Source organism: Schistocerca cancellata, chromosome 9 (genome assembly GCF_023864275.1).
Source record: "Schistocerca cancellata isolate TAMUIC-IGC-003103 chromosome 9, iqSchCanc2.1, whole genome shotgun sequence".
Classification (NCBI taxonomy): Eukaryota; Metazoa; Arthropoda; class Insecta; order Orthoptera; family Acrididae; genus Schistocerca; species Schistocerca cancellata.
The window spans coordinates 475,044,657-475,321,940 of NC_064634.1; the positions used below are offsets into that span (position 1 = coordinate 475,044,657).

General features: G+C 41.1%; 1 protein-coding gene across 4 annotated transcripts; it reads right to left on the minus strand.

Annotated features, from left to right (window-relative positions):
• Positions 1–72,177: 72,177 nt before the first annotated feature.
• Positions 72,178–210,664, minus strand: LOC126100127 (phosphorylase b kinase gamma catalytic chain, skeletal muscle/heart isoform). Of its 4 annotated transcripts, XM_049910661.1 has the most exons (12): positions 210,552–210,664; positions 210,292–210,389; positions 210,006–210,181; positions 188,738–188,858; positions 157,202–157,365; positions 155,070–155,160; positions 125,108–125,137; positions 124,916–125,022; positions 108,895–108,992; positions 107,587–107,658; positions 97,665–97,823; positions 72,178–75,932 (listed from the first exon to the last, which is right to left on the minus strand). In XM_049910661.1, exons 2-12 carry the CDS (start codon positions 210,381–210,383, stop codon positions 75,798–75,800), a joined length of 1,245 nt encoding a protein of 414 aa, XP_049766618.1. In that variant the 5' UTR covers positions 210,384–210,389; positions 210,552–210,664; the 3' UTR covers positions 72,178–75,797. The 4 variants fall into 4 exon arrangements, with proteins under 4 accessions (XP_049766618.1, XP_049766617.1, XP_049766616.1 ...); XM_049910660.1 differs by lacking the exon at positions 155,070–155,160 and adding an exon at positions 147,551–147,641 and having other exon boundaries at positions 210,292–210,662; XM_049910659.1 differs by having other exon boundaries at positions 210,292–210,656.
• Between the last annotated feature and the right edge of the window lie 66,620 nt (positions 210,665–277,284).

Here is a 277,284-nt window from a genome sequence, read left to right on the forward strand (position 1 = left end):
TCTGTGGTTACTAATGACCCTGTGACAGTGGTCAGAATACAGTAAGAGTTCCAACATGCTTCTCTGAGGAATGATTGAAGTTACTCACCTGCTGATGTTCTCCGCGCAAGATAACATTCTGCCTCCTTTCAACCACGACATTCTCAATCCAGTCAAGAACTTCGTTACGATGCCCATAATGTCGGATTTTCATTAATAAGCGTTGGTGTGACACTGAGTCAAATGTTTTTCGGATGCCTTGATGGTTTCAGGACGTCAAGAGAGAAATGCGCGAATTGGGTTTCACATGGACGATGTTTTCGGGATCCACGCTGGATGGCACGGAGGACGTCATTCTGTTCCTGATTCCTCGTTACGCCTGAGTTTAGAGTATTATCTGAGATTCGGCAGATGACTGTCGATGACACAGCACGGCAGTTTTATGGATCGCTTTTGCTGCTCTTCTGTTGTAAGACAGTGACCTTTGCATTCTTTGGACTACGCACAGTTCTTTGTTCGGGATAGATCTACGGCGTCTACCTACAATGAACTGGTTCTTTCTTTATAAATGTTAATTCTAGTCATTTCACTGTATTCCCGGTTTCGTTTGTTACGCCAACTAGCAATTATCAGAACATGACAGACGTTCCTGAGAGAATCAAAAGCTGTAATAGATTGCAATGAGTGCAATTTTGACAGTCGAATAAAGAGTTCTCAGTCAGAATGTCTTTCCAAGGTATTTGAATCGTGCTGTTCCAGACAAGACTACACCGTTCTTTTGGAAAACTTTTTTTTTTTTAAGCAGACGTAATACAACACGAAATTATTTTTTGTTCAAAGTGGAATACTCACGCTCGTGTTTAAGGTTGATATTTTATTCAGTTACGTTACAGGCATCGTCAACTTGAGCTAAAGAATGTATTAGTAGTTCGATGGCAGCTGTTGCCGTCTTGGAGACACGAATGCGTGCCGGTCACCAGCACCTCATCTGTCTCTTTGGCAACATTGCATCCTTCAATTTTTTTCAAGAGAAAGGATTTTATTTATTACTCAAACCTAGGGCTTGATCGATGAGAGGATACGGAGCAAAAAAGGTCTAATGAACTGATGTCCAGAAATGCATCGTTTCCATGCTAGAGACAGTTTATTCAATCATACAACGCTGCAGAGACTGCGGTGTAATACATACTGTTAATGTGTTGAAAATGGTTTGCATGTGCCTCAATGCATGCGTATACGCGCCGTAGCATTTTCTGTCTCATATGTTCACATCGGCCGGGCTGCATCCGAATAGTGTCAAAGGTAGCATGAATACGCTGCTCCAGTGTTTCCAAATCTGAAATGGGCTCTGCATACACCACACTTATCCTCACCCCCCCCCCCCCCCCCCTCATCCGATCCATCGACCAGGGAAGACACGATTGGGATGCGTCCGGACGTTAACGGCGAAGTGGGCTGGGCGCCATCGTGTAGCAGCCACATCACCCTTCTTCCAGCAGGGAAGGCAGAGTCACCTGGAAGAAATGCCGATAGTTCCGGCCTGTTAGGCGACGTGGAAGGAAGACTGGTCCCAAAACACGGTCGTTAATTATCCCAGCCCACACATTCCGGCTGCACCGATGCTGATGATTCGCTGTCACCATACCAGGGAGGGGGCTCCGCGTATAGGTGGCCTCATCTGTGATTAGGATGGATGACACAAATCCCGGAATCGTGTATGCCTGGTGAAGAAACCAGTGACAAAACTGCTCCCGTTGTGGAAAGTCTATTGTTAGTAAGCCTTGCGCACGCTGTAAGTGATAAGGGTAGTAACAGTTGTCATGGAGAATGTGTGGCTTAGTCTGTACCGGCGGGCCAGTTGCCTCATACTGGCACGGTGGTCACCTTCCACAGTGATACGTCTCCTGGAACAACCTTACTGCCCGCTGCCCATTGCCGTTTACCCTTCCGTAAGTACACACCATGTCGGCAAGCTGCTGATTCGAGTACGGAACCATTGTGTACAACGCTGTATCACATCCACTACGAAGTGATTCAGCAAGAGAACTAAATCGGACAAAACACTACCAATCGTATGGCAGGAGAGGGCGTATGAAGAACAGTACCACCCTCTCGGAGGAAACCATGTATACTATAATTGTGGCTGAATTGTACAGGCGTATTAGATCGCAGTCTCTGTAAGAATGTATGATTGAATAAATGGTATTTAGCGTGGAAACTATGCATTTCTGGACATACGTTCATATGACCTTTTTTGTTCCGTATCCTCTCAGTGATCAGTCCCTAGCTGTTATGAATATTGACGAATGTTGTAGAAGGCAACTTGGAAATGTCGTATATCGGAGTGATCCGCACTGCGCAAAATTGTCTTAGTAGTAACGACAGTGGAAGAGGAACAACTGATCGAAGAAGTTTATCCGCTTACAGATACAAACTACGTAAAAAACTGTTCTGTGGGCGAACAATTTTAGCAACCAAAATATGACGTAATTCAAGAAAATGGTTCAAATGGCTCTCAGCACTATGGGACTTAACATCTGAAGCCATCAGTCCCCTAGACTTAGAACTACTTAAACCTAACTAACCCAAGAACATCACACACATCAATGCCCGAGGCAGGATTCGAACCTACGACCGTAGCAGTCGCGCGGGTCCGGACTGAAGCGCCTAGAACCGCTCGACCACAGCGGCCGGCCGTAATTCAACAAACAAATCTTAAATCATGTGATACGGTGACGAAACAAGTCTAAGTATAGACTTCATAACAGAATTCTTCAATTCGCTGTATCTTCCCTGTCTATCTATCTATCGCTTGCACCTGTGTCCCGCATTTTGCGCGGGGTTGGCGTGGTTAAATCGGATTGGCATGTTAAGGTGAAGGGGTGGCCGGATGCCCTTCCTGCCGCCACCCCGTGCCCCCTGGGACGGAATCGGAGTACCCCATCTGGCTGCGTCGACTATAAATCATGGAAAAGTGCGCATGCGTTTCAAATATCTGTGAGGCGTGCAACTGAGGCGGGACGTGGGGACCAGCCCGGTATTCACCTAGAGGGATGTGGAAAACCGCCTGAAAACCACATCCAGGCTGGCCGGCACACCGGCCCTCGTCGTTAATCCGGCGAGCGGATTCGATCCGGGGCCGGCGCGCCTACCCGAGTCCAGGAAGCAGCGCATTAGCACTCTCGGCTAACCTGGCGGGTTTCTTCCCTGTCTACCATAGTTAGGGTTCTAAATGGCATTAGATATTAACCGGAGAAACTCAAGTTAGCATTCACATCATGAATTCTACTCATATCATCTAAAACTTCTCAGTCAGTTTTAAAGGGTGCAATTTCTGGTAAGAATAGTGTACAGGAAATCTATCAATAAACCACAACGAGTGAATCGTGTTATTCGAAAGGACAACTACACGTTGTTGGACAAACGTAACTGCATTCGGCTTTGCTTTCAATAGGAACACGCCAAATGAAGTTAATAACAGTATGCTATACAAATGAAATTAATAGTATATTTTTTTCACGTTCAGAAAACCAGTGGAAACAGACGTGTGTAGGTGGTAGATAAATGAACTCACACTGAACTTAGCCGGCGGAATTCATGCACGACTTCTGTGTGCTTTTGTGGATACAGTAGGATTTCTTTTTTATACTATGGATGTTTCATGATGCTCGGTAGGTTGAACAATTGTGCTCGCCAGTGGTAGCGAACAAAAACAAACTTTAACTTGCTATCGGAAGAGTGCTCCATTTACCTGGCTCCGTTTCGTGCGCGCACAGGCTTTTTAAACTTTTAGTGAAGTTATCCGGGCTGAAAGAAATATCAAGCCTACATAGCGCGTCCAGGAACCACTGGGTCGAGTGGGGGCACAAATGTTACGAAAACATAACTTGCTCTTGTACATATTTGCCTCGTCCCCATCCCTCAGCTAAATTTAAGTATTTGCTGAGGTGGCTAGTTACAAAGTGTTGCTGTTTTAGCGAGTCACTACTGGAATCAGGGAACTCATACAAATACCTGGGTGTAAAAATTTGTGTGGATATGAAATAAGCAGATGGCGGACTTCGACTTATTGGTAGAATACTGGAGAAATGAAGGAATGAAATAAATAGGAAGAGTAGGGAAGCTAAGTCGAAATGGCTGCATGAAAAATGTGAAGAAATCAAAAAAGAAATGATTGTCGGAAGGACTTACTCAGCATATGGGAAAGTGAAACAGTGTTTGGTGAAGATAAAAGCTACGTTACGAGTGCAACATGAATTCCACTGTTAAATGCAGAGGAGCGAGCGGAGAGGTGGGAAGAGTATACTGGAGGCTTCTATGAGGGGGACGGCCGGAGTGGCCGAGCGGTTCTAGGCGCTACAGTCTGGAACCGCGCGACCGATACGGTCGCAGGTTCGAATGCTGCCTCGGGCATGGATGTGTGTGATGTCCTTATGTTAGTTCGGTTTAAGTAGTTCTAAGTTCTAGGGCACTGATGACCTCAGAAGTTAAGTCTCATACTGCTCAGAGCCATTTGAACCATTTGTCTGACGTGATAGAAGAAGAAACAGGAGACGATTCAGAATAGACACGGGATCCAGTAATAGAATCACAATTGAACTTTGGAGGACTTGAGATCAAATAAGGCAGAAGGTATACGTAAAATTCCATCAGAATTTCTAAAATCATTGGGGGAAGTGTCAACAAAACGACTATTCACGATTATGTGTAGAATGTACGAGTCTGGCGACGTGCCATCTGACTTCCACACAATTCCCAAGACTGCACGAGTTGATAAGTGCGAGAATCAGCGCACAATCAGCGTAACAGCTAATGCATCCAAGTTGCTGAGAAGAATAATTTACGGACCAATGGAAAAGGAAATTGAGGATGTGTTAGATGACGATAATTCGGCTTTAGGAACGGTAAAGGCGCCAGTGAGGCTATTCTGACGTTGCCGTTAATAATGGAAGCACAACTGTAAAAAAAGACAAGTTCATAGGATTTGTCGACCAGGAAAAAGTGTTCGACAGTTTCGAATGGTACAAGATGTTCGAAATTCTGCGAAAAATAGGGGTAAGCTATAGGGAGAGACGGGTAATATACAATATATACAAGAGCCAAGACGGCTTGAGTGGACGACCAAGAACGAAGCACTCGGATTAAAAAGAGTGTAAGACAGGGATGTAATCTTTCGGCCGTACTGTTGGATCTGTACATCGAAGAAGCAATGATGGAAATAAAAGAAAGGTTCGGGAGTGCCATTACAATTCAAAGTGAAAGGACATCAATGATACGATTCGCTGATGACATGCTATCCTGAGTGACAGTGAAGAAGAAGTACATGATCTACTGAATGGAATGAAGAGTCTAATGAGTACAGAATATGGATCGAAAGTAAATCAAAGAAAGACGAAAATAATGAGAAGTAGCAGAAATGAGAACAGCGGGAAACTTAACATCAGGATTCATGGTCAAGAAGTAGATGACGTTAAGGAATTCTGCTACCTAGGCAGTAAAATAACCAATGACGGACGGAGCAAGGAGGACATCAAAAACAGACTAGCCGTGGCAAAAAGGGCATTCCTGGCCAAGAGAAGTCTACTAGCATGAAACGTAGGCCTTAATTTGAGGAAAAAATTTCTGAGAATGTACGTTTGGAGCACACCATTGTAACGTAGTGAAACATGGACTGTGGGAAAACCGGAACAGAAGAGAATCGAAGCATTTGAGATGTGGTGCTACAGACGAATGTTGAAAATTAGGTGCACTGATAAGTTAAGGAATGAAGAGGCTAAGGCAAAAACTGTAGAGGAAGAGAGAGATTGGAATACATCCAGCAAATAATAGAGGACGTAGGTTGCAAGAGCTATTCTGAGATGAAGGCCGCATCAAACCAGTCAGAAGAGTAAAGAAAAAACTGGGAAAATGTAGTTAGTCTGCGAAAGAGACTGCTTGGAAAACTGTCCTACGCGTCATCCTAGAAGGTTGTCAAGTGTTTGAAGCCTCTATCAACCACGAGTAATAGGAATAGTCAACTTATACGAAAAACAGTTGCACGAATGCTGACATGTTAGATCGATCAATTGCAGAGCGCCACGGAGATACTGAAATATCTGAACTGGCAGCGGTTTACCAGCTATTCCGCTAAAGCCTACTTGGAAATTTCCAAGGACCAGTTATTAAGGAAGGAAAACAGGAACACACTAACACGAACCGCATCACGTGATTGAGAAACGTTGTTATTCTTAGGTGATGTCCCACGTGCACATAGGACAGGAAAGCCCGCGATTCGGCCCTGAAGACCACGCGATAGTCGAGCGACTGCCGTGTCATCGTAAGCTTTCGTCAACGGATGCGGTACGGAAGGGCATGGGGGTCAGCACACCGCAGTCCCGGCCTGCCAGTCGCCACCCGCTCTCTCGGACAGCTCCTCAGCTGTCACCACGAGGCCCAGTCCTCCCACCAAGCAAAAATCCCTGGCAGTACCAGGAACCGAACCCGGGACCCCGCATTAGAGTCCGTCGCGTTGACCACTCTGCTACGGAGGCGGGCCCCGTGCATATACAACGTACACAGAGTGCTGCTCTAAACAAGAGTCCTACGGAAAGAATTACTGGCGGTATGAGTGGCCGGTTCCCGACAGTCCCTGTATACAGGATGGACCACTTTACTCCGTAATGGGTAATAACTCGGGACAGAGATGAGATACAGCGAAGTGTTCTGGACAAAAGCTGTAGGTGGGAAAGAGTCACACATTGCTATTGATGGCCGTGACCTTGTACGTCATTTTCAAGGTCATTTGGAGATTAAAGCGATTTTTTAAAAATTGTAACCCAATTATTTAAGATTTGAAAAAGCGGCACATTTTGCGTGTAGAATGATATATTTTTCAAGGTCATGGCTACATTCAGTGACGGTCACATAGGCAAATATGTTTTTAAGTTCTTGTACGGATTAACTTAGCACAGAGGAGGGACACAAGGAATGAGACGCGAGGGGATTGACTCAGCAACTTGCAAATCAATGATCTGCGTTTTACTTATATTTCTTCTCTCTTCCAAATGCCACACTAACATTCATAAGTTGTGTTGTGTTTATTTCTGTCAATAAAGATGTTAGTTAAAACTTAAAATTGAAATCTGTGTTCGCTCTTTCCAAGTCCGACGTTACTAATGAAACAAAACTCAGCCTTCGAATGACCTTCGATAATTAGCTTTAAGATCATGGTTATTGGTAATGATACGCGACAAGCATACCATCCGTCAGTCTATAAACTGAAGGGCTAACAGGCGAGTCGGTACGTGCTCTCTGTCCAGCTATGTCACGAGGAACAGTTATAGGCGGTTAGTAACGAAAATAACCGACACAATGAAAGCACACTAACAGTATCACAGTGCACTGCTAGGCGGGAAACTGACTCTCAGTAATCCTGCAGAGCAGTCGTAGCGTTCTCCCGAGATGGGTCACTTCACCCACGTGACCTCTTATGCCCCTTCCAACTTGTATCCGACATTATATTTTCCTTTATCCCTCCTCTACTCCGAGTTAATCCTTACTAAAACTGTATTTGCTTTTTTGACCTTCACAGAACCTTGCCACGACCTTGAATAACTTATCATTTTATGCGTAATATTTGCCGCCTTTTACAAACCTGAAATATTAGGATTCCATTTTAAAAAGAAATAATTTTAACCTACAAATGACTTTGAAAATCACGTTCAAGGTCACGGCCATTAGTAGCAATGTGTGACCTCTTTTGCCACCAACAACTTTTATGTAAATCATTTTCTCTACCTCATCTCTATCCTCATTATGGATTAAAATGGTCGACCCTGTATATTAGCTTATTGCATATTTTCGTAGCGTTTTCGTTTTGTTATGTTGGTATTCGGGTTGCTATGGGTTTATTTATCGATTGTCATTTATTATTTGTAGTTCACTGTTGTTATTTGAGTTTACATATTGGTTTCGTCAGTTGGAGGTAGTGAGTGCAGGTGCGCACGATAGAAAACGGAGTGTCAAGTGCTGAAATCGGTACGTTACCGACACATTCTTCTGTTTGAGTTCAATAGAAGGGTGACAGCAGCGAAGGCAAACAGAAACAAATGCGCCGTATATGGGGGTAATGCCACTGGACAGACCACGGCAAGAAAATGATTTTCCCCTTTTAAGGAGGATCGGTTTGACATTAGTGAATCTCCACGTTCAGGAAGATCTTTGCGGTTTGATAAAGATCGTAATCACTAATCCACAATTATGTACATCGGTGTACTCGAGAACAGGCAAATGTGATGAACCGTGATCTTTGCACCGTAGTGCGACATTTCCATGAACTGGGGAAGGTTCATAAATCGGGCGTATGGGTATTGTATTGTATTGTATTGTACTGTACTGTACTGTACTGTAGGGAACTGGGGACCTAGAGACGACGGAGAGGCTTCGTGTGGCCCCGCCGTAGCCCTCAGTGGTTCGCAACCCCACAATAGGCTACAGCAGTCCACTCACCCCACCGCCGCCCCACACCGAACCCAGGGTTATTGTGCGGTTCGGCCCCCGGTGGACCCCTCAGGGAACGTCTCAGACCAGACGAGGGTAACCCCAATGTTTGCGTGGTAGAATAATTATGGTGAACGTGTACGTCGAGGCAGTGTTTACGCAGCAATCGCCGACATAGTGTCGTCGAGGCGGAATAAGGGGAACCAGCCCGCATTCGCCGAGGCAGATGGAAAACCGCCTTAGAAACCATCCGCAGACTCACCGGCACACCGCACCTCGAGTCGTGCCGGGGACCGCCCGGAAAGCAGTGTCGTAGGCCGGGCGGGCGTATGGGTACTCATGCGGTAGGCCACAATCACAAAAACCAGCGGGTGGCCATCTCTGCTTGCTCGTCATCAGTTGGCTCGTGAACAGCACCGATCATCCTACCCTGTACAGTTACTGGTGACGAGAATTGTTGTCTTTATGGTAACATAAGGAAACCAGAGGAACGGTTAATCCCAATCCCAAGGCAGCAATCCGCCTTTCAAAGATGTGCGCCCATGCAAAAAATATAGTGTTATGAATCTGGTGGAACAGCGACGGTGTGGCGTAGTACGAATTGCTTCTCTGAGGTGTAACCATCTCTGGTGACATTTATTGTCAACAACGACCTGGGAGACTGCGTTAAGTGATGCACTCCACGATGACGCCCGCGCGCATTCTGCATTACTGACAAAAAACGCTACACAGGAGTTGCTTTGGGAAGTCATTTCGCACCCACCTTAATCACCTGATCTTGCGCCCTCAGAGTTTCATCTTTTCCGCTCCCTACCGAAGAACCTTCGAGGAACTTCCTTTCCGGATGAAAATCCGCTCCGAACATAGCTCGGCGAGTTCCTCGCCTAAAAAACAAATGATTTCTACAGTCGCGGAATCGAAAAGCTACCCCAGCACCGGCAGAATATTGTAAATAGTGAAGGAGAATATATTATTGATGACTCAAGTGTGTGTTGTGTGTATCTGTTGTGTTTTTATTAAACTTATGGAAAAACGCTACAAACTTATGCACCAACCCTATAATGAACTCCATATTAACGTGACGCAAATCAGGATTCGATCTGATCATCACACTTTCTCTACGCTTTAACCGTTACATTCTCAACCTTTATTAAATCTTTGCTGTATCTCTTAAATCGCACAACTATCTGTACACTTTCTTTGCCGGTAACGTATTTTTTGCGCTACGTAAATGGGACCCTCGGCAGAGTAGTATGTCTCACTAAATTTCTGAATTTGTTGCTATAACTGGTGAAACGTATGTACAGGGTGTCCGAAAAGTTTTTCCCTGATTACATAAATTGACAACTCAGGCTAGAAGTATGATACAAATATGAAACTTGTGTCGAATTGTTTACAACTATCAAAGTTTTTTTTCCTGTTTTAGGTATGCAGTACGTAAATAGTGGTTGAGGTGCAGTGCCCAAGAAGCCATGTTAACCAATCAGGAGAAGGCACAGTGTGTCCTGTGGTACCAAGAGACACGATCACCAACCACAGTGCAGAGACACTTCCAGACAACATTTGGAAGGAATCCACCTCATGTCAAGAGCATTAAAGCCTGGTATGAGAGGTCCAAGAACACAGGATCGGTTGCTGACCTTCCGGGGTGTGGTCGAACAAGAACCTCAGCAGACAGGGTGGAAGCTGTAAGGCAGTCTTTTCTGCGGAGTCCGAAGAAATCGGTGCGCAGGGCCTCACGTGAATTACAGATGCCGAAAAGCTCTCTCCATGACATTTTACACAAACGTTCATTGTTTCGTGCATACAAAGTGCAAATCGTTCAGGCCTTGTAGCCCAATGACAGTACACGTCGATATGACTTTGCGGTCGAAATGCTATCACGTATTGAGGACGATGATGGTTATCTCAGACGAATTGTCTTTTCCGACGAAGCGACCTTTTTTGTCAGTGGAGTAGTGAATCGCCATAATGTGCGCATTTGGGGTTCACAACCCCCTGGCGAGGTCATGGAGTGCACCAGAGGCAGTCCAAAGGTGAATGTTTGGTGCGCGCTATTGCGCGATCGAATTATCGGGCCATTCTTCTTCGCTGAGGCTACCATCACATCTGCAGTGTACCTGGACATGTTGCAACTGTATGCTGTTCCTCAGCTGCTTCAGTATCACCCCGATGTCTTGTTTCAGCAAGACGGTGCACCGCCTCATTGGGGTTTGGACGTCTGTGCCTATCTCGATATGACCTTTCCTGGGCGATGGATTGGTCGTGATGGGCCAACGGTTTGGCCTCCACGCTCTCCTGACATAACCCCATTAGACTTCTTTTTATGGGGTTATGTCAAGGACGAGGTCTACCGAACACGTGTACCAGATCTTGATACCCTGCGGCAACGGATAACCACAGTCGTTGAATCGATCCCTCCAGTGATGTTGGCTAATGTGTGGACGGAAATTGAATATCGCCTAGATGTGCTACGTGCTACCAAGGGGGCTCATGTGAAAGTTTACTGATTTGTGAAAAAAACTTTGATAGTTTTTAAACAATTAGACACCAGTTTCATATTCGTATCTTACTCCTAGCCTGAGTTATCAATTTATATAATCAGGGAAAGACTTCTCGGACACCCTCTAGTTCTACACTGCCGTTTGAGGTATTAATGAAGTCGGACAACAAAGCTGTCACAAACCACTTTCGAGCCAGCAAACACTTGCCTGTATAGTGTGTTTGTGAATCGGTGAGCGAGGAGAGCTCGTGATGGATGAAGTGGCCCATCCCGGGCTCTGCAGTATTACTAAGTGTCAGTTTTCCGCCTAGCAGTAAACTTTGATTCTGTTAGGGTGCTTTCATTGTGTCGGTTATTTTCGTTACTAACCGCCTACAGCTGTTCCTCGTGACGAAGCTGGGTAGAGAGCACGTGCCGAGTCGCCTCAGTTTACAGGCTGACTGATGGTACGCCTGTTACTCACACCTCACACTCCCGAGCTGAGTTGCAGTCGCCTGGCGATAGCCCGCTTCGTGACTCACCACCGGCTAACGCAGAGCGTCGCCCCTCCCTGCCGCTATACCTGCCACCCGTGCTGTGTCAGAGCGACCAAACACTCTGCAATCTCACAGATTGCATGTATTCTGGTTCCGTTGCTTTCCTCGATATACAGGCTGTTTCACAATTTCTAATAAAGGTTCCTAGGAGTTGTAGAGATGACTTAGCAAATGGTTCAAATGGCTCTGAGCACTATGGGACTTAACATCTATGGTCATCAGTCCCCTAGAACTTAGAACTACTTAAACCTAACTAACCTAAGGACATCACACAACACCCAGTCATCGCGAGGCAGAGAAAATCTGTGACCCCGCTGGGAATCGAACCCGGGAACCCGGGCGCGGGAAGCGAGAACGCTACCGCAGATGACTTAGCAAATAAACTTTTGATAAGGAATGCATGTCCAGAAGTGCAAACTATACTGAGATGACAAAAGTCGTGGGATAGCGGTATACAGATGGCGGTATCATCATGTACACAAGGTACATTGGCGGAGCTGTCATTCGTAATCAGGTGACTCACGTGAAAAGGTTGCCGGCGTGATTATGGCCGCTCGACGGGAATTAACAGGCTAGCAGTGCGGAATGGTACGCATGAGGCATTCCATTTCGGAATTCGTTGGGAAAGTCGATGTTCTTAGATCCACAGAGTCAAGCGTGTGCCGAGAATACCAAATTTCGGGCGTTACGTGTCACCGCAGGCAGCACAGTGACCGACGGCCCTGACTTTACGACTGAAAGCAGCAGCGTTTGTGCGGAGTTGTCAGTGCTACCGGAAGAGAAACACTGCGCGAAATACCTGCAAAAATCAAAGTGGGACGTATGACGAATGTACCGGGTGATCAAAAAGTCAGTATAAATTTGAAAACTGAATAAATCACGGAATAATTTAGATAGAGATGTATAAATTGACGCACATGATTGGAATGACATGGGGTTTAATTAGAACCAAAAAATTACAAAAGTTCAAAAAATGTCCGACAGATGGCGCTTCATCTGATCAGAATAGCAATAATTAGCATAACAAAGTAAGACAAAGCAAAGATGATGCTCTTTACAGGAAATGCTCAATATGTCCACCATCATTCCTCAAAAATAGCTGTAGTCGAGGAATAATGTAGTGAACAGCATTGTAAAGCATGTCCGGAGTTATGATGAGGCATTGACGTCGGATGTTGTCTTTCAGCATCCCTAGAGATGTCGGTCGATCACGATACACTTGCGACTTCAGGTAACGCCAAAGCCAATCATCGCACGGACCGAAGTCTGGGGACCTGGGAGGCCAAGCATGACGAAAGTGGCGGCTGAGCACACGATCATCACCAAACGACGCGCGCAAGAGATCTTTCACGCGTCTAGCAATATGGGGTGGAGCGCCATCCTCCATAAACATCTTACGTTCCAGCAGGTGTTTATCAGCATCTGATTCTCTCTCTCATTACAGCTCCTTTTATACACGATTGTCATGCGCAGTCGCTGACGTTTTGCTGTCCAGTGCCATCTGTCGGACATTTTGTGAACTTTTTTGGTTCTAATAAAACCCCACGTCATTCCAAGCATGTGTATCAATTTTTACCTCTCTATCTACATTATTCCGTGGTTTATTAAGTTTTCAAATTTATACTGATTTTTTGATCACCCGGTGTATACTTATATGGATATGGTAACTGTTCTTTCGGGCATGTCCGAAAGAACAGACACCATATCCATATAAGTATATAGTTCTGACAATACCGACCATGACCTTCCTCTCCAATGCGGATGCACACATATTACCCGAACTCTTATGACACTTGGTGAGAATATCTTCCACGAGTAATGGGTGTTGGTTAGGGACACTACGTATGTAGTGTGTGGACACATAAGGTGAGAATGTGGGTCTCGCGAGAGGCGTGCACGAGATAGTCCCTGCAGTCGCACTATCCTCTGTGCCCTCGGTGGCTCCACGGATAGAGCGCCTGCCATGTAAACAGGAGACCTCGGGTTCGAGTTCCGGTCGGGGCACACATTTTTACCTGTCTCCGTTGATATATATCAACGCCCGTCAGCAGCTGAAGGTATTAATATATAATTCTAATCACGACGAATGTATCCATTAGGACAGCGCGGCGACATCTGGCGTTAATGTGCTGTGGCACCACACGACCGCCGCCAGTGCCTTTGCTTCCAGCACGACATCGTCTGTTGTGGCTCTCCTGGGCTCGAGACAGTATCAAGTGGACCCTAGACGACTGGAGAACCCTGACCTGGTCAGATGAGAAACTATTCCTGTTGGTCAGAACTGATAGGGGTCGAGTGTGGCGCACATACCACGACGCCACCGACATAAGTTAGTAACAAGGTAGCGTGCACGGCTGAAAAACTGCGGGCTGCGTTTACAGGGAATGGACTGGGCCTTCTGGTCCAGCTGAACTGATTATTAACTGGAAACGGTTATTTCCGGCCACTTGGAGGCCATATGCCACGGACTTCCATGTTCCCAAACAACGATGCGCCATGTCACCACCGCTACCGTTCGCGACTGGTTTGAAGAACATTCTGGACAAGTCGAGTGAACGATTTGGCCACCCATCGAACACATGTGGAACATAATCGAGAGATCGGTTCGTGCTCAAAATCCTGCACCTACAACACTTTCACAATTACGGATGTCTAAAGAGGCAGCAGAGTAGACTTTCAACGACACGCTGAGTCCGTGCCATGCCAAGCTGCTACACTTAGTCTCACAAAAGACGTCCGACACGATATTACGAGTTGTCGCCTCAGCGTAAACCCGAAGATCCCCCTTCACGGTACGTATACAGCTGATCCGTGTGCTCTGCACGAGCCCACATAGCATGGGAAACGTTTGGATTACTTAGCTTCGGGTTGCACTCGGGCGAAAATACTGCAGTATGTGGCGTTTTAATTACAAGAGGAACTGACGACGGCACCTCTGCGCTTGATGCTTTCAACAGCGCAAGTACAGTACGCATTGGGTGGACGCCGTTTGGCAAAAGACGGAAATCCGGACGTCAAAGCCCTTAGTTCTCCGTCATCTGTGGGAATCTAATGCACTATTTATCCGAGCGAAATCTAAAGTACACGTGTACCTAGCTATGTTTTGTTTAATTTTTCCAACGTGGCTTCTTCGGACAATAAAGTTAACTGAAAAGCACGCTCGAATTTACAGAGCACTACTGAGTCATTGTGGAAATAGGGTTCAGAAGTTCAGTACATTGATGAAAAAATATGGAAGCGGACTACTATCTCACAAACAGGTAACATGTAGCAGGGTGGCTATTCTTCTGGAAAACCTGGAATTCTCAGGGAATTGCATTTTACGTGAAAAATCGGAAAAATCTCAGGGAATTCTGCGTTATAAATCGCAAATTTTAAAATATTTAATATTTCAAAGTACGTTAATTATAGAATATTATTCCATATATATTATCGATATTTAAAAAATGCTTATGGCTGGTAAATGTCTTACCTGAGAGGAAAGAAAAGTCGTTACTGTAGCATGCTGACCCCCCCCCCCCCCCCTTTCCGTTAATTTCCATTAATTTATCAAGAGCTTCTTGGCACCATCATCCTTCTCACACATGGAAATCTTAGGGAATGTTTTTTCGAAGCTTGAGTAACCACTCTGTGTAGGCCTTAGTATAATTACCTGAAAAAAGATCGCGTAATTTGAATTTCTAAATTAATTTTTGACGTGGAATGGATGACTGACAACTAATTTTGTAGCATTTGTCTAAAACTCTCAGAATTTTCCCAATTTCAGAACTTTACCCAATAGAATATCAGGCAACAAGCGACGTGAGTCTATTGTTTTCGCACATCTAAAAGTACTGGCTGAAACAATATCATCGGACGAGAAATGTAGTAAAACGCAACTAAACCTCAAAGTCACTAGGTAATTAAAGCGTGTATTTTGTTGTTTTGCTTTCAGACGTTACATTACAAGTTCAGACTTGGATATGTTTAATCGGTTTCCACGTAAACATTATCATCATTTCAGCCATAATCTCTGTAGAAATAGCATTCTGCATAATAACATTATCACACCTAGAGATACGCACTATCTGTTTACCAAGAAGACATATGTTTGCAAGAACACAGGGAGAACATGTTCCCGGTGTGGCACAGTGCTTTTATTGCATGCGAAGAGGCGTCGTGTGGATTACACCTGAAACAAAGCATCAGATGTCGCACTAAAGTAGGCAGGCAGACTTGTAATGGATCCATGACGCCTTGCACTATCGTTCGAGCTAGTGCAGTGGTTCCCAAACTGGCGGTAAATGTCCCCTTAGGAGTAAAATAAAATTTTATGAGGGGTAGAAACTAAACTATTCGGTTCTGTTTCAGTCACGGAACTAAATTATTTTCGAAAGATCATTACTATTATCACATTTTTAATACTCTAATATTGATTATGTAAGTCATTAATAATTACTTATTCTCAATTAGCAGCATTAATGCGATGGGGATTACAGGTTCCTCACGAAGTCTACCCATTAAACATAAATGCTTTCCTTCGTCCCACGCACCGCTGAGATAAAAGTGAGACATATATGCAACAAGTGCTAAGTATCTCACGAAAATGTCTTCTCCAAGTTGTAGATAGTACCTGCAGTAGTCTAGAAATTGCTTCATTACTCACTTCGAAGCAGATAAATTAACTGACAGCAAGACTCAGCAGTAACTACATAAGGGCTACTATAGTGGTGCACACAGTATTATTATTATTATTATTAGTAGTAGTAGTAGTAGTAGTAAGAGTAGTGTCTGTGGTCTACACAAAGTATTAACAGCCTTTAGTGTTCCAATTTTTGCCAGTTTAGAAGTAAGAGGTGCAGCAATCAAGTGATTTGTGAACAGTAAGTATAGTGCACATTTATTAAGTTGGTGTATTGTAAATGGGGTTGCAGTGTACAAGTCAAGCAATTGCCGCAACAGAGAGGAGTAATGCAGGGGACACATGTTTTGTAACAAGTGTCTGTCCTCACTGTGGATAGTCAGCTTTCTTAGGAGGAGTTGGGAGTAGCACCACGAATTCCTTCGTCATTCATTCTTTCTCTCTCTCTCTCTCTCTCTCTCTCTCTCTCTCTCTCTCTCTCTCACACACACACACACAAACACACACTCTCTCTTAAATATCATTCATTTTTCATCATTTAAAAACACAAGTGCTACAAGAAAAGTCTTTCATTCTACGGTTTAGTAAGGTGCTAAATTTGGTGATAATGTGGGGGACGGTCGTTCAAAAGACGGGAGGGTGGGGGTGCTAGCTAATGTGTGATTGCATTCAGGGGTAATGTTCTAAGAAAGGTTGGGAACCACAGAGCTATTCGATGGGTACGAGCAAGCCGGCAACAAATCGTAGTTCTTGCTCGACCGCCATATGCCAGGCCGCAAGTTTGTGCCTACCCCCCCCCCCCCCCCCCCCCCAAATGCAACAAGTCCATCACAAAGTTATTTTATTCGAAATACAGTGGTTCATAGGCGAGGCTGCGGCGAAACTAATGAGAACTTTGTGTGGTTTTAGTTGCGTGTAGAAATCAAGCTTAGCTCCCACAGTGTAGACAGCAAAGCACTGCAGCTAATAATAACCTAGTACCGATCATCGTCCAGCAGCAGTTATTGGACATGTGACGCAAACAAGCAGAAGTTAAAAACTCCAGATAGGAACTCACAGCAATGTTCAAGAGCGGCCGAGTCACAGAATAGACGTTCACGTAGTGGACCGGTACGAATTTTTATAAACATTTGCGTAAGAGACGAGTTTCAGATCAAAGTTGCAAAAGAGTAACAAAAAACTAAAAAGCTGCAATACACATACTCTAATAAGAGTTCTCCGACGTTTCACATCAATGAAAGTTGAGAACAAGAGGCTGCGCGATACTGAAAGAGTAATCTGGAAACAGGCATCGCGGCTGACATGCCATGGTACAGAAGCGTTCAGAGCACGTGTCGAGGGTCATCAGTTTGCACAAAACCTGACGAGAAGACAAAGAGAACAAGGACAGAAGAACGGAAGAAAAGATTAAGAGAGTGTGGGGAAAAGAAGAAAGCAAATTCAATAAACGTAACAATGTAAATGATCATGATGGCAATAATATCATTAACGGGCTTCTTCAGCTAGGAGTTATACGTTATGCAAAAGTTTATCGAAATTGACCCGGCACTCCTTCAACACTTGAGCTGCAGCAGGGGTTTCCAAACTCTTCCACTGAAGGAAGCCTTTCAGAGGCCCTGCGCTTTGATGCAACCCCTTGTCTATTTTGAAGATTAACAAAATTTTTAAAAATAACGCAGACATCATAAGGAAATAAAATTGTACCGTCAAAATGTCGACAACCATGTTAGTAATAGTTTTTCGCTGAGAACTTACTTCTCGCGGAACACAGTTTGGGAAACCGTGAACTAGAGTGATAGGCTCGGAAAAATCAGAGCGCTTGAAACAAAGCACGAAGCTGTCTGAAAGCAACACCGCGGATGTAATTGGAAGGCAGGAAACTCGAACATACTCGCAGAGAGAAAATTATTTTCCTAACGCCATATTCCGTGAACTAAATACTCTCTTCCGATAACTGTTTGCGCCGGAAGTACTTTCGAGATCCTACCCAAATGCTTTTCATGCGTCTACGAGCACCTCTCCTGTTGAGTCATAAACCCACTTCCTGCGTGGGCAGCACAGCGAAGAGACCTCAGCACTCAGCTAGGGGGCGGCTCACATAAACAAAACGGAAATCGGAGTATTATTTCTCAGAATATTGCACTGGGCTTCCGTGCTATATTTCTTCAGATAAAACAACTGTCTTTGTTGTTGTTGTCGTTGCTGCTGTCTTCAGTCCAAAGACTGGTTTGATGCTGCTCTCCACGCTATTCCACCCTGAGCGAGCCTACACCCTGCACACTGCGTACTGCACTCATGCCTAGGTCTCCCCACACTTACCTCCATTACCAAACTGACGATGCCTCAGTATGTCTCCTATCAACCGATCTCATCTTGTGGTCAGGTTGTACCGTAATTTCTTTTCTTCCCAATTCGGTTCACTATCTCCTCATTAGTTATTTGAACTACTCATCGAATCTTCAGCATTATTGACTAGTACCACATTTCAAAAGCGTCCATTCTCTTCTCGTCTCAAATGCTCATCGTCCACGTCTAATTTCCGTGTAAGACTACACGCCAGGCAAAATTTTCAGAATAGAGTTGCTAACACTCCAATTTACATTGGATGTTATTAATTCCTTTTTTTTAGAAGTGCTACTGCCAGTCTGCATTCGACCATCATCAACTGCTTAGCTACTCAACAGGCAAACAACGTCTACTACAGTTAGCGTCTAATTTCCTGATCTAATTCCTCAGAAGCATCTTATTCTACAACAGTCCATTATCCTTGTTTCGATGATTTTCATCTTATGAGACAGCATCGAACAAAATTTAATGTCAACAAATGTGGGATCCTGGTTACAACTAGAAAGAAAGATAGACCAAGTAGCGGAGTAAGGATTGGAGGTGAACAATTAAAGGTGGAAAGTGTCAGGAACTTCGGAAGTGTGATCGATAAAAATGAAAGAAATGAGAAACTCACAAAAAAGCAAAGACGTAATATATAGAAGTTACCACACTCCAGTACTGACCTATGCATCTGAAACATTGGTAATGTAGGAAAGAGATGTAAGCAGATTAAAGGCACGTGAAATGAAGTTTATCGGAAGTAGGGTAGAACTAACAAAGAGACAGAGGATGAGGAATGAAAGGTTGAGGGAAATAATGAAAGAGGAACCCTCGAAGAGCAGGACAGAATCAACAGGACCAAGTCGGTATGGGGACTTAAAGATAATAGGAAAGGAGTCACAAGAAGTTCACGAAATGGAGATGCGATGGAAACGACCAAGAGGAACACCAAGGAACAGGTGGCTGAAAGGTGTGGAGGAGTGTGTTGTAAAAAGAGGCGAGAATTTGACCAGAGTGAACACAGAAAGATGTTGGGAAAACAGGACTAGAGGACGAGGCTTATGTTCCATACAGACGCTGCCTGGGGCTGGAAACTGTTCAAGATGATGACGATTATGTTGCTCATTTTATGATCTCTTTTCAAGTTACTGCATTCCGTCCAACTGCTTTTCGAGTCTTTTGTCGTTTCTGACAATTACCATGTTATCGGCAACCACAAAAAGTTTTTTTCTGTTTCTTCGACCTCAACTTTAATTCCCTCTCCAAATCGCTCCTTGCTTTCCTTCACAGCACAATGAACAACATATAGCTTGCAGAGAGTACAGACTGAATAACATTGCAGATAGGCTACAACCTATCTCGGTCCCTTCTCAACTGAGCTTCCCTTTCATGTCCTTCAACCCTTACAACTGCAATGTGGTTTCTGTCTCCAAGTCGTAAATACCCCTACGCTTCCCGTATTTTGGCTCTGCTGCTTTCAAAATTTCAAAGAGTGTGTTCGAGTCAATAGTGTCAACAACGTTCCCTAAATCAGAAAATGCCATAAACACAGGTTTGTAAAATTCTTTGACCTGTCTTACCTGTCTTCTGAGATAAGTCGCTGGGTTAGTTTGGCCTCGCCTGTTCCCACATTTCTTTGGAATCCAACATGATCTTCCCAACGGTCGGTTTATACCAGTTTTTCCACTCTTCTGTAAATAATGCGTGTTTTTGCAACCACGAATTACTAAATTGATGGTTCGGTACTTTTCACACGTGTCATCATTAGGCTAATTTTGAACTGGAATTATTACGTTTTTCTTTTACTCAGAATTTATTTTTCTTGCCTCGTTTAGTCGTAGATGGCTCTATCAAGGATCTCACTGATTCTGAGACCATGTCGTCTTTCAGTGCTCTGTTAATTTCTTCCTGCAATCTCCCATCTTATCTTCATCTATTCCCTTTCTATAAAATGCCTTGTGGTTCATTTTCCTTCTATATATTCACACACTTTCCCGCTTTCCCTTCCTTGCTTGTAAAAGCATATGCCTTGCAGGTGATTCCATGGAACCACTGTGCTACATGTCTGCTCCTGCTGTCTTGCACTTCACATGTATCCTCAAGAGTTGTCAGCAAGCTGTCATCCCTTCAGAATGCCACAGTTTTGTCAGCCTGCACATATTCTTGTGACATTTATTACGAAACTGATATCTCTGTGCTCTACAGTTCACGCCAAATTTCTAGCTATGTCCCGAGTCCATTACACAAATTTGCATGCGGCAGCATCTCAGCAGAAAAGAGGCAGTACAAGCAGGTAAATAATTGCACTCCAGCAAGAGATACATCCAAATAAAATATCTATCTGCACACCAACTATGTTGTGTTCTCCCCATTTACGTATACATCGGAAATATTAGTTGGCACCAGATTCGAACACTTAATTCTGCGTCTCTGAATTTCGTTGCATCGACTAGCGTATTTTAGGAGTGTTTGTGGCTTAAGTGCTAAAACAACACCAATAACTACAAACGGATACATCATTAACACATTTCGGCCTACAGTTCTTTGTCACACTAATGGTTGTGACGTGTCGGAGCACTGATTTCTGCAGAAGATAGCTCGAAATGATGCGAAATAGGCTACTGATGCCCACAATCTTGTCTCGGTGGGGTCGGCAAACAATAAACCTAAATAGCCAAATAAAAAGTAAAACTAACCTGAACCCGAAGGTGCTTTACAAGACATGGTGCTATTGGAGGCGGTACACTCTGCATTATATAGTTATTCTGACACGTTACAGGGGATAAATTTTCAGACGGAGCGGCATCGCTTCTCATGTGTACTGATACCTACGTGCTCCTCCGTTGAGTCTACTTTTTCACTTTTTTGAAAAGTGTAAGGTAACGTTGACCATACAAAACCCTATCTTTCCAACTGCACAGAATTGGATGTTTATAAATTTCATCGGCGCGGATAAGTTATTTGCAAGTTCTGTCATGTGGTAGGTACGATAGGCTATAATGTCTCTATCTACAAAACTTTCAAGTCCGGGAACATTAGGTACTCGTGTACCTCCACGTACAATGGCTACAGTAAGCCAGCCATTACCATGTGCAAAAGTATCATTAGTGTCAATACTAAAATTAAGTCTACATCCACAGAATACAGCAGGTCCGTCGAGTAGAGCAGTGGAAGCAATGTTCTTCACAGCATTCTTCTTCTTGTCTGCAGCAGATGTCTAAGCAAACAGTCTATAAAACCATCGAGAATATTGAATTTTCAACATCAGCTGCAGACAAGAAGAAGAATGCTGTGAAGACTGTTGCTGCCACTGCTCTTGTCGACGGAACCTGTGTTTTCTGTGGATGTAGACTTAATTTTAGTATTGACATTAATGATTCCTTTTCAGATTCCTTTCCATACAGACGCTACCGTCGCCGCTCTAAGGAAACAGTCTAGAAAACTATCGAGAACATTGAATTCTCAACATCTGCTGCAGACAAGAAGAAGAATGCTGTGAAGAACATTGCTTCCACTGCTATACTCGACGGACCTGCTGTATTCTGTGGATGTAGACTTAATTTTAGTATTGACACTAATGATACTTTTACACATGGTAATGGCTGGCTTACTGTAGCCATTGTACGTGGAGGTACAGGAGTACCTAATGTTCCCGGACTTGAAAGTTTTGTAGATAGAGACATTATAGCCTATCGTACCTACCACATGACAGAACTTGCAAATAAAGACTTTGGTAAATCTGCTTATATGTCTACCTCTGCATTGTCATTGTATACTCGTAACAAAAGTTCAGTGAAGGAAGATGGCACGGCTGGGAGTGAGGCGCACGCTCCAGCGACGGGTGCGGAATCAGGGCCTGGAACCGATGAGACGACGGCTGACCTTTCGGATTTTCTGCCCTCCTGCGCCCACTCCCCCACATCGGGGCGACGGACTCCGCCGCTTTGCACTGTTTGACGCAGTGCTGAGAAAGCGCAAGCGTTCTAGCCTTGCCGTGCAACAGGTGTACGACTTTTTCCTACAAGAATAGCTGGAAAATGCGCCCGCGAGCTGGCAGCTTAGTGCACGGTGCCGGAATTTAGGCCAACAACAGACCGCCCTGGCACCGATCCGAGCCGCGTTATGCATAAGCCGGCACTGTCTTTGATAAGTTCTTCGGCCAAGTGCCGCACACCATTACCGATCGCCTGTTCTCATGCCAGGCTGCTGCGAGAGCTCCGCAGAATTTGTAATCGAATGTTCGCTTCGTTTTACTGCACAAAGAAACGAAGTGGAAATCTTTCGGTATCTGCCCTCTCTCGAATATGTATTTCACAATTGTAATATACTTTATCTAAGATGGATCTAAATTATATATTATTAAAAAATCGCAAGCCTTTCTGTGGAAGCCGCGTCACACTACTGCCAGTATTTAGCGAATTTGATGTTTTTTTTTTTCACTCTGCGTGTTACGTTAGTTTCATCCTGTACGTAATAAATAACAACATTACCCTAACTGTAGCTGAAACTGAAAAGAGCGGTGTAATTTACGTCACTCTGCAGTTGCTACCAATGGCATCGGTTTTCTTTGCGGATATCTGACACGAGTAATATGTGATTACAGAGAGATCCGTGTTGCCTAAACGAAAACCAGTCTACCAATATTCTACACATCATTCCTTCACTTTATGTGAAAAGGTTCCTGTGAGAGGAGGAGAATTCATCAGCAGCGCACTTCCTAACAACGGCTACGCCCAATCACACTCATATTCAGCTTCACTTTCACTCTAAAGTTTTCCAATGCTATATTATTTTTCATTATGAATGAAACACACACAACATTGCTATAATATTCTACAATATTTATTATTTGTTCCAGGAAACAGCTTTCGGCTGTTATGTTATCATCAGGTACACAGATGGGTATGTTGTGCGGTGAAATTTTGAGTTTAAACTAGTGCACCTACAGAGTACCTCCAGTCCCAGAGTTGAAAAATGTTGATGTTAGAATTAGGAATACAACAAGAGGGATTATTTCAGCGTAAATGCGACGTAAGATTATTTAACTAAGGTGAAATATGTCACATATTGACAATTGAACTATAGACAAATCACAACAGTTGTTCACAGCGGAAAATAGTTGAACAATAAACTCTGGTGACACAGTCAGCCGGCCGGAGTGCCGAGCGCTACGGTCACAGGTTCGAATCCTGCCTCGGGCATGGATGTATGTGGTGTCCTTAGGTTAGTTAGGTTTAAGTGATTCTAAGTTCTAGGGGACTGATGACCTCGGAAGTTAAGTCCCATAATCCTCAGAGCCATTTCAACCATTTTTGACACAGTCAAAGATGTGGCTGAACAAAATAATCTTGTCTTTAATAGGTCTTAAATTAAAAACAGATAAGATATATTAGTGATATTAAGCACGTGACCGAAGCAGCTGTGATTACACAAAAGTAACAGCTACTACACTCCTGGAAATGGAAAAAAGAACACATTGACACCGGTGTGTCAGACCCACCATACTTGCTCCGGACACTGCGAGAGGGCTGTACAAGCAATGATCACACGCACGGCACAGCGGACACACCAGGAACCGCGGTGTTGGCCGTCGAATGGCGCTAGCTGCGCAGCATTTGTGCACCGCCGCCGTCAGTGTCAGCCAGTTTGCCGTGGCATACGGAGCTCCATCGCAGTCTTTAACACTGGTAGCATGCCGCGACAGCGTGGACGTGAACCGTATGTGCAGTTGACGGACTTTGAGCGAGGGCGTATAGTGGGCATGCGGGAGGCCGGGTGGACGTACCGCCGAATTGCTCAACACGTGGGGCGTGAGGTCTCCACATACATCGATGTTGTCGCCAGTGGTCGGCGGAAGGTGCACGTGCCCGTCGACCTGGGACCGGACCGCAGCGACGCACGGATGCACGCCAAGACCGTAGGACCCTACGCAGTGCCGTAGGGGACCACACCGCCACTTCCCAGCAAATTAGGGACACTGTTGCTCCTGGGGTATCGGCGAGGACCATTCGCAACCGTCTCCATGAAGCTGGGCTACGGTCCCGCACACCGTTAGGCCGTCTTCCGCTCACGCCCCAACATCGTGCAGCCCGCCTCCAGTGGTGTCGCGACAGGCGTGAATGGAGGGACGAATGGAGACGTGTCGTCTTCAGCGATGAGAGTCGCTTCTGCCTTGGTGCCAATGATGGTCGTATGCGTGTTTGGCGCCGTGCAGGTGAGCGCCACAATCAGGACTGCATACGACCGAGGCACACAGGGCCAACACCCGTCATCATGGTGTGGGGAGCGATCTCCTACACTGGCCGTACACCACTGGTGATCGTCGAGGGGACACTGAATAGTGCACGGTACATCCAAACCGTCATCGAACCCATCGTTCTACCATTCCTAGACCGGCAAGGGAACTTGCTGTTCCAACAGGACAATGCACGTCCGCATGTATCACGTGCCACCCTACGTGCTCTAGAAGGTGTAAGTCAACTACCCTGGCCAGCAAGATCTCCGGATCTGTCCCCCATTGAGCATGTTTGGGACTGGATGAAGTGTCGTCTCACGCGGTCTGCACGTCCAGCACGAACGCTGGTCCAACTGAGGCGCCAGGTGGAAATGGCATGGCAAGCCGTTCCACAGGACTACATCCAGCATCTCTACGATCGTCTCCATGGGAGAATAGCAGCCTGCATTGCTGCGAAAGGTGGATATACACTGTACTAGTGCCGACATTGTGCATGCTCTGTTGCCTGTGTCTGTGTGCCTGTGGTTCTGTCAGTGTGATCATGTGATGTATCTGACCCCCGGAATGTGTCAATAAAGTTTCCCCTTCCTGGGACAATGAATTCACGGTGTTCTTATTTCAATTTCCAGGAGTCTATGATTTCTCTTGTTGTGTTAAAAAAATTTTACTTTGTGCCATCTCAGTTGTTTCACTCACCTGCTTAATATCACTATTATGTCCTGTGTGTTTGTATTTAGTATGTATTAAAGACATGATTATTTTGTTGGACCACATCTTTGGAATATGTCACAAAAGTTTATTGTTCAGTTATTTTGTCCTATGAACAACTATTGTAATGGATTTATAGTTTATTAGTTAATGTGTCACTTATTTTATCTTAGTTACACATCCTTACGTCGTATTTACACTAAATAATCCCTCTTGTTGTATTCCTAATTCTAACATCAGCATTTTTCATTACTGGTAATGGAAATACTCCATAGAAGCACGAGTTTAAACTCTTTGATCCAACAAAATTTCATTGCACCACGTACTTACGTACATGTGTAACAGCCGAAAACCGGTTCGTGAAATAAATAACAAATACCGTAGAGAATAAACCAGTGGTTTGTGTATTTCATTCATAATGCATAGAATATTACACCAAAAACCGATGGAACAGTCAATCAATGCAATATAATGAAGCCCGTCCGTTAATGGATGCTACTGGCCAAGAACGGCGATACTGACTTGTCAACTGATTTCCCAGTCTCCGCGGATAAACCGATTAATCACTCCCTGTTCTCCTACTACTCGACAGAAAAATTCCAACCAAATATGTTATAAACATCTGCAAACTATCCAAATATTTTTTGGTGCTAGTCTCGACTGCATGCGACCATTCAACGTGAAACCTGAGCAACTACTACGTCATGCGACTATAGATAGTACACAATGTACAAGTAGCAAGGTGCACTACCCTGGCAATTCGGAGAAAATCGCAAAAGAAGTTTTACGCGTCTGTCGTGTAACTGATGTATCTGTGCGCAGGTACTAGATGTAAGAGTTCCTGGTGGTCAAGTGGTTTGCGTTCGAGCATTGTAAAACGAACGTGTATGAAGCGAAGACTCGGCTCAAACTTAATTTTTAATCTATACTTTTTCATCACTGGTCATATTATTTAATATATATGACCCATGTCTATTTGAATGAAGTTTTAGCGAATTTACGTTATTTGACTGTTACTATTTTTAATTAATTTCATTATTAGAACAAACATATTTATAACTACCGAGAAGCAAACGAAGAAACGCAAAGAGTTTTCCTGAAAATGCATGCCTGTCGTGATATGCTAAATCCCTTAAACGTGCAATCCGGTAAGCTACCCAGATGTACTTTGCACCTCGGTCCCAGCTGCAGACGCAGAGGCCGGCCCCATTTGACAGTTCATCTGCGCAGCGGTGGGACGTTGCCATTGTAGCAAGAACGAATAGTGTGGGTGAAAAATTTTTGACTATCACAGAGTTTACACTTGTACTACAAAAATGCGGTATGAACGGGAGTCGAACCGTCGCCTCATACATGTTCACGAAGTTCGAACGCTAACCACTTGAGCACCATGAACTCTGACAAACGGCACCTATGCACAGATACGTCTGTTACACAACAGACGCATAAAACTTCTCTTGCGATTTTCTCGGAATTGCCAGACTAGTGCACCTTCCTACTTGCGCATTATGGTGTTTCAATTGTGTACTAAAGGTGTACAAAGTCTGAAGTAAATCCGTGATCCCAACGTCGAGGCTTCCTCTTGTAAGTAACGTTGACCGCCTACCCCAAGGACAAAAGGGTAAATAACAAGGCCACTGTGGGATGGAGGGTGTGAGAGGCGGAATGTTTTATTGTCTTGTCTTCCAGAACTGAAAACTCACGGGTGTGATCGACTCGAACCGATCAGCTGCTATGGCACAAATTTTGACACGAAAACAACATGGATTCTCGTGAATGCGCGTTACTGTGATGGATACTGTCGTCCATATCTGTTGCAAGGAATATGGAATCAAATTAAAGTTGTTGTAATACACTGCAATGAACAGGAGACAAAAAAAAGATATTCAAAACATTTAGTAAACTTTCGTGATTGTATTTCTCATTGCATACTGCGTTTAAATATAAATAGAGTTACTGGTATTAATCAATTAGTCATCTGCTCACACAGGTAACATAACACTTCGCCAGGCAATTACAGAGTCACAGCTTTGGGATCGTTAACGGTGGCAGCAATCTGAAATACAGAACAATCGGTACGAAGTGTTCCCCGTCGACTTTATACGACCAGTACTTCCCAAGTCATCGCGCCCTTTCTGTAGCAGGTCTATGGCGGACTCATAACGTACTCATTCAGTAATCATTGCATGGTTACGGACGAAACATTCATACAACTTGGACTGAAACATTAAGACAAAAATAAGATACTGATAGACCTCAGTGTGACGTTATATACAGTGAAGGTTTGATAACGTCAGCTGCGTTGATTTATCACTAAAACAAAGGAACAGGAAGTGTGACAGATGTAATAAAACATTCAATTTTCATGCCATCACACTTATGTAGTTTACCAATAATTATAACAACAATAATATCTGTACGTGTGTAATAAATAAATATGACTGACAACACTGCCAGCGACCTGACAAGGCTGTGTTTTTCTACCTGTGTAGATCGATGCGTTCATCCCTTCCGTATGACCATTCCGAGTTTCAGTTACGTACAGCCACCACGTGATTTTTGAGACCGTCATCAGTGAACCTGTGTGTTACGAAAATGGAACAGCGGAATTTAGAGAATGGTATGCCATCAAGTTTTGTGTTCAACTCGGGGAACCCGCGACTGTGACCTTTGGAAAGTCGGAAGAGGCCTATGGGGAACACTGATTATCAGGAGAACGAATCTTTCGTTGGTACCAATCAGTTTTGAAAGGCCGAGAACGCGTTGAAGATGAACCTCGCTCAGGGAGACTTTCAACCTCAAAAACCGACGAAAACGTCGAACGTGTGCGTGGTCTTGTGAGGTCAGACCGACTTTTAACAACAAGGATGATGGATGACCTATTAAACACTTTCACCGTACATTAAATTTGACCGAGATTTTAGCCAGCCGGTGTGGCGGTGCGGTTCTAGGCGCTTCAGTCTGGAACCGCGTGATCGCTACGGTCGCAGGTTCGAATCCTGCCTCGGGCATGGATGTGTGTGATGTCCTTAGGTTAGTTAGGTTTAAGTAGTTCTAAGTTCTAGGGGACTGATGACCACAGATGTTAAGTCCTATAGTGCTCAGAGCCATTTGAACCATTTGACCGAGGTTTTGCACAGGCGAAAGGTTTGTGCCAAAATGGTGCCGAAAAACCTCACAACTGAGCATAAGGACAATCGAAGAAACGTGCGCGTTCATCTTGAGAGCATTATCGGTGCCTTCGAATGGTTCCGTCGTGTGATGAGACGTGATGAATTCTGGATTTTTGATTACGGTCCTGAGACAAAGCGGCAAAGTAAGGAGTGCCACACTGGGACATCTCCTCGCCCGAAAAAAAAGCTCGAATGAGCAGATCAAAGATCAAAATAATGCTAATTCGTTTTTTCGACGGTAAGGTATCGTGCATAAAGAATTAGTTTCTTTAGAACAAACTGTCACCCAGTGTTTTACGAAGATGTTCTTTGAAGACAAGTGGATGCTGTACCATGCCAACGCCCCATGTCACATGGCCACTTCCATCACGGAATTGTAGACCTCAACCCCTGTTGTTTCACAGCTCCGCTGTTCACCTGATCTCAGTCCTCGTTACTTTTTTCTTTTCCCGAAATCGAAAAATGTGTTAAAAGGACATCATTTTGGGACTCTGGAGAACATGCAAAAGAATGTGACCGGCTTGTTAAAGACCCTAGGACTTTCAGACTTTTGAGCGCTGTTACCGAAACTGGGAACGACGACTCCGCCGTTGTATAACTGCCAAAGGGAACTATTCTGAAGAGGACAATGTTATTTTTTGAAGAAAATAAAAAGTTTGGTAGATAAAAAAAATAATCTCATTACTTTTCTCACAAATCTCGTATGCGGCCCGAGGTACTTCCCCGCAATGTCAGTATTAGCTTTCGAGCAAGAAATATTGCCAGCCACCGAGTTGGGCAATGCGGACGAGAGAGGATGAAGGCGGCGAGGGCGAGATGCCGGATTGCAGGTACGTAGCCGGCGCCGGCGTTGCCATGCCAACCGGCCGGGACGCGCCGGCGAACCGGTCCGTCGCACAACGCAGCCTCTGCTCTTCCGTGAGCAAAGCGGCTCTCAACCGTCCGCGCAGGCTCCACGCAGCCGACGGAGGACCTTCGTTTTATTTCCTTCACTACAACTTTCTCCGTATTAACGTGCTAGCAGGGTATCACGAGCCAATGATAATGATGATGATCTGGGTTGAGGGGGCGCTCGACATCAAGGTCATCAGCGCCCTGGCGAAAAGTCAGCATTGAAATGAAATGAAATGATCGTATGGCATTGTTGGCCGGGAGGCCCCATTCGGGGGAGTTCGGCCGCTGTATTGCAAGTCCTTTTTAGTTGACCCCACTTCGGCGACTTGAAATCAGCACTGAAATCTCATGGGTGGGGACGAAGGCTGTTTGTAATGTATTTAAGTCGGCCGCCCTTCCCCACAAATTTAGGGATGAGGCCTGATAGTGCACAAAATTTCACCACCCTTGTAACACTGGAATCGGCATCTGTGAGGATGATGGGCAGATCTACAGCGAGACTGAGGGCTGCCCTAATATCAGTATATAGGACACACGTAGAGAAGATGCTGAACTCAAAGTGGCGCACCACAAACTTCACAGAGTGGTGGGTCCTCCCGCCGGAGGAGAAAGCCACGTGTTAAATGGCGCAGCCTGGTAAGCAGAACCTCCTTCCAACGGCGAGGCTGACACGAAGTCCGCCAAGTCTTTGTGGTCGATTTGAGTGACCGCAGTTTGTTGTCTGCCACCTGCAACCATTCAGTCTCCCATTGACGCACAATGTATCTATCAGCAAATGAGATGATGGCGTGCAACGAGATGGGACATCGATGGACAGCACTATCTCAACATGCTTCCTTGCGGCTTTGTCGCCCATGTCATTGTCCTGTGTCCCAATGTGGCAAGGCACCCAGCAAAAGATCACGTCCTTGCCACGCTGCTCTAAGGCATCACGGCTGACCTGAATCAGCGGGTCTACTGGTTACATTTAGTGAAGCGCTTAAAGTGCACTAAGACAGAAAAGAAACCTTGTACGGTGATGTCTGTCAACACTCTCCAGTGCCATCAGAATGCCATATAATTCCTCATCATAATTTGTAAATTGTTTTGGAATGTGCACTTTAAAAACCCTATCAGCGAAAACTGTAGAACAACCGAGATCATTCTCTTGCTGGGATCCATCCGTATAAATGACGATAATACTGTGGTACGTTCTTAAAACGGACGAAAACAAAGTTATAAAAACAAAATCTGGAGTACAAGCTTTCTTGTACGGTGTTAAGCTTAAAATCACTTTGGGCCTCTGAAGACGCCAGGCGTTCCATCCTTGGCTGAGTATTTTGATGCCCGAGACATCCAGATCCTTCAGTCTGTAGCACGTATACCAAATGGCTTGGTCGAATGGGGCCGATTCCTGAACAGCCGTTCAAAGGTGGTTCAAATGGCTCTGAGCACTATGGGACTTAACATCTGAGGTCATCAGTCCCCTAGAACTTAGAACTACTTAAACGGAACTAACCTAAGGACATCACACACATCCATGCCAGAGGCAGGGTTCCAGAGTGGTGGTTCGCCAGCCTCTGCACACAGACTGGGAACCGGGCTGGTCCGAAAGGCTCGTGAGCCGAATGCGCTCTCCTCAATCTCTACGCTACTGCCAGATAATGTTGGTTCCGGTAATCCAGATCCCTGGCTTGAAACGCGGACATTTCTCTGTTCCTTGTCTGTGTCAAAGAACAGAAATATGAAGATCTTGGTTTCGATCCAGTCACTCCTAGGATTTTTTTCCAGACACATACCTTTCTGTCACCTCTGGCAATAACTGGAATATTAAAATCAACGACTCAGAAATCTTTTACACACCCGAACAAACTCAACACGCTGAACTCTATACGGGGTGAATCACCTAAAACTTGCACCGCAGATATTGCGGAAATGGAAAGCGCTACTGATGTGCGGTTTTCACAGAATGGATTGGTAGTCAGTCGCCGGCTCGTAATATTAGCCAATAAACTTATTGTAATAATACTTAGAAAGTTTTTATTACAAACATACACTTTTTAATGGCACAGTATCTATTGACATTAACAAACTAAAAGTAGGGTAAATTAGAATGTCAGTGGTGTTTGTTACAGGATTCTAGTGCGAGTCGTTTACGAGACATCGCATTTTGGAAAGTTCCCACAGTGACGCTTGCACAATAGCTGTGGCAGCACACTAAAGAACAAAACCAGCGCTTACACTAGTGATGTGGGTTCTGACCAGTAACGAGACAACTGATAATTACGGGTTCTGTTCAAAATGACCACGGCAGCGGCAGTAAACGATTTTAGTCTCTTATGGAACGACGGCTGCACGCGTTCCAGCATAATCAGCGATGTTCGAGCAGGCTGCAGCTGAGCCGAGCGTGGCTCGTGTTCCCGCCACCATGTATTTTACACCCTGTTTTTAACGTACTTCCACCACACTACGTTAATTTAAATTACTACTGTCACTGAGTTGCTGCTTTGCCTGACCGTGAGCGGCGCTAGCAGCAGTGCATGACTCGGCTGTGTGTGTCTATCGAACTGTCTTCGTGTGCGCTTAGTTACTGTTGGGTATCGTGCAGGTCTTCGTGAAGGTGTTTATCAGATTGTGTGTGTAGTTGGCGTTATTTCCTTCGACAAGTTATTTTAAATGTTGTCGCCGTACTGCCTCTGAGAGGTTGGTCGTCTCATCGGGCGACGTGTGATTGGTTCTCCGAGCGCTTCTGGGCCCTTTCAGTTACCATCTTGTGGAACTTGGACCGGTCCTTTCCTGGTGCAGGGATGTCGTTTAGCCAGTGGGCGTGTTTCCTCTGCACGGTTGGGTCCGAGCCAGTATTTCCGCCGCCGTGTGTCTGGAAGTGAGTGGGAGACGCACCAGCAGTGCAGTCGCGACGGAGCAGCAGGAGCCGGTCGGTTGCTGCGGACCAGGGAAGGTATCTCCGTGCGGTGCAGTCGGTCGTTAGTGTTTTGGTTACCTGCCCTGGCCACTGACGTTATTTCAGGCAGCGTCCTTTCCTCACGTCGCTGTCCAACATGGTGTGTAATTTCCACAACCAATACATACTCCATTGTGGATTACCACGTTTGTAACCTTTTCTGTTTGAGTTCTCACGTACTGACTGACGGGAAGCAAGTCGTTGTGTCGGTCGGTCCGTGGCTGTCCCCTCGTTGGGTTCCGACGGATCAAATGTAGATGGGCCCACCACCTGTCTCGCCTAAGTGAACGAGGGCAGACCGACCTCCCTGGAGGCTTCTGAGGGCCACCGGTGTTTAATTACCTGTTTTCAGCTACTTTAAATTTAAGGCTTGTGGTTATTTTTTTATTTTTCCTAAAAATTTTTTTTTTCAAAATTTATTCTTAAATTTATTCTTGAAGCTTAAACATTGCGGCCTTCTGCCTTTAAAAGTCTATGGTAATATATTCTAAAATTTTGAAATTTAATTGTGGCCCTCAGCCATTTGTATTGCACCTTGCATATGTTTGCTCTATCTACTTTGCTGTGATTTTTAAAAAAATTATTTATTGCTATCTTAATTCGAATTTATCTTGTTGATTTAAGATTTCTTGTTTGGAGGCCATCAGCCGTGAAAGAGTTGCATTAGGTAAAGGTCCGGCTATGTGCCGGTTTGGTTGTAAAAGTTATTAAATGGCAATAAATTACATTTAGAAGATGAAACTGACCCCAACCTGTTTGGCTCTTTCCACAATCCTAATTACCTGTTCTGCCCAGTGGGTTTAGCGGGCGTGTCAGCTGTAATACGTAGCTGCCTATCGTCGGGTGTAGTCGGTATGTCGTTGTGGACAATGTCGCAACAGCAGCAGGAACATCAGTTTCCCCCTCTTCTATCGTCACTTGTTTCCCTGTTATATTCTGTAGGTGTTACAGTAGCACTTTCACGTAGTGCTTGATAAATAACTGACGAGACGGTTGACGCATACTGGGATGCCTTACGCATACACCGTGCACGAACCAATTGTATTCTTCCTACACTCTCCATACACCACGAGCATGTCGGCCTTTTTCTACTGTGGTCGGTCGACTCTCACGACCTGCTACTCCGGCTGTCACACACTGACTAGCAACATGCTCAGGGAACACACAAGCACACTGTTAAGCGAGCATAACAACATCGTAGATAGCAACTGCGCAGGCTGAATGGTACAAACTAGTGTCAGTGTGGAAACGTTACAAAATATGGCATCCAGACTCGCACTAAAACCCTACAACGAACACCACTGACATTGTAATTTACCCTACTTTTGATCTGTTAATGTCAATACGCATTGTTCCGTCTAAAAAGTGTGTTTGCACAGAAAATACGCTTTCTGAATATTATTACAATTTTTTATTGGCTAACAATACGAGGCCCTGACTACCAACCCATTCAGTAAAAACCAAACATCAACAGCACTTTTCATTTCCGCAGTATTTGCTCTGCAAGGTTTAGGTGATTAACCCATATCAGCGTAACGGTCCGTTCGTTACGTCACCAGACCGCTGCCCAAGATAGCGGAGTCGTGCTATGGTGCTCGTAGTGGGGATGACTGGCGCTGTTTCAATCATTTAGCAGTGAGGCCCACAAATTATCTAATTTCAATCCTCCTCCATTTTCGCTGAAATTGCTTATGTCCTTTTCAGTTTCAATGGTCTCTCTGTCATCCTTTCGTAGTAATTATTAGGTCTTGATAAAAGCACAGTATCAGACTATGGCCTCTCTGTACATACTAGTGTTGTCATTATTATGTCTTGCTAAAAACAATTTCAACAGAAGAGGAGGACTGAAATTAGACAGATTTTGGGCCACAGTGCTAAACTGAACAAACAGTACCAACTCTTCCCCACTACAAGTACCACGGCATATGTCGGCCCGACTCCCCGATCTTAGGTAGCGGTCTGATGAGGTTACGAACCGACCGTTGCGTGGATACGTGAAAGCCGGCCGGGGTGGCCGAGCGCTTCTACGCGCTACAGTCTGGAGTCGCGCGACCGCTACGATCGCAGGTTCGAATCCTGCCTCGGACATGGATGTGTGTGCTGTCCTTAGGTTAGTTAGGTTTAAGTAGTTCTAAGTTCTAGGGGACTGATGACCTCAGCAGTTAAGTCCCTTAGTGCTCAGAGCCATTTGAACCATTTTTTGATACGTGGAAACCGGTTTGCAGAGCTTGTTATAGTGTCTTACAGCTTTCTCAGTCGTTGACACCTCTGATAATGTCTCCAGCAGCGGAAGACGAAACGTTAAGCAGAGAAGTATGCCTTGGACCACAGCCTTATGACCAAATCAAATATCTTGACAATAGTTCAAAGTAGCGTAAAGGTTAGCAACTTGCTTTAAAAGAAATGCAAAACTAAATGCTTCACACAACGAATAACGTAGTACCCAGTTAATACTAACCGATGACTCACAACACACACAAGATACGTGGGCGCACCAATTTGTAGTAATATGAAATGGAATGCTTATATAGGCTCAGTCGGAGGTGGCAGACTTCGATTCACGGGCAGGGTACTGGAGGAATGCTGTCAGTCCAAAACGAGACTGCGCACGAGTCACTATCTTAAAGTGTTACTCAAACGCGTGGGAACGATAATAGGCAGGATTAACAAGAAGGGCGGCAAGAGAGCGGCAAGAACGGTCACAGGAGAGCACCACGAAGCTGTTGAAAATCTGCAATGGGCAGAATCTTGAAGATAGACACAGGCCCCTACCACCACGCCTCACTGACTGTTCGGAGGGCAAGAGGGCAAACTCCGAACGCGCCGCATTTAGATGCCGATGCGGTCGCACTGCACACCAGTGTTTCATATTTCCCAACCACATACACTACTGGCCATTAAATTTGCTACACCAAGAAGAAATGCAGATGATAAACGGGTATTAATTGTTCAAATATATTATACTAGAACTGACATGTGATTACATTTTCACGCAATTTGGGTGCACAGATCCTGAGAAATCAGTACCCAGAACAACCATCTCTGGCCGTAATAACAGCCTTGATACGCCTGGGCATTGAGTAAAACAGAGCTTGGATGGCGTGTACAGGTACAGCTGCCCATGCAGCTTCAACACGATACCACAGTTCATCAAGAGTAGTGACTCGCGTATTGTCACGAACCAGTTGCTCGGCCACCATTGAACAGACGTTTTCAATTGATGAGAGACCTAGAGAATGTGCTGGCCAGGCCAGCAGTCGAACATTTTCTGTATCCAGAAAGGCCCGTACAGGACCTGCAACCTGCGGCCGTGCATTATCCTGCTGAAATGTAGGGTTTCGCAGGGATCGAATGAAGGGTAGAGCCACGGGTCGTACCAAATGTGAAATGTAACGTCCACTGCTCAAAGTGCCATCAATGCGAACAAGAGGTGACCGAGACGTGTAACCAATGGCAGCCCGTACCATAACGTCGGGTGATACGCTAGTATGGCAATAACGAATACACGCTTCCAATGTGCGTTCAGCGCGATGTCGCCAGACACGGATGCGACCATCATTATGCTGTAAACAGAACCTGGATTCATCCGAAAAATGAAGTTTTGCCATTCGTGCGCCCAGTTTCGTCGTAGAGTACACCATCGCAGGCGCTCCTGTCTGTGACGCAGCGTCAAGGTCCGAGCTGATAGTCCCTGCTGCTGCAAACGTCGTCGAACTATTCGTGCAGATGGTTGTTGTCTTGCAAACGTCCCCATCTGTTGACTCAGGGATCGAGACGTGGCTGCACGATCCGTTACAGTCATGCAGATAAGATGCCTGTCATCTCGCCTGCTAGTGATACGAGGCCGTTGAGATCCAGCACGGCGTTCCGTATTACCCTCCTGAACCCACCAATTCCGTATTATGCTAGCAATCATCGGATCTCGACCAACGCGAGCAGCAATGTCGCGATACGATAAACCGCAATCGCGATAGGCTACAATCCGACCTTTATCAAAGTCGGAAACGTGATGGTACGCATTTCTCCTCCTTACACGAGCCATCACAACAACGTTTCACCAGGCTACGCCGGTCAACTGCTGTTTGTGTATGAGAAATCGGTTGGAAACTTTCCTCATGTCAGCACGTTGTGGGTGTCGCCACTGGCGCCAACCTTGTGTGAATGCTCTGAAAAGCTAATCATTTGCGTATCACAGCATCTTCTTCCTGTCGGTTAATTTTCGCGTCTGTAAGACGTCATCTTCGTGGTGTAGCAATTTTAATGGCCAGTAGTGTAGATCACAAACGAAACAAATTTTCACTCCCGTTTAATAATTTTTGGCGCGCTGAAGACACGACAACATTTTTATCTGCTACAAACTGTTGGACATACGGACAGACTTTTGTACTCGGATTGCCACGTAATCGTTGCTAATTTAGTTCGGTAATCGAAAAAGGCGTTTCATGTACACATGTTGATCGAAATAAACTCCACATTTACAACCTCATTAAGGAGACTTGGAAACTATTCCGGAGGAAAACAACAAAGACCCCTAATCCATTTTAACGTAATAGAATTTGCCTTTTAAATGGATATTACACTGCAGATCAGTCAGTTCCATTTGCGAACGGACAGGGGCACTTTCAGCTGAAACAGCAAACGGTCCCGAAAACAGATGGAACACTCACCGAATGTCTTCAAAACGCATTCCTGTAGTTCTTCAAGGTTACAATGAATTCTTCAAGCCTAGTGTTTTCTTTAACGCCAGTTAGTTTAGGTAAACCGAGATTGTTATTTTCCAGTATTTGCTTCTTCCACATTGCGATTTTATTTTTAAATCCATCTTCATAAATAAGAAATAAGTTGTTTCTCATCTTGAATTGTCTCACTGGCAGCAGGTTCGCAATTCATTCCAGATGAATTTTCCTGATTTTTCCTCCATAAATTCAACAAAAGCGGGTTTAAATCGAATAATCTTTCCAGGCATGCTCCTTAACTTAATCGTTGTACTTTGCAATAATATATAAAAAGTAATATATAAAGTCTCCAACACTCTGTTCGTTACAATTGGGTACTACTGCGACGATGAGTGTGCAACTTCAGAAAATTTATTATTCGTATCATTAATTTCGTAACGTTGCCCATGCCTGCAAGAGAAGCGCAGAGTGCGCGCTGTGGCCGACCAGCAACTGGAGGGCACCCAACGTGTGATGCCACGCCAGGCGCGCCACAATAATTTGCAGGGTATGTACATCGACGTGACAGACGTCATGGAACAACGATATGCACATGTGCAGATGGCGGTACTGTCGCCTACACAAGACGTGAAAGGACAGTGCATAATCGGAGCTGTCATTTGCCCTCAGGTGATAAATGCGAAAAGGTTTCTGACGTGATTGTGGCCGCACGACGGGAATTAACGGACTTTGAACGCCGAATGGTATTTGGAGTTACACTCATGTGGCATTCAGTTTCGGAAATCGTCAGAGAATTTAATATTGCGAGAGCCACGGTGTCAAGTATATGCCGAGAACACCAAATTTCACAGGTTACCTCTTACCACGGACAACGCAGTAGGCGACGGCTTTCACATAACGACCGAGAGCAACGGCGTCTGGGTAGAGTTGTCAGTGCTAACAGACAAGCTGCATTGCGTGAAATAACCACAGAAATCACTGTGGGACGTACGACGAACGTACCTGTTCGGACAGTTAGGCGAAATTTGGCGTCCGTGGGCTATGGCAGCGGACGACCGACGTCAGTGCCTTTGATAACAGCACGACATCGCCTGCACTGCTTCTCCTGGGCTCGGTTGTATCCTAGACGACTGGAAAACCGTGGCCTGGATTCAGTGGTAAGAGCTGACGGTGGGGTCTGACTGTGGTGCAGACCCCACGCGGCCATCGGTCCCAGTTGTCAACGAGGCACTGTGCAAGACTGGCGTTGGCTCCATAATGGTACGGGCAGTGTTTACTCGGAATGGATTGGGTCCTTGAGTCCATCTGAACCAGTCATTGACTGGAAATGATTATGTCCGGCTACTGGGAAACCATCGAATATTTATTGGGCACACTCAACGTGCACAAAATCCTGGACCGGCAACACTTTTCGCAATTATGTACGGCTTTAGAGACAGCTTGGCTCGTTATTTCTGCAGGGAACTTACGAGATATTGAGTACACGCCATGTCGAGTTGCCGCACTACACCATGCAAAAGGATGTCCGACACGATATGAGGAGGTATCCCATGACTTTAGTCAACTCGATTTATGTAGGTGTGAAAAATGCTAACAAGGGAACCTCCCCATCGCACCCTCCTCAGATTTAGTTATAAGTTGGCGTAGTGGATAGGCCTTGTAAAACTGAACACAGATGAATCGAGAAAACAGGAAGAAGTTGAGTGGAACTATGAAAAAAATAAGCAAAATATACAAACAGAGTAGTCCATGCGCAACATAAGCAACATCAAGGAGAATCTGCTCTCAGCAGTGCCGTGGTCCCGTGGTTAGCGTGAGCAGCTGCGGAAGGCGTGGTCCTTGTTTCAAGTCTCCCCTCGAGCGAAAAATTTAATTTTTTACTTTCAGACAATTATTACCTGTCCGTCCGATGAGAGGTAACTGCGCCGTAGTATGGGGACGCTACACCTAAACAAACATCGAAACACACGACGTCAGTCGACTACAGCGCACGGAAGAGAGAGTATTCCTGCTAACGAGGCTCCCTGGCTGGCAGTTGACTGTTCGCTACTTTGGACGAGAGTGCATTAAATACGTGAGATGTATTCCGTGGGCAATATGAATCCAGCAAATATAGCACGCGACTTCAATAACAAGGTCAATGAACATTTTCCGAACCCATACTACGGCGCAGTTACCTCGCATCGGACGGACGGACGGACAGTTAATAATTGTCTGAAAATAAAAAATTGAACCGTTCACTCGAGAGGAGACTTGAACCGAGGACCTCCAGTTCCGCAGCTGCTCACGCTAACCACGGGACCACGGCGCTCCTGAGCTTTTACTGTCCTTGATGTTGCATATCTTGCACGGACTACTCAGTTTGTATATTTTGCTTATTTTTGTCATAGTTCCAAATAACTTCTTCCTGTTTTCGCGATTGATCTGTGTTCAGTTTTTCAAGGCCTATCCACTATGCCAACTTATAACTAAATCTGAGGGGGGTGCGATGGGGAGGTTCCCTTGTAAGTTTCACCGCAGTTCGGGGTCCAAGCTTCCACTGCATGTCACCCTCTCCCTCTCAAATTGGCTGGGTAAGTCGTGGCTTTATATCTTACTCGACTACTCTTGGCGCCTAGAGCTCATTATTACTGTTCTGACAGACTCTTGTCAGTGGGCGATTTTCTTTACGCATCGGGGATAAAAACGGGTGCGTTGTGGGAGCTGATGGTGTGCCGTTTGGCACGTGAATGGTGTAGTGTGATTATGAGGGCCCATCATTTTCATAAAAACTCTGAATATAGTAACACCATTATAGAACTAACAGCAATTGTAGGATTTATTAATGACTAGAGCAAAATTCATAATGGATGTTCTTAATAATGGTCATTTGGTACCCATTCTTCACTGCCGAGGGTAGAAGTGTTGCATAATATTTACAAAACAAAACAATAATATAAATATTAAGAAGACACAAATTAGTTTCTACCTTTTAAAAGTTGTATTTGATCCGAATATTAAAAGAGTGCGTTACCAAAGTGAAGGCAAAACATTTTGCAATTAGTCGGCACTACCGTTGCAGACGAAACGTCCGCCGTGAGTGAACACGTTGGAAACACAAAAATACAATAATAATAACAGTCAAACCTTTAGAAATCACTCTTCCATCTTGGTACTTGAACATCAGTAGCATAAAAAGTGATCCATGTCGCCTGACATGTAAACATTCTGTCGAGCTGTGATGGCTCGACTTCCCGCACAGCGAAAGTAACTTTTAACCTGCCTATAAGCGTTGGCGCAGCCAAGTTACGCGTTCATCGCATTCCACACCACCTTCGAACCGGAGGAATGCCAAGTTGTTTTATGACAATCTACTGCAGACCGACAGTGTCCATGTCCCGCGAAATACAGCAATATATCATTTCCCACAATAAAGGCGAAACTCACACGACTATACATAAAACGTTCCCCGCAGTATACGTCAGTACTGATAAATATAAAAATTTGGTTTCAGTGGTGGGCGAAGCAAAATATGGTAATACGAAACAGTCACTGGTCTCGGATTACAGCTCTACCAGTAGCGGTAACAAGACAATAATTTATTTTTGAATTTCAGTTCACTGAGCATATGAGCAGCTACAAAGCAGTAGGGCGTATTCACGATATGAAGATAGGGTCTTTCAAGTAATTGCCCGAGATCGTAACAAGAATGAAAATAAGGAACTACAATGCCAGTAAAAAATGCTCTAGTTACTACAAGAGTGATCGTTACACTGAGACGAACCCATATGCTCTATCCAGAAGTTAGACATATGTGATCATAGTGAAACTGTGATGGACTGGCTCTTCCTAACACTTGACTTTGATAAGCATCTACTGACGGATGTCTTCTGATTACGGCTGGCAATCTGGCTTGAAGATGATGGAAGAACTACTAGATAGAGTTAAGGAGTGTCAATTAACAAAAGAAAGATAAAGATCATGATAACTGGCAGAGATGAGTCACTACCAGTTCCCGAATTTCGCTTTAAAGAGTTGGAGAGACATTATCACTTCAATACCTACTTGGAAAATCTGCGTCCGGTGCTATTTTTCCAATTTTTGTTGGTTACGCCTCTCTATGCCACATTCATACATGAACAAAGAAATGAATCCATACGGAAATCACACTTCTGGAAATTACCCGAAAATACGGCAATTAAATGCACACCAGTGATAAACTCAGTGCATTGTAGTCGTATCAACTGAACGGCAAAGCATTTTACATAAAAAAACTTTAATTTTGCCCCTCTCTTACTTATTTTCTCGTAAAATCGAACGTCAAAGAATCGGTATTCCTCATGACCGTTGATGGCATGCATGGCAAGTATTTCAGTCAATACTTCATAACGGACTCTCGGCGTCCGACAGCTAATGAAAAATGTAGGGAATTCCGTACCTCATTAGTTCTCTGTATCTTGGACTATATCAAAGCTTTCGAGTGTGTTCGATGGAAAGAACTGTGGAGCATATTAGCAGAAATGGGCGTTCCTGGTAATCTTATTACCCTTATCAGAAATATTTGCTCTGATAGGCATAATCAGACTAGATACAACTACTTCAACTTTTACGTAAAGGAGTTAGACAGGGGTGCGTTCTATCGCCACTTCTATTTCAACATCTATGAAGAATATGTTATGAGAAAGAGAGACAAAGAATCAGTAATTTAAAATTTGCTCATGAATCATAAGTGAAGATGGAGGAACTACTAGATAGAGTTAAGGGAGAAAGCGAGAAACTTGGAGTGTCAGTCAACAAGAAAAAGATAAAGATCATGATGACTGGCAGAGATGAGTCACTACCAGCTACTGATATACTGTCAGAATATGAAGCAGCTGATCGCTTTGTGTATCTGGACTCAGAGGTCCAAAAAGAAGGTGGCTGTACACAGGAAATACGACTTAGTGTCATTTTGGGTAGGGATGCTGCATCGAAGCTGACTGATTTGGAAAGACCGACTACTAACCAGACATACTAAACTGACAGCGTTTCTGGTTTTCCTTTATGTAGTTGAAAAATGGATAACAACTGAGGGGGTCTGCAAAAGAATTGATGATTTTGAGATGTAGACATATAGGAGGTCGCTGATAATATCGCGGATGAAGAAGCGGACCAAAAAATCAATCCTTCACGAATTCAGGGTGGAGAACAGGTTGTCCAGTATTTGTTTCCAGCGAATCCTGCAGTTCTTTTGTCACATAATGCGACGACAGGAGGATAACCTGGATAAGGCAAATTTGACGGGGAAAGGTGGCAGGGAAGGCCACCGAGACGATGGATAGACCCGATAAAGGACAAGACACACAAAACGTGGAGCCAGATGCAGAAGACCGGGAAAAATGGAGACAGACTGGCAAGAGGACTGTGTGATGGGTCACCATCTATGGAAGACGGAATGCTGATGATGACTATATAACAGCAGTATCGTGTAGGTGCAGCACACAGAGTGAAGGGTTAGAATACCAACTCGAGAGGGAAGGTCCAGTTCTCAGTTTTATTTTGCGTACTACGGCATTTGGCTTTTAAATTGTTATAGAGCTATTCCAGCACGCTTTGCTCACAGCACAAGCAATTACTTAATATTAACACGGTCTTAAGAAAACAGTTCTCTGTTAAAGACCGATTTTCGTTTTAAGCGTTCAGTTTCATTTCTCACCACGGACTACACCTATGCTTCCCGGCACACTCTCTGCAGTTCCCCACCAGTTCTCTACGCTGAAAGTCTTCAGCGACGATAGGGAACTGTTGCGTTACAACGAATCCATAACGTTCCACCAACGAAGAAATACAAATAGTAAGTGAAGTAACAAACGATATATCCAAGTACTGGATTTAATGCGCTCATTAAATTCAATCTATTTCAAAGCCATGTCGTTTATGAAAAGATCTTAAATTACTGCAAAGTAATAAATACTTCAGTTTGGGCACGAATGTATTAGCAAAGGAAACAAGCGGTATTTTTTAGTCGAGGAGTATTCAGCAACAGACATTCGCATCTCTTGCATCGCTACTACAAGAACTGAGTACGTGGCCTCCTGTTTATGAACACTGCAGAGTGCGAACGTCTGGTGATAAGCATCAGCGAGCACATCAAGGTCGAATTATGACGAAATTTCCAACCTCGTACCGGCTATGCGGATTAGATTTGACAGCGTAAATGGAAACGATCCAAAGAAGAGCAGCGCATTTCGTCACAGGTTTACTCGGTAGGCGCGGAAGCTGCGCAGTGTGTCCGATTACTTGCCGCTACAGTGTTGCCACATCCGCTGCCCGCTACACACAACAAGGTTTGTCACTCCACAACTGCTGTTAATGTGTAACGCGGAACAATGTTGGAAGCGGCCGCCGCGAAGTATGACGGAATGGGAGTTGTTCTGTCGCCAGCTGACTGAACTGCGGTAGACCACAAGTTCCGTAGCCCGGAATTTTAACTCGTGCCCTAAACTAACACGACTGCATGATATGCAGTGAATCCGAGAAAATGCGATCAACAATCTGCGGCAGAACTAAAACCAGTAAATAACGATCACTTTGTTCATGCCGTTTAAGGTCAATCTACACGAGCAAATTAAAGACAGGAAAATTTGATACAACGTTTGTTTGTATGGACATATTACCGAGCGAGGTGGTGCAGTGTTTAGCACACTGGACTCGCATTCGGAAGGACGACGGTTCAAACCCACGTCCGGCTATCTTGATTTAAGTATTCCGTGATTTCCCTAAATCGCTTCAGGCAAATGCCGGGATGGTTCCTTTGAAATGGCACGGCCGACTTCCTTCCCATAATTCCCTAATCCGATGGGGCCGATGACCTCGCTGTTGGGTCCCCTCCCTGAATCAACCAACCATAGCCATCTTCCGCACCAAAATTTCAGTTTTAACGGTAAAATCAATCTGTAATTTCTCGCTGATATTGGTTAACTGAACCTATCCTCAGATTGGCTACTCGGGATTTCGCGTTACCAACTGATGAGCAGTGTCAGTTGGCACTCGGTTGCAGAGTATATTACACAGGGAGATTCCAAACGAAAAATGAATGATAGGAAGAAAAATATGAACAAATAAAAAAGTCAATACGATGATGAAAAAGACGTCGCAATGTATTAGAAAAAATAAAAAATTACGCGGAAGCCAATTAACTGAATAAAACAGAATCTTTTGATTACATACAGAAAAATTAGAAGATTTCGTTGCATTTGACGAGATTCGAACCCGTGACCTTCGACATGCCAAGTTTACACGCTACGCTATGCTATTACAGTGCATAAAAGCTGTTGTATTTATGTCTCTAATGTCCCAATTGCAACGATTAATTCAGAGTTCAAAAATTCCGCTTCACGCAATTTCGTGTGAAGCTTATCTAATATAAGCCGATCTCTGTGATTATAATAACTATATACATGACGCTAATCGTGTCTTGTGCGGAAGGATTCAGTTATGTTTGGTTAGTGCTGTGTACGAAACGTGTGTATTTAGTTAGCGTCAACTGTCAAGTAATTTTAATCGGACTATAACTGACTTCACCCCCCAGGACATGTTCTCTTATCGACTTCTGTGGAGGCGGGCGATTTTGTGGTCTGTTCGGTGACGTGGCAACGCGGTGGACGGACAATCCGCGGAGGTGGCTGGGCGGAAGAACGCCGACAGCTCCTGCTCCCCCAGCCAGCAGCCGGCGAGCACAATGGGCGGCCAGGCGCAAAGCGCGCTGCCTGCGCCTATCACTCACCACACTTCGCAGCGTAAGGAAAGTCGCGCCAGGAAGGAACTGTAGGGTAGCTGTCTGATTGAGTAATTAAGTGCTACTGAAACTAAGGGGTATGAGAATTACTACTATCATAGGTCCGAGAGACTTAGAAACTTGTGGAAACTATTAGATCCAGAGCTAAGCTTTAACCTGTCATCGACCGTCGCAGCACAGGCACTGGAAATAATTCTCGTCTGGAACAACACGTTCGATCTGAATATGAGAATTACGCGCTCGAACTAAACACGTGAAGCAATCATTCCATCGAACTTCGGTAGTGCCACAATTACAGCTTTGTTTGTGTACGTGGCTGAGATGGTATCACATTACAAAACCAGAGGTTCCCGGTTCGACCGCCGGTGGTCCTACGGCTTTTTCCTGCCACTTATCACTTCTCTCACCTCTAGCAACGATTTGAATTACGGAATTACAAGTTGCAACACTGTGACTTGGAGCCCACGTTAAACTAAATACATAGGTCGAACGAAGGATGAGACTCTTTTTCAGGTTTGAAACCGACAGTACTTGACTAGGCACCGCCCTAAAAGGGGTAGTACGGCCTTGCTTTCCTCTGGTCTTTGAGAAATGACTCATCCAGGCAACTTAAAGGTGCCCACAGTTTAAGGTGGACTTCAGACATCAGGAGGTACTATAGGTGCGTGATCACTTGGCAGTTTTACACTTATGGAATCATTCTCCGTGGTGAAGGAAGTGATAAGGGAAAGAAAAATTTGCACTCTGACACACCCGCTGAGCCACACAAAGGAACGACATATCACATCGTATGAGGCCGTGCGTACTGCGGTGGCAAGCTGTGGGACTGAAGATAATTTCACTTTTTGAAACAGCTTGTTTACGTCTGTACCTGACGCCGGACGCTGGGTCGGTTTGTTCTTGGTGCGAGGACTTCAACGAGGTCCTCATAAACTGGTAAGGACATTTCAGGACACGTGAGGCACAAATTGAGGAAGGGACTTGACTTCAGAAGCCGACAATAATGAGGGGACAGCTGTGTGCCAGTCTCGTGCCCGGTTAGACTGGGGTTCCAAGATGCAGCACACCATCATCTTCACACCTTCCTGTAGGTCCAACCGATCGCTTACTGAGTCAAGTAAAAAGGAGGGCAGTTTCACACAACGCTGGCCAAGTTCGATAATTCTCGATTGCAGCATTGATGTTACATTATTCCAAAGTTACACTAAAATATCAGCAATATATGTTTACTCTGATGGTCAATATTATGTTTCAGTCTCAACGGGGACGGTACTTCTTACATTATATTGGGAAGACGCCGAACCAAAATTGAGGCAATGGCATAAAAAAGCGGTTAACAGTTTTAGGACATTAAAAAACATCAGAGGCACACAGTACCAAGTCCTAGAACATCTGATCTCAGAGACGCGTCCCAATCACGGGCACAATATACGTTTTCACTCGATCTACAACAAGGAAAAGAAAGAAGCGACCATTTCACGAGTGTACTGTGAATATCAAGCATCCGGTAAAACATAAAATCTCCAACATCGCTGCAGCCGGAAAAAAGATCCTGCAATAACGGTACCAAGGAGGACTGAGGAGAATCGTTCAACGTGACAGAAATGCAGCCCTTCTGCAAATTACTATAAATTTCAATGCTGGGCCATCAACAAATGTCAGCGTGCGAAGCATTCAACGAGACATCATCGATATGGGGTTTCGGGGCCGAAGACTCACCAGTGTACCCTTGATGACTGCACGACAGAAAGCTTTACGCCTTGTTCGAGCTCGTCAACACCGACATTGGACTGTTGATGACTGGAAACATATTGATTGGTGGGACGAGTCTCGTTTCAAATAGTATCGAGCGGATGGACGTGTACGGGTATGGAGACAACCACGAAAATCCATGGACGCTGCATGTCATCAGGGGACTGTTCAAGATGGCGGAGGCTCTAAATGGTGTGGGGCGTGTGCAGTTGCAGTGATATGAGACCACTGATACGTCGAAATACGACTATGATAGGTGACACGCACGTAGGCATCCTTGTCTGATCACCTGCATCCATTCATGTCCATTGTGCATTCCGAATTCCAGCAGGACAATGCGACACCCCACACGTCCAGAATTGGTACAGAATGGCTCCAGGAACACTCTTTTGAGTTTCTGCTGGCCACCAAACTCCCCATTATTATTTAGCATATCTGGGATGCCTTGCAGCATGCAGTTCAGAAGAGATCTTCACCCCCTCGTACTCTTACGGATTTACGGACAACCCTGGAGGATTCAAGATGTCAATTCCATCCAGCACTACTGCAGACGTTAGTCGACTCCATTCCACGCTATGGTGCGACACTTCTGCGTGCTTGCAGGGGCCCTGCACGATAGGTGTACCACTTTCTTTGGCTCTTCAGTATAGTAAGTTTAAAGTATATTGTATTTCTTCAGTTCGTAAACAGCTGTCGCTTTAATATTCACACAATACAGTCAAACGCGACAGTTGTGCGGCGTAATAAATGAAAATAGGACGAACCTTATGTAGTTTTCTGGGGTAAACAGAGTTTATTTCGTTGAGACCGACGCAACAAGAGTTGCCACTCTGGCAAATTCTCAACGGAAAAGTTGTGTCGGAGAGGGTAACGCAGTTTGCTACGAACTGTGTTCCTATCCGAGACACACGGAAGGCACTGCGGCGGGAAGAAGTAAAGGCACCGCCGACGCTGAGAGACGAAGACGCGGACGCGGACATGGGCCCCCCCCCCCCCCCCCCCCGCGCGCTGGGTCGGTTTGCGGCATTCGTCGTTTATCGCCGACTGGCCGACCGCCCTGCTGCGCCTTATCGCGGACATTATCTGTAGTCTACGTACGCTGCGTCATTTCAGGACTACTGCCTCCTTATCTTTCACGCAACACACATTATATCGTCAAGATCTTGCCGCTTCTGGAACCTACTACACGCGCCACCTCGTCACCGACTCTCTCGACTTTGCATGTGCCATCACAACGCCGTTCTGCAGGCTTTCCAGTAACTCCTTCGCAATTACATTAAGTTCAGAGCCAATATCACGTTAGTTGGAAGGCTTCTATCAGCAATTTTGCAACGGAATTAACTTGTGTCAGAACATTATCTAGCACATAATAGAGGTGCTGCAATTTTGAAATTAATTCATGTGTAGCTTAACGGCCACTCAACAGATGTACCCTGCACGACAAATGAATTGCTTCGAAAGAACTACTCTGCGAAATGTGGGGAGGTTGTGACAATATGCCGCGTAAGGGAGGAGCGAAGAAAGTGAACTGGCTGTTGCCGCAGTGAAGATAACGTGAGACCCACAGCACAGAAACCCTCCTCCCCTTCCTTTTCCTCTACTCGGTAGACTATGGTATTGCTATTTGAGATTTTCCGTGCGACAGTGGGAGACACTAACTGGTAACCAATCGTGTCTGGCACACCGCCTTCGGACCACACACACACATTATTAAGGCACTTGTGAAGTTCGTCTATCAGTATGTAACAGTGCGTCAGAAAGCTTCCCGCGCCCGGGTTCCCGTTCGATTCCCGGCGGGGTCAGGGATTGTCTCTGCCTCGTGATGACTGGGTGTTGTGTGATGTCCTTAGGTTAGTTAGGTTTAAGTAGTTCTAAGTTCTAGGGGACTGATGACCATAGATGTTAAGTCCCATAGTGCTCAGAGCCATTTTTTTTTTTTCAGAAAGCACGCCGTTTGCTGACGAGATTTCCGTCCGTGGTTTAGGTGAAGTCTCCCCTTCTACTTTCGGTTATGGCATTAAAGATAACATGAAAAGCGTGAGATGCCCTCAAATTTTTTGAATGAGCTCTCAATTAGTATCGAAATTATTACAGAACACTGTTCAATTCCACAGGACGACGCACAAGCCTACAATTCATAGTTAGCAGAAATTTACGGTGACAATATAGTAACCATTCTAAAGCTCTCGGTATATGTTAGTAACACTGCTCAGTATTTATTTAAATAAATGTACTACTAAATTGTTTCATTTAATAATTGCTTGGCGCTAATAACCGCGGTTTCGTTCGCTCAAGTACGAGGGGTCACAGATTACATTACCAACTCGAAAAAATAAAGTTACGTAATTTTTTGTTTGTTTGTAGATACATGTCTGGCGGCCTGGTAGACGCCACAGTGCCGTAGCAAAGAGCTAGACAGCCAAAACAAAACGGCACAGCCTGTTGATTACGTGGATGATCGTGCGTCAATTCCTTTTCCGCATTTGAAGGGGGATAACGCTCAGTGAAGCGCCGTACGGCACAGTGGTCAGGTGGACAGCGTGTCGACATAGTCTGAATGGCAGGCTATCTCATGGACTTGCATGGAGAAGTTAACGCCTTTGACACGGAAAACCGGCCTGTTGCAGTCGAGGGAAAATTGGAAATAGTCACGGGTCAGTTTCCAACGTCTTGCAGGTAATTTTGAACACGACAAAGGTCGCCGCCCGCTGCGTCGCCGGCTGCTCAGAGCCATTGAAGAAGCCAGCCAACCCGAGGCAGCAGAGGAAACGGGTCGTTGCAGCTGTGTCAGACAGATCGAGGTGGCTTGTTTGGGCAGCTGCTGGGTGTATCACTATGGACCCAGAGGCGAAGGAGCATAGCGAGCGGCGGAAACACGAGGATTCATAGACGAAAAAAGACGAAGACCCAGCATCATCGGGCAAGGCGACGCTGACTGTTTGCGAGGTGCAAGCAGACTGTGCTTAGCTCGCGCCAAGCTGAGACAACAACTGCCCAGATCATTCTGCACGCGTTCTGCTGCCATGGGCTGGCAAAATTTGCCTCGCCTCCTTACCTTTTCGACATGGATCTCAGTGACTACTTTCTCTTCCCTTGGATGAAAAAACTAATTCCGGGAAGACTTTTCCAGAATGACGGCGAGGTCATTTTCGAGACTGGTTGTTTCCTGAACGGCCAAAATTCAGACTTCCACTACCGACGCCTCCACCGAGTCATTCATCACTGGGGCAAAAAAATGATCGCATTGAGGAGTGAATATTCAGGGCGACTAACGCGTTTACGCCTGGTAGCAGCTTGACTTTTTTTCCGAGATTTTTTTTCTAGTGACAATAATAGAACAGAGATAGAAGGAGATGCCCGTCTATGAATAGGGAACAAAACGCTTCGTAGTTTTATCAAAATGTTAAAGAAAAGATCACTCAGTACAAACTTCGAAATCTGCTTGTATCGATCGAGTATTATACCGGTAACATTATACGGGCGTAAAACATTAATATTTGGAAAGAAAGAGGAAGAAAACTCTTAAAAATAAGAAAGAAAATTACTACGAAATGTTTTTGAGCAGGTATATGATGAAAAGAACACGGATTAGAGGATAAGAAAAAGAATGAAGAACCAAGAGAACTGTACAAACACCGTAACATCGTCACAGTGCTAAAGAGGAGGAGGTGGAACTAGGCAGGTCATATAGAAAGAATGAAGGAAAACTGAGTACCTAAAATAGCATTTGGCAGGACTACAGATGAAACGACAGGACGAGGAAAACCCAGCATTAGGTAGCGAGGTAATATCCGACAGGACAGAGCTAGAATGAACATTAACACCCAGCGCACTCGACAGAATGAAATGGAAGAGGCTCTTACAGCACGCGTGCGCTCGATAAGACGCTTGCCACAAGTGAAGTACAAAAAATAACATGATGATGATTATTGGGTGGGTGCACAAGTTCGTGGCTTTTTTCATACGTTTAATAAACATGACAAATACATATAACAGAGACTTGAGTTGTCACTAATTTATTTTCTTTCGCTAGTTACAACTGTCTGCCACGACTGTACGAATCATGTGATTTTGAGGCGTCGAACTACGTTCGGAGCGCGTTTTGATCCGGATAGGTTCTTAGATAGTGGAAAAGGTGAAAATCTGAGGGCGCAAGACCAGGTGAATAAGGAGCGTGCAGAATGACTTCATGCACAGCGCTTTTTGTCAGTCTAGCAGACTGTGGGCGGCCGTTATCGTGCAGGAGCACCATCACTTTACGCAATCTCCGTGGTCGTTGTTCTTGGACTGCGTCTGCAAGACGTGTCAGTTTTTGACAGTAAATGTCAGCAGTGGCGGTTACATCTCTGGGAAGCAGTTCGTAGTACAACACACGGCCGCTGTTCCACCAGATGTTATAACGTTATCTTTTGTGGGTGCGCGCAGGTCTTTATACGGGGAGTTGCTGTTTTGTTTGCGCTCAACCATCCCATTCTTTTCTTTATATTAGCACGATCACACCATTTCTCACCATCAGTAACGATACTTGATAGGAACGGTCAGTGTTGTTCACGAGGCAACTGATGACGTACTAGTAGAGATGCACATAAGGCCACCCGCAGCTTTTTGTGATGTCGGCTTAGAGCACGCGGTACCCATACACCTTATTTTTGAACCTTTCCCACTGCATGCAAATGTCGCACGCCGGTGGAATGATCACAGTTGATCGCATCTGCCAGTTATCACAGAGGTGGAACACTGTGTATTAGAGCGTTTAAACGATCTTCGTCAAAGCCCGAAGATCTTCCTGAACGTGGAGAGCCACTAACGTCAAAACGATCCCCCTCAAAACGAAAAAACAATTTTCCTGTCGAGCTCTGACCAGTGGCGTTATTCCCACACACGGCTGCCTCAGCTGCTGTCACCGTTCTACTTCACTCTAACAGCGGAATATGTCGGAAATGTTCGGATTTGTCCACTCGGCACTCCATTTTCTATCGTCCACAGCTCCACCCAGTATCTCCTAATGACAAAATGACAATATGTGAATAGCAACAGTGAACTACAAATAAGAAATTACAATCGACAAATAAACCCAAAGCACCGGAATACCGAGATGCTAAACAAAAACGTTACGAAATTTTGCGCCAACGTAATGCATTATAAGATTAACCCGCGTTACATTTATGTGCGTTAGGGTGAGGTGCAAGTTCCCGTCGTAGCGACCGTCCACCTTCCGCGGGTCGTCCTTAAGCCGTCGGCACACGGACCGTGCATCCGAATGTTGAGCGTTGAGCGTGCCGAGTTTCTGACGTCAGAGCGTGGAATAGCACGTTCGGGAGTCTTTCCGAACGTGCAGAGCAATATCTGGCATGTCATATTCTGAGCGTGCGTCTGAGCGTTGACCAATGAGATAGCACAACGACACCAAATTCACACGCATGCCGTCTCCCTTCAGTGCAGAGTTGTGAGGTGCCATATTGGCATTCATTTCAAGCCTATATGTATATATGCCGTTTCTGAGCACCAGCAAATTGAGAATCACTGGAAACCCGTTGTTAACTGTGTGATTCGTTCCAATAAAATAATGAGAAATATGTTCGTGGCAAAAGAGTTATTGTAACTTTCGTATTATGAGAGTAGGCTATTTGAAGGCAGCGACACACGGAAGATCCACTAAAACGCATTGTTCTCGGTACAATTTGTTACAATTAAATTTCAATTAGTAACATACCTACGATAAGGGTTTCTGAAATGGGTAACATACTTTGATTACTGACATTCTGTGTGTTGTTCGTTTAGCGCAATGAGTAGCATCACTGTCTTGTATTGATTTGGTAGTTGTGGTGGAGGTTCGCGTGTTGACGTTACTAAATTTTATTTCGTAACATTCGCGTTTTTATTTGGTTCTGATACTTTATTGTTAGTTTAATATAAGTATATACTATAATATTTGACGTTATGTAAATATAAGTTCACCTTTTTTTGAGGGGTGACTTTGTTCGATTGGCTTAATCTACAGGACAGCTTGCGCTACTTGTATAAAGATATTTTGCTCCTTTTTTTTTTACGCTTCGTAATTCACATGTTGCAAAGACTCTGCTACTGAGTAGGAACAGTGATGAGTAGGAACAGTGATTAAGTAAGACTGACCTTGGAGTTTTACTAAAATGTGGGAATGATGAAATAATGTTTATCTTATGCGGAGAAGTATTCCAAATTTGTACCGCACTGTAATGGAACTTTTATATGTCTGTCTTTATTGATTGGACATGGTACTTTCCTTTTCGTGGACAATGGAGGAAATGTGCGTTTTAATAGATCTTACGTGGGAATTTTACGCGCGCCCGTTGAGTAAACAGTGTGATTTACGAACTAGAAACATTCCTCAACTGCCGCTGGAGTGCGTTGCGATCGCGTATACCACGCTGGGGCCCACGTACCGTATGCTCGAGTCGCATCGTTCTTGAGCGTTCAGCAGCACGTTGAACTCGGCACGCTCGACGTTAACGTTCGACAGCACGGTCCGTGTGCCGACGGCTTAAGGCTCGAGGGGAGACGGTGGCTGCAGAGGGTGCGGGTGAGCCGACTCCGGCTTTCACCGTTCGCACAGGTGAGGCCCGAGGCACGGTGACCTCGCGTCGGTACCCCGCGACCTTCGGCGCGGCTCGGACGCCCCCACTCGCCGCCGGAATCCGGTTTCTGCAAGGCTCGGGCCCGGGTCCGCGCCTGCGCCTATAAGCCAGCTCCTTCCGGTAAGAGCCGAGCCGTCGCCTCCACGTGCGTCCACCACCCACAACTTCAGTCGCACCGAGTCCACTCTCGCATCCCCGTAAGCATCGGCACTAGCTACATCAAATAACAGGCCACCTCCACACTTCTCCTTAGATCACCATCTGCGGCTATATACGAGGCGTTCCAAAAAGTAAAGTGACTATATTTTTATGAAAAATACACTACTGGCCATTAAAATTGCTACACCAAGAAGAAATGCAGATGATAAACGGGTATTCATTGGACAAATATATTATACTACAACTGACATATGATTACATTTTCACGCAATTTGGGTGCATAGGTCCTGAGAATTCAGTACCCAGAACAACCACCTCTGGCCGTAATAACGGCTTTCATACGCCTGGGCACTGAGTCAAACAGAGCTTGGATGGCGTGTACAGGTACAGCTGCCCATGCAGCTTCAACACGATGCCACAGTTCATCAAGAATAGTGACTGGCGTATTGTGACGAGCCAGTTGCTCGGCCACCATTGACCAGACGTTTTCAATTGGTGAGAGATCCGGAGAATGTGCCGGCCAGGACAGCAGTCGAACATTTTCTGTATCCAGAAAGGCCCGTACAGGACCTGCAATATGCGGTCGTGCATTATTCTGCAAAAATGTAAGGTTTCGCAGGGATCGAAAGAAGGGTAGAGCCACGGGTCGTAAGACATCTGAAATGTAACGTCCACTTTTCAAAGTGCCGTCAATGCGAACAAGAGGTGACAGAGACGTGTAACCAATGGCACCCCATACCATCACGTCGGGGCATACGCCAGTATGGCGATGACGAATACACGCTTCCAATGTGCCTTCACCGCGATGTCGCCAAATACGGATGCGACCATCATTATGCTGTAAACAGAACCTGGATTCATCGGAAAGAAATGACGTTTTGCCATTCGTGCACCTAGGTTCGTCGTTGAGTACACCATCGCAGCGCTCCTGTCTGTGATGCAGCGTCAAGGGTAACCGCAGCCATGGTTTCCGAGATGATAGTCCATGCTTCTGCAAACGTCGTCGAACTGTTCGTGCAGATGGTTATTGTCTCGCAAACGTTCCCATCTGTTGACTCAGGGATCGAGACGTGGCTGCACGATCCGTTACAGCCATGCGGATAAGATGTCTGTCATCTCGACTGCTAGTGATACGAGGCCGTTGGGATCCAGCACGGCGTTCCGTGTTACCCTCCTGAACCCACCGATTCCATATTCTGCTAACAGTCATTGGATCTCGACCAACGCGAGCAGCAATGTTGCGATACGATAAACCGCAATCGCGATAGGCTACAATCCGACCTTTATCAAAGTCGGAAACGTGATGGTACGCATTTCTCGTCCTTACACGAGGCATCACAACAACGTTTCACCAGGCAACGCCGGTCAACTGCTGTTTGTGTATGAGAAATCGGTTGGAAACTTTCCTCGTGTCAGCACGCTGTAGGTGTCGCCACCGGCGCCAACCTTCTGTGAATGCTCTGAAAAGCTAATCATTTGCATATCACAGTATCTTCTTTCTGTCGGTTAAATTTCGCGTCTGTAGCGCGTCATCTTCGTGGTGTAGCAATTTTAATGGCCAGTAGTGTATTTATTTAGTCATCAGTATTGATGTTGTCCCCTTCAAAGTAATCTCCTTCAGATACAATACAGTTGTGCTAACGCTTCTTCTAGTCCTCAACGCACTTTTTGGTACAGCCTTGAGTAATTCCTGCGATGCAGTTTTTATTTCCATCGCTGAAAATCTTCGTCCTTTCATAGGTCTCTTCACTTTTGGGAACAGGAAAAAGTCGCACGGGGCCAAATCCGGTGAATATGGTGGCTGAGGGATGACTGTCGTGTTGGTTTTGGCCAAAAAATCTCTCACAAGCAACGATGAATGAGCAGGTGCATTGTCGTGATGCAAAAGCCACGAATTGTTTTTCCACAATTCTGAACGCTTTTTGCGTATTGCTTTATCGCAAACATACGACCTTGAGGCAAAAAATTAATGATGGACTACGCCAGGGTAATAGGAAAAAAACAGTGAGCAAAACTTTGACATTTGATGGAACTTGTGGTTTTTTCGGTCTTGGCTGTCCGGGATGCTTCCATTGGGACGACTGGGCTTTGGTTTTCGACGTCGTAAACCCATGTTTCGTCACCAGTTATGGCTTTTTGAGCAAATCAGGATCATCACTGACGTCATTCAAGAGCTCCCGAGCGATGCTCATGCGACGGTTCTTCTGATCAAAATTGAGAAGTTTTGGAACAAACTTCGCTGACGCACTTCTCACGCCCAAAACATCCGAAAAAATTGCATGACACGAGCCGACCGATATGCCAACATTCTCAACAACTTTTCTTACGGTAACTAGACGATTTTCGAAAACAATTTTCTTCACAACTTCGACGTTATCGTCTATTGTGGAAGTACTGGGGCGTCCATAGCGAGGTTCGTCATTGGCATCTTCTCGGCCGTCTTGGAAGAGCTTGTACCATTTATAAACTTTATTTTTTTACTTAGAGCATTCACACCGTATGCCACTGTCAACATTTCAATTCTTTTAGAGCACCTGATTCCATTTTTCACGCAAAATTTGATGCAAATTCTTTGCTCAATTTTTTATAATAATCGAAAATCGCCGACCACACTAAAGCATGTCTAACCTTTCTATCCGACAAAAAGAAACGAGGTATGTTGTACACTTGAATCTATGAGCATATGTTCGGGACATGTGTACCAAGATGATGATAAAAAAATACCGATAATCGAATGTACGTTACCCGTGCAATTTGAAAAGTCATCTTACTTTTTGAACAGTACTCGTACACCCACATTCCTCCTACATGTTTTCTAATGTCATCTACGTTCCTTCCATTAGGTCGTCGTCCGTATTTTCTCGTCTCTTTGAATGCAGCAAACCACTGTCGGTTCCTGTACCATCCATTCACCTGGCTACTTGTCCCGCCTACATTCGTTTAATTTTTTATTAAGGTCACAGTTACGCCAGCCACTGCAACGCGCTCCCTTATCCACCACTTTGTTTTCCTGTCTCTCCTACCGCTACTCGACAGTGCAACCGTAGACTTCGCTGCGGAGGGAACTAACCTGGTCACACGAACAGGTACAGCCAGCCACGTTCAGCTCAGAGAAGCGCGCGTCAGAGACCTGCAGCCGAGCCGCCTGCGTCACATACCACCAGAATATCGGGAGTGCGAGACCCCGCTTTCCGACACGGAAACAGGGCAGCAGTACTTCTAGCGGCCTGCCAGTGAATTTTGAATACGAGAAAAACGGGATGGAAATAAGTTGTTTTTTCGAATTCGAAAAATGCAGTTATTGCAATTTCTGCCATGGGGACATTATCGAGTGAAAATAATTGCGCTCTAGCAAGAGTCAAAACCAAAAAAATCATCTGACATGACGCAACAGCTGGTTTCACCTCATTGTATACTACTATTTGTTTGTACACTGACATGACAAAAGTCATGGGATACGTCCTAACATCGTCTCGACGTGGCATGGACTCGACAAGTCGTCCTGCAGAAATAGTAACCCATGCTGCCTCTACAGCTGTCAATAATTCCGAAAGTGTTACTGATGCAGGATTTTGTGCACGAACTGACCTCTGGATTATGTCGCATAAATGTTCGTTGGGATTCATGGCGGGCGATCTGGGTGGCCAAATCATTCGCTCGAGTTGTCCAGAATGTTCATCAAACCAATCGCGGCAGCTCTCAGTTACTGAGACCAGTTAAAGACACAGTAGGTCTCAGAACACCTGGAGTCTACGAAATACCTTGTGAGTAGGGTCAGAAGTACATCGGACAAACTGTGGGCACTGTGGAACAACGCAGGAAAGAACATGAGAGGTATTGTCGCCTACGCTATCCAGAGAAATCTGCGTTAGAAAACGCTCACCACATAAAATTTGGCGATACCTCTGTCGTGGCTCGCACTAACGGCGTCTGGGACAGTTTAATAAAGGAAGCTATTGAAATAAAAATTACCGCAAACACCCTGAATAGAGACGGTGGCTTGCAGCTCAGCGCTGCGTGGGATCCAGCGATCGCGCGGTAGAAGAGGGCACATCGAACGCCGACTCAAAACATGCCCATATATGGCAATGTCACGGGCACCAGTGACGTCACAGCCGGCAGCTAGCGTATATAAGGGCGCGCCAACAGCCCACTGGCAGTCATGTCACTTGACAATGACCAAGGAGTGCTTGGCCGAAAGCTCGTGTAGTTTTAAGCAATTGACGCGGTTGGAAACCCTAGAACATTTCATTCAAAACTATTACAGATAAAAATTTTATTCGAGGTATTATTCATTTACTCGAACACAAACATTCGTTATTCATGAATAAAAGTTTACGAAAATAGGTAAATCTGAAATCCAATGACATTTACTATCCCAATTTTTTGCCATTTATTAAACAAATGTACTTTTTGCTGATTTTAGTTTTCAAAACAACTTTTTTTTTCCCCAAAGATCTCAACACGCGGTTTATTTGAATTGCAAGGATTTGCCTTTGTGACACAATAAAGAAAATACATTCCACATGCTTAAAAGAGGGTATCGGTGCGCTATATCTCCTGAAAGCCTATTTACTTTGGGAAAACAATAAAGGACTTTTAAATCACAAATTCGGCAAAAATTGAGAAGTCCTCAATCCCGCTGTAGTTTTTGCAAATAATTCGTCGTGATTCCACGTTAGCTCTACCGCCCCAATTATGTTAAAAATAAAGTTTCCTTTTAACAATATAAAATTATTTGAAACTCGTGACCTGATTTTTCGACGTTTATCTATCTACTTTATGTCTGGAGTTTGTTATAACCCTCCCTTGGTCGTGGACAGCAACGCAAGTGAAAACTCTGTGCAAAATTAGTTCGAAACAAGGCAAAATGAGCATTACAATTAGGAGTCCATCAAAATGTATAAATTATTGCCAGGGTTTTGGGATATTAGGGCAGATGAGTACAAAAACAGAAATGTTGAGAATGATTAATCGTGCACGTTCGTTGGTCAGCAAATAAAGGCAACGGGCACTAGGGAAGAGGTTTTTAATAGTTATAGTTCGTGCAAAGTTATGAATAAAAGCATATACAGATATTTACATGTAATTCTGTAGTTAGTACATATATTACTGCATGTAACTCTTCCTCAATTTTACTTCAATTACGTTAAGTTAAAGTTCACTTGTAAATTTTAGTTTTTCGGAAGAACTGCGAGAAGCAAGGTATCGTAGCTTAATAGATAAGCGTTATTTGATGGAGCTGCACCTCTCATTGTATTTTGTTTTTGATGATTGGGATATGGGCGTCCGTAGAAATGGAAGGGGGGGCGGGAGGGGGTGAAGTGCCAATACATGGGAAGAATGAAATGTTAGACCATCAGTATAACACATTATGACTTTTTTTTCCATTACAAGGTGAATTCTCTCGACAAGCCTTCGTGAGCGAGCTTTGGCGCACCTTGAACCAATTTTTGTGATTGCAGCAAAGCTGAGCAGTCATCACAGCAACAGCGTCTTCATCGTCCAGTATTCCGAACCACAGTGTTATTGCACAATATCATTGAGCAGTCAAGGGAGAACTTCAATAATTTTGGACAATATTACTGACCGTCTAGGTGCCGCTTAATGCTGTCTGGAAAGTATTTTTTATGTAACGCAGGGAAAGCTGTGCTCAACCCGAAGGCTGGTTTGAACCCTGTAATGCTTTTCTAGGCACGGTGCTGTGCCCTTGACTTTTTCCAACCTCTAAACAGACTTACACAGCCAGTTTAAGCCGGACCTACATTTAGGCATGTACTCCGAAAACACGGTGCAATTTGACCAACCTTCTTTGTCATTGTTAAAAGGTGAAAGAAGCGATAAATAAACAAGAAAATAGCAGGACCAATGGGGGTCGATAGTTTGGAACTTAACCCATTTGAGCCACCGAGGCACAATTCTGTACAAACTGTTTAACAAATTATTTATTAAATAGAAACTGCAATGAGCGGAAGGGAACGAAGACTAGTTACAGAATTCTATAGGTGAGGGGGGGAGTGGCCTACGTTATTCTTCATTTTAGTTACAAATAATTCATTTACGAATAAATTTGTTCGAATGGCCTACTTATTCGAATAGTGCCCGTCTCTGCTTACTACTACAGCTAGCGCTTCCTTCCTCTTTGCGGTCATGGCTGCTAACATTATGAACTGTAACATTGTGTATATAGTTCATTTGCTCGATTTACTCACGAGTGCCTACAGTGTAGCTGGATTGGATTGTTTTGTTAATTATAAACAAAGTAGACAATTATAAGTAGTTGTCACACTCACCAATATACATCTGTTTCATATGTTCTGTGGAAAGCATGACCCATTATCAGAGCAATTTTAACTGCAGACTGAATTCGAGTATTCAGCTTTCACTCCCGCAAATTTAGAGTTTCACAGTTAAAACAACGACCTTCAATAATATTCAATATTCGATTGTCACTTTACGCTTAGTTGTTCACAGTCATACTTACTCGGTGTGTAATACTTAAATCTCAGTTATACAGCATCCACTTTGTCCATAGAAAACAGAAAATCGATAGCTAAAAATAAATGATCATTCTAAAAACATTCCAACGTTTGCCGTTACCTCGTGACAAAGCTGTAGACAGTCCACGCTTCCTTATCAGTGTGGCATGGCCACGCGCCTGTTAGCCAATTTCAGTGAGTTAGCTCCAAGCGATGGGAACTGAAACTGTTTAGAAACAAGCGAGGATACCGCCGGCGGCGTGCGATGCGAGTGATGGGCAGCGGGCGCTACTCAACGCGGTTTCGCCACGCGGAAGCAGCGCTTGCACATTACTACCTCGCACTGCAAGCACGGTAAGTTAATTACGGAAAACGCGTCCGCGAGCAGACACGACGGCTTGCTGTTAGCAGTATTACATTTATTAACAATGAAAAGAGCAGAGGAGTTAAGAGTGATGTCGGAAAATGTGAAGGAACGTGCAAGCAAAAGAATAAAATGTGGAAGGAAAGAGACTCGTAGTGGCCTCGAAAAAACTTTTTCATATTTTTGAAAGTCACGATCGATTAATCCATATATATATATATAATAAAAATGTGTGTGTTTTTTGTACCGAACTTTGTACACACATCCCTCATGCCGTCCTCACACGGCATGACGTCGACGAGGACGCTACGCCTGACGTCACGAGAGCGCCGTCGGCATACGGGACGAAATGGTTCGCGTGATTCGCGCTCTCAGCTCCATCCAGTTGCCTTGTAGGCTTCATTTGGCTCGGAAACAACACATTTTCTTTACGAAAATGGACGCGCGTAACATAACTGCATTAACTCTTACCCACTGCTGTAGAAGAGTGGGGAAAATCGTGAAGAAGATTCTGGATTACTTGATGGCTCGAACAACGAATTGCTGGTAGAGGAACACTACATAAAGAACTAACGATCTGAGATAATACTAGTAAACGTTATTCAATAACTCAATTAAATTTTCATCCCACTTTCGGTTTTAAATCGAATACAGTTAAGGCATGGTTTCTAATGTCAGTTTGTGCACGCATAATATCCATATTCTCGATGTTGCATCAACTGCCATCACTCTGAAATAACCAACTTTATCACATATATTTCAAGATCGAGACTCGTTTCGTAATGTCATTCGAATGGAAGAGGAGATTTTTTTCGAAGCTGCTATCATTCAAACGTGTGTGAAATCTTATGGGACTTAACCGCTAAGGTCATCAGTCCCTAAGCTTACACACTACTTAACCTAAATTATCCTAAGAACAAACACACACACACCCATGCCCGAGGGAGGACTCGAACCTCCGCCGGGACCAGCCGCTGCTATCATTCGACAGTCATGGACTGTGCGGCTGGTCCCGGCGGAAGTTCGAGTCCTCCCTCGAGCATGGGTCTGTGTGTGTTTGTCCTTAGGATAACTTAGGTTAAGTAGTGTGTAAGCTTAGGGACTGATGACCTTAGCAGTTAAGTCCCATAAGATTTCACACACATTTGAACATTTTTGCTATCACTCGAACAGATATTTACCGGAAAGATGCAAATCTGAGCCAGTCCATAAACCCAGAGATAGGTATATACCGTATATTGTACAGAAACGTTGATACTACCAAAATCTTCTCGTCATGTTAAGATTTGGTCATTGGGGAAGCATACCAGTCGTTGGCATTTGCAACAAGAATTGCAGTAAACACATTTATAATAAATAACATCGACGTTTGAGATAATTTTTCTATTAAATGAAAACAAAAGGTGAAAAAAAACCTGGGTAGGACGCGGACGACAACTTCCCACCTTTCTGTTAGCAGATCACGACGGTATCGGCTACGCTACAGCTTCGATACTGTGTCTCGGTATCCCTGTAACGGTTGTGTCTGTAAGTGTTGTTATTTGATATTTTATATGCAAACTGTACCAACAAGACGCGCTTTTGATAGAACGTCATTGTGCCGTAGCATCGAAGCACACTAATTGTAACAGTAAAAACATCAGCTACAGGTAGCCTTTTGTGATGTACTGAGATACCACACAGTAAAAGTTTGCGACAGTAGGTACCAATAGCACCGTGGACATCCGTCTGCAGCGAGAACCAATGACGCTGTGCGCGAGAATCACGCCCCCTGCAGTGTCAGCGCCACCACGGAGAGAGCGCGCGCTTGAGTAACGGTGCACGAGCACAAATTGTCAGCTGACAGTCAGTCCGAGTCTTGCTAGGGAGTTCCTGCAGAACGTTCGTCGTGTCAAGTCGTCGCGTGAGGTAATGACAGTGACCGATACTGTTTAGTCTTCGATAGAGGAACAGTCAATAGAATGATCTTGAATGAAAATACCGCCGGCGTAGAGATTTAAGTGGGGACTGTTGGTCTGGGACTGTTCTCTAACAGTACATCAAGACAGAAGATTAGTTTTCTTCCGACTTTAATTCGGAGAACATTATTTAGTTTATTTTCATGAAACTGTAGTAAACACGGGACAGATGGATTAACCCGCATTCTACAATTGATGTAACCGGCGTTACTAAAGTTGAATAATATATTTTACTATTCCCTATTCTTTGTTGCTTTCAGAGTGGGGGGGGGGGGAGGGTTGGGGGACGACGACCCTAGAACTCACCCACCCGTTCTACCATGACATCTTTTGAAGCCTTTTTCAGCGGTAGCGAAGTGGACGCCTGCATTCCGTAACACCTTTACATACCAATATGTGGTTTACAGTCATTTTATTATAACAAATCTTAGCTAAAACAACACGTTTTCAAAGAGATCCTGAATTTGTGATGCTTTGAAAAGCTTACATTCATATCGCGTAATCCACGAGAAATGAAACCCACCAAATACCATGTTTAACGCCATACTGTATGGCAGCTCCAATGTTGTGCTTGTGACGTGAAAAGATGTAGGACCTCATTGTCTGTAGTTCAACCATGCCTAGACGGTCAATACCGCGGTTCGATCGCGTCCGCATTGTTACTTTGTGCCAGGAAGGGCTCTCAACAACGGAAGTGTCCATGCGTCTCTGAGTGAGCCAAAGCGATGTTGTTCGGACATGGAGGAGATACAGAGAGATAGGAACTGCCAATGATATGCCTAGCTCAGGTCGCCCAAGGGCTACTAATGTAGTGGATGACCGCTACCTACGGATTACGGCTCGGAGGAACCCTGACAACAATGCCATCATGTTGAATAATGCTTTTCGTGCAGACACAGGACGTAGTGTTTGAGTTACAACTCAAACTGTGCAAAATAGGCTGCATGATGCGCAACTTCACTCCCGACGTCCATGGCGAGGCCCATCTTTGCGACCACGACACCACTGCAGCTAGGTACAGATGGGCCCGACAACATGCCGAATGAACCGCTCACGATTGGCATAACACTCTCTTCACCAATGAGTGTCGCATATTCCTTCAACCAGACAATCGTCGGAGACGTGTTTGGAGGCAACCCGATCAGGCTGAACGCCTCCGACCATTGCCCAGCGAGTGCAGCAAGGTGGAAGTTCCCTGCTGTTTTGGGGTGGCATTGTGTGGGGGCCGACGTACGCCGCTTCAGGATAACGACATCGCCCGACTAGAGTGGCCACCATGTTCTCCAGACATGAATCCTATCGAACATGCCTGGGGTAGAAAGAAAAGAGCTGTTTCTGTACGACGTGACCGACCAACCACTCTGAGGGATCTACGCCGAATCGCCGTTGAGGTGTGGGACAATCTGGGTCAACACTGCCTTGATGAACTTGTTGATAGTATGCAACGACGAGTACAGGCATGCTTCAATGCAAGAGGACGTGTTACTGGGTAACAGACATACAGGTGTTTACAGCAATCTGGACCACCGCTGAAGGTCTCGCTGTATGGTGGTACAGCATGCAATGTGTGGTTTTCATGAGCAATAGAAGGGGCGGAAATGCTGTTTATGTTGATCTATATTCCAATTTCCTGTACAGGTTGCGGAACTCTCGGAACCGTGGTGATGCAAAAAAAATTTTTTTTTGGTGTGTGTGTGTAAATCATTGTACGGCCAACAGAGAGATAGTACGTCATGAACATTGAGATGTGTGAAAAAAATGCCGCATCATGCACGAAGTTTTAACACCCCTGTTCTTTACTACTAAGACACTCGTACAGTATAGTCAACTTGGGAAATCCCTGACACTTGGCTGTGCTTTTGCCAGCTTTCAACTGTGATGGCACAAACGGCTTTAGGTGACAATAGCCGTCTGTAGGACTATGAGCAGTCGCCACAGAGACGTTCGGAAAATCGCGTTGTAAACACGCGGAGCAGTTTTACATTAGTACGTTATGCATATTTCTTTGTACGACTGTTTCATAACTTCAAAGGTGTTTCCACGAATACAAGGAAATGAATTACACTACAAAAAACATCCACTTGTTTCCGCTTCTAATAATTTTTGGCAAACTGAATACCCCTGCGATGCCAGGTCTGTCAGCCAGTAATCAATATAGCTTTACAAAGTTGTGTGCAAATTACTGCAGGAGAGGCATAAAGCCCAGCGAAGTGGGTTTCGAGCATCTACATCAAAGAAGGCGAAGCGCACAAAATGAATATACTACTGACCATAAGGTTATACGTGTAAATGGGTTTGTGTGTCGTCCTTAGCGTAAGTTAGTTTAAGTAACATTAAATAGTGTGTAAGCTTAGGTACCGATGACCTCAGCAGTTTGGTCCCGTAAGACCTTACCACAAATTTCCAATTTTTAAACGTGTTACTGCGGAGGAATTTCTGCAACTTCGATAGAATGAAATACTAATTCTGCGAATACTTCTGTTTTTCTAACAGGGAACTGGACTTCAATCCCAGCAGGCATTATGTAAGTATTCTACTGGCGGATTTGTTTTCAAAAGATGCCATAATGAACGAGGCGTTTTGAATCCAAACAAGAGTAAAAAAAAGGTATGCTACATTAATTTTTTTAAAGAAAAATGAAGTTTCAGGATTATACTACCCAGTGATTTATTCACATGAAACGTGATTTCGTTCACATCACACTGCGAATAAATCATGCATGCGAGGAGTACTAACATGTAACTCCCAAAACATCTTCAACTGATTCCTGAACAACGGTTAATTTATTGATGGTTTTCACATTTAAATTCGATATCTCTGAGAAGTAAATCAAAATTGATAATACATAGTTTGTCAACTTCCTCTTTCAGATACAATGCGAATTTAGTTTGCGTGTTTATTATACCACACAAGCGCTATGAGCCATTTTCAATACCCTTGCTGACCATCCAGTTATTGTCAACTGCCTCAAAAACAGGATCTTTGGCTTTTCTGTTGGTTTGTGTCATTTTTTCTCTATGGTTAATTACATATTTTGGACTGATTATAAATAATTTTCAGTCGTACTTTAAGACTTGGTGTATAGGTTATTACATTAAATGTAGAATTATATCTGCACCAGAGACAAGAAGTTCGTCGTTGCACTGGTGTGATGTCTCAGTTTTCCCAGCTAAAGCACGTGTAAACGTAATCAAGCCCTGCTGAGTTATTTTCATGCCGATATCGGAATTCCGCATCCAATGAAAATTACATTTACAACTAACAGTATCTGAATGAGTACATCAATAACCGGCCAGCACTCCTGCTTTACACTTTGCAAGCAACTCTCACTAAATTCCGAATCGTAGCTGTATCAACTTCACTCCGTTCTAATTCTTAATGTAATGATACATTGATACGGAAAGTCATGCAGTAACCAAACTGACGCCTCTGCTAAATTTACGTATCTGTCAAAATCATTACCAGTTAATCCTTGTCATCTCTGTTGGGTCCGCTGCTACGGAGGTGATGGAAAGCTGTTGCCTATTCTCTAAAGGTAAAACGATAAGGTTCAGCTGGACAATAGGATCAAAAATTATCGTGTGTCTTTTTCTCTCCATTCCCTCACTTTGCGAAGTTCTCAACCTATGCTGATCCTGAGCTTAGACTAAGGGTGTAGGTTTAACAGCCACACAGTTTCTTGGTAAAACATCTGTCGCCAGTTTTGAATTTAAGAATTCAGCCGTGCAGTAAAACACGAACGCAGCACAACAGCGTTTTCATTTTCTCTTCGTTTAATGTGAACTTATATTTTGGTCCGAAGCAGCAGGTTAAATTCTGCAGGGCAATGTAAAGTGTGGATTTCATCTGATGTAAGACCGAGTAATTTTGAGTGCATTATTATTATTATTATTATTATTATTATTATTCACGTTTGGGCCCTACTGGACCACGCGAAGTACAATCACGGGGCATTCAGTTATTTTCTTTTAGACTTTCTCTCTGCCCAAATTGTTTTCATTCTCTCGGAATGAGCTCTTTTCCTTTCATCAGACCATGTGGTTCCAGTTTTCTTTGGTTTTTCAGCTTGACCAACTACCCAGTCATGAATTTTTTGCCTAAATAATTTTCTGTCTTGAATTTCATCTTGTTTTATATCTGCCTCTTTCATGTCCTCTTTTATAGCAGCAATCCATTTTATTGTCTCAAATTTAGCTTTACTTCGATTTTCGTAGAATTCCACTACTTGTTTAGTTAGTCTGGTAGCATCCATTCTTTTAATATGCCCATAAAATTTTAATCTGCGTTTTTTCATATCCGAATATATGCTGGTGTATTGTTGAATTTCACTATTTGCTCTTAGCCTGTATGTTCCTTCTTCAGTATATTTTGGACCTAGAATTTTTCTGATTACTTTTCTTTCTCTTTTTTGGATTTCTTGAATGTCCTTTTTTCTGTTTAAAATTAGCGTTTCAGCCCCATAAAGGCACTCTGGTTTTATGACCGTGTTGTAATGTCTCAATTTAGAGTACCTCGAGAGACATTTTTTGTTGTAGATGTCTTTTGTAAGTCTAAAAGCTGTCTCCATTTGACAACGAATTTCATTTCCAATTTTTTCTAGACCAGTCTCTGAGATTGTTTCACCTAAATATTTGAATTGCGAAACTCTTTTGATTTTTCCATACTTAGTTTCCAAAAGTTTGGGTGCCAGTTTGTTGCTAGTCATATACTGTGTTTTTTCAAATGAGATTTGGAGACCTACTCTTTCTGCTGTTTCTTTAAGAATTTCTATTTGTTTCTGAGCAATTTGGATGTCCTGCGTTAGAATAACCAAGTGCATTATATTATAAATGTCTTCCTTGCACACAGCTTTGTCTACCGGTTGCTTCTTTGTGTGTGAAAAATGGTAAGCTTTTAGTAGTTTAATACCAGGCAACCCTGTATGTCTTCTTATAAGTTGCTGGATGAACCGGTTCGCCTGTCGACTCGGTGAAAGAGAGGCGAGGGTATACCTTGAACTGGTAAGCTAAATGTTGGAATTTCCAAAAACCATCGCGACAGGAGCTGTCGACTGCAAGAATAATCCTCACCGCAAGTACTTCTGCAGAGCGCCTGAACTTCCCAACAAGTGTGCTTAAGGCAGTCCACAGTCCAGTGTTAATCTTTCCATCAACTCCGCTGTACACATGTGATACATCTTGTCGGAAAGCCAATCTCTCAGTTTATGCCTCAGATGACAAATTTCTTATTTCGCAGAGCACGTGCCTGTGTTTCCATGTACATATGTTTCTACACATGAGCAATGTAATGAGGCCAAACATACAGAACTGCGAAATTATCAATGAATAATCATATTGCATACAAAGATCGCAGCTCTAGCAAAATAAATCAAAATAGCGTTAGTTCTGTTCATATGGCAAGATATATAATCTGCGATACTGTTCATTTATAATACCAGGGACCCGGTTGTAATACCCGCATACGTAATGTACTAACGTACTATGAATTCGGCTCGCTCTTGGTTGAAGTGTAAGGGCGAGTTTACAATCGAAACACATTACCTAAAGACATCTCTTATCGTCGTTCATCACCGTGTTGCTTGAGTTGTTTATGTTTTGGCAGCGAAGTTCACTACTATACACGAGAAACAACAAAAGGCAAGGAAATCAGAAGATATTACGGCCCGATTTTATTTCTAGGAACCAGTGCGAGTGTACTGTTGTAAATTGTTAAAAACAGACTCAAGTGTAAGAGTGGTGATTATTATAAGCTCTGGTAATCTGACAACCCGATGCTTAGGTAGTGGGAGAATGAAAAACTTTGAATATCTACGCGCTGTGAGCGAAGAGTTACATTTCTTTTGACTTACTAAAATGCACGAAATAGTTTGGTATAGAAAATCGTAGACTCCCGAATAAATATTGTTAAGTAACCAAAAGATGCGACTGCTTAATGTGAATAATTTACAAACATTTTGTGATCATACGTTCCTTAAACTTAATTGGTTGTTAATTATAAGTATTAATTATAAGTACTTATTTCACTTTAATCAACCCATTATCGGATGAACGTAAATACATTTCATTGGCCAACGATACCGGTTGTGACATGCAACAGCGTTTTGGATAATACTGTCTCAAGTAACGCAGTTCTTCATAGAATAAAATGTAGCACGACCCGAGGGAAGAGTAAACTCTCACGAGACCGGGAAATTTAATTCAAATATCGAAATTACGTGAATGCCGCTTTGCTTTAGGTTATCTCTGCTAAATGAACAGCATATGTCGAAAACTGAGAATCTATCAAGTTCTTTTAGTCCGTAGGACAGAGGTTTACGGAATGCCAAAACACAAAAGAAACGTTTATGGCTACAGTGGGTATACGTTCGCTACCACTGAGCAAGTGACTGCGTAAAATTAATCGTTTGTTGCATCTGTACTAGGATACTGTATGTTATTTGGAGCGCACTCCATTTTCCAAGTCGCACACGTAGAAGCCGACCACGTGTTTGCCCCCACTACTTAAATAGTCCGGCGACGCAGAGGTAAGATTCAGCAGTAAAGCAAGCTCGCGTACAATGCGTGCTTGCCACGACGCTCGTGGAAAAGCAGGACAAGACGAAAATTGGAAATGAAAATGTAATACGGCGAAGAGTGCAAGCAGTGTGGTGTACTTATTTGCTTTTCCGTCTGCACTCAAGTTCATTAAGTATTAACTGCGTTTCGAAGTATGCTAGCTGAATACGTGACTACATATACATATTTATTCCATTGTAACCAGCAGAGCTTCCAGGCATTTAACAAAAGCCGATAATGAAGCACAACGCAAAGCGTCATCTCGATTTTGCATCAGTGATATGGTGGATTATACTCATCTGTCGGTATACTGTACGAAATCAACTGCTACTAAACACAGTCTGAGGCAATCGGGAAGGAGAATCCGAAGAAGTGGTCTCTAGGTTGTAAACACCATCTTAACGGTTTGTCGGCATAATTGCGAGTGAGTGGACAGCTTACTGCAGCGCGCCACCCACAGGAAGCCATAGCTGCGCCCGGGTGGTGCCTGGAGGGGATAGCGGGGAGTGGGGACAGTTGTTTCGCTTTCCTCCTCCCCCCTCCTTTTCTTTTTTGTAAGCACCTGTTCACCATCACGCGTTGCCGAATCTATGCCCGGCCACAGCCGCAGGGGCGCCCCTCGAGCCCAGTTTTGGTAATCGATAAGGCACATCGTCACAAACTTTATTCGCGCTGCAGGCACTCCCCCCGACAACAGCACAGCCTGGCACACCGGGTCAGCGGCACGTCGCACACCGAGGCGGGCGGCAGAAGGGCTGCTGCTGTCGCCAGGTAAGAAGAAAACAGGTGTGGCGCCTCGTCCGTCGCTGCATCGCCGACCGCCGCGGTGGTGGGAAAGGCGTTTAGTGGGGGCACAGGGGGAGGGGAGGGGAGGCCGCACGCACTTGTGGGGGACCGGCCGATAACACGGCGCCGCACTCTGAGGCCTACTCACCACGGTCGAGGAAAAGCGTCGCGGCAGTCGGCTCGCTGACATGGTGATGTTGGTGTTGTAGTTGCTGCTGCTGCAGCTGCTTCGATCGCGCCTCCTGCAGCTCGACGTAGCGCGCGGCCTCGATGAGCGTCTCGAGGCTCATGGCTGGCGGCGCGGCGCGCACCCGCGTGCCGACCGCTCGCGCTCACGCGACTGTCCGGCTGGCGCGCTGCTGCTGCTGCTGGCCCGGCGGCGCCGGGGCGGGGACCATGACGCCCCCGACACCGCGTGCTGCCGCTGCCACGCCGATACACGGCGCCGGCCGCGCGCACGCTCGCCCCGCGCAGGCGCAGTCGCCGCCCGGGCGCGCGCTCCGCCTGTGCCAGCGCCCAGCCGGCAGTGCCGGCCCGGGACCGCCGCGCCACGCGTTGCCAACGGCGACTGCCAATGATCTGCAGGGCGGCCCGTGACGTCACAAAGGGCGACGCGCCACCGCCGGCCGCGCACGAGGCACGCAGCCGCCGACCCGGACTGCCATCGCCCCCTTCCTCTGCGTTAAACGGACGGGGCGCGCCAAAAACTGCCACCGCCACAAAACTCCGGGAACGCGATCGTTCGAGTCCCTCCTTAAAGCACTTTTACACTTCTACTACGTCTGTCACACGTGCACAATATCAGACACCCGGCTACAAACACATTCGACTAGAATCGTTACACGTTCCGTACTGGGCAGGCGGGTGGAAACCGTAAGTTATCAACCACCGCGCGAGCGCAGTCACAAACGCGCGCGAGCGCACAGTTCGAGGTCGCAGCGAAATCGATCCGCATGCAGATCCGTTTTGCTTTTTTGCCCTGCCTCGCCGTCGCTGGCACGGTGAGAGCTGCTCGGCGGTCGTCCCTCCTCACTGCGCATCAAACTACTGCCATGCCGCCTGCCTGATACGGTTCACGTGTCCGGGCCCGGGAACCGACCAATAGCGCAGCTCGGCGTGACGTAACAGCGGCAGGGCGTGTTCGCTGGCGCACATTTCCCGGCGCCCCTCTCCTGTCTCCCCTCCTTCCCCCACCACTCTACGCGGCCGGGCACGCCGGCTCGAAAGGCAGCGGGGCAGAACCCCCTACCTCCTGCCTTTTGTCGGACACTCGGCCGGCTCGTAGCTTCGAGTAATGTGCTGCTCTCGGCGGAAGAACGTTCGTGAATCGGCGCCCAGACAAATCGGGTTTCACTAGCGAAGCCATCGAGGCGAACGGCAATCGCAGTCCGAGCAAGTCACGCTTCGAGAGAGAGAGAGTTGGCCCCCCACCAGAGCAAACGCCTACCCCCTCTCCCTGCGAGAGCCGTGTCATTGAGCCCGGGAAGCGAGGGGAAAAAGCTTCTGCTGTCACGTTCCGCGGCTGTCACATGGTAGCGCGGCGTTGCCGCATCCGCTACACAAACAAAGACACGCAATCGATGCACTTCAAATATAGCCGGCACTGTCATCGGAGACCTCAGAACGGCGTCATTTACGTTGTACCGAAGAAAGTGCACGACAGAGAGTGAGAAAAAAAAACCATTAATCCCATAAGTTCATTAATGTGCGCTGGCACTGGTTTCCAAGTACGTTAGTGAACGTACACTGTTTCTTTCGAGACAAAAATAAATGGCCCACTCTTAATTAAATGTAGGCATAATAGAAATGTTTACGTAACCGAAAGAACTTTTCCCTTCACCTTTGAGATTATTCCACGATGAAAACAGGCAAGTCAATCTAACGGGAATATTTGTAATAAACTAAACATGCCAGAACCACTGCAGAAAAAAGAAGGCTGCTTCTCTAAAGTACTTGCTACAAATAAAAATTATTTTGCAGAATTGCACTTCTAGTATAAGCCAAAAGTGTATTTTGTAAGGAGTATTTTCTAGAGCACAGCTTTGTATGTCCACACCAATCTCTTGTATCTCAAAATTATCGTGCAGATGTGCAGGTGTCATCTTTTGTAATTATTGTCTCTGTTATGAAAATTCCTATTCATAAAACAAATAATTCGGGAAGTTCCATGGATGATCCAGTCATTTATGAGAGACAAAATGTATTGTGGACTCATAAATCAGCCAGTATTATAGTTCTATCAAAGCTCTGAAATTGTTGTACATTTCAAACGAAAGTAATATAACTTGACTTATGCTGTGATTGGTACTAGTTTGTCGCAGTCTTCTAGTAAAGCATTTGTTCAAATAACTTGCAGGAATTGGCAGATAACTGTTAAGTTCGCTGATGGATTCTCTACAATGTAAACACACCCAATGTTTTCATATTAGCTCCCCCCCCCCCCCCCCCCCAAACTTCAGAATCATTGTGTAAGTATAAGAGACAACCATTTGTCTAGAGTAGGAAAACGATTTACCACATCATTCAATGATGCCAACTCATGCCACATACCCAAGTGTCCACATTACTTATAAAGTAGAAATAGAGTACAATGATATGGAACAGGGTTTCAAAAGGAATTTGAAAGAGACTAAGGAACATAAGGAGAGTGTGATTATATAGTAGAACTAATTCATAAACAACATACTGTGCATAAATGTTTTTAATGACAAAGTGAAAAGTTCATTGATACATTGGCTGTTCGCATTTATGAAAACAAAGATAATTATGTAGCTATACAACCAAATTTACATCAATTATGCCCCACTGTCATCTGTCACAATAGAAAATTTTATTATCGAGCATATAATTTCTTCCAAATGAATACTGCAACAACATACCACAAAAGTAATGTACTGAAACAAATAAAAATTTAGGGTACGCTGATTACCACACAAGGCATCAAACTACTTCACAGCAACACGTGACAACTGCACTGAGCTTTATAGTTCTCATACTACAGAATTGTTTATTTATGAACACACTGTGGAATGCCTGACTCTACAAGTGAGACATATATTTAATTTTCATCAAAAATTTATTGTTTCTCCAATATGTGTAAATAAAGGTCAGAGCACTGCACTGACTTGATACCAATATAAACAGGATGATTCAACCTATTTCACTATACTTCACTATACACCACTAACTATACACCACTATTCAAGTGTGTGTGTGTGTGTGTGTGTGTGTGTGTGTGTGTGTGTGTGTGTGTGTGTTTCTATTCAGCTTAATTTCTTGCTCTTTATCCATCAACTATGCACCCGCAGGGACTTCATACTTTCTATAACAAACACTTATCAATAAAATTACACAGAAAATGCCACAAGCTATGAGAATAACAGCTGCTTCCTGTCTTTTGTTAGGCTGTGTTGTAAGGTCACTGTGGGCATGAAATTAACCATGAAGCCTTCAGTAAATTTATCATATATAAAGTGTAACAAAAATACTTGGGCAAATTTTGGTTTTTTACACAAAAAGGAAAAAAAAGTTATGGGAACATGTCTGGAAATGTTTTTCTGTCTATAAAACAATTATGTGATGTTACCAAAAAGTCACCACCAGTCCTCTATGGAAAAGTTGTTGCCTTTCTCTTATTTTACATATTTTCCATCCAGGAATTTCCATTTTTGTTATACCAATAAATTAATCTTATGGTGAAGAAGTCAAGACCTTCTGCAGAATTGTTTAGTTTGAGCATAATGAGTACAGAGCACATTTTGGTTACAGTGTTCGAGAGGGGTGGGTCAATGTTGTGTGAATAAGTGGTTAAGACCTTTGGATTTTTATCCATAGGATCTCCCAAAAAAATTATTTTAGGTAACAGATACTTCATATGATGAAATACTGTAAGTGCCACAAAAACCTTCCAAAATCTCTGAAAAGGCACGACTCTACACTGCTGAGTTCATGTGTGCACAGAAGTGAACTGAAAGCATTTCAATCACATTATACACATCGATAACACTGATCCATTCATATGAGTAGAAAATTGAAAATATATTATACACCTTTATACAAGTTCTATTACAATAAAAACTGAACATCTGGACACATGTTTACACAACATCTTTTCCTTGGTTCAAGCTGAGGTAATCCACTCCCATAGTATGGGCAAATATTTTTAATGCACATGTCTGGGTAATCAGTACATTTGGAATAAGCCCAACTGCTAATCACTGCAGTTTTGTACTATATGTATAGGCACCAGGTTCAACTTCTCAATTTTGGTGGGCATGGTGAAATGGTCACTGACCACAATTTTCTAAGCCATTGTTCTCATTATTAATGAGAATTGTGTGTATACGTGTTACACAGTGTGTAACAGCTATAAAATGGTGTGACAACTTGTCTCCCCTCAGTGAAGTATTAGTCCCACAATGTGACTTTCAAGCAATTGGTTAAACTTAATGTCATTTTAGAATTAATTTAATATGTATAATGAGCTCTTTTTTACAGAGTAGCACACAGATTGGTTCACAATGAATTTCAAATGGAACCATTCACACAAGACTGTCAATGAAACAAAATGGGTTGGAAAAGAATGTCACTGTCAAGATTCCCCAAGAAGAAAGTTTGGATACTGACATCTGTTAACACTAGGATTAAAGTATTCTCACCATGTCCACCGGTGTTGTTGTAGTGGATTGTATGTTTTTGGGTATTTGTAATTGGTTATGTGGTACACTGTGAAGGTCGCATGAAGACTATATTTTTCCTTTGAGTGTGTTATGAGACTCAATATGCAAAAAGGAAAAAAAGATTCAAGTTTTAAAACAAACTGGGTCTGTAACAAAGCTTGCGTTGTTCAGAAATAAAAACAGAAATAAATAAATGGGTTTTTCTTGATAAAAATTGTTTCAACAGTGAGAAAGTCAGCTGCACTGAGCAAGAAATATAGTCTTTTATGTTATATTTTGTAATTAGAAACAAAGTGTGATGTATAGAACAAATTGTTTCGTCTGTTTGCATGCATGTATGTATTTTCTTGAGCAACTAAATGCCATTTGAAATGTATGGAAAACACTCTTCTTATTCTTTCAGTTCTCAACTAACTGTGTAAATTCTACGTTATGACCTCTCTCAAGAAAATCCATTGTGAATTTTTCTTTGGTCATTAGTAAAATAGACTTACCACTGCAAGTTCATTGCAGCTGGCACCATATTTAGACTTCCTGGAAGACAGGAGATTCCCTATAATCCATTTTTACTGTATAGCACTGGCCTGAGCATTGTGTCCTATTGATGTTCGGTCAATTGTGAACATACAAATAGTTGATGCTGACATTCTATTACAGGTAGGTTCACAGACAACCGCTGTGAATCAACCTTAAAAATTTCGTAAATAATTCTGGCAGCTGAATAATAAATAAGAAAATGAAACACAGCATCTTCAGCTACAAATAAGAGAGCAGCTCATGTCATCTTATTTATTAGAAGAAATGACTGTACTTACTATGAGTACTTATGATACATATTTCAAATATACCTGTGTTGCATAAGGTATAATACAAAAGAGGTGGTTCTACTTATCAGCTATACAACTGTTGAAATACAAAAAATGGGCAGAAAGAAACAAATAAAACAAGGTTAAATCTACACCTTTCTGTGTTTTAATGTAACCTCATTCAGGTGGAAGAGAGATATGAAATGTAAGAATAATTAATAATATATACAAGTACCTAACATGGTTTATAATTTGGACTGATTTCCTTGCTCCATTTGTCAACTCATAAGTAGATGCTCCTCTTCTATGCAAAATATTTTCTTTTTCCATTTGTTTTAAGCTGAATAATCTACCTTCATTCGACAGACTGACTCGATGTACTGAACATACAGATTCATCAGCAAAAGGAAAGCACGATTTCTTTTCTTTTTATCTAAGCACGTTTCACCAAGACCAATTGTTTTACTGGTGGGCAACTGCATTTGTTAAAAGAAAGTCAAATATTTCATGGGCAGTCATCTTTCAGTACAAATATTTATGCATGCTAAACATTGACACACAGTGTAAAATAGGAAGACATTATTCTGACTTCAGATCAGAATTACTTAAAATCTGTACAGCTGAACACCTTAGTACAAAATTGTAACAATGATAGAACAGTCCATGGTAGCACTTATTGTAGGTTTTAAATTCTCACGTTTTACTTACAAAACAGCATTCTTTTATTTTCATTCTAAGAGTGCTCTACCTACCTTCCTACACTTCCTCCTCACAATATGAATTTGTCATTAATTTAATAATTCTAAGGAAGGATTCCATTACCGACTAAGGTTGTTCACATATATCTGTTTCAGTTCCACCTTTGGCATATTCTCAAACAAGGCAGCCCTGTTCTGACCTTCACCTTTCTTCACCCAGTGGCCATATACTCTGAAGGCACATGCATCGATCACCTGTAACAAAGTACAATGTGTAGCCTAGCGTACCATTATAGTAAATACATACATACATACATACACACATACATATAAACTGACATTATTTACCATCAGCCATCTCCTCCGACCCCAGAATCCTACATATACCTACATACCACATTGATAACAAATATCAGCAGCTGTGCAGTATGAAACTTGAGTTTGGACATAGCCTCTGACACTACCAATGCAGTAATACACTGAAAATTTCGCTTTAACTAACTGCAACACATGAGCTATCTAGAATGGAAAGAGGCAAGTCCAATACAAATCAAGAAAAAGTAAAGGAGGTTCTACTTCTCAGCTGTACAACAGATGAAATACAAATAAAAGGGCAATAAGAAACAAATAAAGAAAGGTTAAATCAACTGTCATGAAACCTTATCTCCGGTGGCAAAATTATCTCAAAACTTGATGTGTATATTAAAAACGGTAGTGATAGGCTACCTATCTGGTAATAAGTGACCATGACTGCAGTAGCATCACACATGTTCACTGTAAAAATAAATGAATACTTGAAACTTCATTTTTACATTGAAAGCGAAAGACTAATTTTTTGATGTAAAAGAACCAGTTATTGTAAAAAATTTGATTTGCAGTCAGATTATTAATACTTACCACAAAAATGTGAAGAATGCCTCATGCTAGTGAAAAATTGTGTAGAATTTTAACATGGATCAATTGTTTTGACGTCATTAATACTGAGTAGGGCACATAAGAACAGTTGCAGGCCACAGGAACAGTGTACAGTTCAGTTCAATGCCAATGCTATGTGACTGTTAACTGATTACAGAACTGTAGCAATATCTGAGTGGAAGGATATTTACCGATATTTATGAGGCAGTAATAAAATGGTGTTGCTGCCTTACATAGTCAGCAGGTGGTGCAAGTACAAGCAGAAACTGAAACATGACCAATTTTCCCAGAATAAAATTTCATGCTCTAGCACTGTGTTTGGTGATTTGAGCCTTTCTGACAGATTAAGACTGTGCCAGTCTCCAACTAGAATTTGGAACTATTGCCTTTCACAGGCAAGTGCTCTACTGACTGAGCTATCCGAGCATGCAGGAGCACTCCTGTGAAGTTTGGAAGACGGAGATGAGGTATTAGTGGAAGCTGAGTTGTGAGGGTGGATTGTGAGTGCCATGCTTGGATAGCTCAGTCAGTGGAGCACTTGCTCACATAAGGAAATGGTACCAGGTTCGAGTACCAGTCCAGCAAACAGCTTTAATATGCCATGATGTTTCATGACCTATCTTTTTACCTTCTTCAACCACCTCTGGGTACACATGCAGCCATCATCTAGTAGAGTCACAATGGGGAACTTGACCACTAGTGGAACTCAAACAACTCATATCAATTTATCCAACACATGTATTGCACTTGGGAGAACTCTCCATTCCCTGAACTGTATGTCCTTACCCTACGTATTTCATATCGATCCAAAACGAGCATGAGGTGGTGTCTGTAGGCTAGTACTTGCCATCATTTTTAATGTTAGAGTACCATCGAGTAAGGCATTGGAGCCTGTGTCTATTAGCGTACGGACAACTATGGGTTTTACTTTCTGTAATATCGGACTCCAAATTAGTGAGGTGACATATCAAGAGGTAGCTAACCTCATCTATCAGCTAACACTGCCTTTCCTTCCCCCAAATGACTTCAGTATCAACAACCGATTGTTGGGCAGTGTTAGTACACCAGAGCACATCAGTCTAATGGAAGAAGTTATCATTGGTTTTGACTTAAGTTTATTGAGCAATGGCACTTCATTTTAGTGTGCCACACTGAATCTATTCTTTCGTTGATCCCTTGATCTGTAGCTCTGGCCTCCTTCCCTCAATTCAGAGGAGGGGTACATAGTGACCCATGTGGGAATTATGAATTCCCAATCACGTTCCTATTAAACCATTATTAGATTGAGTGCCCACCACAATGGGCACTCAAGAAAGATGATTGGAATGCTTTAAAAATTGTCTTACCATGAGCTTCTACTCTACAAGGAAATATTGATGGCATGCTACATGATACTACTGCACTACTAATAGTAACAGAATTAACTATCCCCCTTATCTCAGAACTCATCATCAGAAATCAGTCTCATGGTACATACAGGAAATAAACAAGGCAAAAAAAGATTGCAGGGTGGTACTCCAACAGTGGAAAACTTTATTATTTTTAAAAGGTTTCATGTTTGGGAATGTCATCTCTCAAAATACTAGAAGAAGGAATATTGGAAAAGATATGTCCCCACTGTAAGGATTTGTGCCTCTTCTTCACAGGTATGGGCTAAGTTGTATTCTATTTACAGGTGCTAGCTAGCAACCAGCATTCCTCAATACTTTTAGATGGCAATGTTCATACTGATATTACTGTTACTACAAAACACTTCTCAGTACACTTTGCTTGAGCATCTGCATCTGACAGCAGTAAGAGTAACAACCTGTCCTTCACGTCTGGAACTATATGCTGCGCCTTTCAGTGAATGCAAAGTCCCCAGCACTCCACCCCTTGGCCAAGACAATTAAATGCTATGTCACCTCTCTGTGGATTTCTGACACCAGATTCTTGTAATATTTAATCGTATCTGACGTGAGGTGTTTCCAACCCATTGGAGCAAAATCCCAATTGTCCCAAACTTGAAACCGAGCAAAAACCCTTATGAAACAAACAGCTACAAATCCCTCCATCTCAGGAATGTTCCATGTAAGGTGCTCAAACAAATGGTGAACCGGCAACTCTGCCTGTCTCTCGAATGAAGGGGGCCTTTTGTCCAAATCCCAATGCAGATTTCAGAACGATCAGTCCACAACTGACCACTTAATTCACATGGAATCTACTACATGGACACTTTTCCCCCCATCACCAACATCTCACATTATCATGTCCTTAACTCACTGTACGAGAGGAATTTTAAGGTCTGCCTTCTGAATTTACCCAGAATTTTATATTTCTTCGGTTGTTTTTGACTTAGTCGCCCCAGTCTACAGTACCCTACTTACACCGCAGATGCACATCCCGCAGGGTTCTGTGCTGAGTGAACCATTTTTTCTAATAGAGATAGACAGGCTTACAGAGGCTATGGGCCTACGGTCTCTCAGTCCCCATATGTTAACAGCTTTTGAATTAACTTCAGTTCTTCAACTATAAGTTTTGATGAATACTGGAAAGCACAAGCCTAGCCTGCACTTGTGCCTTCGAGTTTTCCAGTTGCAAAACATGTTTAATACACTTCTGCCAACACTGAACTGCTCATCCACATCCAGAACATGACATTCACAATGAACAACTCAACACGGTAGAATAATCTCAATTTATGCATCTTTTATATGTTGATGTGACTACCCCAAATTTGCCAATTTATAAAGAAGTGCCAGCTGAAACTCACCACCTTCATTTATCTCAATCACATATCCTGACCTCTGTACTGTTGCCCCCTCTTGTGTCTGTACAAAGCTCTCATTTTGTCTCTAATGTATTGTGGGAATCTTGATTATGGATCCCTGGCTCCACCACTGCACCATTGTGGAGTTCGGCTCACGACTAGTGTCTGTGGTCCTTTATTCTGATCTCTTCCCTTCTCCATTGAACCCTCTTTTGCCAGTGTGTCTTCTCCACCTCCACCTGTGGTGCATACCTCATTCTTAGAGATCCACCTGGAACTATCATTTGGACCAAAGGAAATAGTACATTCATAATTTGCTCCTCGAAGTTTGTGATGAATTTACTGGTTCAAAAGATAGTCTTGACTCACAATCCAAAGACTGGCTATGCTTTCACATGTTTTGGCAGTCACAAACAGCACTGCCAACCATATGAGTGCAGTGCTATACACCAGAATTAATGGCCTTTATCCAAGCCCTAATTACACTTTGCCTCAGAGAAAGTTCCTAATCTGCAACCAGTTTTTCGTTCCTAGTGTCAGTTGGGGAGGATACTGCCACTGTGCCGGTATATCTGTGTAGTGGCAAAAATCTTGCCATCTAGTGGACATCTGACACACTGTTGGGTACATGCATACTAACTTACTAGTCTTCTTATGCCATTTATCATTTTTTTTGTTACACATTTATAGTTTAGTTAGTTGAACCTTCAATGTTTAAACCGAAACATTTTGCTCTTTCTGTTGAGAATACTTTAAGCAATGCTAATTCTATAGTCCTGATATTATAGTAAAAATTAAACAGAAAATAAACACACTAGTTAAGAATTCTGCACTTTTTTCCTCGTATCCTGTGGTGGATGGGCCAGAAATAATCTTCAGCAGATGTGTGATCAAATAGATAATATTGTATTATTGTAATTATTATTTTGCGTAACATGATAAAACAACATATTAACACTTTGTGACTTGGGTCTGTCTTTCCTGTATCATTTCACTAACATTAATCTGTTGGTTTGTTCTGTTTTTCACTGACATTCAGTTTCATACTTGGCCTCTCTTTAACTTCCATTGCCCTGCTAAGATTCATAGTTATACTTCATTTAAAGTATGAAGAACTGCTTATCTTTCTTATGATAGTTTGTAGGTAATGTGTTTTACACAGTGGGATATTAGTGTTCTGTGATTAAAAGTTCAGCCACTGTGATAGTTATCATCTCAGGCTTCCACACGGTACAGTCCCAGATCTCAGCAGCTCGGTCTGTCTTGTGCACACATATCTTATACTTGTGTAAGTCTGCACTAATTGCAGATCTCTTATTTATTTATAAGGTCACAACATTATCAGTAAATAGTTTTTTTGTTGCTCTTGACTTTTTAAATGATCCTTAGGTGACAACGCATTTCTTAAACCAAAGCAATTTGTAATTTTAAAGCTTCAGATTCTACGTACCACTTCAGTGTTGCATTTATAGCACCCCTTGTAAACAAATTTCATTTTTCTTGTAATTCCTTGTTTAGCCCTTTCTGTTCAGCATGTTCACCCTAGTAGAAGCCCTTTGACTTTTTTGTGTTTATAAATGACCCCACTGTACTTGTCTCTGCAGCTTCCTCTCTTCAGCAGTCCTCTTCATTCACATGTATGAAGAATATACCATCTCACACATCACTTTTTTTTATATAGTATTTTCTCTGTCACCTCTCATTCCCTATGATTTTGCCTTCTAAAATATCTTGTAGAAAAATGCAAAGATAGTGCTTGTAATTCTCCTCCAGAATCACATATCTGCAGCTTCAAGATGAGCTTTCTCCTGATTTGCTTACGTCCAGTGCAAGCTGATGTGCTTGTTCAATAGAAGGTTCTTATTTTGAAAGGCACTTTTAGTCAGTGTTATTCATCTCTTGATTTCCTCAAGGCATCTTGATTACCTCCACAATGCTACTGAGGCAGTGAAATTTGGTTACTTCCTCAAGTTGCCCATTGCCTATTTTTATGTCAGTCTTACCTCCACCACCTTTCCTGTGCACAAACATGATATTTGCCTTCTAGATATTTATTTTCAGTTTTATTTTCACTATCTCTTGATTTTTAAGCCTTTAAGCATTTTAGTCAGTTTTCTTTAAGTTTGACACTATCACAATGTCATCAGCAAATGCAATACAGTGAATGTGATTACCATCAATCTTTATCCCTTTTATCTTTCCTTTCATTGCTGTTATTTCCTCCCTGATGAACATACTAAATAAATAAGCTGATAGAAGACACCCCCCGTCTTAGTCTCCTTTGATTTTTTCCTTCCGTATGGTTACTGTTAACATCCAATTCAGTACGTTTACTTTTGTGTACACTCAAAATTAACTGTCTGTTCTTCCAGTCAAGTCCTACTTTGTGCATTGCTTTTTAAATGATAACTTGCAATCAACCATATCAGATGCCTTTTATGGGTGAATGAATGCTATATATCTCCAGAATGAGATTTTCACTCAGCAGTGGAGTGTGCACTGATATGAAACTTCCTGGCAGGTTAAAACTGCGTGCCGGACTGAGTTTGAGTCTTGGTCTGGCACACAGTTATAATCTGCCATGAAGTTTCAATGCTATATATGTTTTCCTGTTTACTTATAAATCTTCTTTCCAAAATTTGGCATATTACCAATATTGCTTCTCTTGTTTTTTTCCCTGCAGTGAAGCCAAATTGATCATTGGCTAAGTTCCAGTCTATGTTATTTTTAGTCATATCTTTATCTATTGACAAGAATTTTTTTGACACACAGAACAGATGGCTGGTGTTCTCTGATTCGTACAATACTTTGCATTTGTCCGCTTGGGTAATGCAGTAGTTCTACTTCTTGTGAAGTCAGGTGACATGATAGTAGCCATGGCAAAATCTAATTGCAATACTTCATTAATATTTTCTCAGTTTACAATTAGTAGCATCTGAAGGTAGCTTTCTCCTCTTGCAGTGTCAGTTTTAATTAACTCTTCATTTTTTGCAGATACCTCATTTATAATCAAAGGTCATTTGTTTCATAGCATTTGAAGACAGGTCAGTTGATTATATTATAACTCACAGATTCTCTCAGTATGTATGAATCTAACAACCATCCTTTTCTGATTTTGCTGCAGATTTCTAGCCCATGTTCTATGTCAGTGGGTTATAAAGATCAATAAATAGGAACAGAAAATGCTCTAAGGGAGAATTGAAACCAGGGCCAGAATCACAGGATGATAAATAAATAACAAACGTTCGGGGCATCAGGCTGCTGCTGACATTTTATTCAGCTGTTTATCCTACTCATTTTTAATCATAAGTTTCAGAATACATCTCCAAGGCTTCTCAAGTTAAAGAATGAGATCATATTATGTTCAGCAACAGGCAGCCGAGATAAAAACTTTGCTGCCTGACATGGGGATGGCACTAGTATTTATTAAATTTTGTTTTTATTGTGTTCATACATAGATTATATAATGGTAAGACAGAGATTTAAGAACCAGGTTTTAAATTGTAAGACATTTCCAGGGGCATATGTGGACTCTGACCACAATCTATTGGTTATGAATTGTAGATTAAAACTGAAGAAACTGCAAAAAGGAGGGAATTTAAGGAGGTGGAACCTGGATAAACTGAAAAACCAGAGGTTTTACAGAGTTTCAGGGAGAGCATAAGGGAACAATTGACAGGAATGGGGGAAAGAAGTACAGTAGAAGAAGAATGGGTAGCTCTGAGGGATGAAGTAGTGAAGGCAGCAGAGGATCAAGTAGGTAAAAAGATGAGGGCTAGTAGAACTCCTTGGGTAACAGAAGAAATATTGAATTTAATTGATGAAAGGAGAAAATATAAAAATGTAGTAAATGAAGCAGGCAAAAAGGAATACAAACATCTCAAAAATGACATCGACAGGAAGTGCAAAATGGCTAAGCAGGGATGGCTAGAGGACAAATGTAAGGATGTAGAGGCTTGTCTTACTAGGGGTCAGATAGATACTGCCTACAGGAAAATTAAAGAGACCTTTGGAGAAAAGAGAACCACTTGTATGAATATCAAGAGCTCAGATGGAAACCCAGTTCTAAGCAAAGAAGGGAAAGCAGAGAGGTGGAAGGAGTATATAGAGGGTCTATACAAGGGCGATGTACTTGAGGACAATATTATGGAAATGGAAGAGGATGTAGATGAAGATGAAATGGGAGATACGATACTGCGTGAAGAGTTTGACAGAGCACTGAAAGACCTGAGTCGAAACAAGGCCCCGGGAGTAGACAACATTCCATTAGAACTACTGACGGCCTTGGGAGAGCCAGTCCTGACAAAACTCTACCATCTGGTGAGCAAGATGTATGAGACAGGCGAAATACCCTCAGACTTCAAGAAGAATATAATAATTCCAATCCCAAAGAAAGCAGGTGTTGACAGATGTGAAAATTACTGAACTATCAGTTTAATAAGTCACAGCTGCAAAATACTAACGCGAATTCTTTAGAGACGGATGGAAAAACTGGTAGAAGCCGACCTCGGGGAAGATCAGTTTGGATTCTATAGAAATATTGGAACACGTGAGGCAATACTGACCTTACGACTTATCTTAGAAAAAAGATTAAGGAAAGGCAAACCTACGTTTCTAGCATTTGTAGACTTAGAGAAAGCTTTTATCAATGCTGACTAGAATACTCTCTTTCAAATTCTAAAGGTGGCAGGGGTAAAACACAGGGAGCAAAAGACTATTTACAATTTGTACAGAAACCAGATGGCAGTTTCAAGAGTTGAGGGGCATGAAAGGGAAGCAGTGGTTGGGAAGGGAGTGAGACAGGGTTGTAGCCTATCCCCGATGTTATTCAATCTGTATATGGAGCAAGCAGTAAAGGAAACAAAAGAAAAATTCAGGGTACGTATTAAAATCGATGGAGAAGAAATAAAAACTTTGAGGTTTGCCGATGACATTGTAATTCTATCAGAGAGAGCAAAGGACTTGGAAGAGCAGTTGAACGGAATGGACAGTGTCTTGAAAGGAGGATATAAGATGAACATCAACAAAAGCAAAACGAGGATAATGGAATGTAGTCGAATTAAGTCGGGTGATGCAGAGGGAACTAGATTAGGAAATGAGACACTTAAAGTAGTAAAGGAGTTTTGCTATTTGGGGAGCAAAATAACTGATGATGGTCGAAGTAGAGAGGATATAAAATGTAGACTGGCAATGGCAAGGAAAGCGTTCCTGAAGAAGAGAAATTTGTTAACACCGAGTATAGATTAAAGTGTCAGGAAGTCATTTCTGAAAGGATTTGTATGGAGTGTAGCCATGTATGGAAGTGAAACATGGACGATAAATAGTTTGGACAAGAAGAGAATAGAAGCTTTCGAAATGTGGTGCTACAGAAGAATGCTGAAGATTAGATGGGTAGATCACATAACTAATGATGAAGTACTGAATAGAATTGGGGAGAAGAGGAGTATGTGGCACAACTTGACAAAAAGGAGGAACCCGTTGGTAGGACATGTTCTGAGGCATCAAGGGATCACAAATTTAGCATTGGAGGGCAGCGTGGAGGGTAAAAATCGTAGAGGGAGACCAAGAGATGAATGCACTAAGCAGATTCAGAAGGATGTAGGTTGCAATAGGTACTGGGAGATGAAGAAGCTTGCCCAGGATAGGGTAGCATGGAGAGCTGCATCAAACCAGTCTCAGGACTGAAGACCACAAGAACAACAACATTTTGTGCAACGATTTTAAGTTGAGAGTCAATAATGGAATATTCCACTTTTATGGCTTTTTAGAGAAGTTGTGCAATGTGCACTTCATTCAAGAGTACAAACTTAAAACGAAAGAAATTTGTGGTTGGAAAACATTTTGAGTCCAGTGAAGACGTTATGGCAGCTGTAGATAGGTATTTTGCAGACCTTCCAGAATCACACTTTAGAGATGGAATTTTACTACTCATCAGACAAATTTTGGACAAAGTGCGCTGCCCTGTAAGGTGACTATATTGAAATGTAAATGCATTTTGGCCTAAAAACAGTCTCTCACTGCTAGGCCTAGGACATTGGTATTGTATGTAATGAAAAATGAACACAGGATATCAATTTCCAGGCTCTCCCCCCACCTATTGTAGCTCACTTTATTTATTTATTAACAACTGTGACAAAGTTCTTCAAACTAAAGAATGAATTATTTCACTGCCTCTCTTATCTAGTGACTCCTATAGTAGAGGTTACAAGTGGAGAAATGTTTTACAGTCCAGGTAGTGATATGGCTTGCAAAGAGATATTCCTCACTGTTTTCATCTAGTGTGTTGCTTCAGAAGCCCCCTGCAATCAGTTGGTTGCCAGTTTCTTGCAGTACTACACTTGGGCATTTTTTTTCTGTGAGAAATGAACCATGGATTGATAAAAATTATTAGTAAGCAGAATATCCAGCACAGCCAATGTTTAAAGTAGAATGCATTATTTTTCTTCTGTGTCCTAATATTAGGTAGTGATGTACCCGAAATTTGTGGACTTCTTGAAGGAACTGCCTCCCATCCACACATACCCAGAACTTACACCCATATACACTCCTGGGAATTGAAATAAGAACACCGTGAATTCATTGTCCCAGGAAGGGGAAACTTTATTGACACGTTCCTGGTGTCAGATACATCACATGATCACACTGACAGAACCACAGGCACATAGACACAGGCAACAGAGCATGCACAATGTCGGCACTAGTACAGTGTATATCCACCTTTCGCAGCAATACAGGCTGCTATTCTCCCATGGAGACGATCGTAGAGATGCTGGATGTAGTCCTGTGGAACGGCTTGCCATGCCATTTCCACCTGGCGCCTCAGTTGGACCAGCGTTCATGCTGGACGTGCAGACCGCGTGAGACGACGCTTCATCCAGTCCTAAACATGCTCAATGGGGACAGATCCGGAGATCTTGCTGGCCAGGGTAGTTGACTTACACCTTCTAGAGCACGTTGGGTGGCACGGGATACATGCGGACGTGCATTGTCCTGTTGGAACAGCAAGTTCCCTTGCCGGTCTAGGAATGGTAAAACGATGGGTTCGATGACGGTTTGGATGTACCGTGCACTATTCAGTGTCCCCTCGACGATCACCAGTGGTGTACGGCCAGTGTAGGAGATCGCTCCCCACACCATGATGCCGGGTGTTGGCCCTGTGTGCCTCGGTCGTATGCAGTCCTGATTGTGGCGCTCACCTGCACGGCGCCAAACACGCATACGACCATCATTGGCACCAAGGCAGAAGCGACTCTCATCGCTGAAGACGACACGTCTCCATTTGTACCTCCATTCACGCCTGTCGCGACACCACTGGAGGCGGGCTGCACGATGTTGGGGCGTGAGCGGAAGACGGCCTAACGGTGTGCGGGACCGTAGCCCAGCTTCATGGAGACGGTTGCGAATGGTCCTCGCCGATACCCCAGGAGCTACAGTGTCCCTAATTTGCTGGGAAGTGGCGGTGCGGTCCCCTACGGCACTGCGTAGGATCCTACGGTCTTGGCGTGCATCCGTGCGTCGCTGCGGTCCGGTCCCAGGTCGACGGGCACGTGCACCTTCCGCCGACCACTGGCGACAACATCGATGTACTGTGGAGACCTCACGCCCCACGTGTTGAGCAATTCGGCGGTACGTCCACCCGGCCCCCCGCATGCCCACTATACGCCCTCGCTCAAAGTCCGTCAACTGCACATACGGTTCACGTCCACGCTGTCGCGGCATGCTACCAGTGTTGAAGACTGCGATGGAGCTCCGTATGCCACGGCAAACTGGATGACACTGACGGCGGCGGTGCACAAATGCTGCGCAGCTAGCGCCATTCAACGGCCAACACCGCGGTTCCTGGTGTGCCCGATGTGCCGTGCGTGTGATCATTGCTTGTACAGCCCTCTCGCAGTGTCCGGAGCAAGTATGGTGGGTCTGACACACCGGTGTCAATGTGTTCTTTTTTCCATTTCCAGGAGTGTATTAACATGTTTAGTCTGTTGTAGCTGACAACCATGTTCCCCAGTGAAATATGTCCTAATTATAGGCAGTGTCTCCAAAGACTATTTTCAGAAACTGTATCATTATTTGCATGTTGGAGTGGAAGGAGAGATATTCTTCACTAGTTGAACATGTAACAGTTAATGAATTTCCATTAGCACTCATTAGAACAGAGGAGAATGCAATAAAGATTTTTTGAAGTGAAAAGCTCACTTTATGTACTTTTCGGTTAACTTGTTTGTAAAAATTGCAAAATGTAATTAATTTTCACTTAACTTTAGAAAATGTTGCCATGTAGGACAGGGGTGACCCTTGTCTCTGAACACTGAGTGGTCAAATGTAAATCTATGAAAGTATCTGACAGGAAATATCACTTTATAATGTCTTGCCTACCCAGGTACAGAGATTAAGCAATGAGTAGAGATCCAATGCACCAAGATTCTTCTCTTTGACTTAGTCATATTAACTTAGTGTGTGGTTAGAAATTACATTCAATTAATTTTCCACACCTTCACCAGCAATGTCCGTATACACTAGAGTATAAAATTATGGAAACAAACTGCTATTTCTCCGCCCCATGTCTAATTCACGATATAATCACACAAACTATCAACAGATATTGTTATGATCATGTTTTGCATGGAAGATGGTATTCTGATCAATGGACAACCAAGCCAGCAGTGACATCAGAATTAAAAAAGAAGAAGCCAGCCAGCAGATGGTCATGACTGGCTGACCACAAGAATACAAAAAGGAGAAGCCAGTCACTCTGCAACACACTAAAACATCCAGCCTAAAAGTTTAGGCCAGAGTCCAGACACATCACCAAACTTTAAAATCTTAGTCACAATCGTCTCATCATCAGATAAAATAGAGGGCAGATACCCACCAATATTTGCTTCTGCCCCTGCATCACAATATAAAATGCACTTAATTAAAATATGGTGGATAGAGATGTGCATGCCACAAGCATCACAAAATGGGGGATCCTCTTGCCATAGTAAAAAGCTATGTGTGAGAGGGCAGTGCCCAATTCTATGACCTGTGAGGGTCACTTCATCCCACCTGAGCAACTGCAGGAGGATCGCCATGGCCTGGTTGCTGACTTCACCAACTGCAGCTTATTGGCCGTCATCACTAGCCATTTCTCCTCCCACAACTGCATGCACTTCCTGTGTAGGGCAGAAATGACAGCTTGCAAGGATGTAGGACACTTTGCCACATCCTGTCCTTTGCAGGCTTTCTTGGCAGTCTGATTGGCCTGTTCATTTCCCTATATCCCTACAAGACCTGGCACCCACCAGAGTGACACTTGCTTACCTTGCTGTTGGAGCAAGTATAGTTGGTCATATATCAGCCGGACCAACTCCTCAGCTGTGTACAGGTTCTGTAACAATTGTAAGGCACTATGGGAATTGGAGCAAATGAGAAACTGTGTGCCCCGAATATGCCTCATCTGCTTCAGTGCCTTCAGGATGGTGTGGAACTCTACTGAGAAAACAGTATACTCATCATCAGGACATGGTTGGGGAACATGACAGAGCAGCCAAGGGAATTCCCTTGTTTGGAGCCACCAGTGGACACTACTGTGAAACCGTGACGCATATCTAAAATGTTAATAAACAGAGATTGAAGTGTAAAATCTGACTTACAATCTTCCTTAAAATTCATCAAGTCTGGGCCTCCACAGAAGCTGAGTGGAAATCTGCTCCCATCATGATGCAAAACGTGAAGACACCCGTCTCTAGAAGGCAATCCTGTGCACGAATCCCATAGGGCCTCTTGCCTGTTGCCGGTTATGAAAAAGCCTTTCTGAGCAACAGTATGATAGGCAGGTATGTGTGGTGTGGACTGTTTTATATGCCTGGCACACCGTAAGTAGCCATCGCTGACATGAAGTGGCGGTTCATCAGCCTCTGTACAGAGGCTTGGTATGGGGCTTGTTCTGAATGCCCCAGTGGCCAACCGAATCCCTTCATGGTGCACCACGTCTAAAATCTTTAAATAAGAGGGTCTCGCAGACCCATACACTGTGCACCCATAATCGACCAAGATCACATAAATGCTCTATAAAACCGGAGCAGAGAAGTCCTGTCTGCTCTCCATGTACTGTGGCTAAGGCATTTTAAAATACTTAAGTGACTGTTTTTTCAGGTCTTTAAGATGCGGTAACCACCTACACTTAGAGTCAAATATGAGGCCCAGAAACCTCACCATGTCTGTAAACAGCTCAGGAAAGTTTAAAATGGAATGAGAATGGTTAAAAAGAACACAACAGACTTCTTGGTGGAAAACTTAAAACCGCTCTTCTGCACCCATTTGTCCAAATGTCGAAGAGTTAGTTGCAACTGATGTGGTGAAGAGCCCGAAGAGCAAAACGCACAGAAGTCATCCACAGACAAAGAACACAGGACACGATTTTTCACTTTGGACGTAATGCTATTAATAGCTACAGTAAAGATGGTCTCACTTAAAAAGATAATTTGAAAGGACACCATTCTCCTGATCAAAGCAATCAGACAGGACATCACCAACTCATATCTAAAATATCGTGGCGAGAGAAAGGACTGAATAAAACTGGGAAGACAACCACATAAACGCAATTCGTGAAGCTGCTCCAGGATAAGGTGCCTCCAAATAGTATTGTAGGCCTTCTCGACGTCAAAAAATATACCTAGAAGGTGATGCTGGCATACAATACCCTGTTGTACAGCTGCCTCCAGGAGGGCAAGGTTATCAAAGATGGAGCGATACCTCCTGAACCCACACTGAAAGCGACTAAGGAGTTGCCTATATTCCAATATCCAGACAAGGCTGCAGCTGACCGTCTGCTCCAAGATCTTCCCCATGCAGTTAATGAGGGCAATGCTACGGTAACTACTCGGGCATGTGCGATCTTTCCCAGGTTTTAAAAGACGAATTAAAATTACCTCAGGCCATGAGTCGGGAAAGTGACTGCATTTTGCAGCTGATTAAGTTCTGTATTTTTTACATTGTTTCCACTTTACTATCACCTGTTTATACTGTTTTGTGGCAAAATAAATGCAACCTTGCAAAATTTCGGTTTGTTGCTTAAATTTTTTATCCTTCTTACGTAGATCTGTTTCTGATAGGGATATGGGGTTGTGTACCTGAAAGGGAGAACAAGTGAATTACAAACTGTTCTGTGGTCAACAGGTTCTGTTTCTGTCATCTGGTAGCTGAACTCGAGCTGCAAAGCAGTGTTAATGTGCCAAGTTGGTCCACAGGAAGTTAACACTACGCTGAGGGGAGTGCCATTTGAGCAGCACTCTTTCTGGCAGCAGGTGGGCTAAAGTGAAAACAGAGGGGGAGGGGAAACTGTCCTCCTCATGAACAAATGTATTCAGGTAGCTATCAGAGTCCAACTTAAGCGGAGATGTGGATTTCTTCACCTTTGCTATAGACTGGGGCTTAGTCAACATGTTGGCTGTCATCTGCACAGAATGTAGGCTTTCTTAGTTTTCCTTGCTTCAAAATACGAAAATCAGCAAAAGGTTTTACGCTCTTGTACCTTTCTTTCCTTCTTCTAAATGGAGCAATTAGAAGAGTTAGAGGAATGCTGCTTTCTGTAGTTAATGCATATTAGCAGTTGGAGACACAAGGTGTTTTCACACAGCACCCCTCTGCAATCACCACAGATGGGTCATTCGTGCAGCATGAATACACATACCCAAACTGCAAGCATATAAACACCCCATGAGAGGGGAAGGAGGGGCTTTTCATTGCAACAATAATCCATTATTTTTATCTTTTCACTAAATATGTACCCTTCAAAATGCAAAATAAAAGTACCAGTGTACACTCTATTATCTTTCAGCCCCTGCTGATTATGGCACACAAAGTTGACATCCCATGTTCCAAATTTTTTTGCAGGTCATCCGTCTGTAATGTGAGCTCATGTTGGCAAATAATGCCCTGGGTACTGTTAACGCTTTTGTGTGGAGAGTTCGTGACAGAAATGTCACTGAGCTTCACACATGAAAGCAATGCCTGTGACCAAGTGGGGGTTGATGTTTGACTCAGGATGGGGCTGCTTCAGATCCTGTTAACTGATGTGACTTCCTTGAATTTTTCCTTGGCATGTTTGATAAAGAACAATGGTTTTGCACTTGAAAAGGACTGGTCATTAGTTTGGGTACAAAATGGATCTTCAATGGGGTATTTCTCACAATTTTTTTGAATTTGTGTTTGTCCCATGGCATGGCCAGGAGAGGTCTTTGGGCCAAACATTTCTGCATTAAAACAATTTTCTCTCATTATACTTCTGGCATCTTGTGGCCACCAGTATGAGAAAGTTTGATTGTCTTCATCTGGCATGCAAGGGGAGGTTTCAGCTCCAACAGTGCATTCCCTGTGTTGTCAGCAAGCTTCAATGGTGTGGGTACCTGACCGTTGCCCACAATGGATTGCTACCATGTTTGGTTTTGGATGTTTAATTTGAAACACATAACAGAAAGGTGCTTCAGACAGGATTGCACAATGGAAGGAATGTGGGTGGCACTTATAGCTTGGCCTGCACTACTGTAAAATTTTGAGAGAATCAAAATCAGATTGGTAAATGGGGACTGAACATGAGTCAGCTGGCAGGAAAGAATAATAATAATAATAATAATAATAATAATAATAATAACATATGTAACTACAAACAGTGCCCAATAGATTAGCCATCTCCTACTGACCATTCCAGAGGAGAGTAATAGTAGAAGATTAGAATTGCAGCAAAGGAAAAGAAATACTGTAATGGCTTGGGGACCCATGCTCTCCACGCCTGTCCTTGGCGAAGAAGAGGATAAAAAACTATTTTAATATTTGATACAAAGTCATAAGAGAGAGAGATTTTAAAATACTAACAAAGAGATAGAGCGGCTGGGCAGTACTTACCTCAGCTCAGTACAGCCGATAGATACACAAAACTATCTATTGGCTGTACTGAGCTGAGGTAAGTACTGGCCAGCCCCTCTATCTCTTTGTTAGTATTTGTTTCACATCTTTATATGAGATTTTCCATTAATCATTTAGAGATTTTAAAATTCCTTCTAAAATGATAGTCCAGTAAAGCATAGCATGTTTGCTACAGCAGCAAGTCTACAAATGGAGATAAAAGCCAATGAATGGCATGGAATTCATGGATGATGCCATTCATCTGGGTGATACAGATCACACCAGTGACATTGGATAACGTTTCAGGAACCGTCAGCGTTGGTCTTTGTTCTGCCCACTGCATTATACATTGTTGTTGCTGCTGTTGTGATCTTCAGTCCAAAACCTGATTTGATGCAGCTCTCCATGCTACTCTAACCTGTGCAAGTCTCTTCACCTCCGAATAACTAATGCAACCTACATCCTTCCGAATTTGCTTACTGTATTCATCTCTTGGTCTCCCCCTATGACTTTTATCCCCCAAGCCTCCCTCCAATACTAAACTGGTGATCCCTTGATGCCTCAGTATGTGTCCTACTAATCGATCCCTTCTTCTAGTCATGTTGTGCAACAAATTTATCTTCTACCCAATTCTATGCAGTACCTCCTCATTAGTCATTTGATCTACCCATCTGAACTTCAGCATTCTTCTGTAGCACCACATTTCAGAGGCTTCTATTATCATCTTGTCTAAACTATTTATTGTCCATGTTTCACTTCCATTCATGGCTACACTCCATACATATACTTTCAGAAAGGACTTCCTTACACTTAAATCTATACTTGATGTTAACAAATTTCTCTTCCTCAGATACGCTTTTCTTGCCATTACCAGTTCACATTTTATATCCTCCCTACTTCAACCATCGTCAGTTATTTTGCTTCCCAAACAGCAAAACTTATCTACTACTTTAAGTGTCTCACTTCCTAATCTAATTCCCACCGCATCATCTGATTTAATTCTACTGTATTCCACCACCCTCATTTTGCTTTTGTTGAGTTCATCTTATATCCTCCTTTCAAGACACTGTCCATTCCGTTAAACTGTTCTCCCAAGTCCTTTGCTGTCTCTGACAGAATTACAATGTCAATGATGAACCTCAAAGTTTTCATTTCTTCTCCATGTATTTTAATACCTACTCCAAATTTTTCTTTTGTTCCCTTTACTGCTTGCTCAACATACAGATTGAATGACATTGGGGATAGGCTACAATCCTATCTCACACCCTTCTCAACTACTGCCTCCCTTTCGTGCCCCATGACTCTTATAACTGCCATCTGGTTTCTGTACAAATTGTAAATAGCCTTTCATTCATTGTATTTTACCCCTGCCACCTTTTGAATTACAGTGAGAGTATTCCAGTCAACATCGTGAAGAGCTTTCTTTAAGTCTATAAATACTATAACATAAGTTTGCTTTTCCGTAACCTAGCTTCTATGAGAAGCCGTAGGGTCAGTATTGCCTCACGTGTTCCTTCATTTCTCCAGGATCCAAACTGATCTTCTCCAAGGTCGGCTTCTACAAGTTTTTTCCATTTGTCTGTAATGAATGTGTGTTAGCATTTTGCAACCACGACTTATGGAAGTGACAATTCACTAATATTCAAACCTGTCACCAACTGATTACTTTGGAACTTGAATTGTCGTGTCCTTTTTGAAGTCTGAGGGTATTCCTCCTGTCGCATACATCTTGCTCACCAGGTGGTAGATTTTTGTCATGGCTGGCTCTCCCAAGCCTATCAGTAGCTTTAACAAAATGTTGTCTGATCCTGGACCTGGTTTCGACTTAAGTCTTTCAGTGCTTTGTCAAATTCTTCACCCAGTATCATATCCCTTTTTTTGCTTAGGACTGGTTTTCCATCTGATATTCATACAGGTGGTTCTCTTTTCTAAAAAGGTCTCTAATTTTCTTGTAGGCAGTATCTATCTTACCCCTCGTGATATATGCTTCTATATCCTTACATATATCCTCTAGCCATCCCTGCTTCGTCCTTTTGCACTTCCTGTCGATCTCATTTTTTAGACATTTGTATTCCGCTTTGCCTGTTCCATTTATTGCAATTTTATATTTTCTCTTTTCATTGATTAAATTCAATATATCTTGTGTTACCCAAGGATTTCTACCAGCCCTCGTCTTTTTACCTACTTTATCCTCTGCTGCCTTCTCTATTTCATCTCTCAAAGCTACCCATTCTTCTTCTACTGTATTCCTTTTCCCTGTGCTTGTCAATTGTTCCCTAATGCTCCCTCTGAAACACTCTACAACCTCTGGTTCTTTCAGTTTATCCAGGTCCCATCTCCTTAAAATCCTACCTTTTTGCAGTTTCTTCAGTTTTAATCTGCAGTTCATAATCAATAAATAGTGGTCAGAGTCCACATCTGCCCTTGGAAATGTCTTACAACTTACAACCTGGTTCCAAAATCTCTGTCTTACCATTACCTTCCAGTGTCTCCAAGTCTCTTCCACATATACAACCTTCTCTGATGATTCTTAAACCAAGTGTTAATCATGATTAAATTATGCTCCGTGCAGAGTTCTACCAGGCGGCTTCCTGTTTAATCCTTTCCCTCAGTCCATATTCACTTACTAGTTTTCCTTGTCTACCTTTTCCTACTATTGAATTCCAGTCCCCCATGACTATTAATTTTTGTCTCCCTTAACTATCTGTTTAATTTCTCTTCACTCATACATTTCCTCAATCTCCTCCTCACCTGCGGAGCTAGTTGGCATATACACCTGTATTATTGTACAAGTGGGCTTTGTGTCTTCTCTAGGCTACAATAATGCATCCACTATGCTGTTCACAGTAGCTTATCTGTGTTCTTATTTTTTTATTCATTAGTAAATCTACTCCTGCATTACCCCTATTTGATTTTGTATTTATAACCCTGTATTCACCTGACCAGAAGTCCTGTTCCTCCAGCCACTGAACTTCACTAATTCTCATTATATTTAACTTTAACCTATCCATTTAACTTTTTAAATTTTCTAACCTACTTGCTCGATTAAGGGAGATGATGTTCCATGCTCCTCTCTCTAGAACACCAGTTTTCTTTCTCCTGATTAACAACGTCCTCCTGACTAGTCCCCACCTGGAGCTCCGAATGGGGAATTATTTACCTCCGGAATATTTTACCCAAGAGCATGCTGTCATCATTTAACCATCCACTAGGGCTGCATGCCCTCGGGAAAAATTACAGCTGTAGTTTCCCCTTGCTTTCAGCTGTTTGCAGTACCAGCACAGAAGGCCGTTTTGGTTGATGTTACAAGGCCAGATCAGTCAGTCATCCAGACAGTTGCCCCTGCAACTACTGAAAAGGTTGCTGCCCCTCTTCAGGAACCACACGTTTGTCTGGCCTCTCAACAGATACCCCTCAGTAGTGGTTCCACCAACAATATGGCTATGTGTAACACTGATTATATATTATGTTATTATACATTATGTACACCTATTTAACAACTGTCTGCAGGATGAATACCCTATCAGCAAGCTGTTGAGGCATGTGAAGCATTCCTGTAGTGCATTTAACAAAAAGTGGATTCTTTTTATGAGAATTGCCACTAGGAATGAAATCTAGTTCTATTACCACCAAAAACAAATGAATATAGAAAATAAGGAAGGGTGCCATTTCTTATTTCCCAAATTGAAGAAGTTCCACACAAAGCCATCAGCAAGGAAGGTTCTGTTGTCTGTCTTTCTGGGACAAAATGATGTCTGCTTAGTGCACTACATGTCACTACAGACATCAATAGTGCTCCATACTTAAACTTACTAAAAATATGCCTTTGCTGTGTCATCAAATGAAAATGATGCAGATCATTGTCTGCAGTTGCTCTGTTGCAACATATCAATGCACAACCATGTACAGTCAGAGCAACCATTGCCACAATCACGAACCCGAAGTTTTAGTGTCTTCTGGATCCACCACACTCACCAATAGTTTTAGTCTGTTTACATTCATCAGATCTTTCCTCCAACCTATTTTCATATGTATGAACCACTAGAGGGAGTGCTGGCCAGTAAGAAGTTCCACTGATGAAGAGAGAGGCCATGCTGTGCACAAGTGATTATACAGAATCCCAAACAAATTGTTTTTAATTGGACTTCTGACACTTTTTTGGTACTGTTAAACTTGCACTGATTATGCCAGAGATTGTATCTAAATGTGTTGCAGATTTGTATGCATGATAATTGACATTAAAATTTACGACAGAATTGTTTGCCCGTACTTATCCTCAAGAGAAATGTCAGTATCACTGATAGACATGTAAAGTACACACACTACCATAGCTGTCAGAACTAATGTTCCTTCCTCAGGTAGGAGAGAGTGATAGACTGGGAAGCCAAAAAAGCAAGGGTAAATCACTCAGTTCCCAGGATGAGAGGGATGCACCTGTTGTGGGGAAGAATGTTGGAGTGATCTGCCCTTACTTTTAACCCCTTAACACATTGATTTCTTTTCAAATTGTGTCCCAAAACATTGAAATTTTTTATTGATTAAAAATGTCCTCTAGTGAATGACATCACATATAAACATATAGAGATAGCTTTTAAAGCTCAAAGTAATGTGTTGCAAATTTTTGAATGTCACCATTAATAAAATCCCGAGTACACTAACGTGCAGGACTTTGACTAAAAGTCCTGAAACTTGAAGTCATTTTTTAGTTTCTGTGTAGCTATCAAGCCTAACCATGTGTTCCGTAACAGCTTTCTGTGGAGGAGGAGGAGAAGGAGGAGGAGATTACTGTTAATATCCCATCAACAACAAGTCCTCAGGAACCACTATATTCAATGTCAAACTCAGGATCACTATTGCCATCCTTTTTCAAAACCAGTGGCTGAAGGAAAGTAAAGAACGGAGCCTGAAAGCGCACATTTTATTTCTGGGTATCCAAGATTGTACTTAGTAAACACGATGTCTAGTGGCAATCACCTCAACCAAAACATGACAAGTAGGTTACAAATGTAGGAACAGATGCTCTCTAGTTGCCGAACACCTAAGTATCAGCAATGACATGGATATGAGCGAAGTTTTATTTTCTCAATGGCCTGTTCTTAAGTTGTTTGAGTATATGCAGGATTTTAAGTGTCTATCAAAACAATAAACATGAGATAACTCAGATTTTATGTTGAGGGGTTAAGCCTTTCCCAACCTATCCCCCCCCCCCTCCTACCATGGGAGGGAACTATTAGTTCTGACTGCTAGGATAATGTGTGTACTTTACATGTACAGTACTGAAATTTCTTCTGTAAGTAGGTTCTGGCCAAGAATTCTCTCAGATAATTTTCGTTTTGATACAACACCTGACTTTCTTACTTTCTTTCCCAATTTTTCATTTGACTCACCTTCCAATATGACTTAATATAGTGTTAATTTAAGAGCATCAGGTCCCTTACCTTGCGAAGTACTTTTATCCTGTACGGGTCAACTCTTGCTACTTCCATTGATAACGGCTCGGGTGTAAAGCGAAGTCGTTGAATTCGTACGATGGCTCGAACACAGAGGATTCCAAATTTGAACATCTTGCGGGCATCAAATTTCTGTTCTTTATGTTCCTGCAAGGTACAGTTTTGTGTGAGCAATAAAATTAGCAATAATTATCTTGAGGTTCTACTACCATCATAACACCATGAGATGAAGAAAAAGAAAACATGATTAAAATGATTGTTGACTTTTATTTAACAAAACACTAATGTTTGAAAAGCAAAGCGCATTTAATCATTACAAGAAGATAACACTTTAACACCACGTTACAAACCCCTCCCAGCTGTGTGTATGTGTGTGTGTGTGTGTGTGTGTGGCCACGTGAGACCGAAAACAATGGAAGAGTCAAGTAGAAATTAATAAGTGATAGATCAGGTCACAGATTCAGGGCTGTTTGATGCTGCACAACCCATCATTGTATTTCTAATTCATATATGAATTTTATTTAGAGTTACAATTAAAAAGTAGCTTCAACAAGCTTTATGATATTCATTCTTGACATAATGAGGAACCAAAATAAGGAAACAGATTTTGGCTGCAATCATTTTGAGAGGACTCAATAGCTTATTAAAGATGGCAGCAACCTTTTAAAAGGGTTCAAGTTTTATATGAGCATCTTCTTGTTCAAGGGACACAGCTTTTTACATGAAAAGTCAGCCTGCATATGTCTGTGCTTGCAAAACTTTAGAAGTAGTCGGTAGACTGATTTGAAATTTTAACACAATGTTGCATTTGAATAAATGCATATATTTATATATGTATTTTAATATATATATATAAAAAGGGGAAATGTTGTTACCAAACATTACAAAAAGTTCTTGATTGATTTACTTAAACATTTTACATGATATTCTAATCGGTCCATGTATTCTTCTTCAGACAGGCTCAGCGTACTCATATCCTCTCTGACTTGATCCATGCACTGGATTCATGGTCTTCCCCATGGTCTTTTGCCTCTAATATCTTCCTCCACTACCTGCCTGATGACCTGGCCTTCTCGACGCATTAAATGTCCATACCACTTCCGTCTTCTTTCTCTGATCACTTTATCCTGCAATTCACAGTTCTTTCTTTTCCTCCATTCATCTCCATCCTTCATTGGCCCAAAAATTTGTCTGAGGATGGCATTCTCAAATGTCAGGAGCTTTCTTTCCATCTTTTGGATGATGGTCCAGGTTTCTGCTCCATATAAGACTACAGGTTGTATTATTGTCTTGTAGATCTTGGTCTTTGAGGATCTCAATAGAAGCTGGGACTTTAACAGCTTTCCCAGAGCAAACCTTGACCTGTTTCCCGCTTGTATTTGTGCAGTAATTTCCCGGTCTATCTCGTACCTTTCACTGAGATATTTAGTCTTTTACCCTTTCAAAGTCTTTGTCCTCCACCTTCAGGGGTCTGTCATCATTCTCTCTGCTAACTAGGAGGTATTTTGCCTTATCCATATTCAACTTCATGCCTGCTCTCATTGCCTCTTCCATTAATGTTCTTGCCATTTTAACCAGGTCTTGTCCTTTCTCTGCTATAAAAACTACATCATCCACATAGGCCAGGTTGTTGATCCTTCTTCCCAGCTTACTCTTGTCTCTAGGCTTGCTACCTCTCTCAGGGCTCTCTCCAGTACCAGGTTAAACAGGAGAGGGGGGAGGCAGTCTCCTTGTCGCACTCCAGTCCTCACCTTGAACTTCTTTGATATGTGTCCATTTACTTTCACCATGCATGTTGTCTCCTGGGTGCATATCTGTGTCAGTTTTATGAGTTTTCTGAAAACTTGAGCCCTTTCGAAATAAGAAAAAACACGCATGATCTACAAGTTTAGATTGTGTTACAATACTCCTCTTGTGAGCCTTAGTATGCGCTGTAATGCACTGTTGAGACTCACTGCCACAATTCTTTGTTGTGGACACATTATGACAGCCTTCTCAGCCGTGCCATGCAAAGACCTTTGTCCACATATAAGTTTGATTCAAGGAAAGCTAGAAGCTAAATGCTGAGGCATCTGCTATGCTGCTGAAACAATGTTCTGAATGTAAATGAAGCAACATTGCTGAAGTACTTTTTCAGAAACTTTTTTCTTGAAGCATAAAAAATAAAACTTCACATATTTTGGATTTGCTTGTTTTTATGCTATGCCTTTGTTCTCAAACAATTGCAAGTAAGCTACTGGTTAAAAATGTTTGTTCATTTCATATTGTAAGTCTCGCTTCACATTATGATGAGATGGTTATCTTTTTGTTATTTATTATGATACATGAGCAAGTAACTGGGTGATGTTCAAAGACCTTGGAGTGAATTAGGAGTGTGATTTGCTGCTGGTAATCTGAGGGCAGCAGAAATTGTCAGACTTCGAAATGCACCCCTCAACCATCTATAGAAGTATTTTGAAATCTTGTATTCCATTCAAGAAGATCACGCCCATGTCTTTAATAGCTTTAAAAAACCTAAATCTCTTTTTCATCAGTGGTGATTTGTTTACTAGTCTTCTGTATAATTTAGAAGTGTCGAAACAAATAATATCTTAGGCCTTACCACACAGAGAATCGTGTTTGCATCTCGATTTGACTCAAAGAAAGCAGAAAGCTGAGTCATCTGCTGCAGAACCATTTTTTATATAAATGAAGTAGTGCTGCATCCCATGCTATGTTTTACTCTATCCATAAATAATTGTAAATCACAGGACTTTACATTTTCCCACAACGTAGCTGTTCTGAAATGCCTGCAGTCAACTAGATATCGCTCAGGCAACTTGCATGTCCCTAATTGGTTATCCAACTGGAAAAAGGGGGGCTACATGGGTAATGTGGAATCCGAGCCACATTTCATTTCTAGCAAATCTCCAGATCACTGAATGGGGAATATTAGGTTGAAAGGCTGAGTGAAAAATAAAAAAGACCCAATTCGGATTCAATCCTACAACCTCTTTGTTCTAATTAAAAGCTTTACTACTAGACCATTGCACCAGATGCAAATTTGGTCATGCTTTCTGCTATTTCAACGCACTGTTGCTCTCTCAAGTTATGACTGCTGTTCGCTAGGTGGCATCAGCATTGTTTTCACAACATGAAATTAATTAATCATAATTCAGACAATTTGTGTGAAATATTTATAAATTATATACAAAAAACTTCCTCATGAATCAGTGTATTTATTAGTGAAAACCGCATCAAAATACCCATAACTGTTCCTGATATTAGCCTGCACATACAGACGGATGCAAGGAGGCGACTTGAAATTACAGATGTAAGAGATATATAGAAGGGAAACACTGTTACCAAAAATGTCGAAGTACTTGACTGATTTACTTCAAATTTTCATTCAAACAGACAGACAAAATATGTATTTGTTTAAACAGCAATGTACCAGTTTTCTGTTAACACTGACTGCAAGAAACAAAATTTACTGATCTAAAAATGTACTGCTTGTTTCCTTTAATTGTATGTAGAACAAGGCGTTATAGCCAAGTGGCTGCAGGACCATCATCAAATGACTTTCACATCTTGTGATGGACACTGTCACAGACCTAAACATGCCACTACCACGGACACTTCTCTATGCTGATGATACCATGTTGGCTGTGGAGTACAAATTCAGTCTTCACCCTCAAACACAGAAGGGGAACGACTGACGTGTGCAATACGGCTTACAGCTCCACAAAAAGAAAACATCAGATCGACAAGAAGTTGGAACCATCAATGTTGATGGGCAACATCTACCAACAGTATCAAATTAAAATTAGCCTGGTTCTACAACTTACATATGAAGTCAATGCATGGACACAGGCAGCCTGGATTAAATAGCAAATGACAACAGGTGTGTCAGCTGCGATCATCGGATTAAGGATCATCAGAAGTCAAAGATTTACCCAACTGTCATCTGTTCCGTTGCTCTCTATGGCACCGAGTGTGGGCTAGCTGTATAAGACGTAGAATGATGATTGGGGGTTATGGAGACTAAGATGCTTAGATAGACAAGTGGCACCACTTGACTAGATTATGTTTTGAACAACACTAGCAGGAATTGCTACGACGTAGCACTGGTCCAGGAGAAAATGTGCAAAAGCCGTCTGCGATGGCCACGGGAAAGAGACCCATGGGACAATGAAGACAGCGTGGGCCCACACTGCACAAAGACATGAAGGCTGTAAATCTTCATACGGACATGGCGCACAACCGAATAAAATGGAGACGGTGAATCCTCTATTAGCAGATAGCAGACACTGCCACCAGGCAGGACAAACACTAATTGATATGAAGAATATAAATGTTGTATATACAACTGCTACATCTATGAGCAGCCAGATACCAATAAGCATGTTGTAACCCTGGAAGAAATGGAGACACAGAGGAAGCCACCAGCCAGAAGAGCTGCCTGCAGAGGAGTAACCTAGACTAACATTAGGCGAGTGAAATGCAAGAGACACACTGTGGACAAACGAAAGACAGCGACAAGAACCAACAACCTAGATGACAACAAATTGTTAAGCTAAGCCATTGCCATGCCACCACTGACGATGACAAGAGCCAGAGCTGCGGAGACAAATCCAAGATGTGACCAAGGACAGTAATCAAGTGGCAAGCAGGGTTGTTATCAAAACAGTCCTAGTAAAGCAAAGAAAGATCCAACAATATCAAGTGCAAGCACTGAACTGACCAGCTGTGCACTGGATGGTTGCCTCTATACCAGCCACATGAACACTATTGGCCAGTGTATTCACGTGACCTGAGGAGATGGCGCACTTACCATGTGAGTAAAGCAAAGTGTGGCCACTGTGCCCCCTTACTGTCATCTAAGTTCATTTCCTCTGCTGGGCATCCGACCTTTGTGGTAGCTAATACCAGAACAACGTGCTATACTGTTTTCTTCCTCACAGTCGGATTTCACAGAAAATAGGAAAGATGTATTTCTGGCTAATTGACTTACGATTGAAATACTAAAATAGCATATGACTTTGCAATAACAATAAACAAGGCTCAAGGTCAGAAGTGCTGGTGGTGGTGGTCGGGAGGGGGGGGGGAGGAGAGGAGATGGACGAAGTGGTTTGAGGAAATAGAGACTGGAAAGGAGGAGACAGACACAGAGGGTGGTAGGAGGAGATGGAGAGAGAAATAGGGGGAGGAGGTGATGGACGGATGAGGAGGAGGAGGAGGAGGAGCGTTGCACTTGTCAACCCGTAAAAAGTCTGTTTGCCGCCATGTCCACCCCATTCTGTTACGAGCTCTGTGACTAACCAGCAGCAGCCGCCTTGTCACAATTCATGGTTGTGTCTTGCTATAGGCAGTCACTTCCATGCAGTAGTAACAAGTGTCTGCTCATTACTTTGAACAGAATATAGCAATATGCTTGGTGCTCGTATCTTGCACTATGACAGCAGGTCACCTGCATCAGCCATGCACATGTTGTTTTATAGTTGTGTAACATCAGTTTAATAGTATCCTCTTTCATACTGATTTCAGAATACATCTCTCTTTCTTATTACTACAAAATCTTTTTCTTATCAGTTTTGCAAATTCTTATCACCTTTCTCCATATCCAAACAAATCAGCAACCTGTCCTGTCAGACATTGCAGATGTCTTACACAGTTGGACAACATATAGGAAATCGACTTAAAATCTTGGTGTCCTGTTTGTATTTATCTCACCCACAAACTGGGGCAAGTTGTTCTCATTTATGTTGCCTGGGATTACGAGAGCTGTACCAGACAGCGAAGGTGTGGCAGCACAACATGTCCACTTGAGTTAAGCAACATACTGTATCTCCACACTCTAAGGTATAGGATCATTGATAAATAGCTGACAGATTTCTCGCAGCTCTATAAGTAACAACACTGGCAACAACATATAGAACTGTAATGTAACAAGTTTTGGCTGATGTTGTCATCAAGCATCATTTTGAAATTATGTGGAGACCTACTGCTTCTAGCAGCTGTTAGAGCTGTACTGGTAGACATGTGTTACTCATCAAGATGTGATTTGCAGTATTCTGAAAATGCCTTGAAAGACTAAAATTCATGCTGTACACAAGAAAGAAACTGTACAGGGTGGTATAACTGTAAACCACTCAAAGGGACCAATTGGCTTTAGAAATGATTTAATATAATTGATCACAATGCACATAGTGAACAAAGTTACAAATGAAGCAATGAGTATGGATTACCACTTATTCAAAGCTTTTGAGAAGTTTTTGTCGTATTTCCAACAAAATTTGTAAAAGCAACTCTAGAGAAACAATGTATTCAACCTGTGTTAATACATCAAACATTGCATCAATGGCACAACTTCCATTAGACTTTAAGATGTTGGGAAATTCAGAACAATACATCAGATCCTTAAACTGGAAGGAAGAAAACGTGTTAACAGAAGCCAGCAACTGGGTGGATAGCTAAGGAAATAAACGAATAGTAAAAATCGTACGAGTTTTTTTGTAAATTATATAGTGTCTTCAAATGACATTGGCAATCACTGTGAAGAATGGGGAAAATGGATCAGGGAACAGATTGGAGTGGAAGATGTCATGAAAGATTTAATGAAAATGAATCGCGGGTGTGTGGGACATCCAGTCAGGTAAATAGATGGGAAAGGGACCAGGGAAGTTCCTGGCTAGTTACAAGATGTAAGAAAAGATAAAAGACAGCTGCCTAAGGGAAGGTGAAGCACACGGCTGCATCATGAATCCTTACAGCTGAAGACTACAATGCATGAAGAGGTCCAGAGAGAATTTCTTTTTCAGTAGTTGATATCAAACCAGTGATGTCTATGACAATTACTTGTGCATTCACAATACGGACAGCTCCAACGGTGATACGCATATACCATCTCCCACACAACTATGCAGTTATCTTCCTGATTTAGATATAAATGCTGATACCTACTTCACTGTTGATATAGCATCACAGACCTTTTCAAAATCATTTGGCGTAAATATCTTCCTGTCTCCTAAGTGAACAACACTGTCCATCGGTATATTTAGCAGTTTTCAAAGAGACCTTGAACACACTTCACAATCAAAACGTATATCCTAATAATTATCACCTGTTTTATTTGCCTTCAATACTATAAAATAATTTGCTTATATTGCAGCTAGCTAACAAAAATCACATTATATAAACAATTTGCCTAATGATTTAAATGCCCCACTACCATAGTTAAAACTGCCTATGATGAACAGAAACACACATATTTACAGCAGAGCATTTTCTTTCTTGCAGTCAGTTTAAACAGAAAATCTGTACATTGTTAACTGAAAATATGTATAGTTGTGTTCATCTGAATGTTTAATAGAGTGTTGCTTAAAATTTGAAGTAAATTACTCAAGAACTTTTCAAGACTTTTGGTAACAACATTTCCCCCTCTACATAATACATATTTATTTATATACTATCTAAAAAATAGGCACATAAACACGGAAGTATTCACATGCAACATTGTGTCAAAATTTCAAAGCAATCGACCGACTACTTTTTGAGTTTCGTGAGCATAAGCATGTGCCAGGCTGAATTTTTATAGATAATAATGATAGTAAAAATGCAATACAGTCCCTCTAAATTATGATCAGTGAAACAATTATTATTGCAATGTTGTTAGTGCCTAGCTACAGGCTACCAACTAAATTCATTAATCACATTTCTATGTAAATATACGAGGATTCTCACGAGAACAAAGCAAACATGAATAAAGTAATGCTCGGCATACAGAAACTTATATTATTACTTTGAGTGATTTTCTAGAAAGAGAGATGGGTGCTGAAAATTGCAACAGAAAAAGGAATGTATTGAATGAATGCAGACCCTGCGAATGTGTAAAACTTATCAACAGTAAGTGATAAGACTGCTGGGAGATGTAGTCTTGTCTCTCGAGTTACTGGACGTAGATGGTCTAGTAGTCTAGCACTCTAAGACATGGACTTGTATTCTGTATGAATGTGGTACATATCCTTGTCTGGCCATTCCAATTCAGAATTTTTGTGGTTTCCCTAAATTGCTGAAGTTAAGTGTTGGGACAGTTTCTTTGAAGAGGACGTTGAAGACGTCCTTCCTTTATCCATTTGGAGCTTGAAATCCACCTCTAATGACTGTCATTACTAATACATTACACTTTAGTCTTCCCTCCTTTTCTCTTTTTGTCTAATCATAAAGATGCACGTTATGCTAAATTCGTGCAGTATAAGAACCAGTGAATGCTGAGGAAACCTGGAAGTAAATCTCATTATGCTCTGTCTCCTATCACTCACCATGCAGGATGCAGCAATTTGACATCATCTAGATTGCAGTCCACTTGAGCACATGAAAGTTTAAAAAGGACAGAATGGTCAATCTCTGAGGAGTCTGTCATACTGTCACATTACATTATAAGTTGCTAAGAGAGTATTGCTTCTGTGCAAGTGCACTAAAGATGGCAGGATGCCATAAGAAAGGGGTACTGGACTGCGCAGTGTGATCACATCAAGGGATGACACCTGTCTTGTCTACACAACCATAATGTAGCATACAGCTTCATCTACAGTGTTGGCTTGACACTGGAACATTATATTGCACGTGTGCTTATATGTGTTAATGCTCTGGCACAACCTGCTGCGGAATGGGCAGTTAATATGCATACTGTTGCCTCAATTTCCACTGTCAGAAACCACAAATGCTTTGAGATTGCAACAGGCATACAAACACAGTTAATGGCATGATCAGTGACCAAATGTTGTCTGTTCAGAAAAGTGCACCTTCAACTTGCCCTACAGAGATGGTTGTGTTCTGTTAAGGTAACTGCAATGTAGCAACGAATATTAAGCAGTAAAGGAGAAAATTACCTTGTCTGATTGTTTAGGGCATCATCAGATACCACAAATTTTATCAATTTCATCAGATACCACAAATTTTATCAATTTCTACAAACTAGGTGCAATCTCAACTACAACCACTACCTCAGAAATGCTTCATCAAAGCTCGAGGTACAATCAGTCCTTCGGCCAGCTTCATCTGCCATATTTCATCACCAGGACAATGCTCAGCCATATGTAGTGAGAAATGCAAGAACCTTCTTTGTAGAAAAACAGGTATCACTGCTTCCCTTGCCTTCATGTTCACCCAATGAATGTCATCAGAATACAGGTGATCAGAGCAACTGCTCCTGCCCTCTCCCCCATCCCTCCCCCCCTCTCTCTCTGTGTTGGAAACAATCCTCCAGCAATCACTATTGTGTTGATGTATTGTGTGTATTGTGTTCTCACATTTAAGAAGCACAAAAGGATAGTAATATATCTTCAGGACACTATATAAGCCCCCTGCCATGAGATTTAGAGCCTCTGATCACAGCGTGTAGGGTTCCCATGACATACTGAATACACGAAGTAATACATTGTGTACAGGACATACTGAATACACAAAGTAATACATTGTGTAAAGTCCTGTAACTTTAATTACCTTTATACTGTCATGTGCCTAATCTGAAGTGTAAAGCTCATTTCAGTCACATGAACCCAGTTCAACATTGCAATTTTCATAATAATGACAATGTGTATCTGATGTTCCATTTTACCTTAACAAAGGTCAGTCATTTATAAAAGTACACTCTTTTTCATTGATCTTTATTCATGTTTTACTAATTTTTGTAGTGTTTCTAAACATTTGTACTAGTGTTAAAATCTACTGCCCTATATACTAGAGACCAGAAAGTGACATCAGCCACAACTCCCGGTGATAAGAATAATGCTATGTTGCTTACATGGCATTCACATCACTCACAAAACATAAACTATGAAAAGATGAGCCACAATAAAAATACAAAAACTTTACAGAGTTAGAGAACTACCCAAACACTACAACACATATCACTTTATTTTATTTTTACCAGTGTGATCTGACATATTCGACTAAATCTCCTGGAAGTCCCACCTTTCACAGAGTTATCTTGGTCCCAAAACTGTAAAACAAAAAGTTTTTACACTCTTTAACATATGAACTAAATTTAATTTAATTCAGTTTGTAATGTTGTTATCCACTGGATTGTTTTACCCATCTGAATACTAAATATAACACAGGAGGTGTTACTGTCTCAATATTTATTTCTGACACCACACACTAATAAACGAGAGGGCATATTACTAGATACTTTAACAAGTATGATGACGGAACAAAAAATACTATCCATCAAGTAAGCAAAGGAATTTTATTTTATTTTATTTTTTACACCAGCAGTTGCTAAAGGTAACTGGTGATTGTAAGGTTTGCCTAATTCTGCAATTAATGTCAATCATCAGAAGGTGGCAAACAAAATGTACCATTACAAGTATTACAATAAATAATTGTAGCAACCATAAGAGTATTCACAGAAACACATATGAAGCAGTACAACTGAGTATACTTTAACTGGCAGGATTCTTCACGGCTGAAATGAAAATACTAGTCAAATGCTGTGAAACAATTTTGCTGTATATTTTGTTTGTTAGTTTTCAATGAAAATTAAGATGTGTTCTTGTAGTATACGAAGTGTACTTATATCACAGACCTCCCAGTTTCAAGTTGTCTGCAAACTAAGGTTAATTTTGGAATCACCACTTATTAACTTACACAATATTAACATTTTTTTGGTAGAAAGCATAGAAAATGCCCCAAGGAATTGGAACTAATAAATTAAGTCATCAGAACCACTTATTGTTAACAATGGCAAAATCTGTGAGCTAAACACACATTATTCTCTCTTTAAAAAAAGTGGATGAAGAACTGTGTCTCTGTTAGGGATGTCCTCACTATTAAACTTATTTTTCTGTGAGCAAGAGACCAGTGTTGGTTTTTCCAGCCAACTGCCAAAAACAGATTAATTACAATGTATCTATCTCAGCAGTTCATATGGCCCTGGCATTGGTCCTTCAGTAAATTAAAAATAGTGCCCTGCTTGTTCCTACATTCTAATGTTTTTTGCTGACTGTGTAAAGCTAAGACAACTGTACTTATGGACCAACACATCTTCAATTAATTTCCGAAGACATTTTTATGAGGCAGTATCTTTGATGCACCGTGTCAGTTCTTTACACCAAACAGGGACATTACTCACTCATGAACAAACAGTAAGTGTTTCTGATATCAACGTAAGTAACAGGTCTGTTAAAATTATGTTCACTTAAAACTCACTAGAGAAAAAAATCTGTCGTATTCTTACCATAATTTGGAAGAAGGGATGGTTAAGGGCTTCTTTAATACTGATTCTTTCATTTGGATCAACTACAAGCAGTTTCCGTATTAAATCCTTTGGGGGCTCTGGAAGATAAAACAAATAATTTCACCACGTTATTTGTAAATATGACAAATTTAAAAGTGAATAATTAAAAGCCTTAGTAGAAGTGTAACTACAAAATATCTATTATAAATGTTGTGGGAAAGTTCTTGCAGAATGTAAAGGAGACAACTGGGCACCAAAAAGCAGAAGTGTTGAGTTGTCGATAGCCACACACAAAAGAAGGAAAACATGCTAGCTTTTGGAGTTTTGACGAGCTACAGTATGTACACACCCACATCCATACACATGCACACAGACACGCACACACACACACTCTGAAAGCTAGCAAGTTTTCCGTTTTTTGTGTGTGCCTATTGACAAGTCAATTCTTCTGCTTTTTGCCAAATGGTCTCCTTAAATCCTAAAGTATAAAATATCTATATAACAACACTGTGTAACATTTTGAAACTTTTTAAATATGTATAATGTGACAAAGCCATAAGTGTGTGTGTGTATGTGGGGGAGGGGGGTGCGGGGCGTATGCGCGTTTTGGCGAGGTGGATAAGCTTGCACATATATATGTGTCCTCTAACTTGTGGCCGTCAACAAAGCTTCCACTATTTGGTAAGTTGTCTTCTTTACTCTAGAGAACTTTTTACATTCAGCCAAAACTATCCTTACCAAAACTGATGCAGTTAAGTTTACAGGAAGTTTATATTCATTAATAGAAACTACACCAGCATAGACAATCAAATATTTTGCTTTAAACAGCTTTCTGTGTTTCTCTGAACCTGAACCACCTATTTAAATTCTTTCACAAGCAACATGAAAGCCATGTCACATTTCCATGGCAGGGCCATTATCATTAACAGGTAAATATACCTTCTATTACTGTTTCTATGACATGGTTAATGTAGCATGCAAGCACTGTGATGTATGATTGAATGACTGCATTTATTTTATTTGCTGTTTCCAAAATGATGATTTTTTCAGCTGCATTGCTCAGTTTGGCATCATGTTTACCATGTACAGCATCAAACATCATCAAAGTTATTGATGGGTGTGTAGTATAATTAAATCTCTATTTCAGTTACAAGCCAAGTTAGGGATACATTGCCCACATTAATCTAAATCAGAAGATGTAATAGAAAGGTCAAAGCAGAAAAAGGGGTGAGAAAATGTGGAGGTTTGGGCATGGAGGGAGGGAGGAACGATATCTGAAGGAAGCCATTTTTATGAACCTGTTGCTGAGAAAACCTTTATTCACTTTACTCAAATTTAACATATATCAGGTTCACTTTCAATGCTACCTTTGCTGGGTCCTTGTATTTTTTGCTCTGTGTGATGATCTTTTCCTTTGTCCAGTTGTTTTTTCTTCTCTTTGGTGATGTACTTTCACTTTTTGTTATCTACTTTCACTATCTCCACCTGGCAATCTCCCTTTCTTGTCTGGCCGTTGTTTTTCTCATTTGGTGGTTTTCTAGTTTCCTTTTCAGCAAACTTTCAGTGTATTCAATGACTACCTCCTCCTGTAAACTTATTTTACTATCAGTTATTTTCTGCATGTCTCCCAGAGGCCAACTGGCCAATTTGTCTACATCCTATACTGAGACTTTTTAACTTATTCTAGTCCTTTTTCTCTTCACTTGCCTTCCTTCTCACATTTCGTCACCAAATTCATCTTGTTTTCTAAACCTAAATCACAATATCTAACTCCTTCCACAAGTTTGCCCCGTCTCTAACCAAAAAACAGCATTTTTACTCTTCTTCCTGTTCTATTCACCCTTTGATACCATTCCTAAAAGTTTCAGTATCCAGTTATGACCCACACTTCCACTAATCCCTTCCTAACGACGAACTGACCAATCCTCAGCATTACCCTTAAAACAACCTCTCATCTCGAGGTTGGGAATGATCTGCTCCATCTTTCCAATCTACCCCGTTTTTTCTCCATGAGGATGCAACCAACAGATTTGATTTATGTTTTTAGCTGGGTATATTTGGGTATGGGAGTTAGCCTTTTGACGGTAAATTTAGGCCAGTAGTCTGCCTCCTTGTAGTTCTGTAGTTGACTCAAGTAAATAGTTTTGCATACTGACCTGTTGTAAGGGTGGTTGTATTGTGCACTAAATAAGAAATTCCAAGGAAAGAAATGAAGAAAGAAATCTGTCAGTTGGATAAGTAACATTTAAACTCATCACAAAGAATCCAGGAAAGTATGTTTTTAAGGACCTCCAGAGAAACACAGTCATTCTGCTGAAGGGTTTCAGAACATTGCTTGAAAAGAGAGAGGAAGTTTTAGTACAACTTTGTTCTGCAGTGAGTTGAATTACTTTTAAAGCACACCAGAGAGAAACTTGTGGAGTTAATAATGTTTTCAAACTGAATTTTGAATGGTTTTAAAACAATTTTTAAGGATTTATAGATTTCTTCCTACCTTAATTTCAACCAACCATGTTGAGTTCCAAATTGACAACACTTCTATTGTAAGAGAGTGTATGAAGGATCAGAAAAATAGCAACTTACATTTGTGTCATCATTAATCAAAGTCAGCCATCTTCCAAAATACAGTAGGAAAATCAGTATACATTCATTCATGAAATGGAATCCATCAGTGTGAAAAAGAGGAAGCAACTGTGAAAAACTCTGGCTGAAACTGCAAAACAAATGTGAGGGTATGAGAGGGTGGGGGGAATGCTGCCAACATAACTGCCACCATCCAGTTGACTCAGATAGGACAGAACATCAAGACAGAGAGCAGTGGGGAGAACTGAACTACTTTAGTACTGAAAATACAATCTTGCCCAGTCTACCTTCTACTGCCAATTTGACAGTTCAGAGAGTGACACTAGAGCAGATCACAGTGATTATGAAAACTGTGAAATCCTGACAAATTATTTTAAGTCACTCCTCAACACCTACCAGCACATCTGACAACAAACTACTTTAAGAAAATGCAGGTGTCCATTCCGAGTCATCTTCAGCCAAAAAGAATGAACTTACTCATCAACAACAATGCACAGGATAAAGAATTAACAGTACAAGAGAGTAAGCTGGAGACAAATTGCTGATAGCCTTATGGGCCTTATTTAAAAGATATGAGAAAACAAGGCTTATGGGCCTCATTTAAAAGATGTAAAAAACCAAGATCTTCCAAATGGTTGAGTATGTGCTCTTAATTCCTCCCACTCTGTAAGAAAGGTAAGGAACTACTGAGCCATCTACCTCTAGCTTATTTTCCATGAAATTCTCTCAAATGCTCTCCAGAGTAGAGTAGAGTAGAGTAGAGTAGAGTAGAGTAGCATAGCAGCTAGGTCCACAACTGGGGCTGAGTAAGGAAGAATAGTGGGTGAGACTATGGGCACACATTTGAGGATGCCAATCCAAATCCCCATTTCACCACTCAGGTTCAAATCTTCTGTGGTTTCCCTAAAATGCTTGAGGCCAATGCTAGGATGATTAATTTTAAAATACAACTAATTTCCTCTGCATTCCACCTCTAATGACATAATCAATAGAATGTCAACCCTAATTTCCCTTTTTTCTTTTCTCAACTGGGAGAGTACTAAGAAGAAAGGACATTCATGTGTAGGACATATGTTAAATAGGAACCACTTACACTTGATGCTCAAGAAGATATATGTTTCAACTGATCGACTCCAATGCTTAGTGGAGTTCAAAAGTCAAGTCATTTTCCTGATTCAACCACTAAGCAAATCAGCCAGCTTCGGGTAAAAGTTGAAAGTGTGAAGTTACAAATCTCAGTTGGACATAAAAAATCCTGTTCAACAGCCAACATGTGAGCTACAAGCAGACTAAGGAAAATTGAAGAGAATTAGAAAATTGAAACATCTAGCTCTGGACTCATGGCCATGGCACCATATACTCATTCCTTCACAGCCTCAACAACTCTTCCATCTGCTTCACTTGGTCCTCCTCAACTCAGGACAGCACCTTCCTGGAGGCTGACCATCTCCTCTCTGATGGCTCCATCCACACCTCTGTCCACATTCAACTCACCAACCACCAACAGTACTTGCATTTTAGACAGCTGTCATCCCTTTCACACAAAAAATCCCTCCCATACAGCCAGGCCACTGGGCACGACGTATCTGCAATGTTAAGAACTTCCTTGCCCAGTATGCCAAAGGTCTCACAGGCCTTCACTCACACACACACACACACACACACACACACACATATTATTGACCAGACCTAGGCCAACAACAGATTTCCCATGCCGTATCCCCGGCACACCCCTAATCCTCGATCACCCTCCAAACATCAGCTACAAAGGACTGTTCCCTTCATCACCTTGTACCAACCCCGACTAGAAAAATTGACTACATCCTTCGTCAGGGCTTTGATTACCTATCATCATGTCCTGAAATGAGGGACATCCTACCCAGCTACCCAAGATCCTTCCCACTCCTTCTAAAGTGATGTTCCATTGCCCACGCGACCTCCAAAACATCCTAATCCATCCCTATGCCACTCCCAACACCACCCCTTGCCACAGGAATCATATTCTTGTGGAAAACTCGGGTGCACCACCTGCCCAAACCACCAACACAGCACTTCCTATTTCAGTCCTGTCACGAGCTTAACCTAGCCCATCAGAGATTGGGCCACCTGTGAAAGCTTTTTATACTGGTATGACTACTAACCAGCTGTCTACTAGGATGAAAGAACTGCCAAACTATGGCCAAGAGCAAAGTGGACCATGCTGTGACAAAACATGCAGCTGAACATAATATGCTTGATTTCAATGGCTGCTTCACAACTTGGGCCTCGAGATCCACCCCACCACTTCCAGAGCTTTTCTTAACTGTGCAGATCCGAGTTCCTCACAATATAGTCTCAGCTCTGCTAATCATCCAACAACTTAGGGTAATGTACTTTCCCCACACTCTCCACCCAAGTTTCCATCCCCTCTGTCCTACACCTCTGCCCAATTCAAGTCCCCTCACACTCACTGTACGCTGCTCTCTTTTTTCTCCCCTTCTCTGCTCTTCTCCTTTTTCTGTCCCCCTCCCCCCTCACCCTACAACCACTGCCACTGCCTTGGCCTGCCACCTTATGGTGCCTCCAAGCTCCACATGTGTGTGTGTGTGTGTGTGTGTGTGTGTGTATGAGAGAGAGAGAGAGAGAGAGAGAGAGAGAGAGAGAGAGAGAGAGAGATGCACTTCCTTGTGTGAATGTGTGTATGTTTCCATTCTGAAAAATTTTGAATGAAATTATTTGCACTGGCTGTCGAATACTTTTTATTAAGTCACAACCAGTTCCACGTCAAGTGAAGATGCGTCCTCCAGTGACAAAGATTCTTTTTGTGCTAAAAATGAAAGAGATAGTAGAACCTCGCCACAAGCAGGACGATGGTTGAGGACCAGTGCTCTCTGTGTAACAGTCTTTTCTTTGTACCACTCTGCTACTCAATGTGTCATCTTTACTGTGAGCAGCACTCTACCATTTTCATAATACGGTAGATAATGCAACCTGAAGTTTCCATTGTTTGAAATGTTCAGAATATTCAGAACCAAACATTGCAGAAGGGGTAACCTTTCAACACACATGAAGAAACTGGAAAGGCTTTCCAGCTAACCAAGCGGTTCTCCAACAGAAAGCCAAATCCATGAATGACAAACTACTACACTACTGTAAGAACAAAGGTGCTATACAATGAATAAAAAACAGCAACACAAATCTTAGGACTAAAGAATGAGCACTTGGAAAAATAACAATGACAACATAATTTCAAAGCCACAGACCCCCCCCCCCCCCCCTCAAGAAAATTAACTAAAATGATTTAAACAAAAAGAAATTGACAGAATTTGTTCTTAGTTTTGGGATTAAAAGATCAAATTGAGTCAGTTTTCCAGGAGGGGGTGACAAATGAAAATGTAAAAGGATTTCTCAAAATTATCGCTCTGGTGGAAATATTAGAGTAGGAATATCTTTGGAGTGAGCATTTGAATGAGTGGAACAGGATTCATCTCTGTGAGATACACTGCTACCCAGGTAATGTGATTTCGGGACTGAAGATATTCGACCGCAAAGTACTCGGCAGATTTTGTAAACAAGTTTTACAAGCAAGAAGTTCAAATACTAACAATAAAATATACTGATCACGTTGGTACACACCAGAAAAGAAAAGTACTCTAGCATAGATTTGTAAACTATAGCTTCATAACAAGATTTAGAGAAAAATTGTGGGGGCAATACCATGGAGAAATTTTAAAAGGTGACATTCTAGAAGGAAAACTTTTTCTTAAACATATTCCAACAGCAATACAAATCTTGCTTTGCACTACACCAAATAAAGGAAAAACTGAACAAAGGCAGGAATAAGAGGTGAATAACTCCTGCGATTAAATTATCATGTACGAAGAAGATAGAGCTCTACCTAACTCAGAGTACAAGCTGTAGCCAGCATCTGGAACTCCATTACCACCAGGAATGTAAAATTAAAAAGGCAAAACATGGTAACACTTCCGAATTATTCATTACTTCTGCACACTGGAAGAGAAGGTAGGACCCACTAACAAACAACCAAACACAGATGCACAAGATTTCTTTGTGATGACTTTGCATGTACCACCAACTTACAATATTTTCAGAAATACAACCCCTATGGAGTACACAAAATTCATCAGATCACTAAAATGTAGTGATTCAGCTGGTTATGCTATGATGAAGTTCCTAGCAGAATATTAAAATCCTGTGCCGACTTGACAGGATTATGCTCAAGCTATCTTTATAACCAATCAATGACTCAGAGCATACTTTATCAGACATTTAAATGTACTGTTGTAACAACCATTTATTGACTACAGCTCTACAAATGGCCTTTCACTACTGACCTATTCCACTTCCGCCTGTTTTCAAAAGCGATTCAGAAAGCAGTCTATAATGGAATTTTGGCTCATTTAACTGAGCACTTAACTGTCTCCCAGTTTGGGGTTTATAAATTACTCCATAGACAGAAAGCTAGAGAAGAAATGGTTCAAATGGCTCTGAGCACTATGGGACTTAACATCTATGGTCATCAGTCCCCTAGAACTTAGAACTACTTAAATCTAACTAACCTAAGGACAGCACACAACACCCAGTCATCATGAGTCAGAGAAAATCTCTGATCCCGCCAGGAATTGAACCCTGGAACCCGGGCACGGGAAGCGAGAACGCTACCGCATGACCACGAGCTGCGGACAAGCTAGTGAAGACTCACAAATGAAGTCCTGGCACGGCTAAACATGAAAAATTATACCGTTGGTATATTTTGTGACCTTACCAAAGATTTGATTGTGCGGACCATAAAATTCTACTCAGGAAACAAAAGTGTCATACCATTAATGGTATCCCCTTGTACAGACAGTGTTTTAACTTCGTAACAGAAAGCACAATGTCTAATCTACAGGTTGTGTTCAAGACATGCAGCCATGGGGAAACACAACATGTGGAATGAGACAAGGATTGGTACTAGTACCACTATTGTTCTTAACTTACATAAATGATTTTCTAATTACTTTAAAGGGTGGTTCCAAAAAGAGCGTATTAATCAGAAATCTAAACTCAGTCTTACCACACACAGCTTAGATCCTATCTGAGCAGCCCTGCAAGAAGTTTAGAGCAACTCAAATCTCACAGAGACTCACACTATGCAGTTTTAAACAAGGAAGAAATACCTGATAGCACCAGATGTAGACATTAAGGATCATACACTAAACGAAACACACAGCATATAATTTCCTCAAAGTTAAAATGGAATTGACAGATAAACTAATTAAAAATATCAGTTCAGCACATGCTGACCTAATGACAAGAGTGTACGCATATTTTGTGTTGTTCACTCCTTGCTATCTTATGGAATTATCTTCTGAGTCAGTACACCAACAGTAAATAAAGAGTTTATTTGGCAGAAGCAAACAGTAAGAATACTGCGTAAAGTAGATAACTACTTTGTACAATATCTCACAGAAGCCTTAACGACCTCTGAAGTCTTTCACTCACTTCCCAATATATTTACTCCTGGATTACATTTTATGCTGACAATAAAAATCAATTTCAGCTGAATTGTGATTTCCACAAACAAAATATAAGACACAAAAATAATTTTCACACAGACAACACCAGGTTTTTAGGGTTCAAAGAGGAGATAAGAATTCTTATGTAAAGGTATTAAAACAAGTTTCCAGCTAAAATAAAGTAAGAAGTCAGGAGACCCATCCAGTTCAAAATTACAAGCATGTTAGTGAGCTGCTCTGCCAAGAAATTAACTGAATATCTAGATTCAGGAACTAAAACATTTTGTTAGATGCACGGCAAGCTGCAGTGTTCGTTCTAATAACAAGATGACCTGGCACACAACATTAACCTTAGACTTTTTGCAGATGATGCAGTTATCTGTAATGAAGTATGAGCGCTGACTGAAAAGTAACGCCTCCACATCCGTAACTCTTCAGCAGTTAGCAGCATTAGTACGTGGCAGGTACTGGCTTGTTCAATAGCCTCACTTCTACAGCTCCAGTTGTCAGGCACTGAACAGTTGTGTTGTTACTGTGTAAAGTATGGAACGCAGCGCAAACGGTTGTTCAATGCAATCTAAGCAACGTGCAGTCATTGAGTTCTTAACAGCAGAAGGTGTCACCCCAAAGGACATTCATCAGAGAATGAAAGCAGTTTATGGTGATTGTGTTGATGCGAGTACTGTGCGTCGTTGGGTAAGTTTAAAGATGTTGAGGCGGGAACATCTGACCTTCATGACAAACAAAGAGTTGGACATCCTGTGACAGCAATCACTGAGACTTCAGAGATTGAATCTACCACCATATGGCGTCCTCCATACAATCCAGATTTAGCACCGTCTGACTTCCATCTTTCCAGATAATGAAAGACGATCTGCGGGGACATCATTATGCTTCTGACGAAGACGTTGAGAGAACTGTGAAACTGTGGTTACGGAAACAGAGAGTCGACTTTTTCCGTGACAGCTTCAGAAAACTTGTTCATTGTTGGCAGAAATGTACTCAATTGGCTGGTGATTATGTGGAAAAATGAATATTGGTAATTAAAGATCACATTCTACGGATTATTAAAATTTTTCCATCCAAACTCAGTTAATGAGGATGGAGGCATCACTTTTCATTCAACCCATGTACTATCTGAAAAACCTACGCAAGTATTACACCACATCTTGATAATATTTCAAAGTGGTGCAACTCACTTTAAATGTCCAGAAATGTAAAATTATGCCCTTCACAAAAGAAGTAAACACAGTATCCTGTGACTATAATAGGGGGTGTTCAAAAAGTCTCTCTGCAGTGCCATATAATTGTTAGCCACGCGTGCCGTATGCCGCGTGAATATACCGAAATGAAACTCGGTGAAATACAAGTTATTAATTTATTGACTATTCGTTTTTACTGAGATAAATGAAACAATGGAATGTTGGGAGAGTCCACTTGAAGGGAAGTAACCCAGGCAGGCACACAATCATACGGCACTGCGGAGAGACTTGGTGAACAAGCCATATCAGTGAGTTGCACTTGGAATGAGTCAACTCATACAAATACCTGGCTGTAAAAATTTGTAGTAGGTTTGTTTGAGATACTAGATGTAGTCAAACAGGTACTGAACTGGTTGATGCTCTAATATAGATATAAACTATCCTGTGAAAACCCAAGTACAAGGTTTCAAGAATTAGCATTCACTGGGGATTTAGTTATATACGAGGGTTGTCCACAAAGTAAGTTCTGTTTCTATTTCTATCCGTGGCAGCACTACAATCACAGTTCTGAGCATGTGCAGCAGTTACTCTGATTCAAGTAGAAGACACGTATGCCATTTTCAGATCTCTGCTGCCGACGTGTTCTTTGTAGTGCTTCTTTATAATGTCAGCCGTAATTGAAAATGCTGCCGCATGTGAAGTCATATCTGCGATTCATTTTCTAAATGCGAAGAAAGTTAAACCACAGGAAACTCATCGGCAAGTCGGCAAGGTTTACGGACAAAGTGCTATGAGTGATTCAATGGTTAGGAGATGGGTCAGACTGTTCAATGAAGGATGTGATCAAGTCCACGATGAAGAACAAAGTGGACGCCCGTCTGTGGTTACTGTGAAGAAGGTGATTGTTTTCTTCTTGGATAGTCAAGGGGGATGAAACTTCGGTATCGTATGACACCTCTGAAACAAAATGGCAATCGATGGAATGGAGGCACACTTCATCCACAATGAAGGTTAAGCCTAAGCAAATCTTGACATCTCGAAAAGTCATGTGCACCGTTTTTTGGGAGAGAAAAGGCATTTTGCTGATCGATTTCTTACCACGAGGCCAAACAATCAATGCACATGGTTACTGTGAGAACATTAAGAAATTGTGTCACGCAATACAGAACAAGTGCCGAGGATTACTGTCGAAAGGTGTTGTTTCTTTCCACGATAATGCCCAATCTCACACGGTGAATATGACCAAACAACTTATACGGGAATTTCACTAGGATGTGTTTGATCATCCTCCGTACAGCCCGGACCTCGCTCCTTGCGACTTTCGTCTCTTCTTACACGTAAAATCTGTCTTTGGTGGTCAAGACTTCAATGATAATGACAAACTGAAAGAATATGTTACCCCATGTTTGAATACACAGGCGGCAACCTTCTATGAAGAAGGCATACAAAAACTTGTGCCATGCTATGACAAGTGCCTACAAAATTTTGGAAGCTATGTACAAAAGTAGTTTAACAGCTGTAGATTTTTGTACAATAAATATTTTTTCTGTATCTGTACACGTTTGTTTTATATAACCAAACGGAACTTAATTTCTGGACATACGTTGTATTAAGGACCACAAGGAGAAGATTAATTTAATTACAGTGCACACGGAGACATTTAAGATATCATTCTTCCTGCATGCCACACACAACTTGAATGGGAAGAAGCCCCAATAAGTGGTAAAGGGAAGTAGGTGAAGAACCTTTCGCAGAGTACCGATGTTAAGCTATGTGAGAAATAGTAATGGGGTTTTATAAATAGACAAGAAAAAAATTCTTGAATTTCCCAGTTAGAAATACACTTTTTCCTGTGTGAAAGTACGATTTTTTCCGGATGAAGTGACAGTGTACTTTCCTTTGGAGCTATAAAGCTTATCAATCCCTTGAAAGGTAATGATTTTATGAACTGTTGTTGAACTTCCTAGCACTTTAAGAAACGAAACCCAGCAAAAAATTATTTATTTTGGAAAGAAGTTTGTCGTGTGGCAACACGTACAATGCGTATTTTCTTATTACACAAGTATAAATGTGAGTTAAAATAAATACAGAAAGGTAGCTTTCAAAGCACTGAAATTGAGACTGTGCTGAGTGATGCGCATTTGTTAGACAATCTTAGCTCACATCATGTGATGTCACCAGCCAATGACAGCAGATATTCAGAGCATGGGACACATGATACAATCAGCCAATAGTGACATCACTGTTACGTAACGTGAACACACAAATAGGAAAAGTTAATGGTTTAAATTAATATACAATCAGTATACTTACAACAAAAGCTAAGCTTTCATATTTTCTGTTGGTCTTTTTAGTGTGTGTTGCCATTTAAGATATACCAAACAGAAACACACCATAAAATTTTAAATAATGGCACAAATAGTTGGCCTTGTGAGTCCGAAATTTTTCTAAGTGGCTGGTCCTTAAAATGTTAAGTTTTGAATGAGAGTCAAATGCTCCAAGATTTAAGAAATTCATCACAAATTCTCACGCATAATATAATTGATCTTGCATAAAAAGAAATTTACTTTGAAAGTAACACTTCTCCAACAACTATACGCAATATTTTCATGCAGTCCATTAGAAATATACACAGTTGTGACATCACGCTCATCAAAGCAGTTTGTTGTCCTAAAGCCTTTGACATATTTTGCTGTTGGCAGGTCTGTGTGTGGACCTGTGTTTTGTTGTTGTAAAAGGAACATTTTCTTCGGAACTAAAGTTTTATTTTGATGTTATTCTCTTGTTTATGTTTTACTGCTGCAGTATTATTCTGCAATCATGGCCTGAAGTAAAATTCTTTGATGAAGTATCAGTTCTTACCACTCAAAATAAGAAAAATTTAATGGAAAAATAAAGCAATAAAAATTCCCAGAATTCTAATAAAGTATCACTTTTTTGTGGTTGAAAAAAAGTTCTGTGTTTTTCCCATATATCCCAGTGCGTATACGTCCTGAGTAATGTACTGTAGGCAGGAATCAGTATTTAAAGATATAGGCAACTTTTTTCTTTGAAAAAGACTAGTGTAATGAAGTAAATATTATGCTCTAAATAGAAGATAAATGGCAGCTATTTAGTATATCTTAGGAGGTAACAGATTTTTTAAAGCAATAGATTTCTTTTTCATAGGCATAGATAGCATTAAGCAGTATAATAATAGTGTTTTTTTTTTTAAAATCCAATATACGGATTAATATACACTGAGATGAGACAAGTTATGGGATACCTCCTAATATCGTGTTGGACCTCCTTTCACCCCTATAGTCCAGCAGCTCGATGTAGCACGGCCTCAATAAGTCGCTGGGAGTCATCTGCAGAAATACAGACACACGCTGCCTGTATAGCCACCCATAACTGCGTAAGTGTTGCTGGTGCAGGATTTTGTACACGAATTGACCTCTCGATTACGTCCCGTAAATGTTCAATGGCATTCATATTGGGCAATCTGGGTGGCCGAATCATTTGCTCGAACTGCCCAGAATGTACTTCAAACCAATTGCGGCCTCATGACATGCCGCGTTGTCATCCATAAAAATTCCATCGTTGTTTGGGAAAATGACATCCACAAATAGCTGCAACTGGTCTCCAAGTAGCGAACACCAGAACACGCAGTCCAGTCCATGTAAATACAGTGCACACCATTATGGAACCACCACCAGCTTGCACAGCGCCTTGCTTGATAACTTTGGCCCATGGCTTCATGGAGTCTGTGCCACATTTGAATCGTACCATCAGCTCTTACCAACAGAAATCGGGTCTCGTCTGACCGGGCCATGGTTTTCCAGTCGTATAGGGTCCAACCGAGATGGTCGTGACTCCAGGAAAGGTGCCTCTGATTTTTTTTCTAATTAACTACTCACCCGAAATCGATGAAACTGGCGTTACTTCTCAACGTAATCGCCCTGCAGACGTACACATTTTTCACAACGCTGATGCCATGATTCCATGGCAGCGGCGAAGGCTTCTTTAGGAGTCTGTTTTGAGCACTGGAAAATCGCAGAGGCAATAGCAGCACGGCTGGTGAATGTGCGGCCACGAAGAGTGTCTTTCATTGTTGGAAAAAGCCAAAAGTCACTAGGAGCCACGTCAGGTGAGTAGGGAGTATGAGGAATCACTTCAAAGTTGTTATCACGAAGAAACTGTTGCGTAACATTAGCTCGATGTGCGGGTGCGTTGTCTTGGTGAAACAGCACACGCGCAGCCCTTCCCGGACGTTTTTGTTGCAGTGCAGGAAGGAATTTGTTCTTCAAAACATTTTCGTAGGATGCACCTGTTACCGTAGTGCCCTTTGGAACGCAATGGGTAAGGATTACTCCCTCGCTGCCTCAGAACATGGACACCATCATTTTTTCAGCACTGGTTACCCGAAATTTTTTTGGGGGCGGTGAATCTGTGTGCTTCCATTGAGCTGACTGGCGCTTTGTTTCTGGATTGAAAAATGGCATCCACGTCTCATCCATTGTCACAACCGACGAAAAGAAAGTCCCATTCATGCTGTCGTTGCGCGTCAACATTGCTTGGCAACATGCCACACGGGCAGCCGTGTGGTCGTCCGTCAGCATTCGTGGCACCCACCTGGATGACACTTTTCGCATTTTCAGGTCGTCATGCAGGATTGTGTGCAAAGAAACCACAGAAATGGCAACTCTGGAGGCGATCTGTGCAACAGTCATTCGGCGATCCCCCAAAACAATTCTCTCCACTTTCTCGATCATGTCATCAGACAGGCTTGTGCGAGCCCGAGGTTGTTTCGGTTTGTTGTCACACGATGTTCTGCCTTCATTAAACTGTCGCACCCATGAACGCACTGTCGCACCCACGAACGCACTTTTGACACATCCATAACTCCATCACCACATGTCTCCTTCAACTGTCGATGAATTTCAATTGGTTTCACACCACGCAAATTCAGAAAACGAATGATTGCACGCTGTTCAAGTAAGGAAAACGTCACCATTTTAAGTATTTAAAACAGTTCTCATTCTCGCCACTGACGGTAAAATTCCATCTGCCATACGGTGCTGCCATCTCTGGGACGTATTGACAATGAACGCGGCCTCATTTTAAAACAATGCGCATGTTTCTATCTCTTTCCAGTCCGGAGAAAAAAAATCAGAGGCCTTAGAACTTGAATGAGGAAGGCTATTGAATATGTCTTCAATAGATAGGATTGCGTCTCACTGATATGATGATTATAATTACACCTTTATGGTACTTTCCTATGAAAAGTAGTAGTTCCAACTTACTATTTTTCTCAGTATCCCTAGCAGTACCAGTGAATCACAGTTTCAGAACAAATAAAAGTGTAAAAATGGGGTCATATGTTCTATGCTGAAGTGGAATCTTCGTGTAAGTTCAAACAATAACTCTATTCCGAAGTCAAGCGACTTTTCCAGCTCGACATTGGAAAGTATACTATGCTCATATTGGAGATATTTTTGCTATTGTAACTCTATAACTCATTGAGGAAACCAGCACAATTACGTGAATGGAATCTGGTTTAATGATGTAGAAATAGAACCACAGGACCTAGTGGCTGACTTTAAAAACATTCAAGAATACTTGGGTTTCCAGAAAATATTTAAATAAATACAGGAAAGATATGAACAGGGCAGAAAACAGAACGCAACTGGCAATGAACGATCAACAAAGCAGAGGCTAACGAAAAAGTGATAATGAAGTGGCCAAAACAGAACAGAGGCTCAGAAAGAAATGCAAAATAATTTTTTCTCCCCTTGTATTGCAGCTGGAATGTTGAAATTTCATGAAAAAAGCAGAGGCTAATGAAAGAGTGATAATCAAGTGGCCAAAATACAACGGAGGCTCAGAAAGAAATTTCATGAAAATATACACTGAAGAGCCGAAGAAAATGGTACACCTGCTTAATATTGTGTAGGGCCCCTGCGAGCACGCAGAAGTGCTGCAACACTTTAATACTACTACTTAGAAGTTTTCTGTATTGTACCACAGCTATATTTTCTTTTCTTATAATGAGGAGATCACTGATTTTATCTCCTTTTCCTAAATAATTCTTTAGTATTTTTCCTAAACTGTCTTTCATGCAATTAATTCTCCCCTCCCCCGGAAACAAAAATCCTTTTGAGCTCACAAACCTTCTGTGTACACTAGTATTAAATTTGAGGTGATTTTCCTTTCAACTAAAACATTATACCTTCTCTTTACTGTTTTTATTTCCCGTTACTCAGAGTTTAAGAGAACTAAAGATATACTACAGCCAAGAAGACAAAGGGGTTTTGAAATGTGTTGCTATGGAAGAATGCTGAAGATAAGGTGGGTTGATTAATTAATGAAAAAGTACTGAGTCAAATGGGAGAGAAAAGAGCTTTACAGCACAACTTGAGAAAAAGAAGGGATAGGTTGATAGAAGACCCTGAAGCATCAAGAAATAGTTAATCTGGTATTCAGTGAGAGTGTGGGGGGTGGGACCAAAACTGTAGGTTGCAAAAGTAATGCTAATATGGAATGGAATTCTAATATGGAAAGACTTGGACAAAACAAACTAGTGGCGAGTGCGGTACCAAACCCGTCTTTGGACTAACAACAATAAAAACATGTAAATCATATAAAGGTAAAACAGTAGGAGCAGCCAAAGAATAAGAAAAACATTGAATCAATGAGAGTTAACAATAGTTACTACAAGTCCACAGCAAAGCAAGTGTATAAATTTACAAAACTTACCTGTTATATCAGCCCATTCTGGAGACGTGAAAGAAAAGTCCCCTTCCATAATTTTGCGGAGCATTACCATCTGTTTCCGATGCCAGAATGGTGGGCAGCCAACTAACCTGCAAAGTATGTGTGAATAATGTGATGAGAATGTCAGAGTAAAATGTTGTATACATTCACATGATTAAATAACTGAAGACTTACAGTGTAAACATGATGACACCACATGCCCAGCTGAAACAAAAAGCATAAATTTAGCATAGAAAATAAAGCAGATCTATACTTTTGGTTGAAAATTATCATTATTTCTGACTACAGAGATTCTGTATTTGGAACTGTTATTAAAAGAACATTTCTTTGTTTATATTTTTGAAGGAAAAAAACTTGCCTCGTCAAATCACCAAAAATTCTCTCTTATCTGGTTAAAACACCACTCCAGAGTAATGGGAAGCGAGAGACACACTTTCCCAAACCATATGTGAAGTGACTGAATGTTTAAACTGACAGAAATCAGCTGATTCCCACTCACTACAGCATGTCTTCTTTGTTCATATGGACATGCTACCTTGAAAATATCTAATTCATTCTAGATTTCAGCTATTTATTTATTTGATTATAACAGTCATAATGTAAGTTTTAGAGAAGAAAAAGAATCTACTACATAATCAGCCAACCGAGCAAGGGAAGTTTGTAATGAGCAGTATTAAGATTCACAATACTCATGATGCAGTTGAAAAGGATTAACACATATTTTTTTTACCAATTTGCACTCTGAGAAGACTCATTCTGACAATAAATTTTTGTGAATATTTTTAATCTTGTATTCGTGATTTTAAGTTATCAATTTTATAGCATTATTTAAGCCTTCAGTTTCAGCAGTCAGAGCCCAGTTATGTTGACATTAAGCACCCCACTCCTGGCTTGTTCCGTTGACAAAATACTATGTAACATTGGCAAGTGCATATAGTTTTACAGAGATGTTAGTCTGACTTCTTATTTAGTTTTCTCTTTAATTAAAACATCTGATGGTGTCTTACTACCTACTCACAAGTGGTCAAGGTACTGTTTGCATGAAATGAGGCTGAGTAGTAATAAAATTTGGTCAGTCTTTCCTTCTCATCCTGTCTGGTAAGTCTCCCTGACTCTGGGTAACTTTCCCATAATCTACCCCTTTTCCTAGACCTCTCCAGTCCTTTTCCTGCACCCATCTTCTTCAACCTTTCTGGCTGATGAAAGAGCCACTGGCTCCGAAACCTTGCCTAATTATAACCTTTTATGTGTGTTTTTGCTGCTACTTGGTGAGTAGTTTTTTTTTATGTATCCACTTACATTATTTTGTCAAAATTTGATTGTTTTCATTGTTATAATAAAAGAATTTTGTTACACTAAAGTCGCCATCTTGTCTTATGCAGGATGCCTGGAATGCAGACAGTGGTGGCGACTTTTGGAGTTAGATTGTGCAACACTAAGCTTAAATACAATGAAGTTGTCAACAATATCAGAAGCTTATGGCATTGACACAATTGCTCTATAAATCTGTCATATTTTTTGAATAAAGTTATAAAATAATGATGACTGTGACAAAACTGTGTACTGTGTGGAGTGATTTCAGACAATGCAGCAAATATATAAAAGCAAGGAAGGTGCTAAAGCATGGCCTAATTATGGCCCAGACCCTTACATATAGCTGTTCATGATATTCAATGTGGCAAATTATCATATAGAAAAGCATGTGTTTTATATGGTATACCTAGATCAACCCTACAAAATAAAGTGCGGGAAATACATCCAAAAAAATTGGTAGGGCAAGCAATGAGGAGGAAGAAATGTTAAGGCAAGGTATCTTGGGTGCTGCATATTAGGATTTCCTTTTACTAAACTGGACACAGGATTCTTAGTGAAAGGCTAGTTTAATAAATGTGGCAGAAAAAAGTAGAACTTTTCTAACAATTTCATAGGAGAAGAATGGGAACATTTATTCCTTAAGTGGCATTCAGAAGATCTCTCCATTCACCTAAGAGAAAATATTAAAACAGCTTCGGCAGAAGTGGGGAAAAAAAAAATGCCAATGTTGGAAAATCTCCTGCCTAGCAACATATTCAACTAAGGTGAATATGTCAGATGATCCGGGCACCAGCATATAATTACAAAACAAGGGAGTAAAGATGCTGAAAAACTGAAAAAGTGATGGATTCAACAAAATTTAGTGTTTTGATAATGATAGCAGCAAGTACAAATGGTGAACCGGTTCCTTCATATGTTCCTTATGAATATGAGCATTTGTGGAACATGTGGCAAGAAGGTGGCCAACATGAAACCCATTTCAATAGGAATAAGAGTGGATAGTTCTATCTACAGATATCTGAACACTGGTTCTTTACAATCACTTTGCTCTATGTAAAGAAGTAAAATGGGCCAATAGTAATGGTTGGTTGTTTCGGGGAAGGAGACCAGACAGCGAGGTCATCGGTCTCATCAGATTAGGGAAGGAAGTCGGCCGTGCCCTTTGAAAGGAACCATCCGGCATTTGCCTGGAGCGATTTAGGGAAATCACGGAAAACCTAAATCAGGATGGCCGGACGCGGGATTGAACCGTCGTCCTCCCGAATGCGAGTCCAGTGTCTAACCACTGCGCCACCTCGCTCGGTCAATAGTAATGATTGGGAACTATTTATCCATTCACATATCTTTATTCCTTATCAAAGAGTGTGAGCAGAATAGTATTTTATTCGTTCTTCTTCCCCCTAATAGCATCTACCTCTTCCAGCTGCTTCAGACAAATGAAGAAAATAGAGTGGTGAGCTATACTAACTGAATGGAAGAAGTACACTCACGAGATCATTTCGAAGGAAATGATTCCCTCTTCTGAAGCAGGCATTAACTAAATTTCCAGCAACTCAAAAAGCATAAAGAGTGGATCTCATACCACAAGCCTAATCCCATTAGATTCAGATTACGACTTATGGAAATTGTCTGATAATGATGAGGGCCAGCAGAGAAAGGAGAGGCATGGATTTCCAGTTTCAAAAAAAAAATGCTCAAAGAAGTTGGTTAGCCTTCAAATAACCCTGACAGTCTCCACTGCTGCAAAATAGGCAGTTCTCTTGGAAAATCAATTATGGGATGTCACTTCCAGGAAAATGAAAACAGTGCAAAAGCAAGTAATATTACTTCCAGCAGCAGAGAAATGTTTACCGCTTTTTTTTTTTTAAAAAAAAAGGCTTTTGTTGTTGCAGAATATAAATACACATGTTAAAAGAAGGAGCATATAAGCATGTATGATCGAGTAGCCTCAAATGTTGGTGCAAGGGAAGTATTTGTGCAATTCTTGCATCCACCAGTAGAGAAAAGAATGATGTTTATTTTTAGAGAAGATATGCTTTAGACTCCTTGGCAACCTTAATTTTATGGTCAGTGTTTGCAATTTAATTCTTAATGTTGAGCAAGAAAATTGATTTTGATCTTTTGGTAGTGTTTCTTTGTTTTGCTTCTGTTTTTTATATTTCAATTTAGAACTTTAAAAATTTGCAATTTAATTTGTTGGGAAATAAGAACTGACCTTCAATACATAGAATTTATTACCGCAACCCTTATTGCTCATTCGTGATCATGGACATCCTTAGAATGTGTTAAAGTGACTAGAATCACATAGGAAGAAAGTAGAATATATAAAAAAAAATCAATTTCTTCTGAATTCCTCCATATGGTTTGTAACTTTGGATGGAGATTTAAAAAATGTATGTATGAAATCACCCCGATCCATAGGATGATTTTCAACGCTTTATTTCCCTGTCTCAGACAAATATAAATACACATGGACTTTCTGTTTTTAGGATATTTTATAGGTTATACATATACTCCCACCCCTTCTGTAACAAACAATATAATTTAACATAACCTATATAAGTCATGGTGAAAATAACCTCACAACCATCCTAAATCATCCCTTCTGACAAAAAGTAATGTTGAGGATTTCCGGTGAATAGCAATGCCTCGGTCTAAACCACAAAACTGCCAAATTATTAGCTACTAATGTATGAGGGTGTGCTGGAAAGTAATATCTCTGAATTTTTTTGTGAAAACGCTTTTTAAATAATACAAATGTTATTAAAATTCTACGTCTTTATTCCTAATGCCTACACATTTATTTTTCAAACAATGAAAGTCCATGATGGAATAATGACAATATTATGAAAAGATAAGACTGTTATTCAGCATACAGTGGAGATGTTGAGTCGCAGACAAACTGCTAAACAAGTGAGCTTTCGGTTGAATGTTTTCTTCCAAAGTAGACGACACACACACACACACACACACACACACACACACACACACACACAACAACACAGCACCAAAGGAAACCAAAACTGTAAAATGATGTTCCTGAAAGTCCAGTTCATTGCAAATAAAATATGAGTTTGTACAGAAAGTAATACACCACATTTCTTTTCCTCGCCCAAGAACAGTGGTATGAATGCGAAACTTTAGGTATAAATCACACAATAGAAAATCCAGGATGGAACATAACAATATTATGAAAAGGAAAGTTGCTACTCACCATATAGCGCAGATGCTGAGTCGCAGGTAGGCACAGCAAAAACACTCTCACAATTAAAGCTTTTGGCCTTTAAGGCCTTTGTCAACAATAGACAACAGACACACATACATACAGTTATTGCGTTTGTGTGTGTGTGTGTGTGTGTGTGTGTGTGTGTGTGTGTGTGTGTGTGTGTGTGTGTGTCGTCTACTGTTGACAAAGGCCTTAATGGCCTAAAGCTTTAATTGTGAGAGTATGTTTGTTGTGCCAATCTGCGACTCAGCATCTCCGCTATATAGTGAGTACCAACTTTCCTTTTCATAATGTTGAAACTGTAGGTATACATTTATAGAAGCTTCTAGATTGCACACACAAATTTTCCATTTCCTTCGACATATACCATAGCTGCAGCAGTGTTTCAAAGTGACGTCTGTAAGTGATGTACGTCACAAGCAGCGTGTTGTCATTGGATTTCTCACTGAAAAGAAACAAACTGTGTGAAATATTCACAATGTTTGTGTGTCATTTATGGAGAATCTACAGCGAACATAAGTATGGTTAGGGGCTGGTCAAAGAGGGTGAGACCATTAAAAGAAGGCAGTTTGACGGAGTTCCAAGATGTGCAGCATTTGGGCAGGCTGTCCATGGCTGTCATACCTGTCAAGATGCAGCTAGGTGATATGCTCATTCATGATGTCAAGAGGGAGTACCATTAATTCTAAAGCATTTGTGAACATAACCAAACCCAAGAAGCGCATCCGGCAACTTCAGGGCCATAATGACACAGGTGATTGGTTCAACATGATAACGCTCACACATTATCAAACAGGGTTGGACAGAGTTACCCTATCCGCCCTACAGCTCTGACCTAGCTCACTCATGCCTGTTACCTGTTTGGGCCATTAAAGAATGCCATTCACGGAAGACATTATGAAGATGACAAAGAGGTGATGTGCACATTGCGGAAATGTCTTCATGACCAGAACGAGGAATAGTAATGACAGGGCAGGCACACATGTTCTTGGCTCTTGCTGGATGAAGACCATGGAATGGGAAGGAGATTACATGGACAAATAGGGAGTGAAGAAGAAATTTCATTCTTTATTTTATGTGTGTGTGTGTGTGTTTTTTTCACTGTGTTGAATAAATGGGTCAACAGAAACATCCGATCTCACGCGTCGGCTTTGACCCGTGACGTAAATGTGTAGTGGTGTGTGACGTCATTTCAATCTTTATGGTCTATATGTTTTGTCGCTACTCGTTATGTCTAATGAATCAATATTGTTTTTTCTTTTTTTTTTTGTTTCTTTTTTTTATCTTTTGATTGACCTACACATTGATCTGTAGCGTAGCCCTGAATACGAGGTTAGATTGGGAGTTTTTTTTTGGCAGGGGGGGGGGGGGGGGGTTGGGGGGTTCAGGGGGGGCGCAGCCCCCCCCCCCCCTGCCTGGCCTTGAGTACCACTTGTTTATTATTATCTTTGTTTGCTATCAATGTTAGCAGATTGTTCTTGTGAAACCTTTGTGTGTGTTCTTTTTCTATGTGTTTTCGTCTTTGTGATACGTATGCAACGTTTCTATATCCGCCATATTGGAATTGTCGTTTCCGCTATATTTGTGACGTCATGGGTCAAAGCCGACGGGTTAGATCGGACGCTTCCGTATTTCCGAATAAATAATTGTTGAAGAAAAGAAATGTGAAGCATAACTTCGTAGAATACATCCAAGAATTTCAAAAAGAGGGTACACAACTATTATATTTTCTGTGAACTTTGGTGCAAGACTGAAAATACTCTTAGTTTTAAGTTTAAAAGTTACTGAATTGTGAATGAGTATGATAGAAAGATACACAAGGCTGGTGGTGTAGACATTTATGTTGGAAATAATGTTCAGTGTGAAAGTACTGATCATGTTTATTAGCTCGCTGTGGAGATGGCCTCTGAATCAGCAATAAACTTCTTGTTGTCGTTGTTGTTGTTGTTGTTGTTGTTGTTGTTGCTGCTGCTGCTGCTGCTGCCTTCAGTGCGAAGACTGGTTTGATGCAGCTCTCTATGCTACTCTGTCCTCTGCAACCTAAATTCTTTTTGTATCTTATTACTATATTAATCTCTGTTTCCCTTTAACCCATCCCCTCCCCACACAGCATTCCCTCCAATACAAAACTGGCAATTCCTTGATGTCTCAATGTGTACTGTGAAGCAACCCCTTCTTTTAGTGAAGTTGTGCCACAAATTTCTTTTCTCCTCAATCCTTTTCAGTACCTCCTCATCAGTTACACAATGTACCCACCTAATTCTCAGCATACTTTTGTAGCACATGTCCAAAAGAACATACACAATGGATTCATATAATTGATTCGCCTCAAATGGCGACAAATCCACCACTTTAAGTGTGGATGCAAAAGTATGTCCAAACTCCTGTGGGTATCTCTGAGTAACGAGCACGGAGGACACAGACAGATACTGTGGATAGGTGGCACTTGGCAGGAATGTGGGTCAGCTGAGAGAATCTGCGCAGTTACGATAAACACCGAGTACGGGTGGCGTAGTGGTTAACGCAACTGCTCCCAGGTTTAAATCCTGGTCTGGCATACATTTTCGTCTGTTGCCGCTGATTCCGTGTAAAGACCCGATGCATCTGGCATCAACTGCCCCTTCCCCTCTTTCCTTTCCCTCCCCACCACCTCTAATTTACATAACATACTTAAATCTATATTTGATGTTAAACTTCTCTTCTTTAGAAACGTTTTTCTTGCCATAGCCATCATACAGTTCACATTCTCTCTACTTTGGCCATCATCAGTTATTTTACTGCCCAAATATCAAAACTAATGTACTACTTTTAGTATCTTGTTTCCTTATCCAATACCCTTGGCATCGCCTGATTTACCCTTATTTTGCTTTTGTTGACATTCAACTTATACCCTCCTATCAAGACAGTATCCACTTCATTTAACTTCTCATCCAAGTCCTTTGCTGTCTCTGACAAAATTACAATTCTATCTGCAAACATCGGTTTTCGTTTCTTCTCCCAGAACTTTAATTTTATCTCCATTTTTTTTACTTCCTTCACTGCCTGTTCAATGTACAGATTGAATAACACTGGAGATAGGGTACAAGCCTGTCTCACACCCTTCCGAACCACTGCTTCCCTTTCATACTCCCGACTCACACACCTGCCATCTACTTACTGTACAAATTGTAAATAGCCTTTCTTTCACTCCCTGTATTTTCTCTCTGCCACCTTCAGAATTTCCAAATGTATTCTAGTCAACATTTTCAAAAGCTCTCCTTAAGTCTACAAATGCTATAAACATAGATCTGCCTTTACTTAACCTCTTCTATTAGAAGTCATAGGGCCAGTATCGCCACACAGCTTCCCACATTTCTCCAGGATCCAAACTCATTTTCTCCAAGGTCAGTTTCTAAGAATTATCACATTAGTATTTTCCAATTATGTCTTATTAAACTGATTCAGCAATATTCACACCTGTCAGTACAATCTTTCTTTGGAATTTGAATTATTACATTCTTCTTGTAGTCTAAAGGTATCACGCCTATCTCAAATGTCATGCTCACCAGGTGGAATAGTTTTGTCATAGCTGGCTCTCCCCAGGATATCAGTAGTTCTGGCACAATGTCATCTACTCCAGAGGCCTTGTTTCAACTTTGGTCTTTCAGAGCTCTGTCAAAGTCTTTTCACAATGTGAGACCTTAACTTTTCCCAGCGAACTGAATGTTGAAATAACTTACAGGTTTGCTGCTGGGTGACATCTCACATTGTTTACCTCTACAGGGAGGAAATGTATTGTTGCTTGCGGAGGTTGGATAAACTTTGCAGCGAGAGAGTAATGTTGGAATGTGCATTATTGTTTTATTGAAGTGTCAAAATCATAGTGCGGTTCCAACAATTGCTAAGGTTGTGCATCATATTAATTCTCCTGCCGCCAATTGCATCAAGCAACGTGCTGGTTTAGCTCTTGTTCATGAAAGGATCCACTATACTCGCCATCAATTAGATTTTGTTTCTAAGGAATTATTTCAGCTTCATTTAATGATGGCGTGTAATGTTTCTGAATTTTCTTGGGATTGGGTGGATGGTGCCTCTTGGTCGCAGTCTGACTGGGAATTGCAATCTGTAACTGCTCGTCATTGGCGAAGTTTGAACGTTTCCTTGGCTCAGTGTCTAATTTTAATTCTCGACATTCTGTGATCAATCTCAAGGAGAAAACGTTTGACGACGCAGCTTCGTCTGTGCTGGGGAAAGGTTTGATTTTTGCACCAACACCTAAGAGTTTTCCAGTCGTTGATTTTATCAGTTCTATTGCACAGGCTGTTTATAAACTACCTTCCGAGGCTGAGTAAGAGGTTAGGAGGGAAGGTTGTCGTGTGTTGACTGGGGCCCGCCCACCCAAGTGTAACATTACAGCAGCTGAGGCGGCTGCTTTACGTTCACTCAGAATGGATCCCGATATTGTTATTTTACCTGCGGACAAGGGAAATGCCACCATTTTGTTGAACAAGCACGATTACATTAAAAAGATGCAGTGTCTACTTTCTGATTCGGTGTTGACCTTACTAAGAATGTTGAGAGAAAGACTAATAACCTTCTGAACAAAAGTTCTTTGTCACAGGAGACTATCAAGAGTCTTAATTCTTACTGTGCTGTACCACCTAGATTGTATGGCCTCCCTAAGGTCCATAAAGAGGCTGTCCTGTTGAGGCCTATTGTTTCTAATATTGGTGCTCCGACATCGTGTAGCTAAACATCTTGCTAGTTTGTTGAGCCCACTAGTAGGAAGGTGTGAACACCACATTAAGGACTTTGCAGATTTCTCACATCGCTTGCAGGGGTTGCATTTGAATGACTCTGATATTTTAGTCAGTTTTGATGTGGTTTCTCTTTTCACTCGCGTTCCTCTCTCTGATTCATTGCAGCTAATTAAGGTTAAGTTCGGTGTCGAGTTAACAAATTTGTTTCAACATGTGCTGACTTTCACGTACTTTTTATTCAATGGTCAGTACTACGAACAGACTGATGGAGTTGCAATGGGAAGCCCATTGTCTTCTATTGTGGCCAATTTGTTTATGGAGGAATTTGAGGAACGTGCATTGGAGTCAGTGACCTTGAAACCTGCATAATTCCCCCCCCCCCCCCCCCCCCCTGATGTATAGACGATACTTCTGTTGTTTGACCTCATGGTAGTGAGAATTTAAACCGGTTTTTGGAATACCTGAATTCAATCCACCTGAATATTCAGTTCACTACGGAGGTGGAAAAGAATGGATGCCTTCCCTTCCTTGATGTGTTTGACAGAAGGAATACTGATGGTACATTGCGACATTCTGTTTATAGGAAGCCTACTCACACTGACTTGTATCTGCGAGCTGATAGTTGTCACCATCCAGCTCAACGTGAAGGAGTACTTTATACCTTGGTTCACAGGGCCCACGTTATCTCAGACCCTGAAAGTTTGGCAGCTGAGCTATCACGTCTCGAAGTCACCTTTCGTCAGAATGGTTATAGTGAGAGGCAGGTCAAACGTGTGTTGCGCCATCAGCCATCTGTGCAACGGGTGAGTGACGATAGCAACGAAGTGGCACCTACGTCTACAGCATTTTTGCCTTACGCAGGAAGCATTTCCAACAGGATTGGCCGTATTTTGCGGAAATATGATATGAAATGTGTTTTTTGACCAGCTTCTGAGATCAAGGTCCTGCTGGCGTCCATAAAAGATGATCTTGGTTTGCGTAAGGCTGGTGTCTATCGTATTCCTTGCAGTTGTGGCATGTCATATATTGGTCAGACAATCAGGACTGTGGAAGACCGGTGTATTGAACATAAGCGTCACACACGCTTACAACAGCCGAGCAAATCCACTATTGCAGAACATTGCCTTGACACCGGTCATCCTATGGAATACAACAATACGGAGATTCTGGCTTGCACGTCCAGCTATTGGGATAGTGTTATTAAGGAAGCTGTTGAAATCAAACTATCAGGCAACCTTATTAACAGAGATGGTGGATTTTGTTTAAATGCTGCTTGGAATCAGGCTTTGTCCCTCACCAAAAAAAAAAGACAGATGGACAGAATTAGTGCTACCTCACCTGTTGATTAAAAGTCACTATCGATACTTCTGATGTTGGTTATCTGTGGTAGTGTGTTGACTCTGCGGTGTGGTATCTTCCTTGTTTCTCCTCTGTGAACTGAGGTATTAAATTCCCTTGCACATTGCTTCCTCCTTGCAGTTGTGCCTTGAGAATGGCAGGGTTTGCTCCTGTTGAAATATCGGCGGTAGTCGAAGACGTCACCTGGCAGCAAACCCGTAAGTTATTTGATCTTCTCACAATATCATACCTACGATCTCATCTCAATCTATGTCCTCTTCCATATCTATGACCTTACCCTCAAGTTCATTTGCCTTATACAGCTCCTCTATATATTCTTTCCACCTTTCAGCTTTCACTTCTTTGCTTTATACTGTTTTCCATCTGAGCTCTTGATATTCATATAGCTGCTTCTCTTTTCTATGAAGAGCTCTCTTTAACTTTCCTATAGGTTGTATCTATCTTTACCCTAGATGTTTTAATCTCCTCATATTTGTGCTCTAGCCATGACTGCTTAGTCATTTTGCTATAAAGCTAGACAAAAGGAGTTTAATAATAGTTGGCTTGTACACGTCACCAAACAGTCATGTAGATTAATTACTTCGACATTTAGAAGAACTTCTGTATTAACTCTCAACATATAAAAACCGGAATGTACTAATAGCAGAAATGAACATAGATTCTGTATGCTATAATGCAAATTATCTTAGGTATTCCGGCTTGTAACAGTGCCATATAACCATATCCATATAAATAGGTCATCAATCAGAATAGCACTTGGCTCACAGACTTGCACTGATCATGTTACAAATTGAAATAGATGGTGAAAACTCTCTTTCAGATCATAGAGCTCTAGCCATCGAAATTAATACGGAACACAAACTAGTGGCACATAGTGACTTGCTCACTTATAAAGAAAAACTGCCCATAATAAGATTATGGAGGACATTGGACACATACACTGGCAGTGGACATATAGATACTAATAAAAAGTGTTTTTAACAAAATATTTAACCAGACTTTTAACTGGGCATTGGTATGTCCAATGGCAAAAACATTAAGAAAATCACACAATATATAAAATCTTAAAATTCCCCCAAAAATCACATGTTAAGGGAAGACATGAAGGACCTATATACAATGAAGAGCCAAAGAAACTGGTACACCTGCCTAATATCACGTAGGGACCCCGGAAGCACGCAGAAGTGCCGCAATGCGACGTGGCATGTTGCATGGGCTCGACTAATGTCTGAACTAGTGCTGGAGGGAATTGACACCATGAATCCTGCACAACTGTCCATAAATCTTTAAGAGTATGGGGGGTGGAGATTTCTTCTGAACAGCGTGTTGCAAGGCATCCCAGACATGCTCAGTAATGTTCATGTCTGGGGAGTGGAAGCCTTTAAACTCAGAAGAATGTTGTTGGAGCCTCTCAGTAGTAATTCTGGACATGTGGGGTGTCACACTGCCCTAATGGAATTGCCCAAGTCCATCGAAATGCACAATGGCCACGAATGGATGCGAGTGATCCGACAAGATGCTTAAGTACATGTTACCTGTCAGAGTAATGTATAGACGTATCAGGGGTCCCATATCACTCCAACTGCTCACACCCCAAACCTTTACAGGGCCTCCACCAGCTTGAACAGTCCCCTGCTGACATGCAGAGTCCATGAATTTATGAGTTTCTCTCCATACCTGTGCACGTGCATCCACTTGATAGCATTTGAAATGAAACTCGTCCAGCCAGGCAACATGTTTCCAGTCATTAAGAGTCCAATGTTGGTGTGGACAGACTCAAATGAGGCATAAAGTTTTGTGTTGTGCAGTTATCAAGTGTACACAAGTGGGCCTTCAGTTCCAAAAGCCCATATCGATGATGTTTAGTTGAATGGTTTGCATGTCGACGCTTGTTGATGGTCCAGGAATGAAATCTGCAGCAATTTGTGGAAGGACTGCACTTCTGTCATGTTGAATGATTCTTTTCAGCTGCCATTGGCCCCGTTCTTGCACAGTCTTTTTCCGGCTGCAGTGATGTTGGAGATTGATGTTTTACCAGACTCCTGACATTCATGGTACACCCGCGAAATGGTCGTATGGGAAAATCCCCACTTCATCACTACCTCGGAGAAGCTGTGTCCCATCGCTCATGCGTCGACTATAACAGCAAGTTCAAACTCAGTTAAATCTTGATAACCTGCCTTTGTAGCAGCTGTAACCAATCGAACAACTACGCCAGACCCTTGTCGTCTTATACAGGTATTGCCGACCGCAGCGGCTTATTCTGTCTGTTTACATATCTCTGTATTTGAATACGCATGCCTATACCAATTTCTTTGGCACTTCAATGTACAATTCTGTCAGCATGCCCCCTCTAAAGAGTTCAGAAGCAACTTGACCAGAAAACTGTTGAGTATCAAGCCGAATTGAGCACTTATCAAAGTTGTACAGAACAAATATTCTCGTCATTTTTATCTGTTTTCCATTCTCTTAGTTGCTCTAAATTCGTGGAGGTATATACCATCTATGCAACTAAATGAAGGCAGTTTGTTTATTGCCATACACGTTTCACTTCTTTTATTTGGGAAGCATCATCAGTGGTAATTTCCAGCACTGTTCACACTTGTGTGGCCCTAGAGATGTATTTGTTAGTCTTCATACTCCAGCTGGCCGATTTCTGGCATTCTTTCATCCATATTTGTCACATCGCATATTTCACTTTCACTTTCCGTTTGGTGATCAACATATGTGAGTTGCATAGACGGTAATACCTCCACGACAAATATTCTGTTTAAAAAACAACATTAAAATACACATCACTCAGAACAGCCTTATCATATGCTCCTTAATGCACAAGGCATATGATTCAGTAGATCGGAAATCTCTATCGTCCTTGAAGAATATGGATTCGGCCTGGAAACCTTGAATCTGATCAAAAGAATACTCACCAACACAACTTCCAAAGTAAAATTCATGGATGAGCTGTCAGAACCATTTCTGATCAGGACTGATTATTGACAGGGCAATGGACTGTCTCCTATCCTCCTTAATCTGCTTTCGGACAAAGACAAACAAGATTGGGAAAAAGAAAATAGAAACAAAAACTATTGAAAACCTATATGACTTGGAAGACCTAAAGAATGACTGAGCAAGGTGACGCAGTGGTTAGCACACTGAACTCAGATTTGGGAGGATGACGGTTAAATCCCGCGTCCGGCCATCCTGATTTAGGTTTTCCGTGATTTCCCTAAATCGTTCCAAGCTAACACCAGGATGGTTCCTTTGAAAGGGCATGGCCGAATTCCTTACCCGTCCTTCCCTAATCCAATAAGACTGATGACCTCGCTGTTTGGTCTCCGCCCCCAAAAACAACCCACAACAACAACCTAAAGAAAGACATCCAAATTTCTTGTCTAGCTTTCAGATACAATCTGCAGACAGTGAGACAACAGAAATTAAATAGACAAACTTTCACAGAATGGACTAAAAAGAGTTGGCTCAAAACCAAATGGAAATTATGGTTGAAATTTCAGGGAAACAAGGCATGAATAGACAAAAACAAACAAAGCAATAAGATCTTCAATTACATCACATAATTGAAGTCCATCTCTAAGTGGGTAGGAGACGTCAAAAGATATAAACAAGACATCATTTGAAGAGAGACTACTAAAAAAAAAAAAGGTCCATACAATACATTTCCGAGGAAGAGAGAAAGAATGAAGAGGTTCTGGGAAGAGAGGAGAAAAACAAAAGAGAAGCTAAGAAGTCTTAAGTTCCATGCAATCCATAGATTGCCAAATGCGGAAGAAAGAATAATTATTATTAAATTTTTAATTTTTCCTGCATCAATATTACCACCAATAAATTAAGCAGATTAGGATGTCTATGGAAAACAGAGTGAAGCTATCCTAAATAGCAGCTCCAGAAATTTATAAGAATCTAGAGACTACAAAAATCTGAACTACTTTTTAAAGTACCTTTTAACTTACCGCAATTGGAAAAATAAACAGGAAAAGAAGAACCAACACCAGATAAATTTAACTGCCTCACACAGTTCTACAGATATGTATCAATCATTTTGTACTCATACGCACATTTTTTTTATGAACAGATAGTGTCAATCCAGACACACTGGAAGTGAAAGTGAAACAATGACTGAAATAAAATAATATTGACAATGACAAAGGGACTTGAAATCACTGTAACTTAGAGGTCACAGAGAAAATGAAAAACAAAACATTAAGTATCCTACAGCCTTATTAGACTTGTTATTTTGTTTGATGGGGCAACAAATGGAAAACAAACCATAACGATAAGAGTCTTTCACAAGGCTGTACAATTTCAATAGTGCAACAGGCCAGTACTACAGGAGAGTATCAATATCAGGCAGTTTCATCAAATTGTATATGAGTCGTGGAAAAAAATTGCTGTTTTGAAGAGCGTGCCACAGTGCGTTGTGTGAAGCAGTCGCCCTCCGTTTCTGGCTGTGGCAATCACAGCTTTGGTGTCTCCCTCTGGTGGAAAAGGGGAAAGGTTGCCTGTTCACGTGCATTTAAGGGGTGCTATGAGCTCGCAAGTGAGTCAGTTGCTCAGCCGGCTCAGTGTGGGGCGGTCAGTCCGGAGTGCTAGTATGTGTTAGGCCACCAGTCTGCTCGAGTTTGTTCAGGCAATAGTCATTGGCAGTTTGATCGATCGGTTGGTTGGTCATGCACTGAGACACAAGATGACTTGTCCATTTTGAGCTTCGGCGCATGTGAGTTCGCCACGTCAGTCCAGTGGGCCGCGCCATATACCAAGGGTTAGTGGCTTCGCGGCCGACACGAGACCAACAGGAGCCAACCCACAACATTGGTCTGGCCGGTGCGAGGTGTGACATCGTGAGACGGGAGATCGGCGTGCCTTCCTGCGTCCACTGAAGTGGCTGGCAGTGGACGGTTCGGGAGAGCGTTTTGGGGGTGCTGCGCCAGGTCTTTGCCAGACATTGCAGTTTATTAGAAGTTAAGTGACTCGTGATATGTTGTTTCATTTACTTGTTAAATTCTACTTGTTTTCTTGGTCAGTCTTTCATCCCCAGCTTGCTCGTCTGTCTCTCGTCCACATTTATTAGGCAGATAGTGTCTGTCTGTCTGTCTGTCTGCTTACGTTACAGCTGCTTCTGTTATGTTTGTCAGATTTGGTGTTAATGAATTTATTGCTGAAATATGTTTTTATCTTGCCTATCACCTTGGGAGGCGGAATATGTGTAATGTAGAGCACGTTTGGCTAACCTTGTATATTTTATGTAAGACTGCATTTCATGGGTTTTTATTTAAATGGTTATTTTAGTATATAAAGTTGCCACCCTTCCACCGTAAGAGTCTTTTTAAAAATCAAGTTGCACCTTTGGTGGCAAGTTAATCTTTTAATGTTAGTGTTTTGTACCATTTCCATCCCTCCTACGGGGCGCATAGTTTATGTGCTTGTGTGTGTTGTTAAAATTTTTAGTTTAAAGTAACCTGGTGTGTTGCAGATTTGCACCAGTGTAGTCTTTCAGAGGTTGATGTGAGCGGTCGTGAACTACGGCCGTGTTAAAAGGGAGCAGCAAGGTTCTCAGCCCGAAAGCTCATTCTGTCAAAAAATTTGTTCTTTCTGTCTCTGAATAAATTGTAACTTGATAGTTAGAGGGTGCTTTCTGATTATAATTTTAAGTCTGCCAAAAAAAAAAAAAAAAAAAAAGGAAAGAAAGGTTTTATGAATAAAATTTCCATTTGTTGAAAGAATTTGATTCGTTTTCATCAGCTACCCACTGGCAACTACTTCCACGCTCACATAGTGTGATTAAATGTGTTAATGTTCTTGATGAATTGCTAGTAAATAAAATAAATTCTTAAGAAAAAGTTTTGTAAGTAAATTCACGGTACAGTATAATTATCACTGTCCTCTCAATTAATATGGGGACAACAAAGAAACAATGGCTGTCCAATAACCACTAAGTACTGCTCACAGACACACATTGGAGAACAAACTGATATCTTTAGCAATGTAAATAATAAATTTTATGCTTATCCATTACGGATATTTTAGAACCGTCACTGTATATTGAATGTAAATAAGTTATACACAACTGCAACCAGTCACTTTTTTGAATAATAATGCTTTATTCCATAAACCGATTTTCAAACCTTTTCAGGTTCATCTCAGATGTTTTCGGGAGGATCCGGGAAGTTACATCATTACTGGTAGTAGCATAATGCTGGGTGCTGGTTCTATGGCAGAAAGATGGGTCACGCTTTAATGTATCGCCATGACTATAGCTTATCTGTCGATATGGATGTAAATTTAGTTTTTACTTACTGTGACAGTATAGGCGGCTTTTTTCGGATCTGTCTGCCTCCATTTTGATGTCCAGAACACTTTCACATGAACTATATTAGTTTACACTTTACCAGCATCCAGCATGCGCTTTACAACTGTTGCTTGTAACAAAGATCTTGACAGAAAGATATGGCATAACCTAATTTGTACAGAGGTGTAATTTGTTGTTCTTTACATGTGTTAAAATCGATATAAGGGCAAATATTTTAATGGCGATAACATGAGAGCACGAGATAAAATAAATAAATTACTACAAGAACAAATTTCAGGTGATCTGATATCTTATTTCTACTTGTATATTACAGGCCGTTTTTTTTTTTAATATATATATATAATAGCAATTATCATGTTTGGCATTAACATGAATCCCAAGGAATCAATAATACAGGGTTATTGTATCTGCAGTGAGATGCAGCTGTCTGTATGACTAGGGCCTGTGTATTTAAATTAATAATAAATCTTCAGATGAACTGTTGGCTTATTTCTGTTGTTACATTAACATGATCTGGGGTATTATCAAGAGCAGATTCTGTTTATTTTAGCTAAAGGTACATGTATAAGAGTTATAGTGATTGTAATGGACTAAAGCTGTTTGTATGGCTGTACATTTAATATTTAAAAATCATGAACAAAAATTCTTTAACTGTTGACTTATTTTTATTCTAACATTAGAGTGATCTGGGATATTGGTAGAGGCAGCTTCTGTTTGTTCCAGCTAGAATTAATATGTATAAAGTACTGATTTATGTTAGCAATGGAGAGCTTTAACATTTAGAGATATGGTACAGGTCTTATTTTGTGGTAGTATATTACATTGACACCGGTGTGGTTAGGATGTAAGGAGAGGGAGGGGGTGGGTCATTGGGAGCGGGGGGGGGGGGGGGGGGGGTTCGTTGGGTGGTTACTTGTTTTGAACTAGTAGATCTTCAAAGTTCTGAAGGAAAAATTTGTTTCTCAGTTCAGTTTGATCATTGAGTAGGTAGTCAGGTGCTGTATTTGTGTAGATAAATATTTCAATTTCTTCAAGAAGGTCAAGTATTGTGCCTTTGTTGGCAAAATAAAGTATTAGGAGATTCTGTTCTATGTTGTTTGCAGAGTGATTGTGTTGGGCAAGATGTGAAGCAAAGGTGGACTTGTTCAGCTTGTTGAGACGGAGTGCATCAATGTGTTCTTTAAATCTTGTTGTGAAGCTTCTACCAGTTTGTCCAATGTAGAAGCTTGGACATGAGTGGCAAGTGAGCTTGTACACACCTGACTGTTGATACTGTTGTGTAGTGGTTTTGGTGCTGTGTATGATTGTATTTTGTTGTTGGTGAAGAAACTTATTTTTATGTTGTATGTCTTGAAGAGGTTGGCAATTTGGTGAGAAATCTTCCCTAGGAAAGGCAGGCTAACAAATGTGGTTTTCTTGTTTGTGGGTGGTTGTTCAGCAGTTGGTTGATTTAGTTTTGCTGTATGGATTAGTTTATCTATTATTGCAGGGTTGTACCCACTGGTGGAGGCAATTGATTTAATAATTTCTGTTTCTTTTTGTCTTTCACTTGTGTCCATTGGGATTTTAAGCAAGCGATTAACCATTGTTCTGAAAAATGCCTTTTTATGTTGGTCTGGATGGCAGGAGGATTTGTGTATGGTAACATTGGTGGTTGTTGGCTTTCTGAAAATTTGAAATTTATGCTTCTGATTTTTATTTGAGATTGTTAGATCAAGATAGTTAATGCCTTCTGGTGTTTCATTTTCTACTGTGAATTCGATTCTATTGTGTATTTTATTAAGTTCTTTGGCTACATTATCTATTTCTTCTGTTGCTCCATTGAACAGAATGAGTGTGTCATCAACATAGCGTTTGTAATAAAGCAGCTTATCTTTTAGTTGGGTTTGGGACCTGAAAAAGTTATTTTCAAGGTTATTGATATATAATAATAAATTTTTGATAGTATAATGTAACTGGACAGATAAAAAATCTACTCACCAAATGGCAACAGGAGAACACAGATTTGAAGAAAAGGTATTATATATGCAAGCTACCAGAACCTGTGGCTCCTTCTGGCAGAAGGGTTCAAGGTGAAGGAAAAGGGATGAAGAAAAAGGACTGGAGAGGTTTAAGAGACAGGGTAGAGTTTGGAAAAGTCACACAGAACCCAGAGTCAGGGGAAACTTACCAAAGGGATGTCCATCATCCTGTCTGGTAAGTCCCCTCTGACCTGGGGTTCTTACTGATCTTCCTTCCCCTTCTACCCTTCAGCCAGAAGAAGGAGCCACTGGCTCCAAAAGTTTGCACACATAATACCTCCTTTCTGATTGTGTCCTGCCGCCGCTTGGTACGTAGATTTTTTTTATCTACCTAATTATATTAAACTATAACTTTAGACTTTGCAACACTGAACTCCTTTCTTAGGGAGGAAAGGGGGATAGATTGGTGAAGGCGAGAAAGGAGGAGAGGTCATTCAGCTTGTTGAGGGGAGGGAAAGATGAAGTGGAATTCTCAGACAGTGGTCCAAATAATAAATAGATGATAAACAAGAGTACCACACAAACCAAGAAGAAGACTGTCAGAAAAGAGGTAAAGATATGGAAACGAAAAAATACTTGAGACAATTTCTAAAATAAACTTCCACTTTATACAAGAACCATAAAGAAAATTTTTTGAACTTTGTAACTAATCAGAATTTTTATTTATCAAATAAAAACCACATGAGTGCTGAGTAACAGTGCATAATAGTTTATATTCATTCAACAATTAATATCCACCTGTCCCAAAAATGAATTTCAGAAATCTGTGCGCATTCAACAATCTTATTCCTGATTATTCTGGGAGAACTGGTTTTGATCACAGTTTTTAACAGCAAATACATGCTGTTACAATGACCCACTGATCAGAAAACCGATCAGGTGATTGGAAGTTTCAAAAACAGGATTTTGTCACCTCAATAACGTATAAAAAAAACCTGCCAGCACACCAAAATATGTAGAAATTTCAAAATTATAATTTAAGAGCTTGCATTTTTGTATAAAAACATTTAATCACCTTTAACCACAAAACAGAAAGCAAGTTAAAGCAACAGAAAATCCTGGATCCAATAACAACAGTACTATGAAAAGGACAGACTGCTACTCACTATATAGAGCATGTGTGTGCACCTACACACCCACACGCACCCGTGCACACTGCATGTCCCCCCCCCCCCCCCCCCAAGCCTGTGATACAAGAATGAGCACCAGCATGGCACCATCCTATGCCAAAATATTGAAGGACCATCTAGAGAAATCCTTCCTAACCACTCAGAACACCAAACCCCTAAGCTTGTTCACGTTCACTGATGACATCTTCATGATATGGACAGAGAATGAAGACACCCTATCCACATTACCCCAGAACCTAAACACCTGTTCTCCTATTCACTTCACCTGGTCCTCCTCAACCCATCTAGCCACCCCATACCCCCACAACAGACCTAGATGCAACAACTATCCCATATATCCTCCCACCATCACCTACTCCAGTCTGGTCACAGGCATCACCTATTTCATCAAAGGCTGTGCTACCTGTGAAAGCTCTCATGTGATCTACAATCTAAGCTGCAACCACTGTGCTGCATTCTACACAGGCATGATGACCGACAATTTGTTTGTCGGCACAAGCAGCCACTGACAAACTGTCACCAAGAGTCAGTGTGCTTCATTTTAATGACTGCTTCACAGGCTGTGCCATTTGAAACTTTCCTACCAAAGCCGCCAGCTTTTCTTAATTGTGCAGGTAGCAACTCTCCCTGCACTATATCCCACATTCCCAAAGCTCCCCCCCCCCCCCTCCCCCCTGGAGATCAAATTTCCCTAGTCCCTGTTCTTCATCCACCTATCCCCACCCTTGCTCCCACTTCAGCACTACACAACATTCTATTCTGCAAGTGCCATCAGTAATCTTTTTCTCTTCTCTACTTCTACTCCTTTTCCGCCCCCTTCCCACTCCCCCAAACCTTCTGCCTGCACCTGGCAAACCTACCCTGCCACCATCACATCCCTGCTTGCTCCCACAAGCAGCACTACTTTCTCCCCCACCACTACCCTTCCTTCTACTTCTCCCCTCCATGCCCTAGCCTCCTCTTTATCCCCACCACTTACAGATTCTCTTTATCCCCACCACTTACAGATTGCTTCTCCCATCAGGTGCAGTTACTCCAGTCCAGCCTCAGTGGTTTTGTGTGTGTGTGTGTGTGTGTGTGTGTGTGTTTCAACTTCAGAAGAAGGCCTTTTGGCCAAAAGTTCAAATGTGTATGTCTTTCTGTTGGGCTGTTGGGTCTATCTGCAACTCAAAATCTCCTCTGTATAGTGAGTAACAGTCTTATCCTTTTCATGGAATTAAAACAAGTTTTAACATATAATATACAGTAGCTTATTTCTGTATAGGTCCATCAAGAAAAAAGCAACTATCTCGGTACAATGTAAGATGCCGTAGCCATGTGCCAAATGAGCTGTTTCAGGAGTGATTTGTGCACAGTTTCGTGGGAGAAACTGGAACAGTAAGAGTGAGATAGTATCATAGGTATGTCACTTTTAGTCAACAAGCACTGACAAACCTTTACTTCTGGCCAGTGATGATACTGGTAAGTATATTAAAACAGCGTCAGGTTTGATCCCCTGGCAATTATTGTGCCTCATGGCTGATGTAACCCAAGACAGAAAAAAGGTCAGCATCAGTCATTATCTCATCTGCATTTGAGTGCAGATCTAGATTTCAGCTAACAGTGCATCTGTCAACAGTGTTATAAAAACAAAACGGCATGTAACTGCACAAATGGCATTTTGTACAACTGTGACATGGTACTTGGTTGGTGTGCTTTTCCAATGTCTGATTCCAGTGTTATTTTGTATTTACAACACTGAAGATAGCTGCACTGTTAGCTGAAATTTAGATCTGCAGTAAAATACAGATGATATTACGGCTAATGCTGACCTTCTTTCTGTCCTGGATTAAAACAGTGTATACCATGGGTGAAAAGACATACAAAGTACACAAGCTACTTATAACTGCCACTATGCACATTATCACATCTCACTGTCTTCCACTTGAGTGTAAACATCCCCCCCCCCCCCAATTCCCAATTACTTCTCCAACAGAAAGCAAATCAACCACATGTACCCACGAATGTTCTTAATTTATCATACTATTAATTCGCCATCCCACTTTGCACGATTTTCTTAACTACTGAGTCAATAAATAGCTGAGAGCACTTTGTCCCATTAAATCTTCAGGAGGGGAATTCTGAAAGGATCATAACTGTAAATTCTCTTTCTCTCCTGTGCACAGAAACAGAGCAATGCACAAGTAGATAATGAAACCTCAGGGTTTGCAGAGGAATATACTTATAATAATTAATTAAATTAAGTAATTGCAATGCCTTACAGCATGTATTACTTGGAAATTTTCTGATAAGGACTCTAAACATTTTAAATAATTGCTTCAATGAAGAATGATTTTTATAAACTGGTACTTTTTATAAATTAGTAGTGTAGGAATAGGACTTTGTTTACCTTTTAATCTGAAAATACTTCACTGTTCTTGGAAACCAAATCAAAGAAAACACAAGGGTGATTGTATCCAATATTGTGTTTATGTTTTATGGTGAGATTCTGTGCATGACTCACATGTCGACAGCCTGTCCATAGCCATCAGCGTCAGGGTACATAGCCGAGTTCAGCAGCTCGGGAGCCAAGTAGCCAGGTGTTCCACATATATCTATATACATGCAACAGGAACATAGACTAAGGGAGTCAGGCAGTTCATTATTACAGGAAGGATACAAGCAATAATTTTATACTGATTGTGCTGCTCAGTTAACAGAGAACAACAAACACTGGTGGTGCCATCTGATCATTAAGAATACCAATTTAGTCATTTTGACTTCTGCAACACCTCAGAATAAATTTTCCTCATTGCTTCTAATAAGATGAAATAAAGAATTAAAAGTGAGAAACTAATTACCATCACACTATAAAGCTTTATATAACCATTAAATGACTAGTTGACAGTGGAAATACACAGGCAGCATAATTATTAGCATTTTAGTTTCTTTCCTGTAGCATCTGGTACAAGAATAATAATGTAAAAAAGCAAAGAAGAATTACCAGTTTCCATTTTCCTGAATTATTTAAGACTGTTCATTGGATCAGAAGAAACAAGTTCTCTTGCTCAAGAAATGTGACATTTCACACAGTATCAATGTATCAACTCCAAACACAGCCATGTATGTTTTGGGCAACTACTCGGCATCTCTTGCTTTTGACATACAAAACCTCATTAGAGACTAACACAATTTCTCTTTCCTCTTCTTTGCCTCATCCTCAATTTCGTTTAACCAATTGGTCTCAAAAAAAAGTAATATTTTTGATTTTATGTCCAACTTATCAAATGCACTGTAGCATTTTCTAAAAACAAAATCAATTAAAATACAGAGGCTCCACTGATAATTAGTCAGTTTTGGATCAGACTGAGGAAATAAAAAAAGGCAAGTAAGAATTTGTATTTTATCCAAAGGAAATTTGCAATTAAGAGGTATCTCATACTAAGGATAGTATCTTCACGAAGTTTAAGGAAAACAATACACTACGGCCAAGACTGCCTGGTTTGAAGGGAGGAGGAAGAAACTCAGTTGTTCCTGCATCCACTGTAAGTTAAATCAATAGATAAAATGGACGAATCCAAATTTTTATATTTAATGTGCACCTGAAAAATAGCTTACTTCTCATAAAGTGTAAGATTTTTATTATCTGGAGATGATCATTATTGCTATAATTATCAAAAATATTTTTTTATTTTTCCAGAAAATGAGTTTTGACACTCTCACATGCCCATCCTCGGATCCACGTGCTACACAGGAAGGACGGAAGGAACGAAGACTGGGTTTAACGTCCCATCAACATCGAGGTCTTTAGAGACAGAGCACAAGCTTAAATCGTGTCGAGGATGGCGAAGGAAATCGGCCGTGCCCTTTCAAAGAAACCATCCCGGCATTCGCCTGGAGTGATTTAAGGAAGTAGTGGAAAACATAAATCTGGATGGCTACAAGAGGGCTTGAACCATAGTCGTTCTGAATGTGAGTCCAGTATGCTAATCACTGCACCCGCCACCTCCCTAGGTGCTACACTGGAGGAACATGCATTGCCACTCTAACGTTTTGGATAACTATGACTCCAAATGCATATCATTCTCAATTACAGAGTAATAAGCATGCAGACAGCTACTGTCTGTTGATCCCTGAATAGTTGGCATTGGTGGGAATGGAGCAGATGGAGATGGAACAAAGACTTGCGTCTCAAGTACTTCAACATTAAAAGGGTTGGCTTCTACAACTACCAACTAGAAGTTCAAGACTTTAAAGTCTATGGGGCTGTTGAATAAGATTGATATAGTGCCCCTATCACAGACTTTTGTTCCAGATATTTCTCTGTTCACAACTAGGAATCGGGGAGGGGGAGCTATGACATATTTGGTAAAAGCTCACTGCAGCAGTTCTGGAGATGAAACAGGAGACAAGTTAACCACAGCAGACGCTTACGACAGACAAAGGGCACTAGGTAGGGAAAAATCCACCAGTTAAAACTGGAACTGGTATTTTTTGGTATTTGTTTGGTCTACTATACAACAGGTGGTTTTTATTTTTACTATAACCAACTAAAAAAAACGAAATATCAATTAGCCATAACAGCAGTGCTAAAATTTTTAGTTTTTCTTTAACATTTTCTTAAAAAGTAATTTATATTCATAAAATTTGCATTGGTTTGAAATACTGTGTTATTACAGAAAACGGGAAAACTGATCAGTGCTATTTTAATAACAATGCTGACAGAAACAAGCAACAACCATATGCTGTAAGAATTGGTACAGCACTGCCGAGATAATAATATCCCCATTGCTGTGTGTTGTGGCTTAAGGTACACGTGTACGTGCAGTGTTCAAGACTTGCCACCATCCGGCCTACGTGGCAGTCTCTCACTGTTGTCACCAGATATCCATTGCATTGCGGAATGGCACCAACTGTTGTATGGAAATATGGAGTGATGTAGCAATGAAGAACAATGTTTCATTTGCATTAAAATATTAAAGATTTGTCTGCCATTTCTACGAAATAATAAAAGAGGGTGGAAACAAGGGTAACAGCTATAAATTAAAAACTTAACAAAAATCTGTTCATAGTATACAACAAAAATATAAAGTAGCTGGTCTGCTGCCTGCGTCTACATAATATGCTTTTATCTGCTTGCAGCCCTCAAGAACAAACAAATTAACAAAAAAACAAAGTTGTTCGACCTCAGTTTTTACCCTTTAGCACTGACTATTTGTAATGCCCAATCAGTGATATGATTCATGATTAAATGATTTTTTGAGCAAGTTTCATAAAATTAGAATCAACAGCACAATAATGGTGATTTTTTTGTAGTATCCAGCCAATTATCACTTTTGGAGAAAAGGGGCAAATGGCGGATGGACTAAGTTTTCTTTTATTTGCCTATTTGATTTAATATTTTGACAGAGACTGAGAAAGTCAAAATTTTTTACTCTTTGTCTGATTTCTATGTTTATTACTGGAAATAATAGGAATAAAAAACCAAAAATCAGTAATTTCAGAAACCAGTTATTTTGAGTGATTTTAACACCCAGCTTAAACTGGCATAGAGAAAAACCAATATAAGTGAAAACTGGTTGTTTCAGCAATGACCGCCATCCCTAACGACAACACGCAGATGTACCAGAAGCAGATCTTCAAATGCGGTCAAACTAGTAAGCAGGCAAAAGTTGAAAGCAGGATGGCGACACTTATCGAAACACAAAGGTGGAGATTATGCCGAAATTAATCAGACCTAGTGACGACATTCCGGGCAAAGAAACGTCAATGTTTCAGAAGATTCAAGAGTATTACAGCACATCTCTTGTACCGTCATGGCTCACACAGGAACACACTGCATTGCTCTTGTGGCATCCTCATTATATTCCTGAAGTAAAGAAGAGGATGGCAAGGACATCAGCCTGCAGGCTTGATACCATAAGTCAACTGCAACAACATGTGATCAACATGGGCTGCACTCAGCACACTTCCAAATCCATGTCGCTATCCTGAAGGATACAACTTACTATATTAAGTTAATAAAACTTACTATAGTAAGTAAAGTATACAACTTACTATAGTATACAACTTACTATATCAATTTTTAATTTAAGTGCATGTCTTTTTTTTAATGTGAAGCTCCTGCATTTTACTTTTTAATTTGGTTTTGATAAAGAGGTAACACAAATAAACCGGTGGTTCTAAATCTGAACATTTACATTACATATTCTGGTTCAAGTATATGTACCGGTGTGTTGACGGTTGTGTAAGATCCTGCTCTTATATGAAATAAAATAAAATGATTACAAAAGTGTTTATCACTGGAAGTGTGCAACAGCATTGGATGATTTCTTTCTACATTTACGACAAATGAAAGATGATTTCTTTCTACATTTACGACAAATGAAAGAACAATTCTTTCTGAACTGCTGAATCAAAGAATGTTGACATCTTTCTATTTCCAGTGATTTTTTCAGGATCTAGAAGGTAAATTACTACAGCTATGATCACGATGTCACACCTACTACAAAAGGTTTGATGAAAATAAGACCTGCAGTATGAAGGTCTGTTATACATGGGATTCACATCATGGGTGTTTAATGTTGTTATGAAAACTTCAAATCACCTCGTGAGTTACAGGTTAGTCCCTTGTGAGTTACAGGTTAGTCATGCATTTATGATCACTCCTGACAAAAATACAGCATTTTAGAGTCACTCACTAATTTGTAGCACCTTGCCTTTCACATCCACATACAAAAAGGGCTACAATTTTAAAGAAAATCAGATTATAGGAGATAACTCAAAAACAAACTCCGTTTTAGAATGATACTTGACAGCATAATAAAAATATCAGATTACAATAATAGTCACAAGAATCTCAGCCATTCAAACAAACTTCTGATTTCTAGCACACAGCTGCTTCACCACTGAGGTTACTGAATATGCCTGGCTGTGTGTCAGGGAGATGGAGAGTGGGATGCTTTGTTCATTCTGTAGCACCAATATTTTTTCTTCCCCTTCAATGACAAACAAAATTTTTGTGCAAGGACACAAATGCCTGGGTTGTATGACAATATTTAATGCACTGCAGATTATGGAAGCTGCCATGTTTTTTCTGTATTATAATTAATTTTATTAGTCTTCAATTCCATAATGGTACTTTGACATCTACTTTCATTTCCAAATTCTCCCCAAGTACACGTTTTGTAATGTGTTAGTTTCCTTTTATTAAAATAATAATAATAATATATATATATATATATATTTTCCTGCAATACATAATCATTTAATGAAGGAGTGTCAACTTAAATGAAACATTTAAGTAATGAAGTAGAATTTTAACAAAAATTATGGACACTTTTGACACAGAACCATACAACTGCTGGTTATTCAACATACACAAAATACAAAAACATTCTTGAGGATACCAGACTGCACAATTATTTCAAAAGAAACACTGTACGAATTGCTACCAAGACAGAAGTTATCTTTAATAGAGTTGTGAAGTGAAGTGTAAGGTGAGATATCTCACACCAGTGTAAAAATACAGCTTTAAAGAATGCATGCACATATTTCTAAATTTATTTCACAGGCTTTTAGTGTTCATGTAATACTATAGCACGCAAGATAAATGGAATCAATAGTGCAGAATATGAAGCAGATTATAACTATAAAGCAGCTGCAGAAAAGAAGACTAACTGTATTTAATAGCAGAGATGAAGTAAGTATTATTTAATGTAAATATGTGATTACTACTCCAAATCATATTATAAAATGCTGCAAAGTAATATACCTGGACACAAATGGGACAGCATAATATGCTAAATGTGTGCGTGCCTAACAATTTTTAAAGCTGATAAATGAAAAATGTTTCAATTTACAAGACCTGCCATTTCAATTATTGTAAAATATGGGTAATAAAATAGTAGGTGAACTAGAGACTGATGAATGCTGAACACATCCATCTTTAACAGAAACCAAAATCCATCAAGAGACTTCTGCGGAACTGTTTAAAAGTGACTGTCAGTACTGAGACATTTTTGTTTTTCTTTCTTTTTCAGGGTTTTGGCTGAACACTGCACAAAATCTGGAATGTAATCAAACAAGGTACAGAAAATTTTGGGGGGCAATGAAGCAATATCGAACTTGATATCACAGAGAATTTCTTTTGTCACAAAAATACTAGTACGTGGGTATCAACATCATAATAATTTACAAGACACACACGTGATTGCAGTCTATAGTAATATTGATTATACTGTCACAAAACAATGAATAATCAATAACACTGTCCTTGTCCATTGAACAAGCACATGTTAACTGCATTCACTATAGGTGGAAAACTACTTTGAAAATTCATCAAAGAAAGGGACATCCTTCAGAGAAAATAATTTTTTGGTCAAACCACTGAAAGAATTTTACCACACAAAACTGTAACCACAGCTTCACAAATTAAATAACTGAAAGAAGTCAATTTGTTATTTTTCTTCCTGTCCAGCTAGTCCAGAAACAGAATACCTATACCATCTCTTTTTAGAACACCAACGAAGCTGCAACCATTGCCAAGACATTTGCTGAAGACCTATATTCCACTAGACACACAGTATCACCCAATCTTCAAACAACTCTACCACTTCGTTCACTAAAGTTTTTATATCTTTCACTGTGACCTGCTACGAGATATATTCTAATTACATTTCTACTCCCTTGAACCAAAGTAGAATTATCACCCATTCAACCTATACAATATCTTAGTCCATACCTACAGCAATCCTGCACATGACGTCTCTCCCTCTGGACAATCATGGTGCAAAACCTATCCTACATGTTCATCTACCACCTTCTATTGCGGTTCAGCCAGGGGCGTTTCCTGTGAAAGCTCTAGCATCTAGTTGTTGAAAGTGCAGCACATCACAACACACATGAGTTCAATGGCTGCTTCAGTAGTAGTGCCATATGGATATCTCCCCCCCCCCCCCTTTTATAATTAACCTGTTACTGTGAACTGTATGGGTAAGAACGTTTCCTGCAGCATATCTTGACATGTTCAATATCATCCGTCCCATGCTCAAACATTGCAATTACTCCAACCCCACTCCCCACACTCTGATTTGCGCAAGTTATTTTTTATTTTCCAGAACTATTGTTGTTACAGCCACAGAGAACCATCTGTTCTGCCTACCATTACCTTCCCTACCACCTCCTCCTCCTGGCTCTACAGTGCAGATCTTAACCCCTCTTCCCCTGTCCCCCACCAGTTGCCCTGTTTCCTCTCCCTCAACTCCAACCAGCCTGATTGAGCAGGCAGACACTGGTGGATCACATGGCTATAAGGGATTGGTTGCTTTCTGTTATTTGTGTTTATTGTTCCAATACAGGAAATATGTTATTGTACTTTTTGGTAAAAGTAGCAGGACACAGCAATAGATATGATACAACTTTCTGAAACTGCATATCCAGTTTTCTCCTGGTTCAATATACATACACACATAAATGAGAGAATTAACATAGTAAGGCAAAGATTATGACAGTTTGCATTAAAAATAAAATCGACATAACATTAAATGCAATCCAACATCAACACATGCTGTCAGAACTAAAGGAATTTTAATTAGCTTCAGAAATGTAAATGTGCACACCTAGAGATACTGTGATCCATTGTTACAATTGGGCAATAGAGCAAGAAAGGGAAAATATGTCCACAACATAAAGTTGAAGAGAGAACAAAACTACACATTAGTTCAACTTATAAGAATTAATCGGTATGCAAGCAACTGAATAAACTTACAAAACAAAGCAAAAATGCAATCTGAATGCATCAAACTGTTCATAACAGCAGCAGAGCAACTAGGTTTATACAAAGAGAATGTGGGAAATATTCAGTAATGTAAAAACACAGCACTGCACTTTCCAAACTAATAAGTACATTAAATGATGTTAAAAGATAGGAAGGACAGATATAGAAGACTTCAACATACCAAATGGCAGTTTATAAAGATTGAAATGGAAGCAAGTGAAGCAAACAAAATGTTACATTCAGGAACAATGCAGACACAACTTACATGTCCACGTCGTACGAGTAACCCTCTGCAGTCTCGAACATGTTGCACTTTAGCACCTCTGGCGCCAGGTAGCCTGGCGTACCACACAGGTCTGTACCACAAGAGCGCCTCACAGTCAACGGTATATGCAATTGGAGGCAAGGCTAAATAAATTACTCCTACCAATTCTCTGCCACTTCACTACTGAAGCAGTGATGTCATCTCCATTTAAAAATGAACTAAAAAATATTCTGCCACATACCCTACAATGGACTGAGGCTAACTACAAAAAATACACCTTCTACTCCCTTTCTTCCGTATTACGTTTTATGAAAACATGGAACTGACATAGTAATACTTATTTTTAATTGCAAACATTTGTGAATATTTCAAGGATGAATTAGTTGCTGTTTTGTGAATCAAAAAAGCTACTTTCAACCAGGACTGGAAACGGAATTTGTGGTTGCATGAATAAAATACCATATTTCAATAAAGGTATTCATTCAGTGTGAATAAATTGCTACTCAACATGTTTTTGACACTTGAAAAAAATCTAAATTTGCTTAACTATCATGTTGTACAAGATATCACTTCTCAATTAAAAAATAGTGCAACTGTTCAGAACACTGTCAGATCTACCAACTAATCATACTCTGCTGACAGCAGAGGAATTATATAACATGATTTAAGTTTTGCTTTGTGCTATTAAACTGGCTTATGAACATTTGTTTAACACACGCCAACAATTCTTATCATATTACTTAATATTCTTGTCCGAGGGTAAATGAACAAAACAGAATATCTGATTACATATTGCTTTCCCATTTTATTCTGAGAGTTGTTGAGCATTATGGCCACTATTTTTTTAGATTGCAATCCATTTATCAACTCCTGTACTAACTAGAGAGATTCCATCCTCAAATAGAATAAAAATTTGGAACATTGCACTCACTATTTTTATAGCATCAAAATCTAACCAGTAAAAACACTGCCTGTGTATGAAACAGAATACTACAGAAGAACTTTGATAACATTAGAAGAGTACGATGATCTTTTCAACAAAATTACTGCCAGTCCCTTCACCCCGGCATTCATTTCTTAAAGGTTTAGCATGGGTGAAATTTCAATTAAAGGCTACAATCTGAATAGAAAATGGCCTTTCTAATAATAGATTCTGATCTAAACAAGTAAGGCTCCCATTGTGAAGTTTCCAACTGGCACGTGCCGCACACTGTTCATAGAATTAATTTCCTACAGCAGCAAATCTTCAATTTTTTGTCTTTTTTGAGATTTTCAGCTTTTATGTTTTCCATATGAGCAGTAAAAAGATCTCAGATAAACAGCATTGGTGCTCCATACTAACTTCTTAATATAAGACAATAATGATATGTTGTGTGACGTGATTAAATTAGAACAGAAAAAAATTTACCTCTCCTTTTTAAAAACTAATCACTTTACAGCTCACTTGGGAGCTAAGTCTATTAGCATACTGCAGATATTGCATTTCACAATGTGTAAGTTATCAAGAAATTCAATACACTTATTTAGTATATTCCTGGAATAACAATTAAGGGAGCAGTGTTCTTTATTCATATTTTTTCTTTCTTTCACTCTTTCATTTATGAACTGCTACCTGAATCTATATGTGTGGATTTCTGATGTTTGTTCCTGTCATGTAGCATGTCTCGCATAAAACTCACTTCCATTTAGTGTTTTGTTAAGTGATAAAATAAGACTACATTCTCCCTTTTCTAACCCTCTGCAGCACTTTGAATTGCAGAATAATCGTATAGATGTAGATGTATATGCCATTAACTCCAAAAAGAAAATTTTATTTGACCTCCTTTATTTATTATTCAGAACGTGTACTATTTTCTAATGCCATATCTCTTTCTACAAGAGCAACATTTCATACTAAGTGAAACGAAACAAAATCCGGTCTTTATATTTACAGTGAGGAAAAACCAGATACTGACTGCCTGATCGTGGATACAAGTTCCCTCTTTACTGAAAGAACAATTTGTGTGTCAATTAAGCTCTTATTACAATTTGATACACAGTAGTAATAGTAGTAGTAGTAGTAGTAGTAATAATAATAATAATAATAATAATAATAATAATAATAAAACACAGAATCTACATTCCTTACTTACCAAATAACTTTTCACCTGGTTTTACAACTCTTGCAAAACCAAAGTCTGTCAACTTAATATTAAAGTTGTCATCCAGTAAAATGTTTTCTGGCTTCAAATCTCTGTGAACTATATTTTTACCATGTACATACTGCAAAGCTTCAAATAATTGCCGCATAATATACCTGAAAGATAAAGAAAAATTGCTCACACTGAGATATGTGAGAAAGCCGTACATCAAAGTAACATAGCAATTATTACTTAAATAGATTACTCATTGTAAACAGTTAATGTTTCTTCTTCACCATCTTCATCTTCATCTGTGCAAACAATCTGTCAAGAGACAACATTTATATTGTGTGTGTGTGAGTGTGTGTGTGAGTGTGTGTGTATGTGTGTGTGTGTGTGTGTGTGTGTGTGTGGGGGGGGGGGGGGGGGGGGCAGCACATAGCAGGAACTCTTACTTTAACCATTGCCTTGTAATACAGGGTTATTACAAATGATTGAAGCGATTTCACAGCTCTACAATAACTTTATTATTTGAGATATTTTCACAATGCTTTGCGCACACATACGAAAACTCAAAAAGTTTTTTTAGGCATTCACAAACGTTCGATATGTGCCCCTTTAGTGATTCGGCAGACATCAAGCCGATAATCAAGTTCCTCCCACACTCGGCGCAGCATGTCCCCATCAATGAGTTCGAAAGCATCGTTGATGCGAGCTCGCAGTTCTGGCACATTTCTTGGTAGATGAGGTTTAAACACTGAATCTTCCATATAACCCCACAGAAAGAAATTGCATGGGGTTAAGTCGGGAGAGCGTGGAGGCCATGACATGAATTGCTGATCATGATCTCCACCACGACCGATCCATCGGTTTTCCAATCTCCTGTTTAAGAAATGCCGAACATCATGATGGAAGTGCGGTGGAGCACCATCCTGTTGAAAGATGAAGTCGGCGCTGTCGGTCTCCAGTTCTGGGATGAGCCAATTTTTCGCAGGCTACTCATGAAACTTGCCCGCACGCGTTCAACCGTGTCTTCGCTCACTGCAGGCCGACCCGTTGATTTCCCCTTACAGAGGCATCCAGAAGCTTTAAACTGCGCATACCATCGCCGAATGGAGTTAGCAGTTGGTGGATCTTTGTTGAACTTCGTCCTGAAGTGTCGTTGCACTGTTATGACTGACTGATGTGAGTGCATTTCAAGCACGACATACGCTTTCTCGGCAACTGTCGCGATTTTGTCTCACTGCGCTCTCGAGTGCTCTGACAGCAGAAACCTGAAGTGCGGCTTCAGCCGAACAAAACTTTATGAGTTTTCCTACGTATCTGTAGTGTGTCGTGACCATATGTCAATGAATGGAGCTACAGTGAATTTATGAAATCGCTTCAATCATTTGTAATAGCCCTGTATATCTTTCCCATGCTATTAAAGATAGTCTTATGAACTATAATGGACCAGGTTTTCAATGCACGGAGAATTCAGAGGGTGCTATGGCTACACGTACCAACACCTACCCGCAAAATATAAATCACGGCAGCAGTACTCGAGTCAGTGTGAGGCGATAATTCAAACCAGACAGCTTACTAGCAGCTCATTAGAGGGTCACACCAGTAGCCAGGCTGGCAGCAGCTCCAAGACACACACACAGCCCCGACCAGAGTGCAAGGGCCAGATTATTTCATACTTCGACAAAACTAATTTTGGGCAAATCAAACGGAAGTGTTACTCCACGAGAAGATTGTTCAGGCCCAAGTCGCATAAATGCCGCCAGCTGCAGGGGGGGGACCTCAGCTGTACAATGTGCAACCACAGTCAACTCTTCTACTCTTCACCATGAAGTGGGATTTTACCAACAGGACACTGCTGAGAGGAGAGGACTAAGTATTCTGTTTTCGCTACACCTCACACACTTGTAAAGTGTTTTGGGGCCATTATAACAATCTTCATCCATACAGACTCTAAGTACCCAACCTGTGACTCGTACTTTTGGAACTCATTCATTTGAGCATTCTCTCAAGTCTTTAGACGTTAATTATTGATTAATACCAGATCTGTGAATTTATTTCTTGTGCTGCAAATAAAACCGTCTAATTGTACACTGATCAGCCAGAACGTTACGATCACCGACATACTATCGATATAAACCTGTCCAGGCGATAGCAGCATCACATTGAGGAGAATGGCTGCTAAGTCACACACACGCACGGTGCACGTAATATCAATGAGCGTGCTGTACGTGTGTAGAACGGGCAAGGTGCGTGATCTATCTGAGCCTGACTGATGGCAGATTGTCATAGCCCGGCATCTCATCTCAGCACAAAAATTTCATAAACTGCACAACCTGTCACGTGTTCAACGAGAGCTTTGATGTCTTCAACACGCAGCAAAACTGTGATGAAATCATGTCTGGATATTGTGGGGTTGTGAAGCCACCGTTCATTGCAGATGTCGGATGTTGTAGGGTGGGCAGATTGGTAAAACACGACAGGTGGCGAACCGTGGCAGAACTAATAACAAACTGTAATGCTGGGCAGAGTACGAGTGTGTCCGAACACACAGTGCACCGAACATTCCTAACAGTGGGCCTTCACAGCTGACAACACATGCACGTACCAACGTTACCACAATCACAATGGCAAATATGACTAAAATGGGCATGTGACCATTAGCATTGGACATTGGCACAGTGGCAGAGCATTGCACGATATGACAAATCCTGATACTTTCTTCACTGTGCCGATGGGAGTGCACGAATCTGCCAACTTCCACGAGAACAGATCCTAGACACCTCTACTGCATGACAGAGACAAGTTGGTGGTGGCTCCATTAGGCTCTGGGGAATATTCACATGGGCACCAATGGGTCCAGTGGAGCTAGTGCAAGGCTATGTTATGGCCAAGGACTACCATACACTTGTTGCAAACCATATACACCCCTTCATGATGATCATGTTTCCCAAAAGCAGTGGCATTTTTCAACAAGATAATGCACTGTGTCACAAGTCCTGGAGCATGACGAAGCGGTTCGAGGAACTCAGAGTAGAGTTTCAATTCACACGGTGGCCCCTCTACTGGCCAGATCTGAACCCGATCGAACACACTTGGGATTTGGCTGAATGTGGCATTAGAGATCACTGACGCCCTCTCTTGAATTTATGGTAATTACGCAAGTCATGTATGCAGATACAGTGCCTTCTCCCTCCAGCGACCAACCGACGCCCGATTGCTTCCTTATCACAACGCTGTTATCTGTGCCAAAGGCGGACATAATGGCTATTATGTAGGTCCTGGCTGACCAGTGTATACACGGTGAATGTTTTGTGTGACATAATCAAAGGGACATACCAGAGTGTTCCCGTGACATTGTGGCTGCTTTTCTGGTCAACAGTTTGTCAAATTTGTTCACGAGTATGGTGGTATTACCTGCAGGAAGGTTATGAATCAATAAGAGTGCCTGTGAATGAAAAACAAGCCTGGAGTTTTTCAGCTACAGCACAGATTCGGGAAGCAGCCTAAATGCTTAACAGACCTCGAGGGCTATTACAAACTAGCGAAATCTGATTCGGTCACAGGCCCTCATGATACAAAGATCACCTTTCCAGATGGAACTGGGGATGCAATGTTATCAGCAGTTGTAAAGCAGTTAGGGTAGACTGTGACTGTCATAAATATCAGATACTAATGAACCCCGCAATGCTTTGCAATTGCCAAATATGTATGAGGGTTGGTTGTACATTCTAATATCCATTCCCCCCGGAACTATCCATCTCCTCTCCCTTTCTTTGTTAATCACCTCCTCCTCCCTCTCCTTCGTTCGCCTCGTCACACCTGTCTCTGTCCATCTCCCCCCCCCCCCCCCCCCCAATCTTCATTCCCATGTCCTTCCCCACCCCCTCTCACTATGTTGGTGTTGCAAAGGAAATCATGATTGGTAACTGAAGTCACTTAAAATGAATGGGTAATTCGATTGGTATATGGAGTATGAGAGAGATCTCACCAGCTGCTGGATCTGTGTGGACAGTAGCTTCAATGATAGTATTTTGCACGATTTTAATCTGTGAACTGGTAGGATTACGAAGTTTCAAATGATTCAGCTTCCGTAGCAGTATTCTAAGCCAATAAACCACAGATAAAACTTTCCTGTTTTCTGTTCAATCCAACTGCAGGAGTAAAATGAAATGGAAAATTAAATGGAGTTGGATTTTTAGTAAGCAAAACCATTGTCGACAAGATAACAGTATTAGAAGGAAATTCAAGCAGAATTGCATGCTTGGTCCTAAGAATATCAGACAGGTGTAAGTTCCAAACAGTTCAAACATATGCACCTACATCTCCTCACTAAGATGAAGAGATAGAATTTTTCTACAAATGTCTGAAGGAAACCTTTGAGAAAGGCAGAGATTATTTTTATAAATTCATTATTGGAGGCTTTAATGACAAAGTTGGAACATACAAAGAAGGTGGTTGAGTTGTTGACAAGTATAGAATAGACGAAAGAAATGATAGAGGTGAGAGATTGGCACAAGTTGCAGAACGCATGAAAACACCTACTATGAATACGCTTTCCTAGAAGCACCCAAGTCGCAAATGGACTTTGAGTCCTAACTTTGAAGTGAAAAACAAGATAGACTTCATTCTCACCAATAGGCCTCAAAACATCCTAGATCTCACTGTGTTAAACAGGTTCAAGACAAGCAATGATCACCGACTGGTAAGAGCAAGATCTGAATTTAATACAAAATATGAAAGATTAAAAATAGTTAAATGAAAAAGTACAATTTTAAATGTAAAAAATCTTGAAGAATGGAAATAAGAATTTCAAGAAAGAATTCAGAGAAAACTAAAAGAATGTGAAGTTGAAGAAGTATCAAAGGTACTAATCACGACAGCTACAGAAGTGGATGGCTTACGTAAATCTCAAAACCAACCCAAGAAACTGACAAATAAAACAACAGGTTTGATGGACAAGAGATGAAGAATGGAAGTTGATACAGACAAAGATAAGATAGAATATGCAGAGCTGTACAAAGCTCTGAGAAAGGGCATGAAAGACAGCATCAAGAAGTATGAAGAAGACACGCTCCAGTCTTGAGAATAAATCTAGTTTAAAGAAAGCTAAGCGAATGCTTATGATTGGAAGGAATCAGCTAATAGCATTAGACACAGATCACGGCCGAATTACAGACAAGAAAAAAATACTTTAATATACTGAAAATTTATATACTAACCTATACAGTAAAATATAATAATTCCAAATATAATAATTCCAATCCCAAAGAAAGCAGGTGTTGACAGATATGAAAATTATCAAACTATCAGTTTAATAAGCCACGGCTGCAAAATACTAACGCGAATTCTTTACAGACGAATGGAAAAACTAGTAGAAGCCGACCTCGGGGAAGATCAGTTTGGATTCCGTAGAAATATCGGAACATGTGAGGCAATACTGACCCTACGACTTATCTTAGAAGCTAGATTAAGGAAAGGCAAACCTACGTTCCTAGCATTTGTAGACTTAGAGAAAGCTTTTGACAATGTTGACTGGAATACTCTCTTTCAAATTCTGAAGGTGGCAGGGGTAAAATACAGGGAGCGAAAAGCTATTTACAATTTGTACAGAAACCAGATGGCAGTTATAAGAGTCGAGGGACATGAAAGGGAAGCAGTGATTGGGAAGAGAGTGAGACAGGGTTGTAGCCTCTCCCCGATGTTATTGAATCTCTATATTGAGCAAGCAGTGAAGGAAACAAAAGAAAAATTCCGAGTAAGTATTAAAATCCATGGAGAAGAAATCAAAACTTTGATGATGATGATGATGATGATGATGATGATGACGACATTGTAATTCTGTCAGAGACAGCAAAGGACTTGGAAGAGCAGTTGAGCGGGATGGATAGTGTCTTGAAAGAAGGATATAAGATAAACATCAACAAAACCAAAACAAGGATAATGGAATGTAGTCGAATCAAATCGGGTGATGCTGAGGGAATTAGATTAGGAAACGAGAGACTTAAAGTAGTAAAGGAGTGTTGCTATTTGGGGAGCAAAATAACTGATGATGGTCGAAGTAGAGAGGATATAAAACGTAGACTGGCAATGGCAAGAAAGCATTTCTGAAGAAGAGAAATTTGTTAACATCGAGTATAGGTTTAAGTGTCAGGAAGTCGTTTCTGAAAGTATTTGTATGGAGTGTAGCCATGTATGGAAGTGAAACATGGACGGAAATAGTTTGGATAAGAAGAGAATAGAAGCTTTCGAAATGTGGTGCTACAGAAGAATGCTGAAGATTACATGGGTAGATCACATAACTAATGAAGAAGTATTGAATAGGATTGGGGAGAAGAGAAGTTTGTGGCACAACGTGACTAGAAGAAGGGATCGGTTGGTAGGACATGTTCTGACGCATCAAGGGATCAACAGTTTAGTATTGGAGGGCAGCGTGGAGGGTAAAAATCGTAGAGGGAGACCAAGAGATGAATACACAAAGCAGATTCAGAATGATGTAGGTTGCAGTAGGTACTGGGAGATGAAGAAGCTTGCACAGGATAGAGTACCATGGAGAGCTGCATCAAACCAGTCTCAAGACTGAAGACCACAACAACAACAACAACAACAGTAAAATCAATGATGATACCTTGATCCTTGACGAATTGGATGTTTCTGCTGCCCAAATTCCAGAAATATTCTCATCAGAAGTCAAACATGCAATACACAATATGATAAAAGGGACTGCTCCAGGTAGTGATGACGTCCTAGTCAATGTTCTAAAACTGATAGATGAGGAATCCATAAAGCATTCTGTTAAGATATTTTCAGGTTGTTTGCATTGTGGAACATTACCAAGAGACTGGAATAAAGCCAAAATAATTCTAATACGTAAGGAAGGTAGTACCAAAGATACAAAGAACTATCACTCTATCAGCTTACCCTCCATAGCGTACAAAATTTTCACTAGGATCTTGACTACCAGGTTGAGCACTACACTCGACCAGGCTCAACACACTGAGCAAGCGGGTTTCTGATCAGGATTTAGCACAGCTGATCATATCTTTACACTATGGGAAATAATTAGTAGAACAAATGAGAACCCTCTACCGTATTTACTCGAATCTAAGCCGCACTCGAATCTAAGCCGCACCTGAAAAATGAGACTCGAAATAAAGGAAAAAAATATTTCCCGAATCTAAGCCGCACCTGAAATTTGAGACTCGAAATTCAAGGGGAGAGAAAAGTTTTAGGCCACACCTCCAAATCGAAACAAAGTTGGTCCATTGTAATACGAGACACAATTTAGGTCGAATGAAAGACGATACAGCTACAGTAGTTTGGTTCGAGTCGTAAGCTTAGCAGTTAAGCTTTACCAGGTAGCCATTGCTATGCGTCAGGCACTCGGTCCGTATTTATACGGGTACCCTTCCTTTTTCACGTGCTTCGTCTGGTTTGAATCGATTGCTTATTTTGCTTTGATCTGATAAGTGCCGTTTTATTTGTTATAGGTGTTTACGTCACTCTAAGCTGAAAATGCATTACTGTACTGTGTCATGCATTGTTTGTCGCATTCTGATAGTGCGTGTGTACGGCCTGTCGCCGCTCACGGCATGACTTGCTTTTGTGCGCTCTACCGCCGCTTAAAAAAAAAGAGAGAGAGAGGAATCGTCTCATTAGTGAAACAGTGGCAAGAGACTGCAGTTTGTTGTTACTTACACTGCTGCTTTCTTTGATAATGATCAACAAGAACCAAATAATAGACTGCGTATGATAGAACATGTTCTGAACGAGAGTTAGGCGCAAATTGTTCTCCGTTTGAAAATCTTTGCGGCCGCTTCTTTAGTACATCAAATTCTGCACAGAAATTAGTCATCTTACATTTAAAATCTAGTCAGTTGCCGTGCTTCATTTCTGACTATATCACTATTAGGCATAAGAATAACACGAATATAAACATGACACGATACGTATATTCTTCCGCGTTTGCTGTTGTTTCACTCTAGTTTCGTAGTTTATTAGGCAGACAGGATTTAAATGAGAGCAGCAAACACGAAAGAATACATGGCAAAATGTTTATTTTCGTATTATTCTTATGGTGAAGAGAATACTGCATGCGATTCACATTTCATCAGGTTCCTATTAGCAACCATCTCTTCTCACGGGTAGGAAAAAACTCGGAATGTAGAGTTGGCCATATTGACAAACATCCCTAACAGTCTTGCCAGTCGGATTTCCGTAGTACATTGAAATTCTGCTACATTCTAAGATGAACAATACGGAATTTGTATTTACTTCGTTGCACAATGTATGAAAATGCAGTGGTCGAAACTCGGGGCGGAGAAAAAAAAAGGTTTTGGCGCCAGAATTTATCTTTGTGCCCACAAAGCATGCTTGTGTAGCGCTACATATATTCGACGGCAGAAGTTAGTTGTGCCGGCACCTACCAACATTTTTCAGAACTTCCGCTTGCTTTGCACTCTATTCTAAGCCGCAGGCGGTTTTTTGGATTACAAAAACCGGAAAAAAAGTGCGGCTTAGATTCGAGTAAATACGGTACTCCTTTTGCCTTGCTTTTATATACTTTGAAAAGGCCTTTGATTCGATCAGTCACCCAGCTATGTTTGCGGCTCTAAAAGAACAAGGAGTAGCACAGGGCTATATCAAAATCCTACATAACATTTACAGAACCTCCACAGCCTTTGCGAGTGTTTCCAAAGATACTGATGAATTTCCCATTGAAAAGGGTGTAAAGCAACTATTTTCAGCAGTCTTAGAAAAAGCCATGTCTAATTTCAATTGGGTAGGAAAGGGAATTCATGTTTGCAGGTAAAAGACTGAACTTGAGGCTTGCAGACAATATTGTCCTATTTGGAAATGACATAGAATAACTTCAAGTATTAGTTAACGAACTTGCATTAGTGTGCTCTGAAGTTGGAACAAAAATGAACATTGATAGTACACAACTCCAAAGAGTCACAGAATATATCTATCTGGGTCAACTGATAAACATGAAAGGAGATTTAAAACCAGAAATATTACAGCAAATTAAATTGGGCTGCCAAGCTTATGGGAGGCACTCTTCAATTTTGAAATCTAAGATGTTGGTTGAGCTGAAGAAATCTATTTTTGACCAATGTGTATTGCCAGTAATAACTTGTGGCTGCGAAACATGGACATTAAATGAGTTGTTAGGAAGCTAACAGTAGCCCAAAGAGGAATGGAAAGATCAATGTCGGGTTACACGAAAAAAAGACAGGAAGAGAGCAGATGAAATAAGACAAACATCGAAGGTCACCAACAGAATGGAAAGAGGGAATACACTGAACTGACAGCGGCATGGTCATGTTGCTCGAACAAAAGAAGATAGATGGTCTAAACAAGTCATAGACTGGAGCCCAGTTTACCAAAAAAGACCTAGACAAAGACCACCCGACAGACGGGAGAGAGAGATAAGGAAGACGGTGGGATTCAATTGGCAATGAGAAGCTCAGATCAGAAGAAATAGAAAATCTTACTGGGGTGCTTTGTTACAAGCCGACTCAAAGAGGCCACATCATTAAGTGATAGAACTGTAAATTTTTTTAAACAATTTGTGTAATGGTTTAAATGTCCTAATATCATAGTTAAACCTGACTGTGAGAAAGAAAACTAAACTGCATTTTCACAGCACATTACCACAGAGAATTTTCTTTTTCTCACAGTTGGTTTTAACAGAGACCTGTACATTGTTGTTCAAAAATATAAATAGCTTATGCCTGTCTGAAAACATATTAGTGTACTAGCTATACCTGGCCATGCTTTGCAGTGGCGCAGTTTGTTTAAATGGAAATCAAAGAAGACACATTTCTAACATGTATGGCAATGGAATGTACATCCAAATCTCCTCCTCTGCCCTGCCTGTCACCTTCCCCTCTCCCTTTCTTTGTGTATCTCCTCCTTCCTCCCTTCTTTTTCCATCTCCTCCTGCTGACACCATCTGTCCATCTCCTCCTCCACATTTTCTATGTCCTTCCCCCCACCGTCTTGTCATCTCCTCTCTCCCCCCCCCCCCCCTCTCTGACGTTGATTCTTGTTTATTGTTACTGTTAATTCAGATTATGTAGTAGTATTCTAACTATAAACCAATAAGACATAAATACAACTTTCCTGTCTGCTAACAACAATTCACTATACTTGATACAATTTATATGCACTTAAACATTTATTAGAGTACAGTGTAAAAATTTGAAGTAAATCAAATAGGCACATTTTCAAATTTTTGGTAACAATGTTTTCCCTTTTATACTAAAGAATTAGTTACCTAAAAATATGCCTGTATTAGAATCTGACATGTCAAAATTTCAAAGCAGATTTTGAACAAATGAACGTTTACATTTTTATTTATTTCAATTGTGCAACAAACTGAAGTAAATTGACCAAGTATATTTTGAGAGTTGAGATAATTTGCTTTCGACAACAGCAATACTCTTTCCCTGATAATTTTTTTTTACAAGGATTTCTCCTTTCATTCTCATACGGTGTTCTATGTTGAAATGAGGAGGAGATTAGTGTTTAACGTCCCATTGACAATGAGGTCATTACAGACAGAGCACGAGCTCAGATTAGGGAAGAATGGAGAAGGCAATTGGCCGTGCCTTGAGTAATTGACAAAAATAGTGGATAACCTAAATCACAACATCAAGACACATGTTTGAACTGTTATCCTCCCAAATGCAAGTCCAGTGTGCTAATCGCTCCGCTACCCTGCTCGGTCTATGTTGAAATGATATACTAACTGGACTGACATGGGGGTGTGAAGTGAGCACACTGATCTACGGAGTGGCTGAATACTGTACACCAATCTGGATGAGACGTACATGCATAGTGAAAGTGGAAGTCTAACTGAAGGAGACAATGTGGACAATCTCTGAACATTCAGGGCCGCCTCGTGTGCCTGGCTTTCCATTCTAACAAACACAGAACCGCTCAAAATTGTGTAATCACCGATAATACAGAAAAATCCTAGGAAACCCAGAATTCTCTATATACTGAGATCTAGCACCTACAGACTTAAATCCAAGTCACCTTTATGAAAAATTTGTGAAGAATTGCAAGGCTGCACCTCGAAGACAGTTTTTAAAGAACTATGGGCTGTAAGTGGACATTAGAACCAAAACTCTGTGGATGACCTCAAGAAGAAGATCGATGGATTCAACCTCCGGAGAAAATTGTTGATGACTGAAGTCTGTGAGGCAAGTGTTGGTAGCAGTAAGCAACTAATGAACAAACAGGGCCTACTGGACAGTCCTGAATGTGAGTGCGGGGAAATCCAATTAATGGACCATTTACTGGTGCATGAAGTGCATGGCATCTGAAGGGTATACGCACACACTGACTCAGTCAAATAGTGGCTCAAGGAATATTTTTAATATTGCATAGTATTATAAGAACATATACAAACAATATTGCAACTTGGTGCAGAGCTATCAGAATATTTTAGTTAACACATTATACAATGAATGTCTTTGTAAATGCCTAACAAATAAATAATACATAACAAAACAGTACTTTTATTTTGTGAAATGGCTGTTGGTTTTATTACGAAGTACCACCTACAGGCCATTGTACAATCAAAAACATCAAAATGTATAACTAAAGTATTCTTTAGGAAAGCTTGTTTTACAATTGTACTGTTGTCCATAACAAGAGCAGTGTTGACTAGTAAGAATTATTTGCACTGAAAACATTATCCACCATGCAAAGCAAATAGTGTCACAGTGTCATTATGTAATACTTTTACAGTTATTAGTTGGTGATGTTTAGCTGCATTCCAATTTTATGTTTATACCAGCAGTGTCTACATGTATGATAAAATTCTCAGAGGCAACACATTGCACTTCCACCACACTGTATCACGGCACACCAAACTGCCGTGGCTACAAAAGCCACTCTTCCTGTGCAATGTGCTGTTGCAAGAGAAGTGTATAATGGAACTTATTGTTAGTATTAGGAAAAGTACACAAAAGATAATGAAACCGATTTGTCTTACTTTCTCATGATGTGAATATAATCCTCTTGTTGAGAAAATCAAACACTGCTGCCTTAATCCTGGGGGGTAGTGTATGGTAATGAGTGATGAAACCATTTTAACCTCACAGTTTCAATTGTGAAGTTTGTTACACACATGGGCACTGCTGGGAGAAACAGAATACTGTAAGTGCAGCCAAATACTGCCAAATGACGACAGTGGAGCAATAAATAGCCACTCTATGTCACTATTCCCTTTGGACGCTAGATAATACTGTCCATATAAACAATTCTGGCTAGTTAATAAATAATGATATTATTACAGACAGTAACTACCAGATTACAATGTTTTGTTATTTGATCAGTGCTTTACAGAGGTACAACTGTTAAGACAAATTAAGACTTATGGTTCAAAAAGCACATGTTGAACACGATTACTCCACTGGATAAAGGAAAGAGAGTTACTCACAAGAAGGGAAAAGGCTATTATTATGGACACAGACTCACGGTCACCCAGTTGCAAACATTGGAGTACGTTTCCCCAACTCCACTTAGGCAAAGTGTCAATTCATCACTGAAGACGACACGATCCAGAAGATCTTTGTCATGCAGCAACATTTCGTTTGCAAAGTTGGCACATAAACTATAGTCTGTAGGCTTTAGAACTTGTAATAACTGAAAACGATAAGGACATAGTTGAAGCATCTCGTTAAAAATTTCCACACAGACTCACTGGGATTGCTAATTCACAACTAGCCTTCCAAAGGGGTTTCTCGGGTCTCCACATGAAAGACTCACTCGTTCAATGCGTTCTTCAGTTACTCTCGGTTACTCCATACTCTTCCCTTTGCGCAAAGATATACAAACAAAACTGTTTGAGTTGCTCTTTCATTTGATGTACAATTTATAGTTGCAAGTTGAATATAATAAATTCTACAAAGCGATAAAATCTGTATATTCACTTTGAAACACCCTGCATTATGTGGTCAGTGCTTCAGTACAGGGCAGCCCACTGTTGTTAGCACTGAACAACAAACGAGAACTGTAAATTTCTTGTAAATGTCTACCAAACTCTTAACTTGATCTCTCAAGAAACATTCTGCTGCTATCACTGTGACAAGACACGGCACCACCTGAAACTACAATCTATTATCTATAAATGGTTACTATCTCCTAATAACCTACACTAACTGTGAACCTCGTGATAGAGGGGTGGTTGGTTGGTTGGTTTGGGGAAGGAGACCAGACAACGTGGTCATCGGTCTCATCGGATTAGGAAAGGATTGGAAAGGAAGTCGGCCGTGCCCTTTCAGAGGAACCATCCCGGCATTTGCCTGGAGTGATTTAGGGAAATTACGGAAAACCTAAATCAGGATGGCCGGACGCGGGGTTGAACCGTCGTCCTCCCGAATGCGAGTCCAGTGTCTAACCACTGCGCCACCCCGCTCGGTGACAGAGGGGTGGTTCGCATGTATGAACAACATAGATAATTGTAGAGTAGACAAAACATCAGATGGATATTTGTGGAGAGGCCAACAACATCATGTTCCTGCAGCCTCTTCAGTAGTTCCAAGGGCAATAACTGGGATGACTGAGTGATCTAGCACTGCTACCTAAGTACTGCAAATGACTGAAAGACAGGAGAAACTGCAGTTACTATATTTTCCCACAAGCATGCAGCTCTACTGTATGATTTAATGCAGAGGGCATCCTTTTGAGTAAAATATTCTGAAAATAAAATAGTACCCCAATCTGATATCTTGGCATGGCCTGATCAGGTGGACGTTGTCATCAGAAAAAACAAAAAGGCTTTTTACAGATTGCAGCATGGAATGTTAGTGTGGTGTCATCGCCAGACACCACATTTGCTAGGTGGTAGCCTTTAAATCGGCCGCGGTCTGTTAGTATACGTTGGACCCGCGTGTCGCCACTATCAGTGATTGTAGACCGAGCGCCACCACACGGCAGGTCCGGAGAGACTTCCTAGCACTCGCCCCAGTTGTACAACCGACTTTGCTAGCGATGGTTAATATGCTCTCAGTTGCCGAGACGATAGTTAGCATAGCCTTCAGCTACGTCATTTGCTACGACCTAGCAAGGCGCCATTACCAGTTACTATTGATACTGTAAAACATGGACCATCAAGAGCGACGCTCATCATTTATGGATTAAAGGTAAGTATTCCATCAGCTGTCCGCCCTCGTAGTCTCGCGGTGGCGTTCTCGCTTCCCTAGCACGGGGTCGATTCCCGGCGGGGTCAGGGATTTTTCCTGCCTCGAGATGACTGGGTGTTGTTGTGTCGTCTTCATCATCATCATTCATCCCCATTACGGTCGGAGGAAGGCAACGGCAAACCACCTCCATTAGGACCTTGCCTAGCAAGGCGGTGCGGGTCTTCCGCATCGTTCCCCTACGCTCTGTAAAGAAGCATGGGACTTCATTTCCATTTTCATTCCACCAGCTACGTCCGTTTTTTCTAAAGTCTAATTTCCTTGTCCTGTTCCAGACCTCACGCCAGCCTGCGTGAGCTAAAACGCGTGCCTTTCGGCTTCCTCTAGTAAACCGGTGTCGGCTCTCCTGCCAACCCACAAGAGTTAGCTCCCTTAGGTTACAGAACTTGTAAAAAAGAAATGGATAAGTTGACATTAGATATGGAAGAAATTAGTGAAATACCAGTGGTTATAATTGAACTTTTCCTATTTAACATGAAAACCAATTACAGTACGAGCACCAAACCTGATAGCATTAATGTCAGAGTATGGAATGCAAGCCTTCCATGTGTCACAGCGTCAGTGTCCAGTTCCAACTATGGCCACCAAGTGCCACAATCAGTCATCGTGATTCTTAGTTTCATACACCTGACCAGTTGCAGTGCATTTTTTGACGTGTCAACATGAGCTTGGACAAAAGGAGCAGGGCATTATTGGTTGAAGCTCTATTATCAAAACAACAGTAATGTTGAAGCTGCATTTTGAAAATATCACCGATTGAAAGGATTACGGGAGGGTCCTCTTTCTCCACCTGCTGTACGGAGCATGAAGAAGTAGTTTGAATCGAATGGAGAACTGGATGTCGCTCCGAGAAGAGGTCGACAAGTGGTTGATGAAATCGCTATTGCTATGGCAGACAATGCTGCAAGCAATTCCCGATTGTCAGGCAGTGGGCATGCTCTGTCATGACAGCTGAACATCCGTAGTCCACTGTATGGAAGGTGCTTCAAACCATTCTCAAATGGTATCCATACACAATCCATATCGTACAGCAGCTTGCACCACAGGATGCACAATAATGTGTTGACTTTGCTCCGACTTTCTTGCAAGGTTGAAGTTGACAAGGGATGGCCCTGGACCATCCTATAGACAGACGAAGCTCATTTTTCTGAAGAGTGAAGTGGACACACAGAATTGCCAAGTGTGGGGATCCACCTCCAATCACTGCGCATGAAGTTCCTCAGCATGGTGAACATGTTGCCGTATGGTGTGGCTTCACGGCTACATTCATCAATGGCCTATTCTTTTTTGAACAGGTTGGCACTCAAGGACCAAAGCCATGCAGTGAAACTGGCCAGAGTTACTGCGATATGTTTTGCCAACATGTCATACCCGCCCTACAGGACAAAGATCCATTGAACACAACAGTTTTTATGTATGATGGGACCCCACCATGCATCACTCATGAAGTTCACCTGCTTCATCGAAACACATTTGGAAATGATCGAATTATCAGCTGATCGTTTCCAAATGCTTGGCCGGCACGATCACCTGATCTCACTCCCTCCTACCTGAAGGACAGGGTTTACCAGGGGAACATGTGCTGATGTAAAACACAGCATATTAAGAAAGGTAGCCAGCATACCTATGGATGTGCTTTGATCTGCTGTGCAGAATACGATCCTGCACTTTCAGACTCTTCTGGTCACTGATGGGAGCCATACTGAGCCCCTTTTGTAGAAGTAATGGTACCAATATGTAATGGTATGATGTACCATAGCAGCACATAAAACGTGTTTCAATTGAACTGATTCTGCATTATTTTTCTTCCCCCACTCCCCTGACATTAATGCTACCAAGTTTGGTACTCATACAATAATTAGTTTCCGTGTTATGACATTTTAAATAGGAAAAGTTTAATTATAACCATCTGGCACAGTACCAGGAAGGATAGGACTACTTCCCTGGTGTTTACAGAGTTATCAACACAAAAATAAAAAGGGGTAATTCATGTCTAGATTTAATAATGAGTAATAAAATAGGAAGCTAATATGAACAGAATAGTGAACACATTTATAATAGAATATCCTCTGCAGGCCAGACTGACACTAACTGCAGGCAGGATGTGGACCATGGGCTCAGTTGCTCACCTGCGCTACAGGGCTACAACTACCTCCGGCGTTTCAGAAGAATTACACATATCACTGGACAGAGCATCTTTCCAAGTTTTGATTTGTAATATGCACTGTGGTATAGTTTTACTATGATGGCGATGACAATGATGATGATGATGATGATGATGGGTTTAAAGGGACTAAACATCTTTGTTTCCAGTCCCTTATGCACAGGACATTCATGTAAAATGATGAACGAGAAAAGGAGAACTGACAGTTCCAGGATGTTTGACATTCACTGTGGATGAAAATTTGTGTAACAATAACATCTTGGGTTGTCGGGTGTTCTGCCAGATATCAGCGTCGTACTTACACGATATTTCGGTCACGTAGCTCGTGACCTTCATCAGGTGTGACCTGAGACTGCTCCTTGAGTGGACCTGGTCCAGTATTTATGCCTATGGCCTTCCCCCTCCACGAACGGCTGCAGGCGCTTCCTCTGTGGTCCGCGCCCATTCCCTGCGACCTGCTGGAGCATTGCTGCTCCGTTTTCCGTCCGCTGCGGTTCTAGGTGTTCCCTCTGCGGTCCGCGCCCACCAAACCCGCTCCTGGGGGTTTCATCTACGGTCTGGGGTACCAAGCGTTCCCCCTGCGGTCCGCGCCCGCTCACCACGACCTGTTGGAGCGTTGCCGCTCCGTTTTTCGTCCGTTGCGGCTCTGAATGTTCCCTCTGCGGTCCGCGCCCACCACTCCCACTTCTGGATGTTCCATCTTCGGTCTGGTGCGCCTGGCAGTCCGTCAGGGGCTCGTTTTCCATCTCCATGTCTCTGGTTTTTCTGTTTGTGTAGCGTTGCAGCTGGCCCCGTTGCTCCTTTAACAATTCCAGAGCCGGATCCCAGGCTCTGCTTAGCTGGTACCCTGTGTCACGGTTCATAAGATCGTCAGCCATTTTAATTTCTATCGATTCTCTTATAACACTGTCCCAAAATCTGGGTGTTTATGCTAGAATCTTGGTATCCTCATACTTCATGGCATGATCTAGTTCTAGACAGTGTTCAGCAATGGCTGACTTAGTCACCTGTCTTAATCTAGTGTGCCTCTGATGTTCTTTGCACCTGATCTCCACAGTTCTAGTCATCTGGCCAATGTAGGACATGCCACATTGACAATGTATATTGTAAATCCCTGGTTTTCGTAATCCCAGGTCATCTTTGACACTCCCCAGCAGTCCCCCAATCTTGTTGGATGGACAGAAAAAACACTTGATATTGTGTTTACGGAGGATCCTACCGATTCTGGCAGAAATAGAGCCAGCATTGGGCAGATATGCCACCTTCTTTGCTTCATCTTGGTCTTCTTCAGGAACCTGTGGTATAGTGGCTGGTTGGAGTGCCCTCTTAATTTGTCTGTTCGTGTATCCATTCTTGGAGAAAACTGTTTTGAGACGTTCTATCTCTATAGCTAGATTCTCTTGGTCTGACAGGGCACGTGCTCTGTGGACCAAAGTCTTCAGAACCCCATTCTTCTGTGCAGGGTCGTGACAGCTGCTGGCCTGCAGATATAAATCAGTGTGTGTTGGTTTTTGGTACACACTGTGGCCAATTGATCCATCTGCTTTCCTCTGGACTAGTACACCCAGAAATGGCAGCTGGCCATTCTTCTCCAGTTCCATGGTGAACTTGATATTAGGGTGGCATGAGTTAAGATGTTCAAGAAACTCATTGAGCCTGTCCATCCCATGTGGCCAGATCACGAAGGTGTCATCCACATACCTAAAGAAGCATGTGGGTTTAAATGTGGCTGTCTCCAATGCCCTCTCCTCAAAACTCTCCATAAACATGTTGGCAACCACAGGGGACAGTGGGCTGCCCATAGCTACACCTTCAGTTTGCTCGTAATATTGGTTTCTGTACAGGAAATACGTGGATGTCAGTGTATGACTGAACAGGTCCAACAGTAGCTTGAATCAGATGATTAAAAGTGAGATAAAACACAGGCAGCTAAAAACTATAGCCAATCGCTCAATGATGCTCCAAGTAGCGCCACCATAGTCAGCCGCACTAAAATAGGGTGAAACAATGAAGACTGAACATGCTAGAGAGTCAATTAGCTTAAACTACTAAATAAATAAAATACAAACACGAAAATTAAAAATGCACAATACTGCAGAGGCAGCAAGTAGCTGGAGGCCACTCGGGGCACACGCCACAGTGATAGAGTCCCTGTCCTCCCACCAAATCCACCTCACATGAAATTAAATCAATGTTTGTTTGTTCATATTTCATGCACTGCCATACCATTCATGTGACTGTGATAAAATTTTGCCAACTTATTGCTTGCACATGCACAAAGGTTACAGGCAAAGTGCAATTAAATTACAGTAGGTGGCACAAGTGTTGTACTGGCAAATGTATTTGAAAGAGCACTTAAGTAGTGAGATGTTTGAATGTGACAGAAACAAACAGATTGGTGTTTTATTGTGTCTAACTCATTTCAATGCTGATAAACATTACTTATATCTAACTGAAATTTTCCAGTGCAAACAGTAATTTTTCCATATTTTCTGTGAATCGACGAACAATACATTGGTTATACGAGCATATATCGTCTTAATTGCTTCGTCAGAAAAAATATGCCTCCCAAATGTTCATCACTTTAGTAGATCTACCGGTGCAGCATGTAGAAATAAGTGAATTTAAGCTTCTCAAACAAATAAGGATGACAAGCAAGCAATGAAGCAGACCATTGCATCAGAATCACATCATCAGCAAGTGCCAAGAATCTAAAGAGAATGTTTACGTGTTGCCTCATCACATGCATCATAATCACATGACCAACATGCAGCAAGAAATGAAGCAGATCATTTATGGATTGCTTATTCACATGCATTACAATCAGAAGATCAACATGCTCCAACAATCTAATGAGAACATTTATGTGCTACTTGATCTCGATGAACAGTACATGTTTATATGAATATTGCTTAATTTCAATTTGATGTTAACTACGATTATCATTTGTATCTCAACATAAATCTCGGTCAAATGGGTAAGACGTATGGGCATTGTGGTTCACTTAAGTTCGACAATGAAACACCAGGAATGTGCTGACCAAATGGCAAAGTTAAACTGCTGACATTGCATACACCACTTGATCCACTGTTGTTATTGCATTTGGGCAACTCACCTGATTCCAAACACTTTTTGCAGAACATTACCAAATATAATTCAGTGTTTCCAATGCTATCTTTTGGAGCCAACAGAGTTTCCGAGATCACTACATGCCTACTTTCAAAATTCAAGGACAAACACATCATGGTGTTGGTTCATTTCTATCCATCTCCAATGCTGAACATAAATTTCTACAAATCTACTTGACGGGTGACGATGAGGCACCGGTAGAACAATGCTGCGATGCAATTCTAAACGCCAAATGCCACATTATATCCTATCTGCTTCATAGCAGATCGTCTGCACAACCCCCCCCCCCCCCCCACCCCACTTACAGCAAAGGCTACTTGACGTAGTCAGTGTTGCCCAGAGTCCAGGTGCCCCAGATTGAATACATACCAGCTCCCTGGAATACGTGGAGAGCTTACAGCTCGGGCATCAGCAGTGTGATGCAAGCATTGTCAGGGGATTAGAACCGTGGGATGTATGACAACCTCCTCCCTCCAACACGATCGATTGGCTACCACACGATTTCAGGTGTGAACATAAATCTACTATAACAGTAGGTGCATAAAATCACAGTGTTCAGTAGATAGATTATGCACCACATAAGATGTTCTTCCAAAAATGACCCATACTTCCTTGAAATTTAGAAAGTTGGAGGTTAAACCCTAATAGGAGACCAAAGTAATAGCCCAAAAAGGTTGAGTGGAAGGTTGTGAAATGAGCTAAAACTGACAGGTGTTCCAATAGTAGCTGAAATATTAGTGTAACAACTCGATTAGGTATACAACTTCATTTAATTGCCTATTATGACATGCAAGAAATAAGTGCAGGTCTATTCTAGTCACGTGCTAGGAGTAGTTGCACTAGGGAGCAGGAGTGTCAGAACATGTAGACAAATCATCACCTCTGTACTATCGCACTGAATTAATTCAGACCTGCAGATAGACAACTGAATGAACAGATTCCAATAGTGGGCTCCTGTCGCAACTTCCCAAGTGATTCATGTCAGCGACTTCAAGCACACACGTATTGATGGATGCCATGTCACGATCAGTGCCCATACTGAACACTGTAATGAGAGTTAAATACTGCTGTGTGTCCATTACCTGTATGTCTTGTAGTTTTTGAACAGCTGTCTTCTGAAACCCATTAGGTACTTACGGGTAACCTTTTATAATTGTAAGAAAGCTATTTTGAAACCAGATTTTAAACTGTAACACACTCTCAGTGGCAAATGTGGATTGACTATAATTAATTTGCTATGAGCTTCGGATTAAAACTGCAGGAACTGCAGAAATGTAGGAAAATAATGAGATGGGGATTGAGTAAATTGAAACAACCACGGTTGTTCAAATAACTTACGGGTTTGCTGCCAGGTGACGTCGTCGAACACCGCCGATATTTCAAGAGGAGCACACACTGCCATTCTCAAGGCACAAATGCAAGGAAGAAGAAATGTGCAAGCAAATTTAATACCTCGGTTCACAGAGGAGAAACAAGGAAGACACCACACACAGAACAAGTGTCAACACAAACAAAGATAACCAACATCAGAAATATCGATAGTTACTATTAATCAACAGGTGAGGTAGCACTAGTTCTGTCCCTCTGTTTTTTGATGAGAGACAGAGCCTGATTCCAAGCAGCATTTAAACAAAATCCACCATCTCTGTTAATAAGGTTGCTTGATAGTTTGATTTCAACAGCCTCCTTAATAACACTATCCCAATAACTGGACGTGCAAGCCAGAATCTCCGTGTTGTTGTATTCCATAGGATGGCCGGTGTCAAGGCAATGTTCTGCAATAGCTCAGGTAACAGGCGACACTGCGCTGGGTAGATATCATGACTTAGGAAGCCCGTATGTACGTACGTGTAAACGATCATCAATGAAAGATGATACTGCAAGAGCATCGGAATTTCGTGAACCATATTAAAATGTGCACATTTAAAGTGCATACTTAAAGGCACACTCGTATGTCCAGATTCCCAACGAAGTACCATAGACCCCGACCTGATATTAAGCTTTTAAGTGTGGTTTTCAGGATGTAAATTTTCTTGGAGCACCAGTACTGTATTATATCATGTTTGGTTCTTTATTATGGCATAATGCCATACGTGCTAGAAAATGAAAACGTGCACTTGAAATGCAGCGAACAGTTGAAACTACCCAGTACTGTGGAATTAAACATTTCGTTTCAGATACACTGACTGCCTCTGCGGAAAAGATTAGCAAAAGTCAAATTTCTTTAGCAAACAGACAAAAATAACTTCATTGTTCCGCAAGGCGATTAATGCTTGACTGTCAGAAAGGTGGAAATAAAATAAAATCTGAAACTAATGACATATTTCAGCCTTTAGTAATTATGTGAATGTGTTTTAATTCACTTGATAGCTCCCGGCCACGTATATCCATTTTGTTTTCATTTGACGTGAGAGTAAACGAAGGGGAAACAGCAAAATCACTGAACGTAAACACGGGTCACGTGGAGACTACCCACTATAGCTCAGATTGTTCTGCGCATCAGCCCCGGATCTACGACATTTGCGAACCGGGTCAATACTAAAAAAAATCGAATTTTCAAAATATGTTCATCTTGTAGCGCACATCTTTCTGGAAAGTCTGAAACATAAAATGTATGTATTCGAGGAAATGTAAGACATATTATTTGGTCTTAAGTATGCCCAAGTGCAGTTCCATGCCTCTTTTTCTACTGCACGTCCAAACTATATTCAGGAGAGTGGAAATTGAAATGTCCTGTGGTGCCTCTCCTGCTCCCAGTCGGCCGGTTTGGCAGCCTGCCTCTCTTTAAAAAAAATCTCGCATATATAGCGGATGGGATTATTTGTGATCGAGAGAACAAGAACTCTTCGGAAAATCTGAACTCTTCATTGCCCATTAGTTAATAACTTGCTGTTTTGTGTGTCATAAAATTAAATATAGGATATATAAAACCAGTACTGACAAGAGATAAGCAAGAAATTACACATTTCTTCAAACCTTAGCTCCTAGCATTTTTTTCTCTCTAATCTTGCTACAGCTTTACATGGCGTGTTTTCCTTTCTGTGAAAGAATCTTTTACCTCATCAAAGTTTGTCAAACTTTTTGCTACATGGAAAATCGAAATGTAGTTATCTAATACTGAAAAAGCTGTTAATACAAATAATACCCAAGACTGGTGTGGTTTCTCGATCTGATTACGTCTATTTTGTCACTGTCTGCTAGATAAAACAAAATAGGCCTTTCTAATACGGCAGTAATTTTATAACACACCAAATAAACGAGACTGTTTTGGCACAAATGGCCATTTTTATAACACGACAGAATATAATCCAATAAGTATCAATATCAAATGCCTATTAGGCCTACTACAAGCAAAAAGCTTTATGTTAGTAAATAGTTTCACGTTTCATTCATATGCACCAGCTTCTCTAGCATGGCATCAAAAACTAGTATTACGAAATTTTTATATAAATTTGGAATAGTCTTATTCTTCCATAATTTGTGTGATGTCCTCGTTTCTTCTCCGTCCTCATTCTAACAAACAATCCTGTCATCACCAATTCTTTAGCTATTGCTGCCACTGTCAAAATTTGTTCGCCGATTAACTTCACTAACCCTGCCAGAATCACTGGTTTAGTTCTCCCGCAATTATTCTCCGGTTAGGCGTTGTTACGTGTTCGTACAACACGTTTTCCGCGTTACTCCCATAATAGAACTTAAGCGGCTGGTAGCCGGGAACTGTACTACTGGTCCTTACTAGTGTAGCGATCTGGCCAAACATTTTCTGTCAAAACTTCATTTTCTTGGACACACCGAGAAGATAATACATAATCTTTCTCACCTGTTATTCCTGTCAGTCGTTTATTTCCATTCTGATAGTATGAATCTATGGATTTCGCTAGTAATTATAACAACGCTGAGCCGGCCGCGGTGGTCTAGCGGTTCTAGGCGCGCAGTCCGGAACCGCGCAACTGCTACAGTCGCAGGTTCGAATCTTGCCTCGGGCATGGATGTGTGTGATGTCCTTAGGTTAGTTAGGTTTTAGTTCTAAGCTCTAGGGGACTGATGACCACGGATGTTAAGTCCCATAGTGCTCAGAGCCATTTGAACCATTTTATAACAACACTGATCATTCCCACACTCAATCAGCCACATAATCAGACAGCGATTGCCATTCACCCATTCGGCTTTACTCCACTCAGCTCGTATAGCCCCGTCCCCTTTTGTCTGTAGAAAGTTTATTTCTAGATGCGACGAGGATTCTCCTGACAGAGACATCACGTACACTATGCATGCATTCAAAAGTCAGCTTATGATTCATTCAGAAATCAACTTAAAATGTGAGAAGCGTTTCAAAATCATATGACTAATTGATAGGCAAATGTGCGCTGGATGATAGGTGCTTTGTGAAAGAAGTTTTTTTCCCCTCAAGAATATGAATTAGGCGCCCCCTTTTCCCGGAAGTATCTAGCTGCTTGCTGCGACTGCTTGCACAGCCAACAGCCACATTCCTGTTTACAGAAGCGGGAGAATCTACTACTCAAACGTGACACTACTGCGCATGCGCATGAGCCCGCACGTTAACTGCTAAAACAAATCGAATGTAAACAGTTGCGACTTCACACTCATTGGAGGCAATTTGTTGTTATGAAGCACTGCATAGTCTTCCTAAAGCCTTTGACACATTTTCAATCGGCAGACGCTTGCATGAGCACTTGTGTTGTCGTTTTATATGGCGCATTTCCTTTGCAATTTAAGTTATTTTCGTTTTTTCTCTCGTTTATGTTTTATTGTTGAAGTATTATTCTGCAGTAGCAGGATACAGTAATATCCTTTGTTAGTGTGTCGGTTCTTACTAGTCAAAATCACAAAAATGTAACTGAAAACTAAAACAATGAAAAATTCCCGGAATTCTAAAAATATCCCGGGTTTTTCCCGGTTTTCTCCCGGATGAAAAAAATCCCGGGTTTTTCCCGGATCTCCTGGTTGTCCCGGGTCGTAGACACCCTGTATACGGACCTTAGGGAGGCCATATAATCTAGGTGGTACAGCACACTCTTGATAGTCTCCTGTGACAAAGAACTTTTCTTCAGGAGATTATTTGTCTTTCTCTCAACACTCTTAGTAGGGTCAGCACCGATTTTGTGATATGCCGAATCAGAAAGTAAACACTGCATCTTTTGAGTGTAATCATGCTTGTTCAACAAAATGGTGGCATTTCTCTTGTCCGCAGGTAAAATTACAATATCAGGATTCATTCTAAGTGAACGTAAAGCAGCCGCCTCAGCTGCTGTAATGTTACACTTGGGTGGGCGGGCCCCAGTCAACACACGACAAGCTTCCCTCCCAACCTCTTCCGCAGCCTCGGAAGGTAGTTTATAAACAGCCTGTTCAATAGAACTAATAAAATCAACGACTGGCAAACTCTTAGGCGTCGGTGCGCGAAGTTCAAACCTTTCCCCAGCACAGACAAAGCTGCGTCGTCAAATGTTTTCTCCATGAGATTGATCACAGAACGTTGAGGATTAAAATTGGACACTGAGCCAAGGAAATGTTCAAACTTCGCCGAATGACGAGCAGTTACAGACTGAAATTCCCTGTCAGACTGCGACCAAGAGGCACCGTCCACCCAATCCCAAGAGGGTCAGAATTAGTGCTACCTCACCTGTTGATTAATAGTAACTATCGATATTTCTGATGTTGGTTATCTTTGTTTGTGTTGACACTTGTTCTGTGTGTGGTGTCTTCCTTGTTTCTCCTCTGTGAACCGAGGTATTAAATTTGCTTGCACATTTCTTCTTCCTTGCATTTGTGCCTTGAGAATGGCAGGGTGTGCTCCTGTCGAAATATCAGCGGTGTTCGACGACGTCACCCGGCAGCAAACCCGTAAGTTATTTGAACATTCAATTCGCCGGGAAAAGTTAAGGTCTCACAACCAGTGGTTGTTGTTCGCTTTAGTGGGAGTATTAGCCAACAACTGACTGAAACAGGTAAAAGGAATATAACAGAAGGCAAATGGGTGACTATGAGAGGTGAAATAGTAAGGGCAACAGATGATCAAACAGAGAAAAAAAGCAAGGCCCAGCCGAAGTCGAATAATGCATGAGATACTGATATTGACGAGAGGAGATCATATAAAAATGCAGCAGATGAAGTAGTAAAACAGGTATACAGAATCTACAAAATGAGAATGACAAAGTGCAAAATTAGGAAGGAGGAATCGCTAGAGTATAAATGCAAAGTTGCAGAAGCACGACTGTGGGAAAGATAGATACCAACTATTGGGAAAAGAAACTTCCGGAGAAAAGAGAGAAAGCTCAGATGGCAAGGCAGTATTAAGTACAGAAGGGAAGACTGAAAGGTGGAAGGAATATACAGAAGAGCTAAACAATATAAATGAAATTTAAGACAATATTAAAGAAAGATAAGAGGAAGTATGGGAGATATGACTCTGCAAGAAGAATTTGATGATGCTCTGAAAGATATAAGTCGAACCAAGTCCACTGTCATAGATGAAATTACCTCAGAATTATTTATATCCATGAAAAAGATCCACGAAAAAACTATTCAACCTAGTATGCAAGTTATACGATACAGGTGCAACACCTTCAGACTTAAAAGTACCACAGGTTCTGGAGAAAGCTAGGTACATATAAGGCAATACTGACTATAAAACGTATATTAGAAGATAGACTGAGGAAAGGGAAACCTATATCTACACACATCAAAAAACGTTTTGCATCACTTCGGTGCTGAGAATTCCGGAACCTGTACAGAAAATTGGAATAGAGGTCAACATAAACATCATTTTCACCCTTTTTATTGCTCATGGAAACCACACAATGCATGTTGTACCACCATACAGTGATACCTTCAGAGGTAGCTGTACACACCGGTACCTATAATACCCAGTAGCACATCCTCTTGCATTGATGCATGCCTGTATTCGTTGTGGCATACTATCTACAAGTTCATCTAGGCACTGTTGGTTCAGACTGTCCCACTCCTCAAGGGCAATTCGGCGTAGATCCCTATGAGTGTTTGGTGGGTCACTTCGTCCATAAACAGCCCTTTTCAGTCTATCCCATGCATGTTCGATAGGGTTCATGTCTGGAGAACATGCTGGTCACTCTAGTTGAGCGATGTTGTTATCCTGAAGGAAGTCATTCAAAAGATGTACACAATGGGGGCACGAATTGTCGTCCATAAAGACAGATGCCTTGCCAATATGCTGCTGATATGATTGTCCTATCGGTCAGAGGATGGCATTCACGTATCGTACAGCCGTTACTGAGCCTTCCATGACTACCAGCGGCGTATGTCGGCCCCACATAATGCCACCCCAAAACAACAGGGAACCTCCACCTTGCTGCACTTGCTGGACAGTGTGTCTAAGGCGCTCTGCCTGACCAGGTTGCCTCCAAACACATCCCTGATGATTGTCTGGTTGAAGGCTTATGCAACACTCATTGGTGAAGAGAATGTGAAGCCAATCCTGAGCAGTCCATTTGGCATGTTGTTGGGCCCATCTGTACCGTGCTGCATGGTGTCGTAGTTGCAAAGATGGACCTTCGCCATGGACATTGGGAATGAAGTTGCACAACATGCAGTCTATAGCACACAGTTTGAGTTGTAACAAAATGTCCTGTGGCTGCATGAAAAGCACTATTCAACATGGTGGCGTTGCTGTCTGGATTCCTACAAGACGTAATCTGTAGGTAGCAGTCATCCACTGCAGTAGTTGTCCTTGGGTGGCCTGAGCGAGGCATGTCACCGACAGTTCCTGTATCTCCTCCATGTCTGAACGTCATCATTTTGGTTCACTCCAAGAAGCCTGGACACTTCACTTGTTGAGAGCCCTTCCTGGCACAAATTATCAATGCGGACACAATCGAATGATGGTATTGACCATCCAGGCATGGTTTAGCTACAGACAACCCAAGCCGTGTACCTCCTTCGTGGTGGAATGACTGGAACTGATCAGCTGTCTGACCCCCTCCATCTAATAGGTGCTACTCACGCATGGTTGTTCACATCTTTGGGTGGGACTAGTGACATCTCTGAACATTCAAAGGGACTGTGTCTGTGATACAATATCCACAGTCAACGTCTGTCTTCAGGAGTTCGGGGAACTGGGGTGATGCAAAACTTTTTTTGATGTGTGTATTTGTAAATGCGGAGAAAGCTTTGGCTATGTTGGCTGGAATGCAAACTTAAAAATTCTGAAGTTATCAGAGATAAAATTGTTGTTGTTGTTGTGGTCTTCAGTCCTGAGACTGGTTTGACGCAGCTCTCCATGCTACCCTATCCTGTGCAAGCTTCTTCATCTCCCAGTACTTACTGCAACACACATCCTTAGTTTATTCACATGTACAGAAACCAGGCAGCAGTTATAGGAGGCTAAGTACATAAAATGGAAGCACTAGTTGAGAAGAGAAAAAGACAGGTTTGTAGTGTATTCTTGTTGTTATTCAATCTGTACCTAGAGCAAGCAGTAAAGGAAACAAGGAAAAATTTGGAAAGGGAATGAAAGTTTAGGTAGAAGAAATAAAAACTTTGAGGTTTTCTGATATCATAATTCTGTCTAAGAATTGGAAGAGCAGGTGAACAAAATGGAGTGTGTTTTGCAAAGAGGTTATAAGCTGAAAATCAACAAAAGCAAAGCAAAGGCAATGGAATACAATAAAATTCCACGATGCTGAGAAAATTAAAGAAGGAACTGACACACCAAAAATAGCAGATGAGGTTGGCTATTTATGCAGCAAAATAACTGTTGATGAGTGAGATAGACATGACACAAATTGCAGACTAGGATTAGGGGTTGTGTCGGGTGGAGTGGGTGAAGGGGGCTACACAGGGAAAAGGAGGAAGAGCTGTGGAAGGATGACTGGCAGCTCAGAGGAAGAAAGTAAGTGTGTGACATAGGAATGAGGAAGCGAGAGGCAGCTGACACACAGAATAGGAATGCAAAACACACACACACACACACACACACACACACACACACACACACACACACAGGCAGCAAGTACATGATGACTGTACCACGGAGGGGTGGACTACAAGGCACTGACAGACCAGTATGAGGGGAGACAGTGGGTGGGGAAGAGTGTGTGGGTGTAGGATGAGCCAATTTAGGTTACTGTGGCATGGTCGAGATGGGTGTGGGCAGATGATTAGAAGAGACTGAGGCCAGGAGGATTGCGGGAATGGAGAATGTGCTGCAAGGGCAACTCCCATCTATAGTGCTCGGGGAAGGATCCTGATGGTATGGGTTGTGACACACCTATTGTACTCCAGCACACTGCGCTCAGCAGCATGTTCCACTGCCGGGTGGTCAACCTTGCTCTCTGCCACAGTCCGGCTATTTGGTTGAGAGGGTAGCAGGTTCATGGTCATGCCCACATAAAATACTGTGCAACACTTGCAGCAGAGCTGGTATGACACGATTGCTTTCCGCAGGTGGTCCTGCCTCTGATGGGGTAGGATAAGCCCTGACGAGACTGGAGGAGGATGTGCTAGGAGGGTGAATCAGACAGGTCTTGCATCTCAGTCTTCCACAGAGATGTGTCACATGTAGTAAGGGGTTGGGAGAAGGAGTGACACAGGAATGAATCCAGATACTGTGTGGATCTGATTGGTGGTGGAATACCCAATTAAGAGGAATGGGAAGGATTGTGGGTAGGATGTTCTTCATTTCCAGGGACAATGATTGATAGCTGAAGTCCCAGTGAGGGATACAGATCAGTTGTTTCAGTCCGGGAGTGATGCAGGGAGTGCTCTTTTGCAGCTGGTTTGTGGTGATGGTGGTGGTGGTGGTAGCAGGATTAGGGGAGGGTGAGAGTATGGTGTGGAAAATCTGTCTGTGGACTGTATTTGGGTGATAGTATCTGTTGTGAAGGCTTCTTGAAATCTTACTGAATACTGGGCAAGGGAATTCTCAATGCAGAAGCACTATCTATAGGTGGCCAGACTTTATGGGAGTGATTTTTTTTTTTGTATGGAAATGATGATGGTTGTCAAAATAAGGTACTGCTGATTGTTAATTATGTCGCCATCTGACAAAATGAGGTCAAAAGGTGAAGCTATGGGAGAGAAGGTGTTGAGGCCGTGGAGGAATGAGGATAGGTTGTCTTGTTCTTGGGTTAAGACATCATCAATGAACCTCAACTAGGCAAGGGATTTGGGATTTTGGGAGGCTAGACTGATGCAGCGGGCTGCCATGCCCACTGCTATGTCACAGATTTGTTTGTATATCTTCCCCTCGAAGAAGTAGTAATTATGAGTATGCTATAAATTATATGTATAAGGAATGAGGTGATACATTTGGAGCCTGAAGGATGCTGGAAGCAGTAATGTTTGATAGCAAGAAGGCCATGGGCATGGGAAATATTGGTGTATAGAGAGGTAGCATCAACAGTGACGAGTACAGATCCGTGAAGTAATGAGGTCGGAATGGTCGAGGATTGGTGAAGGAAATGATTTGTATCTTTAATATGACAGGCTAGGCTATGGGCAATTGGTTGGAAAGTAGGTTACCAAGAAAGGAGATCGTTTCAGTTGGACCACACTAACCAACTACAATGGGGTGTCCAAGATTGTTGGGTTTATGGTTTTGGAGAAAAATGTCAAAAGTGAGCATGTGGGGCCTCACTGGGATGAGGAAGAAGATATATTTGAGTGAAATATCCTGGAATAAGCATAAGGATTTGAGTAAGTACTGGAGGTTATGCTGGACTTTTGTGATGGAATTACTGTGGCAACGCTTGTAAGCAGTCAGACAATTGGTGGATACCTTCTGTCAGGCAATATCTGCAATTCATCACAACAGTGGTGGAATCATTGTCTGCAGAGGGGATGATTAAATCAATGTCTGTCTTGAGGTTGTGGATGGCTGTTCTTTCTTGCGATAAGAGGTTAGTATTCTTGAGATCTGGGGAAGGATGGCAAGGCCGAGTTGGAAGTATGGAATTACTGGAAGGTAACCAGGGGATGATATGAGATGGGAGAGGCAAGGTTCACTGTTGAGATTAAATTGGCTTTGGTCGGAGGGGTTGGTAGTAAACACATTTTTCCACTGAAATGATCAGGAGAAGGTGTGTAGATCTTTCACTCGCCCAGAATGATTTAGGATTGAAGGTGAATGTGACTCAAACTTCTGCAGATAGAGGTTTCTGGTCGATAAGTTGACAAGAGTGTTTTGGGTTCATTTAGGTTCTTGGTTTTGTTGGAGACTAATGAGGCTGATGGGAAAGTTCAGAAAGGCAGGGTCTGAATGCTACAATAGGTTGACGAGTGGGTTCACTGTGGGAAGGAGAGGTGTTAATGGTTAGCTGAAAAGTTGAAATTCTAAGTTGTTTTGTGAGACATGTTCACAAGGCACAACTGGTAGAGCACTGCTGGAGAAAGGCAAACATATCGGTACCATATACAAGCAATGCACTGCACTTTGCATTATGTGAAAAAATTCATTTCCGGTATAGGTCTATTGCTGATTTGGACAAGTGCAGGTTGTTACCACTGTCATTTCTCTGGTGGTGTTAATGCCAATGAGACCAACACCTACCAGACTAATAAGCACCTACAGATCACAAGCAATGTTACAAATTTTATTTAGTAGTCGTGCAGGGCTAGTAGTAAGAGACTTAACCTAGCCATCTGTTCTTTAACCATTCAATGAAGACCAAAGAAATGTGTCACATGACTGTCCAAGAGTTGGTCTCAAATGCAGAATAAGTTTTCACAATGTGATGCTCAATGTTAATAGGTTTGGAGAAGAATTTCTCTCGTGACACTCTGTAAAAATAAAGGAAATTTCTTTGCTTTGAAGACTTTTTCCATCACACTTCACTTGCACAGTGTCTCACTTTTGGCATGATTATTTTATGTTTTTGCTCTACAGATTATTGTTTTTGTATCAGTTAATGTAAAGATGATATGAGTGGAATAGGTTTACTTTTCTTCTAATAGGATATGATACATCACACGAATATGCCAGCACTAAAAGAGAATTATTTATCAAGGATAATTAAGATTAAAAATACTTATACATACCTTGTCTTCTTCTCCGAGAGTGCCACCACTGAAGTAAGGTAATCGAATAGTTCACCATTCTTACACAGTTCGAACACCAAAAAAATGAAGGTGCTGGATTCAAAAACATCATGCAGCTCAACTGTGGATGAATACAGATAATCACTTTCATACCAAAACAATGGATTTCAAACAGTAATGAATAAAATAACTGATGACAATTTTTGAGACTTTATCATGAATAACAAAAGTAAACATGTACAGAAGATATCAATATTTCTCTGCCTCTGTCCAAATAATAGTATCAGGTTAGCTTTTTCCAATTTACACCAATAAACTACAGACATTTTACTGAAGTGCTGCAGTATTTAAAACAACCATCTCAACTTTAGCCTTAAGCAACTTTATGAAACCAAGGAAAACGAGCAGGTGCGAAATTTAACCCATCATTATCCAAACCGAGCCCCAGAGTGTTAACTGTGCCACCTTTATTGGTTGTTTAATGACCTGCACCAATATGCCTTCTCGAGAGTAAGTTCTCTGTTTTTCTTTAATTGGATCCTAAATTAATTTGTGTAAATGCAAGTGACAGAGGCCATATTTCAACACCAAGAGCTGCTGATAAAAAATTTATTTGTGGACTACTGATTTCAATCTTCTGATCATATTCAGGTATCCTGTGTAACAACAGAGAGAACACATATGGGACATCTATCTTACCGCACTAGTTCAGGAGTGTTAAGAGTCAATTTTGTGTTACATTATTAACACATTCCGGTCACTGGCCATAGAAATTATGTGCAAAACTGTGATTTCCCTAACAGTCAGTGCTCAAAGAATCTTCGAGCATGGCTTTCCTGATTGCTACATCAAGATGCTTTATTTCTGAGCAGTAATGACTTGAAGTCAGTTGTTCACTCTTTTAGTGCTTTGGAGAGCAACTAGATGAATGTCTCTGTTTCCATAATGTCCATAGATGGTAGTTTGGTTGCTTACGGGAGCTGACAAGCTGTTATTGGCACCTGATCCGCAGTGGAGGGACCCCAGCCTCCACGAGTAAGCTGCTCACAGGGCTACTTCGAAAGGTTCCTGTTATGAGTCGGACACTGCAGTGCTGTTATCAGATCCAGTATCCGCAGTGCTGAGGGCAATGCCGAGCCATATGCTAGACTCCAATAACTGAGACAGGGTTGTATCAGGGCTTTACAAAGATGCAGAAGGGTAGAGTGATCTGTGCCGCAGCTGGTGTTACTGAGGCATCAAAGTCTATTAAGGTGCAACCAGTACTTTCACTTATGCTGGTGAAGATGGTGAATCCATGTGAACCGAGACTCTAAGACAAATCCTAAAAAGCAGTAAGACGCTGTCACATTGAATAGCTGGTCGTCGAGGTAAAGTTCAACTTGTGGGTGGTATGATGTCGACAGAGTGCATGACGTGAGTCTTGGTGGCCGAAAACCAAACGCCTTGGGTGAGGGCCTATGCCTGCAGTTTTTCTTAAGGTGCCTTGCAGTCGACTTCAAGCAACACCCACATTAAAGGAGCAACAGTAGAGGCAAAAGTCATTAGTATGCGAGGAAGGTCATATTGAGGACCCCACAGCTACTGCTAGACCATTGATAGCTACTAGAAAGAGAGAGACACTCAATATAGAGCCCAGTGGGACCCCATTCTCTTTGATGTCTGCTTGTGTCTGTATATGTGTGGATGGATGTGTGTGTGTGTGTGTGTGTGTGTGTGTGTGTGTGTGTGTGTGTGTGTGTGTGCGTGATTGTATACCTGTCCTCTTTTCCCCCTAAGGTAAGTCTTTCTGCTCCTGGGATTGGAATGACTCCTTACCCTCTCCCTTACAATCCATATCCTTTCGTCTTTCCCTCTTTCCTGAAAATTCTAGCTTTCGCAACCAACAGCTGCTTCGTCAGGAAAGAGGGAAGGAGAGGGAAAGACGAAAGGATGTGGGTTTTAAGGGAGAGGGTAAGGAGTTATTCCAATCCTGGGAGTGGAAAGACTTACCTTAGGGGGAAAAAAGGACGGGTATACACTCGCACACACACACATATCCATCCGCATATACACAGACACAAGCAGACATAAAATGTCTTGTATCTGTGTATATGCGGATGGATATGTGTGTGTGTGCGCGCGAGTGTATACCCGTCCTTTTTTCCCCCTAAGGTAAGTCTTTCTGCTCCCGGGATTGGAATGACTCCTTACCCTCTCCCTTAAAACCCACATCCTTTCGTCTTTCCCTCTCCTTCCCTCTTTCCTGACGAAGCAGTCGTTGGTTGCAAAAGCTAGAATTTTGTGTGTATGTTTGTGTGTCTATCGACCTGCCAGCGCTTTTGTTTGGTAAGTCTCATCATCTTTCTTTTTATATATATATATATATATATATATATATATATACCTAAAAACAAAGATGATGTGACTTACCAAATGAAAGTGCTGGCAGGTCGACAGACACACAATGGTACACACAAAATTCAAGCTTTCGCAACAAACTGTTGCCTCATCAGGAAAGAGGGAAGGAGAGGGAAAGACGAAAGGATGTCGACCTGCCAGCACTTTCATTTGGTAAGTCACATCATCTTTGTTTTTAGGTATATTTTTCCATCATGGAATGTTTCCTTCTATTATAACCATATATATATATATATATATATATATATATATTTAAAAAGAAAGATGATGAGACTTACCCAACAAAAGCGCTGGCAGGTCGATAGACACACAAATAAACACAAACATACACACAAAACTCTAGCTTTCGCAACCAATGGTTGCCTCGTCAGGAAAGAGGGAAGGAGAAGGAAAGACAAAAGGATTGGGTTTTAAGGGAGAGGGTAAGGAGTCATTCCAATCCCGGGAGCGGAAAGACTTACCTTAGGGGGAAAAAAGGACAGGTTTACACTCGCACACACACACATATCTATCCACACATACACAGACACAAGCAGACATTTGTAAAGGCAAAGAGTTTGGGCAGAGATGTCAGTCGGGACGGAAATGCAGAGGCAAAGATGATGTTGAAAGACAGGTGAGGTATGAGCGGCGGCAGATTGAAATTAGCGGAGATTGAGGCCTGGCGGATAGCGAGAAGAGAGGATATGCTGAAGGGCAAGTTCCCATCTCCGGAGTTCTGACAGGTTGGTGTTAGTGGGAAGTATCCAGATAACCCGGACGGTGTAACACTGTGCCAAGATGTGCTGGCCGTGCACCAAGGCATGTTTAGCCACAGGGTGATCCTCATTACCAACAAACACTGTCTGCCTGTGTCCATTCATGCGAATGGACAGTTTGTTGCTGGTCATTCCCACATAGAACGCTTCACAGTGTAGGCAGGTCAGTTGGTAAATCACGTGGGTGCTTTCACATGTGGCTCTGCCTTTGATCGTGTACACCTTCCGGGTTACAGTCCTGTAACCCGGAAGGTGTACACGATCAAAGGCAGAGCCACATGTGAAAGCACCCACGTGATTTACCAACTGACCTGCCTACACTGTGAAGCGTTCTATGTGGGAATGACCAGCAACAAACTGTCCATTCGCATGAATGGACACAGGCAGACAGTGTTTGTTGGTAATGAGGATCACCCTGTGGCTAAACATGCCTTGGTGCACGGCCAGCACATCTTGGCACAGTGTTACACCGTCCGGGTTATCTGGATACTTCCCACTAACACCAACCTGTCAGAACTCCGGAGATGGGAACTTGCCCTTCAGCATATCCTCTCTTCTCGCTATCCGCCAGGCCTCAATCTCCGCTAATTTCAATCTGCCGCCGCTCATACCTCACCTGTCTTTCAACATCATCTTTGCCTCTGCATTTCCGTCCCGACTGACATCTCTGCCCAAACTCTTTGCCTTTACAAATGTCTGCTTGTGTCTGTGTATGTGTGGATAGATATGTGTGTGTGTGCGAGTGTAAACCTGTCCTTTTTTCCCCCTAAGGTAAGTCTTTCCGCTCCCGGGATTGGAATGACTCCTTACCCTCTCCCTTAAAACCCAATCCTTTTGTCTTTCCTTCTCCTTCCCTCTTTCCTGACGAGGCAACCATTGGTTGCGAAAGCTAGAGTTTTGTGTGTATGTTTGTGTTTATTTGTGTGTCTATCGACCTGCCAGCGCTTTTGTTGGGTAAGTCTCATCATCTTTCTTTTTAAATATATTTTCCCACGTGGAATGTTTCCCTCTATTATATATATATATATATATATAATAGAAGGAAACATTCCACGGAGGAAAAATATACCTAAAAACAAAGATGATGTGACTTACCAAATGAAAGTGCTGGCAGGTCGACAGACAGACAAACAAACGAACACAAACATACACACAAAATTCAAGCTTTCGCAACAAACTGTTGCCTCATCAGGAAAGAGGGAAGGAGAGGGAAAGATGAAAGGATGTGGGTTTTAAGGGAGAGGGTAAGGAGTCATTCCAGTCCCGGGAGCGGAAAGACTTACCTTAGGGGGAAAAAAGGACGGGTATACACTCGCACACACACACATATCCATCCACACATATGCAGACACAAGCAGACATATTTAAAGACAAAGAGGTTGGGCAGAGATGTCAGTCGAGGCAGAAGTGCAGAGGCAAAGATGTTGATGAATGACAGGTGAGGTATGAGTGGCGGAAATTTGAAATTAGCGGAGATTGAGGCCTGGTGGATAACGGGAAGAGAGGATATATTGAAGAGCAAGTTCCCATCTCCGGAGTTCGGATAGGTTGGTGTTAGTAGGAAGTATCCAGATATCCGGGCTATCTGGATACTTCCTACTAACACCAACCTATCCGAACTCCGGAGATGGGAACTTGCTCTTCAATATATCCTCTCTTCCCGTTATCCACCAGGCCTCAATCTCTGCTAATTTCAAATTTCCACCACTCATACCTCACCTGTCATTCATCAACATCTTTGCCTCTGCACTTCTGCCTCGACTGACATCTCTGCCCAAACTCTTTGTCTTTAAATATGTCTGCTTGTGTCTGTATATGTGTGGATGGATATGTGTGTGTGTGCGCGCGAGTGTATACCCGTCCTTTTTTCCCCCTAAGGTAAGTCTTTCCGCTCCCGGGACTGGAATGACTCCTTACCCTCTCCCTTAAAACCCACATTCTTTCGTCTTTCCCTCTCCTTCCCTCTTTCCTGATGAGGCAACAGTTTGTTGCGAAAGCTTGAATTTTGTGTGTATGTTTGTGTTTGTTTGTTTGTCTGTCGACCTGCCAGCACTTTCATTTGGTAAGTCACATCATCTTTGTTTTTAGGTATATATATATATATATATATATATATATATATATATATATATATATATATATATATATATATATATATATATTCCTTACTGTCATTTCTTGTTAACAATATTAGCTTATTCCCAAGAATAAGAAGCTTTCACTCAGTTAATACTCGGCAGAAATCAAACCTGCATTTGGATCGGACTTCCTTACCTCTTGTGCAAAAAGGTGTACAGTATGCTGCTGCATCCATTTCCAATAAGCTACCACTCTAAAAAATCACAGCTGTAATCCACGCGCTTTCAAATCAAAACTGAAGAGTTTAGTCATGCGTCACTCCTTCTATTCTGTTGAAGAGTTCCTTGAAAATTGAGCTCCTTCTATTTTGACGAGAAGTTCCTTGAAAATTAAGCTTATTCTTGTTGTATTGTTGATGGCATTTACTTAAAGTTATGGACTGATTTTTTCGGGTTCATAAACATTTTATTTTTATTTGTTATTACTTTTATGTTGTAATTTCTTGTACTGACACGTTCCATGACCTTGGAGATTTGCTCCTCAATTTGGTCCTACGGAACTTGATGTGTAAATAAATGAATAAATCAATAAATAACCAAAACGGCCTTGCTGTGCTAGTACTGTGAACGCCTTAAAGCAAGGGGAACTGCAGTCATAATTTCTTCCGAGGACATGCAGCTTTACTGTATGTTTAAATGATGATGGCATCCTCTTGGGTAAAATAGTCCCCCATTCGGATCTACTGGTGGGGACTACTCAGGAGGATGTCATTATCAGCAGAAACAAAACTGGAGTTCTATAAATCAGAGCATGGAATGTCAGATCGCTTAATTGGGCAGGTAGTTAGAAAAATTAAAAAGAGAAATGGATAGGTTAAAGTTAAATGTAGTGGGAATTAGTGAAGTTCGGTGGCATGAGGAACAAGACTTCTGATCAGGTGAGAATAAAATCAAAGAAGGATAATGCAGGAGTAAGTTAATAATGAATAAAAAAAATACGAATGTGGATAAACAACTACAAAAAGCATAGTGAACGCATTATAGTAGCCAAGATAGACATGAAGCCCATGCCTATAACAGTAGTACAAGTTTATATGACAACTAGCTCTGCAGATGAAGAGATTGAAGAAATGTATGATGTGACAAAAGAAATTATTAAGATAGTTAAGGGAGTTGAAAATTTAATATTCATGGGGGACTGGAATCCGATAGTAGGAAAAAGAAAAGAAGTAGGTGAATATGGACTGCGTGTAAGGAGTGAAAGAGGAAGCTGCCTGGTAGAATTTTGCACAGCGCAGAACTTAATCGCAGTCAACTTGATTTAAGAATAATGAAAGAAGGCTGTGTATATGGAAGAGGCCTGGAGGCACTGGACGGTTTCAGGTAGATTATATAATGGTAAGACAGATATTTACGAACCAGGTTTTAAATTGTAAGACATTTTGAGGGGGCAGATCTGGACTCTGAACACAATTTATTGGTTATGAATTATAGATTAAAACTGAAGAAATTGCAAAAAGGTGGGAATTTAAGGAAATTACAATTGGCTAAAATGAAATAACCAGAGGCTGTAGAGAGTTTCAGAGAGAGCATTAGGGAACAACTGACAAGAAAAGGGGAAAGATATACAGCAGAAGAGGAATGAGTAGCTTTGAGAGATGAAATAGTGAAGGCAACAGAGGTTGGTTGGTTGGTTTAAAAGAGGGGGTGGAGGGACCAAACTGCTAGGTCACTGGACCCTCATTTTGATTAAAATAATTCCACAAGGGTGGGAGTAAAATAATCGTGACATACAAAACACAGCTCAAAGAAAGGAGAACACCACAAGAATGACAGAAGGGCAACAAACACTAAAATGGACAAAATCAGACAAGAAAACTACAGAGACACGCAAGAAACATGTAGAAGATATCAAAACAAGAGGGCAGATTACCATGGCTGGCTGACCATGAGAATAAAATGGAGAAGCCAGCCACTCTGCAAAACACATTAAAACTGCAACACTAAAAGGACTAGGGTGGAGGACACGGAGGGACAAAACTTAGATCAAATGATAAAACCCACCCTCACGAATAAGACGTATAATTAAAGCTACTGTTGAGGCATTGTCTCCCAACACCGAAGGTAGGGTGCTGGGATAGTTAAAAGTCCGCCTCAGAGTGGCTAGAAGTGGGCAGTGCAGCAAGAGGTGGACAACCGTCATTTGTGAACCACAGTGACACCGAGGTGGGTCCTTGCGATGGAGGAGGTAACCATGCGTTAGCCATATATGGCCAATGTGGAGACAGCAGAGGACAACTGATTCCCTGTGAGAGGACTGCTTGGAAGACTTCCACACAGTCGTAGTCTCCTTAATGACACACAATTTGTTGCGCATACTGTTACGCCATTCAGTCTCCCAAAGCCGAAAAACGCTGCGGCTTAAGACAGAACGCACGTCAGTTTAGGAGACGCCCATCTCCAGAAGCAGTTTTCGCATAGCCTGTTTGGCCAGCCTGTTGGCAAGTTCATTGCCTGGGATTCCAACGTGTCCTGGGGTCCACGCAAACACCACTGAATGACGGGACCGTTCCAGGGCATAGATGGACTCCTGGATGGATGCTACCTAAGGATGGCAAGGGTAGCACTGGTCAATAGCTCGAAGACTATTCAAGGAGTCAGCACACAGGAGAAACAACTCGCCAGGGCATGGGCAGATGTGCTCAAGAGCACGAGATATGGCCGGTAGCCTTGCAGTGAAAACACTACAGCCATCTGGCAAGGAGTGCTGTTCAATATGTCCTCCATGAACATACGCAGCAAAGCCTACATGACCATCAGCCATCGGTGTAAACCACTTCATGGCCCCGGTACAAGTCGAGAATCGAGAGGAAGTGATAGCGGAGAGCCGCAGGGTTAATGGAGTCCTTAGGGCCGTGCAAAAGGTCCAGAAGACTCTGCAGCCTAGGTGTACACCACAGAAGTGTATGTGAATGGGCTGTGAGGAGAGATGGTAACGGGAAGGAGAACTATGAACATGTGCAACGTAACTGAACAGTTGTGCATGTCTAACCTTCAATGGAGGGACTCCGACTTCCATTGGACTCATTCCAAAAGCTTGCGGCACTAGGTGAACGCCACAGTGGTGCACTGGGTCGAGTAAACGCAACACTGAGGGCGCCGCTGAACTGTAAATCATACTCCCATAGTCAAGGCAGTATTGAACAAGGGCTCTGTACAGCTGCAGCAGTGTAGAGCGATCTGCACCCCAGTTGGTGCTGCTCAGGCAGCAGAGGACACTGAGGTGCTGCCAGCTCTTCCGCTTAGGCTGATGAAGGTGAGGTAGCGAAGTCAACCGGGCATCTAAAACCAGTCCTAAGAATTGATACATCTCCACTACAGTGAGTGGATCGTCATTAACGTAAAGTTTTGGTTCTAGATGAACGGTGCGACTCTGACAGAAATGCATGACACACGACTTTGCAGCTGAAAACTGGAAGCCTTGGGATAGAGCCCATGACTGTGCCTTGTGAATGGCTCCCTGTAGGTGCTGCTCAGCAACACCAGTACTGGAGGAGCAGTACGAAATGCAGAAGTCATCTGCATACAGAGAAGGTGAGATCGATGGCCTACAGCTGCTACTAGACCGTAAATAGCCACTAAAAACAGAGACATACTCAATACAGAGCCCTGCAGAATGCCATTCTTCTGAATATGGGAGGGAACTATGGGAGGCACCAACTGGGACATGGAAAGTATGGAGCGACAGGAAATTTTGGATACAATTGGAAGCGGGCCCTGGAGACCCCACTCATACAATATGGCAAGGATATGATGTCACCAGGTCGAATTGTATGCTTTACTTAAGTCAAAAACGACAACAACCAGATGTTGACGTCTGTAAAAGGTTGCTCGGATGACAGACTCGAGGGACGCAAGATTATCAGTGGTAGAGCAACCCTTGCGGAAGCCACCCTGACAACAAGCCAGTAGGCCACATGACTCCAGGACCCTACCCAACCGCCAAATCATCACACGTACCAGCAGCTTACAAAGAAAGTTGGTGAGGCTGATGGGCCAGTAGCTACCCACATCAAGCAGGTTTTGACCAGGTTTGAGCACCGGAATGATGTGCTCTCCTGCCATTGTGATGGAAAGACACCATCGCACCAGATCAGGTTGAAGATGATGAGGAGATGTCGCTTGTTGTCAGATGAAAGATGTTTAATCATCTGACTGTGGGTCCTATCCGGCCCAGGAGCTGTGTCGGGGCAATGTGCAAGGGCGCTGAGGAGTTCCCACTCTGTAAATGGGGCGTTATAGGGTTCACTGTGGTGGGTAGTGAACGAGAGGACTCTGCTTTCCATCCGCCGCTCGAGAGTGCGAAAGGCTGGGGGGTAGTTCTCTGACGCAGAGACTCGAGCACAGTGCTCGGCAACTGCATTTGCCTCAGTAGATAACATGCCATTTATGTTAATGCCAAGGACACCTGTTGGGGTCTGGTACCCAAAAAGATGTCTGATCTTTCTCCACACTTGGGAACGTGACGTATGGCACCCAACGGTCGACACGTACCTCTCCCAACACTCTTGTTTCAGTCGTTTTATACGCTGGCGAACGTGGGCACAGAGCCGGTTAAAGGCTATTAGTTGCTCTAGGAGAGGGTGCTGCATACGTCGCTGTAGAGCTCACAACTTCCGGCGACCACCAAGGGACTGTCTTTGGCCGGGGGCACCCAAAAGAACGAGGGATTGCGTTTTCCGCCGCAGAAATGATTGTTGTACTGACCTGCTTAACAACAACATCGATAGCACCATGTGGGGGAGATTCAGCAGTGACAGCAGAGGTGAAGGCTTCCCAGTCTGCTTTGTTTAAAGCCCAAATGGGTAGGCATCTGGAGGCATGATGCCGCGGAAGTGACAGGTACATGGGGAAATGGTCACTACCACACAGGTCGTCATGTGCTCTCCAGTGGATAGATAGGAGAAGGCCACGACTGCAAACCGAGAGATCAATGGCTGAATATGTGCCACTTTGAAATGTGTGGGGCCACCTGTATTTAAGAGGCAGAGGTCGAATTGTGACAGTACATTTTCGAACTCCCTACCTTGGCCAGCAAGCATGGCGCAACCCCACAAGGGGTTATGCACATTAAAATCTCCCAAAAGTAGGAAAGGTTTAGGGAGTTGATAAATCAGTACAGCCAATACGTTCAGGGGTACTGCACCATCTGGAGGAAGATATACATTACAGACAGTTATTTCCTCGTCATATGTATCCTGACAGCCACAGCTTCAAGAGGGGTTTGAAGGGGCACAGGTTCACTACATACTGAGTTCAGGACGTAGATGCAAACTCCATCTGACACTATTATAGTCGCTATGGTTCCTGTAATATCCCTTATAGCCACGGAGGGCAGGGGTCCGCATTGCTGGGAATCAGGTTTTTTGGAGGGCAATGCAGAAAGCAGATGAAAAGCTTAACGGTTACCACAGATTACGTGATTATGAGACTGGGAAGGCATGAAACACTCAATGAGCCAGTCTACGCCTCAGGGTCACCGGCTGCCACCAGATGAGTACCTGTGCGATTGACATACATTGTGTCTGAGGGCCCAGTGAGATCTTGGTCCTCAGTGGACGCCAGAATCTCCACATCATCCTCGGACACAGAGCTTATAGGTAGTGGTGATGTGCCACCGCAGTTCCTTGGTACTTAGGGTCTTTTTCTATTTAGGTTTCTGTCACTGCTTCTTAGGTTTTTCCAGCTAGGAAGGCTTGACTAATTCAGTCTCAGGGACTGAGGAGGACTGTAAAGCCCTACAACCAGCTGCCTGTGGTTGCTTCAGCCACTGGCAGGTGTCAGCTTTGCCACTGGTAGGAACCTGGGACCCAAGAGGAGCAAAAGAAGACTTACACTTCTCCAGCTGGTGTCCCTGATGGTTTGGGGTGTTGCTCCTGAAGTAGGTTGTGCAGGAGCAACTGGGAGGGAAGTGCCCTCCATCATCAAAGGGGCTCTGAGAGCCAATTGTACGCGGCAGAACGAAAGATGGTAGAACCGCTGTCATAGCAGTGTAGGTTGACGTCATATGCACAGGATGTAGTCTCTCATATTTTCTCTTAGCCTCAGTGTAGGTCAGTCAGTCCAGGGTCTTGTATTCCATTATTTTTCTTTCTTTCTGGAGAATCCTGCAGTCTGGCAAGCAAGGCGAATGGTGCTCTCCACAGTTGACACAGATGAGAGGTGGGGCACTGGGAATATTGGGATGTGAAGGACATCCACAATCCCGACAGGTGATGCTGGAAGTACAGCAGGAAGACATACAGCAAAACTTCCAGCACTTAAAGCACTGCATCACGGGAGGGATATATGGATTTATGTCACACCGGTACACAATCACCTTGACCTTCTCGGGTAATGTGTCACCCCCGAAGGCCAAGATGAAGGCACCAGTGGCAACCTGATTATCCCTCTGACCCTGGTGGACACGCGGGCCAAACGGACACACCGCCGCTCTAAATTGGCGCACAGCTCGTTGTCAGACTGCAAAAGAAGATTCCTGTGAAATATGATACCCTGGACCATATATAAGCTCTTATAGGGTGTGATGGAAACAGAAACATCCAGCAGCTTGTCACAGGTGAGTAGTGCCTGTGACTGGGCAGAGGATGCTGTTTTGACCAAGACCAACCCTTGCCGCATTTTGGACAAGCCCTCCACCTCCCCAAGCTTGTCTTCTAAATGCTCCACAAAAAACTGAGGTTTCATTGACAAGAAAGGTTCCCCATCAACTCTTGTACATACAAGGTACTTGTGTGAATAAGCTTCACTGCCTTCCTTAGCACTGAAGTTAGACCTTGACCACTTAGAGACTGCTGGTGTTTGACCACCAGCAAGAGATGACGTACTACAGTTCATAGTGTGTCATTCGCCCTGATGTAACCCACTCCCCAAGGGCGCCACCCAGCCGCAGCAAAGGCCACCCGGCAGAATGGCCATTGCCGGGAGTCCCAATGGCCCAGGGTTACAGCAATCTACTCCTTGGCATACGTGGGGAGTTAACAGCGCAGGCATCAGCAGAGCGATCCCTGTGTCGTCAGGGGGCTACAACCAACAGGGTACACGGCAGCCCCACCACAATGTACTGGTTACCGTGCTGGATATCAGGAGTAAATGAGCTAAGAAGTCCATTATCGCCGACAGCACAGAAAGTATTACTGCACAGAGGATAGAGAAACACATCCAAGGAGGGTGACCTCACGCAGCAGCTGGAGAATGAGAGGAGGGGCAGATCCATGTTGACGAAGGATGCGAGAGGTCTCAGCGCATGATGGACACTATGCACCATGTAAGGCGCCCTTCCCCAATTGGCTCACTTTAGGAAAATTTTGAAAAATGGACGTCAAACTCTACAGGGGACCATCACATAAATGTATGCTGAAATGTATGAGACTCCTTTTAGTCACCTCTTATAACAAGCAGGAATACCTCGGGCCTATTATAACCACCAGACCTGTAGGGGGCGAGTGGGGGAGGGGCGGCAGCAGAGGATCAAGGATGTAACAAGAAGAGGGCGAGTAGAAATCCAATGATAACAGAAGAGATATTGAATTTAATTGGTGAAAAGAGAAAATATAAAAAATGCAGTAAATGAAGCAGGTGGAAAGGAATATACAAATATCTCAAAAATAAGATCGACAGTAGGTGCAAAACGGTTAAGCAGGGATGTCTAGAAGACAAATGTAAGGATGTATAAGCAAATATCACTAGGGTTATGATAGACACTGCCTACAAGAAACTTAAAGAGACCTTTGGAGAAAAGCGAACCCCCACGTATGAATATAAAGAGCTCAGATGGAAGATCAGTCCTAAGCAAAGAAGGGAAAGCAGAAAGGGGGAAGGGGTATATAGAGGGTCGTACAAGGGTGATGTACTTGATGAAAATTGAAGAGGACGTAGATAAAGGTGAAATGGGAGATATGATACTGCATGAGGAATTTGAAAGAGCACTGAAAGACCTAAGTTGAAACAAAGCCCCAGGAGTAGATAACATTACATTAGAACTATTGATAGCCTTGGGAGAGCCAGCCATGACAAAACTCTTCCACCTGGTGAGCAAGATGTACAAGACAGGCGAAAATCAAGAAGAATATAATAATTCCAACTCCAAAGAAAGGTGGTGCTGACAGGTGTGAAAATTACCGAACTATCAGTTTAATAAGTCACAGTTGCAAAATACTAACACGAATTCTTTACAGACGAATGGAGAAACTGGTAGAAGCTGACTTTGGGGAAGATCAGTTTGGATTCCTTAGAAATTGGAACATGCGAGGCAATACTGACCCTATGACTTATTTTAGAAGACAAATTAAGGAAAGGCAAACCTACATTTCCAGCATCTGTGGACTTAGAGAAAGCGTTTGACAGTGTTGACTGGAATACTCTCTTTCAAATTCTGAAGGCGGCAGGGGTAAAATACAGGGAGTGAAAGGCTATTTACAATTTGTACAGAAACCAGATGGCAGTTATAAGAGTCGAGGGGCACGAAAGGGAGTGAGACAGGGTCGTAGCCGATCACCGATGTTATTCACTAGGTATATTGAGCAAGTAGTAAAGGAAACAAAAGAAAAATTTGGAGTGGGAATTAAAATCCATGGAGAAGAAATAGACTTTGAGGTTTGCCAACGACATTGTAATTCTGTCAGAGACAACAAAGGAGCTGGAATAGCAGCTGAACGGAATGGACAGTGCCTTGAAAGGAGGATATAAGATGAACATCAACAAAAGCAAAATGAGGATAATGGGATGTAGTCGAATTAAATCAGGTGATGCTGAGGGAATTAGATTACGAAATGAGACACTTGAACTAGTAGACAAGTTTTGCTATTTGGGAAGCATGAAGAAAAGAGATATTTCTTAAAATTTAGTATAGATTTAAGTGTCAGGAAGTCTCTTCTGGAAGTATTTGTACGGAGTATAGCCATGTATGGAAGTGAAACATGGATGATAAATAGTTTATACAAGAGGAGAATAGTGAATACAGTCTCGGTCCAGCACACAGTTTTAATCTGCCAGGAAGCTTCATATCAGCACACCCTCCATTGCAGAGTGAAAATCTCATTCTGGAAACAGTAACATTTATAAATTCATACAATACCTCAATACCTTAAGTGATAAACATAACAGCTTTATGTGGCACAAAACAGAGTGAAGTATTCAAGTGCCTACCCCATGATATAAAGCATTTCATAGACAATAAAATCAACTTCCAACACAGAAATAACATTTGCTTGACAACGACTTCCATTCCACAGAATAATTTCCATTGTGCACTAATGAAATGTCATATTTTTCACTGAGAAAGTATACTATTTGTAAAACTCATTCCACATCATAGCAAGAGGTCAAAATTGTGATCTACAGAATGTGCAAATTACTATCTATCTATAGTGCACATCTACATTTGTAACAGTCATTTACAAAATGTATGAGCCATATTTCATATATAATAGAGTATTGTGTGGATTATTACATTACGATACACACCTGCATTAACATTAATGAAGTGCACTTAAATACAGCTCTACATGTGTGTATTTTGGTGTAGGAAAAACCTTATATAGGCCTACTTGGTTTTACACACTTAGCATTTACAATGCCTGTAATGAAAATGGGATATAATGAACTTCTTTTCGAGTAATAGGAAAATATAAGCAAGCTGACCTGTACATCTACAATATATATGGGACATTTGTGCTCTAGATAAACTCTGAGCTATAATCAGTTTTCACAATGCTACTGAAAGGTACATGTTGGGTGCAAATGAACTTACGAGCTCATGAGGAAATAAGCAGAGCTACATTCAAGCTGTAATGTGTACTACTATAAAATTTTCATCCTATATTTCTTATGTGAATATATACCTATCTGATGTAGACTGAAAATATGAAGGAAAATAAGTTTCATTACAAGAAGTGTAATGTATTATGTTAACCCTGCTGTTCTGTTCGGGTCTATATGACCCGAAACGAATATGAACGTTATTTTACATTATGTAAATACCAATATATATTTATGAAACTTTGTGACTTTGTCTGAAAATGGATGAGCAGCATGTGTTTTAAAAGGTTTTAAAAAAGTTTAAGAAGTTTGGGCTTCAACTGTAATAGTTGCATATGTAATGTTCGGGTCATAATGACCCGACACAAATATGTTTAGTGTAACTCGTATTTATTTCTAAAATCTGGAAATGGCGAAAATTATTTTTGTTGTGTTGTGTGGGAATAGTGACTGCATCATTCCAACTTACTCTCAACAATCACCTAAAGCTCCATGCGTTCACAACAATGGGCTTGTTTGTTGCTTTCCCCAGGAAATAATAATTGGCAGTTCTCAATAATTGGAATGCTTTGTTTCTGCCCAGTTTGACTTGTGACACCATGGCGATGAGACCATTGAATGATCGTGAGTTGGAAGAAATAGTAAATGCCTCACCAGATGAAGGATCACTTTCTGAGTTTGAAGATCACATCAGCAATGCATCTGAAAGCGAGTGTTCCGATGACAGTTACGACAGTCCACAGCCCATACAAAATAGTGTAGAGACTTTTCTTTCTAAAAATGGGAATATAGAATGGCAGTTGCATCCACCAGCACAACATGGTCGCCTACCAGCTTCGAACATCATCAAGAGTACCCCAGGAGTTACCAGGTATGCAGTCAGCAGAATATCTGATGTAAAATGTTCATTTGAAGCAGTATTTCACACAGCGCTTCAAAATGAAATAATAGAGATGACAAATATTGAAGGGCAGCGAGTTTATGGTGAACAGTGGACAGATATTGATGGTTCTGTTTTCCATGCATACTTAGGACTCTTACTCCTAGCGGGTGTATATCGATCTCATGGGGAGTCTACAAAAAGTTTGTGGGATAAAGATACTGGGCGAAACATATTTCGAGCAACCATGTCTCATGAAACATTCTGTAAGATATCACGTGTCCTGCGATTTGACAAGAAATCTACTAGAGAGGAAAGACGACGTACTGACAAACTTGCCGCAATTCGTAGTATTTGGGAGAAGTGGGTAGAGGTCCTTCCTCAACTGTATAATCCAGGAGAAAATGTTACTGTTGACGAGCAGTTAGTAGCATTTAGAGGTCGCTGTCCATTCAAGCAGTATATCCCAAGTAAACCGGCAAAATATGGGATCAAAATATGGACCATGTGTGACAGCAAAACTTCATACGTACTGAAAGCCCAAATTTATACAGGAAAGGTGAGTGGAGCGGCACCAGAAAGAAATCAGGGAATGAGGGTGGTATCTGATCTCACTTCTGAGTTACGTGGTCAGAATATCACGTGTGACAACTTTTTTACGTCGTACAATTTGGGGCAGCTGCTTCTGAAAAGGAAATTGACTATGTTGGGAACTATACGGAAAAATAAGCCGGAGCTTCCACACAAAATGACCAACAAGGAGGTACACAGCTCTTCATTTTACTTCACAAATGACACTACTGTGGTTAATTATATTCCTAAGAGACACAAGAATGTTGTACTTATGAGCACTCTCCACCATGATGCGGAAATCAGTGACAGGGCTGATAAGAAGCCAAAAATGATTTTGGACTATAATTCAACCAAAGGTGCTGTAGACACGCTTGATCAGTTATTAGGTACATATACATGCAAACGAAAAAGTAATAGGTGGCCAATGATAGTTTTCTACAATATTCTTGATGTTTCTGCTTATAATGCATACGTTTTGTGGATTTCGGTTGACCCTAATTGGAATGCAAGCAAATTGACTAGAAGGAGAATATTCTTGGAGGAACTTGGAAAGTCACTGATAAAAGAACATATTGCATCAAGAACGCATTTCCCAAGAACAGAAGATTCTTTGAGAATGGTCACAAGCATCCAAAACCCGAATGATGTGGGTGGTGTGTCAGAATCGGTAACAACAAGAAAATCTACAAAACGTGCACGCTGTAAGTTCTGTCCATCAAGTAATGACAATAAAACAAACATGGTGTGTGGAAAATGTAGTAAACATATTTGCAAGAAACATGTAACCTACTTGTGTCCACAGTGCAAGCAGTAAGAAAAGAACTGTAGTATTTTATAAGATGATTGTATTGAAAATTCTGTTGTTTCAAATTTATGTGAATACTTGTGCCTAAACTACAATCAGTAAGAAGAGAGGATTCTAAAGTTGTAGTGCTTTCTATGTTGGAATGTAATAAAAAAACTGTAGTGTGTTCTGTACTGTAGTGTGCTCTAAGATGAATATCTGTAATGACAACTGTCTGTTGTTAGAAAATGTCAATACTTACGTCTAAACTGTCAACAATAAGAATAGAAGTATGGAAAAACTGTAGTGCTTTCTAAGTTGAATGCCTGTAATGGAAACTGTCTGTTGTTTCAAATTTATGTGCATATTTAAATGAAAAATATCCCTCAATAAAGTTGTATGCATTGTTATTATTATTATTATTACCATTATTATTATTATTATTATTATTATTATTATTACTAACAAGGTACTGGAATAGAACAACAATGTCGATAGCTAAAACTGTACCAAAATTTATGTTTCTAAAGCATTTTGATATGTCGGGTCATATTGACCCGAACAGTATATATGTCAAGTAAAAGTGAACAGAACAGCAGGGTTAACTGATGATTCAGTTCTCATTACTTAGCTACTGCTTGGAACCAATAGTAGCACACGGTGTAGCACTGATACGAATTGACTACACTTTTTAAAATATCTGTAATAACTTACTAATTTGGAGGGAGGGGAAAAAAAGAAAAAAGTTACTAGGGTATTGGCATAAAGACTGATAACAATAGGCTCTCAGCATACTATATTTTATTATCTTTGCATCAGCCTGTAAAAAGAAATCAGCTGTGCAATCATCAGTATGTAGAGTACCTCCACACAAGAAGGTAGAACCTGATAATGACAGTTCTGATTGAAGTATTTGCCAATACATCAACTTTTAACACATGCAAACAAAAACGTACAATATCTATAAGCATAGTATGTTTGTGTGAAGTTTTCTGTAACAACAATCAGCTGTACAGCACATTCTGGATGCTGGAAAAGTTTCGTTATTACAGTGTATATGCATACATATACTGTAAAAGTGAGTGATGTGGAACCAATCGACCATCACAAAGGAAGCAGGCAAGAAGGAATACAGGCAGTCTGCAGTGATATTCATATAACTGCAGTCATCCCATTCCTACCAAAGGTCTATTTACCTAGGTGACAGCATATCTGGACATAACCATCTGCCTCGTGGTAACAAGAAATGTAATTCATACAATCGAAAATCCAGAAGGGAATAATGACAATATTATGAAAAGGATAGATAGCTACTCACCATATGGTGGACACGAGTTGCAGACAGGCGCAACAAAAAAATTGCTATACACCTGGGCTTTTGGTCAAAAGGCCTTCTTCTAAGGTAGAAAAACACACACACACACACACACAAATTTCCAAGACGCTCATTCCCAAGCCATGGGCCACAGCAGTCTGGATCTTCTCAATGTTGCTTAAGTCAGTGGGTTTTCTCACCTATGGCTTGTACTGCTCTGCAAGGGGAAATACGGAAGCGTCCGATCCCACCCGTCTGCTTTGACCCATGACGTCACAAATATGGCGGAAACAAAAACAAACACACACACACACTTTCCACAAGAAGGCTAATGACACTAACGGGACAAGTGCGGGAAATGGGGTGTTTTGGGTGGGGGGCAAACTAAATATAAACAAATTTAGACGCCTTGCGTAGCTACAACGTGTAAGTGAAGACAGCCATGCATGAATACCCACCCACCTCTCCAGGGGTCGTAACCCCTGCAACCCATACAAGATAAAGATGCTTCAGTAGCTGATTAGTGTTTTTTGTCTTAAAAAAAAAAGAAAAATCTCACGGGATAGAACGAACAGATCAGAAAGATAAATATAATAAACTAAAACAGAAATTTGAGGAAACAGATAATTAAGATAAGTAATAAGTGTTTTTAAATTTAAAAAAAAAAACCTCAAGAGATAGAATGAACAGATCAGAAAAGTAAATAAAATAAGATAAAACAGAACTGGAGACAGCCACACTCAAACCAAATTCCGCGCCGTCATGACGTCACACATGACAACACCCGTACGTCACGGGTCAAAGCAAACGCGTGGGATCGGACGCTTCTGTCGACCCCTGCAAGGATTCCGGATTCCCTTGTATCTGCTCTGGCTCATATACAATTAGCCTTCCCATGTCACATGCCCATAAAGTCCCTAGTAGGTGACATTCAATATTATAATGTTTATTCTTATCAGCGTATAATGAAAAGTTCAAGTTAGTACAAATAATGTTTTTCGTTTATGTTCTATCACCATCATCATCTGCATATGTGACAGTTTTCACTTGAAGAGAGGCTGAGAAACTTAAAATCAGTTTTTAAGGAAAAATATCCTTTGAAATTAAAAATATGTTGTCTTTTTGTTACTATAATTGATGACTTTGTGAGTAGTCTAGTAAAACAACCGATGTGGAACTGGAATCCAGTATAGGCTAAACTACATGTCACAATGCAGTGGTGCAAGTCTACTGTGGCAAGAGTGCAAGCTAATGAACCAAAAAAGGAAAGGATTCTTACGTTCAAAGATATCAAACTGAAGAGGACACCCTTTATCGGCATAGTGCACAAACTACCTGATTACAAACATTTTGTTGAGAACACTAAAAGGACATAGGCCTACAGTATATTTGTCAACATTTTCACTGTGTGGCTACTCAGATTAATCAATGGAAGAAAAAGTTTATAAATGAGTCCTCAATCAAATTTCGCACTTTATCCGTAAATGTCCATCTTGGTTGCACATTACTACATAATTCACAATGACCAGTGTTTGACTTACTGCCACCATCAGATTGTCAGGAGGATTGTGATGCAAGTAGTAACATCACATAACTTGTACACAAAGGTACACAAGCAATTGCAGCACTTAAATGAAGCCTTTGATACCACATCCCGAACTCACAACTTAAGTGTCACCTCTTACCCTAATTCAAGCCCCCATCTACAATACAGACAAGTACATCACAACAACTAAGATTTTGTATTCGCATCTGTTAACTTTGTTGACTCACAACCAAATTGTATTGACCTATACATGGGGCTCCACTAGAGATCAGTCTGTCTCCAGAATCTATATTCCAAAAAAGAACAAACAAACAAAGAAATACTGTTAGTGTTCTGTTCTCTTCCTGTTTGTGCGTGTATGATGTCATGTGTCACATCATCATTACGTCAAAAGGGATGAAGCAAACATACAGTAGGCCTACCGCTACGTTCAGTTGACCTGACATTTGGTATCTTGAGTGACATTAAATGAACTTTTAATTACGAGTCCAATAGCATTGTACAGAAACTTATTATCACTTACAAACACACAGTTTTGCTTGGGCTCTGAGACCTGCTAGTTTTCAAAACTGGGGAAAGTCTCAAGACTCTTGTCAGCGAGTTCTTTTAATCCAGTCACAGCAAGCTAATATTTATGAAGGAACTTGAAATTAGTGAAATAGAAGCCACTGTGCTGCATTCATTGTTGTGTTATATTGAATGATATAGCAATTCCTTATACATTGTGGGGATGGCACAGAACTCCTACTCTGAAAAGCATGAGGGAAGGCAGAAAGTATTTTGCCCATGCACTGGATGACTGGTGTGTAGGATGTATTCTGGGGCATCAAGGAATGAACAGTTTGCTAATGGAGGGAAGTATGAGGAGTAAAAATTGCAGAGGGAGACTAAGGCTGGAATATAGTAAGAAGGTTTACATGGATTAAGTAGCAGAAGTTGTGCAGAGATGAAGAGATTTGCACTGGATGGAATGGTGTGGCGAGCTGCAGCAAAATGGAATGAAGACTAAAGCAAAACACATTTCGCATTGGTACACTTTAAGAGTAAAGCTATAACGTCAAGTTGCTACTGCCTATTTATCTCTAGCATGCATAGAGGGCAAAGTCTGGTCATACTGATATATGGATGTCCAGAAACCATTCTTAAAATGTGTATTTCTTCCAATGTAGCTTCCAGCATCGTTTTTCCATCTGCTCCATCATGCGAATCACTGCTAAGGTCGATTATTTTCGCCGCATATTCAATGCCAGTTTCCTTTTCTATGCATCTTCTGACTGTAGAACTGATGCCTCTATAAGACAAACATCACAGGACTTAGGTTCCACATTATGATACTAATCTCAAGATCTGTTGCTCTCCTGTCACAACAATAAACGCTACATAAATTAATAAGCTGCTTACTTTCCAAGAATTTCTTTTGGTTCGTATTTAGCGTAAAAACCTTTGGCAGCATCTTTGTCAGGAAGGAGATCGTCTATCTCTTCCTTCGCCATTTCTGTCTACGAATTAGTTTCACACGTCAAACCACAAAAATTCGGGACGTCGACAAACATAAAACATCACTTACACGTCGAATAAATATCAGCTGATTTTATAACACAACAATACAATGATAATTATCCACTAAGAACATCGGGAAAATGGCATAATACTATCATTACCGCACAAACGTTTCGTTTCTCTTAACTATCACCTCCTTTCGCCACAAGACATAAATAACTACAGGTCAAACTTAACGCTAGTATTCATCCAAAGCTCTCATGACCACAGATACAACACCTCACAATTCGCGATAGTCGATTGAGGAGCATTGTGCCGAAGCGCAAACACATTATTGATGGTTGCAATGTCTGTGTTTATACATTGTCATGTCAAGATACAGATTCCGTATAAACACAGACATTGTAACCATCAGTGATGTATCCATGCCTCGACGGGCTAAAATGACTATATAATACTTGTCCTTCCCCTGCGCAGGAATCACGTAATGTGCGGGGGTTATGGAGCTTCGTGACATATGGAGTTTGGGTTGGTCCTCGAGGGGGGAGGGGGGGGGGGAGGGGGGATCGGGTAGCCAAAATTATTGCTCCTGATAAGCGAGAAATCCGGATTCGAATCCCAGTCCGGCACGAATTTTCATATATTACAAACACCTTTCGTCAGTCCGGATTCGCCAAATGCTGGTCATTGGGGCTCAATGTGGAACAAGTATCATTTCTTATGACAATTCTACTCTAGTCAGTGAGATATCATTTCGAAAATATGTCTGGAGACGCCCCGAACAGCAGTTGGTTTTAACCTGGTTGTCCCCAACCATACGACTCTACAACAAGGAAATAATGCTCTGGGGTGGCATATCTTTTCGTAGCAGGATCCGTTTGGTTGGCACAGCAACACATCGACAATACTTTACACCCTGTTTTATTGCCCTTCTTGGCAAGTCATCCTGAGCTTACATTTCAGCAAGAAAATGCCCTCCCACACACTGTGAGAGTTTCTATTGCTTGTCTTCATGCTTGCAAAACCCTACCTCGCCGGATCTCTTCCAAATTGAGAAGATTCGGAACATTATGGGCAGGGATCTCCAACTATCTCGGGATTTTGACAGTCTAACACGTCATTTGGCCAGAATGTGGCACGATATCCCTCAATAGGACGTCCAATAACTCTTATCAATCAATGTCAAACTGAATAACTGCTTGCAGAAGTGAGCCAACACATTATTGAGTTGCTCAATTTGTGAACCTCTTTCTCTAGAATAAATGACCCAATTTTTTTTAGAGACAGTAATCATTTGTTTGTCTGTAGATGTACATAAGATCTACTGATTTCCTTTACATTTGCGTAATTCATTCGTGGCTTGTTTTTTTTCTTTTTTTTCCCCATTACATTGTATTGTGAAGATAATAAACTCTTCTAGGACACACAGCATGGCCTTCACAAGGGAATGTCAATGGTTACAGCACAGCAGTGCTGGGCTTAATTACCAAAATAAGGCAGAGACTTGAGGACAGAGAAAGTGCGACACTGGCGCTCTGTGATCTCAATGAGGTATTTGACTGCATCTCACACAAGATACTGATAATAAGCTAAAGTGTTATGGTACTAGAGGTGTTGTTCTGGCAGCTCTTCAATCTTATGTTGAAAACTGAAACAGATAGTATCATTCTATGGATAAATATCTTCAAGAACAAAAATTGGAGCATGATGTACCCTAGGGTACCCTTATAGGTCCTCTCCTGTTTCTAATTTATGGCAATAATACAGGGTGTAACAGCATGTTACTGTTTGCTGATGACACCATTATTTTTAACAAAGGAAAAAACTGCTGCACAAGTTCCTTGTAAAGACGCAACAGATATGCTCTTTGAAAACATCAAAGATTGCTTCATCAAAAATAAAATGAAAATGAATGAAGAAAAATACATCATCTGATATGCAGCCTCAGTGATGTTGGATGCCAGGATATTTTGGAGGCTGTTAAGCTGCTGGGCTTCATGACTCAGAGCAAACTATAACTTCTGAAGAGACTAAAGGGTATATTAACTGATCTGTACTTTATAACAGTGTATTATTCAGTATTTCATAGCCACATTGATTATGGCCTGTTGTTAGGGGGATGCTGTTCAGGTTGCAAGGACTTATCAGTGCTACAGAAAAAAAGGTATCAATGTCTCACATCAAGCAAAAGACTGGAGCACTGCAAGTATGTATTCACTCAGATAGTAAGATTGGCCATTTTTAGCCAGTATGTGGGGTTATGTGTCATCAGTGAAAAAGAAAACCTAGAGGCTTTCTGCATGAGGCAAGAAATACATGACACACAAAGAAGAAGAAGATTGAAATATCAATCTGTTTACTGTCTGGAACACAAGATAGTTTTCCAATGGTTACTCTAAATATGTTCAACACACTGCATTGAGGAGCACAATGTCTGCCACCAGGATTACTCAAAAGGAAAACTGCACAGAACTTAAAACAACATTCATTGTGCTTTACTGAAGAATTTTTCAACACTGACCAAACTGATTAGACAAAGTAATGTTGTTTTCATCTGTTATGTATATGTCCTTATTGTGAACAATTTTCTTATATATATTATATGAAAAATTGTGAAACCTCATATGTGTGTAATTTTGATGCAGTCCATCCAGTCATGACTAGTAAATGACACAGTTCTAGTAATAAAGAAATAATAATGAAGCAGAGAAACATCAGCTACCAAATCATAATGCAGACGAAAGTGTCCATTGAGTGATTGTGACAGTTAGTCTCTGAGGAGGATTGTGATGAAAATAAGAGGATGACAGTTGCAAAAGTTATTACACAACTGAATGTCATACTAGTGTGCTGAGTGAACTGGAATTTCAAAACCACTCATCAGTGATGCAAATGCTTGTAACAGGAAAACATGGTGCCCAACGATAAAACCTGCAGTATAGAGCAGTGGACGAAAGTAATTTGGTGGGATGAATCTTAGTGCTCACTGTTTTGAACTTTTGACCAAGTTTATGTCCCAACAGTGAAGCATAGTAGGGGTCTGGTGATGATTTGGGCAGCCATGTGATGGTATTCCATGAGCTCCATGGACACACTGCTAAGTTGTATTACTTCCAAGGATTATGTGTAAGTTTTCTCTAATCACATCCATTCCATAGTACAATGCCTATTCTTGAATGGTAATGCTGGGGTCAGTGAGGCAATACTGACCTTACGACTTATCTTAGAACAAAGATTAAGGAAAGGCAAACCTATGTTTCTAGCATTTGTAGACTTAGAGAAAGCTTTTGACAATGTTGACTGGAATACTCTCTTTCAAATTCTAAAGGTGGCAGGGGTAAAATACAGGGAGCAAAAGGCTATTTACAATTTGTACAGAAACCAGATGGCAGTTATAAGAGTCGAGGGACATGAAAGGGAAGCAGTGGTTGGGAAGGGAGTAAGACAGGGTTGTAGCCTCTCCCCGATGTTATTCAATCTGTATATTGAGCAAGCAGTAAAGGAAACAAAAGAAAAATTCGGAGTAGGTATTAAAATCCATGGAGAAGAAATAAAAACGTTGAGGTTCGCCGATGACATTGTAATTCTGTCAGAGACAGCAAAGGACTTGGAAGAGCAGTTGAACGGAATGGATGCTGTCTTGAACGGAGGATATAAGATGAACATCAACAAAAGCAAAACGAGGATAATGGAATGTAGTCGAATTAAGTCGGGTGATGTTGAGGGTATTAGATTAGGAAATGAGACACTTAAAGTAGTAAAGGAGTTTTGCTATTTGGGGAGCAAAATAACTGATGATGGTCGAAGTAGAGAGGATATAAAATGTAGACTGGCAATGGCAAGGAAAGCGTTTCTGAAGAAGAGAAATTTGTTAACATCGAGTATAGATTTAAGTGCCAGGAAGTCATTTCTGAAAGTATTTGTATGGAGTGTAGCCATGTATGGAAGTGAAACATGGACGGTAAATAGTTAGGACAAGAAGAGAATAGAAGCTTTCGAAATGTGGTGCTACAGAAGAATGCTGAAGATTAGATGGGTAGATCACATAACTAATGAGGAAGTATTGAATAGGATTGGGGAGAAGAGAAGTTTGTGGCACAACTTGATGAGAAGAAGGGATCAGTTGGTAGGACATGTTCTGAGGCATCAATGGATCACCAATTTAATATTGGAGGGCAGCGTAAAGGGTAAAAATCGTAGAGGGAGACCAAGAGATGAATACACCAAGCAGATTCAGAAGGATGTAGGTTGCACTAGGTACTGGGAGATGAAGAAGCTTGCACAGGATAGAGTAGCATGGAGAGCTGCATCAAACCAGTCTCAGGACTGAAGACCACAATGACAACAACAATGCTGGGATCAGAGAGGACACAGCTATTCACAGCTCATATCATTCAGGTCTAGTTTTGTGAGCATGAAGATGAACTGTCACATCTTTCCTGGCCAACACAGTCACCATATCTCAATATTATTGAGCCTTTGAGTCTACTTTGAAGAGAAGGGTGTGTGGTTTCTATCGACCTCCATCATTGTCATCTCATGATGACTTGAAAACGTTTCAATGCCAACAGATTTCCTACACTGTGTTAGATATGTTAATTTGTTTTTGTGTTTCTGCATTTTTGCTCAGTTCCATGTATGGCTGGCATCATAAAATTTCTACCGTTGCATGGTTTGTTTGCTGCCTATGTTTGAAGTTGATGAAGTCATCTGGAGTTCCTCCTTCTAGGACCAGGAAGGTGTCACTGAGATAAGGTTTGAAGATCAATCTGGAGAAGTTTCTGGTCCAAGCAATCTAGGTTCGCCTTGTGTTGCTGTTTGTTGTACTGTGACCCTCTTTGATTGTGTGCTCATGAGGCTAGCATGTGGGGTGTAGTTATTCCTTTCATTGGGTGTTCTGGCATTGTTTTATGGTTTGTAGGCAGACAGACCCAACAGGTTTTGGTTTTGGTGATATTAATGGGGTACTGTATTGTAGAGGAGTTTACTATTATGTCTGACTGTTTTTCTTATAAGGATATGGGTCATAGGGATCTTTGGCATTTGACTGTTAATCATAGTGTAGAAATTATAGATTATTCAACAGGGGCTTACATTAACACTATACAGGCATTTGTGCGTGCGTGTATGTGTGTGGGAGGAGAGGGGCAGGGGGGGGGGGCTGTTAAACCTGTTAAAGAGATGAGGAAGTGACACATTTTGGCTCTGCAAACTCATCTTGATGAGTATTGTTGGAGGAAAAATGTGCCTAACAATTATTACCATTTTAAATGAAATTGGTGGGTATAGGCCAAAGACAGTTAGTTAATTTTGTGGGGGTGGGGTAGGGGAGGGAGGAAGGGATTGTGTTGCCTGTGGTTTGGGCTCTTATGATAGGAAGAAGTTTTTCTGGGGGTAATTAGGTTGGTGTGTTTGGGTTTTGTGTTGTGGTTTATCGGCATTTGTGGTTGAATAGTGTTTATGGGCTATGGTTTGGGTGGTGTGGGTCTTTGGAATGGTTGTTTTGTTGTGTGTGTGTGTGTGTATGTGTGTGTGTGTGTGTGTGTGTGTGAGAGAGAGAGAGAGAGAGAGAGAGAGAGAGAGAGAGAGAGAGAGATGTTTTTTTGTCATTCTTCTAGTGTACTTTGTTTGTAGAAGTAATTTTCTTTGAAATGAGGGTTATGTAATGTACTTTTGATCAGTTTGGCATCATTTTGAGGATATTTATAGATTTATGTTTGGTTGTGTACTGGAGTGTGGTGTTGTATTGTATTGTATTTATTGGTCCTGTTATCTACAAAGCAGCTTATGCATAAGTCATTGGACAAGTCAGCTTATAAGTATACAGCTGAAAGTCATTTCCAGGCATACTTAGTTAAGGTTACAATAATACACTTTATATATAAGTATTTATATAAAACGAATATAATAGAGGGAAACATTCCACATGGGAAAAATATATCTAAAAAGAAAGATGACTATCGACCTGCCAGCGCTTTTGTTTGGTAAGTCTCATCATCTTTCTTTTTAGATATATTTATATAAAACACTTCATAAATTTAAATATTCTGCAGTGGAGTAAAACCAATGATGCTGTAAATATGACTCTGGTGTTGTTAGGTTGTCAGGGATAATGGTATCATGGTATCTGGTTGAACTATGCTGGTTAAGCAAAAGTTGTGGTACCAGTGTTTCTGACTGTGCGGGGGTGTTCAGTGGTGCTGCCTTTGTTTGAGCTGTATTGGTTGAGTGAATTTTGTGGTTTCAAGTTTTTGCTTTTTGAATGGGTTGCTGTTTGACCTGTATAGTGTACGTGAAATATTCAATTCCAGTTGTGTATTTTTTTACATTTTTTTGTTCATTTGATTGTTGAGAACTCTGTGTGCATTGTTTTATGGTTAATATTTGTTCTGGAATGATTTCATTATTCTTATTTTTGTATATTTAGTTTGTCCTGGCTAAAGCCCCCACTTCCCGCAGTTCTCCCGTTAACTTCATTTTATTGCTGGAATGAAAATTTTTGCATGTTGTATTGTATTGAACTGGGGACCTAGAAACAATGGAGAATCTTCATCCCCGCTGTAGCCCACACAGTGGTATACAACCCCACAACAGGCTACAGCAGTCCACTCACCCCACCACTGCCCTACATCAAACCCAGGGTTATTGTGTGGTTCGGCCCCCAGTGGAACACCACCCCCCCCTCCCTCTGAGAATGTCTCACACCAGATGAGTGTAACCCCAATGTTTGTGTGGTAGAGTATTTATGATGTACGAGTACGTAGATAAAGTGTTTGCACAGCAATCACCCACATAGTGTAACAGAGGCAGAATAAGGGGAAAAGCCCGGATTTGCTGAGGCAGATGGAATACCGCCTTAAAAACCATCCACAGACTGGCTGGCACACCAGCCCTTGACACTAATCTGAGAGGTGGATTCATGCCAAGGATGGCACGCCTTCATGCCCAGAAAGCAGTGCGTTAGACCGTATGGCTAACCGGGCGAGCATTTCACATGTTACTTATGTTTGTTCATGGGTATAATGGGTGACCATGTATTCACCAATTGAATAGGCTCAAAACATGGATAGCCACCATATTGATCATGTCACAGATGAAGGTAGGCAGGAGGGATTGGACCTTTTGGTAATTCCAGTGAGTGCACACATTATTAGCAGTTGATATTCCTTCACAGGTTTGCTTCTGCAAATGCCTCATTCAAAAATGCATCACCCCTTACTTTAGTATACATGTGCTGTTCATGGATGAAGTTTCATTTCAATGTGATCAGATTGTAAACTTTCACAATCAGTACATATGGGGTGTTAATTCTCACAAAATTGTGCATTCATGTCATCAACAAAGATTTTCTGTCAATGTTTGGACCGGCATGTTTAGTGGCTATTTGTTATGGTCTCATGTTTTTACACCCAGGCCAAATGCAGAAAACTTATCATGCATTTTTGAGAATACTCTTCCTGTTCTGCTAGAACATGTGGCTTTACATGAACCTCAAAACATATACTTCATGCACGATGGTGCTCTCCCCCCCCCCCCCCCCCCCATTTCATTGTTTATCTACATCTACATCAACATCTACATCCATACTCTGCAAACTACCTAACGGTGTGTGGCGGAGGGTACTTTGAGTACCTCTATTGGTTCTCCCTTCTATTCCAGTCTCGTATTGTTAGTGGAAAGAAAGATTGTCGGTATGCCTCTGTGTGGGATCTAATCTCTCTGATTTTATCCTCATGGTCTCTTTGCAAGATATACATAGGAAGGAGCAATATACTGCTTGACTCCTCGGTGAAGGTATGTTCTCGAAACTTCAACAAAAGCCCATACCGAGCTACTGAACGTCTCTCCTGCAGAGTCTTCCACTGGAGTTTATCTATCATCTCCGTAATGCTTTCGCAATTACTAAATGATCCTGTAATGAAGCGCGCTGCTCTCTGTTGGATCTTCTCTATCTCTTCTATCAACCCTATCTGGTACAGATCCCACACTGGTGAGCAATATTCAAGCAGTGGGGGAACAAATGTACTGTAACCTACTTCTTTTGTTTTCGGATTGCGTCTCCTTAGGATTCTTCCAATGAATCTCAGTCTGGCACCTGCTTTACTGATGATCAACTTTATATGCTCATTCCATTTTAAATCACTCCTAATGCCTACTTCCAGATGGAATTAACTGCTTCCAGTTGCTGACCTGCTATATTGTAGCTAAATGATAAAGGATCTTTCTTTCTATGTATTCACAGCACATTACACTTGTCTACATTGAGATTCAATTGCCATTCCCTGCACCATGTGTCAATTCGTTGTAGGTCCTCCTGCATTTCAGTACAATTTTCCATTGTTACAACCTCTCGATATACTACAGCATCATCCGCAAAAAGCGTCAGTGAACTTCCAATGTTATCGACAAGGTCATTATGTATATTGTGAATAGCAACGGTCCTATGACACTCCCCTGTGGCACACCTGAAATGACTCTTACTTTATTATCTATTGTACTATATATTAGATTTTATTATTAGTTTAATGTACTATATTTCAATGATTTACTGTACTGTATTATGTGCTTAAAATTATTTATGTTATTGAATTATTGGAATGGGATCAGTAATCGGGATATAGAAAACTTAATTCCCATATATGTTGTAGCTCGTATATATTTACACTTGACACTGCGTCCATACAGAATGAAGTATAACAAAGAACTGACTAAAGTAAAGTCGGAGGCTCAACAGAGCACTTAGATTTCACAGATATTAAGTTTCGTGGTCGATACAAACTATCGATGCCACAGAATCAATGTGACTGTTATGTAACATGTATCTAAAACTGTGTACTATTGTACAGTGTAAGCTATATATGGTATCAAATATTACCGTTTACCATTTATTACCAGGTCTTCGCTGTTCACCAGCTGTGGCTGGACAGACTGTGTCAAAGTTACAATCAAGTAATTTACAATATAATGAATTACATAATAACATCTAAATTTTATACAAGTAATGTATATAGACTATGTCATATTCACTGTGTCCATTTGCTTTCTTCACAGTCAAAGAATTCTTGGACCGAGTATAGTGGGCATTGTTTAAAGCTTTCAGCAATTTGTTTCTTGAAGTTGTCCAGTGGCAGGGTCTGCAATTCAACAGGTAGTTTGTTGAACATTCTCACAGCGATCACTGGAAAACTGTCTCTTGTTTTGTACAGTCAGCAGGTTGGTAGTTTTACGTCTTGTTTGCTGCAGGTATTATGTTTATGGGTGTTATGCCTCTCGCTGTAGGTGTCTAGGTTTTCCCTTATGTGGATGAGGCTTAATAGTACATAGTGGCTATAAACGGTCGCTATTCCCAATGTTCTGAATAACGGTCTGTGGTGTTCCTGGCTGCTGCTCGATGTAATAATTCTTACTGCCTTCTTTTGCAGTAGCACCACATCCTTGCAGACTGCCAAGTGACCCCATAGCTGTAATCCATACAAAATGTGGCTATGGGACAAAGAATAGTAGACAGTTATCAGAAAATGGTCTGTAATCACTTTTTTAAATCTTCATAGGAGGTATATTACGTGAGAGAGTGCGTCCATTCCATGAGAGTTTGTGGTCTATTGTGAAGCCTAACAGTTTCACAGATTCTCCATGGTCAGAGTATGTGTTTTTTCTAAGGCTGAATATCATACGCTGGGTTTTTTCTTAATTTACTTTCATCTTGTTGGTGATGAACCATTTTTTAGCATTTTCGAACTGTACATCAGACTTCGTGACTGCTTGGGCAGAATTTTCCACTTTAGCAATAAGAATGGTGTTGTCTGCAAATTGTAGTGTCTCACCAACTTCACTTAGATCATATACAAAAATGAGAAAGAGGAGTGGGGCTATGACCGAACTGTGTGGCATGCCATGTTCTACCTTCTGTTCCTGGGATGTTGCTCCTTGGATTGACACAATTTGCCTTGTGTTTTCCAAGTAAGACTGAAGTGTAGCTAGGGTTTTACCTCCCACACCATAACATTTTAGTTTTTTGAGCAAGATCTTGTTGGGGATGCAATTGAAAGCTTTGCTTAGATCGCACAGTGTGAGTGCCACAAACTCTCTCTCTTTGAATGCCTGCATTACTTTTTAATGTAATGCTGCAGTGGTACAGGACTTTCCCTTCCAGAACCCATGTTGTGCATCTTTGAAGAGATTGTTTTCTTCAAAATAAGTTAGTATCTGATCTTTCATGATGGATTCAATCACTTTTGCTAGTATAGGAATCATATTGACCTAAAACTTGACACATTATCTGGGTTTCCTTTTTTGTAAACTGGTACTGTCCTTGCAAGTTTCAAGCAATCTGGGAAAACTCCTGCAGATAGGCAGTTGTTTATAGCTGTTGCTAATGGCTGTGCTGTTTCTCCAATAATTTTCTTTAGGTCATTACAGGACATCCTATTGATATCTTGACTCTCTGACATTTTGTAAGATTTTACTATTTTCACCATGTCATTTACACATACATTCACTGATGAATGGAAGCTTAATAAATTAATTGTCCTTAATCTGCTTTCATATGGCAACTTGTGAAAGTAAACCAAATCACAACAATACCTTACTGATTACCTACATTTGATAAAACACACACACACAATGATTTAATGAAAAAGTCTGAATATGTGAGAGTGTACAATTATTTGAGCAGAGACTATTTTCCCTATAACCATAAAAAGTTAATATTTTACAGACTGATTCACCCCCATTGACCTTAAACCTAGACACACATCACATAATGCCTCAAAGCAATTTCAACAAATTTTCTTTCCAAAATGACAAAATCTACTCGTATTTACCTGTCCTATAAGGATAGACTTTGTAGATGACAGTATTTCAGTACAGTTGTTATCAGTGTCAAACCATTCCTTAAACATTTAAAAACTTGCAAATATTATTATTTAAAAAAAATAACATATGGTGCTAGTAGCCTACTTTAAATTCATATTTTATAAAAAAGTATTTATGGCTGAAGTACCAATGTCAGGATGTCTGTTCTACTGGGAGGGGAAGAAAAGAAGGTAACAGTAAAGTTAAAAGGAAAGGTTGAGGAAGAAGACTTATGCCATTAGCTGGACAAGATCAAATTCCATGCTTCCTCCTTCATAATTGCAGTAACTTTATCAGTAAACCCCTAGCCCACATAATAAACTTCTCATTCCTGAATGGTGCATTTCCTGGTATGCTCAAAATTGCAAAAAATTATACCTGTCCACAAAACAGGAAGCAAAGAGGATCCCAGTAATTATCGACCCATTGCACTGCTTTCAACTTTTAGTAAAGTATTTGAATATATAATGGCCACTAGAATCATTTCCTTTCTAGACAAAGAAAATATCCTGTCACCTGCTCAGTTCGGCTTCCAAAGTAAGAAAGCTACAACTGATGCAATACAAGAATTTCTAGATTATGCACTGGAGCTTGTGGACAAAAAACTCCCAGCCATAGGTATCTTCCTAGATCTAACAAAGGCCTTCGACATGGTTAATCATAGTATACTTTTGCAAAAGATGCATTCCTATGGAATAAGAGGAAATGCCTATGACTGGTTTAAAAGCTATTTGGAAGATCGACAGCAGTATGTCGAATTAAATGAAACTAAACTCTCAGGTACAGCTAGCACTGTACATTCCTCCATACATACCATAAAGCAAGGCGTTCCTCAAGGTTCTGTCCTGGGCCCCTTGCTATTCTTACTTTACATAAATGACCTTTCTCACAGCCTACCAGACACAAAAACCCTTTTGTTTGCTGATGACACCTCTGTACTCATATCTGCGCCTGAACAAATTATCCAATCTAATATAGATAGGACCACAGATCAAATAAGTAGATGGCTTCAAAGTAACAGGCTGCTTCTTAATGCAAAAAAGACAATTGGAATAACCTTCCACACTGCACAAAACAGAAATCCATTACTACCAACTATATCACTGGAAAAAAAATAATGTTAAACTTGAAAATGAAATAAAATTTTTGGGGGTCACTATTACTGATACGCTCACATGGAAAAGGCACATTGACGTTACCAGCACAAAACTTAGTAAAGTATGCTTCATGATTAGATCAATAAGGAACATCACTAACACAAGTACCCTAACCACAATGTACCATGCACTCTTTCACTCTGTACATAACTACGGAATCATCTTCTGGGGCCAAAATTCTGAATCAATTAAGATATTCAAACTGCAAAAGAAGATAGTCAAAACAATTATGTTCAAAAAACAAAGAGACACTTGTAAACCATTATTTAAGAAACTAAATATTTTGCCCCTCCCATGCCAATACATACTAGAATTATTATTCTTTGCCAAATAAAGTATCAACAAAATTAGCAAAAATATGGATCACCACGATTATGACACAAGATCAAAAACCTCTCTAAGAATACTTCCCCATTCAACAAAACTGTACAGTGATGGTGTCAAGTGCATGGGAATAAAATTATTTAACCATCTTCCAACTTTTATACAAGAAATCCAAGAAATAAATAAATTCAAACAGACGGTGAAATCTCTTTTAATAAAAGACTGCTTTTATACCATCCAGGAATATTTGGAATCAAAATTGTCATAGTGCAGGATAATGTATCAAAGCTGAATGTTATTAAGTCAATTCTGTCACATCATGTAACAATTCTCTGTAAACCTGTAACTTTAAGTAACATAATTTGTAGGTAATGTAAAATAATCATTCTTCTGTGTTCTTGTTTACTGTTTTAGACTCCTGTAAACTGTATATTTGTATTGACTTATCCCATATCAGTTGTACAAGCCATTGTACTGATTTGATCTACGGGACAAATAAATAATAAATAAATAAAATAAATAAATAAATTAAGAGAATATGAAGTACAAATAAATGAAAAGAACATTTTGATTGACTACAGTCTGCAGCCAAGTAGAAAAAAGTGTATGTGGGCTGACTGGTACTAAAATACAAAAAGTTCTGCAGTGACCAGTAGGTTCTTTGATGTGATGAATGATGGCATTATTGAGATGATATGTTTTTGTGTGTCCAGTGTTGGGAAAACCACCACAAATTGACAACTGACTCAAATGTTATAAAAATTCTAGCAACAGTGATACAATAAGTATGGTCTTGACAAAAGGATTAAATCACCTTAAAATTAGATCTGAAAATCCATGTCAATTGATTCCTAGAATTATGTACATGAGAAAGGCATTTGTTACTCTGTTATTTATTTTGCATGTAACCCAGAACTGATCTGTCACAGCAAATCTCTAAAGATGTCAAAATAAGTGCTGTGGCAGAACTCGCATTGTTCATTTAGGGATTTCATGTGGTTGCCTTTTCAGTTAGCACATATTTCAATTTCTTTCAGTATGATGAGAAGAGCGCTATTTCATTCTCATTGTTCAAATGGAATTCAAACCAATTTAAAAATTCTACGTCAAGAATGAAAAGGTGCTCTACTCAACAATTTGAAATAAATTTAAATATATGGCAACTAAAAAATTCCACATGAACTCCCCAAATGAACAGTAATATTCATTCACCTGTAGCAGCTATTTTGATGTCTTTGAGATTTATGTTGCAGAACACTTCTGTGTGCCACCTAGACATAATTAATTACAATTTGCCTCTACCTTTGTTATGAAAACTGTGCTTGACCACAGTAGCAACTGTGTATCCTGCCAGTGTCAACACAAGCCAACAGACTGCCTATGCCTCTACCGTGTCTGCCACTTCTGTCTCTTACTCTAAGCCTGAGCTCATAAGACTTCTGATGACACCTGTCCTGTGTCATCTACTCAAAAATTCAGAGTTGTTGATCTTCCATTAAATCTTTATACCACTATTTACTTTCTTAAATTTCTATCCAAGTCATCTTACATTTATATCTCATTGTTTCAAGCTTAATTTAAATCATATTTATTTGATATGATGTCCTACACTATATGGTATTATGTATGGAGTTGTGTGGCACTGTCTTGTGATGTACCACATTTCTTGTAATGCCTTTGTGATCCAACAGTATAGATACAGCCTTCAAGTGTTTTTAAATTGTTTGTATGATTTTGACTTTTATTTTACATAATAGGTGGAATTCTTTTATCGTAAGTGAGGTGAGCTGATGTATAGCTTTTGCACATGCTAAGTTTGGTATCTGTTTTTAAATATACAGGTGAGACTAACTGCAGCACATGCAGAGGCATTTAAGCAATCACTTCCTGCAATTCATATGTGAGTGGAACAGGAGAAGGCCCTTATAACTGGTACAATGAAATGCATCTGTTGTAAACTCCATTGTATTGCAGAGTACAGATGCAGAAGTAGATTTTATGCCATAGTTTAGAAACATATAAAAGTTATTCCATTCTACATCCTCTAACCTACACTATGTCTTTTTTTTAATTTTCTATAATTTTATGGATATAACAAATGTCTGCTTGTGTCTGTGTATATGCGGATGGATATGTGTGTGTGTGTGTGTGCGCGAGTGTATACCTGTCCTTTTTTCCTCCTAAGGTAAGTCTTTCCGCTCCCGGGATTGGAATGACTCCTTACCCTCTCCCTTAAAACCCATATCCTTTTGTCTTTCCCTCTCCTTCCCTCTTTCCTGACGAGGCAACCGTTGGTTGCGAAAGCTAGAATTTTGTGTGTATGTTTGTGTTTGTTTGTGTGTCTATCGACCTGCCAGCGCTTTTGTTTGGTAAGTCTCATCATCTTTCTTTTTACATATATTTCTATAATTTTATGTAGATATAGGGTGAAGAAAAAATGCTGCTCTTGGAGGTCAGAATGCAATTCCTCATCCCAATTCAAGACAAAAATTTATCTATCAAAATCAGATGAGATGCATTTTGAAAACACATGTATGGAAAAGAGGAGCTGGCAACACAGTCACATCATGCAGCACATCAGAATGTACAGAGGAGCATGTATCACCATGTGCTACCACACCAGTCATTGTACGAGTAGCTCACAGAGTAGACTGATGGGGGCATCTAACCCATATCCACCATGGGGCTATGGTTCAAATCCCCATCATGTTCCTTTTTTATTTTTTACGTCCATTCCCTATTATTGTCATTTATAAGCAGGACATCATTTTGCCATATGACAGTAGCTTATCACATGACCATGGTATTCATTAAACTGCATGCATGTGTCTACTAACCATACAGAGCACAATCACAACTAGTGATCTCAAGCTCATGGAGAGCAACTTCCTGATGGAGTAGCCAAATGATGCATATGTCAATATGCTTTTGGTGCTGGGTGCACCCAATAACCAAGCTGCTGCTTATGGTTATGCATATGCTTCATGGTACCATCAAAGGTGCCAGCCTTATAAGACCGTTTTTCATTGTTTGGAGCAACACATTTGAGTAACCAGTAATCTTCATCCACAAGTAAAGGACAGAGGTCAACCAATGACTAGACGCACTCCACAGACAGCAGACATGATTCTTGAAATTGTTCACCAATTATCTCAGTGAAGTACCTCTGATATTGCAAGGCAGTTACAGATATTTCAAAGACTGTGAACTGTTGCATGATAATGAACTGCACCCATATCATTACACGTTAACACCAGTTGCCGGAAGACCCGATTCGATGAATACAGTTTTGTGAATGGCTTTTGTACCAAATGGAAGATAATAAAAATTTTATAAATAATTTGATATGGAGTGACAAATCTAGCTTCACTCATGTCAGTATTTTCAACGTCCACAACAGCCATTGTTGGTTGGAACACAACCCACATGTCATCCATATAAACAAGGCTTTCAGGCACACTTTGGAATAAACTTGTGGCTTGGAATTGTGTGAGGAGTGCTTTAGGCCTCTATCTATGGCTGGAAAAGTTGAATGTACCCCTGTATCCTAAATTTATTTACAATTCTTTGACAGATGTAATAAAAAATGTTCCTCTTGGTGTTTGGCAACAATTATGGTTTCAGCATGATGGTGCATTGCCACGTTTTGGAATGTATGTGCATAGCTATTTAATTGAAACATTTCCAGGGAAATGGATTGGCTGTGGAGGTACAATGTTCTGGCTTCCATGTTCCCCAGACCTTAATCCACTAGATTTTTATTTATGCAAACACTTAAATGAAGAAGTTGATAGTACTCCACCCATGGATGAACACGACTTAATAGCTTGCATGCCATTTTGCCAATGGTGCATGCAGGTATGTTGGATGTAGTCCAGAAAAGTGTGATCCAGTAAGTGGTGAAGTGCTTGCAAATGCAAGGTGGTCACTTTGAACATCTCTAAAGCAAACATTGCTCACACATGTGCATACTGGCTCTGTGAAGATAATCCTCAACATCAGACATACAGAATGGAATTATTGTGCATAGCAATATATGCAATATAATGTAGCCTATCTATTGTGTTTTTTATTCCTCATTGGACACAGATGACATTACTGTATCCACTATTATTTTCTACTGACTGTATTTGTTTCATGGAAAAACAATGTGATTGTTTACATCTGTAAGAATTTCATGTTATGTCTTAATATTTAAATAAAGGTAACACTAACAAAAAGAAACACACAAGATACTGCATTGCAAAAGTATAAATTTGATACAATTTGATACTTTAACTGAAAAAGAAAGGTCTAGCACAAATGCGACTTGAACATTGGTGAGTCTGCATATCATCCCTCATCACACTTAGCTAATGGTGTAGCTCTGGCACAGTGTGTAGTTCATGCTACCCATTCTTGGCCACACTGCATGCAGTTACAACTTTGCCAGTGTCTTGCTTTTTTAAATTGCATTTCTTTTAAATCTATTGGTGGGACTAGGTTTTGCTAGATACACTTTTGTCTTGGACTGACATGAGGAATCGAATACCAACTGCCAAGTTATAATATTACTGTTCAAAAGAAGAAATTAATGTTTTAAGCTGCTAATATTAAACTCGTTGTTGTTGACCGAGTGTATGTAATGTCACAGTTTGTATGTCTGTGAAGGACAATATCCCGAGTGGTGTCGACTACTCCCACAGCGTACATAATTTTGTTCACGTATACAAGTAACTCTCATGGTGTAGAAGCAGCTGCCAACTCCGATGGTTGCCTGTAAAATTCTTGAAATGTAAGAGAAAGAAAACTTCTATAGGATCTTGTCAAATCTTCTCAGATTGGAACACTGCCATTCACATTTGGTCACTTGATGATTGTCTGTGAGTGAAATGAGTTCGTTTTAGCAGACCATGTTACTGAAGCAGGTTCTACAGCAAACATTGACCACCAAATGTTCAAAGTCCTATACAAGCTTGTAGTACATAACAGTTCATCACAGAATCCTTAGATCAAAATTAAATATGTGCATTTACCTTTGAAATGCAACATACTTTATTGTGGTTGTTACTAAAGTCCACATCAATGTTACATATCGCTTGTGAATCTCAAAAAACACAAATTATACAGTATGGTGGCTAACAATGACTGTTTCATTGCACACACTTTGTACATGTCCTCTCATTATCCTGTCTTGTAACATAGTCACATCACATTCCAATTTTCTTACTTTTCTTTGCCCACCATGGAGCAATACTAAGTCAAGGAGTAAATATTTTGCTCGTGTAGGCGAAACGCACCACCTTGCAATGTATATTAACTTTAAATCAATAACAATAAGAAGGTTGTTGAACCAATCAGCTGACTGATTCATGACTCCTACCAGCTAGTACGGGCCAAGGGATATTATATGGCCCCCATGTGAGCAAAATATTGTTTACAACTTTTTGCGAACCCACTCTGTATTAGCTGCACGTAACTATCTTTACTCCAGGTTGGACTGTGCTTACCAATCACTGTTGACAATAGGCATTTGGTAGGGACTTGGCCTTTTTAGGTTTTGGGCCTCCCCATCTGGGCAAAGCCTTCAGGGGAAACCATGGAAAACCAGGAGTGAGGTCAGTCAGCATGGTTTCCAATTGCATTTTGGTACTTTCGAATGAAATTTCAAAATTAGTTATTGCAGAGAAGCTATGAGATGTCGGTCAATCTTGCAGGGAAGCTGGGTGCTGCAGGGCAGGCTGGTCTTGAATGATGACTCTCTCCCCCATGACTGCTACTGGGATGTGTAGTTGATGGATCAGGATCGGGTTGTCTCTCATAGCAGACCGGGGGGTTATGGGCTTGTATCAGGATCAGGAATGGGATGTGGTGGGCATGAAACAGAATGACAAGTCTGAGCCTTCTGACCCCTTACTCTGAATTCATTCTTGGCCCTGAAATTGTTAGTAGACTGGCATGCTAACATGTTTCTGCACTGGCATGATAGACTTGGATTGAGTTTTTCTTTGTTCACTTTTCACCATTCTTTCACATTTCTAGTACTTCTGTTAAATGTCACTGGTTTTATATCCTATTTTCATTGAATTACACCATGGATCAATCTCAACATGATATGAATTCTCATAATATTCCTAATTATGGTGCACTGATTGCACTATCAACAGTCACAGGTTGTCCATGGGCACACACAATTACACTGCACTTATATTTTGATAACTTCATATTTTGATAACTTCATACATAATGTAATCAGTCATATATTCCCTTATTTACAATGTCATATTACTTTGCTTGCTTCATTGGAAGTCCATTTTGCTCAAGTAATACAAACATTTAACTACCAATACATGGTAATTTCTTGCTAGCATCCAAATCTAACATAGCTCAGTCACCATTAGTTTATCTTTTATATGACACTGAAAATTTGGTTATATAGCAAAAGTCCACCTAACTGTAGTAAAGCCAACCACAAGATGACATGCACACCTCTGCTGTTTGTTGTCTAGTATCTCCAGAAAAATTATTCTGCTTTAGCATACTTCTCAGACAAATGTGTGAAGTTCAATGTCCAGAGCTACTTGAACTCATTTCCATAAAATATTTGCTTCCATTAAGTACTGACACTATCACTCATGAACTACATTACCCTTTATACTTAATTGAGAACATGAACACATACAAAATTAAAATTCATTCTGGAAATAAACACAAAAGTTATTCATATACACATACAAATATATAATCAGCATCAGCTCTCCTTCTGTAGTTCTGCTGAAAACAAACATCAGTACACTTACTTAACTACACTCACCTACACATAAAAACACTATGAAATAAAATCTGCTTAATATATACAGTCTTTAGCAGAGACTGGACTAATTCTAATTTTCACTTTGCATAGTACTTTTTAATACCATGATGCGGATAGAGTCCCTTCGCCTTTCCCATCACTGGGTAGGCCAATAGATATGCCCCAGGATGTGGAATTCTTATTATTTCAAACAGTCCAACAAATAACAATTGCCATTTCTTGTTCCTCTTCTTCAATAAAGATGCCTATGGATAAGTGTGCAACAACATTCTATCTTCCTTAACTTATTGTCATATTTTACCTTTCTCTTTCTGGCCTTTTTGGCCATGTTCACTAAAGCAAACTTAATCTTTTCTTCCCAAGTGGCCTTACTATGTGGCACCATTGGTAGACTGTTCATCCACTCATTCCTTTCTTCCGTTTGAAACATCAATTTGTCTGGTGTGAAACCCGTTGAGGTATGCAGTAAATTATTTACAATGTCTTCAAACTCTTCCATATATTCTATCCACCGTGTTTGTCTGTTCAGACAATATGTCCTCATAAATCGATGTATCTCACAAAAAACCCACTCAATCAAGCTTGCTTTGTATTGATTACTCTTGCACCCAATACTAATCTTCTTTTTCTGCCTGGTTTGGGTACAACTAACAGCAGACTGCAATATGTACTGGTTGATGGTTCTATCCGGTCCAAGTTTATCATCCTGTTTATTTCTTCACTTACTGATTACTTCAATCTCCAAGGAATTGGATATGATTTATTACAATACTTCTCATGAGGAAACACCTCCAAATTGCATGTAAATCCCTCAATAATTCCTGGCCTTTCTTCAAAAACATGTATATATTACTTCAAAAGATCTACCAACTAATCATTTTGTTCATCTTCCAGTCCATCAGCTTCCCTTGCCTTTCCTTCCATTTATTCTGCTATCCCACGTATCTTGCTTTCCTTTACTTCTTCTGTATGTTTATATCTCCTTTCTTTTCTAATGAGCTTAATACCATGCCCAGGACAGTAATTTACAGTGCTCCATTCTTCTATGATCAGATTAACTTGTACCATTTCCCCATTATCACAAAAACTGACTTTACTGGACAAGAAGACTATTTTTAAGTCCTTCTCCCTCATAGCCTCTAATCCAATGATAAAATCTTCTATTAATTTTTGAATTACTAGGAAGACACTTCTAATCAGTGTATTTCCTATTCTTACATCTAGCAAAGTTTGTATCAGGGCTGGTTGTGAGCGGGTACCTAAGGCTCTAATGATCTTACAGTTTCGTATCGGCAATATTGGTAAATCTGTCCTCTGGGATAGCTGTTTAAATAATTAGTTGGAGATCACTTTTATTGAAGCTCTGATATCCAAGATTACTCTGATAGGTATATCTAATATTTCGGCATAGATTGCTGATATTGCCACTTTATTAGAAACTTGTTCCTCAGGATTATGTCTTCCATTAACTCCTCAATGATCCTCATTCCGTCATTGTATCTAAAACAGTTTACAGGTGATTGCTTGCTCCCCAGTACTCTTTTATCGACCAAACCTCTGGGGTGTAATCCAGTCAGCTTCAGTTTAAATTGCTCGGTCTAGCCAGTTCGTTGTTGTCATCAGTTGCTTTGACTATGGCTGGTGGTTGTTCTCGCCGGGCTTGATTATTTGTTGGCCTTGGCCTCACCTTGTATGTGGTTTGATTACTTTGTCCTTGATTTATATGGTTATTATTTTCAGGATTGTACCTCCTTTCAAATCGCCTCTGTCTGTTTCTGTTTCACTCATAATTTCTTCCATTATTCTGCTGTTCCATCCAGTTTGCTCCATTGTTGTAATCATTATTCATATTGGTTTGATGAAAATTATCCATTTGTCCTGTCAATTGAATCTACTGCAGACATGAATTCTTCCAGATTATTTTCTGAAACATGCAGCAGCTTTTCCCTGATCTCCATCGGAAGCTGAGCTTTAATGATCATTATCACATTTTTGTAATCTATTGGTTGATCCCAATATCTTGCTTTATTCAAATATTTTTCAAAGCATCTCCTAAGTTCCTGTTTCAGTAAGAGAAAGGTTCCGGGTTATGTACTTCCTTCTTCAATCTCTTCTGAATGCCTCTTGACTGATATCTATTGAGGAATGTCTTCTCAAATCCTTCGTAGGTGTGACACTTGTCTATTACGTCAGTCACCCACAGACTACCATCACCTTGGATGTATCCTGATACATATTCGATTTTCTGTCGATCAGACGGAGTCTGTAGTAACACTCCTTTGAATCGTCTGATAAATACAACAGCATTTAATATCTTCTTTTCCAGAAAAAATATTTGGAATTGCGTATACTTTAACATTTTCTCTTCCATGATAGATCTGGTATAATCACTCATAGCTGACATATTTCCATACATCTGTTCATTTGGGCTTGTATCTGGGTACCGCTCATCACCCCCATAATTGTACACCGAGCCCTGATTTCTACCTTTAATTTCCACTCTGGGCTGGCTTCCTTTTTTTCTTCAGTAGCTGCCCCCCCCCCCACCCCCCCACAATTCTTCTATCCTTTGAGTGCACATTTGCAAATTCTGTGTAACTTCTCCTTTCCAATTTTAGAACTCAGTTCCTCCGTCAACTCTCGATCTATTTGGCGAAGTAACAGTAGGCCTCCACTCACTATATACTCTACCGCTTCCTTGATACTTTTATTAACATATCACCTGCTGTTCCTTATCCACTACCCAGTCATCTGATTGTTGCCTAAACTGCTGTGTTTTTTCTTGGAACTTGTGTTCCATTTGACCTTCACATCCAGATGCTAATTCCTTTACTGTTGAGGGCAGATTTTGTACCTCTACTTCTACCATTTGTTGTCTTCCCCACATAGTTTAATTTTCACTGTTTACTCTGTTTATTTTGATTGGAAATTGTTTGTGGGTTTGTTTCATACTATTTATTTCTTTCCTGATTTCTGTCTGTTCATTTGTCAAAGTACTGACATCAGCTAATACTTTAACAAAATCCTCCCTTGTGGGCAGTTTGTTCACTTTATTAGTTGTACCCTTTATTCTCTTGGCTAACTCTGCCTGTTCTGTAATTAAACTGCTCACAGTGGTGGTCAGATCTGTTACTTTAGTCACTATATTTGCCTGTTCCACAGCTATGGTTTCTACATTTGCAGAAATATCTGCCTGCACAGCTGACATATTCGCTTGCTCAGCAAACAGTTTTATCTGGGTAGCGGACATGTTGGACTGTTCTGAAGCTAAATTCTCAACTGTTGTTGAAATATTTGCTTGCGTCGTAGATATGTGAGACTTTTCTGCAGCTAAACTAGCTACGGTAGTCATCAAAAGTTTCATTTGATTTAAGGGCACAGCCATAGGATCTTTGGCTTCTCATTGGCCAGCATCTACTGTTTTCCCTGGGTTTTGTTCACCACCACTGGGCTGCACGTTTGCTTCCTGTTCCCTCTGCATTTTAAACTGTTATATGGTTTTAACCATAAGAATTCAATTGTTCACTATTCTTTTAATTCCTTTACTCTGAACACAATTCAGCTTTACCTTACAAAAATACACATCAGATTCTATATCCCAGAATGTCTCTCCACAATTGTGAACACATAAAAAAAACACATATCACTCTGCATATATTGTTGTTGTTGTGGTCTTCAGTCCTGAGACTGGTTTGATGCAGCTCTCCATGCTACTCTATCCTGTGCAAGCTTCTTCATCTCCCAGTACTTACTGCAACCTACATCCTTCTCAATCTGCATAGTGTATTCGTCTCTTGGTCTCCCTCTACGATTTTTACCCTCCACGCTGACCTCCAATGCTAAATTTGTGATCCCCTGATGCCTCAGAACATATCCTACCAACCAGTCCCTTCTTCTTGTCAAGTTGTGCCACAAACTCCTCTTCTCCCCAATTCTGTTCAATACCTCCTCATTAGTTATGTGATCTACCCATCTAATCTGCAGCATTCTTCTGTAGCACCAAATTTCGAAAGCTTCTATTCTCTTCTTGTCCAAACCATTTATCATCCATGTTTCACTTCCATACATGGCTACACTCCATACAAATACTTTCAGAAACGACTTCCTGACACTTAAATCTATATTCGATGTTAACAAATTTCTCTTCTTCAGAAACGCTTTCTTGCCATTGCCAGTCTACATTTTATATCCTCTCTACTTTGACCATCATCAGTTATTTTGCTCCTCAAATAGCAAAACTCCTTTACTACTTTAAGTGTCTCATTTCCTAACCTAATTCCCTCAGCATCACCTGACTTAATTCGACTACATTCCATTATCCTCATTTTGCTTTTGTTGATGTTCATCTTATATCCTTCTTTCAAGACACTGTCCATTCCGTTCAACTGCTCTTCCAAGTCCTTTGCTGTCTCTGAGAGAATTACAATGTCACTGGCGAACCTCAAAGTTTTTATTTCTTCTCCATGGATTTTAATTCCTACTCCAAATTTTTCTTTTGTTTCCTTCGCTGCTTGCTCAATATACAGTTTGAATAACATCGGGGATAAGCTACAACCCTGTCTCACTCCCTTCCCAACCACTACTTCCCTTTCATGCACCTCGACTCTTATAACTGCCATCTGGTTTCTGTATAAATTGTAAATAGCCTTTCACTCCCTGTATTTTACCCCTGCCACCTTTAGAATTTGAAAGAGAGTATTCCACTCAACATTGTCAAAAGCTTTCTCTAAGTCTACAAATGTTAGAAACATAGGTTTACCTTTCCTGAATCTTTCTTCTAAGATAAGTCGTAAGGTCAGTATTGCCTCACGTGATCCAACATTTCTACGGAATCCAAACTGATCTTCCCTGAGGTCGGCTTCTACCAGTTTTTCCATTCGTCTGTAAAGAATTCACATTCGTATTTTGCAGCTGTGACTTATTATACTGATAGTTTGGTAATTTTCATTTCTGTCAACACCTGCTTTCTTTGGGATTGGAATTATTATATTCTTCTTGAAGTCTGAGGGTATTTCGCCTGTCTCATACATTTTGCTCACCAGATGGTAGAGTTTTGTAAGGACTGTCAGTAGTTCTAATGGAATGTTGTCTACTCCTGGGGCCTTCTTTCGACTCCGGTCTTTCAGTGCTCTGTCAAACTCTTCACGCAGTATCGTATCTCCCATTTCATCTTCATCTATCTCCTCTTCCACTTCCATAATATTGTCCTCAAGTACATCGCACTTGTATACACCCTCTATGTACTCCTTCCACCTTACTGCTTTCCCTTCTTTGCTTAGAACTGGGTTTCCATCTGAGCTCTTGATATTCATACAAGTGGCTCTCTTTTCTCCAAAGGTTCTTTAATTTTCCTGTAGGCATTATCTATCTTGCCCCTAGTGAGATAAGCCTCTACATCCTTACATTTGTCCTCTAGCCATCCCTGCTTAGCCATTTTGCACTTCCTGTCGATCTCATTTTTGAGACGTTTGTATTCCTTTTTGCCTGTTTCATTTACGGCATTTTTATATTTTCTCCTTTCATCAATTAAATTCAATATTTCTTCTGTTACCCAAGGATTTCTACTAGCCCTTGTTTTTTTACCTACTCGGTTCTTTGCTGCCTTCACTACTTCATCCCTCAGAGCTACCCATTCTTCTTCTACTGTACTTCTTTCCCCCATTCCTGTAAATTTTTCCCTTATGCTCTCCCTGAAACTCTGTACAACCTGTGGTTTAGTCATTTTATCCAGGTCCCATCCCCTTAAATGCTCACCTTTTTGCAGTTTCTTCAGTTTTAATCTACAGTTCATAACCAACAGATTGTGGTCAGAGTCCACATCTGCCCCTGGAAATGTCTTACAATTTAAAACCTGGTTCCTATATCTATGTCTTACCATTATATAATCTATCTGAAACCTGGCAGTATCTCCAGGCTGCTTCCATGTATACAACCTTCTTTTATGATTCTTGAACCAAGTGTTAGCTATGAACTCATTCCATATTCACCTACTATGTTTCCTTCTCTCCCTTTTCCTACTACCGAATTCCAGTCACCTATGAATATTAAATTTTCGTCTCCCTTCACTACCTGAATAATTTCTTTTATCTCATCATACATTTCATCAATTTCTTCATCGTCTGCAGAGCTAGTTGGGATATAAACTTGTACTTCTGTAGTAGGCATGGACTTCGTGTCTATCTTGGCCAGAATAATGTGTTCACTATGCTGTTTGTAGTATTTTACTCGCACTCTTATTTTTTTATTCATTATTAAACCTACTCCTGGATTACCCCTATTTGATTTTGTATTTATAACCCTGTATTCACCTGACCAAAACTCTTGTTCCTCCTGCCACCGAACTTCACTAATTCCCACTATATCTAACTTTAACCTATCCATTTCCCTTTTTAAATTTTCTAACCTACCTGCCCGATTAAGGGATCTGACATTCCACGCTCCGATCCGTAGAACGCCAGCTTTCTTTCTCCTGATAACGACGTCCTCTTGAGTAGTCTCCACCCAGAGATCCGAATGGGGGACTATTTTACCTCCGGAATATTTTACCCAAGAGGACGCCTTTATCATATAACCATACAGTAAGGCTGCATGCCCTTGGGAAAAATTACGGCTGTAGTTTCCCCTTGCTTTCAGCCGTTTGCAGTACCAGCACAACAAGGCCATTTTGGTTAGTGTTACAAGGCCAGATCAGTCAATCATCCAGACTGTTGCCCCTGCAACTACTGAAAATGCTGCTGCCCCTCTTCAGGAACCACACATTTGTCTGGCCTCTCAACAGATATCCCTCCATTGTCATTGCACCTACGATACAGCCATCTGTATCACTGAGGCACGCAAGCCTCCCCACCAACGGCAAGATCCATGGTTCATGGGGGGGACTCTGCTTATACTTAAACATATAATAACTAAATCTACAAATATTCCTAAACCAGTCATTATCTACAAAGACCAGAATAACGTGTGCAATGCGTTACCATGTGATTCTTGTGCTTGCTTTTACTGCATTGTAGAAACACACAAAGTTCATATGTGATGGACCCATGTTGCCATGGCTGTCTGATGTTGGATGCAGCTCATATAGAATGATACTATCAGTCATACATGAAATTATACAAAGCACAACATTGGTATATATACATAATATAAAATACACATTTATCACAACAAATCACAATAGCTACCATAAGTACATATAAACTGAATGATCATGTATTAATTTGTTTTTGATCATGAAATAGTTGACAGTGTCTATGTTTCACTCCTTGTAGGTCCTGTCACAGTTGCCAATTTTATAATATTACTCCTCAAAAGAAGAAATTAATGTTTTAAGCTGGTAATATTATACTCATTGTTCCTGAACTAGTGTGTGTAATGTCTCTGTTTGTATGTCTGTGAAGGACAATATCCTAAGTGGCATCGACTACTCCCATAGCGTATGTAATTTCGTACATATATACAAGTTACTCTCATTGTGTAGAAACATCTGCCGACTCTGACGGTTGCCTATAAATTCTTGAAATGTAAGAGAAAGAAAACTTCTATAGGATCTTCTCAAATTGGAACACTGCCATTTGCATTTGGTTATTTGATGATCATCTGTGAGTGAAAAAGAGTTCATTTTAACTCAGAAAACTTTCTCTATGCTTTTGTCCATGTTATTGAAGCAGGTTCTACAGTAAACATTGACCACCAAATGTTCAAAGTCCTATACAAACTTGTAGTACATAACAGTTCACCACAGAATCCTTTGACCCAAATTAAGTACGCGCAATTACTTTTGAAGTGCAACAGACTGTATTATGGCCATTACTAGAGTCCACATTAATGTTACATATCCCTTGTGAATCTCAAAAAACACTAATTAACAGTATTATGAGAAGGAAAGTTTCCACTCATCATATAGCAGAGATGCTGAGTTGCAGATAGGCACAGCAAAAAGATTTTCACACTTAAAGCACAAGTCAAAAATTAAAAACCTAAGTGGCAATGTACATGTATGTACGAACTATGTTTACACTACCGTTGGCAATGGCTATCTAGACTATTTTATGTTTTGGATATTGCAGGATGGCGTACCACCTGCGTTCCGCATTGGGATACCCAAGAAGAGTGTATGAAGATGCTACCCATCGTCATGAACAAACCCAAACCAATGAACATTACACAATTACTAATACAGAGGTAGACAGGTTTCAAGAAGAAGCTGCACAACACGAGTTTAACGACGGATGGGAGGTGCCGCTGTCACGCTTGCCAGCGCACATACTCGGAGATGGAGAATCACCCGCTCCGAGTGCGTCCCCACTGGGGGCCCCTTTAGAAAGCGACTCGAGCCCACCTAGTATTACTTGTGGGCCGAGTACGCGTTTTCGCGATTGCGCAACAGTTTCAAGGCTGCGCGCAGGTTCAGACGTGCCTGACCGGCTTGGACACGTTCCTGATTCTTGCAACACTGGTAGCAGGGGCCGGTATAAAAGGTGGGGAGAAGTCTTTCTTATAACAGTTGACGCTGATTCTGTTGGTGGCAAGCAACATTTTATTAACACTGTGTTGGTTATCTGGAACGTACTTGAGTATTGTGTTGCTTGTGAATCTCAAAAAACACTAATTAACAGTATTATGAGAAGGAAAGTTGCCACTCATCATATAGCAGAGATGCTGAGTTGCAGATAGGCACAGCAAAAAGATTTTCACACTTAAATCTTTTGGCCAATGGCCTTTCTCAATAGACACACATATGCGAGCGTGCACACACTCACCCACCCACCCACACACACACCCACCCACCCACCCACCCGCACACACACACACACACACACACACACACACACACACACACACACACACACAAACGCAACTCACACATACAACTGCAGTCTCAGGCAACTGAAACTACACTCATGCCGGAGACTGCAGTCGTGTGTGTGTGAGATGCATTTGCGGGAGTGTGTGTGTGTGCGTGTGTGTGTCTATTGTTGACAAAGGCCATTGGACTCAGCATCCCCGCCATATGGTGAGTGGCAACTTTCCTTCTCGCAATATTGTTACATTCCATCCTGGATTTTCCATTGTTTGAAATTATACAATATGGCAGCTAACAATGACTATCACTGCACACATTTTATACATGTCCTCTCATTATCCTGTCTCATTACAAATTCCTGTCACATTCCGATTTTCTTACTTTTCTTCGCTCGCCATGGAGCAACACTAAGTCAAGGAATAAATATTTCACTCACACAGGCGAAACATGACCTCATGACATATATTAACTTTAAACCAATAACCATAGGAAGGTCACTGAGCTGATCAGCTGATTGATTCATGACTCTTACCAGCTAGTACGGGCCAAGGGCTATTATAAAGTGCTGCAATTTTTTTGCACCCTACATACAGGGTGGGCCTAAAGTCTTTGTGCAATTATCAATATTCATATTACAAAAACTAGGGAACTTACAAATTGTATGGCTTGTGAAAAGTGAAAGAATAAATCATCAGGTTTGTTTGCGTATCTTTGTTGCAGTTAGAAGCTGAGTAAAGAGCACTAAAATCACTGCTTTTATAAAATGGCATGATATTAGGAGAAGGCACAGTGGGGTTCTGTGATATCACAAGATAAAATCTCCAATTTCAAGGACGATAAAGAACAGGAGCACCTGATAGAAGAAGTACTGTTGTATGGGACATGGAGTTTAAACAGACTGGCAGTATGTTAGATCTTCTGCAAACAGGGTGACTTTCGATCAGTGAACAAAGTGCAACAGTCATTCTTATAAAGCCCTTCCAAATCTATTTGAAACACATCTCATGATTTAGAGAGTCCTAAGACCACACTGTGAAGAATTCTACACCACAGACAGTACCTACATGCATATAAAGTCCAGAAGACACACATTACAACCAGATGATGGAACTTGCTGAGCAGCTTTTCCTGACAGGTAGATTGAAATTGATGGTCCCACTGCCTGGCCTCCAAGATCACCAGACATAATGTGTTCAGATTTATTTTTGTGGGGCTTCATAAGGAATAAGGTACAAGTACTTGTTCTGGATACGTTAAGAAAAAGGATAACAGATGCTGCTGCTGGTGTTATGACAACAAATGTTGTCAAATGTATGCTGTGAAACAGAATATTGATAACACATGCTTCAAGTGACAAATGGTGCTCATGTTGAAGTTTATTGGCCTTGGGACAGACAGATGTGTGGTTCCTGAAGAGGGACAGCAACCTTTTCAGCAGTTGTAGGGGCAAAAGACTGGGTGACTGACTGATCTGCCCTTGTAACATTAATCAAAACAGCCTTGCTGTGCTGCTACTGTGAATGGGTAAAAGCAAGGGGAAACTACAGCCATAATTTTTCCCAAGGGCATGCAGCTTCACTGTATGGTTAAATGATGATAGTGTCCTCTTGGGTAAAATATTCCGGAGTAAAATAGTCCCCCATTCGGATCTCCGGGTGATGCTACTCAGGAGGATGTCATTATCAGGAGAAACAAAACTGGCATTCTGCAGATTGGAGCATGGAATGTCAGATCCCTTAATTATTTAGGTAGGTTAGAAAATTTAAAAAGGTAAATGGATCAATTACAGTTAGGTATAGTGGGAATTAGTGACACTAAGCAGTTTCAGAAAGATGTAGATTGCAGTAGGTACTTGGAGATGAAGAAGCTTGCACAGGAAAGAGAAGCATGGAGAGCTGCATTGAACCAGTCTCTGGACTGAAGACCATAGCAACAACAATAACAACAAAAACATGGTGATTTATTCTTTAATTTGTCACAAACCACAGATTTCTAAGTTATACAGCTTTTGTAAAATAAATACTGTTAATTGTACAAAGACTTTAGACCCACACTATACTTTCAGTTGGCTGTAACTGGTATTTTACCAGTGCCACTAGTAGCAGTCACTTCAAACTTTACTTGATCTGTTCTTTTATAACTACATATATATGATGCAAACGAACAGAAAGATTTATTTGACACTAGAGTATAATTCATAAAACAAAGCACAGATTGTGACATTTTGAACAGCATGGAAGTACAATGAGCACTAAACTTCAGTTGTGTCAGTGCCTATGTTTTACACTCGGAATAATGTTATCACCACAATGTAATGACTTGTAATTTTTTTGTTAACTTCCTCATCTTAATCACACATTTTATATCAATTTTCTTGTTGTATGAATCTACTGATATGTTTTCATTTATATTTTCTCATTTGTAGATATGATGATGGCTGCAAACCCAAAACGAGTTGTCAGTTTTAATAAAGTAGCATGTGACCGAGACACTGGCTTTTATAATCTAATCTGATACTAAGGTCACTGGTCTCCTCAGCAGGTCCAAACGGCCTCATTGTGTGATACTTCTTTTGTTTTTCGTAACTGCTGCTTCTTTGTCAGACCAGTTCACATTACTAAAGTTCTTACATGCATCGATTTCAGGATCACCATTCTTTATACTTCACTTTCTTTGCAATTCAAATTCCTGTAACACTTATTCCCATATTTCTTGTGGCCTCATCATTTGAAAGTCTTACTGATCTAACAGCTTCGTTTCACTCCTTTGTTCTTGAGACTATTCTGCAATTGTTTCTCATTTTCCTCCATATTTATTCAGATTTAGTCTTCTTTTGCATTTCTGTTTCACGCCTTATACTATTATCTTGACTGTACTCTTGCATGTCTACAGATTGAAGGCTTTCCTTCTACTTCACAAGAATAGCCTTACATTTTTACAGAGCACTTTGTAGACAATTTTATTTCTAGTGGTACTTTTAACATAACTGTTCCACCTCATTTGTTTAGGTTTCTACTATTAATTTGATGTGTACATAATTTATCTGCTTTTCCTACCATTACCTGTTTTTAAAGTCTTCAATTCTCTATTTACAGATCTCAGATTCTCTTTTGGCTATAGTCTGTGAACCTGGCATCTGAATTCTGCTGCCACATTTGGATAAACGAGTTGCCAAGTTTTGATATTTATTATTCTTTGATAATAAGCTTGCCCAGGACTTCTCACTGACATATCTAAATTAATATTTACATATGCACTCAGCAATCCACTGTGTAGTTCATCAGAGAAAACACTTAGCATAGAACTACACATTAGTATTACTTCCTGTTCCAGTTGCACACTGAATATGGGAAGAATGTCTGCTTAAATGTCTCTGTATGCACTATAATTAATCTAATTTTGTCTTAACAGTTTCTATGGGAGCAATATGCAGGGCAGCTGATGACTGTCTCTAATCTATATCAGGCGTTCACTTGAGATTACTAGATATCACTGACATCACTGACAGTGACCTTGCACAGCAGGTGCTGAAGATGATGCTGGAGACGTGTGTTGACATTTGAGTGTGTGTAGAATCGTGTCATTGTCGTGACTCTAACTTATTACAGTGATGGATCAACCAATTCAGTTTGGCTACATCTTCAGACATCTGGCACACACACAGGTCAACAAGTCCATTCCGTGTTCAGTATGAGGTACGGCAAGCATATGAGCTCAGATGTGTGAGCCAGCAAATGCAGCTATGGACTCTGAGTTGGATGCAGCGTTTGGAAAGAATGCCATGCGTGCACCCATGCAGCAGCTCAGCAGGCATGCTGGGATGGATTTGCACATTGTGTGGGAGCCAGTCAGAGCTTCCTTAGCTGTCATCATTAGTACTGTCTTTATGATCTGAGTTTTGAATGTCCTCACCAGTAATTTAATTTTGGAAGCAGGTGTTGGGTGGAGCAGAGCAGTGGGCAGGTGCTGAATATCATTAAATTTGCAGAAGTCCTCAAAGATTCATCTACATTTACATGGATACTTTGCAAATCACACTTAAGTGCCTGGAAGAGGTTCATCAAACCACCTTCACAATAATTCACTATTATTCCGTTCTCAAACAGCGTGCAGAGAAAATGAAAATCTATATCTTTTTGTGCAAGCTCTGATTTCCCTTATTTTTATGTGATGATCATTTATCCCTATGTAGGTTGGTGTCACTAAAATATTTTCGCATTTGGAGGAGAAAGTTGGTAATTGAAACTTTGTGAGAAGGTTCTGCAGCAACAAAAAATGCCTTTGTTTTAATGGTGTCCATCGCAAGTCCTGTATCACATGCATGACACTCTCTCCCCTATTTCATGATAGTACAAAACATGCTGCTTATCTTTGAAGTTTCTCAATATGCTCCCTTAATCCTATCTGGTAAGGATCCCAGACCATGTAGTAGTACTCCAAAAGAGGATGGACAAGCGTAGTGTAGGCAATCTCTTTATTAGATCTGTTACATTTTCTAAGTGTTCTGCCAATAAAACACAGTCTTTGATTTGCCTTCCCCACAACATTTTCTGTGTTCTTTCCAATTTAAATTGTTTATAATTGTAATTCCTAGGTATTTAGTTGAATTTATGGCCTTTAGATTAGACTGATTTATCACATAACTGAAGTTTAACAGATTCCTTTTTGCACTCATGTGGATGACCTCATACTTTTCATTATTTAGGATCAATTGTCAATTTTTGCACCATTCAGGTATGTTTTCTAACTCATCTGATGACATTACTAGATGATAAATGGCAGCATCATCTGCAAACAACCTAAAACGGCTGCTCAGATTGTCTCCTAAATTGTTTATATAGATAAGGAATAGCAGAGGGCCTATAAAATTACATTGGGGAATGCCATAAATCACTTCTGTTTTACTTAATGACTTTCTATTAGTTATAACAAACTGTGACCTCTATGACAGGAAATCATGAATCCAGTTACATAACTGAGACGATATTCCATAACATTCATTACAAGCACTTGTGTGATACAGTTTCAAAAACCTTTTGGAAATCTAGAAATACAGAAGCTATTTGAAATCCCTTGTCAATAGCACTCAACACTTTGTGTGTGTAAAGAGCTACTTGTGTTTTATAAGAACAATGTTTTCTAAATCTGTGTTGTCTGTATGTCAGCAGACTGCTCTCTTCAAGGTAATACATAATGGCCAAACACAATACATGTTCCAAATCCTACTGCATATTGATGTTAATGACATGGGCCTGTAATTTAGTGGATTACTTCTACTATCTTTCTTGAATATTGGTGTCACTTGTGCAACTATCTAGTCTTCGGGTACAGATCTTTCATCGAGCAAATGGTTGTATATGAAAATTGCATCAGCGTACTCTGAAAGGACTTTAACTGGTGTACAGTCTGGACCAGAGGACTTGCTTTTATTTAGAGATTTAAGTTGCTTCACTACTCCAAGGATATCTAATTCTAAATTTCTTATGTCGGCAGCTGTCCTTGGTTCAAGTTCCGGAATATTTACTTCATGTTCTTTGATGAAGGAATTTCGAAAGGCTGCATTTAGTAACTTTGCTTTCACAGCACTGTCATCAATAGTATTTCTATTGCTATCATGCAGAGAGGGCAATTGCTGTGTCTTGCTGCTAGCATATATGACCAGAATCTCTTTGGATTTTCTGGCAGATTTTGAGATAAATTTTCATTAAGAAAACTATTATAAGCATCTCGCATTGATGTCCACACTAAATTTTGAGCTTCTGTAAAAGATCACCAATCTTGAAGATTTTGTGTCTGTTTAGATTAGGCATGCTTTTTCCATTGAGAAGATAAAGTGTAGCAGTTAATATGAGCTATTATGTGGAGTGCTTCCTCGTCATTAAAAATATTGGTTGGGGCCTGCACCATACTGTTTGTAGTGATAGAGCCATCTGAGCTACATATGAAAAATTTTAGAGAGCAACAAACTCTGACTGACACATTGCTCATGAGTACATACCCTCAGGGGTGCTCAGACTTTGCTCAAGGTGAGAAGTGTTGTATTACAGCAGCCTGATTCTGAGCACATGTGGTACTGGCTAATATCTGGGCAATGAATGTGATAGTATGGTTCCCAGTGTGACCAGTGCAGTAACTGGATGACAGGTCCACTGGGTGTACGACACAGTGAAAAGAAAATTTAAAAAAGACCTAGTCTGATCCTTTTGGCACATGCCACACCCACCCGCATTAAATAGATTATACCTTACAAAATAGTAGATCTCACTCCATAGACTGGTCTATTGCATGAGTAGCAATAGGCAAATGTTCAAGGGTACACTGCATTTGAAAGTAGTCTCATATCCGTCAAACTCACTGTCAGACACTGCAGGTAGACAGGAGCAACATCTGTAAAAGCACCTTCGGAGGTGGTAGATGGTCTTGCAATGTGTGACATACTAGCGCTTGCTTAAGAATAAGGCGAACTATTACAACTATTACACTATTAGTATTGACTTAGACTAGGAGCTGAAGGGGGAAATGAGTGGCTTGTAATCAGTGATTATATAGATTTGGTTCCAGCCAAATACACATGAATTTCATAATGCCTCTATCTCTATTATAGGCTAATGAAGTTGGGACATGCATTCGTCTTCTGAGTAAGGACAAGTTTAGAGAAAAGTGGATCACAAAAGTTTTAGCAAAGCTAAATGCCACCTCAAATAACTGCCCATAGGCTGCACACAATGTCTTTAAATGGTGAAAGAGAGTGCTATTCGAGATAAGATCAATGCATTCCTTAATCTGGGAATCAAATACTGACAATGCATCTAGGCCAAAAATGTTATTTCCCACTGGTGTAGCTACAATAACAAATGTCAGTTAGTTTTTTACAAATAAGTTTGTATTTATCCAAGAGCATGACTTATTCCCACAGTAGAATAACCTCATTGCTATTCAACACCACATGCCTCTGCATGCACTGGAGTCATGGAGAACAACATGCCAATATATTTTACATCAATTTATTTCACATAAGCTCGTATGTCAACTTGAAAATCTATCCTATTTCCTCTCAATTAATGCAGTCAGTTGTGTAATGTACAATATTTATTTTTGACACAACGGTGAATGATTTTAGTTTGTTATATGTACACATTGTATGTACATAGAAGGAGCATTTCCTAATGCCTATTTAAACATCATTAGGTCCCAGAAAAACAGAATTCAATATTGCCCTTAGCAAGCTCACATGCGACCTGCTGTGGCTAGCTCTCTTATGACAGTGGTGCCAGAAGGAATGCAGGAAGCAATAACCCATCCTAAGATAGCCAATACAGCAGCTGCACAATGTGCTTCAGCACACGTCTGTGACAATCTGTACTGCTCTCTTTCAATACGTCCAGTACTTTGCATAGGTACGAGACAATGGAAAAACTGCCACCAATTGAAGAGGGCATTAATGTGTAATAGGCAGACATCTATCCAGATAATCACACAGGAATTCCAAACTGCATCAGGATCCACTGCAAGTACTATGACAGTTAGGCGGGAGGTGTGTAACAGTTCTGACACTAAACGTAACACTTCTGCTATTTAATGTAACTGGATTTTCTCTTTTGATGCTAGTCAATTGTCAGGATGAGCGTTACTGCAAAGGGCCTTTGATTCTAAAGCATTATGTCAGGGTGAAAATACTAAATAAATTAATTTTTCTCTCTTAACAACATGTGGGCAGGGTGGGTTCTTCCTTGGCTCGGGTATGAGGTAGAATGAAACAGCATTTTTACATAAGATAACTTTTATTCAAAATGTTGTACAACTGTTCCTTACTGGATGTTCTGGCTGGGTAGAGCGGCAGCTGTGTCGTTTGCGAAGCCTTCTGCTGCGGCAGTGGCGGCGTCTGATTATGCCTCGTAGTGTGTATCTCGTGTCACCGTCTCGCCCAGTTGACTGGAGACACGCATCGTGCTGTGGCCCGTTTAATTATTGAGAGCGAAGTCATGCATTGGACGGTGATACCTTGGATGTGCCATCCCAATGTTTCTCTTCTCTAAGCGGCCGTGTGTGTTGTGCGTCGGCTAGCGGAGCGGCATGGCGGGGGAAGACCAGTGTCCCAGACTCGAACAACAAACTCCTGCTTGCCAGTCTTTGGCTGTCAGATCTTCATCCCAGCTCACAGGTGACTGCTGATGTGAGGCCGTCTCCTTCCCGTCCTCATGAGTCACCCGGGTACGTAAAAATCAGTCTTCAAATACCTTTTAACTTCTGTCTTCTGGCGCCGAGGCTACTGCTTGCTATTCCATTACAGCGGTGGACTTGGTGCATCTGTGTACGATGTAGTCTCTTCCTGCATGACGGTCTTCAGCTCCAAAACTGAACTGATCTTCTTTTTTCTGTCGGGCCCACTGCGTCTCGCGTATTTATTCACTTCAGTTCACTGGAGGTGAACGACTTCACGGTCATTGCCTCATCTGTCACGTTGAAAAGCTTCTCGAAGAATCTTCTTCACGTCGGTCATTGGCTCTTGGAATATAGGCGAGGGCCTTTGATCACATGTGACAACTGCGAAACACGTGAGCTGGTCATTGCCTCTTCTGTCACGTTGAAAAGCTTGTCGAAGAATCTTTTTAACATCGTTCATTGGCTCTTTGATAACATTTGACAATTGAGAAACACGTGAGCCGGTCAGGCGATGCCCTGACAGCTGAATCAACAGCGTCCGCTTATGTGGGGAGGGCAATGGCTTCTTCTGTCACGTGAAAAGCTTCTTGGAGAATCTTCTTGACATGAGCTGGTTGGGCGATGCCCTGATGACTGAATCGACAGTTTCCAATTCTCTCCTGAATGTGCTGACTTCAAGCACCAGCCGTTGCCGCTGCTGCTTTGCCCGTTGTCTGTCAGTGTGTAATTCTTCTAAACTAAACTAAGTTTTTCATTTATTTCTAATTTCTAATTCACTTCACATTGATTTCCCTAATTTATTTACCTATCTTAAATACCACTCAACAGGTGAGAAAACTTAGATTTCATGGTCGAGCATCTGCTCATAAGCCATACATCACGCCGGTAAATGCCAAACAATGGCTCGCTTGGTGTAAGGAGTGTAAACATTGGACAATTGAACAGTGGAAAAACATTGTGTGGAGTGATGAATCACAGTACACAATGTGGCAATCTGATTGCACGGTGTGGGTATGGCAAATGCCCAGTTAACATCATCTGCCGGCATGTGCAGTGCCAATAGAAAAATTCGTAGGCAGAGGTAGTATGGTGTGGTCATGTTTCTCATGGAGGGGGCTTGCATCCCTTGTTTTTCTGCATGGCACCATCACAGCATAGGCCTACATTGATGTTTCAAGCACTTTCTTGCTTCCCACTGTTGAAGAGCAATTTGGGGATGGCAATTACATCTTTCAACATGATTGAGCTCCTGTTCCTAATGCATGGCCTGTGGTGGAATGGTTGCATGACAGACAATAACATCCCTGAATGAGATTTTCAGTCTGCAGCAGAGTGTGCGGTGATATGAAACTTCCTGGCAGATTAAAACTGTGTGCCGGACCGAACCTCGAACTCGGGACCTTTGCCTTTTGCGGGCAAGTGCTCTACCAACTGAGCTACCCAAGCACAACTCACGCCCCATCCTCACAGCTCTACTTCTGCCAGTACCTCGTCTCCTACCTTCCAAACTTTACAGAAGCTCTCCTGCGAACCTTGCAGAACTAGCACTCCTGAAAGAAAGGATATTACGTAGACATGGCTTAGCCACAGCCTGGGGGATGTTTCCAGAATGAGATTTTCACTCTGCAGCAGAGTGTGCACTGATATGAAACTTCCTGGCAGATTAAAACTGTATGCCAGACCGAGACTCAAACTCGGGACCTTTGCCTTTCTCGGGCAAGTGCTCTACCAACTGAGCTACCCAAGCACAACTCACGCCCCGTCCTCACAGCTCTACTTCTGCCAGTACACTGTATGGACTGGCCTGCACAGAGTCCTGACCTGAATCCTATAGAGCACCTTTGGGATGTATTGGAATGCTGACTTCATGCCAGGCCTCATCGACTTACATCGATACCTCTCCTCAGTGCAGCACTCCGTGAAGAATGGGCTGCCATTCCCCAAGAAACCTTCCAGCACCTGATTGAATTTATGCCTGTGAGAGTGGAAGCTGTCATCAAGACTGAGGGTGGGCCAACACTGTATTGAATTCCAGCATTACCGATGGAGGCTGCTACAAACTTTTAAGACATTTTTAGCCATTTGTCTGGATACTTTTGATCATATAGGGTGATCAAATGAACATCTATTTTCTTGATCAAATGGTGTCATGTGATACAACTGAGGACAGATGATTGTGGTCTTTTGCTGGTGGAAGTTGTTGGGATAATGTCAATTGTGTGGGCAGAATGTCACATGTGTTTGAATATGTTTGAGTTAGGCACATTTACGTATTTAGTTGTTTAGAAATCAATTGTTTTCAGTGTACTGGTGGGTGATTTAGAGACTTATAAACTGTGAATGTCAGAAAGTTAATTGACCAAATTTTCTTAGTGAACCACTTTTTGCAAGGAGATTTGAATGCACTTTACAGTGCTATGAGATTGCCTACAACTGCTCTGCTCACTCTGCTAGAAATATGTCTTCTGTGAATAAAACATCTATAAACATTCAAACATGTGGTAAGCCTGCATTAGTATCCTAAGGGATTGTTACCTTGAATCACTGAATAACAATTATACATGTTGTATACAAGTATTATCCATTGACTCTTTCTTAAGGCCACCTGGCAAACTTTAGACACTTATGTATCAGCGTAATGTAACAGTGTACAACCAAACCCCTATGTAGATGAGCCCTCAAACAATTTTCTTATGTTGTGAACTTGCCCACTTCTTGCTGGTTAGCTGAAAGTAGCTACTCATCCTTTGCCCCCTCCCTCTCCCCCTCCCCTTTGGAATGTTGCAATACTTCTCCCTGGTGAACACATGAATTTACTTCTAGATCTGTTGATGTCCCTCTATCCAAGACAACATGCTACGTCCTCCCTACCAACAAATCCTCAGTACAGCCACAAATTCTGTTTGGCATTTACGCATGTATTTACCTCATCTGACTGTACTTTTGTCAGTAAATATTACTGTGACACCATGTCAGATACTTTTTGGAAGTCAAGAAAAAACAATCCTCTTGATTGCCTCAATTTATAGCTTTCAGGATGTCATGTAAGGACAATGCAATTTAGGTTTTGCATTACTGATGTTTTTAGAAACTGTGCTGGTTGGCATGGAATAGATGAGTCTGTTCGAGATACCTAACTATGTCTGTGCTCAGGATATGTTCTGCAATAGACAGACAACAATGAAATTGGACAGTAGTTTCGTGGATCACTTCTGCTACCTTTCTTGTAGACGCATATGAATTGTACTGTCTTCCAACAACTAGGCACAGTTCTTTGATTGAAAGATCTTCAGTATATTATGGTTAAGATGGGAGTTGTGTAGAGAATATGACTGGGATTCAATTGAGCACTTGTGCCTTATTCAGTTTTAATGATTTCAGTTGTTTCTCAAAGCTGCTGATACCGATATCTATAACCAGGTTGGAATATCAGCAATATAAGGAAAAGATAGATTGCTACCCACCATAAAAATGACAGGACAGGCACAATGAAAAGACATTTACATATTAGCTTTCAGCCAAAGCCTTCATCAGGAAAGGAAATACACCACTTTGTTCACACAATCAAGCACACCTCACACACATGACTGCCGTCTGTAGCAGCTCGGACTAGAATGTGAATATTTGACTTAATCAGGAGCAATACTTTTGTGTTTTACATTGTAAAGAGACATTAAAAAATGGCATTCGCTTTATCTTCATTTGCTTTGCTGCCTTCAGTTATGGTTTCTGCATCATCCACGAGTGTCTGCCTGAAATGTATAAAGGCCTCACATTGTGGAGAGTGCTGCCAGACTGCGCATAACTGTTCTAGAAACAGAGGGTATTTAGAGCAGTTAGTAACACCACTGTTGTAATGTTACACTACTTCTAGGCACCTACAGATTGACACCCCTGTGTCCCGCTGGTGTGGAAATATACTGTAGGCCAACCCGTCATTGTGTGGCCTTTCTGCAATGCCACAATGACTGCATGGCACAACCCAACCACTGTGCAGTGTACAAACAGACTTGCTTGTGAAATTACATATTAACACATCTGTGCCAGCCTGCTTGCCTCACACAGGGCTGCAACAGAATTACTTTAATTCAGTAATGTCCAAAATTCCCTCTTCAGGAAGACCCGGATCCCAGATCTGATCCTGTGACCAGTGTGCAATGCGGAACTTCACCACAGAGCTATGACATAGGTTATTTTACAGTTTTTCCTCTTATGTCAGGCAACAAAGCTCTGAAAGTGGGGCACATTCCTCCTAAATTTTCCAGTGGACTGGCCCCCAATGGTCCTCAGACTTTTACATAAAACCTCTGTTTTTGTTTGAGCTTTCTCTTAACCATTAGCCCCTCCAAAACATTAACTGACAATTTACATGAATACCCCTTCTCAGGCCCTAACGATGTCTCATACCATAACATTTGACCACTTCAACATTATTCAAAGTTTTTTGTCCTTTGAATCACAATGAACTGCATCTACAACTTTTACACTTGTCATACCTTCTCCCGTATGTACTAGAGGATCACATTGGTGAGCAACCCTCCACCTGAGGTACATGAATGCTGTGCAAACAGCTTCAACAGTAACCCAGTAATCATGGCCACCTAGAGGAATTCAGTGGATGTATGTGTCACTGGCACTGCTCACTCACAGTTGCATAGTACTAGCTCAGAAATGCATTGCTGAGTGAGAGGAACAGTGTCAACAGGTGCCCATGGTTGTGATGCTTATGGTCTTGATCATATCCTGTCACTCCTCCCCATGTTACTGAACACATGAAAACATTTTCTCTATTTAAACAAGCTCCTCTCATGTGTCTACTAGCCAGTTTAAGGACAGGATCGGGCTAGGATCCAATTTTTTGTACAAGTAGGTCACATTTTTCTTTGGAAGGATTGATTTCTCCAGCCAGTGTAACTATGGCTGTATAATGTTCAGTTTTTTCTTCCTCTGTAACAGAGGCTAACAGGTGAAATGTATACACTGTTATGTCTCAGTCTGGCCAGTTAATAAGTCTTCCACTCCCATGCAGATCTCAACTTGCAGCTCCCATGAACTTACCTTGCTAATAGCAGTTTGCTACTTCCACTTTGGTACTGTTTACAGAAAGGACCCTATACAAACCCAACTGCAACAAGACTGTGGCTCCAGGCTTGTGCTTTATCTAACCGCAACTGCACCTCACAAGTGCCCGTACCCGTATGCATCGCCCAGGTCAGGGAAAGAGTAACCCTCTGCTTCTGACAATGTTCAAGTTTGCTTAGTGACACTGTGTGACCACCATGATCTTCTGCGATAAGTTCTGTGTTCTTACTTGAACTAATTTCCCTGAAGTTCAGTGCCCAATGAAGGAAGAAGGAAGTAAGGAAGATTGGTTTTAATATCCCATTGACATCGAGGTCATTAGAGATGGAGCACAAGCTCAGATTGTCTCAAGGTCATGGAAGGAAATCAGCCATGCCCTTTCAAAGGAACCATCCTGGCATTTGCATGGAGCGATTTAGGGAAATCATGGAAAATCTAGATCTTGGTAGCCAGATGCAGGTTTGAACTGTTGTCCCCCTAAATGTGAGCCCAGTGTGCTAATTATTGTGCTAACTCGCTTGCTCAGTGTCTGATAATGACTTGTTAGCACTGCATCCTCTTGTCTTGTAAAAAGTACTCCAATTTCCAATGGTAGTACTAGCAGTGTCCCCCACTCCACTCCTGCCGAAGAGTTGCAACACTGCTAATGTAAAGACTCCACTCATATTTTACTTCAAACCATGGCAACTTGGGAACAGGGAACTCACATCACCTCCCTCCCCCCTTCAAGAGGTCTGCTGTTACATACACACGCAGAAGATAACTCAATCCTAAAACACCTAACTTACAGATGAACATAAAAATGTAATCTTACATATATCGTGAGAAAACTTCTACCACCCAGCCCCAGCCTCTTTATGCCTCTAAATAACACACACACTCTCACTCAAATGTAAACTATTCCCTTCCGCTTCTTTGGTCTTAAAGTGGGCATCATATAACTTAGTGGGTGAGGACTGGATGCACAGTAGCAAGGAAGCCACATGACCTGCCAACCAACAGGAGTCAGTCAGCCATAGTGAGCACCCGGTTTAATGTCATTCTGTGCGGAGTAAGTTTACATCTGGTTTTAGCATTGTGTGTGGTGTTTTTTCAGAAGTTATTGCAAGGCATTGTGTTAATATGAGTGGCAACAGCAAATCTCACCCAGTATTACACAGGCAGGCAAGAGAAATAATATTCTGCATGTGTCAGTTCTTTAGACGGGAGCTGGAAGCGGCAGCCGCAGCTGACAAAAAAGCATCACCCAGTGTTGCCAAATGCCAAGAATGAACAGCTGTGGCATATGGTATCAGTTTGAGAACTGTACAATGGATCACCAGTGAAGCCAAAGTATCTACTAAGGAGAACGATTCACCTATTTTTAAATCATCTGGTAAGTGCTGAAACTGAAAGACATTCGTTAGTGGTGTCGATGATTTCAGCAAGAGTATTTTATGGCACAAAATATTCAACATGTATAGCCAAGGTGAATATACTACGGCAGATAAATTATGTTCCTACATGAAAGAAGCTGAAAGTTTCATTGAAAGCAAATCTACCATGCTCATAATATTGAGGGAGATGGGATTTAAATACAGAAAGAGCAATGACAAGAAAACTGCTCATAAAGAGAAGTAACATTGTAGCAGCAAGAACTGTGTTCTTGAGAGAAATGCACGAGATAAAACAAGCAGGAAAATCACGTATTTATTATCTCAATGAAACATATGTTCACCAGAACTATTCAAGACCAATGTGCTGGAAGACAAGTGACAATGTTGGTGAAAAGAAGGTTCCTGTGGGAAAAGGGAGATGCCTTATTATGCTTCACCCTGGTTCTGCAGAGACAGGCCTCATACCAGAGAGTAAATTATTATTTAAAGCATCGAAGATGAAGGAATAGGATGACTATCACTCTGAAATGACCTATGCTGTCTACAAGCGGTGGTTTGTGCAACAGCTACTTCTGTACATGGCAGAGAGTTGTGTTATTGTCATGGAAAATGCAAGTGTGCACTCTGTGCAAGTGAATAAGGCTCCTACTTCAAATACCAGGAAGGTATGTTTCATGCTTGTTGTCTAATGGAATTCCTCACACAGCACCACAGACCAGGGCAGAGTTACTCATGCTCTTAAATGCATACAAGCCTAAATACCACACTTACGAGATAGATGAACTGGCAAGGCAGCATGGTCACTGAGTAATCAGGTTACCACCATATCACTGCCACTACAATCCCATTGAGCGGGTATGGGTGCAAGTTAAAGCCCATATTTCAGAAAGAAATAGCACCTTCCGAATTGCTGATGTGGAAAGACTCACACATGAATCAGTGGACAACTTAAGCATATCTGCATGGGCAAACTGCGTCAGACATTCGGAAACACTCCAGGAAGAACATTTTAAAAAGGAAATCGACAGAGACTTGGTGATGGAGCCTTTCATAATTATTCTTCACATTTCAGATTGATCTTTATCAGACAGCAAGGATGAAGGCAATGTTTTGGGATACATGTGACAGTACTGCAATGCTGTGGTAAGCATTTAAACATACATCATAAAACATAAGCCTATATTATGTAACTTGAGTATAGGTTTGCCTGGCTGGTAAAGTAATTATAAAAAGATTTTAGTTTCTTAGACAGTTTCATTGTGGACTTTGTTTAAAGCTTGTCTTCAATGATTACACTTATCGATTTTCTTATTGAATTATTCGTCAAGCTATGTAAAATTTCATTTGTATTTCTGCTAGTCGGACTGCTGTCTTAATTTTTGAAAAAGTAATTGTCCTTGCTTTCCTGAAAATTAGTCCCAACAAATAGCACATGGAAACTTGTTTTAGATTATGTATGACAATAACTCCTCCCCCCCCCCCCCTCCATGCACCATGGATCTTGCCTTTGGTGAGGAGGCTTGCGTGCCTCAGCGATACAGACAGCCGTACCGTAGGTGCAATCACAATGGAGGGATATCTGTTGAGAGGCCAGACAAATGTGTGGTTCCTGAAGAGGGGCAGCAGCATTTTCAGTAGTTGCAGGGGCAACAGTCTGGATGATTGACTGATCTGGCCTTGTAACACTAACCAAAATGGCCTTGTTGTGCTGGTACTGCAAACGGCTGAAAGCAAGGGGAAACTACAGCCGTAATTTTTCCCAAGGGCATGCAGCCTTACTGTATGGTTATATGATAAAGGCGTCCTCTTGGGTAAAATATTCCGGAGGTAAAATAGTCCCTCATTCAGATCTCCGGGTGGGGACTACTCAAGAGGACGTCGTTATCAGGAGAAAGAAAACTGTCGTTCTACAGATCGGAGCGAGGAATGTCAGATCCCTTAATCCGGCAGGTAGGTTAGAAAATTTAAAAAGGGAAATGGATAGGTTAAAGTTAGATAGAGTGGGAATTAGTGAAGTTTGGTGGCAGGAGGAACAAGACTTTTGGTCAGGCGAATACAGGGTTATAAATACAAAATCAAATGGGGGTAATGAAGGAGTAGGTTTAATAATGAATAAAAAAATAGGAGTGCAGGTAAGCTACTACAAATAACATAGTTAACGCATTATTGTGGCCAAGATAGACACGAAGCCCATGCCTACTACAGTAGAACAAGTTTATATGCCAACTAGCTCTGCAGATGATGAAGAAATTGAAGAAATGTATGATGAAGTAAAAGAAATTATTCAGATAGTGAAGGGAGACGAAAATTTAAGTCATGGGTGACTGGAATTCGGTAGTAGGAAGAGGGAGAGAAGGAAACATAGTAGGTGAATATGGAATGGGGCTAAGAAATGAAAGAGGAAGCCACCTGGTAGAATTTTGCACAGAGCACAACTTAATCATAGCTAACACTTGGTTCAAGAATCATAAAAAAAGGTTGTATACATGGAAGAAGCTTGGAGATACTGACAGGTTTCAGATAGATTATACAATGGTAAGACATAATTTAGGAACCGGGTTTTAAATTGTAAGACATTTCCAGGGGCAGATGTGGACTCTGACCACAATCTATTGGTTGTGAACTGTAGATTAAAACTGAAGAAACCGCAAAAAGGTGGGAATTTAAGGAGATGAGACCTGGATAAACTCACAGAATGAGAGGTTTTAGAGTTTCAGGGAGAGCATTAGGGAACCGTTGACAAGAATGGGGGAAAGAAATACAATAGAAGAAGAGTTGGTAGCTTTGAGAGATGAAAAAGTGAAGGCAGCAGAGGATCAAGTAGGTAAAAAGATGAGGGCTACTAAAAATCCTGGGGTTACTGAAGAAATATTGAATTTAATTGATGAAAGGAGAAAATATAAAAATGCAGTAAATAAAACAGGCAAAAAGGAATACAAACGTCTCAAAAATGAGATCGACAGGAAGTGCAAAATGGCTAAGCAGGGATGGCTAGAGGACAAATGTAAGGATGTAGAGGCTTTCTCACTAGGGGTAAGATAGATACTGCCTACAGGAAAATTAAAGAGACCTTTGGAGAAAAGGGAACCACTTGTATGAGTATCAAGAACTCAGATGGAAACCCAGTTCTAAGCAAAGAAGGGAAAGCAGAAAGGTGGAAGGAGTATATTGAGGGTTTATACAAGGGCGACATACTTCAGGGCAGTGTTATGGAAATGGAAGAGGACGTAAGTGAAGATGAAATGGGAGATGCGATACTGCGTGAAGAATTTGACAGAACACTGAAAGACCTAAGTCGAAACAAGGCCCTGGGAGTAGACAACATTGCATCAGAACTACTGATAGCCTTGGGAGAGCCAGCTATGACAAAACTCTAGCATCTGGTGAGGAAGATATACGAGACAGGTGAAATACCCTCAGACTTTGAGGAGAATATAATAATTCCATCCCAAAGAAATCAAATACTGACAGGTGTGAAATTACTGAACTATCAGTTTAATAGGTCACAGCTGCAAAATACCAACGCAAATTCTTTACAGTCAAATGGAAAAACTGGTAAAAGCTGACCACGGGGAAGATCAGTTTGGATTCCATAGAAATATTGTAACACGTGAGGCAATACGGACCCTACGACTTATCTTAGAAGCTACATTAAGAGAAGGCAAATTTGTGTTTCTAGTGTTTGTAGACTTAGTGAAAGCTTTTGACAATGTTGACTGGAATACTATCTTTCAAATTCTGAAGGTGGCAGGGGTAAAATAGAGGGAATGAAAGGCTATTTACAATTTGTACAGAAACCAGATGGCAGTTATAAAGAGTCGAGGGATATGAAAGGGAAGCAGTGGTTGGGAAGGGAGTGAGACAGGGTTGCAGCCTCTCCCCAATGTTATTCAATTTGTATATTGAGCAAGCAGTGAAGGAAACAAAAGAAAAATTTGGAGTAGGTATTAAAATCCAGGGAGAAGAAGTAAAAACTTTGAGGTTCACCAATGACATTGTAATTCTGTCAGAGACAGCACAGGACCTGGAAGAGCAGCTGAATGGAATGGATAGTGTCTGGAAAGGAGGATATAAGATGAACATCAACAAAAGCAAAGAGAGGAGAATCTAATGTAGTCGAATTAAGTTGGGTGATGCTGAGAGAATTAGATTAGAAAATTAGACACTTAAAGTAGTAAAGGAGTTTTGCTATTTGGGGAGAAAAATAACTGATGATGTTCGAAGTAGAGAAAATATAAAATGTATACTGATAATGGCAAGGAAAGCGTTTCTGAAGAAGAGAAATTTGTTAACATCAAGTACAGATTTAAGTGTCAGGAAGTCGTTTCTGAAAGTATTTGTATGGAGTGTAGCCATGTATGGAAGTGAAACATGGATGATAAATGGTTTGGACAAGAAGAGAATAGAAGCTTTCGAAATGTGGTGCTACAGAAGAATGCTGAAGATTAGATGGGTAGATCACATAACTAATGAGGAAGTATTGAATAGGATTGGGGAGAAGAGAAGTTTGTGGCACAACTTGACCAGAAGAAGGGATCGGTTGGTAGGACATGTTCTGAGGCATCAAGGGATCACCAATTTAGTATTGGAGGGCAGCGTGGAGGGTAAAAATCGTAGGGGGAGACCAAGAGATGAATACACTAAGCAGATTCAGAAGGATGTAGGTTGCAGTAGGTACTGGGAGATGAAGAAGCTTGCACGGGATAGGGTAGCATGTAGAGCTGCATCAAACCAGTCTCAGGACTGAAGACCACAACAACAACATGACAGCAACTATGTACAATAGACACAGTACCAACAACTACAAATTATTTGTTGTAAGTGAGGTGTCTAGAAACAGAAAGTGCCTTTGGTTCTTTTAATAATGATTTTTAATGTATGACAGGCCCTTTTTATATTTTCTGGAAATGATTCTTTCAGCTATGTGCCAAAAAGATACTCTACATGTAGACTGCTCAGACGGTTGCTTAGGTCACTTAAAAAACTGGCATTTTAAAATTGCACATGTGCGATTATTTCCCCTGCAATCCAAATAAATAATTTTGACTACAGATGACAAGCCATCATAGGGTGAACATATTCTCTGGGATCGAAAGGGAGACAGAAATACTCCTGTATATGCCGCAATTTTTCCCAGTACTCACACATATTGCAAAACATTTTATGTGTATTATAAAAATCGTTTGAGTATCAGTAGGTATACATTTTTTCATGAGGTTTCTTCTACTTTTCAAATTTTATTTTTCAAGGCAGCACAAAAAGATTGTATTTTCTGAGTTAGAATAGGAAAGATAAATAAATGTGCAGCAGTTTTCCCAGTTACTCAACACAGTATTTTTGTGTTGATCAACATACAAAATAAACAATGCAAGACTGTTTATTATTCTTGCCAATGTTTATAGCTTTTTTATTTTTACACATTTTATACAACTCCATATTTTAAAGGCAGACAATTCTTTGACAATGCCTTCCTCACAAAGGCGTATAGGTATTATTGCACTCGTCACCTTTCCTGCATGCACGCGTACTTCAATGCACGACGGTCAGTAGCCAACAGTCGAACGGAGCAGTAACGCATAGTGTGGCTATACTGCCACAGCTGTCAGCTGGCTGCCCCAACCACTAACTGTTGGCTGCGCATAACTCCCCCACCACCCGCCAAGATATGTGATGCCCACTCTAATCAATATGGAATTTCCTGTACAGGTCATGCAAGGTTTCCACACTTCCTCTTCTTCTTACTGTCCAAACTCCTACCCTCAAAGGATGATGACAACTGTATCAACATATAGGGAGCACCTCGAAATGGCTTCAGATGCCCCACATGCACAATAGTTGAATGAGTAGGAAACTGAAACTTGTTGTTTATCAGTGATGTTGTCTGGACTATCCGATTTGGCCCTTGATAATGAGTTACAGGTTTCTTGGTCTTACCCTTTGGAATGTACGGGTTTGGTACATTACCCACTGACCAGTTTTGTACTGTGGTAATCTGCCTATATGACACCCCCACAACTCTTTTTGTTCAGGGCTCTAGTGTTTGCTCCCTGAACATGCTTCCAAATTTCCCTCACCTTTTTAGCAAAATCCTTAATGGACTCCCTGTCCCTGCCATTTCTTGGCCTTATTTTGTCAAACAGTGACAGCATGCACCTCCGACAAACTATCTCTAACCACCTCATATGGTGATAACCCTGTCACAGAATGGACTTTTGAATTATATCCACTCACAGTGAAAGATAAATACGCATCCTAATCATTACAGTGTACACCCATGTATGACTCTACATCATTCTGATTGTGAAATGTACACTCTCCACCCTGCCATTAGCCTGAGGATGGAATGGATCCTTAGCATCTTAACATTTAGCATAATACACAACTGCATTAACAAATCAAACATAAAGCTTGTTTCTGTCACTCCAAATTTGAGCACCCAGCTGTTGACCAATGTTTGTGCTACCATTGCTGCCTGTTGATTAGAGATTGCAGTCATTTCTTCTATCTAGAAAAATGACTAATGCTGGTCCACTCAAAGTGGTATTATTGAATGGGCCAATGATGTACAGACCAACCATTTTAAAAGGTCCTGTTGTACCTGGCAACGTCTGCGATGGTATTAACTCATGGCTCATATTTACCTCTTGCACACATTGTGTATAACCTCTTACAGGATGATCCATATCTTCTTTTCAAGACTTCCACTAGTAGCTCTCTGCTACTCACCTGTTCATTGTTCTACAACCCCTACATCCTAACAATTAATGTCACGCACTTTCTTCAGCTCTTCCTCTTTCAGCTTTGCTGACACTGGCACTACCACCGGCAGTGCCGACCTTGTTGTCTTATCCAGAAAGCCATACCACACAGCAAGTGTGACTGCTGCTCATACTATTTACATTCCAGATTTGCCTGTTGTGTTGCTTGCCATTGTGCAAGGTTGTGACCCAGTGTCTGTATCACTGCACTGTTTGGCTTAAACTACCCACATTTGCATGTCTCATACCAAGCTTGTGTATACAATACCCAAATTTACTTAACCTGATACCCACCTAGCCAGCCTGTCTTTAAGCCGCAACAACTATTTAAGAACTGCATGGTCTGACTACATTAAATCTCTTGCCATACACATAACACCTGAAATACATGGTTTCATATATCAGTCTAAGCATCTGCTTTTCTGTGTTAGAGTAATTTTTCTTTGCTCTGTTCAACTGTGTACAGGTGTGTGCTACCAGATGCTCCTCTCCATTTACTACTTGACTGAGAACTCACCTTGTAGCCTGACTGGAAGCATCAATCAACAAAATAAACTCTGTCTTGTAGTCCAGAAAAATTAGTACTGGGCTTGATGTCAATCATCTCTTTAACTCTTCAAACACATCTCAGCATTCCTCTGTCCATTTGAACTTTGCCCCCTTCTTTAACTGTCATGTAAGTGGTCCAGCTATATCTACAGACCTTTTTATGAATTTTCTGTAATAATTCCCTAAACCCAAAATAGATTGTAACTCCTCAGTATAATTAGGAATCATAAATTCCTATACATACAGATCCATTTCACTGCTAATAACATACCCTAAATAAGTAACTTCTTCTGATGCAAAGCAACATTTTTCCACATTTAATGTTAAATTTGCTGCTCATGATCTTCTAAAAACCTCTCACAAACTTGGCATATGCTCTGCCATATCCTTCACAAAAATGATTCATCATCTAGGTACACCATGCACTGGCAAGATTTCAAAGCCCTCAGCATTTCATCCAGCAAATGGTGAAATGCTGATGTAGCATTTTTCAACCCAAATGACATTCTGTGATTCTGAAAATGGTCCCAGGGGATGGAGAACACTGTTTTCTGAGGGTCCTCTGGGCGTGCCTCTATCTGATGATACTCACTCCTCATATCTAAGACAGAAAACTGTTTACCCTGCCTCAAATTGTCAATCCTCAAAGCAGTCAGGTCCATTTGTTGCAATTAGTTCTAATATATTTCCATAATTAGCAGTCTTCCAAATACTTTGTTCCAAGTATTTTATTGAGGAATAATTTAGTATTATTTTACAGGATATCTTATTAGACCCTCCACTTACAAAGCTGTATTCATTCCAGTGAGTTGATGGATGCTTAAAATCTCTTCTAATATGACAAAATGATAGGGTAATGTTGTGTATAGCAGGTACCAATTTGAAAGTTTTTCTAGTTTTCAGATATATTTGAGGTTGAGGCAGATGGTCAATAGAAGGAACCTTTAGATGTAGCCTAACTTTCTCACTGCTGCCAGTTGGAGCTTCAACCAGGTCTCTGTACATAGTATTATGAGCTCATATACTTTTTAAGATAACGTCAAACTCTGCGTCTTTGTTGTGATTTCTTTAGCTGTTGATAACTAGGATTTTAATTTTTACTTGTGTGGCATCATATCTTTGACTCTTACACTAACACATTAGAGGTGTCATTGTCTAAACTGGATGGAGAGTCATCTAAGCTAAAAAAAACCTTGTGTAACTCATACACAGCCTGTTGCCTGGGTAGCAGCCTCTAAGGGTAGTGCACCCCTGACCAATTTAGTGAATTTAATTGGTACCTTCAGTTCTCAAGGCCAAGAAGTCACAACCCATCTTGTAACAGTACTTTTGAAGTCTCTTGGTCAAGTGTCCTATTTGGCTTGGAACCAGAGAGCCCTGGTCAGTTCTGGGGACAATGTCATATATTGTGGACTTCATTGAAACCCTGTGAGCATGACTGCTCTCTTAATCCTCTCTCATAAACAATTATAATATTATTCAGTGCAAAAAAGAAACTTAAACAACATACAATACAATAAACCATGTAAAGCATACTTATTTGTTTATTTATTTTCCATGGGGTCACGAATACTGGTAACGGCTGGGAGAGTTGTGTGTTGACTACATTGAACCTCTCTATCCGCATCCAGTGATGCTTAACGACTGAGGATGACAAGGTGGCCGGTTGGTACTATTGGGCCTTCAAGGCCTGTTTGGATGGTGTTTGTTTGTTTTATTCTCCATACACAAATACAAGGATTGGCTTTGGGCTGTGGACATATTTCACACCTCCTCTCTTAACTTCATGAGACTAGTTATAAACAATAAAGATAAAAAATTATGTGCTTGATTACAGGTACGTATAAATGCTACTTGGACAAATGAAAGTAAGGTCATTCCACATCAAATCATGCATCATCTCAGATTTTCATGAAACTTTGCACATTTGCTTATACCTATGACATAACAACTTGGGCAAAATCTTTTTGCTCCCAAACTACAACTTTTTTTATATAGAATTTTAAATGTAGTGATATTTTGATAACTAGGCTCTGCAAAAATGTCAATGCAAAATGGTACTTACCTACACAAATGTCCAAAACTCAGTTGTTTGTGAAACCTTCGATTTGGAATTTTTTTTGTAAGTTAAGAGAAGCACGTACTTAACAGACATTAATATTTAAGCAGTAAAGTCACAAAGCACCCTACAAAAACATTTAACATGTGTCACATTCCAGTTTCTGGAAAAAGTACAGAGACATTGAAAATTACTTATACCACATTTCTCCAACCGAGCAGGAACTTATAATTGGTCTTAAATAATTCCCAAGACAATATGCATTTTAATAAAATAAAATTATTAGTGGGTTTTCTATGAATGGACACACAAATAAATTTGAAATCACAATACCTTGTGTTGTGATGAAAAAAAAAAATGTAAGTAAGATCATCCAAAGACCACCCGTTAGTCATGCAGTCTAATACGCTGCTTTCCGGGTGGGAATGCATGCCAGTCCCTGGCACAAATCCGCCTGGTGGATTAGTATCAAGGCCAGGTGTGCCGGCCAGTCTGTGGATGGTTTTTAAGGTGGGTTTCCATCTGCCTCGGCAAATGCGGGCTGGTTCCCCTTATTCCACCTCAGTTACACTATGTCAGTGATTGCTGCGCAAACACTTTCTCCACGTATGCGTACACCATAATTACTCTACCACACAAACATTGGGGTTACACTCGTCTGGTGTGAGATGTTCCCAGAGGGGTCCACTGGGGGCCGAACTGTACATTAGCCCTGGGTTCGGTGTGGGGCAGCAGTGGGGTGAGTGGACTGTTGTAGCCTGTTGTGCGGTTGTTGAGCACTGAGGCTATGGTGGGGATGAAGCCTCTCTGTCATTTCTAGGTCCCCAGTTCAATACGATACAATACAATACAATACAATAAAATCCATACCTGACACCCACTGCTTCAGATTTTCATGAAACTTTTTCTGCTTGCTACTTTCTGCATAGCAATAGTCAATGCAAAATTTCCCCACATACTTCATGTAGTTTGAGGGGGAAAAAATGGAAATTTTTTACAAACATAAATGCCACAACTGAAGTTTGTCATTTGGAGTGCATTACTTCAAACAAAGATAGTAGTAACCATAATAATAAGAACAAAAAGTATCTTACTTTTGACACATCACTGTCATGTTTCCCCAGATTTCACAGAAGGTATGTATCTTTATTGGAAAAAAAAGTTAATAACTGTCCTTGACTTACGGGAATGTAGAAAATCAACTTAAGCTCTTGTGGTAGCAGCTGATACAAGATTTATATCAAAACAATGATATTATTTTTTAAAACGAAAAAAAGAAGAAGCACCCTGAGTTTTGACAGACATTGGATGTTCACTTAACATATACCACATCATCGTTCAGAAGATCATTCAAATCAGATTATGTAAACTGACAGCCTATAGTAACACTGCCTCATGAAAGTACCGAACCAAAAGTTATAAATTTAATTAAAACATTTTCATTACATGGGTTAACTTTACTTAGGATGTCAAATTAGCAGGTTTAAACAACAATTATTTTAACCACACTAATGTTAATTTAAAATGAATATGTCCAGCAGTGAAGCTCGCTGAAATCATCAATGAAACTTCTCAAGAGCATCTCTGTTTTTAATCCACTGTGACAAATTATATTCTGTTAACTTCATATTTATTTACTTATTTACTTATTTACACATCAAGTTCCGTAACACCAAATTGAGGAGCAACTCTCCAAGGCCATGGAACATGTCAGTACATGAAATTACAAAATGAAAATAATAAGAGATAAAAATAAAATGTTCATGAACCCAGAAAAAAAGCCATAAGTTTAAGTAAACATGATCAACAATACAACAAGAATCGGCTTAATTTTCAAGGAACTCCTCGACAGAATAGAAGGAGTGATCCATGAGGAAACTCTTAAGTTTTGATTTGAAAGCATGTGGATTACAGCTAATATTTTTGAATCCTAGTGGTAGCTTATTGAAAATGGATGCAGCAGTACACTGCACACCTTTCTGCACCAGAGTTAAGGAAGTTCAATCCAAATGCAGGTTTGATTTCTGCCAAGTATTAACTGAGTGAAAGCTGCTTATTCTTGGGAATAAGATAATACTGTTAACACAAAATGACAGTAAGAAATATTTGCATTGAGAGGCCAATGTCAAAATACCCAGACTTATGAACAGGAGTCAACAAGAGGTTTGTGAACTTACACCACTTATTGCCCAAACCACCAATTTCTGAGCCAAAAATATCCTTTAAGGATGGGAAGAGTTACCCAAAATATAATACCACATGACGTAAGCAAATGAAAATACGCAAAGTAGACTAATTTTCATGTTGAACAATCACTCACTTCAGATACCATTTGAATAGTAAAGATAGCAGCATTAAGACTTTGAACAAGATCCTGAATGTGGGCTTTCCACAACAGTTTACTATATATCTGAACAGCTGGAAATTTGAACTGCTCAGTTTCACTAATCATATGCCCATTCTGTGAAATTAAAATGTCAGGTTTTGTTGAATTGTGTGTTAGAAACTGTAAAAACAGAGGCATACTGTGATTTAGGATTAATTTATTTTCTACAAGCCATGAACTTATGTCATGGACTGCACTATTTGAAACCAAGCCAGTGTTTCACCCAACATCCTTTACTACCAAGCTAGTGTCATCAGAAAAAAGAAATATTTTAGAGTTGCCCATAATACTAGAGGGCATATCATTTATATAAATAAGGAACAGGAGTGGCCCCAACACTGATCCCAGGACACCACCCCCCTCTCCCCCACTTGACCGCACACCACTCAGACCCCACATCACAGCCATTCTCAACATTGTGAATAATGACCTTTTGCTGCCTGTTTCTAAGGTAAGAGGTGAACCAATTGTGAGCTACTCCCCGTGTTCCGTAATGGTCCAACTTCTGGAGCAATATTTTGTGATCAACACAATCAAACGCCTTAGTTAAATCAAAAAGTATGCCTAGTGTTCAAAACCTATTGTTTAACCCATCCAGCATCTCACAGAGAAAAGAGAATATAGTATTTTCAGTTGTAAAATGACTTCTAAAGCCAAACTGTACATTTGATAGCAAATCGTGTGATATAAAATGATCAATTATCCTTACATACACAGCCTTTTCAATAACTTTAGCAAACAATGATGGCATAGAAATAGGTCTAAAGTTGTCTACATTATCCCTTTCTCCCTTTTTATAAAGTGGCTTTACACTGAGTACTTTAATCATTCAGTGAACTGACCATTCCTAAAGTTAAAATTACAAATATGGCTAAATACAGAGCTAACATGTGCAGCTCAGTACTTTAATATTCTGCTAGGCACTCCATCATATCCATGAGAGTCCTTAGTCTTGAGTGATTTAATTATTAACTTAATCTCCCCTTAGCCTGTATCACAGGAAGGCATTTGCCAAGAGAATTATAGGATTTCCTGTACAAACTAAATTTTTATTTAATTCACCAGCAATACTCAGAAAATGATTGTTAAACACTGTACATACATCTGATTTATAAGTAACAGAAATATTTTTACTACCAACTGACTTTATATCATTTACCTTTTGCTGCTGACCAGACACTTCCTTCACAACTGACCACATGGTTTAATTTCATCCTGCGAATTAGCTATTATATGTGCATACCACATACTCTTTGCCTTCCTAACAACATTTTTAAGCACCTTACAATACTGTTTGTACTGGGCTACTGTAGCTTGATTGTGACTACTTCTAACATTTTGATATAATTCCCACTTTGTTCTAATGATATCCTTATCCGACTAGTCAGCCACCTGGGCTACCTTTTACTGCTAGTACCCCGTTTAGAATGTTCTGATGTAAAGCAACTCTCAAAGAGCATGAGAAATGTGTTAAGGAAAGCATTATACTTATCATCTATGTTATCAGTGCTATAAACATCCTGCCACTCCTGTTCCTTGACAAAGTTTAAAAAACTCTCTATCACTGTTGGATTAACTGTCCTACACAGTTTGTGATTACATGTGACATTTGTTTGAGTACAAAACCGTTTTTGTGTTAAAATTTGTGCATCATGGTCTGAAAGGCCATTCACCCTTTAACTAACAGAATGCCCATTTAGTAATGAAGACTGAATAAACATATTGTCTATGGCTGTGCTACTGTTCCCCTGCACCTAGTTGGAAAAAACACAGTATGCATCAGAGCATACAAATTTAGAAGATCTACCAACATCCTTTTCCTTGCACCATCAAATAAAAAATTTATATTGAAGTCACCACATATAGCTAATTTCTGGTGCTTCCTACAAAGTGAATCAAGAACCCTCTTTAGCTTGAGCAGAAATGCTCTGAAGTCAGAGTTAGGGGACCTACAAACAATAACAACTAGAAGTTTAGTTTCACTAAATTCAACTGCCCCTGCACAACATTCAAATATCTGTTCAGTACAGTGCCGTGATAGGTCTATGGACAGTTAGAGAGACTTCCTTTAAGCGGGTATACCTATCAGCTGGCTTCAATCTAAAAAGGTGCAGTGCTAACACCAACTGCTGCAGTAATTTTTCCATGAGTGATCTCACCACCACCCACTACACTGTCACCTACAAGTTTTGATAACCTCCCCTTCCCAAACCTATTGAGGTGCAGTGCATGCCTAGTGAAACCTTATCTACTGATAGACTCAACTGGCACCACTGAAATGTGACTCATGCCCTCTGCCATCAATGCCTTCTCCAGCCCCATGTTAAAGCACCTATCAGCACCATTAAGATAAGGACAATCATGATGCTGAAACAGTTGCATGAAATGCACGTTAGTGCCACCAGTTTGACTAGCTATCTTTACCAGGTCACCACCAACATCATATTCCCTGTCCCTATCAAGACTGTTCCTTGCTCCACCCACTATCACCACCTGCTCCTCCTTTATAAAATTCCTACATAAATCCCCTATGCTGTCAGTCACCTGAGCCAACCTTGCACTAGGCTTCACAATGCTGGTGACCTGCTACTCACTCCCCAACACTTCCTGCAACTGGTGGCCCACACCTCTATTGTGCAAACTACCTAGCAGCAGAGCCTTCTTCTCTCTGCAACTGACCTGGGTCTCCTAACTGCTGAGGTCTGCTGCATGTTCCCTACACCAACAGCTACAACACGCTCCTCCCCACTCAACTTTGACAGTTGGTCAAATCTGTTGCTTATACGCAAAGTATGACTATCTGAATACCTCCACCTCCTAGCTGCCTTCTTGCCAACTGTCAGTTCCCATTCCCCAGCATCTTTCACCCTCTTCAATCTATCTAGTTCCTCCTTTGTGTGTTGTAACTGCACCTGAAGGGCACAGATCTTACACTCCTACTCCTATATCAACTTATTTCTACTACAGATTTTGCATTCCCAGGAGAGATCTCACTAGAATGCCCACTGGCTTCCCCACTGCATTCCCCTAAATGAAAATACTTTGAACAAGTCCCACACTGCAACCCACTGCTCACAAACCTACGACAGAGCCCTTACTTCTCACTCATGGTAAAATTTTACAGTTACTGAAAACAAACTATACGTCTATGTTACTTAACTTCAGTTTGACCAGTAGAACTATTTACAGAAGTAACAATAGCAGTCTCAAAATTTAAGAAAGCAACTACTTGTATTAATATTACTATCTACATCTACATGGTTACTCTGCAATTCACACTTAAGTGCCTGGCAGAGGGTTCATTGAACCATTTTCATACTACTTCTCTACCATTCCACTCTTGAATAGCGCATGGGAAAAAGGAACACCTAAATCTTTCCGTTCGAGCTCTGATTTCTCTTATTTTATTATGATGATCATTTCTCCCTATGTAGGTGTGATCAACAAAATATTTTTGCATTCGGAAGAGAAAGTTGGTGATTGAAATTTCATAAATAGATCTCGCCGCAAAGAAAACTGCCTTTGTTTCAGTGACTCCCACCCCAACTCGCATATCTATCAGTGACACTCTCACCCCTATTGCACAATAACATGAAACAAGCTGCCCTTCTTTGCACTTTTTCGATGTCCTCCATCAAACTTACCTGGTAAGGATCCCATACCACGCAGCAATATTCCAGCAGTGGTCAGACAAGTGTAATGTAGGCTGTCTCTTTAGTGGGTTTGTCACATCCTCTAAGTGTTCTGCCCACAAAGCACAGTCTTTGTTTCACCTTCCCCACAATATTATCTTTGTGGTCTTTCCAATTTAAGTTACTCGTAATTGTAATTCCTAGGTATTTAGTTGAATTGGCAGCCCTTAGATTTGTGTGATTTATCGTATACCCAATATTTACTGTATTTATTTTAGTACCCATGTGGATGACCTCACACTTTTCTTTGTTTAGTGACAATTGCCACTTTTTGCACCATACAGAAATTCTCTCTAGATCATTTTGTAATTGGAATTGATTGTCTGATGATTTTACTAGATGGTAAATCGCAGCGTCATCTACAAACAATCTAAGGGGGCTGCTCAGATTATCACCTAGATCATTTATGTGAATCAGGAACAGCAGAGGGCCTATGACACTACTTTGTGGAATGCCAGATATCACTTCTGATTCATAATGCTATATAATATATGCTCCAAAATCCTACTGCAAATTGAGGTCAATGATATGGGTCTATAATTCAATGGGTTACTCCTGTTTACTTTCTTGAATATTGGTGTAACCTGTGCTACTTTCCAGTCTTTAGGAACAGATCTTTTGCCAAGTGAGAAGTTGCATATGATTGCTAAGAAAGGCACTACTGTGTCTGAATATCCTGAAAGGAACCTGATTGATATGCCATCTGGACCAGAAGACTTGCCTTTCTTAAGTGATTTGAGCTGTTTTGCAACACCTAAGATATCTACTTTGATGTCACTCATTCTAACACCTGTTCTGGTTTTGAATTCTGGAATGTTTACTTCATTTTATTTCATGAAGGAGTTACAGAAAATTGTATTTAGTAACTCTACTTTAGTGGCACCATCATCAGTAACATTTCCATTGCTATCGCGCAGTGACAGTATTGACTGCTTTTTGCCACTGTTGTAGTTTACATTCGACCACAATCTCTTTGGGTTTTCTACCATATTTTGAGACAATGTTTCATTGTGGAAACTATTAAAAGCATCTTGCATTGATGTCCACACTAAATTCTGAGCTTCCTTGAAACTTGGGGATTTTGCGTTCTTCTGAATGTGGCATGCTTTTTTTGTTGCTTCTGCAACAGTGTTCTGACATGTTTTGTATACCATGGTGGATCAGTCCTGTCTCTTATTAACTTATGTGGTATGAATCTATCTATTGCTGTCGATACTGTATCTTTGAATTTGAACCATATCTGGTCTACACTTACATAATTAACTTGGAATTAATGGAGACTCTCTCTTAGAAAGGCATCAAGCGAATTTTTATCTGTTGTTTTAAATAGATATATTTTGCATTTATTTTAAGTGGTTTTGGTTGATATGGTTTTGAGCCTCACTACAATGACCTTGTGTTAGCTAATCCCTGTATCCGTCATGACACTCTCTATTAGGTCAGGATTATTTGTGGCTAAGTGATCAAGTGTGTTTTCCCAACCATTTATAATTTTTGTGGGCTCATGAACTAATTGTTCAAAGTAATTCTCAGAGAAAGCATTTAGTACAATTTCAGAAGATGTTTTCTGTTTCCACCGGCATTGAACATGTATTTTCGCCAACAAATTGAGGGTAGATTGAAGTCTCCACCAATTGTAACTGTATGAGTGGGGTACTTATTTATAACAAGATTCAAGTTTTCTTTGAACCATTCAGCTATTATATCGTCTGAGTCAGGGGGTCAGTAGAAGGAGCCAAGTATTATTTTGGTATGGCTGAAATTGATGAAATGTATGATGAGATAAAAGAAATTATCCAGGTAGCGAAGGGAGATGAAAATTTAATAGTCGTGGGTGACTGGAATTCAAGAGTAGGAAAAGGGAGAGAAGGAAACATAGTAGGTGAATATGGGTTGGGGGTAAGAAATGAAAGAGGAAGATATGTGGTAGAATTTGGCACAGAGCATAACTTAATCATAGCTAACACTTTGTTCAAGAATCATGAATGCAGGTTGTATACATGGAAGAAGCCTGGAGATACTACAAGGTATCAGGTTTGGAGAAAGGAGAACCACTTGCATGAATATCAAGAGCTTTGATGGAAACCCAGTTCTAAGCAAAGAAGGGAAAGCAGAAAGGTGGAAGGAGTATATAGAGGGTCTATACAAGGGAGATGTACTTGAGGACAATATTATGGAAATGGAAGAGGATGTAGATGAAAATGAAATGGGAGATACGATACTGCGTGAAGAATTTGACAGAGCACTGAAAGACCAGAGACAAAACAAGGCCCTGGGAGTAGACAACATTCCATTAGAACTACTGATGGCCATGGGAGAGCCAGTCCTGACAAAACTCTACCATCTGGTGAGCAAGATGTATGAAACAGGTGAAATACCCTCAGACTTCAAGAAGAATATAATAATTCCAATCCCAAAGAAAGCAGGGGTTGACAGACGTGAAAATTACTGAACTATCAGTTTAATAAGTCACAAATGTAAAATACTAACATGAATTCTTTACATCAGAATAGAAAAACTGGTAGAAGCCAATCTTGGGGAAGATCAATTTGGATTCCGTAGAAATACTGGAACACGTGAGGCAATACTGACCTTACGACTTATCTTAGAAGAAAGTTTATGGAAGGCAAACCTACATTTCTATAATTTGTAGACTTAGAGAAAGCTTTTGACAATGTTGACTGGAATACTCTCTTTAAAACTCTAATGGTGGCAGGGGTAAAATACAGGGAGCGAAAGGCTATTTACAATTTGTACAGAAATCAGATGGCAGTTATAAAGAGTCGGGGGCATGAAAGAGAAGCAGTGAGTGGGAAGGAAGTGAGACAGGGTTGTAGCCTCTCACCAAAGTTATTCAATCTGTATATTGAGCAAGCAGTAAAGCAAACAAAAGAAAAATTTGGAGTAGGTATTAAAATCCATGGAGAAGAAGTAAAAACTTTGAGGTTCCCTGATGACATTGTAATTCTCTCAGAGACAGCAAAGGACCTGAAAGAGCAGCTGAACAGAATAGATAGTGTCTTGAAAGGAGGATGTAAAATGAACATCAACAAAAGCAAATAGAGGATAATGGAATGTAGTCAAATTAAGTCGGGTGATGCTGAGGGAATTAGATTAGAAAATGAGACACTCAAAGTAGTAAAGGAGTTCTGCTATTTGGGGAGCAAAATAACTGATGATGGTCGAATTAGAGAAGATATAAAATGTAGACTGGCAATGGCAAGGAAAGTGTTTCTGAAGAAGAGAAATTTGTTAACATTGAGTATAGATTTAAGTGTCAGGAAGTCGTTTCTGAAAGTATTTGTATGGAGTGTAGCCATGTATGGAATTGAAACATGGATGATAAATAGTTTGGACAAGAAGAGAATAGAAGCTTTCGAAATGTGGTGCTACAGAAGAATGCTGAAGATTAGATTGGTAGATCACATATCTAATCAGGAGGTCTTGAACAGAATTGGGGAGAAGAGGAGTTTGTGGCACAACTTGACTAGAAGAAGGGACTTGTTGGTAGGACATTTCTGAGGCATCAAGGGATCACCAATTTAGCATTGGAGGGCAGCGTGGAGGGTAAAAATCATAGAGGGAGACCAAGAGATGAATACACTAAGCAGATTCAGAAGGCTGTTGGTTGCAGTAAGTACTGGGAGATGTAGAAGCTTGCACAGGATAGAGTAGCATGGAGAGCTGCATCATACCAGTCTCCGGACTGAAGATCACAACAGCAACAACAATGGCTGTTGAATATAACCTCTACCCATAGTAATTTGCAGGAACTATATATTTCAACTTCACAACAAGATAAACTACTACCAACAGACACAAACACACCACCACCTACTTTATTTAATCTATTCTTTCTGAACATGGTTGTTTGCCTCTGTAAACATTTTGGCAGAATTTATCTCCGGCTTTAGCCAGCTTTCTGTTCCTATAATGATTTCAGCTTCAGTGCTTTCTATCAGTGTTTGAAGCTCAGGTACTTTTCCAACACAGCTACGACCACAACTAATATCAATACCAACAAAACTTCACAAAATTATTACCTAAAACCAAAAATTCAAGCAGCCACTAGAACACTCAATGAAGTTAAATCACTGAATGAAAATTTTACTGAAATATTTCATTAGAAACAATGTGAAATGTCAGCTGAAAAGTAAAGCACAAAACTTACTAAATTATTTCAATATAAAGAAAACTCAGAAAAATACAGTGAGCAAACATTTCCAGAAGTTTATTAAATCATTATTTTGCCATGAACAGCACAAAACATCAGTGAAAACTATTAAATTTGATTACTGTATAACAGTGCGCAAATAACTTTGTCAGTACTTGTTTTGTAATGTCAGTACTTTGTCCGTACTTAGCTTTATAACTGCTACAGCTGCAACTGCACACCGCAAAATGTAAACACACTACTGAGGCATGAGGCTTGGATGAACGACGAAAGCACATTTATTAAAGTAATTCTTTCTGCCTAATGATGTTGATTTAAGTACACCAACAACACATAAAATGTTTTCCAAAGGCAGAAAACAATCTTTCATCACACGCCAAAAGAATGACACTGCTGGTCCAGGTGGGTGGAGAAAAAATAGTTCAATGTCTCCTTCTTCACCACAGACATTTCTGATGAAGGCAAAGTACCATCTGGCATAATATACAGCTGCTACAAAAGAATTTTATTGAGGATGAGTGCATGTTCATTGTGGAGTATTTTCATTTAATGAAAAAATCAAGGAGGGCTTCTCAGAAGAAGCTACTCTCCTGATCTCTAAGGAATCACAAGAAGGTGGTTTGTTATGGTGAAAATTCCTGGAACCTGGTATTGTGCAGGTTGCCGAAAATCTCTTGTTGGGATTCCTGCATAGGAAGTCTTCATTGACTTTGTCTAAGAAGTGAAAAAACATATGTCAGTATTAGCTTTGCAGAAATCATAAACAGCAGATGCAGCTGTTATTTGTGAATCATCTGGTAGTTGAAGAGTAGCTCTTCTCAATATACATTTGATAGTTCCTCCCAAATGATTGCACACAGATTTACCATGAATAATAGCAAAAAAGGAATGCTCAGCATCAATAGAAAACTCATTTTTGTGCTCACACAAATTTTTAAACCTTTCTCTATTTCTTCAATGTGTTCTGCATCCAAAAGCAGTTTTACATTTTGGTGGATAACACACACACACACACACACACACACACACACATAAAATACACCATTTCAGGCTTAGTGAACAAAAGACCAATGTTAATGTTTGGATTGTCCCATTTAAAACAAGAGTGCATTTCTCTGAAGTTGTAAAGGATGAGTGTTTTTTGCATATAAACATTCTTCTAAATGCTAACTTTGTTTTTTTGCTCCTAGTAACATTTTAGTATATTCATCATTTTGGTAGATATCAGTGACAATCGTTACCACTTCATCAGCAATAACTTCCCCATTTTTGGGTTAGGAATTGATTAAATACCCATTTTTGTTTTCAGTTTCATTGCTTGTCAAACCACATATTCACTAACACTGAATTCTAACATTATGTTTTCTTTTGGACAAGAGGGTGGAGTTAAAGTTAAAATTTGAATTTTTTCTGGTACCATTACACTAGCCACTTTTTTCTTTCATTAACAATATTATGGCATCAAAATCTTTGGCTTTTTTTTAACAATTTCATCATCAAATTTCTCTTCTCTATGGTCAGAATCCTCAATGTAGCAATCTAATGCCCTCACACTTTTCCTTCCAAAACATGATTCACTTTTTCTATCTTTCTTTCCCCATATGAAGCCTTGCTGAGATTTAGAGTGAAGTTTTGAGGGAGAGCACCCCAAATCATGTAACGTTTTATTTGCATCCTCAGCACTTTGACTTTTTAGTACTGATTCATGAAATGTCACCTATATGTCATCTGTGTCACTTTCATTTTTATCAGTGATGTCAGTTTTCTATTCAGAAATCTTATGACATGTTGTACACAGTTTTTGGCCTATTTTACATACATTCTTCTAGCACTTAATGTTTTTGACAAAGACAAGCAAACTGAGCTCAAAGATTTTAAAATGTTTTACGTGTTTTTTGAAAGGTCACAACAAGTTCTTTGATGACTTTCAAAAACTTTTAAATAATAGTATCTATGATGTCTACATATAGTAGCACTTTCTTGATATTGTGGAAAGCTTGTATTGGATCACAGAAATATCTTGAATGAGATTTTCACTCTGCAGCGGAGTGTGCGCTGATATGAAACTTCCTGGCAGATTAAAACTGTGTGCCCGACCGAGACTCGAACTCGGGCTCCCGAGTTCGAGTCTCGGTCGGGCACACAGTTTTAATCTGCCAGGAAGTTTCAGAAATATGTTGTTGTTCTTCACTCAGCTCTTTTATTTTTTGTAGAGTTTTTACTAGGGTACAGGTTGTCAAATGACACGGTGTTTTCTGTAAATTTCCAACAGTGTATGAATTCTCATTTTCGATTGCAATTAACTGAACACTAATTCACTTAAAACATATTTTATATGAGTAGAATGATAAGGACCGCACCACAAACAGGTATGACCTGTCTCACAGAAATACCAAGGGAAACTGAGGCCAGATACACTAATAGTTGCATGCCAGTTATTCTCAACAATGAATTCCAGCAATTGTTTCATTTGTTTCATGCCTATAAAGGTTTCAAACAAGCTACTGTTGTCTATGAACACTTTATCACCATGAGCATGTGATTGTCTTAACACATAAATCCAATGTATTATAACAGTCTTTAAAAATTACTAAATTAATCAAATGAAAGGAAATAAATTTTCACACTTAAAATTAACCTATCTGCCTAGAATGAGTTATACTTAAATATGCTAATTTGCCACCTTTGCCTGTGAGGCAGTGAGACTGTGAGTGGGTGAACTTACTTAAAATGACCCTCTTCGGTCACAGCAAAAGGTATTTTGTGTCCAAATGTGTGTGTCAATTAGTAGAAGGTGCGTGAAAATTTTTATTTTATTAGAAAGCTTACAATCTAGGGGTTTATTTAACATCAAAATGAGGTTCCCAGCAGGTTACAGATGTGTGATATAAGTATTTTTCCACATCCGTGCAATTTTTCTGAAATCCAAAAATTATGTGTCTGTTAAGTATGTGCTTCTCTTAACTTATAAAAAAAATTCCAAATCGAAAGCTTCATAAACACCTGAGTTTAGCACTGATATTCTTGCAGAGCCCAGTTATCAGAATACCACTACATTTCAAATTCAATATAAAATAAAGTTATAATCTGAGACCAGAAAGATTTTGCAGAAGTTCCTATGTTATAAGTATAAGCAAATGTGCAAAGTTTTGTGAAAATATGAGATAGAGGGTTATGAAACCTTGAATTATTGTATGTGGAATGACCCCTTGGGCAGCCTGTGGTTGAGCAATAAGTGAAGACAGTGCCTGTAAGTATGTAAATAAAATAACATCGTAGACACCACAAAGTGAATTTTCTGGAATCATATCAGTATAACATGGGCTCATAGTAAAAATGTAGTTTACAGACTATCTCAAACAATTTGAAGAAATAATGACAGAGAAAAACATCTTCCATTTGGGAAAAGCAGGTACTATCTGACTGGCACTGCATGTGAGGAAGTAGAATGTTACTTCACTTTACTGAAGCAATTTCTTCTTGACCTTCATTTGCCTGTCTCTAAAATGACAGTGCTATATCTAGTGCTATGATCTATTGTAGATCCCTCACAAACAAAAAACAAACAAAAATCTCCAGTTCATGGAAAAAAGCACAGGTCACACCTGGAGAAGTGATCCACAAAACTACCATCCAATATCCTTGACATTGATTTGTTGTAGAATCTTAAAAGATATTTGGAGCTCAAACATAGAGGTATCTTGAATGGAATGACTTCCTTAACGCCAGCCAGTATAGATTGCGAAAACACTGATCATATGAAACCCAACTCATAATTTTCTCACATGATATACTGAAAGCTTTGAATCAAGGCAGTCAGATGCAGTATTTCTTGATTTCTGAAAAGCATTTGATTCAGTACGACACCTATGCTTATTGTAAAAAGTATGTTCGTATGCAATATCAAGTGGAATTTGTCTGGATTGAGGACTTTTTGATAGGGACAATGCAGCATGTTATCTTGAATGGAGAGTCATTGTTAGATGTAGAAGTAACTTCAGGTGTGCCCCAGGGAATTGTGTGGGGACCCTTGCTGTTTGTGTCATACATTAATGATCTTGCAGACAATATTAATAGCAACCTGAGAATTTTTGCAGACAATGCAGTTATCTATAATGAAGTACTGTCTACAAGAAGCAGCATAAATATTTAGTCAGATCATGATAAGATTTCAAAGTGGTGCAAAGATTGCCTACTTGCTTTATATGGTCAGAAGTGTAAATTTGTGCACTTCACGAAACAAAAAAACACAGCATCCTATGACTATAATATCAGTTAGGCACTGTTGGAATCAGCCAACTCTTACAAATACCTGATGTAACCTTTTGTAGGGATATGAAATGGAATGATCACAAAGATTCAGTTGAGGGTTAAGCAGGTGGTATACTTTGGTTTATTGATAGATTATTTTACAATGGCGATTGCTTATAAATCACTCATGCAACCAGATCTAGAATATTGCTCAGGTATGTGAGATCTATATCAAATAGGACTAACAGAGGGTATTAATTCTATACAGAGAAGGGCAGTATGAATGGCCACAGGTCTGATCTGTGGGAGAGTGTCACAGAGATAGTAAAGCAACTGAACTGGAAGACTCTTGAAGATAAATGTAAACTATCCTGAGAAAGTCTGTCAACAAAGTTTCAAGAACCAGGTTTACATGATTACACTAGGAATATACTACAGCTCCACATAGGGGTCATGAGGATAAGATCAGAATA

Coding starts and splice junctions, on each gene's coding strand:
- LOC126100127 (XM_049910661.1), bottom strand. CDS start 210,383: ATGGCGAAGGAAGAGATAGACGATCTCCTTCCTGACAAAGATGCTGCC. Junction 157,366..188,737: donor CTCTCGGAGAAGAAGACAAG/GTATGTATAAGT, acceptor TTTATCTTTCAG/GTATATTATGCGGCAATTAT. Junction 125,138..155,069: donor TACTCGTACGACGTGGACAT/GTAAGTTGTGTC, acceptor TTTTTGTTTCAG/CTGGGCATGTGGTGTCATCA.